We start from the raw sequence: 288358 nt of genomic DNA on the forward strand, positions 1-288358 counted from the left end.
CACACCACATACAAAAACCCATGTCACACCCTGGCCTGACCAAATACATGAAGAAAAACACAAAATACTTTGGCGTGATAAGCTGGAGATCTCTCTGTCATGCTGATTGAGTTCGAATAACAGACTGGAAGTTTCAAAAGGAGGGTGGTGCTTGGAATCATTGTTCTTCCTCTGTCAACCATGGTTACCTGCAAGGAAACACGTGCCGTCATCATTGCTTTGCACAAAAAGGGCTTCACAGGTGGTTTCACTTTATGTGGTTTGTCACCCAGTTCAAAATAACTTTGTTGTGTTCTAGCAAGTAAAGAGCTCACCCTTTTCGAAAGGATGGTATTGTATTCATATTTGAACTTTGTGATCTTCTCAAGGACTACATTCGAGGAAATCTCTTGTTCGCCTAACTCTTATAATTTCTTTCAGCCTAGTATTGGTGCGTTTCCTCCTCTCCGATGTATATTAAATAATGTGACCTCTAATCACAGCCTTGAGAGATTCCCAAAGGGTAGAGTCGTCGACATCCCCATGTCATTAGCTCCAAGGAAAAACGTTATCTGCTCCTTCAAATACTGACAAAAGGCATCATCTTTCAATAAGTGAGCGTCTAAGCTCCACGGTCGACGACCTGCATACATATTGTCCAGTTTCAGCATCATGGACAGAGGAGAGTGGTCTGTAAGTAGAATCGGGTGACAGGTAACCGACACAGCTGCTGAAATTAGTTGAGTCCAACAAAAAATAGTACATTCTGGAATATGACTTATGAACTGACAAGAAGAAAGAATAATCCCTATCTGTTAGCTTCCAAATATAGACAATGTTAAGGTTTGTCATCAATATATTTAGACAGACACTGGCATTTGATTGTTGGAGCGACATTGATAGCTGTTAATCTAAAAGAGGATCTAGTTGCCTCCAACAATAACACTTGTATCCAACATATTTGGTATGGTCTTAAATACGCTTTGAAAAAAGTTTGGATCATCGAAGTTGGGTCCATATAAATTGACCAAGGTTATTGGTATCGAATTCAGTGTACCAGCCACAATAATATACCGGCCATTAGGATCTGAAATCGAGGATGAGTAAATACAAGGAATGTTTTTGCTTATGAGGATTCTTCTCCCTCTCACATCAAAATTATACTGGTATATCTGATCGATCCAGCCAACTCGTAGTTTGGCCTAAGCCGAGCGTTTAATAAGAGTTTCTTGAAGAAGCACTATGTCAGTGGCCAGTGATTTAAGATGAGAAAAAACATTGGCTCTTTTCACAACATGACCTAAGCCATTGCAGTTCCAACTGACTATCTTTAATCCACCAGCTCTACTCTGTGCTCAGTCACTATGTGGCATTTCTTATTTTAGAGCAAATTGTTTCTGTCATATAAAACCCTTAAGAAAAACGTCCCGCCGTGCGGGAACTTGTCGTGCCACCTGTACTAACAGTGAACATAAAACAGACACCATCCCCCTTCTCGTCTCATTACTGAGTGACTTCTCCAAATGAAGCACTCCTTGACTAACACACAAACCTTAGGGTGCCTAGACATAACACTTAAACTCGGCACCTATAGATGCTCTGCATATAAACAAAGATTAAATAACACATAACTCTCACGTTAGGGGGTGAGTGGGACTAAAACATGATATTGCTTATGTAGCATTGTTTAGCCTAACATCTCACCCATCATTATAAGTCCCCATTTCTGATCGAAAAGACAACGGCAGAAAATTCAAAACACATTCCTGGCCTGTATTTGGCCACTTAGCCGGCTGACACAGCAGTTCAGTATCCTCAGCCAGGGAGCTTGCTTGACAAGAACAGTTTGGCCTCTTTTGGGTTGTCAAACATACAGTTGATCTGTCGACCGTCACCTTAAACTGAGCTGGAAAGAGGGATCCATATAGGATGTTGGCCGCCCTGCATTTTGCCCTGCAACTTGTATCTTTCCGTTGGTTCCTCCAAAGTAAGATCTGAGTAGAAAGACACCCAGGCTCTGTTGTAGTAAAGGGGAACCTTTGACTAGCCAGCTTGAGGATGAGATCCCTGGTCTGGGGATAGTGCAGCCGTGCGATGAATGGCCTTGGCTGGCTTCATTGCCTGTGATCTGTGTGCGCGGTTGATCAGGATGGGAGTTTTGAAGTGTTCACTCCCCAGCAGTACCGGTATCAGCTCCGAGACTAATTCAGTTGGTCTCCCTTTCTCAGTGTCCTCCTGGATCCCAAATATTCAGATGTTCGGACGTCTTGAATGCGATTCAAGCATTTCCTGTCGGACTTTCAGTGTTTTGTTGTGCACTGTTCCTCAATGTCCTGGAGCCTGGCCTCGTGATGAACTGTTGTCTGCTCAACCTCATGCACCCTGTCCTTGGTTGCCTTCACAGTTTCAGACAAAGTCCTAATACTCTTTGAGATATCAGCCAACCATGTGTCCACCTTTCTTCTTAGGGAGTTTATAGCGGTCAGTGGGTCACTTGGAGTAGGTTCTGTGGGGAGCTCGTGGGTTGGCAATGTTGACATTGGTTTGTTTTCTGTCTCATCCAAATGATCTTGTTTTAGCGCCCCCTTTTTTGATGCCTTTTACTTTTGTCATATTGTCAGACAATGTTTTAAGTAATCGGTTGTGAGAGATTAAGATAAATATGAAATCATTTAAAAATTGAGTGGCGCTCTAACAAAACATATATTCCACAGCACACTCTCAAGCGCCCCCCCAAGCTACCCATATTTGCTTCGTCAAACAAAATGAAAAAAAGAGAGAAATAGTAATGCTGTCTTTTTGTTTGCACTTCCAACGCCATGGTTCGCTGGACAAAGCCTATGGGGAAATTAATGGAGTTTTTGGAGGAAGCTGAAAATCTGTCTGTGGTAAGCACAGGCTTAGGAGATCTTATACATGTTGGTCTATGAGATAATCTTCAACAGCTAACATCACTTTTTGTGTTTTTTTGTATTTATGTCAATTAAAAACGCACAAAGCACATAAAAGCTTCATAATTCCTAAAGGTCATGTTAACTGACTGATATTATATCATAAAACAAAACATAAGATCTCCTAAGCCTGTGTTAACCTCTGACCTTATTTTCAGCGGTTATCCAAAAACCTTATTCTTTCCCCACAGGAATAGCTGAACGAACCAGAGATAACTCATTTCCGTTTTTTAGGAGCTGGAGAGCTCCATAACAGCGACCGTGGGGTGGACAGTGTTGCTGTTACTGGGGAAGGTTATCTATGTTCTCTACCAGAATACACCTGTCACTCCTGAAACTCAGGGCAGATGGGGAGGAATTTACAACTTCCACACTTGTCTTAAATTTAGATCTCGCATTGATGAAAATAGCAGATGTTCTGCACTCCAAGAGAGGGGTTGGGGGGGGCTTGTGACTGATGGCAAGGAGACAGGGAGAAAACCAACCCATACAAACCCAACCTACTGTGTAGAACTGTCGGCTAATGGCATCAGCCTCTAACAATGCCATTTCTACAATCCAACACCACATCAGTGACATAATCAAATTATAAACCGGGTAGTTTGGGTCCTGGATAACAGACTATATACCACAGGTATGACACAATATTACTTGTTTTCTCTTGTAATTAAGTTGGTAACCAGTTTATAATAGCAATAAGGTCCCTCAGGGAGTTGCGGTAGGGCTAAGGGCAGTATCCAGGCACACTATTGAAACACAACGGGGGCATGATGACGAGAGAGAGAGACGGACAGAGAGATGACATTTCAACATTTCATTTCATCACAACAGCTGCTGAAGACAGACGAGACAGAGAGACAGACAGCAAGAGACAGAGAAAGGGGTGTTGACCTTTAACAGTGTAGGATTTGAAAAACGACAAAGCTGTGAATGGAAAGATGGTTGTGTCCCAAACAGCACTCTATTCCCTATAGAGTGCACTACTTTAAAACCAGAGGCCAAAGTAGTGCACTATATAGGGAATAGTGCCATTTGGGACACAGCTCGAAGCCTCCCGTTGACACTGACCTGCTCCACCCACACCCCTAGCCCTCCTCTGGAGCCCACAAGATCATGGTCATGTCCATGGACACAGAGAGCAGGCTCAGAGACTGATGCTGGTCGCATCCTATATGGGGAGTTGCCAGAACTGCAGCAGGCAGAAAGACAGTGAGTGATGTGAAATAATAAAATAGTTTAGGGGTCACCCTTTCTGATTTCATGGGTGTATGGTAGGCCCATCAAACAAATCACTCCCTCCAACACCATGGAATCATTGAGTGGTATGGTACCACCACATCACAGTGAAATAAGAAAAGTATGATCTGGGGACTGAATGGTGTATAGGTTGACAGTACAGTACCTTTTATGACAAGGGTGTGCCAGTGGACTCCATAGACCTTGTTCTCATGTCAGGCCAGGACTGACTCTAGCATCACTGCAAACACTGAGGAGGCATCTGGGGCAAGGAGACAACATACAGTGGGGCAAAAAAAGTATTTAGTCAGCCACCAATTGTGCAAGTTCTCCCACTTAAAAAGATGAGAGAGGCCTGTAATTTTCATCATAGGTACACTTCAATTATGACAGACAAAATGAGAAAAAAAATCCAGAAAATCACATTGTAGCATTTTTTATGAATTTATTTGCAAATTATGGTGGAAAATAAGTATTTGGTCAAGAACAAAAGTTCATCTCAATACTTTGTTATATACCCTTTGTTGGCAATGACAGAGGTCAAACGTTTTCTATAAGTCTTCACAAGGTTTTCACACACTGCTGCTGGTATTTTGGCCCATTCCTCCATGCAGATCTCCTCTAGAGCAGTGATGTTTTGGGGCTGTTGCTGGGCAACACAGACTTTCAACTCCCTCCAAAGATGTTCTATGGGGTTGAGATCTGGAGACTGGCTAGGCCACTCCAGGACCTTGAAATGCTTCTTACGAAGCCACTCCTTCGTTGCCCGGGCGGTGTGTTGGGATCATTGTCATGCTGAAAGACCCAGCCACGTTTCATCTTCAATGCCCTTGCTGATGGAAGGAGGTGCGGGGACATGCTTCCATTCAGCCACAAGAGCATTAGTGAGGTCGGGCATTGATGTTGGCATTCCAATTAATCCCAAATGTGTTTGATTGGGTTGAGGTCAGGGTTCTGTGCAGGCCAGTCAAGTTCTTCCACACCAAACTCAACAAACCATTTCTGTATGGACCTCGCTTTGGGCACAGGGGGCATTGTCATGATTAAACAGGAAAGGGCCTTCCCCAGATTGTTGCCACAAGTTGGAAGCACAGAATCTTCTAGAATGTCATTGTATGCTGTAGCGTTAAGATTTCCCTTCACTGGAACTAAGGGGCCTAGTCTGAACCATGAAAAACAGCCCCAGACCATTATTCCTTCAACACCAAACTTCACAGTTGGAACTAGGCATTGGGACAGGTAGCGTTCTCCTGACATCTGCCAAATCCATATTAGTCCATGGGACTGGCAGATGGTAAAGTGTGATTAATTACTCCAGAGAATGCGTTTCCACTGCTCCAGAGTTCAATGGCGGCAGGCTTTACACCACTCCAGCCAACACTTGGCATTGCGCCTGGTGATCTTATGCTTGTTTGTGCGATTGAAACCCATTTCATGAAGCACCCGACGAACAGTTCTTGTGCTGACGTTGCTTCCAGAGGCAGTTTGAAACTCAGTAGGGAGTGTTGCAAAAATGTCTGTCATCGGTTGCGTGTTACTCGCTTCAGCACTTGGCAGTCCCGTTCTGTGAGCTTATGTGGCCTACCACTTCGCAGCTGAGCCGTTGTTGCTCCTAGATGTTTCCACTTCACAATAATAGCACTTACAGTTGACCGGGGCAGCTGACTTGTTGAAAAGGTGGCATTCTATGACGATCCCACGTTGACAGTCACTGAGCTCTTCAGTAAGGCCATTCTACTGCCAGTGTTTCTATGGAGATTGCATGGCTGTGTGTTCGGTTTTATACATCTGTCAGCAACGGTGTGGCTGAAATAGCCGAATCCACTAATTTGAATAGGTGTCCACATACTTTTGTATATATAGTGTACATTTATCTTTAGTAGAATGGTGTGATTGTACAATCACAAACTCCATCCACATATGTGTGATAACTTAGTCAGTCAACTACATTTTTAGAATTATACGGTTATTGCCAGGGATTGAACAATCCACATTCCCGATTAAAATAAAACATCAATCCAATGAACTTTGGCAATGATGACATGAACATTAATGATCACGTGACTGTTTATTAATACAGTAATGCAGATCTTGTTAACAGATAGACATCCACTGTCCTATGAAATCCACAAAAACCTGATGTTTTTATTTCATCATTCATTTTTTTATAAGGAAATTATTCTAATTAAACAGAAATGTTCTAATGAAGCCTGATAACAAATGTCTACTCACCGGTGTCTGTCAGAATAAAGACGTCCTCAGTCATCCTAATGGTGTGTTCATCCTGCGTGTTTCCCTCGGTCCCTGATTTGGCAACCAGCATCCACACATGGATCGGACAATCCTGAGCACAGCTGGCCAGTAACAGATCCCCCTCTGTACAGCATGGAGGTAGAAATTTGTTTGCTTTTATTTCTTATATATTTTTAATTTAAAGGGATCGTTCACTCAATTCAAACTGCATCATCATCACTACAGTTTTTGCTCTGTACTGAAAGTGCTCTATCTTGGAAACTTGATTGCTGACATGCACAATTTTGTGGGTGGACTAATGAACAAAATACAAACAAATATGAGTGAACTATCCCTTCCAAATCAAATGAAATGTATTTATATATCCCTTCTTACTTCAGCTGATATATCAAAGTGATGTATAGGAACCCAGCCTAAAACCCCAAACAGCAAGCAATGCAGGTGTAGAAGCACGGTGGATAGGAAAAACTCCCTAGAAAGGCCAAAACCTAGGAAGAAACCTAGAGAGGAACCAGGCTAAGAGGGATGGCCAGTCCTCTTCTGGCTGTGCCGGTTGGAGATTATAACAGAACATGACCAAGATGTTCAAATGTTCATAAATGACCAGCATGGTCAAATAATAATAATCACAGTAGTTCACAGCAGGTCTGGGACAGGTAGCACGTCCGGTGAACAGGTCAGGGTTCCATAGCCGCAGGCAGAAAAGTTGAAACTGGAGCAGCAGCACAGCCAGGTGGACTGGGGACAGCAAGGAGTCATCATGCCAGGTAGTCCTGAGGCATTGTCCTAGGGCTCAGGTCCTCTGAGAGAGAAAGAAAGAGAGAAAGAGAGAATTAGAGAGAGCATACATAAATTCACACAGGACACCGGATAAGACAGGAGAAATACTCCAGATATAACAGACTGACCCAAGCCGCCCGACACATAAACTACTGCAGCATAAATACTTGAGGCTGAGACAGGAGAGGTCGGGAGAAACTGTGGCCCCGTCCGACGATACCCCAGGACAGGGCAAAACAGGCAGGATATAACCCCACCCACTTTGCCAAAGCACAGCCCCCACATCACTAGAGGGATATCTTCCACCACCAACTTACCATCCTGAGACAAGGCCGAGTATAACCCACAAAGATCTCCGCCACGGCACACCCCTAGGGCGTGCGCCAAACCCAGACAGGTAGACCACGTCAGTGACGCACCCCTCCTAGGGATGGCATGAAAGAGCACCAGTAAGCCAGTGACTCAGCCTCTGTAAAAGGGTTAGAGGCAGAGAATCGCAGTGGGGAGAGCGGGGAACCGGCCAGGCAGAGACAGCAAGGGCGGTTCGTTGCTCCAGAGCCTTTCCGTTCACCTTCACACTCCTGGGCCAGACTACACTCAATCATATGACCCACTGAAGAGATGAGTCTTCAGTAAAGACTTAAAGGTGGAGACCGAGTCTGCGTCTCTCAAATGGGTAGGCAGAACATTCCATAAAAATGGAGCTCTATGGGAGAACGCCCTGCTTCCAGCTGTTTGCTTAGAAATTCTAGGGACAATTTAGAGGCCTGCGTCTTGTGACCATAGCGTACGTGTAGGTATGTACGTCAGGACCAAATCTGAAAGATAGGTAGGAGCAAGCCCATGTAATGCTTTGTAGGTTAGCAGTAAAACCTTGAAATCAGCCCTTGCCTTGACAGGAAGCCAGTGTAGGGAGGCTAGCACAGGAGTAATATGATCAATTTTTGGGGGTTCTAGTCAGGATTCTAGCAGCCGTATTTAGCACTAACTGAAGTTTATTTAGTGCTTTATCCGAGTAGCCGGAAAGTAGAGCATTGCAGTAGTCTAACCTAGAAGTACCAAAAGCATGGATTAATTTTTGTGCATCATTTTTGGACAGGAAGTTTCTGATTTTTGCAATGTTACATAGATGAAAAAAGCTGTCCTAGAAACAGTCTTGATATGTTCGTCAAATGAGAGAGATCAGGGTCCAGAGTAACGCCGAGGTCCTTCACAGTTTTATTTGAGGGACTGTACAACCATCAAGATTAATTGTCAGATTCAACAGAAGACCTCTTTGTTTCTTGGGACCAAGAACAAGCATCTCTGTTTTGTCCGAGTTTAAAAGTAGAAAGTTTGCAGCCATCCACTTCCTTATGTCTGAAACACAGGCTTCTAGCAAGGGCAATTTTGGGGCTTCACCATGTTTCATTGAAATGTACAGCTGTGTGTCATGCACATAGCAGTGAAAGTTAACCTTATGTTTTCGAATGACATCTCCAAGAGGTAAAATATATAGTGAAAACAATGGTGGTCCTAAAACGGAACCTTGAGGAACACCGAAATTTACAGTTGATTTGTCAGACGACAAACCATTCACAGAGACAAACTGATATATTTCCGACAGATAAGATCTAAACCAGGCCAGATCTTGTCCGTGTAGAACATTTGGGTTTCCAATCTCTCCAAAAGAATGTGGTGATCGATGGTATCAAAAGCAGCACTAAGGTCTAGGAGCACAAGGACAGATGCAGAGCCTCGGTCTGACGCCATTAAAAGGTCATTTACCACCTTCACAAGTGCAGTCTCAGTGCTATGATGGGGTCTAAAACCAGACTGAAGCATTTTGTAATACATGGTTTGTCTTCAGGAAGGCAGTGAGTTGCTGCGCAACAGCTTTTTCTACAATTGTTGAGAGGAATGGAAGATTCGATAAAGGCCGATAGTTAAAAAAAATATTTTCTGGATCAAGGTTGTTTTTTTTTCAAGAGAGGCTTTATTACCGCCACTTTTAGTGAGTTTGGTACACATCCGGTGGATAGAGAGCCATTTATTATGTTCAACATAAGAGGGCCAAGCACAGGAAGCAGCTCTTTCAGTAGTTTAGTTGGAATAGGGTCCAGTATGCAGCTTGAAGGTTTAGAGGCCATGATTATTTTCATCATTGTGTCAATAGATAGTACTAAAACACTTGAGTGTCTCCCTTGATCCTAGGTCCTGGCAGAGTTGTGCAGACTCAGGACAACTGAGCTTTGGAGGAATACGCAGATTTAAAGACAAGTCTGTAATTTGCTTTCTAATGATCATGATCTTTTCCTCAAAGAAGTTCATGAATTTATTACTGCTGAAGTGAAAGCCATCCTCTCTTGGGGAATGCTGCTTTTTAGATAGCTTTGAGACAGTATCAAAAATAAATTTCAGATTGTTCTTATTTTTCTCAATTAAGTTGGAAAAATAGGATGATCGAGCAGCAGTGAGGGCTCTTCGATACTGCACGGTACTGTCTTTCCAAGCTAGTCAGAAGACTTCCAGTTTGGTGTGGCGCCATTTCCGTTCCAATTTTCTGGAAGCTTGCTTCAGAGCTAGGGTATTTTCTGTATACCAGGGAGCTAGTTTCTTATGACAAATCTTTTTAGTTTTTAGGGGTGCAACTGTATCTAGGGTATTGCGCAAGGTTAAATTGAGTTGCTCAGTTAGGTGATTAACTGATATTTGTCCTCTGACATATTTGGGTAAGCAGGAAGGGCATCAACATATCAGCTGATGTAAAAATGGCTATATAAATGCATTTGATTTGATCCAAGAAATCTTTGGGTTGTTTGAGAATTTATAGCATGACGTTTGATGTTTCTTGGTTGGGGTCTGAGCAGATTATTTGTTGCGATTGCAAATGTAATAAAATGTAATAATCTGATAATAAATAAATAAATAAATAAATAAATAAATAAAATGTAATAAAATGTAATAATCTGCTATGACTACAAGGTCCAATAGGAATTCAGGTAACTCAGTGAGGAACGCTGTATATGGCCCAGGAGGCCTGTAAACAGTAGCTATAAAAAGTAATTGAGTCGGCTGCATAGATTTCATGACTAGAAGCTCAAAAGACAAAAACGTATGGGGTTTTTTTGTAAATTGAAATTTGCTATCGTAACTGTTAGCAACACCTCCGCCTTTGCTGGATGCACGGGGGATATGGTCACTGGTGTAACCAGGAGGTGACGCCTCATTTAACACAGTAAATTCATCAGGCTTAAGCCATGTTTCAGTCAAGCCAATCACATCAAGATTATGATCAGATTAGCTCATTGACTATAACTGCCTTTGAAGTGAGGGATCTAACATTAAGTAGCCCTATATTGAGATGTGAGGTATCACGATCTCTTTCAATAATGGCAGGAATGGAGGAGGTCTTTATTCTAGTGAGATTGCTAAGGCGAACACCGCCATGTTTAGTTTTGCCCTAACCTAGGTCGAGGCACAGACACGGTCTCAATGGGGATAGCTGAGCTGACTACACTGACTGTGCTAGTGGCAGACTCCACTAAGCTAACAGCCTGCTGCCTGGCCTGCACCTTATTTCATTGTGGAGCTAGGGGAGTTCAGAGCCCTGTCTATGTTCGTAGATAAGACGAGAGCACCCCTTCAGCTAGGATGGAGTCCGTCACTCCTCAACAGGCCAGGCTTGGTCCTGTTTGTGGGTGAGTCCCAGAAAGAGGGCCAATTATCTACAAATTCTATCTTTTGGGAGGGTCAGAAAACAGTTTTCAACCAGCGATTGAGTTGTGAGACTCTGCTGTAGAGCTCATCACTCCCCCTAACTGGGAGGGGGCTAGAGACAAGTATTCAATGCCGACACATCTTTCTAGCTGATTTACACGCTGAAGCTATGTTGCGCTTGGTGACCTCTGACTGTTTCATCCTAACATCGTTGGTGCCGATGTGGATAACAATATCTCTATACTCTCTACACTCGCCAGTTTTAGCTTTAGCCAGCACCATCTTCAGATTAGCCTTAACGTCGGTAGCCTTGCCCCCTGGTAAACAGTGTATGATCACTGTATGATCACTTTAATTGTATATATTCCCTATATAGGCCTAGTGCATCACATTTGGGCTCTGATCAAAAGGAGTTCACTACAGAGGGAATAAGGTGCCATTTCAGATTCAAAAGTAGTGCACTATGAAGGAAATAGGGTGCCATTTGGGACACACTTCTCTCTCCACCTCTAATGGCCGCCCAGCTTGGAGTAGTTCATTGACTGAGTGGGATGAGTCCGGTGGAGAGGGCTGGTGAAGGAGATGAAATAGCTTTTACAAACCCTGGGCTGGAACCCAAACTGCATACCATTCCTTATTATAGTGCACCACTTTGGACCAGGGCCCATGGGGTTCTAGTCAAAATTAGTGCACTATATTAAGCCCTTAGTGTGCCACTTGTGATGTAGGCCTGAACTCCTGCTGGAGTACATCTGGAGTGGGTTGTACAACTCAAGTAGGCAGCTGAATACACATATAAAATAAATACTTCCACATATTTTGTCATAACATCTCTGATTATTAGACAGATTTTTGACTAAAATGTAAATGTAAAATAAGGCAGTGAGGAAACAGATCGCTAAACACTGGTGTGGTCCTCAACTAAATACACCCGCTCCACACCACAGATCCAATCCTCATACCCTTGCAAGGAGAAGACTTTCATGAACTGTCAGAGACACTTGGGAGAAAAGGCCAGCATCAATGTAAATTAATATGTTTATGTATATGAATACAACATACTCGATTTATTGATTTTTACATTACTGTCCATTAATTTGTTGGCCAATGCCAGCTATTTGATTTCGCTCACCTGTCCATTGCACTGCACATACAAATGTGTTCTGCAATCTCGCCACAGAAGGCCAGTATGGGAACACTTGCTGCTGAAGCCAGGCTGCATTATAATACAGACAGATTGAGTGAAGGGGTGGAAGGGCAGGGGGACAAAGCATCACACAGAGAACAGGCATGTGAAAGGGAGGAGAGATGATGTGCGGGACACTTCATGCACAAATTGCATTTTTAATATGGGGTGGGGGGTATCTCCAACCGGCAACGGCCGCCGTAGAAACAGCTTACTTCTGCTGGCTGGCAAGAACGCTAGCGAGACATCCATCATAAAGCCTCTCCCAAACGATATGGTTTGTGTGCACTCCGCTTTAGGGAGAGAGAGGGAAGAAAGAACAAAAAAATGTGCCTTTAAAATAGGGTGTGAGTCATACTTGTACAAAACGGGCACGAAAATTACACAAAAACATTGGGTTCCATACATCACTGACAAGCATTCCTAAATCAACTGCTCCCAGATTATTTCACTAACTCATCCTAGAGAAGTGAGATGGCTAATCGCTAGACTAGTTCTTTTGAGGCAAGCTACAGAGACATTTGTCAAACGGTGACATGTTTTTCTTCTCTCCTTTCGCCAGAAACCCAGGGGTCTTCCAGGCACTAGCAGCACATTCTGGCAGCAGAGCTCCGTCTGGCCTACATAAGACAACACACCCTGAGGACAGACCCAGACTGCATCCCAAATGGCACCCTATTCCCTATATAGAGCACTACTTTTGACCAGGGCGCCAAATGGGACGCAGCCCCAGCCACACGCTCATCTCCATGACTGTCATGTAACATCAACATTCACCCCCCCCCCACACCAGCTAACATACAGAGAGGAAATACCAACCAATGCCACAAAAACACCTAATCTAAGAAACCCAGAACTAAAATAATGCGCAAATGCATCAGATGCTTGATTAAGTTCTGGGAAGAGATGCATGAGATAAGATACACTACATGACCAAAAGTAGGTGGACACCTGCTCGTGAAACATCTCATTCCAAAATCATGGACATTAATATGGAGTTGAACCCCCCTTTGCTGCTATAACAGCCTTCAACTCTTCTGGGAAGGTTTTACACTAGATGTGGGAACATTGCTGTGGGGACCTGCTGCTATTCATCCACAAGAGCATTAGTGATGTCTGGCACTGATGTTGGGCGATTAGGCCTGGCTCGGCGTTCCAATTCATCCCAAAGGTGTTGAATTGGGTTGAGATCAGGGGTCTGCGCAGGGCTGTCAAATCTTCCACACCGATAAACCATTTCTGTATGGACCCTGCTTTGTTTACAGGGGAATTGTCTTGCTGAAACAGGAAAGGGCCTTCCCCAAACTGTTGCAACAAAGTTGGAAGCACAGAATCGTCTAGAATGTCATTGTATGCTGTAGCTTTAAGATTTCCCTGCACTGGAACTAAGGGGCCTAGTCCAAACCATGAAAAACAGCCCCAGACCATTATTCCTCCTCCACCAAACTTTACAGTTGGCAGTATGCATTGGGGCAGTTAGTGTTCTTCTGGCATCCGCCAAATTTTGTTTGTTGAACTAGCAGATGGTGAAGCGTGATTCATCACTCCAGAGAACGTGTTTCCACTGCTCTAGAATCCAATATGTACGAGCTTTACACCACTCCAGCCGACGCTTGGCATTGCGCATGGTGATCTTAGGCTTATGTGCGGCTGCTCTGACATGGAAACCCATTTCATGAAGCTCCCGACAAACAGTTCTTGCGCTGACGTTGTTTCCAAAGGCTGTTTGGAACTCGGTAGGGAGTCTTGCAACAGAGGAAAGACAATTCTTACGTGCTACACGCTTCAGCACACAGCGGGCCGTTCTGTGAGCTTGTGTGGCCTACCAGTTTGCGGCTGATCCGTTGTTGATCTGACAACTTAGATGGAAAATTACTGATGATAATAGAGGATGATATTGCCACTCCTATTTGCCATATCTTCAATCTAAGCCTACTAGAAACGGTGTGCCCTCAGGCCTGGAAAGAAGCAAAAGTAATGCCTCCTTTACTGACTCAAATAACTGATCAAAGAGCCTGTTACCAACCCTTTGTAAACTTTGACAAGATACAATGCTATTTTACTGTAAACAAATTGAAAACAGATTTTCAGCATGCTTATAGGGAAGGACATTCAACAAGCACACATTCACAGCACTTACACAAATGCCTGATGATTGGCTGGAAGAAATTGATGACAAAAAGATTGTGAGGGCTGTTTTGTTAGACTTCAGTGTGGCTTTTGACATTATCGATCATAGTCTGCTGCTGGAAAAATGTATGTGTTATGGCTTTCCACCCCCTGCTATAGTGTGGATAAAGAGTTACCTGTCAAACACAACAGAGGATGTTCTTTAGTGGAAGCCTCTCGAACATTATCCAAGTAGAACCAGGAATTCCCCAGGACAACGGTTTAGGCACCTTACTTTTTTCATTCTTTAAATCTTTAAATCTTCAGTCTCTATGTATGCGGCTGACTCAACACTGTACACGTCAGCTACTACAGCGACTGCAACACTTAACAAAGAACTGCAGTTAGTTTCAGAATGGGTGGCAAAGAATAAGTTAGTCCAAAATATTTCAGTAACTAAAAGCATTATATTTGGACAAATCGTTCACGAAACCCAAACCCTCAACTAAATATTGTAATGAATAATGTGGAAATTGAGCAAGTTGAGGAGATTAAATGAGACTCAGAGTGGTAGAAGTATGTCCATAGTAAAGTGCTGCTCTGTCTTCTTGACAATACTGTCCACAAGGCAGGTCCTACAGGCCCTATTGTCGCACCTGGGCTACTTCAGTCGTGTGATCAGGTGCCACAAAGAGGGAGTTAGGAAAATTGCAATTGGCTCAGAACAGGGCAGCGTGCCTGGCCCTTAAATGTACACGGAGAGCTACCATGAATGATAAAAACTCAGCAAAAAAAGACACGTCCTCTCACTGTCAACTGCGTTTATTTTCAGCAAACTTAGCATGTGTCAATATTTGTAAGAACATAACAAGATTAAACAACTGAGACATAAACTGAACAAGTTCCACAGACATGTGACTAACAGAAATGGAATAATCTGTCCCTGAACTAAAGGATCAAAATCAAAAGTAACAGTCAGTATCTGGTATGGCCACCAGCTGCATTAAGAACTGCAGTGCATCTCCTCCTCATGGACTGCAGCAGATTTCACAGTTCTTGCTGTGAGATGTTACCCCAATCTTCCACCAAGGCACCTGCAAGAGACGGTGGGTTTGTGCCCATAGGCGAAGTTGTTGCCGGTGATGTCTGGTGAGGACCTGTCTTACAACAGGCCTTATAACAGTCCAGCCTCTCTCAGCCTATTGCGGACAGTCTGAGCACTGATGGAGGGATTGTGCATTTCTGGTGTAACTCAGGCAGTTGTTGTTGCCATCCTGTCCCGCAGGTGTGATGTTCGGATGTACCGATCCTGTGCAGGTGTTGTTACACGTGGTCTGCCACTGGGAGGACGATCAGCTGTCCGTCCTGTCTCCCTGTAGCGCTATCTTAGGCGTCTCACAGTACGCACATTGCAATATATTGCCCTGGCACGTTCACGCAGATGAGCAGGGACTCTGGGCATCTTTCTTATGTTTTTTCTTCAGTGTCAGTAGAAAGGTCTCTTTAGTGTCCTAAGTTTTCTTAACTGTGATTGCCTACCGTCTGTAAGCTGTTAGTGTCTTAACAACCATTCCACAGGTGCATGTTCATTCATTGTTAATGGTTCATTGAACAAGCATGGGAAACAGTGTTTAAACCCTTTACAATGAAGATCTGTGAAGTTATTTCAATTTTTACAAATTAGTTTTGAAGGACAGGGTCCTGAAAAAGGGACATTTCTTATTTTGCTGAGTTTACATGGCAGGCTCTCATGGCTCAAAGTGGAGGAGATATTGATACTACTTGATTTTGTAAGGTGTTGACAAGCTGAATGCACCAAGCTGTCTGTTTAAACTACTAGCACACAGCTCGGACGCATATGCATATCCTTCAAGACATGCCATCAGAGGTCTCTTCACAATCCCCAAGTCCAGAACAGACTATGGGAGGCGCACAGTATTACATTGAGCTATGACTACATGGAACTTTATTCCACCTGATAGAACAGCGAAGAGACACACACAGGTACAGACACACGCATACACACACGGGTGCTAGAACACGCACTCTACACACATGTACATGGGGATCCCTAGCAACAGATAATGGGGATCCCTAATAAAATACTAAATAGAAATACCTTGATACAATCCTGGTTTCACAATACAGTGGAAACCACAGCGGTAACAATAGGCCATTACAATGATTTGAGACAATCGTGAAGTGATGACTCATTAAATTCTGTGACTCAAATGATCAGACTGTTCCCTCTGTGTTTCTACTACCACAGCATGCCAGCAGATGTCAGGGTAGGTGGAGAATTCAGCACAGATTAACTCAAAAATGCCCCTTTTGCTACAGGGTGAAGTTTCCCCTGTAAACAAACACACTGCCTGCATCTCAGAGCAGGATTCAAGGAACACTTATAGTCCTTTTATAATGCAGGGTTTTATAGATCTGGGGTGAAGTTTCCCTTAGGTAAAGATCTAGGATCAGCGACCCCTCAACCATTAGTGGAGAAAATGCAAAACTGACCCAAGATCAGCATCTAGAGGCAACTTCACCCTACTTAGGTAGAAATAAGCCCACTTTAGGTGAACATTGTGGTTTGTGTATCCTTATCATATTGAGATAAGAGTACTTGAGAGTACTACTGAAGTTACAAAATACAAATCAACATAGCTGGCCAGCCTATGAGCAATGTTCCAGCTGAACTGCACACGTGCACGGCCTCGCACCTCCTCCAGGACTGCGACGCAGAAGAAATACCAGGCAGCACAGAGATGCAAGAGATTGAACTTCAACTAGTTCGCCCCATTAGTTTGCACTGTATAGATGAACATTTCTTCTGTGATCGAATCAACATTATATCAGCCCCTTTTCAATCGAACAAAACAAAACAAATCCAACTTTGCAAGATTGAGTCTGTGATTTTGTTGTAGGCAGAGCCAGAGCACAAAACGGAGTAGAATTCTATTGGCGGGTAGCCAACAATCCGTCTTTCAATCACCCGCGAGTATATGTGCACAGAGCTGCGAATGATATTATTTACTAGTTAGCGAGTATATGTGCACAGAGCTGCGAATGATATTATTTACTAGTTAGCGAGTATATGTGCACAGAGCTGCGAATGATATTATTTACTAGTTAGCGAGTATATGTGCACAGAGCTGCGAATGATATTATTTACTAGTTACTATATGTGCACAGAGCTGCGAATGATATTATTTACTAGTTAGCGAGTATATGTGCACAGAGCTGCGAATGATATTATTTACTAGTTAGCGAGTATATGTGCACAGAGCTGCGAATGATATTATTTACTAGTTAGCGAGTATATGTGCACAGAGCTGCGAATGATATTATTTACTAGTTAGCGAGTATATGTGCACAGAGCTGCGAATGATATTATTTACTAGTTAGCGAGTATATGTGCACAGAGCTGCGAATGATATTATTTACTAGTTAGCGAGTATATGTGCACAGAGCTGCGAATGATATTATTTACTAGTTAGCGAGTATATGTGCACAGAGCTGCGAATGATATTATTTACTAGTTAGCGAGTATATGTGCACAGAGCTGCGAATGATATTATTTACTAGTTAGCGAGTATGTGCACAGAGCTGCGAATGATATTATTTACTAGTTAGCGAGTATATGTGCACAGAGCTGCGAATGATATTATTTACTAGTTAGCGAGTATATGTGCACAGAGCTGCGAATGATATTATTTACTAGTTAGCGAGTATATGTGCACAGAGCTGCGAATGATATTATTTACTAGTTAGCGAGTATATGTGCACAGAGCTGCGAATGATATTATTTACTAGTTAGCGAGTATATGTGCACAGAGCTGCGAATGATATTATTTACTAGTTAGCGAGTAATTAGCCCAGTTATAGATAAGAATAGTTCAGCAATGCGGAGTTACTGCTTCCTACAAGAGCACAAAACATGTACGCTACATTTCAATCTGTCTTTGAAATGCTATTTAGGTTGTTGAATATGCAAATAAGCCAACAGGCAAAGGGGTAGTCTACATTGTATAATTCTCTGTATGGTAATAATTCATTTGATTTTGTAAAGTGGTTTCTTGCATCATACAACACAATGCAATTTACAGTTCATTGTTTTGCAGACCAAGGGAAAAAAATAATTAATTCATGTCAAGCCCTTAACTCTTAGAACTACCCATCCCAGATCCGGGACAATTGTCATCAACTACACTAATTAGCATAGCGCAACAGTCAAAAAATATTACTAGAAAATATTAATATTCATGAAATCACAAGTGAAATATAGTGAAACACAGCTTAGCATTTTGTTAATCACCCTGTCATCTCAGATTTTTAAATTATGCTTTACAGCCAAAGCAAGACAAGCGTTTGTGTAAGTTTATCGATAGCCTAGCATAGCATTATGTCCAGCTAGCAGCAGGAAGCTTGGTCACGAAAATCAGAAAAGCAATCAAATTAAATTGTTTACATTTGATGAGCTTCGGATGTTTTCACTCACGAGACTTCCAGTTAGACAGCAAATGTTCCTTTTGTTCCATAAAGATGATTTTTATAGCCGAAATACCTCCGTTTCTTGTCCACGTTTTGTTGAGAAATCCACCGGAAATTGCGGTCACGACAATGCCGAAAAAAACTCCAAATTAGATCCATAATATTGACAGAAACATGGCAAACGTTTTTTATAATCAATCCTCAAGGTGTTTTTCAAATATCTATTCGATAATATATCAACCGGGACAATTGGCTTTTCAGTAGGAGTGAGAGGAGCAATGGCCGCCTTTGTCTATTATGCACAAATCACTCTGAGAGCCACCACCTGACCACTGACACAATGTTGTCGTTCACACTAATTTTTCAAAATAAAAGCCTGAAACTATGTCTAGTGGCTGTAGACACATTAGGGAAGCCATAGAAAAATGAATATGGATGAAATCCCTTTCAATGGGCAATAGGGATGCATAGGAACAAAGGGGTTTCAAAATAAGAGTCACTTCCTGATTGGATTTTTCTCAGGCTTTCGCCTGCAGTATCAGTTCTGTTATACTCACAGACAATAGTTTTACAGTTTTGGAAACCGTAGAGTGTTTTCTATCCTAAGCTGTCAATTATATGCATATTCTAGCATCTGGTCCTGAGAAATAGCCAGTTTACTTTGGGAATGTTATTTTTCTAAAAATGAAAATAGTGCCCCCTAGTGTTAAAACGTTATTAAAAGTCTCATGCAATGTAGCCTGCATTGAACACCACATATAGGTAGGTTACTGTAGGCTGCTATTTCACAGAAATCAAAAGCTATTTCCATGTGAAAATGTTATGGGATTTGCTCCATTGGATTTGTTGGTGAGCCTACATTATGTTTGAAAAGCCACAATAGCCAATTGGCTACTGTCTAAAACAATTGGCTACTGTCTAAGGAAACAGCCTCAGTGTTCACTGTAAACACGCCGGAAGTTGTACAAAATTGTCAAAAACGTTCAAGTTTCCGCTCACAAGACCTAAAATTTACACACTGGTTAAACTGGGGCAGAGAGGACAAACAACAAATATGCATCTCGGAAAGTATTCAGACCCCTTGATTTTGTCACATTACGTTACAGTCTTATTCAAAAATGGATTACATTTTTTTAAAAACATGTCCTCATTAATCTACACACAATACCCCATAATGACATAGCAAAATTAGATTTTTATAAATGTTTGCTAATTTATTACAAATAAAAAACAGAAATACCTTATTTACATAAGTATTCAGACCTTTTGCTATGAGACTTGAAATTGTAGCTCAGGTACATCCTGTTTCCATTGATCATCCTTGAGATGTTTCTACAACTTAATTGGAGTCCACCTGTGGTAAATCAACTGATTGGACATTATTTGGAAAGGCACACACCTGTCTATATAAGGTCCCAAACTGACAGTGCATGTCAGAGCAAAAACTAAGCCATGAGGTGGATGGAATTGTCTGTAGAGCGTCGAGACAGGATTGTGTCGAGGCACATATCTGGGGAAGGGTACCAAAACATTTCTGCAGCATTGAAGGTCCAAGAACACAGTTGCCTCCATCATTCATAAATGGAAGAAGTTTGGAACCACCAAGGCACATGACAGCCCACTTGGAGTTTGCCAAAACGACTCTCTGGTCTGATGAAACCAAGACTGAACTCTTTGGCCTGAATGCCAAGTGTCACATCTGGAGGAAACCTGGCACCATGGCTACAGTTAAGCATGGTAGTGGCTAGAGGTCGACAGATTAATCGGAATGGCCGATTAATTAAGGCCGATTTCAAGTTTTTATAAAAATCGGAAATCGGTCATTTTGGACGCCGATTTTGCCAATATATATATTTTTTTACACTTTCATTTAATCTTTATTTAACTAGGCAAGTCAGTTAAGAACAAATTCTTATTTTCAATGACGGCCTAGGAACGGTGGGTTAACTGCCTTGTTCAGAGGCAGAACGACTGATTTTTACCTTGTCAGCTCAGGGATTCAGTCTTGCAACCTTACAGTTAACTAGTCCAACGCTCTAACCACCTGCCTCATGAGGAGCCCGCCTGTTACGCGAATGCAGTAAGAAGTCAAGGTAAGTTGCTAGCTAGCATTAAACTTAATCAATAATAATCACTAATTATAACTACACATGGTTGATGATATTACTAGTTTATCTAGCGTGTCCTGCGTTGTATATAATCAATGCGCATTCATGAAAAAGGACTGTCGTTGCTCCAACGTGTACCGAACCATAAACACCAATTTATTTTTTTAAATCAATACACAGAAGTATATATTTTTAAACCTGCATATTTAGCTAAAATAAATCCAGATTAGCAGGCAATATTAACCAGGTGAAATTGTGTCACTTTTCTTGCGTTCATTGCATGCAGAGTCAGGGTATATGCAACAGTTTGGGCCGCCTGGCTCATTGCGAACTAATTTGCCACAATTTTACATAATTATGGCATAACATTGAAGGTTGTGCAATGTAACAGCAATATTTAGACTTAGGGATGCCACTCGGTAGATAAAATACGGAATGGTTCCGTATTTCACTGAAAGAATAAACATCTCATTTTCGAGATGATAGTTTCCGGATTCGACCATATTAATAACCTAAGGCTTGCATTTCTGTGTGTTATTATGTTATAATTAAATCGGCCGATTAATCGGCAGCGACTTTTTTTGGTCCTCCAATAATCGGTATTGGTATCGGTGTTGAAAAATCATAATCAGTCAACCTCTAGTAGTGGCAGCATCATGCTGTGAGGATATTTTTCAGCGGTAGGGACTGGGGGATTAGTAAGGATTGAGGGAAAGATGAACGGAGCCAAGTACAGAGCGATCCTTGACGAAAACCTGCTCCAGAGCGCTCAGGACCTCAGACTGGGGAGAAGGCTCACCTTCCAACAGGACAACAACCCTAAGCACACAGCCAAGACAACGAATGAATGGCTTCAGGAGAAGTCTCTGAACGTCCTTGAGTGGCCCAGCAAGAGCCCAGACTTGAACCCGATCTAACAGAGATCTGTAGAGAAGAATTTGAGAAACTTCCCAAATGCATGTGTGCAAAGCTTGTAGCGTCATACCCAAGAAGACTCAAGGTTGTAATCACTGCCAAAGGTGCTTTAACAAAGTGCTGAGTAAAAGGTCTGAATACTTATGTAAATGTGATCAGTGTTTATTTTTATAAAGTTGCTAAAAAAATAAACCTGTTTTTGCTTTGTCATTATGGGGTATTGTGTGTAGATTGATGAAGTGCCAATCGGATGAGACCAATTCCTGCTTCTAGTAGTGTTAACACACCTTCCCATCTAGGGCCTCCCACACAATCATTAGATTATCAGACCCTCCTAACACCAGGTGAGTTTCTGTACCATCATCAGGGAGGAAGACAACCAACTGTCATAAACAGTCTATCAAAGCATTGGATGAAACATATCAATATATATTATCAGCATATCAAAGCATTGGATGAAGCATGCAGGTAGCTACTCACCACAGTCCTCTCTGTAGACTCACTGGATTGTGTTCACCCCCCGAGATGTCCATTCAGGACAGCAACAACACCTTTCTCCTGTAAAGCTGACTGTCACAGCAAATATGCCTTATACCCAAGGACTCCAAGAAGCTGTCAACATTGACAAGACTGATGATGTAGTGACACGAGTACATTTCAATTGTGAAATACATATATTACTTTTGGGTCATAGAGAGTGGCGTAATTACATTTTCTACATGCAATGACCCCATGAAAGAACATTTTGGGTTTGATTAGCACAACATGAGACATGGCATGTTTCTATTATGGGCGCTGCCATTCTGAATTCTACACCGCAGCAGAGTTGCCGTAAATACGGGTATACATGGCAAAAAATTCTACAAAGATTTCGCTCACAAAGCTTAATGGGTGAAATGAAGTTGAACACACTCTGGAAAACTGTACATTTTTGTTTCACAAGACTGCAATTTAAGGGGACAGTTGCTTTAATTTTATTGGTGGCATTGTTACCTTTACAATAAAACATTACACACGCTTCATCGTAGCCTACATGATCTCGAACAATCTCTAAACTCTTCTGGTTGCGTTATTGGGTAGAATCCACTAGGTGGTGCAATAGACCCATTGTGGGCCTTGCGCAGCAAAAGCCTCAGTTTCAATCTTCGACATACAGTTATTCTTATTCATGGGACTTGCGAAGCAAACGTCTTTTTAGTACTTAATGGGACTTGTAAAGCTAAGTCTTCAACATACTCAGAGGCAACCCATCATTCAGGGCCTGTTTTGGGCCTCCCTGTTCAGTAAAAAAAAAAAAATCCTGTTTTGCATGTTATTTTGGCAGTAATACTTGTCACATATCAGTTTGCAAACAATGTAAAAAAAAACAATAATAATAATTGAGATAATAAAGATGTATACAAACATGATCTTGAGTAAGGCAGCTCCAAAATGCGGAAAATACAGAGCGTAGGGGTTGGTAATGTTCTCTAGTTGTGCCGTGATTGGCTCAGTGTTCTGTCACTCATGGGGACACTAGTCACCTCAAAATCTTTAGGGAGAGCTCGAAAATGTAAGCCCCGTGGGTGCTGAAATAGCCTTTTTTATCAAAAGTGTTGAAAAACTTGTCGATAATCAACTGACTGCCTTTCTTGATGTTTATAGTATTCTCTCTGGTATGCAATCTGGTTTCTCTCAGGTTATGGATGTGTCACTGCAACCTTAAAGGTCCTCAATGATGTCACCATTGCCCTTGATTCTAAGAAATGGTGTGCTGCTATTGTTATTGATTTGACCAAAGCTTTTGATATGGTATTCCATTCTTGTGGGCCAGCTAAGGAGTATTGGTGTCTCTGAGGGGTCTTTGGCCTGGTTAGCTAACTACCTCTCTCAAAGAGTGCAGTGAATAAAGTCAGAAAATCTGCTGTCTCAGCCACTGCCTGTCACCAATGGAGTACCCCAAGGCTTGGGGAGGTATGGCCCCACACTCTTCTCAATTTACATCAACAACACAGCTCAGGCAGTAGGAAACTCTCTCATCCATTTATATGCAGATGATACAGTATTGTACTCAGCTGGCACCTCAGTGGATTTTGTGTTAAATGCTCTACAACAAAGTTTTTTTAATGTCCAACAAGCTTTCTCTACCCTTAACCTTGTTCTGAACACCTCCAAAGGTCATGTGGTTTGGTAAGAAGAATGCCCCTCTCCCCACAGGTGTGATTACTACCTCTGAGGGTTTAGAGCTGGAGGTAGTCACCTCATACAAGTACTTGGGAGTATGGCTGGAAGGTACACTGTCCTTCTCTCAGCATATATCTAAGCTACAGGCTAAAGTTAAATCTAGACTTGGTTTCCTCTATCGTAATCGCTCCTCTTTCACCCCAGCTGCCAAACTAACTCTGATTCAGATGATCATCCTAATGCTAGATTACGGAGACATCATTTATAGATAGGCAGGTAAGGGTGCTCTCGAGCGGCTAGATGTTCTTCACCATTCGGTCATCAGATTTGGACACATCACTGCACTCTATACTCCTCTGTAAACTGATCATCTCTGTATACCTGTCGCAAGACCCACTGGTTGATGCTTATTTATAAAACCCTCGTAGGCCTCACTCCCCCCTTATCTGAGATATCTATTGTAGCCCTCATCCTCCACATACAACACCCATTCTGCCAGTCACAGTCTGTTAAAGGTCCCCACACATCCTTGGTTCGCTCGTCTTTTCAGTTCGCTGCAGCTAGCAGATGGAACGAGCTGCAAAAAACACTGAAACTGGACAGTTTTATCTCAATCTCTTCATTGAAAGACTCAATCATGGATCTGACTGACACTTGTCCTGCTTTGTGTGACGTATTGATTTTTATTTCATTTTTTTAATACATTTTTACCGCTTTTTCTCCCCAATTTCATGGTGTCCAATTGTTTAGTAGCTACTATCTTGTCTCATCGCTACAACTCCCGTACGGGCTCGGGAGAGACAAAGGTTGAATGTCATGCGTACTCCGATACACAACCCAACCCAACCAAGCCGCACTGCTTCTTAACACAGCGCCATCCAACCCGGAAGCCAGCCGCACCAATGTGTCGGAGGAAACACCGTGCACCTGGCAACCTTGGTTAGCGTACATTGCTCCAGGCCCGCCACAGGAGTCGCTGGTGCGCGATGAGACAAGAATTTCCCTCCCGGCCAAACCCTCCCTAACCCGGACAACGCTAGGCCAATTGTGCATCGCCCCACGGACCTCCCGGTCGCGGCCGGTTATGACAGAGCCTGGGCGCGAATCCAGAGTCTCTGGTGGCGCAGCTGTGTTGCTACCATATTGTTGTCATGTTGTGTTGCTACCATGCTGTTTTGTCATGTGTTGCCTTATGTCTCTCTATAGTGTTGTCTCTCTTGTCGTGATGTGTGTTTTGTCCTATATTTATATTTTATTTATTTATTTTAATCCCAGCCCACGTTCCCGCAGGAGGCTTTTTGGTAGGCCGTCATTGTAAATGAGAATTTGTTCTTAACTGACTTGTTTAGTTAAATAAAGGTTAAATAAATAAATAAAATAAAAAAGAAGGCAAAAGGACATTGGCCACAGATAAAATGACGTCAAATCACGTTATATCTACCGTAACTGGACTGATGTCAACATCATACTTTCAAAAGTAAGCAGTCATCATCATGAATCAAGTCGACAATCTACTGGCAAATCCTTTTCAATCCTTGTCATATGAAGAGAAATTATAGATACAGTAAATGGTATCGGTGCTCATCGGCCATTGGACATAAACATACTACTTGTTCTTATTATTATTATTCTGTAGCACGCTACTCCTCCTACACCGTTTAAGCTAGAAATGGTGTTAACTTCAAAACGTGCAGAATTGTATACAACTTTTTGATATCGTCTATACTTTGTCATAGAGCCTACCAATCTGTAGATGTTAACCCATTAACTGCTCTCTTTCTCGCTGCAGTTAGTCATGTCAGAAGCTAGCAGATGCATTATTTAACAACAGCTGCAAATAAACATTAAAAACACATCACGTTTTGAGGTTCACTTTCCTTTATTTGTCTAACAACATTATCATGAATCTAGCAAATACGTTTTATGGGTCAGAGTGAAGTATTTCGGTCAGGCCAGGTAGGTGGGTCCGGATGGCCAGACAGATAGGTCCAGTCGGGCAGACAGGTGGGTCTGACCGGTCGGCCAGATAACTAGGTCCGGCCAACCAGCCAGATAGCTTAGTCCGGCTGGCCAGGTGGCAAGGTCCGGCCCCCAGCCTGATAGCTTGCAGATAGCTAGGTCCGTCGGGCCAACCGGCCAGAGAGGTAGGTCCAGCCAGCCAGATAGGTAGGTCCGTCCGGCTGGCCAGATAAGTAGGTCTGGCCTGCAACCCATACAGCTAGGTCCGGCCGGCCCGATAGGTATCCCCAAGACAGAACAGCAACCTCCGGTAAGACCAAGGGGGGTGGTTTGTGTCTTTTTGTCAACCACAGCTGGTGCGTAATCTCTAATATGAAGGAAGTCTTGAGGTTTTGTGTCGCCTGAGTACCTTATGATAAGTTGTAGACCACACTATTTACCAAGATAGTTGTTTATCTATATTCGTCGTAGCTGTCTATTTACCACCACAAACCGATGCAGGCATTAAGACCGCACTCAAAAAGCTGTATAAGGCCATAAGTAAACAAGAAAATGCTCTTCCAGATGCAGCGCCGGAAAACTGTAATCCATTTTACCTCATTTCTATCAGCAAGTCACATGTACAACAAGAGGAAATAAAATCGAGACCACCTTTACTCCACACATAGAGACGAATACAAAGCTCTCCCTCTCTCTCAATTTGGCAAATCTGACAATTACTCTATCCTCCTGATTCCTGCTTACAAGCAAACATTCAAAAAGGAAGTACCAGTGCTCAATACAGAAGTGGTTAGATGAAGCTACTGGACTGTTTCGCAAGCACAGACTGGAATATGTTCCGGGGTTCATCCGATGACATTGAGGAGTATACGACATCAGTCACCGGCTTCATTAATAAGTGGACTGACGAAGTTGTTCTCCCATTGACCATATGTATATATCCCAACCAGAAGCTATTGATTACAGGCAACATCCGTATTGAACGTTAGAGCTTTCAAGGAGCAGGAAGCTAATCCGGACGGTTATAAGAAAGCCCGCTATGCTCGCTTCAAGGCATGCAACACTGAGCCAAGCATGAGAGCACCAGCTGTTCCAGACGACTGTGTGATCACGCTCTCCGTAGCCAATGTGAGTAAGACTTTTAAACAGGCTAACATTCACAAGGCCACAGGGACAGACAGATTACCAGGATGTGTACTCAGAGCATGTGCCGACTCCCTGACCCAGTCTATAATACCTACATGTTTCAAGCCGACCAACAGGATTGCCAAGGTAACCAGCCTAAATGACTACCGCCTCGTAACACTCACATCTCTGACTACAGCCTCAAACCCTGGACACACTCCAATTCACATACCTCCCCAACAGATCCACAGCAATATATAGTATGAGTTAAACAGACATAGTGTTTCCTCTCCCTCACTCTTATGTGTGTTTTAGTCTGTCCATTTTGTGATGGTAAATCCCTATTCAAATATATTGGGGGTGGTGCTAAGCTGACATATGGAATTGTTTTAAGATGGTCATACTATGGATCATTTAGCTATTCGATGTGGAATTTTAGGTCTCTTTTAGGTATACCAAAAATATATAAACAAATTATTTGATAAAATATTTATTTTGGCCATTACTACTAAAGTTAATAGAAATGCATTGAATAACACATTTGTAAATGGCAAAAAGGAAAGTAATTATGTAACTGCATTATGTAACTTTTTTGGCGACGTAACAAAATTCACATAGAAAATGTGTTTACAGAGTTGTCATTCTCGTTAAAAGCAAGTGTAAGAAGCGGTAAATCTGTTCTATATGCAATATTGCTATGCTTCCCATTCTTAAATTTCGTTGTTGCATCTTTCAGTTTCGTACACCAGCATCAAACAGCTGAAAATAAAATATCTTTGGTTATAGGAAATATATTTCACAGCTGTTTATATGGTACAACGATTCTCTACACTATAGGTGCTTATTTTGTCGCATAAACTGAAACTATTAGAATTTTAGCAACCAGGGAAAGGCTGAGCGATTTCTGCATAATGCATCTTTAAAGCTAATGATTGGGTGGGACAAATCAACCTGTTCTGTGGCAATTTCGCCATGTGTGTATGGCCTATTCACAACTCTAGTCCAGTACTAGCAGTAAGTACTAACTCCCCCTGCTATTTCCCACAGCCACGAACTACTGCACCCACCATTCTGAAGGCTTTGTTGTGCTTGCTCTCTGATGTAAGTCACAAACACATTCTGCATCAGAAATGATCAACTCATTATCTCTCTCAGCACCGGACAGATTGGTGAGCAGGTCCAGCTAATCACTATGTCCAGCAGAGGTCAACCCCCTTGCATTCACAAGGAAGACACAACCCCTGAAGTGTGTGTATGTGTGTGTAATGTCATCCCTACCTGCATGCATCAGCTTACAGAGCAGACAGACGATCTGTAGTTTAAGGTGCAGGATAAAGAGAGAGAGAGGCTCGAAAAGTATTAATGAGCGTGTGTGGGATTTAAATATCCATGATTATGTCACGACAGGGGAAATACTATAACAAAACATGGCAGCAAGATTAATGGCAGCTGCCTCTGTGTCACTTTCTGCAGCCTGTTTTTGTTTACAGGCAATTAAATGATCCTAGCCCCCGAGGGCCTCTCTCTGGCAGGCTGGCCAGCAGTGGTATAGGCATATTGAGCATATGACACTGGCAGTCACAATCACTGATGTCCAAAAGGAAGATCAGTTTGCACCTGTGGTCTCAAATGCAAGGTCAAAGGGGTTTAATGGTAGAGGTAAGGGAATCTTTCCACCATGCCCTTTTTGAAGGTGAAAGTATCCACTCTCTGGAAGCAGAAAAACAACTATGTTTTATCATTTATAGTTATCGCAGGGCCCGTCCAGTGTCATTAGCTCAAAACCCGAATGCCTCTGGAATGCAAAAGACATTGGTGTTCCAGGAAATGCTATATGAAATCTGTTGTACATTTCTTGAACTTAAATTCTATAACTCTATTTCAGAAAAGATATGACACCATTACTTATTTTTAGGGGAAACTACCAATCAAACTTTGTTGGTGGATTATTGGAATCATCATATGCCGCCCGTGAACCCAATATGCCTGAGAAAATACTTCAAAATCCCACTGCAAGTCATCCTTTAATCTGCATATCCCAGGGAACTGACTGAGTATGCAGCTTATTCCACGTTTCACTGTGCACAAAATCACCCTCAATTCACGATCTTTACATTCAGCTCAGCAGTTCTGTTCCCAAGAGCCACACGGCCAAGAGGAAAGATACAGAGAGTGAAATAGCAGTCCGTATTTCTGCAGAGTATAAAAACTTCAGAGGCAGCTATAAGCAAGACAATCACACATTGCCTAGACATGCTAGGACAGTGTGGATACGCTTACACAAAACAAATAGAGTTGTCTGAGTCTGATTGTTTTCCTCAGAAAATATGTCTAACAAACAATAAAAACAGTGCCTCCAGAGTGGCACAGCGGTCTGAGGCACTGCATTGCAGTGCTTGATGCGTCACTACAGACCCAGGTTTGATTCCAGGCTGCGGTCTCCGGGAGACCCATGAGGCGGCACATAATTGGCCCAGCGTCGTCGGGGTTAGGGGAGGGTTAGACCCATGAGGCGGAACACAATTGGCCCAGCGTCGTCCGGGTTAGGGGAGGGTTTGGCCATCCACTGACTTCGGTCGCCAGCTAGACAGTTTTTCCTCTGACATATTGGTGCGGCTGGCTTCCGGGTTACGCAAGCAGTTTGTCAAGAAGCAGTGAGGCTTGGCAGGTTCGTGTTTCGGAGGATGCATGGTTCTCGATCTTTGCCTCTCCCGAGTCCGTAGGGGGGTTGCATAGAAGGGACAATACTGGAACTACTAATTGGATATCACAAAAAAGGGGTAAAAGTAAAAAAATATATACAGTACTTGTCAAAAGTTTGGACACACCTACTCATTCAAGAGTTTTTCTTTATTTTGACTATTTCATACATTGTAGAATAATAGTGAAGACATCAAACTATGAAATAACACATATGGAATCATGTAGTAACCAAAAAAAGTGTTCAACAAATATTATTCAAAGTAGGCTCCCTATGCCTTGATGACAGCTGGAAATGGAATGCATTTCAATCAACAGGTGTGCCTTGCTGAAAGTTCATTTGTGGAATTTCTTTCCTTCTTAATGTGTTTGAGCCAATCAGTTGTGTTGTGACAAGGTAAGGGTGGTATACAGAAGATAGCCCTATTTGGTAAAAGACAAAGTCCATATTATGGCAAAAACATCTCCTTCGAGCGCTGCTCCCGAGTGGCGCAGTGGTCTAAGGCACTGTATCTCAGTGACCGAGGCATCACTACAGACCCTGGTTTTATTCCAGGCTGTATCAAAGCCGTCCGTGATTGGAAGTCCCATAGGGTGGCGCACAATTGGCCCAGCGTCATCCGGGTTAGAGTTTGGCCAGGGTAGGCCTTTGTTGTAAATAAGAATTTGTTCTTAATGTTCTTAACTAACTTGCCGTGTTAAATAATTGTTAAAAATAATAATAATAATAAGCAAAGAGAAACTACAGTTCATCATTACTTTAAGAAATGAAGGTCAGTCAATCTGGCAAATTTCAAGAACCTTTAAAGTTTCTTCAAGTGCAGTTGCAAAAACCATTAAGCGCTATGATGAAACTGGCTCTCATGAGGACCGCCACAGAAAAGGAAGACCCAGAGTTACCTCTGCTGCAGAGGATAAGTTCATTACAGTTACCAGCCTCTAATAACAGACACATCTCAACATCAACTTTTAAGAGGAGACTGCATGATTCAGGCCTCCATTTTTTATTTTTTATTTTTTTATTTCACCTTTATTTAACCAGGTAGGCTAGTTGAGAACAAGTTCTCATTTGCAACTGCGACCTGGCCAAGATAAAGCATAGCAGTGTGAACAGACAACACAGAGTTACACATGGAGTAAACAATTAACAAGTCAATAACAGTCTATATACATTGTGTGCAAAAGGCATGAGGAGGTAGGCGAATAATTACAATTTTGCAGATTAACACTGGAGTGATAAATGATCAGATGGTCATGTACAGGTAGAGATATTGGTGTGCAAAAGAGCAAAAAAGTAAATAAATAAAAACAGTATGGGGATGAGGTAGGTAAAAATGGATGGGTTATTTACCGATAGACTATGTACAGCTGCAGCGATTTTTGCAATTCGTTCCAGTCACAGGCAGCAGAGAACTGGAACGAAAGGCGGCCAAATGAGGTGTTGGCTTTCGGGATGATCAGTGAGATACACCTGCTGGAGCGCGTGCTATGGATGGGTGTTGCCATCGTGACCAGTGAACTGAGATAAGGCGGAGCTTTACCTAGCATGGACTTGTAGATGACCTGGAGCCAGTGGGTCTGGCGACGAATATGTAGCGAGGGCCAGCCGACTAGAGCATACAAGTCGCAGTGGTGGGTGGTATAAGGTGCTTTAGTGACAAAACGGATAGCACTGTGATAAACTGCATCCAGTTTGCTGAGTAGAGTGTTGGAAGCAATTTTGTAGATGACATCGCCAAAGTCGAGGATCGGTAGGATAGTCAGTTTTACTAGGGTAAGTTTGGCGGCGTGAGTGAAGGAGGCTTTGTTGCGGAATAGAAAGCCGACACTTGATTTGATTTTCGATTGGAGATGTTTGAGTCTGGAAGGAGAGTTTACAGTCTAGCCAGACACCTAGGTACTTATAGATGTCCACATATTCAAGGTCGGAACCATCCAGGGTGGTGATGCTGGTCAGGCGTGCGGGTGCAGGCAGCGAATGGTTGAAAAGCATGCATTTGGTTTTACTAGCGTTTAAGAGCAGTTGGAGGCCACGGAAGGAGTGTTGTATGGCATTGAAGCTCGTTTGGAGGTTAGATAGCACAGTGTCCAAGGACGGGCCGGAAGTATATAGAATGGTGTCGTCTGCGTAGAGGTGGATCAGGGAATCGCCCGCAGCAAGAGCAACATCATTGATATATACAGAGAAAAGAGTCGGCCCGAGGATTGAACCCTGTGGCACCCCCATAGAGACTGCCAGAGGACCGGACAGCATGCCCTCCGATTTGACACACAATTCATGGTTGAATTGCTGCAAAGAAACCACTACTGAAGGACACCAATAATAAGAAGAGACTTGCTTGGGTCAAGAAACATGGGTAATGGACATTAGACCGGTGGAAATCTGACCTTTTGTCTGATGAGTCCAAATTTGAGATTTTTGGTTCCAACCACTTTGTCTTTGTGAGATGCAGAGTGGGTGAACGGATGATCTCCACATGTGTGGTTCCCACCGTGAAGCATGGAGGAGGAGGTGTGATGGTGTGGGGGTGCTTTGCTGGTGACACTGTCTGCGATTCATTTAGAATTCAAGGCACACTTAACCAGCATGCTGCAGCAATACTCCATCCCATTTGGTTTGTGCTTAGTGGGACTATCATTTGTTTTTCAACAGGACAATGACCCAAAACACACCTCCAGGCTGTGTAAGATGTATTTGACCAAGGAGAGTGATGGAATGCTGCCTCAGATGATCTGGCCTCCACAATCACCCGACCTCAACCCAATTGAGATGGTTTGGGATGAGTTGGGCCACAGAGTGAAGGAAAAGCAGCCAACATGTGCTCATCATATGTGGGAACTCCTTCAAGACTGTTTGAAAAGCATTCCTCATGACGCTGGTTGAGAGAATGTAAAAAGTGTACAAAGCTGTCATCGAGGTTAAGGGTGGCTACTTTGAAGAATCTCAAATATAAAACAGATTTTTATTTGTTTACCACCTTTTTGGTTACTACATGATTCCATATGCGTTATTTCATAGTTTTGATGACTCCACTATTATTCTACAATGTAGAAAATAGTAAAAATTAAGAAAAACCGTTGAATGAGTACTTTTTTGTTGTTGACTGCTACTGTATATATATATATTAATATAATGTATAGTCTATCAGGCTGCCAATCACCAAAGAGATGGCTTTAACACACATCAAAGACTCACATTCCTGCAAACACCTTGTTACATACATGTCTTCATTCTTCCAATAAGCTTGAGCAAACGCCTGCTATGAAGTTAACATGTGAATTGAGAAGGTAGAGAGAGCTGTCTTCGATGCTTGTCCTGTAAAACTGTTTCTTGTGAGAGAGTCATGGAATATTACATCAACTAGTCAAGGGTTACTACCATGTAAACAAAACACTGGGGTAGGCTAAAGGCTATGCGGACAATAAACCATGTTGTACGAGTTTAAGACAAACTGAAATGAGCTCTGTAAATAAGAGACTAAAACGTCCTTGTCCCCAGTGTGCTCTCTCTCGCGATCGATCGTTACAACCTTTGTGTGCGTGTATGTGCGTGCCTGTCAGTTCTTACTCGTAAGGCTAGAGTCCTGGAGAGCCAACCCACTCTCTAGCTAGTTGCTGCAGACTCCTCTGTCTGTCGTAGTTGAGTAAACTACATAGACATTAGCGGGCGCACAGAATGCAGCACAGCCGAACACGAGTGGATTAAAACGTTATGCTTCTTTAGAGTCAGTCAGTCGACCGTGTAACTAGAGGAATAAACCCCAAATACTTTCACACATTACTTTACGGTAATTTACTGAAACGTTAAGCAAGGTAGCGGTAACCCAGTAGTGCATTGTGTAATAAAGAGAGATCGGCTGGAATGGCTTCATCTCCTTGCAGCAGTGTTAACTTTGATTCCGGACTGGAAATCAAAACTCGGTCGGTGGAACAAACACTTATCCCATTGGTCTCGCAGGTGAGTTGTTGTGCGCCAGAACGAAACGAGTAAAACTTTGTCCATGAACATTCTTAAAGGACGAATTGTTATTTTGTTTCATTTACCAAGCTAACGCAGTGTGTTGTGGATTGAAGGAGATTGCATTGCACTTTCACTCTCAAGTCGTCGATTGTTTAAACTATTCCGACATTTCTGTCAATGTGAAAGTTTGATATAGGTGCATTGGAATAACTGCGTTGTTCCCGTTTGTTTACGTGGAGGCCGCCGCATGTTCATGTTGTTGAGAAGTTTTGCCCTGACGAAAAAAGATTGCAGTCAGAGTGCAGTGTAACGGCAGTACACTGCAGTATAACTGCATTTAGAGTGCAGTATAACTACAGTATGCTGCAAATACTGCGTCCAAAATAACCGTTTTTTTTGTTACTGTAGTAATTTTGCAGTGTAACTGCAGTTAGAGTGTAGTATTCTGTAATTACTGCGTCAATAAACCCACAGTTGACCGCAGTTATTGCACTTTTACAGCTGTTTCAAAACTGCAATATTTTTTTAAGGGTGGAATTTGTACCCAGTGAAATATCCAACTGCTGTAAATGCTCCACATCTTTTTTTTAAATATCAAATGATTTAATTGCATAGGGCTCAACTTGGGAAAGAATGTGGGGACATGATCACAAGGAAGTTTCAAAGGGTGGCCTACTAAAGCTACAATGTGTAATTTGCTCATTGATGAACTATTGTGGAAACTGTTTATTTTCAGTACATTTCATGTATCAAATTGTCTGTGAACATTTATCCTTGTTTCTTCCCCTTCTAATTAGTGCACAACGGGGCTGACCCCAAAATGTAGACGAAAAGTTACAAATAGCCTATATTCTCCGAATTTATGTTAACTTTTCTCCCCTCACTAGATGCAGAGAACATTATGGTGACTAGCCTATACCCATGCAAGACATGCAAGTTTCTCTGAATATCAATAGTTTTACACAGTTTGCCCCAGTAATCTGACTTCCAGAACAGAGTTGACCCCACCCCCTCTAATTACTTTGACATACTTGTTTTGTTTTTCAATCAATAACTCTAATTTGGCACACCAACCATTTAATTTTTTTAAATTTTACCTTTATTTAACTAGGCAAGTCAGTTAAGAACAAATTCTTATTTGTTAGTGGGTTAACTGCCTGTTCAGGGGCAGAACGACAGATTTGTACCTTGTCAGCTCGGGGATTTGAACTTGCAACCTTCCGGTTACTAGTCCAACGCTCTAACCACTAACCTGCCGCCCCATTCTTCACAGCCTTAGATTAATAGGGGTTCATCACATAACAAAAAGTACCTGCTCTTCTGCAGTTTAAAATCATAGCCTATTACAGTTCTATAGATTAAGCTATAAGCAATGTATGTCTATTATCCCCATTGAGAAATAGGATTTGTCCAGCTCAGATAAACAACATAATCAGATTTTCACAAATAGCTCCTGTGTCAGCATGTGTAAAACTAACCCATTATGCTCTTGTGTGGCCTCTAGGCTAATTTCCAATTCTAGCAAGTCACATGGCCAGCTTGCATTGTGTCACATCAATGGGGGGAATGAGACAGTGAGAATCACATAAATGCTAATGTTTTAGAGGTAGTGGCTATTGGAGAAGGGTCAGAGAGACATGTAATATCTACTGGTGTGTCTCTATTCATCTACAGTGGAAAGAGGCAGTGGGGCACCTCTCCAATGAGGGTTTACAGAGTCCCAGACAATACAGTGGTGAGGGGGGTCTCAGTCCAGGACCCTTCCCCCTCAGAGGGATGTCAAAGCCTGGGTCCTCCCTCTATTGGCACTGGCTCATTTGAAAGATAAGGCCACTAGTGTGGTCCTTGTGGATACCCCTCTCAAGAGGAGAGCTGCATGACGTAGGTCTAGGATACTCTTGTCATTCCAATGCATTCATTTAGCACTGGGCTGTGTGCTTTTTAATTCCATGTATCTGAGGTGAAGAAGCAGGTTGTACATGCTTTCATTTGTTGATGAAATGAGCTGTAAAATCAATGTTTCTGCCTTTCTCAAGGAAAGCTGAAAAGGCCTTCTCTAGCTTAACTTTTTCATAGCAACTAATTTGAAAAACTAGCAGAGTTGTTATTGTGTCATTCATGCACTTTGCACAGCCAACTTACTGAATGTAAGGCTACAGTGCTGCAAAATCAAGCTGTAAGGTCTGTTTCAAGTTTCCTATATTCTCTCCGATGGTGAGGAAGATCATTGTGTGGGCGTGCTATAATGACATTCACATTCTTGCTGTTTTAGATGTAACAAAAGCATCAAGGACAAAATGTTTGCTCAACAATGACATTTTCTCTCCCCTTGTAAGAATCCCCATAGCAACCGTTTGCGATGCAGATAATCTCTGCTAAATGTTTTCTCCATATTGGTTGTTGTTGTTAAAGTCATGATGTCATTGGAGATAATCATGCAACCAGACAGTGTTGAAGATACAATGTAAATGTAATACACAAGTTTCCCTGAAGTGAGGCTTCTGTTGTGTAGAGGGCAGAAGTAGATTGTGAGGGACTGGCTACATTGTGTGGGTTCTCCTTTGGGAGTGGGGTTGGGGGGTTGGAGAAGGAGGTTCTGGATGATTATCTGACTGCCTGCATTGTGTGGGCTCTCCTTTGGGACTGGGGTGGTTAGAGGGGGGGTGGATGAATAGTCTGTGTCGCTGAGAAAAATCCTGGGAAGATTATTCTGGTGCAGATTCCACCCCTGTCTGTACACTGTGACATTGATCTTCTCACAGCCTCTGTTCTGTTATCAGCTCTACTCCCATCAGCATGTAATCTCTAGTAGATGGGAGGGAGATGTACAGCTGGACTTGCTCACGACCGCACACCTCAACAACCACAGAATGAAATGGAACACTTTTATACATGCTCAGAACATTATAATATAGAAGATTGCCATATTGTGTCTCTATGGCTACAATATTCTATCTCTATGGTCCCGCACCATGTATGCACACACAAGGTTACAGCAACCTGCCAATCTTTTTGTCTGCCCGCCTGGCTATCTGTTTGTCTACCTGTTTGTCTGCCCATCTGGCTATCTGTTTGTCTGCCGTAGGGCTATCTGTTTGTCTGACCGCCTGGCTATCTGTTTGTCTACCTGCCTGCCTGTCTGATTGTCTGACCGCCTGGCTATCTGTTTGTCTGACCGCTTGGCTATCTGTTTGTCTGACCGCCTGGCTATCTGTTTGTCTGCCGTCTGGCTATCTGTTTGTCTGACCGCCTGGCTATCTGTTTGTCTGCCGTCTGGCTATCTGTTTGTCTGCCCATCTGGCTATCTGTTTGTCTGCCGTCTGGCTATCTGTTTGTCTGCAGTCTGGCTATCTGTTTGTCTGCCGTCTGGCTATCTGTTTGTCTGCCGTCTGGCTATCTGTTTGTCTGCAGTCTGGCTATCTGTTTGTCTGCCGTCTGGCTATCTGTTTGTCTGCCGTCTGGCTATCTGTTTGTCTGCAGTCTGGCTATCTGTTTGTCTGCCGTCTGGCTATCTGTTTGTCTGACCATCTGGCTATCTGCTTGTCTGCCGTCTGGCTATCTGTTTGTCTGCCCATCTGGCTATCTGCTTGTCTGCCGTCTGGCTATCTGTTTTGTCTGACCGCTTGGCTATCTGTTTGTCTACCTGCCTGCCTGTCTGATTGTCTGACCGCCTGGCTACCTGTTTGTCTGCCCATCTGGCTATCTGTTTGTCTGACCGCCTGGCTATCTGTTTGTCTGTCGTCTGGCTATCTGTTTGTCTGACCGCCTGGCTATGTTTGTCTGACCGCCTGGCTATCTGTTTGTCTGACCGCCTGGCTATCTGTTTGTCTGACCGCCTGGCTATCTGATTGTCTGACCGTCTGGCTATCTGTTTGTCTGACCGCCTGGCTATCTGTTTGTCTGAACGCTTGGCTATCTGTTTGTCTGAACGCTTGGCTATCTGTTTGTCTGCCGCCTGGCTGTCTGATTGTCTGAACGCTTGGCTATCTGTTTGTCTACCTGCCTGCCTGTCTGATTGTCTGACCGCCTGGCTACCTGTTTGTCTGCCCATCTGGCTATCTGTTTGTCTACCTGTTTGTCTGCCCATCTGGCTATCTGTTTGTCTGCCGCCTGGCTATCTGTTTGTCTGACCGCCTGGCTATCTGTTTGTCTGACCGCCTGGCTATCTGTTTGTCTGACCGCCTGGCTATCTGTTTGTCTGACCTCCTGGCTATCTGTTTGTCTGACCGTCTGGCTATCTGTTTGTCTGACCGCCTGGCTATCTGTTTGTCTGACTGTCTGGCTATCTGTTTGTCTGACCGCCTGGCTATCTGTTTGTCTGACTGCCTGGCTATCTGTTTGTCTGACCTCCGGGCTATCTGTTTGTCTACCTGCCTGTCCGTCCGTCCGTCCACCTGTCTTTTTGCACCCTCCGTCACTGTGGCCACTCTCAGGACCTGGTAAAAGATTTCTTTAGTCGATCAGTAACCACATTTGTTTTTACAAATCATGGTGTACAAGACAGTCTGATTGATGCCTGTCTGAGTGGACTGATCCATTGTGGAGGCCGTGGGGATGGCACAGTCTATCAGTCTAAAACATGTGCCACTGAAATTGTATATGGTTAAATTATGTAACAGCAATGGTGTAACACAAATAAAAAATAATATTATTTTACAGCAAATGCGCTTTCTCCAGCGTTGGATAGTGGTCGCTCTCCGCGGTTCTGAAACACATCACTGCGCTGTTGAATTGGCGCCTTTTCCTAGACCATGTTGCTATGTGCATAATAGCAAAGTTAACCAGCATACTGTTTTTGAGAACAATGTGGTGGAGGCAGCAGATCTCCTTTTTATTGTTATTATTACTATTATTATCATCTTTAGTAGGTTTATTATAGCAGCCTTGTATCACCACCATCGAGCTGTAAGCCTAAGAGAGCATCCTGTTTATTCTTAATACCGTAACTTACTTATGCCTTTATTTGAATGCTTACAGTATATATATATATATATACTATATATATATATATATATATATATGTATCAATCAATCATTTATTTGTTCATGTCATCACATTGGGGTGGCAGGGTAGCCTAGTGGTTAGAGCATTGGACTAGTACCCGGAAGGTTGCAAGTTCAAATCCCTGAGCTGACAAGGTACAAATCTGTCGTTCTGCCCCTGAACAGGCAGTTAACCCACTGTTCCTAGGCTGTCATTGAAAATAAGAATTTGTTATTAACTGACTTGCCTAGTTAAAAAAAGGTAAAATAAAAATTCACACATCATACAAGTCATTCATGATGTGAAATGCATTCAAGAATTTGAGTTTGAACATAAAATAAAGCGACCATTGAATAATTAGCGTAAACAATAAATAGGACTAAACCATTCCATATCAGAAATTGCATTCAGGAATGCGGCTTAACAAAAAAACTTTACAACAGACTCTCTGGTACACTTATAATTTATCTAGTGTTGTCTACATTGTTCCAAACGGTCAGAAAAAGTAGATTGTATTCTAACAGAACCTGTTCGTCACACATAGGCCTAATATGCATGCAACACTTGCTCCTTACCTTGTTTTTCTTGAGCTCCAGTATGTTCCACAACTAGTCAAATTTATTCCACATATCTGACTTCCCCTTTACAACCTGAGCAACCGGTAAACATTCCCTTTTAGAGTTTATTTGTCATATCCTCTTCATTGATTTTGCTATCATGTGTTACGATGTACCAATTTCTCGATGTGATTATGATATGCTATAGGTAAGGCCCTATTGGTCACGTGCATGTGATGCGTACATGTGTCACATAAGGAGAGAACGCATTGAGGGTAGGGCTGGGCGATAAATCAATCTCAATAATTATTGAGGTAATTGCTTCCCTCAATAACAATATAAAAACGTTTAGAATCATTTTAGATTATGTTGAAATAGAATAATTAGGTCCATTTCATCTCTGTGACGCAGCAGGAACGTGCGGAGAAGTGACAATATGCACGTGGAGAGATATACGCCCACTAAAAAACACTATTAACCACAAAAAAATAGTGATGTAGGTGAAAACAGTGGCAGTGATAGCCATGGAGAAGGAGCAGCTTCCAACAAAGAAATTATTTATAAAAAGGGTTCAACTGTTTCAGTCATTTGGAAGTGGTTTGGCTTTTTGAAGTCCGACAAAGAGCAAAGCAATGTTCGGTGAAAATTGTGTCGTAGACAGGTGGCTACCAAGTGGTAATACGACAAACCTTTTTCACCATCTGAAGCAAAATCACTCTTTGGAACATGCAGGAAGTTTGAGTTTGTGCCACGGTATTGATAAACGCCCCTCAAACACCAGCCAATATAGGGATGTTCGCCCGAAGCAGTCAACACTGATAGCGTTTATGCCCTATGAGCAAACATCGAAAAGACACAAAGACATCACAAATGCTATTATGCATTGCATTTCTAAGGACATGCTACCAATTAGCACAGTCAAAAAGGAAGGTTTCAAGAGGTTTATCAATTTAATCGACCCCAGGTATGTGCTCCCTGGCCCCAAACATTTCTCTCACACCGCACTGCCTAAACTCTACGCCGAGTGTAGGGAAAACGTTGAGGAACAGCTCAAGACAGATTTGACCTATTTTCCTACTACTAACGATCTGTGGTCAAGTCGCACGTCAGAGCCTTATATTAGCCTCACTATCCACTATATTGACAAAGAGTGGAATCTTAGAAATAAATGCCTTCAAACATCATACTTTCCCGACGACTACACGGGTGAAGCTATAGCAGAGGGGCTCATTGACACTCTGCCTCCTGGGGACTCAGTCAAGACAGACAGGTCTGCATTACAACAGATAGTGGTGTGAACGTGGTGAAGGCCGCTCAAATCAACAAATGGACCCGACTGCAATGTCTTGGACATCGTCTACACTTGGCCATTGGTAATTAGCCTTGTCAATTGTGTATATTGAAGTGATTGGTTAGATGAAACTAAATGTGCATTTGTTTTCATCAAGTTAAATATTAGATTTGTACATAACTAAGGGGATTATTGTGATTTTAAAATTTTATTAAAATCTCTTGATTTCCCTTAGAGAGAGTGAGTAGAGACAAATGGGTGGATCGAGCAACTGTAGTGTGTAAGAAAGTGGTAGGTGCCTTTTCCTATTTGTGGAAAAAGAAGAGAGACCTGGTTCTTCCTCAAGAAGAACACAACCTACCCCAGCGCAAGTTGGTGACAGAGTCGCCTACCAGGTGGGGACCACGTCAAAAGATGGTGCAAAGAGTACTGGAGCAGGAGAAAGCCATTTCACAGGTCTTGTCCAATGTCCAACACCTATGGGAGAATGCTATTCATTGACCATAGCTCAGTGTTTAACCCCATAGTACCCTCAAAGCTCATCAATAAGCTAAGGACCCTGGGACTAAACACCTCCCTCTGCAACTGGATCCTGGACTTCCTGACGGGTCACCCCCAGGTGGTAAGGGTAGGTAACAACGCATCCGCCACGCTGATCCTCAACACAGGGGCTCCTCAGGGGTGTGTGCTCAGTCCCTTCCTGTACTCCCTGTTCACTCATGACTGCACGGCCAGGCATGACTCCAACAACATCATTAAATTTGACACAACAGTGGTAGGCCTGATCACCGACAAATACGAGACAGCCTATAGGGAGGAGGTCAGAGACCTGGCCGTGTGGAGCCAGGACAACAACCTCTCCCTCAATGTGATCAAGACAAAGGAGATGATTGTGGACTACAGGAAAAAGAGGATGTAGCACGCCCCCATTCTCATCGATGGGGCTGCTTTGGAGCAGATTGAGAGCTTCAAGTTCCTTGGTGTCCACATCACCAACAAACTAACACGGTCCTCATTTGTCATGGGTCCTCAGATCTTCTAAAGGTTCTACAGCTGCAACGTCGAGAGGATCCTGACTGGTTGCATCACTGCCTGGTATGGCAACTGTTCGGCCTCTGACCGCAAGGCACTACAGAGGGTTGTGCGAACGGCCCAGTACATCATTGTGGCCAAGATTCCTGCCTTCCAGGACCTCTAAGCCAGGCGGTGTCAGAGGAAGGCCCTAAAAATTGTCTAAGACTCCAGCCACTCTAGTCATTGACTGTTCTCTCTGCTACCGCACGGCAAGCAATACAGGAGCGCCAAGTCTAGGTCCAAGAGACTTCTAAACATCTTCTACCCCAAACCATAAGACTCCTGAACATCTAGTCAAATGGCTACCCAGACTATTTGCAGTCCCCCCCCCACCTTCTTTACACCGCTGCTACTCTCTGTTGTCATCTATGAATAGTCTCTTTAATAACTCTACCTACATGTACGTACTACCTCAACTAACCGGTGCCCCAGCACATTGACTCTGTATTGACTCTGTATTGGTACAATAGTCTCACTATTGTTATTTTACTGCTGCTCTTTAATTACTTGTTACTTTTATCTCATATTCTTATCTGTATTTTTTTTAAACTGCATTGTTGGTTAGGGGCTCGTGTCACTGGGCAGCTCTCGGCTGTGCTTCCCCTTGTAGTCTGTAATGGTTTGCAAGCCCTGCCACATCCAACGAACTCAGCTGCTACCTTCAGTCTCCTGATGCTGACAGTGAAACCAATTCACTGTACTGGTGGAAGATCCACCAAAAACACTTTCCCAAAGTCAGCCACCTGGAAAGCGCTACCTGTGCATTCCTGCGACCAGCTACTCCCCATATTGTGTTTTTAGCACAGGTGGCAACATTGTGACCATCCATAGGGCAGCTTTAAATCCAGAGACAGTAGACAGACTTTTCTTTCTTGCTTGTAACTTGTAAGACAACAACTACCCCAACTTCAACTGTGATGTGCTATTAGGCTAACAGCTATAATGCATATTGACTTGCACTATTTGTTTTTTTTATTTTGTATTTCTTGTTCATAACTTGTAAGGGTTTATACCTTTATGAAAAGTGGAGTTAATGTTATTTGTGAGTTCTACATCCGACAATAAATAATAATCATTAAAGCCTTTGGTTTGTTTAGACAGTCTTGAGTCTGAAGCAGAAATGGCCCTTTGATTAATGTCATGCTAATTATCGGTATCGAATGAAAATGAATATATATATATATATTCATATCGCTAAGCGATATGGCAAATAAATTATCATGATATATATATATATATCATGATAATTTATTTGCCATATCGCCCAGCCCTAGTTGAGGGTATAGGGAAGGTTTTTCCTAAACAAATTAGAGATTTCGGTAACATAACTTTTCAGTCAGAAATGTCTGTAGTTATGTTGCCACTTCAGCAACACTGACAGCGTGATACACACTGTTGATGCAGGGATGAGAGAGCGGGTGCTAGTCACAGTCACTCGCTGTCTTTTTTTAAACACCGCGCAGCAAGTCTTGAGTCAGGCTCGGCACTCCCTCTTGTCATTTGTGTGTCTTAATTATTTCATCAAACAGTTCGCTTAAAGCATCAGACAAACTCAGTGCATATAGTTGATTTGATTAAAACACATAGGATGTGTCTATATATGGAAAAATACACGTTTTAAAATTCAGACCCATCAATTGGTCAAAAGAATAGACGACTCTTAGTCGACCAAGATTTTCTTTTGTTGGGAACAGCCCTAAATGTGTCTCAACCAGCCCTTTGTGCAGCCTTACCTATGATGTGGTCCACACAGTAGGCTGGTGGGCAATTAGGGATAATCTAGTTCTGCTTTTGTGCTTCCTTTTCACATCCGATTACTGTTTTGAAGCCATGATTAGTCAAATAATAGTTCTGGTCTTTGGCTATATAATTGAGGTGTTCATTTCGTTAAACGTTCCCGTGTAGAGTATAGGTCTGACACTGGGGTCTGTGTCTTAACTGGAAACGTGGGTGGAGGTGGTGGTGTTGTCTGGAGGTTTGGGTCTTAACTGGAAATGTGGGTGGAGGTGGTGGTGTTGTCTGGAGGTTTGGGTCTTAACTGGAAACGTGGGTGGAGGTGGTGGTGTTGTCTGGAGGTTTGGGTCTTAACTGGAAACGTGGGTGGAGGTGGTGGTGTTGTCTGGAGGTTTGGGTCTTAACTGGAAACGTGGGTGGAGGTGGTGGTGTTGTCTGGAGGTTTGGGTCTTAACTGGAAACGTGGGTGGAGGTGGTGGTGTTGTCTGGAGGTTTGGGTCTTAACTGGAAACGTGGGTGGAGGTGGTGGTGTTGTCTGGAGGTTTGGGTCTTGTGGGAAGAAAACAAGGCTAATAAATTACACCCGAGTCTTTGATCTCATCTGGGAACATTTAAACGCCTGTGACATCCAAAGCCTTGTTATAACATATTTGTACGGGCTCTGTTGTTTTTCTGCCAGACTAAGCACAGTTTCTTAAAATATTTTCTCTTATAATTGGGGCTGTGAAATCCTTTCTCTGTCCAAGTTGGTTAAGTTGAGTTGTCATGCTTGCGTAACTTCTGCGCCACTTGCAGTTTTTCTGAACGGTCAAAAGGTCTGAGAAAGGGAGGAGTTTTTTTGTTGTTGCTCACAGTCTGGAATAAGATCAAATATAATATATGTATTACCATAACAACACCTCAGTGATAGGCTTTCAGTCAATTATTGACTAGAATCCAATGGGATATACTCTGTTTCACCAGCGTATCAGTGTGGATTCCAGGCTAGTAATGTACCCATCCCAGCAGCGGAATGACATGATAAACACCCAAGTGGAAAAGTCGTTTTTTAAAATTCCCAGACAGACAGTAGAGGCATTAACCTAGTTTGAGAGCATAACAGATCTGCTTCTTCTAGCCATGACTGTAATGAAGATGAATGACTCCATGGCTTAAAGGCAAGCCACAGAGGATTACCACACCAAACACCTTCTGGGATAGGAGGGAAATGTGTGTGCGTGGTGGTGTGCAGTGTGTTTGCCTGTGGTAAGAGGTTGTATTCTCTCAGCATGATGTTTGTTTAGCTATAGCTCAACACGGGTGACCAGGACCAGGGCCATATCTGATCAATTATTTCACAGTCGACTTCAGGCTAACTATGTGAGTTGAGGCCTCTGTTTTTTGGTTTCCTCATCATAGGCTTCTGTGTGAGGCCAAAGCCAACTCTGCTCTGCTCAGCACTGTGGAGAATGATGCAGTCAGCCAGTGTGCATCACACACCATGAACCATGAGGCACAGAACAGGCAGAGCAAATGGTCTGGTGTAAGATAACATCAGATCAGCTATAAAAACACATGCGCTAGCCTGGGGCTGACTCGTTGTTGTGTGAATGAACTTGCCTTACTGCTCTTTAATTATTTGTTACTTAACTTTTTTATTTTTAGGTATTTCCCTTAAAACTGCACTGTTGGTTAAGGGCTTGTAAGTAATAATTTCACTGTTGTATGCGGCGCATGTGACAAATACAATTGGATTTGATTTGATTACTCATGAGATGGCTAGTGCAGGCCATCACCAAAGATTTCATTTGAAACCCAGATCTGTCAACAATGTATTTTGTTTTGATGCACCACATTTCTAGGCCATCGTTGTAAATAAGAATTTGTTTTTAATTTACTCACATGGATAAATAAAGGTTAAATAAAATACAAAATAAAATCACCGATCCCACTAATATTTGGGGTGGGAAGTCAACATGTAGTAGTTGGTCAGATGGTTTGGTCATATTAGGGAATCTTGGACCCCCTTCCTATGACCACAATTTCCCGCTCTCATCCCTCTATCGCTCTTCTGTCTCTTCCCCTCTTTTATCTCTTCCTCTCTTCTGTCTCTTCGTCTCTTCCCCTCTTCTGTCTCTTCCGTCTCTTCCCCTCTTCCGTCTCTTCCCCTCTTGCACTATTTGTCCCTTCCCCTCTTCTGTCTCTTCCCCTCTTCCATCTCTTCCCCTCTTCTGTTTCTTCCCCTCTTCTGTCTCTTCCCTTCTTCTGTCTCTTCCCTTCTTCCGTCTCTTCCCCTCTTCCGTTTATTCTGTCTCTTTCCCTCTTCAATCTCTTCCCTTCTTCTGTCTCTTCCCTTCTTCCGTTTATTCTGTCTCTTTCCCTCTTCATTCTCTTTCCCTCTTCTGTCTCTTCCCTTCTTCCGTCTCTTCCCCTCTTCCGTTTATTCTGTCTCTTTCCCTCTTCAATCTCTTTCCCTCTTCCGTCTCTTCCCTTCTTCTGTCTCTTCCCCTCTTCCATCTCTTCCCCTCTTCTGTCTCTTCCCCTCTTCTGTCTCTTCCCCTCTTCTGTCTCTTCCCTTCTTCTGTCTCTTCCCTTCTTCCGTCTCTTCCCCTCTTCCGTTTATTCTGTCTCTTTCCCTCTTCAATCTCTTTCCCTCTTCCGTCTCTTCCCTTCTTCCGTCTCTTCCCCTCTTCCGTCTCTTCCCCTCTTCCGTCTCTTCCCCTCTTCCGTCTCTTCCCCTCTTCCGTCTCTTCCCCTCTTCCGTCTCTTCCCCTCTTCCGTCTCTTCCGTCTCTTCCCCTCTTGCACTATTCCATCTCTTCCACTCTTCCCCTCTTCCGTCTCTTCCCCTCTTCCGTCTCTTCCCCTCTTCCGTCTCTTCCGTCTCTTTCCCTCTTGCCCTCTTCCGTCTCTTCCCCTCTTGTCCTATTCAGTCTCTTCCCCTATTGCACTGTTCCGTCTCTTCCCCTCTTCCGTCTCTTTCCCTCTTCCGTCTCTTCCCCTCTTGTCCTATTCAGTCTCTTCCCCTATTGCACTGTTCCGTCTCTTCCCCTCTTCCGTCTCTTTCCCTCTTCCCCTTTTCCGTCTCTTCCCCTCTTCCGTCTCTTCCCCTCTTGCGATTTCCGTCTCTTTCCCTCTTCCCCTTTTCCATCTCTTCCCCTCTTCCTTCTCTTCGTCTCTTCCCCTCTTCCGTCTCTTCCCCTCTTCCGTCTCTTCCCCTCTTGTCCTATTCAGTCTATTCCCCTCTTGTCCTATTCAGTCTCTTCCCCTCTTGCCCTATTCCGTCTCTTCCCCTCTTGCCCTCTTCCGTCTCTTCCCCTCTTCCGTCTCTTCCCCTCTTGCACTATTCCGTCTCTTCCCCTCTTGTCCTATTAGTCTCTTCCCCTCTTCCCCTATTCCGTCTCTTCCCCTCTTCCCCTCTTCCGTCTCTTCCCCTCTTCCCCTCTTCCGTCTCTTCCCCTCTTCCGTCTCTTCCCCTCTTGCCCTATTCCGTCTCTTCCCTTCCATCTCTTCTAGAGGTCAACCGATTAATCGGAATTATTCCGAACACCGATTTGGCCGATCTTTATTCTTTTTTTAAAAGAATTTGAGCCTTTATTTAACTGGGCAAGTCAGTTAAGAACACATTCTTATTTTCAATGACAGCCGAGGAACGGTGGGTTAACAGCCTTGTTCAGGGGCAGAACGACAGATTTTTACCTTGTCAGCTCGGGGATTCAATCTTGCAACCTTCCGGTTACTAGTCCAATGCTCTAACCACCTGCCTTACATTGCACTCAACGAGGAGCCTGCCTGTTACATGAATGCAGTAAGAAGCCAAGGTAAGTTGCTAGCTAGCATTAAACTTATCTTATAAAAAAACAATAAATCAATCAATCATAATCACTAGTTAACTACACATGGTTGATGATATTACTAGTTTATATAGAGTGTCCTGCGTTGCATATAATCGATGCGGTGCGCATTCGCGAAAAGGACTGTCGTTGCTCCAACGGGTACCTAACCATAAACATCAATGCCTTTCTTAAAATCAATACGCAAGTATATATTTTTAAACCTGCATATTTAGTTAATATTGCCTGCTAACATTTAATTTATTTTATCTAGGAAAATTGTGTCACTTCTCTTGCAACAGAGTCAGGCTATATGCAGCAGTTTGGGCCGCCTGGCTCGTTGCGATCTGTGTGAAGACTATTTCTTCCTAACAAAGACAGCCAACTTCGCCAAACGGGATGATTTAACAAAAGCGCATTTGTGAAAAAGCACAATCGTTGCACAACTGTACCTAACCATAAACATCAATGCCTTTCTTAAAATCAATACACAGAAGTATATACTTTTAAACCTGCATATTTAGCTAAAAGAAATCCAGGTTAGCAGGCAATATTTGCCAGGTGAAATTGTGTGTCACCTCTTGCACGCAGAGTCAGGGTATATGCAACAGTTTGGGCAGCCTGGCTCATTGCGAACTAATTTGCCAGAATTTTACGTAATTATGACATAGCATTGAAGGTTGTGCAATATAACAAGAATATTTAGACTTAGGGATGCCACCCGTTAGATAAAAGACAGAACGGTTCCGTATTTCACTGAAATAATACACTTTTTGTTTTCGAAATGATAGTTTCCGGATTCGGCCATATTAATTCATGTCAAAAGGCTCGTATTTCTGTGTGTTATGTTATAATTAAGTCTATGAGCGATGGTAGGCAGCAGCAGGCTCGTAAGCATTCATCGAAACAGCACTTTCGTGTGTTTTGTCAGCAGCTCTTCGCAAGCACAGCGCTGTTTATGACTTCAAGCCTATCAGCCTAATGGCTGGTCTAACCGATGTGAAATGTCTAGCTAGTTAGCGGGGTGCGCGCTAATAGCGTTTCAAACGTTACTCGCTCTGAGACTTGGAGTAGTTGTTCCCCTTTCTCTTTATGGGTAACGCTGCTTCGAGTGTGGCTGTTGTCGATGTGTTCCTGGTTCGAGCCCAGGTAGGGGCGAGGAGAGAGACAGAAGCTATACTGTTACACTGGCAATACTATAGTGCCTATAAGAACATCCAATAGTCAAAGGTGTATGAAAAACAAATGGTAAAGAGAGAAATAGTCCTATAAATACTATATTAACTACAACCTAAAACCTCTTATTTTGGAATAGTGAAGTCTCATGTTAAAAGGAACCACCAACTTTCATATGTTCTCATGTTCTGAGCAAGGAACTCAAACGTTAGCTTTTTTTACATGGCACATATTGCACTTTTTTCTCCAACACTTTGTTTTTGCATTATTTAAACCAAATTGAACATGTTTCATTATTTATTTGAGGCTAAATAGATTTTTATTGATTATATTAAGTTAAAATAAGTGTTCATTCAGTATTGTTGTAATTGTCATTATTACAAATAAATAAACAAAAATCATCCGATTAATCGGTATCGGCTTTTTTTTGGTCCTCCAATAATCGGTATCGGTATCTGCGTTGAAAAATCATAATCGGTCGACCTCTAGTCTCTTCGCCTCTTCCTCCTCTTCCCCTCTTCCCTCTCCGGCTATCAAGTGAGCCATTACCACTCCATGTCTTTTTAAGAGGCGATAAAGGGTGTCCATCAGTTGTTCTCAGTCCTGGATCAGGACTTCTCCTCTGCTAATATACTGCATGATAAGAGTCCAACACCAGAGATCTGGGGAGGAGAGGAATGGGGGATGGAGTGCAGCCCATCCATCCACAGCTTGTCTGTGTGTTTCTGTGTGTGTGTGTGAGTGTGTGTGGTGCCATTTCACCTTCCTCCTTCTCATTGGTTTTAGAGATAAGAGGAGAAAGAGTCATTACCCAGAAGGGATCTCTCACCTGAGAGAATGGGGAGGTAAGTGGAGTGTCTCTCACCCTCACTGGTGGTTATCTATTGGCCAGTGGTGGCTGATAGCCAGACTCATTATCTGGAGTGGAGCTAACTGAATGCCTGCTGCCTCAGACTGCGAGATGAGAGGAGACCCAAGCCAGGGAGAGGTGACCCAAGCCAGGGAGAGGAGACCCAAGCCAGGGAGAGGAGACCCAAGCCAGGGAGAGGAGACCCAAGCCAGGGAGAGGAGACCCAAGCCAGGGAGAGGAGACCCAAGCCAGGTAGAGGAGACCCAAGCCAGGGAGAGGAGACCCAAGCCAGGGAGAGGAGACCCAAGCCAGGTAGAGGAGACCCAAGCCAGGTAGAGGAGACCCAAGTCAGGGAGAGGAGACCCAAGCCAGAGAGAGGAGACCCAAGCCAGAGAGAGGAGACCCAAGCCAGGGAGAGGAGACCCAAGCCAGGGAGAGGAGACCCAAGCCAGGTAGAGGAGACCCAAGCCAGGTAGAGGAGACCCAAGTCAGGGAGAGGAGACCCAAGCCAGAGAGAGGAGACCCAAGCCAGAGAGAGGAGACCCAAGCTAGGGAGAGGAGACCCAAGCCAGGGAGAGGAGACCCAAGTCAGAGAGAGGAGACCCAAGCCAGGGAGAGGAGACCCAAGTCAGAGAGAGGAGACCCAAGCCAGGGAGAGGAGACCCAAGCCAGGGAGAGGAGACCCAAGTCAGAGAGAGGAGACCCAAGCCAGGGAGAGGAGACCCAAGTCAGGGAGAGGAGACCCAAGCCAGGGAGAGGAGACCCAAGTCAGGTAGAGGAGACCCAAGTCAGGGAGAGGAGACCCAAGTCAGGGAGAGGAGACCCAAGTCAGGGAGAGGAGACCCAAGCCAGGTAGAGGAGACCCAAGCCAGGTAGAGGAGACCCAAGTCAGGGAGAGGAGACCCAAGCCAGAGAGAGGAGACCCAAGCCAGAGAGAGGAGACCCAAGCTAGGGAGAGGAGACCCAAGTCAGAGAGAGGAGACCCTAGCCAGGGAGAGGAGACCCAAGTCAGAGAGAGAGACCCTAGCCAGGGAGAGGAGACCCAAGCCAGGGAGAGGAGACCCAAGTCAGGGAGAGGAGACCCAAGTCAGAGAGAAAAGACCCAAGCCAGGGAGAGGAGACCCAAGTCAGGGAGAGGAGACCCAAGCCAGGGAGAGGAGACCCAAGTCAGGTAGAGGAGACCCAAGTCAGGGAGAGGAGACCCAAGTCAGGGAGAGGAGACCCAAGTCAGGGAGAGGAGACCCAAGTCAGGGAGAGGAGACCCAAGCCAGGGAGAGGAGACCCAAGCCAGGGAGGGGAGACCCAAGCCAGGGAGGGAGACCCAAGCCAGGGAGGGGAGACCCAAGTCAGGGAGAGGAGACCCAAGTCAGGGAGAGGAGACCCAAGTCAGGGAGAGGAGACCCAAGTCAGGGAGAGGAGACCCAAGCCAGGGAGGGGAGACCCAAGCCAGGGAGGGAGACCCAAGCCAGGGAGGGGAGACCCAAGCCAGGGAGAGGAGACCCAAGTCAGGGAGAGGAGACCCAAGTCAGGGAGAGGAGACCCAAGTCAGGGAGAGGAGACCCAAGTCAGGGAGAGGAGACCCAAGCCAGGGAGGGGAGACCCAAGCCAGGGAGGGGAGACCCAAGCCAGGGAGGGGAGACCCAAGCCAGGGAGGGGAGACCCAAGCCAGGGAGAGGAGACCCAAGTCAGGGAGAGGAGACCCAAGTCAGGGAGAGGAGACCCAAGTCAGGGAGAGGAGACCCAAGTCAGGGAGAGGAGACCCAAGCCAGGGAGGGGAGACCCAAGCCAGGGAGGGGAGACCCAAGCCAGGGAGGGGAGACCCAAGCCTGGGGGCCTGGGCCAGTTTTCACAAAAAGTCTCAGAGTAGGAGTGCTGACCTAGGGTCAATTTTCCCTTTTAGGTGTTAATGAATACAATCATATGGACAGGGAGAACCTGGTCCTAGATCAGCACGGTTTGAGACGGTTTGTGAATACCAACCTTGGGGGTCTGACTGATGTGGTGGGAGGTGAGCACTGATGAGAGGTTCCTTGTCCCTCTCAGACCTGACCAGGGCTGCACCTGCTCTGGGTTCCAGGATCAGGTAGCATCTTGGTTCACTTCCAGTAAACCGTATTAATGTCATGGAGGCGTGATATCTCTATCTGTTAGCGTGCTGGGAGCAGGAAGCGATCTCTGTTGGTTTTGGTGGGGCTTGTCGTGTTCCCCCCCTGCCTCATTTTCAGTCCAGCATGGGAGAAAAGAGAAGCACTCTATGAATCGAGAAAACAAAACATCCACTGTCTTGTCACTGGTGCTGCCTATGATCTCTGGGCTTTGGTGAAGTGCAGTATTGAGTAGCAGTTGATGTTCTCTCTCGGTCTGTCTCTCGCTCTCTCTCGCACACTCACTCTTTCTCTCTCTTCCTGCTCTCTTCCTCCCTCTCTCTCTCAGTCAATCAATCAAATGTACGTATTTATAAAGCCCCTTTTACATGAGCAGATGTCACAAAGTGCTTGTACAGAAGCCAGCCTAAATCCCAAACAGCAAAATGTAGAAGCATAGTGGCTAGGAAAAACTCCCTAGAAAGGCAGGAACCTAGGAAGAAACCTAAAGAGGAACCAGGCTCTGAGGGGTAGCCAGTCCTCTTCTGGCTGTGCCAGGTGGAGATTATAAGATTACATGGCCATTAAGGCCAGATCGTTCTTGAAAATGTTCAAACATTCGTAGATGACCAGCAGGGAGAAATAATAATCACAGTGGCTCTATCTCTCCCTCCCCCCACCTCTTATGACATGCCATTTGTAGACCCCAAGCACGCCGACTGAGTCTTCATTTGTGTCAGCCTACCACCCACAGTTGGAGTAAGACAGACAGACAGACAGACAGACAGACAGACAGACAGGCAGGCAGGCAGGCAGGCAGGCAGGCAGGCAGGCAGGCAGGCAGGCAGGCAGACAGACAGACAGACAGACAGACAGACAGACAGACAGACAGACAGACAGACAGACAGACAGACAGACAGACAGACAGACAGACACTCTATTAGTTCTGCTGCCTGGACATCGGCAAACAAACAGCCAGCAATGGATGGCATGTATCAAACTGTCTCCTATTACTCTTCTATAACTAGCCCCACTCACCCCTCTCTTCTCAGCTGACTGGACCACAGAGAGAGAATCACATCAGAATATTAGTTATATGTATTAATTGCTTCCCTGTGAGCAGCTGTGGACCTCTCCCTCCCTTCGATAATGAATTGAAAGTTATCGTAACAGAACAAAGCCTTGACTTTTAAGAAAAAAGGACTGTCAGGACAGGAACTTTTAGAATATTTTTGGGCCAGGTCTCGGAGGGGGAAAGACGAAAGGTAAAAATGTTTGGCCAAACACTGAAAAGAAGCCTGATAGTGGAAATTCATCACAAACTTGTGGTAAAAGTTGATGCCTCACAAGTTTTATGCCCCCTTGTGTGTTGCTGGGTTCGCTGTTGAGTTGAGGTGTTGTTGAGTTTTTACCTCTGGCAGGTGTCCCAAGCGTCCTTTTGATAGTGTTCACAGCCCTCTGCCCTCACACCACAGGAGGACAGTGCCCCTGGCTGTACCAGGTCTGGGGCCTGCTGCTGCTTGTCAGGCCGGATGTAACTGTAGGTATGGATTGGTCCAGAGACCTCCATCCGGGCCAGTGGAGTTGGGAGCTGTTCCTGTGACTGCAGGGGGCTGATCACTGGTGTGTTAATATATTACTTGATACCTATGTGTCGGCAGAACTCTTTGTTAGGGTTTTTAGTTCTCGCTCTTTCTTTCTGTCTCTCTCCCCCCTTTTCTCTTCTCTCTCTCTCCTTGTATCTCTCTTCTGTGCCTCTCTCTCTCTCTCTCTCTCTCTCTCTCTCTCTCTCTCTCTCTCTCTCTCTCTCTCTCTCTCTCTCTCTCTCTCTCTCTCTCTCTGTAACGGTTCTCCTCGTCATCTGAGGAAGAGTAGACAAGATCGGTCCAAGGCGCAGCGTGGTAAGTGTCCATAATATAGTTTCATGAAATATCACTGGACACAGAAAACAAAAGGAACAAGAGAATAAATGAAAACCGACACAGTCCCGTATGGAACAAAACCTGAAACGGAAAATAATCACCCACAAAGCACAGGTGGGAAAAGGCTACCTAAGTATGATTCTCAAACAGAGACAACGATCGACAGCTGCCTCTGATTGAGAACCATACCAGGCCGAACACAGATATACAACAAAGAAAAAAGAACATAGACTACCCACCCCAACTCACGCCCTGACCAAACGAACACAAAGACATAATAAAGTAACTAAGGTCAGAACGTGACACTCTCTCTCTCTCTCTCTCTCTCTCTCTCTCACCTGAGAACACCGTGTCCCAGACTCACAGCTTCATTAATTATACAGGCTATTGAAAGCTTAGCCCCAGGCTTAAAGGTAGCTAGCACACTGAGGTAAAATGAACCTGTTGTGTCCACAATGACCCAGCTCCTACTTCTTCTACCCTTTCTCTGTGAGTCGAATGTGTAAACTGAGACTTGATAATACCCACCCATCCCTTCTAAAGAACATAGCTGGCCTGGAAGTCTGTAACGAAGTCGCTGGGTGGGTCCCAAATGGCACCCCATGCACTGTTGGGCAGAGTGTTAAAGTAAAGCATTTATCTGTACTTGTGCATGTGACAATGCAACTTGAACTAGGCTAAAAGTAGTCCACTGTAAAGGGAATAGGGGTGCCATTTGGGATGGAACCGTCCACATTCCAAACTCTTCTCACTCTGGATTGAGTAGCCTACATGGAACCAAGTAGGAGCTTGCAGTATTCTGATCATGTTTTGTGCGTAATGTTGCTGTTGTCACGTGGCGAGTCAGAGCAGTTTTTACTTCACAGAAACCTCATTTGAATAGGAAGGGGACAGATATGTCATTTTGATAGAGTTGAAGGTCCTCGCCAAGCAAAAGATCAACCAACGTTCAATACTGAGGAGTTTTCATTGTAAATGATTGTCTGTATGACAGTTATGAGAATGAGATTGATGAGCCTGGCGTATTTGTTTGAAATTTGGCTACATTCTGTCGCTTTCAAAACAACTTTCCACACCTACATTTCAGCTAACACTGCAAAAATGTTTGGGAAAAAACCCACAAGCGACATTTCAAAAAGAGACAGACCCCAAAGGGAGATGTAAAAAAACAGATAAAATGTCAGCTAGCAGCTCAGAGAAGAGAAGTCACACCAGTGTGAATCCTCCTTTAATTGTTCCAGTATGTACATTCTATGCTTCCTTCCTGCAGAGTTGGTTTCCTAAAGCAGCTTCCCAGAGTAATTAGTTCCATCAATCATGTCCCCGGTCTGGGCCCCATGGAATAGCCTAGCACTCAGTGCCACTCCGTCAGACAGATAAGAACAGATGAAGCTAATGCTAATGGAAGCTAGCCACTAAAACATTAGCTTCTGGAATGGATTGTGCTTACTCCGTCAAAATCCATAGCGTATCCAGGTATGTTGGCAGGTATAACAAAAGAAAGCATTGGTGTAGATGACAAGAATGCATTATTGGCCTCACTCCAACAGTAAACCTTTGTTTACACTTCAACACAGAAAAGATAACCACATATTTAACTTTAATTGTTGTTTACGAAAATTAATGACTGTTCTCACCACATAAACTTGTGTGAAAGTTTTCAACAGGGTATCTGTCCTTGGTCCACATACGTGGAGGAGGATCAGCTATCTATCTCTGTTCTGCTGCGGGTGGGTTATCTGATGGCAGCGTCTTGGGGGACAGGGAGAAAGGGAGTGTGTGTGTGTGTGCGTGCGTGTGCGCGCGTGTGTGTGGGAGCATTGACCGGCCAGAAGGGACAGTGTGTTGTGCCTTTTATGGCCTTAGTGCTTCTGGGTGGCTGTAGCCTGTGTGGTGACAGGTGGTGAGTGAGAGTGACAGTAAGGTGACTTTTACACAGTGATGAAACTTCCTATTAATAAGTTAGCATTAGCCCTACCGCTGACCACTATAAATAAACACTGCTTCCAAGAGGAAAGATCACGTCCGTTATTTAAATGTATTCGTATGTATTCATTGAATAGCAATGGGGGTGGGCATTCATTTCCTGATTCAGTTTTGTTCAAATTAATTTGCCTCTAGTTTGTGAATCTGTGAATGACAGTAGGCTGTTTGAGATCGTGGAGATTGAAAATGTGCCAGCCTGAATGTCATGATGCGCTGCTCCAAATTGTTAAATGAGGGTTTGTAAGGTCATGAAACGTCATGGAAATTAGGAAATCATTATCAGAATGACTTCAGTGCACGTCTGTGGTGCTGCGTGTGTCTGCCAGTGCGACTGGGCCATTGCCCGAGGAGAGAGAACACAGGCTATTGAAAGCAGCAGGTATAAAATAATAACAGACAGACAAACTACATCACCAATTCAAAACAAAACATGTAGCGGTTATCTCGCTACTTAACTAAAGCTAACTAAGCATTCATTTTGTTGTTGCCTTTCTACCGGCACTGTAGAGCCTAAATAAATCTGCACTGTTGGAAAGCAGGGATTCCCCTCGATTAAACAGGAGACATGTAATTGCAACAACGTACAAAATGTTCTAAGAATAGCCTAATTAACAAAGACTTTTCTGTGCATAGATCTCCCCTGAAACATGAATGTTTGAGCCTAATATATAAACATGCCTAGTTAAACACCTTGCTTTGAAGTAGCCTATCTTATCCGTTGATCTCTGATTTATTGAATGAAGGAATAAAGTATTTAGTTGTAATGTTGAAAAGGCCAAGCCTGCACAACCAGGAGCTCTACAGATGGAGGGTTGACCACATGTTGACAACATGGTGCTATCAGTGCAGTTCTATGTGGGGTGTTAAGTGCCTAGATCAAGGGCACAATGGCAGGAGGTGGTAGTTCTACATGGGATCAGACACAGCAGCCTTCCAGTGTCAATAATGCTTACTTTTCATGTAGGCTCTAACATTAGTCATGTGGTTAAAAGTCATGGAGAAGTCATTGAACATGTGTATTAACCGTTAACAGTGAATAATCAGAGGTCTCTATAGCATAATGTAATATGTGAATTTCGGTGCTTCCGACTAATGGACAGCTCCTACACCAAGTCAAGCACTGTGTACATATAGGGGCTTCAGTGTCAGGCTTGGGTTACAGATTGACTGCAGATAGCTATGGCCTTGAGGGAAATATGGGTGCTTAAAGTAACTGTCCAGTGTGTCCAGATTTCTATCAAATATGACTTTTATTTCACCTTTATTTAACCAGGTGGCCAGTTGAGAACAAGTTCTCATTTACAACTGCGACCTGGCCAAGATAAAGCAAAGCAGTGCGACACAAACAACAACACAGAGTTACACATGGAATAAACATACGTACAGTCAATAAGACAATAGAAAAAGCCTACATACAGCGTGCGCAAATGGCGTGAGCAGGTAAGGCAATACATAGGCCATAGTAGCGAAGTAAATACAATTTAGCAAATTAACACTGGAGTGATAGATGAGGAGATGATGATGTGCAAGTAGAAATACTGGTGTGCAAAAGAGCAAAAAAGTAAATAAAAACAATACGGGGATGAGGTAGGTAGATTGGGTGGGCTATTTACAGATGGGCTGTGTACAGCTGCAGCGTTCGTTATGCTGCTCAGATAGCTGATGCTTAAAGTTAGTGAAGGAGAGATAAGTCTCCAACTTCAGCTATTTTTGCAATTCGTTCCAGTCATTGGCAGCAGAGAAATTAATTACAATATGACTGAACATTTTTTCTTTACAATTTATTTTAATTAAGTATGTGAAAAAGCAGCTTTTCTGTGTTGGAATGGTGTGTGTGTATACTGGTCATTAAAAATATTATGGCAGTAGACTGCTGATTGGCCAGCTCATCCTCTTGAGGATGACAGCATCCTCTATGAGGAAATAGCAAGCGTTTTTTAAACGGTCTGTTTGAGATACAAGTTTGAGGTGGGGGTTTTGAAGTGGGTTTTTTTCTCCAATTTATGCTTTGGCCACCAATACGAGTATAGAATGAGTCAAGAACATTATTTGGGTATGAGTTAACAGAATATTAACTTTTAAAAGTGAGATTTTCACTGGACAGTACTGGAGAACATGATTGTGTGTCATGTAGTGAAAACGGGTTGCAGTGTGTGTGGTGTGACAAGACACATTCCTTTGTGCAGACTGGCAGGGGGGCCAGCATTCCTCCAGAGACAGGGCTTGTGTTTCCACCCTCCAGCGAAGTGTATGTGCATGTGTGTGTGTTTTGCTGTGTTGTGTGTGTGCTTATGCTTGCCTGTGCTTGTTTTTGCGAGAGTGTGTGTGTGCACATGTGTCTGTGTGTGCATGTGTGTATGCTTGAGTGAGTGTATGCTTGTGTGAGTGTATGAGTGTGTGTGTGTGCAGTGAGAGGAGGGGGCGTCTCCAGTGAGGTCAAAGGCCAGAGTCTCATAGGGCGAGACACACACAGGATTCACACAGGCCTTTCCAGTCTGCATGAAATCATTGCCTGAATTCATCAATGAATCATCCCACTTGCCCTCAACTTAAGCTTCTGCTTGATGGTTGATGTTTGACATGACACCACTTTTAAAGTGATTTATTGATGTAACCATTCAATTTTGTAAGTTTTTTCTTCTTCTCACTGACAACACAGCATGATGAAAAGCAATCTCAGTTCTTCTTTTCCTCAGGATAGAACACGTAGTCGTGTTGACTTGTTTTCACACCTGACATCTTCAATACAATCTCTTCGTTTGATCATTGAAGAATCATTTGAAAGCAGAGCGATTGTGACTCACGCGAAAACCACACCACAGCTCACATACTCATGAGCGTAATTCAGTTGGCTGTCAGGCCTACCCCCGGAGAAAGTCAAGACTAACTCTTTCATGTGACACTTGAGCTTTTGTATTTGATTTCAACTCAATGGTGTTTCTCTCATTGACTGAAAACTGTGTTTCCCCTTAACTGTGCCTTCCATTCAGAAGTTACACAGCCCCTTTTATTCGATTAGCATCCAAATGAATGTAGCTTTTGACTGCAGCCATGTGGCTGAGGGCCGTGGTCATTAACCCTGTTAGCACTGTGGGAAGCTACGTGACGCTATGTGACGCTATGTGAAGCTAAGTGACACTATGTGACGCTATGTGAAGCTAAGTGACACTATGTAATGCTATGTGACGCTATGTGAGGCTATGTGAAGCTATGTGACGCTATGTGATGCTATGTGAAGCTATGTGATGCTATGTGATGCTATGTGATGCTATGTGAAGCTATGTGAAGCTGTCACAAAGCGAGTTAAGCTACTTTTACACACTGTTCCCCAGCTCTGTATTATTTGTCCATTACTTGTAATTACTGGTCATGAAGACTGATGGAATTTCTGCCACTGACTTGGCTGTGATTTGGGATTATCCTTCCGTAAGGGTGTAATTACCAAATAATCAGACACAGCTGTGGGTGAAACAATATTAGAAAAATGGGTGATTTTGCCAGAGGACAGGTTCCCCTTAGGATCCCCAGTTTGGTTTAGCATAGCTACCAACCAACTTGCTTTTTGGAAATCAAAATCACCTATGGAAGTTATTTTCCTGAACAAGATGGCTCATACATGGGTTTCCTGTCTTGCTAATACTTCGGTGTGATGCTGAATGGCAAATACATGTAGGCTAAAGTAGACTAACTCACATCCACTCACATCCACTACACTTTATGTAGGATCGGGACCAGCCCCTGGCCATGTTACTGATCCTACATAATAGTATATGCCATTTAGCAGACACTTTTATTTTATGTATGGGTGGTCCCGGCAATCAGAAAAATTACTAGTGCCATGCTCTACTAACTGAGCTACAAAGGACCACCTACCAGCAGTCCTGCTATGAGAAGCTTGATCCATACGGTCCCTGGTTCCATTCTGTCAACCGTTACTGTGCACCTCAGCAGCAGCTTGAGCAATATTCCTTGTGGCCCACTTCTGGGGCCAAAACGCCACAGGAGTTTAAACAGACAGTTTATTCTCATCGGAGTCATTGTTGTGTGAGGCATCAGTCAGATGACTCTAAGATAATGATGATGAAAAGATGCAGAGCTGTTAATTACAGTGACTGATCTTCGCTTTGCTCCCGGCATGGTCCCTGTCCACCCTGTTGGATGATAATGGTACCTGAGGTAGTTACCACGGTAGACCGGATTGATTTACACTCTCAGCGATGCGCAGACCCACCCGAGAGGGTGTGTATGTGTGTACGATCTCGGGCCGAGAGGGGTGGTTTCCATCACCGCTCCGCTCACTCACTGCGAAAGGATCCTTCTCTCTGAGATAAGTGGAGTGGCACAATGAAGCCTCATCAGGCAGAGGAGGGAGTCTCATACCTTGTTTCCTCTTCAAAAGGTAATCAAGGAAGGGGATAATCAAAATTTGGGCTCATGCTAGTCATGTTGAACAACAAAGAGTTCGCCTTGGGCCCTGTGCTTTTTTTCTCCACTTCAAAGTTTTCAAAGAAAGAGATTTGTTACACCCTATGTAAATTCAGGATAGTCTTTTTTCTCTATATTGATTTGGGATGCTTGATCTCACCAGCTGCATATAACAGGTTATAACTGATTTACAATTTTAAACTCTGAGGGAAAATATTATTTTCAAGCGCAATTTGGAAGATCTCATTTCCCCTCATATCCAACAAAGACCTTTTGAATAATGCAGTAAGCTCAGTCATATGTAGGCCTTGGCCTGAACAAGTGCCCCAGCCACCGTGAACCGTGAATCTGAAAGTGTATCTGAAATGAATGCAGCAGAGTTTTTAAAAATCATTTTAGATGTAGGTTATTTCAGTAAACTGCTTCATTAATTTCACACACACTTTATATTTCCCAGAATGCAGTAGACTGCCCCACACTGCTGAATTCCACCTCCCCATAATGCCAGCAGTGTCTATATTTATACCTCACACTTAGATGTAATGTGTCCTGTCCTGCTGTTTGCATGCACTGTTCGTCTCTCCAGGTTGTGTTCTCTGGCCAGGTTAAACAACTGTCATCTCCCTGTAAAATAATAGTTCACCTGGGGAGAGGATGGGGGGGAGTATGAGCCAGAGCCATAACCATGCTGTTAGAGACATAACATAACAGTTATAACCAAAGAGGCAGTATGTTGTACAGTATACCCCACCACCACTGCGCTATGGAAATGAGCACAGTGTACATTTAAAAGCGGTGGGATGGAACTCTGTCTTGTCCTGAAATGTCCACCTTCAATATAATTTATTCTCTGTCAATGTGTGTTTATTGTGTTCTACTGACTTTTTACATTTGAAAAATATTAGTCATTTAGCAGACGCTCTTATCCAATGCCACTTAGTATATTCATCATAAGGTAGAGACGTAAAAATAAATAAATAGAGTCGCACACTCTATATACAAGCTCCCAGTAATTTATCGAGTAAACCACCAACGTTTCGGCATCACTGTGGCTTCTTCATGGTGAGACATCCACATATCTGCGTCATAGGAAGCACATTGTTCCTCAATAAAGCACCTATCTGTAAAGTCAGTGCTAGTTAAGAAAGTCAAATGTGTGAGTGTGACCTCAAGGCTCATTGTTGGTGACCCTGGTCAAAGTAGTGCACTAAATCATTGTTGGTGACCCTGGTCAAAAGCAGTGCACTAAACCATTGTTGGTGACCCTGGTCAAAAGTAGTGCACTAAATCAGGAATAGAGTACCAATTTGGGACAATCTACATGTCTCTGCAAAATGTTTCTGCTGTGTGCTCTACACTGGAAGCAAGATAACCAGTAGGGAGGTGTTCGGCCTGTTATAGAACACCACCATCATTACTTTGTACTGGGAACAACGATGTGAAGGAACTGATTACCTACCTCTATTTCAATGTATTCTGAGATTTGTTTTTCCTCTTGGGCCTTCGAAGGAAATACGCCTCTGAAATTGTCAAGGTACTTTATTGAGAGTGATTGTAACTCGTTGCCACATGCACACACACACACAAACACACATGCACGCGCCATGCACACACACGCACACACATGCACACGACTCATGTCAGTTGATGCATATAACAGTTGCGGTGCATCATCTGCATAAATCAAACTGTCCTCCATAATTTATACACCACATTAAATATGTAGGTAAAGCTATATGTATATAAGTACCTGCCAATCAATAAATGACCAGCTCTTCAGCAGGGTTTTCCCCTGTATTTACACCAGCTTTTAACCTTTTGACTCGTTTGACTTTGATCCCAAGAAAACGAGGAAGAACTCTGATGGAAAAAGAAGGATAACTCATGGAATCTTTTCCCCCCAATGATGATGACGTTTGCTTACACAAGACAAGCTTGGCCAAGATAATTCAGTTGGCCCATTTCCAAGTCAATGAAACCATGATCATCATCACATTTAGATAGTAGTAGATTATGTTGATGGGGGAGATTTTTCTGTTTACCTGGATATGATAACACGGTTATAAACATAATCGAATGTACTCTATGATATTAACATACTGTATTTACTTACATTTCAGTACAATGAATTCAATGAGGACCTCCCATTCTTCCCCAATAGCCACTGAAACAAGACAGGAATTTCTTCCCGAGGTCTTTCAGAATCTGATTCTGTATTTTCCCACAAACTCGGCAGGCCTGACAATCATGGCATTGTAGGCTAAGATTAACAGGGTGGGTTGGTGAACCACAACGGGGGGTTGAGTCATGGCTCGCCACTCTTGTAGCCATTTCCTGTAGTCAAATGACCTAGTGGCCACATAGGTGGAGTGTTATTAATATTTTTTCCTAATTTCCTAATTAAATGTTTGTTTTTTCTACGCTGAATGTCCAGGGTTTCTATGCCAAACGATTTAGTTATATTTCAGTCTGTAATGTATATAAAGGGAATGGAATGGGGATATCTAGTCAAATGTGTCTTTCTGCATTTAAATCCACGATTTTTGGTTACTGGCCCAACGCTCCTATCCGCCAGGCTACCTCACTATTGGGATGTAAACTCAAAACTATATTTGACATGGTACAGGGGTCTTCTTTTTTTAAGCTCATAACCATGTGTGTGAGGTGTATACTTTTGTTTTAAAGTAGATTTGTTTAAGACTACCAAGAAACACTCTGTGTGACCCTTATTTAGCCCTTTGCAGTAAAAGGTTAACCAATGACTGAATGTGCATCCCAAACGCTCACAAGAAGTGCACTATGTAGGGAATACGGTGCCATTTGGAACACGGACGGTAGGCCTTTAACAGAGGAAATCAGTGTATCAGTGTTTTGCTCTTTCTTCCGGCTTTGGTGGTGAACCGTAGAAGACTATCTGAAGTATAATGTCTTCTCATCTCTTCACAGTAAAGACAGGGAGCAGAGACCACGCTGAGATGATCTGAGTCACATGGCTTTTCTCTTTCTCTCGCTCTATCATTCTATCGCTCTCTGTCTCATACACACACACACACAAACTCTCTGCTATTTCCCTCTCCATTTTCTCTCCTCTCTCTTCACTCTCGCTCTCTCTCTCTCTCCAGCACTCCCCTCTATCTAGTTTGAAGTTTTAATGCACAAGTACAGTGAAATGCAAACTCCGACCCCAACAATGCAGTAACCAATTACAATACAAAAATAACAAGGTAGAACAAAAACACACAAGCTATAAAAATAAGAAATAAGAAGAACACGATAAAGTAAGTAAGCTGTATACAGGGTCAGTTCACAGTCAGTTCCCAATACAATATTTACAATGTGCAGTGATGCTGGATCGATAGAGGTAGATACATTACATCACCAAAAGTATGTGGGCACATGCTCGTCAAACATCTCATTCCAAAACCAAGGTTATTAATATTGAGTTAGTCCCCCATTTGCTGCTATTACAGCCTCCACTCTTCTGGGAAGGCTTTCCACTAGATGTTAAAACATTGCTGCAGGGACTTGCTTCCATTCAGCCTCAAGAGCATTCGTGAGGTCGGGTACTAATGTTGGGCAATTAGGCCTGGCTCACAGTCGGCGTTCCAATTCATCCCAACGGTGTTCAATGGGGTTGAGGTCAGGGCCCTATGCAGGCCAGTCAAGTTCTTCCACACCGATCTCGACAAACCATTTCTGTACGGGACCTCACTTCGTACACGAGGGGCATTGTCATGCGGAAACAGGAAAGGGCCTTCTCCATACTGTTGCTACAAATGTGGAAAAACAAAATAGCATATAATGTCACTGTATTGTGTAAAGATTTCCCTTCAGTGGAACTAAGCTGCCTAGCCAAAACCATGAAAAACAGCCCCAGACCATTATTCCTCCTCCACCAAACTTTACAGTTGGCACTGTGCATTGGGGCAGGTAGCGTTCTTCTTGCATCTGCCAAACACAGATTTCTCCGTCAGACTGGCAGATGGTGAAGCGTGATTCATCACTCCAGAGAACGCGTTTCCACTGCTCCACAGTCCAATGGCGGCAAGCTTTACACTACTCCAGCCATTGCTTGGTATTGTGCATGGTGATTTTAGGCTTATGTGTGGCTGCTCGGCCATGCAAACCCATTCCATGAAGCTCCCAATGACACAGTTATTGTGCTGACTTTTCTTCCAGAGGCAGTTTGGAACTCGGTATTGAGGGTTGCAACCGATGATAGGCGAGTTTTATGAGCTACGCGCTTCAGCACTCGGCGGTCCCGTTCTGTGAGCTTTTGTGGCCTACCACTTCACAGCTGAGCCGTTGTTGCTCCTAGACATTTCCACTTCACAATAAGAGCACTTACAGTTGACTGGGGAAGCGCTAGCAGGGCAGAAATGTAACAAACTGACCTGTTGGAAAGGTGGCATCCTATGACCGTGCCACGTTGAAAGTCACTGAGCTCTTCAGTAAACCCGTTTTACTGCCAATGCTTGTCTATAGAGATTGCATGGCTGTGTGTTCGGTTTTATACACCTGTCAGCTGTCTGAAATAGCGTATGATGTGTGATTTTTTATTTGACCTTTATTTAACTAGGCAAGTCAGTTAAGAGCAAATTCTTATTTTCAATGACGGCCTCGGAACAGTGGGTTAACTGCCTGTTCAGGGGCAGAACGACAGATTTGTACCTTGTCAGCTCGGGGATTTGAACTTGCAAACTTTCGATGACGAGTCCAACGCTTTAACCACTAGGCTACCCTGCCGCCCCACTAATTTGAATGGGTGTCCACATACTTTTGTATATATATATATAGTGTATGTATAGGGGCAAGGTACCTAAGCATCAGGATACAGTGGCTTGCGAAAGTATTCACCCCCTTGGCATTTTTTCTATTTTGTTGCGTTACAATCTGGAATTAAAATAGATTTTGAGGGGTTTGTATCATGTGATTTACACAACATGACTACCACTTTGAAGATGCAAAATATGTTTTATTGTGAAACAAACAATAAGACAAAAGGCGTGCATAACTATTCACCCCCTCAAAGTCAATACTTTGTAGATCCAACTTTTGCAGCAATTACAGCTGCAAGTCTCTTGGGGTATGTCTCTATAAGCTTGGCACATCTAGCCACTGGAATTTTTGCCCATTCTTCAAGGCAAAACTGCTCCAGCTCCTTCAAGTAGGATGGGTTCCGCTGGTGTACAGCAATCTTTAAGTCATACCACAGATTCTCAATTGAACTGAGGTCTGGGCTTTGACTAGGTCATTCCAAGACATTTAAATGTTACCCCTTAAACCACTCGGTGTTGCTTTAGGAAAATGCTTAGGGTCATTGTCCTGCTGGAAGGTGAACCTCCGTCCCAGTCTCAAATCTCTGGAAGACTGAAACAGGTCTCTCAAGAATTTCCCTGTATTTAGCGCCATCCATCATTCCTTCAATTCTGACCAGTTTCCCAGTCCCCGCCGATGCTGCCACCACCATGCTTCACTGTGATGCTATTCTCGGGGTGATGAGAGGCCAAAAAGCTACATTTGAGTCTCATCTGACCAGAGTACCTTCTTCCATATGTTTGGGGAGTCTCCCACATGCCTTTTGGCGAACACCAAACATGTTTGCTTATTTTTTTCTTTAAGAATTGGCTTTTTTTCTGGCCACTCTTCAGTAATGGTCACCTCTGTGGAGTGTACGGCTTAAAGTGGTCCTATGGACAGATACTCCAATCTCCGCTTTGGAGCTTTGCAGTTCCTTCAGGGTTATCTTTGGTCTATTTGTTGCCTCTCTGAGTAATGCCCTCCTTGCCTGGTCTGTGAGTTTTGGTGGGGGGGTGGGGGGGGCTCTCTTGGCAGGTTTGTTGTTGTGCCATATTCTTTCCATTTTTTAATAATGGATTTAATGGTGCTCCATGGGATGTTCAAAGTTTCAGATATTTTTTTATAACCCAACCCTGGTCTGTACTTCTCCACAACTTTGTCCCTGACCTGTTTAAAGAGCTCCTTGGTATTCATGGTGCCGCTTGCTTGGTGGTGCCCCTTGCTGAGGGTGTTGCAGACTCTGGGGCCTTTCAGAACAGGTGTATATATACTGAGATCATGTTACACTTAGATTGCACACAGGTGGACTTTACTAAACTAATTATGTGACTTCTGAAGGTAATTGGTGGCACCAGATCTTATTTAGGGGCTCCATAGCAAAGGGGGTTAATACATATGCACGCACCACTTTTCTGTTAGGTTTTTTTGTTAATTTTTTTTTAAACAAGTAATTTTTTTCATTTTACTTCACCAATTTGGACTATTTTGTGTATGTCCATTCTGTGAAATCCAAATAAAAATCAATATAAATTGCAGGTTGTAATGCAACAGAATATGAAAAAAAAACGTCAAGGGGGATGAATACTTTTGCAAGGCACTGTACTGGGCTGTATGCACTGCCCTCTGTAGCACCATGCGATCGAGGGCGGTGCTATTGCCATACCAAGCAGTGATGCAGCCAGTCAAGATGCTCTCAATGGTACAGCTGTAGAACTTTTTGCGGATTTGAGGGCCCATGCCAAACCTTTTAAACCTCCTGAGGGGAAAGAGGCACTGTCACGTCTTCTTCACGACTATGAGCGCATGTGTGGACCATTTAAGTTCTTAGTGATTTGGACACCAAGGAACTTGAAGTTCTAAACCTGCTCGACTGCAACCCCCCGTTCCTGTAGTCCACAATCTGCTTCATGGTGTTACTGACGTTGACGGAGGGGATGCTGTTCCGGACCCACACTGCCAGGTCACTGACCTCCTCCCTGTAGGCTGTCTCATCATCGCCGGTGATCAGGCCTACCACCGTTGTGTCATCAGCAAATTTGATGATGGTGTTGGAGTGCGTGACCATGGGTGAACAGGGAATACAAGAGGGGACTAAGCACACACCCCTGTGGGCCCCTCGTGTTGTGGGTCAACATGGTGGAGGTGATGTTGCCTATCCTCAACACCTGGGCTTGGCCCGATAGGAAATCTAGGATCTAGTTAAAGAGGAGGTGTTCGGTCCCTAAGCTTAATGATGAACTTGGAGGGGACAATTATGTTGAACTCTGAGCTGTAGTCGATACATTCTCACATAGGTATTTCTCTTATCTAGGTGGGTGAGTGCACTTCATGATTACAGATGTGAGTGCTACAAGGCGGTAGTCATTGTGGCATGAAGCCTTAGAGTTCTTGGGAACGGGAATGATGGTTGTCATCTTAAAACATGTAGGGATTACAGACTGGAACAAGGAGAGGTTGAAAATGACCATGAATATGCCTGCCAGCTGCTCTGTGCAAGCTCTGAGAACCCGACCTGGAGTACCATGACTGAGGTGTTTAGTCATGAAAGATATTCCAATCAGGGCTAGCATAGCAGTCCTGTAGCATGATCTCTGATTCTGGAGAGTCACAGGTACGTCCTGTTTGAGCTTCTGCTTGTAATGGAGTCATGATCTAATTTGTCGAATGGTTGACGAGGGAGGGCCTTGTGTGTTTGCTTGTGGGTAGAATAACAGTGGTCTAGTACTTTATTGCCCCTAGTAGAGAGGGAGACGTGGAGATGGAAGTTGAGCATTGTGTCTCTTAATGATGCAGCATTAAATATGCAGACAACCAGAAAAGCAGCCTCTGGATGTAAGTCTTCCTGGTTATAGCCTCGTTAAGGGACAGCTTGTTATTTTTCTTGTCCTCTAAACTCCCCTTTTTTCTGTTTACACTAATCTGTTCTGACAGTATATCTCTTCATCACACCTGGCTCACACTCTGCTCTTCCCTTGTTTATCAACCAGTCTCATCATCTGCTGTATGTTGTTGTGCAGTTATCACCCTGTAATGGTTCCTATGTGTAGCTGGTGTAGAGAGTCAGGCGCAGGACAGCAGATATGAGTAATCAATGTACTTTTACTCAAAATGTATAACATACAAAGTAACAAATACACACACACCATGACAGGCCGAAAATAGAATAAAACAATCACTCACAAAAAAACATGGGGGAACAGAGGGTTAAATAATGAAACCGTAATTGTGGGATTGAAATCAGGTGTGTAAAACAAAGACAAAACAAATGGAAAATGAAAAGTGGATCGGCGGTGGCTAAAAGGCCGGCCGAACAAGGAGACACACCCAGTCTCATCATCTGCTGTATGTTGTTGTGCAGTTATCACCCAGTCTCATCATCTGCTGTATGCTGTTGTGCAGTTAACACCCAGTCTCATCATCTGCTATATGCTGTTGTGCAGTTATCACCCAGTCTCATCATCTGCTGTATGCAGTTGTGCAGTTATCACCCAGTCTCATCATCTGCTGTATGCTGTTGTGCAGTTATCACCCAGTCTCATCATCTGCTGTATGCTGTTGTGCAGTTATCACCCAGTCTCATCATCTGCTGTATGCTGTTGTGCAGTTATCTCCCAGTCTCATCATCTGCTGTATGCTGTTGTGCAGTTATCACCCAGTCTCATCATCTAATGTATGCTGTTGTGCAGTTATCACCCAGTCTCATCATCTGCTGTATGCTGTTGTGCAGTTATCACCCAGTCTCATCATCTGCTGTATGCTGTTGTGCAGTTATCACCCAGTCTCATCATCTAATGTATGCTGTTTTGCAGTTATCTCCCAGTCTCATCATCTGCTGTATGCTGTTGTGCAGTTATCACCCAGTCTCATCATCTGCTGTATTCTGTTGTGCAGTTATCACCCAGTCTCATCATCTGCTGTATGCTGTTGTGCAGTTATCACCCAGTCTCATCATCTGCTGTATGCTGTTGTGCAGTGCTTACAGTAACATTACACAGTGATAGTGATGTTCTCCGTCTTCACTGTCTTGAGTGTGCTCTGCTTAGTAGTCTGTGAGGGTAGCATATAAGCCTTTCTGTATAGTCGTCTGTTAGGGTATATGCTGAAAAAAATGGATTGTTTGGACTTTAAAAAAAAAGGATTCCCTATGTAGTCCACTGGCTCCACTTAATAACTGATTGATTCCCTATTACGACCAGCTCCATATGGGCCTTGGTCAGAAGTAGTGCACTACTTATGGAATAGGGTGCCATTTTGGACGCAGCATATGTGCTGCTTCTGTCAGAGTGACTCATGAAGAGTGCCTGCTGCTTAGCCATGCTCCACAGCCTCCACTTAATACCTGATAGATTTCCCATTACGGCTCAGACAGCAGTGATGGAGCACCAGGTAAACCAGCCGTTTCCTGTCTCTCCTGCTCTTACCACTGCTCTTTTGATCAACTCCCCGCCACTCAAGAGAATGAATGACGAGACTTCTACTACCATCCATGAGACAAATTAGTAGTTTAGTGTGGAAAGCTATATGGAAAACGGAAGCAAGGTTTTTCCTTCTTTGCTCACATCTGCCATTTAGCCAAAGCGACTTACATCAGCCCTCAGACTTACATGGTCCTTTGCAGATCTGTTGGTAGATCATGGTGCTTGTAACGCCAGGGTAGTGGGTTTGATTACCGGGACCACCCATACGTAAAATGTATGCTTTGGATAAAAGCAGCTGATAATTGGCATATATTATTTTTATCAGTGAGTGAACACATTTTCATATCGGTGGCCCCAACTGGAATCGAACCCACCACCCTGGCATGGCTAGTGCCATGCTCTACCAACTGAGCAACATGGAACCGGAAGGGAGCTTTTTCCTTCTTTGCTCTCCCTCTGGGCTCCTTTGCGCTCCCTTTTTTATGAGTCCTCCATTAATGTCTATGGACATTTGAACTGTGGCATAGAGCACCATGCACAATGTCAGGCCATAATGCAAAGGAAGCATATCGTAATAGGGATGTATTTTACGTTGATTTGACACTGAATGGTGCTATGTAAAACCTAAGTGCTGTGTTTAGAGGTTGGTTTGCAGTGTGCTTGCCTGGCTGTCAGTCTGGTAGGGGTTGGCATGCGTCTGCTTGCTGTGTCCTGGCATGTTCAGACAGAGACGTGTATTGAGTGAGACCTCAAGTAATCGACACTTAGGCAGCAATTACAGATAAGAAGCCCATAAGAAGCCTAATTGTAGAGACTGAGGTGCTTGGGGATTTTCACTGGTTAAAGGGGAAATCTGGAATTCAGAAAACAACAAAGAGGTCACCCAGCCACTTGTTTTGGTAAACAGTTCAGGGATGGGGCCTTTAAGTGTACTGAACATCTGTGGACCAACAACAAAAGTCTTGCCTAACATAATATAGTCTACATATTTAATCAGATTTTGATTCCGAGGGAGGGAATCCTTTGGTGCAAAAAGGGTAGATTCAGCTGGATTAACGTTCGTCCCTGAGACTCAACTGGCCAGCTTCGAGTGGCCTGTCACGAATCATGTTGTCTCACGATGTGTGGAACAGAAGATGACAGTGACATTGTTTGATGAGACCACACTGTGTGGCACACACGGCAAGCCAGGAACAGATATTGCTTCTGACTCCCGCCAAGGGTTTTCTTGTTCCCTCGGCTTAAGGTTATAACTGTCATCTGTCCACGGCGATAGAAGCTGAAAACAGACATGGTGCTATAGAGGAGGAGCCTGTTCATCACTCAACCTCACACTCTGGGCTCAGCGACTGGAGCCTGAAGAGATGAGTTCTCAGCTCTGTCTGTCCTCCTGTGGGATGAAGACATGGATTAGAAGTGGAGGATTCAGTCTCGTCCAGAGAAACTCTACTATCATCTTCTTTCAGAGCAAAGGAGAGCGTAATTGGGGATATGGAAGGAGAGGACACAGAATCCCGCCAGTCTGTGTCAGTCCATAGATTCAAACCAACAACCCTCTGGTTAAAAGCCTGCCTCTCTACCCTCAAGGCTACCGCTGCCTCCAAAAGTGGGAGTGCTGGGTAAATTGGGGACATAGAATGAGTTCAGAGTGCTCCCTCACTCCCTGAGATTACAGCTCCTCAGTTTGAAATTGAGGCACTGCAGATGTAGCAACGTTACGTCTACGCACCAGGTTCAGAAAGCTTTCGAGGCAGGACTTATATAACTCAAATCTCCCAGGACAGGTGGACTGCATACCTGCCTCTGGTACTCTCTCACACGCTAATCTCTGATGGATCTACATTCATGGAAAGGTCAGGTGAACCAACGAACAGTGATCCTCCTGGAATCATTCATGCAGCAGGCAGAGAAAGAGTGAGTTTCACTGGATACAGTAAATAGTCAGTCACGTTGCATTCTAGGCTGTCTACCAACCCCAACCCCCCACCCCAATAATCACGCGCACAGGACAGAATGAAAGGAATGTATTGTGCTCTGCTGAATGTACTGAATGTGAGCGGGGTGTGTGTGTGTGTGTGTGTGTGTGTGTGTGTGTGTGTGTGTGTGTGTGTGTGTGTGTGTGTGTGTGTGTGTGTGTGTGTGTGTGTGTGTGTGTGTGTGTGTGTGTGTGTGTGTGTGTGTGTGTGTGTGTGTGTTTGTGCAGTGAGGACTCACTGGAATGCGATGATGAGCGTACAACCGTATGGCACGCCAGCCCTCAGGTGCTTTGGGGACACAGCCTTCAGATGCCTATCTGCCCTTTCAGCTCTCACCGGAGAGGAGCGACACGTTTAATGGACTTATGTTAACTAATGTTTCCATTAGGAAGATCATATGCATGGGAAGTAAACACACATGCGTGTATGCTTATGCATGTCATGTTCAGGGATTATGAAGGCTTAATGAATGGTTTATGAAGGCTTTAGGCCACCCCCCATTCATGTAAGAGTACCGTAGTAGAATGCTTCCTTCGGTCTCTGTCTCCTTGGCTCTGGAGGTCACCACGGTTTCACCGCTGCATTAATGTCAACTGATTGCTGCGCCAATTGAACAAAAAAAACATACGCCTTTTCTCTCAGTGCCGTGATGGGTCAGATCTGATAATACAGAGTGGAACAACTGCCTGCGACACACACACACACACACACACACACACACACACACACACACACACACACACACACACACACACACACACACACACACACACACACACACACACACACACACACACACACAGACACACTACAGGTTGACACTGGAGTGAAAATTCATTCCTGTCCCATCTTGTCCTGTAAATTATTTTCCTGTACTGTTCTATAACCCCGAGAACGTTTCTGTCCTGTGCAAATGTTTGAACACAGACATATGGAGGCTATTGTGTTTGTTTAGGAAGTATTTATAATAATGTCATTAATGCATTATGCGACTGTGTTGTCCTCTTACCTATTATAGTTAAATGCACTGACTGTAGGCCAAAGTTGCCGTGGATAAGAACATATTCTAAATGACCTGGATGTAGATGGGTTAAGGCTGGAGGATGACAGAGACCCAGCAGGATGGTCTGCTCAGCACAGCACCGACATAAATCTGTAGCTTACAGCTGAGCACTGTGCACATATGACCTTTTACAACACATTCACTTTTACATCATGAACAAAAACATGAACAAAAACCTGAGCGGCAGTACTGCTTAAGTCAATCTATTTGTATTTCACTCTTCACCTCAGATTGCACGGGTTTAGTTAAATACTCAAACAATTGTGCTTGACGGTAAAGTTGTTGCGAGAATGAGCAGCTCTGCCGCTTCAGGCCACTTTCTGTTTGGTAGCCTATTTGATTAAACCGCAGCATTTTTTTTACAAGCCGTGTACTCGGTTCCTTCTTTGTCAAAGACAACTCCATCAAATGTAGCAAAACATTTTTGCTCTTTCCTTGACTCTAATGTTCATGTTAGGGATGGGTCCTTGGCTGCAACAAGACGTTAAAATTCCTCTGTTGAAGGCTTCATCGTTTAGCCTACTGATGTAGGTTGGCATCTGAGATAGCCTATGGGCTGGCTACAATTGGAGTGAGGCGTGAGAGAGGGCTGGCTACAACTGGAGTGAGGCGTGAGAGAGGGCTGGCTACAACTGGAGTGAGGCGTGAGAGAGGGCTGGCTAGGCTACAACTGGAGTGAGGCGTGAGAGAGGGCTGGCTACAACTGGAGTGAGGCGTGAGAGAGGGATGGCTACAACTGGAGTGAGGCGTGAGAGGGCTGGCTACAACTGGGTGAGGCGTGAGAGGGCTGGCTACAACTGGAGTGAGGCGTGAGAGAGGGCTGGCTACAACTGGAGTGAGGCGTGAGAGAGGGCTGGCTACAACTGGAGTGATGCGTGAGAGAGGGCTGGCTAGAACTGGAGTGAGGCGTGAGAGAGGGCTGGCTACAACTGGAGTGAGGCGTGAGAGAGGGCTGGCTACAACTGGAGTGAGGCGTGAGAGAGGGCTGGCTACAACTGGGTGAGGCGTGAGAGAGGGCTGGCTACAACTGGAGTGAGGCGTGAGAGAGGGCTGGCTACAATTGGAGTGAGGCGTGAGAGAGGGCTGGCTACAACTGGAGTGAGGCGTGAGAGAGGGCTGGCTACAACTGGAGTGAGGCGTGAGAGAGGGCTGGCTACAACTGGAGTGATGCGTGAGAGAGGGCTGGCTACAACTGGAGTGAGGCGTGAGAGAGGGCTGGCTATAACTGGAGTGAGGCGTGAGAGAGGGCTGGCTACAACTGGAGTGATGCGTGAGAGCGCTGGCTACAACTGGAGTGAGGCGTGAGAGAGGGCTGGCTACAACTGGGTGAGGCGTAAGAGAGGGCTGGCTACAACTGGAGTGATGCGTTAGAGAGGGCTGGCTACAACTGGAGTGATGCGGAGAGGGCTGGCTACAACTGGAGTGAGGCGTGAGAGGGCTGGCTACAACTGGAGTGAGGCGTGAGAGAGGGCAGGCTACAACTGGAGTGATGCGTGAGAGAGGGCTGGCTACAACTGGAGTGATGCGTGAGAGAGGGCTGGCTACAACTGGAGTGAGGCGTGAGAGAGGGCTGGCTACAACTGGAGTGAGGCGTGAAAGGGCTGGCTACAACTGGAGTGAGGCGTGAGAGAGGGCTGGCTACAACTGGAGTGATGCGTTAGAGGGGCTGGCTACAACTGGAGTGAGGCGTGAGAGGACTGGCTACAACTGGAGTGAGGCGTGAGAGGGCTGGCTACAACTGGAGTGAGGCGTGAGAGAGGGCAGGCTACAACTGGAGTGATGCGTGAGAGAGGGCTGGCTACAACTGGAGTGAGGCGTGAGAGAGGGCTGGCTACAACTGGAGTGAGGCGTGAGAGGGGGCAGGCTACAACTGGAGTGAGGCGTGAGAGAGGGCTGGCTACAACTGGAGTGAGGCGTGAGAGGGCGGGCTACAACTGGAGTGAGGCGTGAGAGAGGGCTGGCTACAACTGGAGTGAGGCGTGAGAGGGCTGGCTACAACTGGAGTGAGGCGTGAGAGAGGGCTGGCTACAACTGGAGTGAGGCGTGAGAGGGCTGGCTACAACTGGAGTGAGGCGTGAGAGGGCTGGCTACAACTGGAGTGAGGCGTGAGAGGGCTGGCTACAACTGGAGTGAGGCGTGAGAGAGGGCTGGCTACAACTGGAGTGAGGCGTGAGAGGGCTGGCTACAACTGGAGTGAGGCGTGAGAGAGGGCTGGCTACAACTGGAGTGAGGCGTGAGAGAGGGCTGGCTACAACTGGAGTGAGGCGTGAGAGAGGGCTGGCTACAACTGGAGTGAGGCGTGAGAGGGCTGGCTACAACTGGAGTGAGGCGTGAGAGAGGGCTGGCTACAACTGGAGTGAGGCGTGAGAGAGGGCTGGCTACAACTGGAGTGAGGCGTGAGAGAGGGCTGGCTACAACTGGAGTGAGGCGTGAGAGAGGGCTGGCTACAACTGGAGTGAGGCGTGAGAGAGGGCTGGCTACAACTGGAGTGAGGCGTGAGAGAGGGCTGGCTACAACTGGAGTGAGGTGTGAGAGGGGCTGGCTACAACTGGAGTGAGGCGTGAGAGAGGGCTGGCTATAACTGGAGTGAGGCGTGAGAGAGGGCTGGCTACAACTGGAGTGATGCGTGAGAGAGCGCTGGCTACAACTGGAGTGAGGCGTGAGAGAGGGCTGGCTACAACTGGAGTGAGGCGTAAGAGAGGGCTGGCTACAACTGGAGTGATGCGTTAGAGAGGGCTGGCTACAACTGGAGTGATGCGTGAGAGGGCTGGCTACAACTGGAGTGAGGCGTGAGAGGGCTGGCTACAACTGGAGTGAGGCGTGAGAGAGGGCAGGCTACAACTGGAGTGATGCGTGAGAGAGGGCTGGCTACAACTGGAGTGATGCGTGAGAGAGGGCTGGCTACAACTGGAGTGAGGCGTGAGAGAGGGCTGGCTACAACTGGAGTGAGGCGTGAAAGGGCTGGCTACAACTGGAGTGAGGCGTGAGAGAGGGCTGGCTACAACTGGAGTGATGCGTTAGAGAGGGCTGGCTACAACTGGAGTGAGGCGTGAGAGGACTGGCTACAACTGGAGTGAGGCGTGAGAGGGCTGGCTACAACTGGAGTGAGGCGTGAGAGAGGGCAGGCTACAACTGGAGTGATGCGTGAGAGAGGGCTGGCTACAACTGGAGTGAGGCGTGAGAGAGGGCTGGCTACAACTGGAGTGAGGCGTGAGAGAGGGCAGGCTACAACTGGAGTGAGGCGTGAGAGAGGGCTGGCTACAACTGGAGTGAGGCGTGAGAGGGCAGGCTACAACTGGAGTGAGGCGTGAGAGAGGGCTGGCTACAACTGGAGTGAGGCGTGAGAGGGCTGGCTACAACTGGAGTGAGGCGTGAGAGGGCTGGCTACAACTGGAGTGAGGCGTGAGAGGGCTGGCTACAACTGGAGTGAGGCGTGAGAGGGCTGGCTACAACTGGAGTGAGGCGTGAGAGGGCTGGCTACAACTGGAGTGAGGCGTGAGAGAGGGCTGGCTACAACTGGAGTGAGGCGTGAGAGGGCTGGCTACAACTGGAGTGAGGCGTGAGAGAGGGCTGGCTACAACTGGAGTGAGGCGTGAGAGAGGGCAGGCTACAACTGGAGTGAGGCGTGAGAGAGGGCTGGCTACAACTGGAGTGAGGCGTGAGAGGGCTGGCTACAACTGGAGTGAGGCGTGAGAGAGGGCTGGCTACAACTGGAGTGAGGCGTGAGAGAGGGCTGGCTACAACTGGAGTGAGGCGTGAGAGAGGGCTGGCTACAACTGGAGTGAGGCGTGAGAGAGGGCTGGCTACAACTGGAGTGAGGCGTGAGAGAGGGCTGGCTACAACTGGAGTGAGGCGTGAGAGAGGGCTGGCTACAACTGGAGTGAGGTGTGAGAGAGGGCTGGCTACAACTGGAGTGAGGCGTGAGAGGGCTGGCTACAACTGGAGTGAGGCGTGAGAGGGCTGGCTACAACTGGAGTGAGGCATGAGAGAGGGCTGGCTACAACTGGAGTGAGGCGTGAGAGGGCTGGCTACAACTGGAGTGAGGCGTGAGAGATGGCTTGCTACAACTGGAGTGAGGCGTGAGAGAGGGCTGGCTACAACTGGAGTGAGGCGTGAGAGAGGGCTGGCTACAACTGGAGTGAGGCGTGAGAGAGGGCTGGCTACAACTGGAGTGAGGCGTGAGAGAGGGCTGGCTACAACTGGAGTGAGGCGTGAGAGAGGGCTGGCTACAACTGGAGTGAGGCGTGAGAGAGGGCTGGCTACAACTGGAGTGAGGCGTGAGAGAGGGCCGGCAGTAGGGGGAAATTACCTTTTTTTTTATAGATTTGTATAATGTAAACTATAATAAGCCTAGCCTACACAGTGGTTGTTATATGAAATGCTCCACACATGACTTACACTATATGGCCAAAATTAAATGAATGGAATCGGCTATATTTCAGCCACACCCGTTGTTGACAGGTGTAAAGAATTGAGCACACATTTACATACATTTACATTTAAGTCATTTAGCAGACGCTCTTATCCAGAGCGACTTACAAATTGGTGCATCACCTTATGACATCCAGTGGAACAGCCACTTTACAATAGTGCATCTAAATCTTTTAGGGGGGTGAGAAGGATTACTTATCCTATCCTAGGTATTCCTTAAAGAGGTGGGGTTTCAGGTGTCTCCGGAAGGTGGTGATTGACTCCGCTGTCCTGGCGTTGTGAGGGAGTTTGTTCCACCATTGGGGGCCAGAGCAGCGAGCAGTTTTGACTGGGCTGAGCGGGAACTGTACTTCCTCAGTGGTAGGGAGGCGAGCAGGCCAGAGGTGGATGAACGCAGTGCACTTGTTTGGGTGTAGGGCCTGATCAGAGCCTGGAGGTACTGAGGTGCCGTTCCCCTCACAGCTCCGTAGGCAAGCACCATGGTCTTGTAGCGGATGCGAGCTTCAACTGGAAGCCAGTGGAGAGAGCGGAGGAGCGGGGTGACGTGAGAGAACTTGGGAAGGTTGAACACCAGACGGGCTGCGGCGTTCTGGATGAGTTGTAGGGGTTTAATGGCACAGGCAGGGAGCCCAGCCAACAGCGAGTTGCAGTAATCCAGACGGGAGATGACAAGTGCCTGGATTAGGACCTGCGCCGCTTCCTGTGTGAGGCAGGGTCGTACTCTGCGGATGTTGTAGAGCATGAACCTACAGGAACGGGCCACCGCCTTGATGTTAGTTGAGAACGACAGGGTGTTGTCCAGGATCACGCCAAGGTTCTTAGCGCTCTGGGAGGAGGACACAATGGAGTTGTCAACCGTGATGGCGAGATCATGGAACGGGCAGTCCTTCCCCGGGAGGAAGAGCAGCTCCGTCTTGCCGAGGTTCAGCTTGAGGTGGTGATCCGTCATCCATACTGATATGTCTGCCAGACATGCAGAGATGCGATTCGCCACCTGGTCATCAGAAGGGGGAAAGGAGAAGATTAATTGTGTGTCGTCTGCATAGCAATGATAGGAGAGACCATGTGAGGTTATGACAGAGCCAAGTGACTTGGTGTATAGCGAGAATAGGAGAGGGCCTAGAACAGAGCCCTGGGGGACACCAGTGGTGAGAGCGTGTGGTGAGGAGACAGATTCTCGCCACGCCACCTGGTCACACAGCGATGCAATCTCCATAGACAAACATTAGCAGTAGAATGGCCTGTGCTGAAGAGTGCAGTGACTTTCAACATGGCACCGTCATTGGATACCACCTTTTCAACAAGTCAGTTTGTCAAATTTCTGAAAGTGCTGTAATTGTGAAGTGGAAACATCTAGGAGCAACAATGAAGCACGTAGCATGTAAAAATCATCTGTCCTCGGTTACAACACTCACTACCAAGTTCCAAACTGCCTCTGAAAGCAAGTCAGCACAATAACCTTTCGTCGGGAGCTTCATGAAATGGGTTTCCATGGGCGAGCAGCCACACACAAGCATAAGATCACCATGCACAATGCCAAGCGTTGGCTGAAGTGATGTAAAGCTCGCCGCCATTGGACTCTGGAGCAGTGGAAACGTGTTCTCTGGAGTGATGAATCACACTTCACCATCTGGCAGTCCGACGGACTAATCTGTGTTTGGTGGATGACAGGAGAACTCTACCTGCCCAAATGCGTAGTGCCAACTGTTAAGTTTGGTGGAGGAGGAATAATGGTCCAGGGCTATTTTTCATGGTTCGGGCTAGGCCGCTTAGTTCCATTGAAGGGAAATCTTAACATGACAGCATACAATGACATTCTAGACTATTCTGTGCTTCCAACTTTGTGACAGCAGTTTGGGGAAGGCCCTTTCCTGTTTAAGTATGACAATGCCTCCATTCACAAAGTGAAATCCATACAGAAAGGGTTTGTCGAGATCGGTGTGGAAGAACTTGACTGGCCTGCACAGAGCCCTGACCTTAATCCCATCGAACACCTTTGGGATGAGTTGGAATGTCAACTGCGAGCCAGTCCTAATTGCCCAACATCAGTAATGAGATACTGGGTATTTTATGGGCACCGCACAGCTTTGAGTCTGCCCTCTCTCTGGAGCCATCCGTTGTGCAGCTGTCTTGTAATGCAGCCCAGAACCATCTGGTCGCAGGTTCAAATCCCAAGCCAAGGCGGTGAGACATTTGCCGATGTGCCCTTAAGTAAGGCACTTAACCCTAATTGCTCCTGTAAGTCGCTCTGGATAAGAGTGTCTGCTAATTGACTAAAATGTAAATGTAAAAGTATGTGTGTACTGCGTAAGTAAATTTGTGTGTGTGTGTGTGTGTGTGTACTGTGTTAAGCAATAGTTCTACAGTCCTCCACCAGGCTCATCAGCCCAGTACCAGTCTGCCCATGCTGTTAAGAGGCAACCTCACTCTGCCCATCTTATCTTGTGCCCAGTGCCCAGCTCCTTCATACCGCTGATGTATTACTCTCAGTGTGCCACTTGATTAGGAGATTATGGACTGCCACTACAGCCGCAGTCTTTGGAAGATGCAAGATGTCTGTTTTTTTTTCAGTTTTGAAAGTGAAAAGATTTTATGTTTACTTGCAAGGGGTGTTCAAAGTTTACTGAATGCCAGGAGTTTCTTCTCAAATTCTTCCTCAATAAGTTGTTATAACTGAACTGAAAAAGCTCAATATGTTGGTAGTGGTGCGTTAACTGTGTGCTGCGCCTGTTGGTTTTAGGAGTAGTGTAAAGAGATTAAGCTCACAGTTCCTCCATAGGATGGGAAATAAAACCTAGCGAGGCCTCACTCTGAGAGCTGAATGAAAGGTAGGCCTGTATGTTCACAGTAATTGTTAAGAATGCATGGACAGAGAGCACCACATGTGGCACGACTCCGTTCAGCTCTGTTCAGTCTTTAAACACATGAAGAAGCTGCCATATATATGGAGCTTGTTGTTGGAATTTAGTAAGGTAGAAACCCCTTTCTTGTCCTATTAGCTGACTCCATGACCCCTTCTTTGTCTCTGTAGCCAGTTCAATCAGCATGAAACGATTCAAGTATGTTTCCTGGATAATGGTTGTGGTTCATGCGGTGGGTGTTGCCTGAGTAGAGGGTGGAGGGGAGTTTGTACGCCTGGCTGGCAGCCCGGTATGTTTCACTCACTTATGCTTTGTGTCGGTAAAGTCCGCCCTGGTGTACAAGAGCAATACTTTTGTCTCACAACCAGAAACCACCCCCATGGTTCTCATTAGTTCTGCTCTGAACAGGAACGCCCCACGGGTTTGGTTCAGCTGCGGTCCGATACTGTCCTCAGTTGCAACACTCACTACCAAGTTCCAAACAGCCTCTGGAAGCTACGTCAGCACAATAACTGTTTGTCGGGAGCTTCATGAAATGGGTTTGCATGGCCGAGCAACTGCACACAAGCCTAAGATCACCATGCGCAATGCCAAGCGTCGGCTCGAGTGGTGTAAAGCTTGTTGCGATTGGAGCAGTGGAAACATGTTCTCTGATGTGATAAATCACGTTTTACCATCTGGCAGCCTGATGGAAGAATCTGGGTTTGGCAGATGCCAGGAGAACGCTACCTGCCCCAATGCATAGTACTGTAACTATAAAGTTTGGTGGAGGAGGAATAATGGTCTGGGGCTGTTTTTCATGGTTTGGACTAGGCCCCATAGTTCCACTGAAGGGAAGTCTTAACACTATAGCATACAATGACATTCTAGACGATTCTGTGCTTCCAACTTTGTGGCATATTTGTGGCATACTAATGGCCATGATTTTGGAATGAGATGTTCGACGAGCACGTGTCCACATACTTTTGGTCATGTAGTGTATGTTTCCCATGCCAGAAAAGCCCCTTTGAATTGGACAATTGAGAGGAGAGATGTGTTCTCTTACCCATAGACAGTAGCAGGGCAGGGGCCCTTGTGTAAATGTGTCCTCTCCTAAGCCTGACATACTGTCCCTGTTCCACTCTCTGATCTTAATTATCTGCCCTCTCCCTCGCTCGCTCTTCTTTCTCTTTTCTCTCTCTCTCTCTCTCTCTCTCTCTCTCTCTCTCTCTCTCTCTCTCTCTCTCTCTCTCTCTCTCTCTCTCTCTCTCTTTCTCTCTTTCTCTCTGGCTAGCGACCAGTGCACTGTACTGAGCCTCATCTGCTCGCAGACTATTTGGAATGAATTTGTTCTTCCATTAAAGTGCATATTCAGCACAACTTTCATCTTTTCTCCCCCATCCCCCTGCGAACAGAGCAGCCTCACCTCAGCAGCATCACATAGCAGCAGAAAGACCTGTGTTTCAAGGGCACCTCGGTTCAGGTTCCAGAAAAATAAGTCAAACCCTGCAGAAAACATTATATTGGTTAAAGTGATGAAAATAAAAGCATCCAGCCAGTTGCCAGTTTTGGGGCAATGTTCTGTAACAATCTGTACCCAGGTCTTTTCTGCTACCTGCCATATAATATAACCTGCCAATATAACCTGCCATATAATTAGATGAGATGGAAGAGGGTGGAGTTTCTGTGACAAAATGATGTCTGTGATGGTATGGGACTCTGAGCTTTACAGCAGAGTGCAAAGCCGCAGCCCTTGGTTACAGTAGTGTCTGTGTCACTGGCTAATTCATTTTAATGGCCTTTGTTTCAGTGGAGAAAAAGTGCTGCTTGTTACCAAGGTTTCAAAGCATCTTTTAATTACTGTGTTGATTAGTGCACCTGTTTTTTAAATGCCTATCCCCCAATTAGAGACGCAATCAATCGATCAATCAAATGTATTTATAAATCCCTTCTTACATCAGCTGATGTCACAAAGTGCTGTACAGAAACCCAGCCTAAAAGCCCACACAGCAAGCAATGCAGGTCTAGAAGCACAGTGGCTAGGAAAAACTCCCTAGAAAGGCCAGAACCTAGGAAGAAACCTAGAGAGGAACCAGGTCTAAATCGGAGCCACCTATGAGGGGTGGCCAGTCCTCTTCCGGCTGTGACGGGTGGAGATTATAACAGAACATGGCCAAGATGTTCAAATGTTCATAGATGACCAGCAGGGCCAAATAATAATAATCACATTGGTTGTCGCGGGTGCAACAGGTCAGCACCTCAGGAGTAAATGTCAGTTGGCTTTTCATAGCCGATCATTCAGAGTATCTCTACCGCTCCTGCTGTCTCTATAGAGTTGAAAACAGCAGGTCTGGGAGGTAGTAGCAGGTAGCACGTCCGGTGAACAGGTCAGGGTTCCATAGCCGCAGGCAGAACAGTTGAGACTGGAGCAGCAGCACGGCCAGGTTGACTGGGGACAGCAAGGAGTCATCGTGAGTGAGTGAGTGAGTGAGTGAGTGAGTGAGTGAGAGAGAGAGAGAGAGAGAGAGAGAGAGAGAGAGAGAGAGAGAGAGAGAGAGAGAGAGAGAGAGAGAGAGAGAGAGAGAGAGAGAGAGAGAGAGAGAGAGAGAGAGAGAGAGAGAGAGAGAGAGAGAGAGAGAGAGAGAGAGAGAGAATTAGCGAACTTAAATTCACACAGGACACCGGATAAGACAGGATAAATGCTCCAGATATAACAGACTGACCCTAGCCCCTGACGCATAAACTACTGCAGCATAAATACTGGAGGCTGGGACAGGAGGGGTCAGGGGCACTGTGGCCCCATCCGATGATACCCCCGGACAGGGCCAAACAGGCAGGATATAACCACACCCACTTTGCCAAAGCCCCACAATCCTTTTTTCAGTTGATGGCCATCTGCTCAACTGAAAGAGAGGTTTGCTGTACAGTGTACAACCAGGGGTATTCAACTCTTACCCTACAAGGGCCGGAGCCTGCTGGTTTTCTGTTCTACTTGATATTTAATTGCACCTACCTGGTGTCCCAGGTCTAAATCAGTCCCTGGTTAGAGGGGAACAATGAAAACAATGCAGTCTGCAGTCTAAACAGTCTTGCAGTCTACACTGTCTTGCAGTCTAAACGGTCTTGCAGTCTACACTGTCTTGCAGTCTAAACGGTCTTTGTAGTCTACACTGTCTTGCAGTCTACACTGTCTTGCAGTCTACACTGTCTTGCAGTCTAAACAGTCTTGCAGTCTACACTGTCTTGCAGTCTAAACAGATTTGCAGTCTACACTGTCTTGCAGTCTACACTGTCTTGCAGTCTAAACAGTCTTGCAGTCTACACTGTCTTGCAGTCTACACTGTCTTGCAGTCTACACTGTCTTGCAGTCTACACTGTCTTGCAGTCTAAACAGTCTTGCAGTCTACACTGTCTTGCAGTCTAAACAGTCTTGCAGTCTACACTGTCTTGCAGTCTACACTGTCTTGCAGTCTAAACAGTCTTGCAGTCTACACTGTCTTGCAGTCTAAACAGTCCTGCAGTCTACACTGTCTTGCAGTCTAAACAGTCTTGCAGTCTAAACAGTCTTGCAGTCTACACTGTCTTGCAGTCTAAACAGTCTTGTAGTCTAAACAGTCTTGCAGTCTAAACAGTCTTGCAGTCTAAACAGTCTTACAGTCTTGCAGTCCAAACAGTCTTGCAGTCTAAACAGTCCAAACAGTCTACACAGCCTATAGTCATTAATCGTCTACAGTCTAAACAGTCTACAGACCATCCCTATTGTCATTATGTGACTGAATGGGGTGCAAACCTAAGTCTGCTGCAACCACCACAAGACTGTGTTAGCCCGTTGAGCTAAAGTAAATTTCCATCTGCTCAACTAATGTATGCGATTGACCAAGATGAGGAGACTAAACAGCTGGGTGAACCCTAGATACTGCAAGCTGTTATGGTCAAAACATCTAGACTCAATGGTTGCTAAAATAGGAAGAGGTCTGTCCATGGTAAGGCGTTGCTCTGCTTTCTTGACATCGACCAGACAGGTCCTACAGGCACTAGTTTTGTCGCACCTGGACTACTTCCCAGTTGTGTGGTCATGTGTGGGACAGAGGGACATACACTACCGTTCAAAAGTTTGGGGTCACTTGTCCTTGTTTTTGAAACTCGTCAGTCTATTCTTGTTCTGAAGAAATTAAGGTTATTCCATGCTGGAAATTGCCAAGAAACTGAAGATCTCGTACAACACTGTGTACTACTCCCTCTTGCTCAGCTGTGCACCGGGGCCTCCCACTCCTATTTCTATTCTGGTTAGAGACAGTTTGCGCTGTTCTGTGAAGGGAGTAGATAAACTTGGATTAGCTAACACAACGTGCCATTGGAACACAGGAGTGATGGTTGCTGATAATGGACCTCTGTACGCCTATGTAGATATTCCATTTAAAAAATCAGCAGTGTCCAGCTACTATAGTCATTTACAACATTAACAATGTCTACACTGTATTTCTGATAATTTTGATGTTATTTTTAATGGACAACAGATTTGCTTTACATTTCTAAGTGACTCCAAACCTTTGAACGGTAGTGTAGGTAAATTGCTGTTGGATGTACGTGGCTCGTATTGCACTCAGATGTACACGGAGGGCGAATGTCAGTAACATGCATTTCCATCTCTCCTGGCTCAAAGTGTTGAAAGTAACTGTTCAAGCAGTTGGCACACAGTTCGGACACTCATCGGAACAACACAAGACATGCAATCTGAGGCCTCTACACAGTACCCAGGTCCAGAGCAAAGTCTGGGAAACGCACAGTATTAAATAGAGCCACTCTGCCAGCCCTGGTAACTCAAAATAGCAATAAGATAAAAGATCACCTTACAGCACAACGGGGTAAATGTGCTTGTCATTTAGTTGGCCGGGTTTCTATTTACACTGTAATTAGCTGTAATAGCAAAGCAGGCCTAGATGTCATTATTATTATGCCAGGTTCCTGATTACAGACATCCCCAGGCAGCCCTAACCCTGCCAGGTTCCTGTTTACAGACAGCCCCAGGTAGCCCTAACCCTGCCAGGTTCCTGATTACAGACAGCCCCAGGTAGCCCTAACCCTGCCAGGTTCCTGATTACAGACAGCCCCAGGTAGCCCTAACCCTGCCAGGTTCCTGATTACAGACAGCCCCAGGTAGCCCTAACCCTGCCAGGTTCCTGTTTACAGACAGCCCCAGGTAGCCCTAACCCTGCCAGGTTCCTGATTACAGACAGCCCCAGGTAGCCCAAACCCTGCCAGGTTCCTGATTACAGACATCCCCAGGTAGCCCTAACCCTGCCAGGTTCCTGTTTACAGACAGCCCCAGGTAGCCCTAACCCTGCCAGGTTCCTGATTACAGACAGCCCCAGGTAGCCCTAACCCTGCCAGGTTCCTGATTACAGACAGCCCCAGGTAGCCCTAACCCTGCCAGGTTCCTGTTTACAGACAGCCCCAGGTAGCCCTAACCCTGCCAGGTTCCTGATTACAGACATCCCCAGGTAGCCCTAACCCTGCCAGGTTCCTGTTTACAGACAGCCCCAGGTAGCCCTAACCCTGCCAGGTTCCTGATTACAGACAGCCCCAGGTAGCCCTAACCCTGCCAGGTTCCTGATTACAGACAGCCCCAGGTAGCCCTAACCCTGCCAGGTTCCTGTTTACAGACAGCCCCAGGTAGCCCTAACCCTGCCAGGTTCCTGATTACAGACATCCCCAGGTAGCCCTAACCCTGCCAGGTTCCTGATTACAGACAGCCCCAGGTAGCCCTAACCCTGCCAGGTTCCTGATTACAGACATCCCCAGGTAGCCCTAACCCTGCCAGGTTCCTGATTACAGACAGCCCCAGGTAGCCCTAACCCTGCCAGGTTCCTGATTACAGACAGCCCCAGGTAGCCCTAACCCTGCCAGGTTCCTGTTTACAGACAGCCCCAGGTAGCCCTAACCCTGCCAGGTTCCTGATTACAGACAGTCCCAGGTAGCCCTAACCCTGCCAGGTTCCTGATTACAGACAGTCCCAGGTAGCCCTAACCCTGCCAGGTTCCTGATTACAGACAGCCCCAGGTAGCCCTAACCCTGCCAGGTTCCTGTTTACAGACAGCCCCAGGTAGCCCTAACCCTGCCAGGTTCCTGATTACAGACAGTCCCAGGTAGCCCTAACCCTGCCAGGTTCCTGATTACAGACAGTCCCAGGTAGCCCTAACCCTGCCAGGTTCCTGATTACAGACAGCCCCAGGTAGCCCTAACCCTGCCAGGTTCCTGTTTACAGACAGCCCCAGGTAGCCCTAACCCTGCCAGGTTCCTGTTTACAGGCAACCTAACCCTGCCTCGTTCCTGTTTACAGACAACCCCAGGTAGCCTGAACCCTGCCAGGTTCATGTTTATAGACAGCCCAATGTAGTCATGTGTTCTGTTGATCCCCACGGAGGAAGTTAATGGCAACATTGCCCTCCTCTATCTCTACCTAACGCAAGCACACACACACTGACCGTCAGTACACTCTCACATTTACAGGTTCTCTATCTTTCTCGAACAGAAATACACTCTCTCACACACACACACACACACACACACACACACACACACACACACACACACACACACACACACACACACACACACACACACACACACACACACACACACACACACACACACACACACACACACACACACACACACACACACCTTCTAAATCATACGTTGTAAGAGACTCCTGCCCTGAAAGATACTTTCTCCTTGTTTTCATTATCTGCATGCTATTTACGCACACCATGTACACGCACACACATACCCGCAAACACACATGCATGCACACACACACACACACACACACACACACACACACACACACACACACACACACACACACACACACACACACACACACACACACACACACACACACACACACACACACACACACACACACACAAACATGCAAGCACACACACATACACATGCAAGCACACACACACCATACACAGGGGCAGAGACTTTGAACCCATGACTTTTATGTAAATGTCACTGTCATGTTGTTGATTTAAATTCAGGCCAAACATTCTAACCTTTTCCAGAGGTTGAGTACAGTGTGACAAATGGTAACTCTATCACTGAGTCACCATGGTCCTATACTGTCATATACTGTAGTAGAACCTTTCCAGTATTCAGGCTTCAGGACAGAAAAAACATTTCCCTTTTCCTATAGAATGCCTATTTCTTTCTGTGGGTGAGTCAGCAAGAGCTCCTTGGTTTGAAGGCAGCGTAACTAGTGGCTCTAATCCTGACCAGGCAGCGCTGTTGTCACGCATGGAAAGAGAGAGAGAGGGAAGGAGAGAGAGAGAGAGAGAGGGAAGGAGAGAGAGAGAGAGAGAGAGAGAGAGAGAGAGGGGGATAGAAGGACAGTGAGTGAGAGGGAGAAAGGCAGAGATGTGGAGAGAGAAAGATAGAGGGAAATATATATATATACAGTTGAAGTCGGAAGTTTACATACACTTAGGTTGGAGTCATTAAAACTCGTTTTTCAAGCACTCCACAAATTTCTCATTAACAAACTATAGTTTTTGCAAGTCGGTTAGGACATCTACTTTGTGCATGACACAAGTAATTTTCCAACAGTTGTTTACAGACAGATTATTTCACTTATAATTCACTGTATCACATTTCCAGTGGGTCAGAAGTTTACATACACTAAGTTGACTGTGCCTTTAAACAGCTTGGAAAATTCCAGAAAATTATGTCATGGCTTTAGAAGCTTATGATAGGCTCATTGACATCATTTGAGTCAATTGGAGGTGTACCTGTGGATGTATTTCAAGGCCTACCTTCAAACTCAGTGCCTCTTTCCCTGACATAATTGGAAAATCAAAAGAAATCATCCAAGACCTCAGAAAAATAATTGTAGACCTCCAGAAGTCTGGTTCATCCTTGGGAGCAATTTCCAAACACCTGAAGGTACCACGTTCATCTGTACAAACAATAGTACGCAAGTATAAACACCATGGGACCACGCAGCCGTCATAACGCTCAGGAAGGAGACGCGTTCTGTCTCCTTGGTGCGAAAAGTGCAAATCAATCCCAGAACAACAGCAAAGGACTTTGTGAAGATGCTGGAGGAAACAGGTACAAAAGCATCTATATCTACAGTAAAACGAGTCCTATAACGATATAACCTGAAAGGCCGCCCAGCATGGAAGAAACCACTGCTTACAGACAGCCCCAGGTAGCCCTAACCATGCCAGGTTCATGTTTACAGGCAACCTAACCCTGCCTCGTTCCAAAAACCACCATAAAAAAGCCAGACTACGGTTTGCAACTGCACATGTGGACAAAGATTGTACTTTTTGGAGAATTGTCCTCTGATCTGAGAAAACAAAAATAGGACTGTTTGGCCATAAGGACCATCGTTATGTTTGGAGGAAAAAGGGGGATGCTTGCAAGACGAAGAACACCATCCCAACCGTGAAGCACAGGGATGGCAGCGGTGCTATACTGCAGGAGGGACTGGTGCACTTCACAAAATAGATGGCATCATTAGGAAGAAAAATTATGTGAATATATTGAAGCAACATCTCAAGACATCAGTCTGGAAGGTGAAGCTTGATCGCAAATGGGTCTTCCAAATTGACAATGACCCCAAGCATACTTCCAAAGTTGCTTCCCATAATAAGTTGGGGGAATTTTGGCCCATTCCTCCTGACAGAGCTGGTGTAATTTTATTTTTTTTAATTTTACCTTTATTTAACCAGGCAAGTCAGTTAAGAACACATTCTTATTTTCAATGACGGCCTGGGAACAGTGGGTTAACTGCCTGTTCAGGGGCAGAACGACAGATTTGTACCTTGTCAGCTCGGGGGTTTGAACTCGCAACCTTCCGGTTACTAGTCCAACGCTCTAACCACTAGGCTACCCTGCTGCAAACTGAGTCAGGTTGCTAGGCCTCCTTGCTCGCACATACTTTTTCAGTTTTGCCCACACATTTTCTATAGGATTGAGGTCAGGGCTTTGTGATGGCCACTCCAATACCTTGAATTGTTGTCAAACCGTAGTGGGGCTTTTTTATAGCGGTTTTGGAGCAGTGGCTTCTTGCTTGCTAAGCGGCCTTTCAGGTTATGCTGTTGTTCTAGGATTGATTTTCACATTCCTCCCAAAGTATGTCCATCTCTAGGGGACAGAACGCTTCTCCTTCCTGAGCGCTATGACGGCTGTGTGGTCCCATGGTGTTCATACTTGCTTACTATTGTTTGTACACATTTCTTGATAACAATACATTTTGGTTAGGACTTGTCAAAACTATAGTTTGTTATCAAGAAATTTGTGGAGTGGTTGAAAAACGAGTTTTATAATGACTCGATCCTAAGTGTATGTAAACTTCCGACTTCAACTGTATATATATATATATATATATATATAAAAGAGAGGCACTAAAGAGAGAGAGAGAGAGGGAAGGAGAGAGGGAGAAAGGCAGAAATGGGGAGAGAAAGAAAAAGAGAGAGAGTGAGAGAAACAGGGATTTGCTCTCTTACATTTTCTGTAGTTTTCCGATTATCCTCCTGTTCAGGGACACACATCACTAAACTGACCATCACGTTCCACTCGGTTACCTGTGGTGTCACATACTCACCCGCCGCCCCCCTTCCACTTAATGTGCCTGGTGCCTCTTCTGCCGTGCTTCTGTTCTGTTCTGACTGAAGAGTGGGCTGTGGTTCTGTTCTGACTGAAGAGTGGGCTGTCGTTCTGTTCTGGTTTAAGAGTGGGCTGTGGTTCTGTTCTGACTGAAGAGTGGGCTGTGGTTCTGTTCTGGTTTAAGAGTGGGCTGTGGATCTGTTCTGACTGAAGAGTGGGCTGTGGTTCTGTTCTGACTGAAGAGTGGGCTGTGGTTCTGTTCTGACTGAAGAGTGGGCTGTGGTTCTGTTCTGGTTTAAGAGTGGGCTGTGGATCTGTTCTGACTGACGAGTGGGCTGTGGTTCTGTTCTGACTGAAGAGTGGGCTGTGGTTCTGTTCTGACTGAAGAGTGGGCTGTGGTTCTGTTCTGACTGAAGAGTGGGCTGTGGTTCTGTTCTGACTGAAGAGTTGGCTATGGTTCTGTTCTGACTGAAGAGTGGGCTGTGGTTCTGTTCTGACTGAACAGTTGGCTGTGGTTCTGTTCTGACTGAAGAGTGGGCTGTGGTTCTGTTCTGACTGAAGAGTGGGCTGTGGTTCTGTTCTGACTGAAGAGTGGGCTGTGGTTCTGTTCTGACTGAAGAGTTGGCTATGGTTCTGTTCTGACTGAAGAGTGGGCTGTGGTTCTGTTCTGACTGAAGAGTGGGCTGTGGTTCTGTTCTGGTTTAAGAGTGGGCTGTGGATCTGTTCTGACTGACGAGTGGGCTGTGGTTCTGTTCTGACTGAAGAGTGGGCTGTGGTTCTGTTCTGACTGAAAAGTGGGCTGTGGTTCTGTTCTGACTGAAGAGTTGGCTATGGTTCTGTTCTGACTGAAGAGTGGGCTGTGGTTCTGTTCTGACTGAAGAGTTGGCTGTGGTTCTGTTCTGACTGAAGAGTGGGCTGTGGTTCTGTTCTGACTGAAGAGTTGGCTATGGTTCTGTTCTGACTGAAGAGTGGGCTGTGGTTCTGTTCTGACTGAAGAGTTGGCTATGGTTCTGTTCTGACTGAAGAGTGGGCTATGGTTCTGTTCTGACTGAAGAGTGGGCTGTGGTTCTGTTCTGGTTTAAGAGTGGGCTGTGGATCCGTTCTGACTGAAGAGTGGGCTGTGGTTCTGTTCTGGTTTAAGAGTGGGCTGTGGATCTGTTCTGACTGAAGAGTGGGCTGTGGTTCTGTTCTGGTTTAAGAGTGGGCTGTGGATCCGTTCTGGTTTAAGAGTGGGCTGTGGATCTGTTCTGACTGAAGAGTGGGCTGTGGTTCTGTTCTGGTTTAAGAGTGGGCTGTGGATATGTTCTGACTGAAGAGTGGGCTGTGGATCTGTTCTGACTGAAGAGTGGGCTGTGGTTCTGTTCTGGTTTAAGAGTGGGCTGTGGTTCTGTTCTGACTGAAGAGTGGGCTGTGGATCTGTTCTGACTGAAGAGTGGGCTGTGGATCTGTTCTGACTGAAGAGTGGGCTGTGGTTCTGTTCTGACTGAAGAGTGGGCTGTGGTTCTGTTCTGACTGAAGAGTGGGCTGTGGTTCTGTTCTGGTTTAAGAGTGGGCTGTGGTTCTGTTCTGACTGAAGAGTGGGCTGTGGATCTGTTCTGACTGAAGAGTGGGCTGTGGATCTGTTCTGACTGAAGAGTGGGCTGTGGTTCTGTTCTGACTGAAGAGTGGGCTGTGGTTCTGTTCTGGTTTAAGAGTGGGCTGTGGATCTGTTCTGACTGAAGAGTGGGCTGTGGATCTGTTCTGACTGAAGAGTGGGCTGTGGTTCTGTTCTGACTGAAGAGTGGGCTGTGGTTCTGTTCTGGTTTAAGAGTGGGCTGTGGATCTGTTCTGACTGAAGAGTGGGCTGTGGATCTGTTCTGACTGAAGAGTGGGCTGTGGATCTGTTCTGACTGAAGAGTGGGCTGTGGTTCTGTTCTGACTGAAGAGTGGGCTGTGGATCTGTTCTGACTGAAGAGTGGGCTGTGGATCTGTTCTGGTTTAAGAGTGGGCTGTGGATCTGTTCTGACTGAAGAGTGGGCTGTGGATCTGTTCTGACTGAAGAGTGGGCTGTGGATCTGTTCTGACTGAAGAGTGGGCTGTGGTTCTGTTCTGACTGAAGAGTGGGCTGTGGATCTGTTCTGACTGAAGAGTGGGCTGTGGATCTGTTCTGACTGAAGAGTGGGCTGTGGATCTGTTCTGACTGAAGAGTGGGCTGTGGTTCTGCTCTGGTTGAATAGTCATTATTATGCGCCTCATAACAAGCAAATAATTTCAGCTGGAGAAGTATTGGGGTTTATCTTCTGGCAATGTACTCGACTTTACTATGAGATTATATTATATTATTAAGAGATTCCAAATGAAATAGCAGGGCCGAAGTAATCTGTTCTAATAAAAAGCGATTCAATGTGATGAAATTATTGAGACGTGTGTTAAATAAAGAGCTTAAATAACGAGCTTCAAAGCTACTCTTGTTCACACTTGCTGGGTATTACACAGGCTCTGTCTATTACACAGGCTCTGTCTATTCCCGACGTAGGGAATAGGGTGCCATCTGGGACAGAGACTGAGTGTTAAGAAGAAGTGACTGGATTTTCCCAATGGGATTTACCAATAACTGGAATGTCTCAAGATTGCTTCTCAGAAACATGTTACGTTTGGAGAATACAATAGAAAAACACACACACACACACTCACATACACATGCGCACACCCACGCACTCGCACACACACACACTACACAAAGAAAGAAAGTCTTTTGTTGAGCTGTCTTTTAGCACAACCTGTCAGTAACCACAGGAGGTTGCCACAAGTGTTTCCAGCTTTTGTTAAAAGTCAGATTTATAGTCAGACAGTGTGTCCTTCAGGAATATGCTTCCTGTAAGCCCAAACATATACACAGCACTGCCTATTCTCTATCATCCTCTGTTTCCATTGTGGGTTGTTGTTGTTGCAGCAGTGTGACGTGTGTGTAATTGTAGATGCCATTATGGATAACAGCATGGATTTAGCTGAGTGGCTGCAACTGAGTTGATTGTCTGTGTCTGGTCAAAAGCAGGGAACGGTAAGCTGTCCACTTCTGTGCTGATTGCGACAAAGCTCCCTGTGTGTGTTTGTGTGTGTATGTGTGTACAGGTGAGGTGCTTTGATGTGTCGTAAACATTTGTTTTAGTTTGTTCTTTGAAGTCTTGTTTTTTTTCTAAAACCTTGAATCCTTGACAGGTTTTTATTTTCATCAGCAGGCAGCACAGCTCTGATCCTCTGAGGCTGTTCTGTTCTCATTGGGATGCATGGGGGATGTGTCAGAGCTTACTGTGTGTGTGTGTGTGTGTGTGTGTGTGTGTGTGTGTGTGTGTGTGTGTGTGTGTGTGTGTGTGTGTGTGTGTGTGTGTGTGTGTGTGTGTGTGTGTGTGTGTGTGTGTGTGTGTGTGTGTGTGTGTGTGTGTGTGTGTGTGTGTGTGTGTGTGTCTGTTTGTCTGTTTGTCTGTTTGTCTATATGTGCTGTTTGCAGCTTGTCACACTCAAATCTAAGTCTGTGTGCTCCCAGCTACGAATAACACTCTGCAGTGCTTCTTCCTGACCCCTGACAACCGCAAATTCTGCTGCGGTTGAACAAGAAAAAGCATCCACTGAATGGCTTGCTTAATTAGATTGGACATAGACTGCCTCCTAAATTGCACTACTTTTGACCAGGGCCCATCTATGGTCAATAGTCTAGACCTTGGGTTTAGACCCATATTGCAGCTCTCTCTCATACATGGCTCAACGTATCAATATTATGTTTCTCCACCCTGCCTCGTTCCTGTTTACAGACAGCCCCAGGTAGCCCTAACCCTGCCTCGTTCCTGTTTACAGACAGCCCCAGGTAGCCCTAAACCTGCCTCGTTCCTGTTTACAGACAGCCCCAAGTAGCCCTAACCCTGCCTTGTTCCTGTTTACAGACAGCCCCAGGTAGCCCTAACCCTGCCTCGTTCCTGTTTACAGACAGCCCCAGGTAGCCCTAAACCTGCCAGGTTCCTGTTTACAGACAGCCCCAGGCAGCCCTAACCCTGCCAGGTTCCTGTTTACAGACAGCCCCAGGTAGCCCTAACCCTGCCAAGTTCCTGTTTACAGACAGCCCCCCAGGCAGCCCTAACCCTGCCTCGTTCCTGTTTATAGACAGCCCCAGGCAGCCCTAACCCTGCCAGGTTCCTGTATACAGACAGCCCCAGGCAGCCCTAACCCTGCAAGGTTCCTGTATACAGACAGCCCCAGGCAGCCCTAACCCTGCCAGGTTCCTGTTTATAGACAGCCACAGGCAGCCCTAACCCTGCCAGGTTCCTGTATACAGACAGCCCCAGGCAGCCCTAACCCTGCCAGGTTCCTGTTTACAGACAGCCCCAGGCAGCCGAACCCTGCCAGGTTCCTGTATACAGACAGCCCCAGGCAGCCCTAACCCTGCCTCGTTCCTGTTTACAGACAGCCCCAGGCAGCCCTAACCCTGCCAGGTTCCTGTATACAGACAGCCCCAGGCAGCCCTAACCCTGCCTCGTTCCTGTTTACAGACAGCTCCAGGCAGCCCTAACCCTGCAAGATACACCATACACATGCATGCACATACACACCCACATACACATGCATGCACACGCACACACACACATGCATGCACATACACACACACATACACATGCATGCACATGCACACATACACATGCACACGCACACATACACATGCATGCACACACACACACACACACACACACACACACACACACACACACACACACACACACACACACACACACACACACACACACACACACACACACACACACACACACACACACACACACACACACACACACACACACCATACACAGGGGCAGAGACTTTGAACCCATGACTTTTATGTAAATGTCACTGTCATGTTGTTGATTTAAATTCAGGCCAAACATTCTAACCTTTTCCAGAGGTTGAGTACAGTGTGACAAATGGTAACTCTATCACTGAGTCACCATGGGCCTATACTGTCATATACTGTAGTAGAACCTATCCAGTATTCAGGCTTCAGGACAGAAAAAACATTTCCCTTTTCCTATAGAATGCCTATTTCTTTCTGTGGGTGAGTCAGCAAGAGCTCCTTGGTTTGAAGGCAGCGTAACTAGTGGCTCTAATCCTGACCAGGCAGCGCTGTTGTCACGCATGGAAAGAGAGAGGGAAGGAGCGAGAGAGAGAGAGAGAGAGAAAGGAAGGAGAGAGAGAGAGAGAGAGAGAGAGAGAGAGAGAGAGAGAGAGAGAGAGAGAGAGAGAGAGAGAGAGAGAGAGAGAGAGAGAAAGGGAAGGAGAGAGAGGGAGAAAGGCAGAGATGGGGAGAGAGAAAGAAAAAGAGAGAGAAACACAGAGATTTACATTTTCTGTAGTTTCTCGATTATCCTCCTGTTCATGGACACGTCACTAAACCGACCATCACGTTCCACTCGGTTACCTGTGGCGTCACATACTCACCCGCCGCCCCCCTTCCAATTAATGTACCCGGTGCTTTTGTTCTGTTCTGATTGAAGAGTGGGCTGTGGTTCTGTTCTGGTTAAATAGTGGGCTGTGGTTCTGTTCTGACTGAAGAATGGGTTGAAGAGTGGGCTTTATGCTCTCTCTCTCTCTCTCTCTCTCTCTCTCTCTCTCTCTCTCTCTCTCTCTCTCTCTCTCTCTCTCTCTCTCTCTCTCGCTCTCGCTCTCGCTCTCGCTCTCGCTCTCTCTCAATTCAATTCACTTCAATTCAAGGGGCTTTATTGGCATGGGAAACATATGTTAACATATGTTAACATTGCCAAATCAATGAAGGAGATAGCAAACAAAAAGTGAAATAAACAATAAAATTAACAGTAAACACTACACTCAGAAGTTCCAAAATAATAAAGCATTTCAAATGTCATATTATGTATATATACAGTGTTGTAACGATGTGCAAATAGTTCAAGTACAAAATGGAAAATAAATTAACATAAATACGGGTTATATTTACAATGGTGTTTGTTCTTCACTGGTTGCCCTTTTCTTGTGGCAACAGGTCACACATCTTGCTACTGTGATGAAATACTATGGTATTTCACCCAGTAGATATTGGAGTTTATCAAAATTGGGTTTGTTTCCAAATTCTTTGTGGATCTGTGTAATCTGAGGGAAATATGTGTCTCTAATATGATCATATATTTGGCAGGAGGTTAAAAAGTGCAGCTCAGTTTCCACCTCATTTTGGGGCATTGTGCACATAGCCTGTTTTCTCTTTAGAGCCAGAACCGCCTATGGCAGCTTTTCTTAATAGCAAGGCTATGAGTCTGTACATAGTCAAAGCTTGTCGGTCAAATAAAATAAAATCTAACTTTATTTGCCACATGGACTAAATACAACAAGTGTAGACTTTACAGTGAAATGCTTACTTACAAGCCCTTAACTAACAGTGCAGTTCAAGAAGAAGAAAATATTTACCAAGTAGGCTAAAGTAAAAAGTCATAATTAAAAGGAACACAAGAAGAATAACAAGTCTATATACAGGGGGCACCGGTACCAAGTCAGTGTGCGGGGGTACAGGCTTGTTGAGGTAATCTGTACATGTAGGTGGGGGTGAAGTGACTATGCATAGGTAACAAACATACAGCGAGTTGCAGAAGTGTACAAAAGTGTGGGGGGAGGGGTCAATGTAAATTGTCCGGTTGCGATTTTTATGAATTGTTTAGCAATCTTAATGGCTTGGGGAAAGAAGCTGTTGAGGAGCCTTTTGGTCCTAGACTTGGCACTCCGGTACCGCTTTCTGTGCGGTAGCAGAGAAAACAGTCTATAACTTGGGTGACTGGAGTCTCTGATAATTTTACGGGCTTTCCTCTGACACAGCCTATTATAGAGGTCCTGGATGGCAGGAAGCTTGGCCACAGTGATGTACAGGGCTATTCGCACTACCCTCTAGTGCCTTACGGTCAGCTGCCGAGCAGTTGCCATACCAGGCGGTGATGCAACCGGTCAGGATGCTCTTGACTGTGCAGCTGTAGAACCTTTTGAGGATCTGGGGACCCATGCCAAATCTCTTCAGTCTCCTGAGGGGAAAAATACTTTGTCGTGCCCTCTTCATGACTGTCTTGGTATGTTTGGATAGTTCGTTGGTGATGTGGACACCAAGGAACTTGAAACTCTCGACCCGCTCCACTACAGCCCCGTCGATGTTAATGGGTGCCTGTTTGGCCCACCTTTTCCTGTAGTCCACGATCGTCTCCTTTGTTTTGCTCACATTGAGGGAGAGGTTGTTGTCCTTGCACCACACTGCCAGTTCTCTGACCATCTCCCTATAGGCCTTCTCATCAATGTCGGTGATCAGGCCTACCACTTTTGTGTCTTGAGCAAACTTAATGTTGGTGTTGGAATCATGATTGGCCACGCAGTCGTGGGTGAACAGGGAATACAGAAGGGAACTAAGTACACACCCCTGAGGGGCCCCTGTGTTGAGGATCAGCCCTGCAGACGTGTTGTTGCCTATTCTTACCACCTGGGGTCGGCCCATCAGGAAGTCCAGGATCCAGTTGCAGAGGGAGGTGTTTAGTCCCAGTGTCCTTAGCTTAGTGATGAGCTTTGTGGGCACTATGGTGTTGAATGCTGAGTTCTAGTCAATGAACAGCATTCTCCCATAGGTGTTCCTTTTGTCCAGGTGAGAAAGGGCATTGTGGAGTGCGATTGAGATTGTGTCATCTGTGGATCTGTTGGGGCGGTATGCGAATTGGAGTGGGTCTAGTGTATCCTGGAGGATGCTGCTAATGTGAGCCATGACCAGCCTTTCAAAGCACTTCATGGCTACTGACGTGAGTGACACGGGGCAGTAATCATTTAGCCAGGTTACCTTCACTTCCTTGGGCACAGGTACTATGGTGGTCTGCTTGAAACGTGTAGGTATTACAGACTCGGTCAGGGAGAGGTTGAAAATATCAGTGAAGACACTTGACAGTTGGTCCGCGCATGCTTTGAGTACACGTCCTGGTAATCCGTCTGGGCCTGTGGCTTTGTGAATGTTGACTTGTTTAAAGGTCTTGCTCACATCGGCTACCGAGAGCGTTATCACACAGTCATCCAGAACAGCTCTCATGCATGCTTCAGTGTTGCTAGCCTCAAATCGAGCATGAAAGGCTTTTAGCTCGTCTGGTAGGCTTGCATCACTGGGCAGCTCACATCCGAGTTTCCCTTTGTTGTCCGTAATAGTTTTCAAGCCCTGCCACATCCGACGAGTGTCAGAATCGGTGTAGTGGGACTCAATCTTAATCCTGTTTTGGCACTTTGCTTGTTTGATGGTTTGTCTGATAGCATAGCGGGATTTCTTATAAGCGTCTGGATTTGTGTCCCGCTCCTTGAAAGTGGGTGCTGAGGAGTATTTTTGTCTGTAATAAAGCCTTTTTTTAAACTCATTCTGATTGACTGGGCCTATGCCCTCCCAGGCCCACCCATGTCTGCTCTCCTGCCCAGTCGTGAAATCCATAGATTAGGGCCTAATGAATTTATTTTTCAATTGACTGGCTTTGTGAAATGTTGACCTGTTTAAAGGTTTTGTTCTCATCGGCTACCGAGAGCATTATCACACAGTCATCCAGAACAGCTGGTGCTCTCATGCATGCTTCAGTGTTGCTTGCCTCGTAGCGAGCATAAAGTCTCTATGGGAGTGCCACAGGGTTAAATTCTCTGGCCGACTCTTTTCTCTGTATATATCAATGATGTTGCTCGTGCTGCGGGCGATTCCCTGATCCACCTCTATGCAGACGACACCATTCTGTATACTTCTGGCCCTTCCTTGGACACTGTGCTATCTAACCTCCAAACGAGCTTCAATGTCATACAACACTCCTTCCGTGGCCTCCAACTGCTCTTCAACACTAGTAAAACCAAATGCATGCTTTTCAACCGTTCGCTGCCTGCACCCGCACGCCCGACTAGCATCACCACCCTGGATGGTTCCGACCTAGAATATGTGGACATTTATAAGTACCTAGGTGTCTGGCTAGACTGTAAACTCTCCTTCCAGACTCATATCAAACACTTCCACTCTAAAATCAAATCTTGAGTCGGCTTTCTATTCTGCAACAAAGCCTCCTTCCCTCACGCTGCCAAACTTACCCTAGTAAAACTGACTATCCTACCGATCCTCGACTTCGGCGATGTCATCTACAAAATAGCTTCCAATACTCTACTCAGCAAACTGGATGCAGTTTATCACAGTGCCATCCGTTCTGTTACTAAAGCACCTTATACCACCCACCACTGCGACCTGTATACTCTAGTCGGCTGGCCCTCGCTACATATTTGTCGCCAGACCCACTGGCTCTAGGTCATCTACAAGTCCATGCTAGGTAAAGCTCCGCCTTATCTCAGTTCACTGGTCAAGATGGCAACACCCACCCGTAGCACGCGCTCCATCAGGTGTATCTCACTGATCATCCCTAAAGCCAACACCTCATTTGGCCACCTTTCCTTCCAGTTCTCTGCTGCCTGTGACTGGAACGAATTGCAAAAATCGCTTGAAGTTGGAGACTTTTATCTCCCTCACCAACTTTAAACATCTGCTATCTGAGCAGCTAACCGATTGCTGCAGCTGTACATAGTCCATCGGTAAATAGCCCACCCAATTTACCTACCTCATCCCCATACTGTTTTTATTTATTTACTTTTCTGCTCTTTTGCACACCACTATCTCTACCTGCACATGACCATCTGATCATTTATCACTCCTGTGTTAATCTGCTAAATTGTAATTATTCGCCTACCTCATCATGCCTTTTGCACACAATGTATATAGACTACTAATAACTCTGTGTTGTTGTCTGTTCACACTGCTATGCTTTATCTTGGCCAGGTCGCAGTTGTAAATGAGAACTTGCTCTCAACTAGCCTACCTGGTTAAATAAAGGTTAAATAAATTCAAATACATTTTAAAAAGGCATTTAGCTCGTCTGGTAGACTTGCGTCACTGGTCAGCTCGCGTCTGGGTTTCCCTTTGTAGTCTGTAATAGCCCTGCCATATCCAAAGAGTCAGTCACAGTGGTCTGGTATTCTGCCACTGTGTACTCTCTGTTTAGGGCCAAATAGCATTTTAGTTTGCTCTGTTTTTTTGTGTGAATTCTTTCCAATGTGTAAATTAATTATCTTTTTGTTTTCTCATGATTTGGTTGGGTCTAATTGTGTTGCTGTCCTAGGGCTCTGTGGGGTGTGTTTGTGTTTGTGAACAGAGCCCCAGGTCCAGCTTGCTCTTCTCCAGGTTCATCTCTCGGTAGGTGCTGGCTTTGTTATGGAAGGTTTGGGAATCGCTTCCTTTTAGGTGGTTGTAGAATTTAACGTCTCTTTTCTGAGTTTTGATCATTAGCGGGTATCGGCCTAATTCTGCTCTGCATTATTTGGTGTTTTACGCTGTACACATATGATATTTTTGCAGAATTCTGCATGCAGAGTCTCAGTTTGGTGTTTGTCCCATTTTGTGAATTCTTGGTTGGTGAGCAGACCCCAGAACTCACAACCATGAATGGCAATGAGTTTTGTAACTGATTCAAGTATTTTTATCCATATCCTAATTGGTTTGTCGAATCTTATGTTCCTTTTGATGGCATAGAGGCCCTTCTTGCCTTGTCTCTCAGATCGTTCACAGCTTTGTGGAAGTTACCTGTGGCTCTGATGTTTAGGCCAAGGTAAGTATAGTTTTTTGTGTGCTCTACTAGGGAAACAGTGTCGAGATGTAATTTGTATTTGACGCACACATTCTGAACACGTAAGATCAAGAAGGTCAAACTCTGGGAGAATAAACGTGAAGATGGGGATAGAAGTTGTTTCCAGCAGCTTGACACCTACCTTTCTACATACGATGTTGACAGAGCTCCTATGGTGCAAATAGTTAGCTCACATTTACCCAATCTCAACAGTGAGTTCTACTCCTACTTCCCTGACATTGAAAACAAGTCTGCCAAACTTGACTGGGTGTGTACCAACAACAACATTCCTACCAGACTGCAGGATAATCTTCTGGATGTGTCCTCAGGCCATGGCCTGAAGATGAGGTACTCAGAGACAAGACTGTCACAGTTCTTGCATAATGTGGAGAAGGAATATCCTGATTTGGGGAAGCATGCACTGAATGAACTGCTACCCTTTGGATCTACATATGTATGTGAAATGTCATTTTCATCCATGACTCTAATCAAGACCAAGAACAGGTACAGACTCGACATAGAGAAAAGCATGATCACTGCTGTTGCCACACTGACCCCAAGACTGGCAAAGTTTATGAGTGAGAGACAGGGTCAAGTTTCTCATTGATTGGTGAGTCCTCCGTCCCCACAGAAGGCCTTTTGCCTTTTGGTAAGCCGTCATTGTACGTAAGAATTTGTTCTTAATTAACTGACTTTAAAAAATATATACAGTACCATTCAAAAGTTTGGGGTCACTTATAAATGTCCTTGTTTTTGAAAGAAAAGCTATTTTTTTGTCCATTATAATAACATCAAAGTGATCAGAAATACAGTGTAGACATTGTTAATGTTGTAAATTAATATTGTAGCTGGAAACGGGTGATTTGTTAAATAGGATATCTACATACAGTTGAAGTCGGAAGTTTACATACACTTAGGTTGGAGTCATTAAAACTCATTTTTCAACGACTCCACAAATGTATTGTTCACAAACTATAGTTTTGGCAAGTCGGTTAGGACATCTACTTTTTCCAACAATTGTTTACAGACAGATTATTTCACTGCATCACATTTCCAGTGGGTCAGAAGTTTACATACACTAAGTTGACTGTGCCTTTAAACAGCTTGGAAAATTCACGAAAATGATGTCATGGCTTTAGAAGCTTCTGAAAGTCTAATTGACATCATTTGAGTCAGTTGGAGGTGTGCCTGTGGATGTATCATTGGAAAATCAAAAGAAATCAGCCAAGACCTCAGAAAAAATAATTGTAGACCTCCACAAGTCTGGTTCATCCTTGGGAGCAATTTCCACACCTGAAGGTACCACGCTCATCTGTGCAAACAATAGTACGCAAGTATAAACACCATGGGACCACGCAGCTGTCATACCGCTCAGGAAGGAGACACATTCTGTCCCATAGAGATTAACATACATTGGTGCAAAAAGTGCAAGTCAATCACAGAACAACAGCAAAGGACTTTGTGAAGATGCTGGAGGAAACAGGTACAAAATCATCTATATCCACAGTAAAACTAGTCCTATATCGACATAACCTGAATGGCCGCTCAGCAAAGAAGAAACCACTGCTCCAAAACCGCCATAAAAAAGCCAGACTACGGTTTGGAACTGCACATGGGGACGAAGATCGTACTTTTTGGAGAAATGTCCTCTGGTCTGATGAAACAAAAATAGAACTGTTTGGCTATAATGACCATTGTTATGTTTGGAGGAAGAAGGGGGATGCTTGCAAGCCGAAGAATACCATCCCAACCGTGACCCTGCTGTAGGTAATGTAACTGCTTGTTACATGCCATATGTTTTGTGGACTTCACCGGACAGATGTTGCTCTCCGGTTTTGTGATGAAACAAAGGTGTGGCTGAATTTATTCTGGGCCTATAGGCCCAGAATAATGGCGTCAAGGCATATGAACTAACAGATTATAGAGCAAACAACGCAATTATCGCAACACATAATAATGGCTTTGTAATATGACTTTTTCCCCCACTGATTTTACCCACTCACCGTTACTGTGTAGATTTAACTGTTCGAAGAGGAGACTGCAGAATCTTCAAACAACAACTTTATTATAAGATTTGAACAAATGGAGCAGTCAACTATGCTCTTCAACAGTACTAAGTTAAGGCCCAACGAACAGAGTTGTCTCTCAGCTTTTATAAAAAAGTTCAATCTTTTTGTCTATGTGGCAGTTAGCAGATGTGTGTAAACAGGGGTGGGGAACATAGTGTATAAAAAAGGCATTTAGCTTGTCTGTGTAGATTAAGATAGCTGATGTTGCCACCATTGTCTGATCTTTCCTGCAAGTTTCCACACAGAGGAGTTCCTGCAGATAGTTCAAACAGGATGTCACAAACTGTCACACCCTGATCTGTTTCACCTGTCCTTGTGATTGTCTCCATCCCCTCCAGGTGTCACTTATTTCCCCCAGTGTATTTATCTCTGTGTTTCCTATCTCTCTGTGCCAGATCGTCTTGTATGTTTATCAAGTCAACCAGCGTATTTTTTCCCGTACTCATTTTTCAATTCTCCTTTTGCTAGTCCTCCCGGTTCGGACCCTTGTCTGTTTTCTGGACTCTATGCCCGACCTGCCTGACCATTCTGACTGCCCTGACCTCGAGCCTGCCTGCCCTTCGGTACCTCCTGGACTCTGATCTGATATTGACATTTTGCCTGTCCATGACCATTCTCTTGCCTACTCCCCTTTGGATTTATTAAACATCTTAAACTCCAACCATCTGCCTCCTGTGTCTGCATTTGGGTCTCGCCTTGAGTCATGATACATAGTGCGGTCGCACCCAGCTCTTATCTGTATACCCAGGCTAACTAAGTCACACAAGACAACAAGCTTGCATCAGCAAAAAAAATCACAAGCATATGCAATGGACAATTCTCTAAGTAAAAACAGCATAGTATGTCTAATTTAGAAATTTTCCATGACAAGACAGTGATTTGTTTTAGGGAAACTGGTTGGTATGCCGAGTCAGGTTGAGGACAGCAGCAATCTTCAAATGACCATTTCCTCACCAGCTATGACAGCATTCTCGGGTACTTCAAAATATGATTCCTTTACACGGTTCCTATCCACCAGTGGTCAATAACCTTTTCTGAGTCAAAATCACTTTCTGAGTCAAAATGCAAGCCGAGATCTACCGCTCAGATTTTTTAAAAACATGACTTAAAAAACATGAGCCTATGCAACATTAACAAATTAAAAACAGTTATGTAGCAATGAGGTTTGTGCAGTAAGCTATAGGCCCAAAACATTATCACTGCATATTGGCTACGCTTGAATTGCCCAGCCGATGTTGTTCTTCTCAGACCATCTTTTTAAATTATATTTCAAAATTGTAGGTATATGATCACACTGGTAATATATCATTTCTTATGTTACTAGTGAGGCACAGCTGAGTGAGCATAATAATTAGCTTGTTTTGTTTACTGTGCTGATGGCCTGCATCTGATGGTCAGTCTGAGGGGAGGCTGCCTCTCACCTGACTCACTGTCCCTCCTCTCTCCCTCCCTCAACTGAGAAAAGGGGACACAGTCTTCCAGCTGATGGTGAGGCTTAAGTTGCACTGCATTACTTCTGCCTCATGAAGCAATTAATGTTGTTACTCCTATGACCAGAGAAATAACAACAACGCAAGCTTATCGAAACACTCGCATTTTATAGCTTATAAAACTGATGAACTAAGTGCTGACAGTGCTGAATAACAACTTAAACATGAACTCACTCATAAAAACAGCACCTCTCTGCTGTATTTGTTGAGTCTCTCTCTACTCATGGTTTGAACTGTTCTGAAATCTCACAGGATCAACTTTGCTGTGAGTTCAATGCTTCTTTTTACATTCTATGGAGCGAGGAAACTGTGTAGACACGGTGATCTGAAATATCTGATTGACTAGCATTAGGCCTATAGGTGCACTTGATTTGCTATCTGGGCCTGCTGGTTAGGCAGAGTTCTACCTTCAGACACATGAAATGGTTTAAAATGGGAACACGTTGCCTTCCCAGCGCTATGGCTGCTGAATCAAGTGCCCCTACCGTCAACAGCGGGAAACGGAAAGAAAAGGAACACACGGCTTTATTGTTGGGTTTATAACAGAAATTCATCGCGATCGACCGGTTGGCGACCACTGCTGTACACCTATATTACAAACACACAAGGCACACCTCACTGACTAGTCTCTGTCTCTGTATCCTTCTAGATCACCACCCTGATCAATCACAAAGACAAACCAAAGAAGTCTGAGCGGACGCAGCAGGCCATACAGAAGGTGGGTCAGGCTGTTAGTGTTGCTGTGGGTCGCTTCGTTGCCGTGGGCGAGGCCATTGCCGTGGAGAACGAGGAGCTGAAGGAGGAGATGGGCATGGCCTGCTTCGAGGCCCGCAGAGCAGGTAACTGGATCTGCGTCTGAAATGACTTCCTAAATGGCATCCTAGTGCACTCTATAGGGAAGAAGGTGCCATTTTAAATGCAGTCCAACGAAGGGAGTGTTTTTGCTGTTTTCATCATAAATACATTTTTAAAATGGGTCGGAAACTTTCCATGGGAAGGTAAGCCCTTGAATTTGGTGAATTGTGCTTAAATTCACACAAAAAAATTAGCTTATAACAGTGAACCTTTTTTTGTGGGATACAGAGAAGGCCATTCTAGGTCTTGTGGCATATTTTGGTTAAACTATCCCCAAATCAATGGAATTGCAACCCTCTGCATGCACAGGTCATTCTTCCATCACATGTACAGCTGATTCTCAGGATCTTGCACACTAATGAGATGCTATTGAGCCTGCGCTACATATTATATGAACCAAGGACTACATGCTTTCTGGTAAGTTTTGATTACAATACTGGGTGGGGTGAATATATTTTATATGACATACGTTATTTTTTGTTAACTAGTAAATAGTACCCTATAACAAAGTGTGTTTAAATAATTTCTAATTTATAAACCATTTCTGCTAGTTCATTTTTGCTACAATGTGGGTTTTAGCTTGCTTGAGCCTGCTAACCGAGGAGTGGTAGTTCATTTATTTCCACACATTTGTCTTACAAAGGAGTTGTTTAATCTAACTGCTTAACTATTTATCTGCACAGGGAATTGTATTCAGAGTTTTCAACATTTTTTTTCCTAATCTTTACAGGAAAATGCCATGAGCACTATCTCATGTGTGGAGACATTTCACTGCAGCTAATGTAGAATGAAATGTTGTGTACATTTGCAAATACTGTGCCAAATCATATGTGAAGAATGCAACAAAGATGCAGAATCATCTGACCAAGTGCATAACGTTCCCTCAGCACTCACAACAAGCAACCTCTGACAAAAGTCCCTCTACTTCTATTCGAGGTGAAAATTATGAATCAGACACCTTATTGTTGTGTCTTTGGCTATGCCGGATTAAGTGATATTACATGCTATTCTATAAAATCCTTTCTCTGTAATTAATATTACCTGATTGAGCTAATCATGTAAATGTAATTAACTAGAAAGTCGGAGCACCACAAAATAATATTTATAGAGCAGTTATCTTCCAAATAAACTCTTAAAGACCAAATAATATTTTACATCAATATCAATCGTCACCTTATTTCAGTCTCATCTGAAAGTTCTAAATTAGGGGCGGCAGGGTAGCCTAGTAGTTAGAGCGTTGGACTAGTAACTGGAAGGTTGCAAGTTCAAATCCCTGAACTGACAAGGTACAAATCTGTCGTTCTGTCCCTGAACAGGCAGTTAACCCACTGTTCCTAGGTGTCATTGAAAATAAGAATTTGTTTTTAACTGACTTGCCTAGTTAAATAAAGGTGATTTTTTAAAATAAATTCTTGGTTAACTTCCCGAACCCTTGCTAACAAGTTGAATCAGCAAAACAAGACAGCTACTCTATCGCAGGCAGCTACTCTATCGCAAATACAGAATCTTATGCATTCTAAATTACCGCCCATTTGGAAAAGGAAAATGCAATAAATATTTACTCTGAGCTGCTCTTCGGTAGGTTGGTCGTAGATGCTGGTCGTGTTGGCCAACAGAGATCTTCCTGTCCTCCGAAGAATGTCTCTGGTGGTACATTTTCATATCACAGTCTGCTGATATGGATAGCCCCATCAAGAGGATCCTCCTGGATGATGTATTTTGGGAGAGAGTAGTAAGCAGCCTGAAACTCCTGAAACCTATAGCAGTAGCCATTGCACGGATTTAGGGAGACAATGCCATCCTGCCTGATGTTCAGACTCTGCTTTCAGATGTAAGAGAATAAATCCGTACTGCCCTGCACACTTCACTGTTGATTCAAGCAGAGGAAACTGCAGTTCTGAAATACATCAAAAAGCGTGAAGACTTCTGCCCATACACACCGCAGCGTACATGTTGGACCCCAAGTATGCTGGCAAGAGCATCCTGTCTGGTGCAGAGATCAACAAGGCCTATGGTTTCATCACTACTGTGTCTTGCAACCTTGGCCTGGCTGAGGGAAAGGTTCTTGGCAGTCTGGTGAAGTACACTTCCAAGCAAGGGCTTTGGGATGGAGATGCAATATGGCAATCGTGCCAACATATCTCATCAGCCACCTGGTGGAAGGGACGTTGTGGATCCGAGGCTCTTTCCCCTGTTGCCTCCATCAGCCTCCAAATCCCAAGAACATAAGCCGCCTCAGAGCGCAACTGGTCTTTGTTTGGGAACACACACACCAAAGCATGCAACAGGCTGACCAATACAAGGGTTGAAAAATTGGTGGCTATCTGGGAAAATTTGAGGCTTTTTGAGCCTAACAACGAGCCATCCTCAACAAGGTTGGAAAGTGACAGTGAAAATGAGGCCTCAGAGTCTGAGGTTCAAGAGGTGGACATTGAGGAGGTCCAGGGAGAAGACATGGAAGCCTGAGAGGAAGACAACCAAAGCTTTAGTTTCGAGACTATCATTTTACAGATGTACTGTATGTTGAAAACATTTTTGGGAGATGTGATGGATCATTGGGGATCATTCAATATTCCCTTTCTTTTGTTGTTCAGTGAAATCATCCCATGTGAACGTCATTTCATTTCAGTCAACGCATTTAATTAAAGTTCAATTCGTAACTAAATGTTTTTTGTTTTTTTCTATTGGAAGGATTTAATCATTTGCAATTATGTCTACTTACGATACGGTAAAAGGTTTATGTTTCTGTCTCCATATGATATGGTAAATATATCCAATGCAAAAAAACATCTACGTTTAAATAGTATTAATATTAATTTGCATATATTTCCGTTAATTCCCATATATTCCCGTTAATTCCCATATATTCCCACGGAAAGTTTCCACCTCTGAATATTCCCCAAATGTGCAACCCTAACTCTGCCTATTCAACATATTTGCACTGGAGGTGTTCAGAAGTCAAATACTGTTGTTTTTGTTAGTTTTGAGTGAAGTTTAGTTTAAGTTTGCAAGACTAGAGGCTAGAGGGAAGTGACGTTGGTTATGTTCTTTCCTGAGGGGGGAAATGCAGAGACAGAGAACAGAACAGTATGAGTAAGGTTTGGAAAAGGAGAGAGCTGTGTAATTTGAGGCTGAAGTGTTTGTGTACCAGGCAGGCAGGGCTGCAGGCGTAATGAAGGTTATTCTGAGGTTTGCTTGCTCTGTCTTCTGGACAGAGTTCACTCATCTTCAGTATCTTCTCTCGCTCAGAGGGATATATAGAGAGAGAATCTCGCCTGTTCTCAGCTGTCGGCAGTTGAATCCTTTGCTTAGAGAGACAAATAGAGAAACTGGGACGTGTGACCTTGTGCCCCCCTCTTTCAACACTTTTCCATGAGCCCATGCAACTAAATATACCTACAAACGCCGACCCTTTATCTCTTCATCATAACTGTCCAGTCATTCTCGGAATAACTACCACATGCCGTGGGAGGAGGATATCTACACCGCAGCTATCAACACTCTTTTAAAAGAAACAGAGTAATATATTTTTGAGCCGGCTTTGCAACTCTTATCAAGTGAAAAATAGCAGGATGAATAGGGTGTCAAAGGCCCAATCAAAGTCTTATCCTGTTGATATATGAAGTCCAAAACAAAATCTCACAGGGTAAGAATTTAGAAGCCAACACGGGATAATAGGTTCATGTGGGGAGACACGGCATGTGTAACAGTGTGTTTAATCTCCCAGTGTGCTGATTTGAAAAGCGCTGAACCCAAACAAAAGCGAGCTGGTGGGAAGCGTCAGCCAGAGTAGCCCACTGTAGCCAATTTTATTCCTTCCACTCCTCCTTTCTTACGTTTTCTTACCTTACTCTATTGAGGGAATATTTGACCTTTACCGTTAAAAAGACAGAAAGTGAACTTTTCCCTCCGTCGTTCTGGGACGGAATGAAGTTGTCTTCTCTGTGATGGAAAGAAAGAAAGAAAGAAAGAAAGAAAGAAAGAAAGAAAGAAAGAAAGAAAGAAAGAAAGAAGGGGAAAGGAAAGGAAGGCAAAGCTTTAAATCTGCGGGAAGAGGAGAATGATTGACAGCCTCTTAAAGTGTAGCCAGAGGGAGGAAGAGACAAGGCGAACCTCCTCCAGCGCAGGGAGGCAGGAAGGCAGGCAAAGACACAGGGAGACAGGCAGGGAGTGAGGGAAGCAAACAAGGAGGATGGAGGTAGGAAGGCATGCAGGCAGGAAGCGTAATGAAATAAATAAAAAAGGTGATTACGTTACATTCATTTGGTGATCTCCATCATGGGGCGATGTCGTAGAGAGGGGGCAATGAGGCATAGTTGTTGGCTTCAATCTGTTCTGCTTGACCAGACCAAACATATTATGCCGCTAACTAAGGTTTTAGGAGGCAGATACTGTATTGAGAGTTTAGTGAGTGTGTAAAAGGGCACCACAGTCCTGTATCTCTCAAACGGTGTATGTCAGTGCAACATGCAGGCTGTAGACTACATAATATCACAATCACTCTGTTACAAGGCTCTTTTTATGGTCAGGACTCGGCCAGTTACAAGACTCCACAGGTTTTAATCATTTCAAGTGTTCATCCCATTCGAATAGCAAGCAGCAGAAAACAAACAATTCCCATAAAAAGAGATCTTAGCGATAAAGAGAACAAGAAGACGAATGAGCAACACTGTTACAACATTCTTGGGAAGCATGAAGGGGGACATTTGGCACAGCTTAATCGAACTCCATGCAGCTTCTGGACCGTATTCTGATGTTCAGCAATATTATTTGTGAGCTATGCTGAATGTTTCAGCTGGTTTGGGGGATTCTGGCATCCACAAGGGGCTGTCGAATGTAATCAGTGCGTCGGTGCACTTTATTTTGGATTGCAAACCAACCCAAACAAGGAGCCAAACCATGCAGCCAACGTGATACAAGTCTTCCCCACCTCCCTTCTCTCTCGCTCTCTCTCGCTCTCTTTCTACTGCCCGAGACTATTTTAGTTATGATTCTTCAGCCCAATATTTACATGTTGGTTTTCCTTTTCCGTTGTGCACCCAGGGTTGTTTTGGAGTTCCGTGAAGGAATTAGCGACCCTCCAGTGTACCAGCCTCTCAGTTTGAAATGGCCTGGTCATGCCGCTCAGAGGGCGTGCCAGCTGGCCTTAGCATTGGCTGGCATCACATTGCTGCAGTGCCACCGAGCTGAATATAAGCCTGTCCAGGATGAGATGTTCCCACTGGGGTTTATGGTGCTACCGTTGACTGACAGGAGAGCAGAGGAGAAGAGAAGAGAAAGGAGGGGAGGAGCCTCTCAACTGTCACATAGGGCACCATGGGAAGGGAACCTAAAGGGTTTTATCTCTAACAAAGTGGAGCTGAATTCTGGATGTCACTTTTTAGTTTATGCAACTTTTAACTTTTAAGTTTTTGGATAATGGGGTTTGCATGAAACCACTGTGAAGAAATATGACCAAGTATTAGAACATTTAGATAAAGTGATAATGTACGATACATTGTACCTCTGAAAATGTTGTATGGTGTTTCTATGCTGAATGATATAGAACAATTCCAAAAGATTTGATCATCATCACCCTCCCCCTTCTCCTCCCCTTACTCCTTCTGATCATCATCATCATCACCCTTCTCCTGACCTTACTCCTCCTGATCATCATCATCATCACCCTCCCCCTTCTCCTCCTCTTACTCCTTCTGATCATCATCATCATCACCCTTCTCCTGACCTTACTCCTCCTGATCATCATCATCATCACCCTCCCCCTTCTCCTCTTATTCCTTCTAATCATCATCATCATCACCCTTCTCCTGACCTTACTCCTCCTGATCATCATCATCATCACCCTCCCCCTTCTCCTCTTATTCCTTCTAATCATCATCATCATCACCCTCCCCCTTCTCCTCTTATTCCTTCTGATCATCATCATCACCCTCCCCCTTCTCCTCCTCTTATTCCTGCTGATCATCATCATCATCACCCTCCCCCTTCTCCTCCTCTTTCTCCTCCTGATCATCATCACCCTTCTCCTCCTCTTTCTCCTCCTGATCATCATCATCATCACCCTCCCCCTTCTCCTCCTCTTACTTCTCCTGATCATCATCACCCTCCCCCTACTCCTCCTCTTTCTTCTCCTGATCATCATCATCACCCTCCCCCTTCTCCTCCTCTTACTTCTCCTGATCATCATCACCCTCCCCCTTCTCCTCCTCTTTCTCCTCCTGATCATCATCATCATCACCCTCCCCCTTCTCCTCCTCTTACTTCTCCTGATCATCATCACCCTCCCCCTACTCCTCCTCTTTCTTCTCCTGATAATCATCATCACCCTCCCCATTCTCCTCCTCTTTCTCCTCCTGATCATCATCATCATCACCCTCCCCCTACTCCTCCTCTTACTCCTCCTGATCATCATCATCACCCTCACCCTACTCCTCTTACTCCTCCTGACCTTCATCATCACCCTCTACCTTCTCCTCTTACTCCTCCTGATCATCATCACCCTCCCCCTTCTCTTCCTCTTACTTCTCTTGATCATCATCACCCTCCCCTTCTCCTCCTCTTACTTCTCCTGATCATCATCACCCTCCCCTTCTCCTCCTCTTTCTCCTCCTGATCATCATCATCATCACCCTCCCCCTTCTCCTCCTCTTTCTCCTCCTGATCATCATCATCATCACCCTCCCCCTTCTCCTCCTCTTACTTCTCCTGATCATCATCACCCTCCCCCTACTCCTCCTCTTTCTTCTCCTGATCATCATCATCACCCTCCCCATTCTCCTCCTCTTTCTCCTCCTGACCATCATCATCACCCTTCCCCTTCTCCTCTTACTCCTCCTGATCATCATCATCACCCTCTCCCTTCTCCTCCTCTTACTCCTCCTGACCTTCATCATCACCCTCCACCTTCTCCTCTTACTCCTCCTGATCATCATCACCCTCCCCCTTCTCTTCCTCTTACTTCTCCTGATCATCATCATCATCCTCACCCTACTCCTCTTACTTCTCCTGATCATCATAATCTTTACCCTCCCCCTTCTCCTCTTTCTCCACCTGATCATCATCATCATCACCCTCCCTCTTCTCCTCTTTCTCCACCTGATCATCATCATCATCACCCTCCCCCTTATCCTCCTCTTACTCCTCCTGACCATCATCATCATCACCCTCCCCCTTCTCCTCTTACTCCTCCTGACCATCATCATCACCCTCCCCCTTCTCCTCTTACTCCTCCTGACCATCATCATCACCCTCCCCGTTCTCCTCTTACTCCTTCTGATCATCATCACCCTCCCCCTTCTCCTCCTCTTACTCCTCCTGACCATCATCATCATCACCCTCCCCCTTCTCCTCTTACTTCTCCTGACCATCATCATCACCCTCCCCCTCCCCCCCTACTCCTCCTGACCATCATCATCACCCTCCCCCTCCCCCCCTACTCCTCCTGACCATCATCATCACCCTCCCCGTTCTCCTCTTACTCCTTCTGATCATCATCACCCTCCCCCTTCTCCTCTTACTCCTCCTGATCATCATCATCATCACCCTCCCCATTCTCCTCCTCTTACTCTTCCTGATCATCATCACCCTCCCCTTCTCCTCCTCTTACTCCTCCTGACCATCATCATCATCACCCTCCCCCTTCTCCTCTTACTTCTCCTGACCATCATCATCACCCTCCCCTCCCCCTACTCCTCCTGACCATCATCATCACCCTCCCCCTCCCCCCTACTCCTCCTGACCATCATCATCACCCTCCCCGTTCTCCTCTTACTCCTTCTGATCATCATCACCCTCCCCCTTCTCCTCTTACTCCTCCTGATCATCATCATCATCATCACCCTCCCCATTCTCCTCCTCTTACTCTTCCTGATCATCATCACCCTCCCCTTCTCCTCTTACTCCTCCTGACCATCATCATCATCACCCTCCCCCTTCTCCTCTTACTCCTCCTGACCATCATCATCATCACCCTCCCCTTCTCCTCTTACTCCTCCTGACCATCATCATCATCACCCTCACCCTACTCCTCTTACTCCTCCTGGCCATCATCATCACCCTCACCCTACTCCTCTTACTCCTCCTGATCATCATCATCACCCTCCCCCTTCTCCTCTTACTCCTCCTGATCATCATCATCACCCTCCCCCTTCTCCTCTTACTCCTCCTGATCATCATCATCACCCTCCCCCTTCTCCTCTTACTCCTCCTGATCATCATCATCACCCTCCCCCTTCTCCTCCTCTTACTCCTCCTGACCATCATCATCATCACCCTCCCCCTTCTCCTCTTACTTCTCCTGACCATCATCATCACCCTCCCACTCCCCCCCTACTCCTCCTGACCATCATCATCACCCTCCCCTCCTCCTCTTACTCCTCCTGACCATCATCATCACCCTCCCCTTCTCCTCTTACTCCTTCTGATCATCATCACCCTCCCCCTTCTCCTCTTACTCCTCCTGATCATCATCATCATCACCCTCCCCATTCTCCTCCTCTTACTCTTCCTGATCATCATCACCCTCCCCCTTCTCCTCCTCTTACTCCTCCTGACCATCATCATCATCACCCTCCCCCTTCTCCTCTTACTTCTCCTGACCATCATCATCACCCTCCCCCTCCCCCCTACTCCTCCTGACCATCATCATCATCACCCTCACCCTACTCCTCTTACTCCTCCTGGCCATCATCATCACCCTCACCCTACTCCTCTTACTCCTCCTGATCATAATCATCACCCTCCCCCTTCTCCTCTTACTCCTCCTGATCATCATCATCATCACCCTCCCCATTCTCCTCCTCTTACTCTTCCTGATCATCATCACCCTCCCCCTTCTCCTCTTACTCCTCCTGACCATAATCATCATCACCCTCCCCCTTCTCCTCTTACTCCTCCTGATCATCATCATCACCCTCCCCCTTCTCCTCTTACTCCTCCTGATCATCATCATCACCCTCCCCCTTCTCCTCTTACTCCTCCTGATCATCATCATCATCACCCTCCCCATTCTCCTCCTCTTACTCTTCCTGATCATCATCACCTTCTCCTCTTACTCCTCCTGACCATCATCATCATCACCCTCCCCCTTCTCCTCTTACTCCTCCTGATCATCATCATCACCCTCCCCCTTCTCCTCCTCTTTCACCTCCTCCACAGATAACCAATATTCTATAAATAGGATGAAAAAAGGGAATTTCATGCTTATCTGAACACTTGCAGCCATTCTCATGATGTGTCATTCATTTCACAATTTAAGAAATCAACATTTGAAGCATATTTCTTAGGACAGTTGCTCTTCTGAATGGCAATTTAGGAGAATTCATTGCGGGAAAATGACACTTTATCATTTCCGCTGTAAAACAGTATATCAGCAGATATATTGGTATCGGTAAGTTTTGTCTCCCCAAAAATCGGAATTGGTATCAGACCCCAAAAACCTATCGGTCGGGCTCTAAAAACCATTATCATCCTCCGTCCTTTTTGTCCTCTAGGAGATGCCATAGCCCAGCTGACAGACGTTGGGACTGCGGTGACTCGCCCTGTGGACGGACGCACAACAGTGTTCAGTGACCGGACAGGCATGGTGAAGGCCGCCCGCATGCTCCTCTCCTCCGTCACCAAAGTCCTGGTCCTCGCAGACCGCATCGTTATCAAACAGATCATCACCTCACGCAACAAAGTAGGTCCCATCGTCATCAAACAGATCATCACCTCACGCAACAAAGTAGGTCCCATCGTCATCAAACAGATCATTAAGTAGTTACCGCTTCCGACCACACAGTATAGATATAGGGCTTTAGATGCACACAGACTCACAGAACAAAGTAGATACAGACAGTCTCACACACACACACACACACACAGAACAAAGTAGGTACAGACAGTCTCACACACACACACACATACACACACACACACCCAGCACACCCAGCACACCCAGCACTGGCAACTCCATCCTCCTTCCAGTCTATCCGATCCTATCTGAGCTCCATGACACAGTACAGGAGAACTCCTCTGCTGCTGTGGAGATAATGGTGGGGGAGTAGCAGCACATTCACATAAAAGGACCAGGCCCTGTTTCTATTCCTGCTGCTTTCAGGAACGGGATGTGCTGTGTGTGAGCGTGTGTGGCTCTTAGAGGCGAGGGGGCACACACACACACACACACACACACACACACACACACACACACACACACACACACACACACACACACACACACACACACACACACACACACAGAGTGTAAGGGCCTAATCACGTCCAGTAAGGCCTGTTTGGACAGACGGGCGACAGGTCTGCTCTCATTACTGGCAAACACAATTCAATTTTGAACCCTGTGTCTGTCTGATAACAGCATAGAGCTCCTGCCTGGCTTGCAGGATGTCACTACTGTTTACCCTCCTAGAGCCAAGCCACTCTCTCACACACACATGAACACACACACACACACACACACACACACACACACACACACACACACACACACACACACACACACACACACACACACACACACACACACACACACACACACACACACACACTGCTCCAGATGGATGGATCACGCTGTTTTATAATAGATCCATATTTCATGATGTTTTGGGGGGGTCTGAGAAGTGTTGAAGGTTTGATGCATTATGCATCGGCTGATTTTGTTCAGTGTTGCATGTCAGACAAAGTTGTATCTAAATGCAATACATTTCACTAGTAGCATGTTATCAAGGTACATGTCTTATACAGTAGCTGAAGACATAGTAAGCTAATGATTTCTACATTTTCATGACAGTAGTCATTCCTGTAACTATTGTATACATTAATACACCTTCATACATCATGGGTTCTGTTCCGTCTGTATTGCAGACAGATCCCAGGTTACGCTTTTAACACACCTTCATGCAACACAGAGTTCCGTCTGTATTGCAGACAGATCCCAGGTTACACTTTTAACACACCCTCATGCAACACAGAGTTCCGTCTGTATTGCAGACAGATCCCAGGTTACCCTTTTAACACACCCTCATGCAACACAGAGTTCCGTCTGTATTGCAGACAGATCCCAGGTTACCCTTTTAACACACCCTCATGCAACACGGAGTTCCGTCTGTATTGCAGACAGATCCCAGGTTACCCTTTTAACACACCCTCATGCAACACGGAGTTCCGTCTGTATTGCAGACAGATCCCAGGTTACCCTTTTAACACACCCTCATGCAACACAGAGTTCCGTCTGTATTGCAGACAGATCCCAGGTTACACTTTTAACACACCCTCATGCAACACAGAGTTCCGTCTGTATTGCAGACAGATCCCAGGTTACCCTTTTAACACACCCTCATGCAACACAGAGTTCCGTCTGTATTGCAGACAGATCCCAGGTTACCCTTTTAACACACCCTCATGCAACACGGAGTTCCGTCTGTATTGCAGACAGATCCCAGGTTACCCTTTTAACACACCCTCATGCAACACAGAGTTCCGTCTGTATTGCAGACAGATCCCAGGTTACCCTTTTAACACACCCTCATGCAACACGGAGTTCCGTCTGTATTGCAGACAGATCCCAGGTTACCCTTTTAACACACCCTCATGCAACACGGAGTTCCGTCTGTATTGCAGACAGATCCCAGGTTACCCTTTTAACACACCCTCATGCAACACAGAGTTCCGTCTGTATTGCAGACAGATCCCAGGTTACCCTTTTAACACACCCTCATGCAACACAGAGTTCCGTCTGTATTGCAGACAGATCCCAGGTTACCCTTTTAACACACCCTCATGCAACACAGAGTTCCGTCTGTATTGCAGACAGATCCCAGGTTACCCTTTTAACACACCCTCATGCAACACGGAGTTCCGTCTGTATTGCAGACAGATCCCAGGTTACCCTTTTAACACACCCTCATGCAACACGGAGTTCCGTCTGTATTGCAGACAGATCCCAGGTTACCCTTTTAACACACCTTCATGCAACACGGAGTGTGTTCCATTGTGTACAGTAGAGGTGATTGGGGTAAATCATTGTGATCTGATTGGTTTTTCAGATGCCCCACTCAGCCCCAAGGCCATTGTGATAACTCCTGAGACATGGTGACACCAACATTAATCCTCCTTCCTGTCTCCCTGTTCACCAGACGATTGGAAGACAATACCACTTCTTGTCACTATGACCTTTTCCTGTTTCGACAGACAGGTCCTCCGTGTCGTCTCAGTCAATCAGTCATGACAAACTGCTCTACTAAACACTGCAGCTGGAAAGCGTGGAAAGTGAAATGAATGGCCATCATTTGTATGACGTGGCCAACATTACGAATTTGCTTTGCTACCTCGTTCACATATCTTAAAGCAGCATTTTGCCAGCAGCAAAGGCAGTCTGAGGTGTCAAAGTATTAATATCTCTCACAGCAACTTTGCTCCCTCAAGACATGGTTCTGGCAGAAAGAAATGTGCCATCTTTGAGTTCAGCATGTGGTGTTTAATTCAAGAGTTGTTGTGTGTAATGTGTAGGTGTGGGAGCCAATGGTAGTTACTGTAATAGTGTTCCTGATCTTCCCAGGTGCTAGTAACCTTGGAGCAGCTGGAGAGAGTAAGCACCTTCCAAGAGTTTGTCCAGATCTTCAGCCAGTTCGGGAATCAGATGGTGGAGTTCGCCCACCTGACCGGGGACAGACAGAATGTGAGTATCATCCCTCTCTGATCATGTATTGGGCAAAGTCTTCCTTCTTTCCCCCTTCCTACCAAACACACTGTCATCCAACCAAACACTATGTGCCTCTCCACTCCCCTTCAGCTCTTGATAAACACAGTCTGTCCAGAGAGAGAGCGGGGGGGGGGGTGAGACCCTCCAGATTGTGTACAGTGCCGTGTGCTGTTGGCTCCACATCCACTCAGACAGCAAGATGACACAGATAGCAGGGTGTGTGTGACGAGCCCCTGCTACCCAGACACACGTGCCGTTTGTCTAAACACACACACACACAGAGAGATACACTCCAGGGCTTCTGCACAGGCTTGGTGTGTGTGTGTGTGTGTGTATGTGTTTAGACAAACGGCATGAAAAATGGGTCAGATCTGACTCGCATATCTAAGGAGCGTTTACATCATGAAAGCAGAATGTTGATATGCCTTGATACATTTTGACCGTCAAATCAAACAAACTCTCTATTTGAAATATATCAAGTGCAAAATGTCATATATATAAAACAAAGTTTTACAGAAATAATGAGGCCAGAAAAACTCTGGTGTTCCCCTGTAGTGTCAGCGTCTGCTAATCATGCTTTGATTCATACACAGTCTCTCTGTATGCATCCCTAATGGCTCCCAATTCCCTGTTCCCAAAGCCCAATGGCTAATGCACTAGACAGGGAATAGGTTGCCATTTGGGATAATGGATAAGGTTTATCCAACTGCATTAACTAGCTAATGAAAAGTGTTATCGCTGTGCTGTAGGGAGAGAACGGATCATATTCAGCTTTCCTTCCCTTCTTTTTGTTTAAAGGGGTGTTTCACAAACATGCCACGTCCCCATCTCTCTCTCCGTCTGGAAATCTCCTGGCTCTTCTATTGAGAGACTAACCTAGCGAAGAGCAGGGGAATATAATAACACATCATCACATCTCCTTAGTAATCCATGGCTCTGCGCCTCGAGAAGTCGATTCAGCCTCTCCTGAAAAACACACACACACACACACACACACACACACACACACACACACACACACACACACACACACACACACACACACACACACACACACACACACACACACACACACACACACACACACACACACACACACACACACTAAATCCCTACTGAAGTCTTTGAAACACAGAGAGAGGAGAGAGAGTCCATGGATGTAACTGAGATATCTAGTCTCCTGCCGACTGCGTAATGCTATCTACTGCATTGAGTCGTGCTTCACCAGGTTGGTCTATGAGTAAGAACTCTGATGGCCTGAGAACTAGGCTTTAACTTAACATAGCCTAATAACTCTGTCATATCTTTCCAATCATAGGAATGTGGTCCATATGTATTCAGCATACTCTTTAGGAAGTGCACTATATGGTGAATATTGTGCCATTTGGGATGTGGCCTTGGTCCACTAGTCCAGACCACTATGTTCACACTGTGTGCCTTAGTATTGAAAATCAGTTTTGGACTACTGACTGTCCAAACAGCCAGTTACGTGACCAAATTAGATTTGTGTTTGTACAGACAGCAGTTATTTGCTGACATGGCTACGCTAGTTGTTATAGTAACAATGGGTGTATACGCAGTGGTAAAGACTGATTGGTGGTGGTGCACGTGCTTGATATCACTCAGAAGTTATGTAGCATGCTAAGGTGACAACAGTGTCTGCCATGGACGTTTCCCAGGTGCTTTGAATGTTCAAAATATGCGTGTTTTAAACACTTATAACTTCTTATGGGTAGGTGGGATGGTAGAGGCCCACCTGGCCAACATCCGGTGAAATTGTAGAGCGCGAAATTCAAAAATACCAAGTTAAAATATTTAACATTCTTGTATACATGTGTTATACATCAAAATATAGCTTAACTTCTTGTTAATCCAGCGGCTTTGTCAGATTTTAAAAAGGCTTTAGGTTTGCGAAAGCTAACCATGCAATTATCTGAGGACAGCGCACTGCATACAAACACATGAAAATCATATTTCAACCTGGCAGGTGCGCCACAAAAGTCAGAAATAGCGATATACTGAATGCCTTACCTTTGAAGATCTTATTCTGTTGGCACTCCAAAATGTCCCAGAAACATCACAAATGGTATTTTTGTTCGATAATGTCCTTCTTTATGTCCCAAAAATGTCAATTTATTTGGCGCATTTGATTCAGAAATACACCGGTTTCAACTCGCCCAACATGACTACAAAGTATCTAATAAATTACCTGTAAACTTGGTCCAAACATTTAAAACAACGTTCCTAATCCAACCTAATCCAACATTCACTAACACGTAAATGATCGATCAAATTTAAGACGGAATAAACTGTTTCTAATACCAGATAAAAACAATGTGAAGCGCGCTCCAGTTCACTCGCACCAAAACAGTAGAGTCCATATGGAGTGACACTTACAATGAATAGCGCTACTTCTTCATTTCTCAAAAGAAAAACATCGAACCATTTCTAAAGACTGTTGACATCTAGTGGAAGCCATAGGAACTGCAACCAGGTTCCTATTAATAAGGGTATCCCATAGAAAACCATTGAAAAATCCTATGACCTTAATTTTCCGTTTACCTGGATGGTTTGTCCTCGGGGTTTTGCCTGCCATATCAGTTCTGTTATACTCACAGACATTATTTTAACAGAAAATTTAGAGTGTTGTCTATCCACATCTATCACTTATATGCATATCCTATCTTCTGGGCCTGAGTAACAGGCAGTTTACTTTGGGCATGCTTTTCATCCGGAGGTGAAAATACTTCCCCCTACCCAAGAGAGGTTAAAGCCTCAACGGATAAGATGATCAAACTTTCAAAATGAATCCTTTTTGGCTATCAACAGCAGTCAACTAGCTAGCTAGGTAGCTGTTTAGCTTTCTGTCACATTCACTCATTTGTTTGTAAACAATTAACAAGCTAGTTAGCTGCCACATGTTCTTGTCAAACTGTTAACAGAGTAGCTAGCAAGCAACAAGATATTCCAAAGAACCACTTGAGGACAAAAACATCACATTTGACCTTTCAGACACAAGTCACATGGGCAGGAATCAGGAATCACCTATGAAGGTGGTTTGAAATGTGTCTTGAAATATTAGATTCCATCTGCTTTTTGTCTGTTCAGGCTGCAGGAAATAGAACAGATTCAAATCAGATATGCAAATAAATTGGATTTGAGTGACTTCAAACTGTCAATATGAACACAGCTTAACTGTCCAGTGTTGGTCTCTGTCATTTAGGACCTGAAGGATGAGAATAAGAAGGCCAGGATGGCAGCAGCCAGAGCAGTGCTGGAGAAATGCACCATGATGCTGCTCACTGCGTCCAAGGTGTGTACATCCTACCAATACTGCTAATGTAGTAGGTCAAAGCTGTGAGCTGGAAAACCTTAGTACTGCATGGGTGAAATTAGGCCTTATGGTGGTCATGTCAATTTTCATTCTTTTTTGGAATCAAACCAGTCTAACTTCTCACCTAAAACATAGTTTTTGTGTTAAATATACATTTGAAGTCGGACGTTTACATACACTTTAGCCAATACATTTCAACTCTGTTTTTCACAATTCCTGACATTTAATCCTAGTAAAAATTCCCTTAGTTCAGTTAGGATGACCACTTTATTTTAAGAATGTGAAATGTCAGAATAATAGTAGAGAGAATTATTTATTTCAGCTTTTATTTCTTTCATCACATTCCCAGTGGGTCAGAAGTTTATGTACACTCAATTAGTATTTAGTAGCATGGCCTTTAAATTGTTTAACTTGGGTCAAACATTTCAGGTAGCCTTCCACAAGCTTCCTACAATAATTTGGGTGACCTTTGGCCCATTCCTCCTGACAGAGCTGGTGTAACTGAGTCAGGTTTGTAGGCCTCCTTGCTCGCACACACTTTTTCAGTTCTGCCCACAAATGTTCTATAGGATTGAGGTCAGGACTTTGTGATGGCCAGTCCAATACCTTGACTTTGTTGTCCTTAAGCCATTTTGCCACAACTTTGGAAGTATGCTTGGGGTCATCGTCCATTTGGAAGACCCATTTGCGACCAAGCTTTAATTTCCTGACTGATGTCTTGAGATGTTGCTTCAATATATCCACATAATTTTCCTCCCTCATGATGCCATCTATTTTGTGAAGTGCACCAGTCCCTCCTGCAGCAAAGCACCCCCATAATATGATGCTGCCACCCCCTTGCTTCACGGTTGGGATGGTGTCTTCGGCTTGCAAGCCTCCCCCTTTTTCCTCCAAACATAATGATGGTCATTATGGCCAAACAGTCCTATTTTTGTTTTATCAGACCAGAGGACATTTCTCCAAAAAGTATGATCTTTGTCCCCATGTGCAGTTGCAAACCGTAGTCTGGCTTTTTTATGGCGGTTTTGGAGCAGTGGCTTCTTCCTTGCTGAGCGGCCTTTCAGGTTATGTCGATGTAGGACTCGTTTTACTGTGGATATAGATACTTTTGTACCTGTTTCCTCCAGCATCTTCGCAAGGTCCTTTGCTGTTGTTCTGAGATTGATTTGCACTTTTCACACCAAAGTGCGTTCCATCTCTAGGAGACACCTTTCTGAGCGGTATGACAGCTGTGTGGTCCCATGGTGTTTGTACTTGCGTGCTATTGTTTGTACAGATGAACGTGGTACCTTCAGGCATTTGGAAATTGCTCCCAAGGATGAACCATTCTTGTGAAGGTCTACAATTATTTTTCTGAGGTCTTGACGGATTTCTTTTGATTTTCCCATGATGTCAAGCAAAGAGGCACTGTGTTTGAAGGTAGGCCTTGAAATACATCCACAGGTGCACCTCCAATTGACTCAAATGATGTCAATTAACCTATCAGAAGCTTCTAAAGGCAGGACACCATTTTCTGGAATTTACCAAGCTGTCTGTAAACAATTGTTGGAAAAATTACTTGCGTCATGCACAAAGTAGATGTCCTAACCAACTTGCCAAAACTATAGTCTGTTAACAAGAAATATGTGGAGTGGTTGAAAAATGAGTTTAAATGACTCCAACCTAAGTGTATGTAAACTTCCGACTTCAACTGTATATACGAGGTAGAGGGACTGTATTACTACAATTGATTTCAAACATGGACTGTTTCTTCATCTGCTGCTTGGTTTTCAAATCATGTGCCAGATACTTATAAAACCACGAGTCTCTCTCCTCCCTGCAGACGTGTCTCAGACACCCTGACTGCGAGTCGGCACGTATCAACAAAGATGCCGTGTTTCACCGCATGCGTTTCGCCCTGGAGCAGGTCATGGAGATTGTGACGGACGCTCGGCCCTGCGGGGAGACCAAGGTCCTTCCCCTCAGCATTTACACCGGCATCAAGGACTTCAAGGTGGGACGACAGGGGAGGAGCGAGCCTGGGGCCTCCTTCCATATGTTGTTGTTTGTTGTGCCAGTTTGTGGGGGAAAAACACGTTTCTAAGTACCACGCAACAATGTGTTATAACACTGTACCTGCCGGTGTTAATACAGTATGCCGCTTTAGGCCTCTACATACAAAGATGAAGTATGCTAGGAGTTCTGTGCGAGTTCTTTAGAATAAGTCAATTATCCTAGCTTTGAATTGGATAATAGACTGCAACAGAGATCATAGAGCTTTCTAATGATCTTCTCTGTCTCTGCCTGTGTCTCTGTCTCTGCCTGTGTCAATTCAATTTTTGGCATGACAAATAGTTTTTGTATTCACTATTGTCTCTGTCTATGTGTTTCTATGTCTGTGTCTCTGTCTGTGTCCCTCTCTGTGTCTCTGTCTGTGTCTCTCTCTGTCTCTGTCTATGTCTCTGTGTCTCTCTCCATCTCTCTGTCTGTGTCTCTGTCTGTGTCCCTCTCTGTGTCTCTGTCTGTGTCCCTCTCTGTGTCTCTGTCTGTGTCTCTCTCTGTCTCTGTCTATGTCTCTGTGTCTCTCTCCATCTCTCTGTCTGTGTCTCTGTCTGTGTCCCTCTCTGTGTCTCTGTCTGTGTCTCTCTCTATCTCTCTGTCTCTGTCTATGTCTCTGTGTCTCTCTCCATCTCTCTGTCTGTGTCTCTGTCTCTATGTCTCTGTCTGTGTCTCTGTCGCTGTGTCTCTCTCTGTCTGTGCCTCCCTGTCTGTGTCTCTGTCTCTGTGATTTTCTCTGTGTGTATGTCTGTCTCTGTCTGTGATCCCAGTCAAACGTGGAAGGTCTGCGTGAGGGTCTGTACTTGCTGCCCCACCAGGCCCTGTCTGGCCAGCTAGAGGCGGTGGTGGAGAGGACGGAGGACTTCACTGACTCGGCCTACACCAGCCACGAGCACCGAGAGGGCATCCTGCAGCTCTGCCAGCTCGCCCGCCAGGACACTGACCAGCTCATCACAGCCTGGATGGAGGCAGTATGTGGCCGTTCACAGGGCATACACGCACATATAAACACTCACATGCATACACACAAGCACAGAGACACACAGGGACACACAAACACGTATACAAGTACTCACACAGATATGTGATAGATATGTACTCATACTTCTACATGGTTAAGAGCACACATACAGTATGTTATGATTTAACACATGCATATGCACATTTACACCTGCAAATACCCACACACCTCTTTTCCTTTTCACGCACATTTTATTCAACCTTTATTTAACCAGGTTAGTCTCGTTGTGATAAAAAATCTGTTTTTCAAGAGAGACCTGGAACACACACATTCACCTTCTCTCTGTATCTCCTTTCTATATTGTCAGTGAATGTCCTTGAGCTGTCAAGTGATTCTCTGGGTGACAAATGGATCACACTGCAGGAGTGTAGTTGCATGACCTTGTGTACTGTTGATAGGTTTACAGATAATGTGGAGGAGAAGTATAGAATATCCAGCCTTTTCACACTACCCTCCTGCATGCTACTATGCAGTACTATTTTCCTTCTTTCAGTATGGTTGTGTTTCCATACATGATTTACCCTAGTGTTTTACCCAAAAGGCTCAGACTTGTCTGTTTCCATCTACGCGGGCCGGTACCCGTGTCTCTGGCAGACCTGCTCTCACTTGGGGCCAAAGCCAGGCCCCTGGTACTTTTCAGCTGTCATTTACATAACAGTGGATAACTGTGAACTGTTACACCTCACAAAGCAACTGTTTTGATGATGCAGAGGTTGTTGATTCTGCTCTTCACAAGTCTTCACTGTCAACCCCAGCTATGGAAACACAATGTCCCTAATATAACATAAGGGTGTATACACTAGTGTAACATAAGGGTGTATACACTAGTGTAACATAAGGGTGAATACACTAGTGTAACATAAGGGTGTATACACTAGTGTAACATAAGGGTGTATACACTAGTGTAACATAAGGGTGTATACACTAGTGTAACATAAGGGTGTATACACTAGTGTAACATAAGGGTGAATACACTAGTGTAACATAAGGGTGTATACACTAGTGTAACATAAGGGTGTATACACTAGTGTAACATAAGGGTGTATACACTAGTGTAACATAAGGGTGTATACACTAGTGTAACATAAGGGTGTATACACTAGTGTAACATAAGGGTGAATACACTAGTGTAACATAAGGGTGTATACACTCGTGTAACATAAGGGTGTATGCACAAGTGTAACATACGGGTGTATACACTAGTGTAACATAAGGGTGTATACACTAGTGTAACATACGGGTGTATACACTAGTGTAACATAAGGGTGTATACACTAGTGTAACATAAGGGTGTATGCACAAGTGTAACATAAGGGTGTATACACTAGTGTAACATAAGGGTGAATACACTAGTGTAACATAAGGGTGTATACACTCGTGTAACATAAGGGTGTATGCACTAGTGTAACATACGGGTGTATACACTAGTGTAACATAAGGGTGTATACACTAGTGTAACATAAGGGTGTATACACTAGTGTAACATAAGGGTGTATACACTAGTGTAACATAAGGGTGAATACACTAGTGTAACATAAGGGTGTATACACTCGTGTAACATAAGGGTGTATGCACTAGTGTAACATACGGGTGTATACACTAGTGTAACATAAGGGTGTATACACTAGTGTAACATACGGGTGTATACACTAGTGTAACATAAGGGTGTATGCACAAGTGTAACATAAGGGTGTATACACTAGTGTAACATAAGGGTGTATACACTAGTGTAACATAAGGGTGTATACACTAGTGTAACATAAGGGTGTATACACTAGTGTAACATAAGGGTGAATACACTAGTGTAACATAAGGGTGTATACACTCGTGTAACATAAGGGTGTATGCACTAGTGTAACATACGGGTGTATACACTAGTGTAACATAAGGGTGTATACACTAGTGTAACATACGGGTGTATACACTAGTGTAACATACGGGTGTATACACTAGTGTAACATAAGGGTGTATACACTAGTGTAACATAAGGGTGTATGCACAAGTGTAACATAAGGGTGTATACACTAGTGTAACATAAGGGTGTATACACTAGTGTAACATAAGGGTGTATACACTACTGTAACATAAGGGTGTATACACTAGTGTAACATAAGGGTGTATGCACAAGTGTAACATAAGGGTGTATACACTAGTGTAACATAAGGGTGTATACACTAGTGTAACATAAGGGTGTATACACTACTGTAACATAAGGGTGTATACACTAGTGTAACATAAGGGTGTATGCACACGTGTAACATAAGGGTGTATACACTAGTGTAACACTGGTGTTGCAGTATATAGGAGTAAGATCTAACTTGAAGTCAGCCTCGTTGTATGAATAGATATCCACTTCACTCCACTGATAACACGGAACACATTGTGTTATCTGTCTCTCTCTTGACACCTCGCTCAAAAGATTCTCCTTGGATACCGAAACTTGGAGGTTTGGTTTAAGCTGGTATAACGATGTGAAAGTAGAGGCCACAGTTCCACTGACAGATTGATGAGACACATGTCTACAACGTGCATCACTAGCTGGATCCCAGGGTCTGTTTGTGTTTCTACACTCAATTCAGTAGAAACAGAGAGGGTGTGAGAAGGTGTTACTCCACTCATTTAAGTGGAAACCGAGAGAGTGATATGAGGGGGTGTGGTGGTTGGTCAAAGACTAATCATCTGATGCCTCCTGCTTGTTTGACAGTGTTTTGACACCCTGCTTTAATCCTGTCTGTGCAAGGTTGGTACTGCCCACCTGCCTCCTTGGCCTGAGAACCTGTGTCTGAAACGATTATGTTTTACATGCTATTGGTGAAGCAGAAGGGATCTCAATTCAAGGGGCTTTATTGGCATAGGAAACATATGTTAATATTGCCAAAACAATCAAACGATCTCTCTCTCTCTCTCCCCTCTCTGTCTCTCTGATAGGGAATGAACAGGTTTGTGTGATCTAGTGTGGGTCAGAAACTGACTTCTCCTTCCTCTGCAGAGACAGGACACGTCCAAGGCAGCAGTCCATGATTTATGTGACAACTCTTTATCTTTTCCCACTCCCTCCCTTCTTTCTTTTTGTTTTGATCTTTCTTTCAAGAAGCAGTCTCTAAATGCTAAAGAGGCCACGGAGGAGATGGAGCTGTCGATACTGAAGACCTGCCAAAGTGTCTACGAACTCCGCAGAGAGGTGAGTCCTGTAACTCTATGCTCCTACCCAGAATGCTTCACTGTTTGGCATGCCAAGGGGTTCAGTCCTAGAGCAGAAATGTCTGTAGTTTTCTGTACTCCATCACAGTTTGTCTGTATCTCTTGCTCTTTTTTATCTTTGATATGCCCACATCACTCTCTCTCTGTTTCTCTCTCTGTTCTCTCTTTATCCTCTAGTGTACACTGCCACTCTCCCTATTCCTTTCACTCTTTCTCTCTATGACTTGTTCTTTCTCTCTCTGACTTGTCCATTCTCTCTCTGACTTGCTCTTTCTCTCTCTGACATGCTCTTTCTCTCTCTGCCATGCTCTTTCTCTCTCTGACATGCTCTTTCTCTCCTTGACTTGCTCTTTCTCTCCTTGACTTGCTCTTTCTCTCCTTGACTTGCTCTTTCTCTCTCTGCCTTGCTCTTTCTCTCTCTGACATGCTCTTTCTCTCTCTGACATGCTCTTTCTCTCTCTGACATGCTCTTTCTCTCCTTGACTTGCTCTTTCTCTCTCTGACATGCTCTTTCTCTCTCTGACATGCTCTTTCTCTCTCTGACATGCTCTTTCTCTCCTTGACTTGCTCTTTCTCTCCTTGACTTGCTATTTCTCTCTCTGACATGCTCTTTCTCTCTCTGACATGCTCTTTCTCTCTCTGACATGCTCTTTCTCTCTCTGACATGCTCTTTCTCTCCTTGACTTGCTCTTTCTCTCCTTGACTTGCTCTTTCTCTCTCTGCCTTGCTCTTTCTCTCTCTGACATGCTCTTTCTCTCTCTGACATGCTCTTTCTCTCTCTGACATGCTCTTTCTCTCCTTGACTTGCTCTTTCTCTCCTTGACTTGCTCTTTCTCTCTCTGACATGCTCTTTCTCTCTCTGCCTTGCTCTTTCTCTCTCTGCCTTGCTCTTTCTCTCTCTGACATGCTCTTTCTCTCTCTGACATGCTCTTTCTCTCCTTGACTTGCTCTTTCTCTCCTTGACTTGCTCTTTCTCTCTTTGACATGCTCTTTCTCTCCTTGACTTGCTCTTTCTCTCTCTGACATGCTCTTTCTCTCTCTGACATGCTCTTTCTCTCTCTGACATGCTCTTTCTCTCTCTGACTTGCTCTTTCTCTCTCTGACATGCTCTTTCTCTCTCGGACTTGCTCTTTCTCTCCTTGACTTGCTCTTTCTCTCTCTGACATGCTCTTTCTCTCTCTGCCTTGCTCTTTCTCTCTCTGACATGCTCTTTCTCTCTCTGACTTGCTCTGTCTCTCTCTGACTTGCTCTTTCTCTCTCTGACATGCTCTTTCTCTCTCTGCCTTGCTCTTTCTCTCCTTGACTTGCTCTTTCTCTCTCTGACATGCTCTTTCTCTCTCTGCCTTGCTCTTTCTCTCTCTGACATGCTCTTTCTCTCTCTGACTTGCTCTTTCTCTCTCTGACATGCTCTTTCTCTCTCTGCCTTGCTCTTTCTCTCCTTAACTTGCTCTTTCTCTCTCTGACATGCTCTTTCTCTCCTTGACTTGCTCTTTCTCTCTCTGACATGCTCTTTCTCTCTCTGACATGCTCTTTCTCTCTCTGACATGCTCTTTCTCTCCTTGACTTGCTCTTTCTCTCTCTGACATGCTCTTTCTCTCTCTGACATGCTCTTTCTCTCTCTGACATGCTCTTTCTCTCTCTTACTTGCTCTTTCTCTCTCTGACTTGCTCTTTCTCTCTCTGACATGCTCTTTCTCTCTCTGCCTTGCTCTTTCTCACCTTGACTTGCTCTTTCTCTCTCTGACATGCTCTTTCTCTCTCTGCCTTGCTCTTTCTCTCTCTGACATGCTCTTTCTCTCTCTGACATGCTCTTTCTCTCCTTGACTTGCTCTTTCTCTCCTTGACTTGCTCTTTCTCTCTCTGCCTTGCTCTTTCTCTCTCTGACATGCTCTTTCTCTCTCTGACATGCTCTTTCTCTCTCTGACATGCTCTTTCTCTCCTTGACTTGCTCTTTCTCTCTCTGCCTTGCTCTTTCTCTCTCTGACATGCTCTTTCTCTCTCTGACATGCTCTTTCTCTCTGACATGCTCTTTCTCTCCTTGACTTGCTCTTTCTCTCCTTGACTTGCTCTTTCTCTCTCTGACATGCTCTTTCTCTCTCTGCCTTGCTCTTTCTCTCTCTGACATGCTCTTTCTCTCTCTGACATGCTATTTCTCTCTCTGACTTGCTCTTTCTCTCTCTGACATGTTCTTTCTCTCCTTGACTTGCTCTTTCTCTCCTTGACTTGCTCTTTCTCTCTCTGCCTTGCTATTTCTCTCTCTGACATGCTCTTTCTCTCTCTGACATGCTCTTTCTCTCTCTGACATGCTCTTTCTCTCCTTGACTTGCTCTTTCTCTCCTTGACTTGCTCTTTCTCTCTCTGACATGCTCTTTCTCTCTCTGCCTTGCTCTTTCTCTCTCTGACATGCTCTTTCTCTCCTTGACTTGCTCTTTCTCTCCTTGACTTGCTCTTTCTCTCTCTGACATGCTCTTTCTCTCCTTGACTTGCTCTTTCTCTCTCTGACATGCTCTTTCTCTCTCTGACATGCTCTTTCTCTCTCTGACATGCTCTTTCTCTCTCTGACATGCTCTTTCTCTCTCTGACTTGCTCTTTCTCTCTCTGACATGCTCTTTCTCTCTCTGACTTGCTCTTTCTCTCCTTGACTTGCTCTTTCTCTCTCTGCCTTGCTCTTTCTCTCTCTGACATGCTCTTTCTCTCTCTGACTTGCTCTGTCTCTCTCTGACTTGCTCTTTCTCTCTCTGACATGCTCTTTCTCTCTCTGCCTTGCTCTTTCTCTCCTTGACTTGCTCTTTCTCTCTCTGACATGCTCTTTCTCTCCTTGACTTGCTCTTTCTCTCTCTGACATGCTCTTTCTCTCTCTGCCTTGCTCTTTCTCTCTCTGACATGCTCTTTCTCTCTCTGCCTTGCTCTTTCTCTCTCTGACATGCTCTTTCTCTCTCTGACATGCTCTTTCTCTCTCTGACATGCTCTTTCTCTCCTTGACTTGCTCTTTCTCTCCTTGACTTGCTCTTTCTCTCTCTGACATGCTCTTTCTCGCTCTGACATGCTCTTTCTCTCCTTGACTTGCTCTTTCTCTCTCTGACATGCTCTTTCTCTCTCTGACATGCTCTTTCTCTCTCTGACATGCTCTTTCTCTCTCTGACATGCTCTTTCTCTCTCTGACATGCTCTTTCTCTCTCTGACATGCTCTTTCTCTCTCTGACATGCTCTTTCTCTCCTTGACTTGCTCTTTCTCTCCTTGACTTGCTCTTTCTCTCTCTGCCTTGCTCTTTCTCTCTCTGACATGCTCTTTCTCTCTCTGACATGCTCTTTCTCTCTCTGACATGCTCTTTCTCTCCTTGACTTGCTCTTTCTCTCCTTGACTTGCACTTTCTCTCTCTGACATGCTCTTTCTCTCTCTGCCTTGCTCTTTCTCTCTCTGACATGCTCTTTCTCTCCTTGACTTGCTCTTTCTCTCCTTGACTTGCTCTTTCTCTCTCTGACATGCTCTTTCTCTCCTTGACTTGCTCTTTCTCTCTCTGACATGCTCTTTCTCTCTCTGACATGCTCTTTCTCTCTCTGACATGCTCTTTCTCTCTCTGACATGCTCTTTCTCTCTCTGACTTGCTCTTTCTCTCTCTGACATGCTCTTTCTCTCTCTGACTTGCTCTTTCTCTCCTTGACTTGCTCTTTCTCTCTCTGACATGCTCTTTCTCTCTCTGCCTTGCTCTTTCTCTCTCTGACATGCTCTTTGTCTCTCTGACTTGCTCTGTCTCTCTCTGACTTGCTCTTTCTCTCTCTGACATGCTCTTTCTCTCTCTGCCTTGCTCTTTCTCTCCTTGACTTGCTCTTTCTCTCTCTGACATGCTCTTTCTCTCCTTGACTTGCTCTTTCTCTCTCTGATGCTCTCTTTGCTCTTTCTCTCTCTGACCTTTCTCTCTCTGCCTTGCTTTTCTCTCTCTGACATGCTCTTTCTCTCTCTGACATGCTCTTTCTCTCTCTGACATGCTCTTTCTCTCCTTGACTTGCTCTTTCTCTCCTGGACTTGCTCTTTCTCTCTCTGACATGCTCTTTCTCGCTCTGACATGCTCTTTCTCTCCTTGACTTGCTCTTTCTCTCTCTGACATGCTCTTTCTCTCTCTGACATGCTCTTTCTCTCTCTGACATGCTCTTTCTCTCTCTGACATGCTCTCTCTCTCTCTGACTTGCTCTTTCTCTCTCTGACATGCTCTTTCTCTCTCTGACTTGCTCTTTCTCTCCTTGACTTGCTCTTTCTCTCTCTGACATGCTCTTTCTCTCTCTGCCTTGCTCTTTCTCTCTCTGCCTTGCTCTTTCTCTCTCTGACATGCTCTTTCTCTCTCTGACATGCTCTTTCTCTCTCTGACATGCTCTTTCTCTCCTTGACTTGCTCTTTCTCTCCTTGACTTGCTCTTTCTCTCTCTGCCTTGCTCTTTCTCTCTCTGACATGCTCTTTCTCTCTCTGACATGCTCTTTCTCTCTCTGACATGCTCTTTCTCTCCTTGACTTGCTCTTTCTCTCCTTGACTTGCACTTTCTCTCTCTGACATGCTCTTTCTCTCTCTGCCTTGCTCTTTCTCTCTCTGACATGCTCTTTCTCTCCTTGACTTGCTCTTTCTCTCCTTGACTTGCTCTTTCTCTCTCTGACATGCTCTTTCTCTCTCTGACATGCTCTTTCTCTCTCTGACATGCTCTTTCTCTCTCTGACATGCTCTTTCTCTCTCTGACATGCTTTTTCTCTCTCTGACTTGCTCTTTCTCTCTCTGACATGCTCTTTCTCTCTCTGACTTGCTCTTTCTCTCCTTGACTTGCTCTTTCTCTCTCTGACATGCTCTTTCTCTCTCTGCCTTGCTCTTTCTCTCTCTGACATGCTCTTTCTCTCTCTGACTTGCTCTGTCTCTCTCTGACTTGCTCTTTCTCTCTCTGACATGCTCTTTCTCTCTCTGCCTTGCTCTTTCTCTCCTTGACTTGCTCTTTCTCTATCTGACATGCTCTTTCTCTCCTTGACTTGCTCTTTCTCTCTCTGACATGCTCTTTCTCTCTCTGCCTTGCTCTTTCTCTCTCTGACATGCTCTTTCTCTCTCTGCCTTGCTCTTTCTCTCTCTGACATGCTCTTTCTCTCTCTGACATGCTCTTTCTCTCTCTGACATGCTCTTTCTCTCCTTGACTTGCTCTTTCTCTCTCTGACATGCTCTTTCTCTCTCTGCCTTGCTCTTTCTCTCTCTGACATGCTCTTTCTCTCTCTGACTTGCTCTTTCTCTCTCTGACTTGCTCTTTCTCTCTCTGACATGCTCTTTCTCTCTCTGCCTTGCTCTTTCACTCCTTGACTTGCTCTTTCTCTCTCTGACATGCTCTTTCTCTCTCTGCCTTGCTCTTTCTCTCTCTGCCTTGCTCTTTCTCTCTCTGACATGCTCTTTCTCTCTCTGACATGCTCTTTCTCTCTCTGCCTTGCTCTTTCTCTCCTTAACTTGCTCTTTCTCTCTCTGACATGCTCTTTCTCTCCTTGACTTGCTCTTTCTCTCTCTGACATGCTCTTTCTCTCTCTGACATGCTCTTTCTCTCTCTGACATGCTCTTTCTCTCCTTGACTTGCTCTTTCTCTCTCTGACATGCTCTTTCTCTCTCTGCCTTGCTCTTTCTCTCTCTGACTTGCTCTTTCTCTCTCTGACTTGCTCTTTCTCTCTCTGACATGCTCTTTCTCTCTCTGCCTTGCTCTTTCTCTCCTTGACTTGCTCTTTCTCTCTCTGACATGCTCTTTCTCTCTCTGCCTTGCTCTTTCTCTCTCTGACATGCTCTTTCTCTCCTTGACTTGCTCTTTCTCTCCTTGACTTGCTCTTTCTCTCTCTGCCTTGCTCTTTCTCTCTCTGCCTTGCTCTTTCTCTCTCTGACATGCTCTTTCTCTCTCTGACATGCTCTTTCTCTCTCTGACATGCTCTTTCTCTCCTTGACTTGCTCTTTCTCTCCTTGACTTGCTCTTTCTCTCTCTGACATGCTCTTTCTCTCTCTGCCTTGCTCTTTCTCTCTCTGACATGCTCTTTCTCTCTCTGCCTTGCTCTTTCTCTCTCTGACATTCTCTTTCTCTCTCTGATATGCTCTTTCTCTCTCTGACATGCTCTTTCTCTCCCTGACTTGCTCTTTCTCTCCTTGACTTGCTCTTTCTCTCTCTGACATGCTCTTTCTCTCTCTGACATGCTCTTTCTCTCCTTGTATTGCTCTTTCTCTCTCTGACATGCTCTTTCTCTCTCTGACATGCTCTTTCTCTCTCTGACATGCTCTTTCTCTCTCTGACTTGCTCTTTCTCTCTCTGACATGCTCTTTCTCTCTCTGACTTGCTCTTTCTCTCCTTGACTTGCTCTTTCTCTCTCTGACATGCTCTTTCTCTCTCTGCCTTGCTCTTTCTCTCTCTGACTTGCTCTTTCTCTCCTTGACTTGCTCTTTCTCTCTCTGACATGCTCTTTCTCTCTGCCTTGCTCTTTCTCTCTCTGACATGCTCTTTCTCTCTCTGACTTGCTCTTTCTCTCTCTGACATGCTCTTTCTCTCTCTGCCTTGCTCTTTCTCTCCTTGACTTGCTCTTTCTCTCTCTGACATGCTCTTTCTCTCCTTGACTTGCTCTTTCTCTCTCTGACATGCTCTTTCTCTCTCTGACTTGCTCTTTCTCTCTCTGACATGCTCCTTCTCTCTCTGACTTGCTCTTTCTCTCCTTGACTTGCTCTTTCTCTCTCTGACATGCTCTTTCTCTCTCTGCCTTGCTCTTTCTCTCTCTGACATGCTCTTTCTCTCTCTGACTTGCTCTTTCTCTCTCTGACTTTCTCTTTCTCTCTCTGACATGCTCTTTCTCTCTCTGTCTTGCTCTTTCTCTCCTTGACTTGCTCTTTCTCTCTCTGACATGCTCTTTCTCTCTCTGCCTTGCTCTTTCTCTCTCTGACATGCTCTTTCTCTCTCTGACTTGCTCTTTCTCTCTCTGACATGCTCTTTCTCTCTCTGACATGCTCTTTCTCTCTCTGCCTTGCTCTTTCTCTCTCTGACATGCTCTTTCTCTCTCTGACTTGCTCTTTCTCTCTCTGACTTGCTCTTTCTCTCTCTGCCTTGCTCTTTCTCTCTCTCTCTGACTTGCTCTTTCTCTGTCTCTCTGACTTGCTCTTTCTCTCTCTGCCTTGCTCTTTCTCTCTCTGACATGCTCTTTCTCTCTCTGACATGCTCTTTCTCTCTCTGACTTGCTCTTTCTCTCCTTGACTTGCTCTTTCTCTCTCTGACATGCTCTTTCTCTCTCTGCCTTGCTCTTTCTCTCTCTGACATGCTCTTTCTCTCTCTGACTTGCTCTTTCTCTCTCTGACATGCTCTTTCTCTCTCTCACTGCCTTGCTCTTTCTCTCTCTGACATGCTCTTTCTCTCTCTGACATGCTCTTTCTCTCTGCCTTGCTCTTTCTCTCTCTGACTTGCTCTTTCTCTCTCTGACCCTCTCTTTCTCTCTCTGACATGCTCTTTCTCTCTCTGCCTTGCTCTTTCTCTCCTTGACTTGCTCTTTCTCTCTCTGACATGCTCTTTCTCTCTCTGCCTTGCTCTTTCTCTCTCTGACATGCTCTTTCTCTCTCTTACATGCTCTTTCTCTCTCTGCCTTGCTCTTTCTCTCTCTGACATGCTCTTTCTCTCTCTGCCTTGCTCTTTCTCTCTCTGACATTCTCTTTCTCTCTCTGACATGCTCTTTCTCTCTCTGACATGCTCTTTCTCTCCCTGACTTGCTCTTTCTCTCCTTGACTTGCTCTTTCTCTCTCTGACATGCTCTTTCTCTCTCTGACATGCTCTTTCTCTCCTTGTATTGCTCTTTCTCTCTCTGACATGCTCTGTCTCTCTCTGCCTTGCTCTTTCTCTCTCTGACATGCTCTTTCTCTCTCTGACTTGCTCTTTCTCTCTCTGACATGCTCTTTCTCTCTCTGCCTTGCTCTTTCTCTCCTTGACTTGCTCTTTCTCTCTCTGACATGCTCTTTCTCTCCTTGACTTGCTCTTTCTCTCTCTGACATGCTCTTTCTCTCTCTGACTTGCTCTTTCTCTCTCTGACATGCTCTTTCTCTCTCTGACCCTCTCTTTCTCTCTCTGACATGCTCTTTCTCTCTCTGCCTTGCTCTTTCTCTCCTTGACTTGCTCTTTCTCTCTCTGACATGCTCTTTCTCTCTCTGCCTTGCTCTTTCTCTCTCTGACATGCTCTTTCTCTCTCTTACATGCTCTTTCTCTCTCTGCCTTGCTCTTTCTCTCTCTGACATGCTCTTTCTCTCTCTTACATGCTCTTTCTCTCTCTGACATGCTCTTTCTCTCTCTGCCTTGCTCTTTCTCTCCCTGACTTGCTCTTTCTCTCCTTGACTTGCTCTTTCTCTCTCTGACATGCTCTTTCTCTCCCTGACTTGCTCTTTCTCTCTCTGACATTGCTCTTTCTCTCTCTGACATGCTCTTTCTCTCTCTGACATGCTCTTTCTCTCTGACTTGCTCTTTCTCTCTCTTGACTTGCTCTTTCTCTCTCTGACATGCTCTTTCTCTCTGCCTTGCTCTTTCTCTCTTGACTTGCTCTTTCTCTCTCTGACTTGCTCTTTCTCTCTCTTGACTTGCTCTTTCTCTCTCTGACATGCTCTTTCTCTCCTGACTTGCTCTTTCTCTCTCTGACATGCTCTGTCTCTCTCTGCCTTGCTCTTTCTCTCTGACATGACATCTCTCTGACTTTCTTTCTCTCTCTGACATGCTCTTTCTCTTCTCTCCTGACTTGCTCTTTCTCTCTCTGACATGCTCTTTCTCTCCTTGACTTGCTCTTTCTCTCTCTGACATGCTCTTTCTCTCTCTGACTTGCTCTTTCTCTCTCTGACATGCTCTTTCTCTCTCTGACTTGCTCTTTCTCTCCTTGACTTGCTCTTTCTCTCTCTGACATGCTCTTTCTCTCTCTGCCTTGCTCTTTCTCTCTCTGACATGCTCTTTCTCTCTCTGACTTGCTCTTTCTCTCTCTGACTTTCTCTTTCTCTCTCTGACATGCTCTTTCTCTCTCTGCCTTGCTCTTTCTCTCCTTGACTTGCTCTTTCTCTCTCTGACATGCTCTTTCTCTCTCTGCCTTGCTCTTTCTCTCTCTGACATGCTCTTTCTCTCTCTGACTTGCTCTTTCTCTCTCTGACATGCTCTTTCTCTCTCTGACATGCTCTTTCTCTCTCTGCCTTGCTCTTTCTCTCTCTGACATGCTCTTTCTCTCTCTGACTTGCTCTTTCTCTCTCTGACTTGCTCTTTCTCTCTCTGCCTTGCTCTTTCTCTCTCTCTCTGACTTGCTCTTTCTCTGTCTCTCTGACTTGCTCTTTCTCTCTCTGCCTTGCTCTTTCTCTCTCTGACATGCTCTTTCTCTCTCTGACATGCTCTTTCTCTCTCTGACTTGCTCTTTCTCTCCTTGACTTGCTCTTTCTCTCTCTGACATGCTCTTTCTCTCTCTGCCTTGCTCTTTCTCTCTCTGACATGCTCTTTCTCTCTCTCTCACTGCCTTGCTCTTTCTCTCTCTGACATGCTCTTTCTCTCTCTGACATGCTCTTTCTCTCTCTGCCTTGCTCTTTCTCTCTCTGACTTGCTCTTTCTCTCTCTGACCCTCTCTTTCTCTCTCTGACATGCTCTTTCTCTCTCTGCCTTGCTCTTTCTCTCCTTGACTTGCTCTTTCTCTCTCTGACATGCTCTTTCTCTCTCTGCCTTGCTCTTTCTCTCTCTGACATGCTCTTTCTCTCTCTTACATGCTCTTTCTCTCTCTGCCTTGCTCTTTCTCTCTCTGACATGCTCTTTCTCTCTCTGCCTTGCTCTTTCTCTCTCTGCCTTGCTCTTTCTCTCTCTGCCTTGCTCTTTCTCTCTCTGACATGCTCTTTCTCTCTCTGCCTTGCTCTTTCTCTCTCTGACATGCTCTTTCTCTCCCTGACTTGCTCTGTCTCTCTCTGACATGCTTTTTTTCTCTATGCCTTGCTCTTTCTCTCCCTGACTTGCTCTTTCTCTCTCTGCCTTGCTCTTTCTCTCTCTCTCACTGCCTTGCTCTTTCTCTCTCTGCCTTGCTCTTTGTCTCTCTCTCTGCCTTGCTTTTTCTCTCCCTGCCTTGCTCTTTCTCTCTCTAACTTTCTCTCTCTCTCTCTGACTTGCTCTTTCTCTCTCTCTCTCTCTCTCTCTCTCTCTCTCTCTCTCTCTCTCTCCAACTTGCTCTTTTTCTCTCTGCCTTGCTCTTCCTCTCTCTGCCTTGCTCTTTCTCTCTCTCTCTCTCTCTCTCTAACTTGCTCTTTCTCTCTCCGCCTTGCTCTTTCTCTCTCTGCCTTGCTCTTTCTCTCTCTGACTTGCTCTTCTCTCTCTGACTTGCTCTTCTCTCTCTGCCTTGCTCTTTCTCTCTCTATATAACTTGCTCTTTCTCTCTCTGCCTTGCTCTTTCTTTCTCTCTCTCTTTAACTTGCTCTTTCTCTCTCTGCCTTGCTCTTTCTCTCTCTAACTTACTCTTTCTCTCTCTGCCTTGCTCTTTCTCTCTCTCTCTGACTTGCTCTTCTCTCTCTGCCTTGCTCTTTCTCTCTCTCTCTGACTTGCTCTTTCTCTCTCTCTCTCTGACTTGCTCTTTCTCTCTCTGCCTTGCTCTTTCTCTCTCTGCCTTGCTCTTTCTCTCTCTGACTTGCTCTTTCTCTCTCTCTGACTTGCGCTTTCTCTCTCTGCCTTGCTCTTTCTCTCTCTGCCTTGCTCTTTCTCTCTCTAACTTGCTCTTTCTCTCTCTCTGACTTGCTCTTTCTCTCTCTGACATGCTTTTTCTCTCTCTGCCTTGCTCTTTCTCTCTCTGCCTTGCTCTTTCTCTCTCTCTCTCACTGCCTTGCTCTTTCTCTCTCTGCCTTGCTCTTTGTCTCTCTCTCTCACTGCCTTGCTCTTTCTCTCTCTGCCTTGCTCTTTGTCTCTCTCTCCCTGCCTCGCTCTTTCTCTCCCTGCCTTGCTATTTCTCTCTCTAACTTTCCCTCTCTCTCTCTGCCTTGCTCTTTCTCTCTCTCTCTCTCTCTCTGCCTTGCTCTTTCTCTCTATCTCTCTGACTTGCTCTTTTTCTCTCTGCCTTGCTCTTTCTCTCTATCTCTGCCTTGCTCTTTCTCTCTCTCTGTGACTTGTTCTTTCTCTCTCTGACTTGCTCTTTCTCTCTCTGCCGCGTTCTCCTTCTGTCTTACTCTTGTTTTCTCTTTCTGCTACCATTGTGCAGCCAGGCATAGAAAAGATACAAAACATACACTCATATACTCTCTCTCTCTCTCTCTCTCTCTCTCTCTCTCTCTCTCTCTCTCTCTCTCTGCCTTGCTCTTTCTCTCTCTGACTTGCTCTTTCTCTCTCTGCCTTGCTCTTTCTCTCTCTCTATAACTTGCTCTTTCTCTCTCTGCCTTGGTCTTTCTCTCTCTAACTTACTCTTTCTCTCTGCCTTGCTCTTTCTCTCTCTCTCTGACTTGCTCTTTCTCTGTCTCTCTGACTTGCTCTTTCTCTCTCTGCCTTGCTCTTTCTCTCTCTGACTTGCTCTTTCTCTCTCTCTCTCTCTGACTTGCGCTTTCTCTCTCTGCCTTGCTCTTTCTCTCTCTGCCTTGCTCTTTCTCTCTCTGACTTGCTCTCTCTCTCTACCTTGCTCTTTCTCTTTCTCTCTGACTTGCTCTTTCTCTCTCTCTCTCTGACTTGCTCTTTCTCTCTCTGACTTGCTGTTTCTCTCTCTGCCTTGCTCTTTCTCTCTCTGACTTGCTCTTTCTCTCTCTGACTTGCTCTTTCTCTTTCTCTCTGACTTGCTCTTTCTCTCTCTCTCTCTGACTTGCTCTTTCTCTCTCTGACTTGCTGTTTCTCTCTCTGCCTTGCTCTTTCTCTCTCTGACTTGCTCTTTCTCTCTCTGACTTGCTCTTTCTCTCTCTGCCTTGCTCTTTCTCTCTCTGACTTGCTCTTTCTCTCTCTGCCGCGTTCTCCTTCTGTCTTACTCTTGTTTTCTCTTTCTGCTACCATTGTGCAGCCAGGCATAGAAAAGATACAAAACATACACACATATTCACCCCCTCTCTTCCCTTCTCCCTTCCGTCCAGCTTCATAAGGTGGCGGTGGGTCGGGCGGCGGACCTGCTGAAGCTGCATGCGGAACACTTGCCTCTGCGGGCCCTGAAGGCCTCGGGGGGCGAGGGCAACCTGGAGGCTGTGGCAGAGTACGCCCGGACGCTCGGCGAGCAGAAAGAACAGCTGGTGGAGGTGAGAGAAGCTCACTGGGCTGGGGAGGTTGACTTAAGTCTGTTGAGTCTCCTTGATCAAGTCACCATTGAAGCACAATAAAGTATTCAATTCAATCCACAGCAATCCAACCTCATATCCATCTCTTTATCTGAGGTATATGGACATGTGTGATGTGGGATACTGGCTTTGGAAGCCTGTATGTATTTTTTCAATTGAAACATTTGGATAAGTATCTTGATCTGTTGTTGGCATCAACATGTAACACATACACTGCTCATATCCAGTCATATTGATGTTAGACGTCCATGTTCTTTGTCCTGTTCCAGACTTGTCGTCTGCTGTGTCACGTTTCGGGGACAGAGCCTCTGGAGATCACCTGTATACACGCTGAGGAGACCTTCCACGTCATCGGCCCCCAGGTAACACACACTGACAGATAAAACACACACTGACAGGTAAAACACACACACACTGACAGGTAACACACACACACACTGACACGTAACACACACACACACACACACACACACATACACACTGACAGGTAAAACACACACACTGAAAGGTAAAACACACGCACACTGAAAGGTAAAACACACACACTGACAGGTAAAACACACACACTGACAGGTAAAACACACCCATACTGACAGGTAAAACACATACACACTGACAGGTAAAACACACACACTGACAGGTAAAACACACACACTGACAGGTAAAACACACACACTGACAAGGAAAACACCCACTGACAGGTAATGCACACACACTGACAGGTAAAACACACACATTGGCAGTTAAAACACACACACTGACTGGTAACACACACACTGACAGGTAAAACACACACTGAAAGGTAAAACACACACTGACAGGAAACACACACACTGACAGGTAAAACACACACTGACAGGTAACACACACACTGACAGGTAACACACACACTGACAGGTAACACACACACACTGACAGGTAACACACACACTGACAGGTAAAACACCCACTGACAGGTAATGCACACACACTGACAGGTAAAACACACACTGACAGGTAACACACACACTGACAGGTAAAACACACACTGACAGGTAACACACACACACTGACAGGTAACACACACACTGACAGGTAACACACACACTGACAGGTACACACACACACTGACAGGTAACACACACACTGACAGGTAAAACACACACACTGGCAGGTTAAACAGACACACACACTGACAGGTAAAACACACACACTGACAGGTAAAACACACCCACACTGACAGGTAAAACACACACTGACAGGTAATGCACACTCACTGACAGGTAATGCACACACACTGACAGGTAACACACACACACACACACTGACAGGTAACACACACTGACAGGTAACACACACACACTGACAGGTAACACACACACTGACAGGTAACACACACACACTGACAGGTAACACACACACTGACAGGTAAAACACACACTGACAGGTAACACACACACACTGACAGGTAACACACACACTGACAGGTAACACACACACTGACAGGTAAAACACACACACTGACAGGTAAAACACACACAGTGACAGGTAACACACACACCCCTTGACAGGTAACACACACACACTGACAGGTAACACACACACACTGACAGGTAAGACACACACTGACAGGTAACGCACACCCACACATATGCATCACACTCACACTGGGAATGGGCCCCTGAAGGGCCAAAACAAGACACATGAGATGGCATAGTCCTGATCATGTCTGATACAGTCCATGTTGCGACAGAAACTTGATCATCTGTATAACCTCTCCATTATCAAGGTTCAGTTTTTCAGCACATCCCCTGTCATCTAGATCCCTTATAGCATCAACACCATACATTAAACACAGCCAACCATTGCAGAAAAAGACATTAAGAAGACTTCATCTGATACATGGAGAAATAACTCAGACAACCACATGCACACAAGTCAGAGTGCATCACCCCCAGTGTGCTGCATTTAATTGGCAATTACCCGCAGGAGTCCCTTTATTATCATTGAAAGACACGCACAGACACACACACACACACACACACACACACACACACACACACCAGTATCATCCCTCCCTGCTGGGCGGTGGCTCCCTCTCTGTGACCTTATTGATTGGTTGACCTTTGAGCTTATGAGCTCAGTCATTACTGCGGGGTCATGCAGCGTCTGATGTTACCGTGGGAGGATCATCACATTTCACACTATACCCCCAGCAGCAGAGAAAGACCTTCCTGACGGCCTGGAAGACCAAACATAATTAGAAAAGTGGGGAACAAAACGGATGCCCTGCCCACTGAAGATTGTGTGAAATGGAACAAATCCACCCCCACACTGAAAGGTAATGATCCGGTGTAACTCCGGTGTCTCTGCTGTCTCATAGTAGTTCAACATTGTACGAGACTGAGGCTTGTTTCCATTCAAATCACCCTCTCCTTTTCTTGGGCCCCTTGTTGGTCTTCCCTCAAAGAGTCAACTGGTCTGGATAGGTACTGCTGTGAGTAACATAGTAATAATGTTTCCCATGTGGGGTTGCCTGATTTTGAAAATGGGGTCGCGAGAGAAATGGTGAAATAAAATTTTGAAGCAAAAATATAAAATAATTAAACTGTTTTCCTCCTACAGATGTGGCTCAGTCGTTTGAAAGGTTTAAGCTATAAAATATTATGACCCCATCACTGAAAGACTCTCAGGAACATGCATGTGTCTGTTTCCTTCTACAATGCCAACAAGCCTCATTAGAACAGAGTGGACAATACCAGGCACTAAGTCAGACTGGGAGGAAAAGATCATACATAATTATTAGCTGAGAACATTCTGAACTTCCCAATAGCTTTCTGATGCATTTCAATCACTTCAACCCAGTACTTTTGAAATACTGTAAAAAGTACTGTCAGACTCATTTGTAATAGGCTGATTACATCATTTTTGTTACATGGTGTGGTCATGAAACAAATGTGATATCAAAATGGGGTCAGGGGTCAAAAAGTTTGGGATCCCCTGACTTAAGGTAGAACTTAGTGCACCTTATCAAAACACTTTCACAGTCCAATACAGTGTAAAACATATATCCATCTGCTCACTCCCTCCCTCTCTCTCTCTCTCCCCCCTTCCTCTCTCCCGTCAGATCATCTCTGCAGCCCAGACGCTGGCCCTGCACCCATCCAGTAAGATTGCCAAGGAGAACTTGGATGTGTTCTGTGAGGCCTGGGAGTCCCAGCTCTGCGACATGGCAGTGCTGCTAAGGGAAATCAACGACGTGTTCGAGGGCCGCCGAGGTGGGGCTGCCAGTGGTAGGAGAGGGAGAGAGGGATGGGTGTGTGTTATGGGCAGTCGCAGGAGAGGGTTGTCGTAGGACAGCTCACCACAAGCCGTGGTTGTTTTTATTCTCTGTCTCTCGCTGAGCTTTGGTAGTCGAAAATGTATTGATCCTATTCATAGACAGTTAAATCTCTATAACCGTAGTTGTTTGTATTATCTGACACAAGCTCTATCAGGAGGGGATGTCAGATTAAAGCACCATCAGCAGGATACCTCTCATTGAGTTGGAGATGCAAACCGTTCTGTTACAGGCCTGATAGCCAGTGTGTGTCCCAGCGTGGTGATGCCAGACGTTTCTCAGAGCTCTCTCCCAGCATGCAGCGTGAGTCCTGTCATCCGTAACCTCTGTGGCGTGTCACGGTGCCAGTATTTATGGGCTACGATCCCAATGACAAGCAGCGAGAGAGACGACGTCTCCCTACTAAACCAATTGAATAGAGGAGGAATAGGGATAAATCTCCCTCCCTGGTGGAAGTTTAACGATGAAGTTCACACTGTGCCCTCGAGTCGTGGCTCTCACATAGTAAAAGTGCTATTTTTCCTCTGGTAAAGCTGGTATGGGTGTGTGTTTACCTGTGTATGTGTGTGTGTCTACCTTTCTGTTTGTGTGTGTGCTCGCGCTTGTGGAGGGGGTGTGTTACTCAAGCGACACAGACAGGCCCTCCAAAAAGCTGCCTGTACTTTTATGTGAAGTAATGCTCCTTGAACATGTTAGTAATGTTTATCACACCCTCACCACCACTGGAAATTATATGTCCCTTTATTCCAAACTTGATTGGTGAATTAATTGGTTGCACTCCATTTGAAGTCTGATAGATGATGTGTTGGGGACAATCAACTGTACTATAATAGAGGGTGTGTTAGGGATAATCAACTGTAGTATAATAGAGGATGTGTTAGGGATAATCAACTGTAGTATAATAGAGGATGTGTTAGGGATAATCAACTGTACTATAATAGAGGGTGTGTTAGGGATAATCAACTGTAGTATGATAGAGGATGTGTTAGGGATAATCAACTGTAGTATAATAGAGGATGTGTTAGGGATAATCAACTGTAGTATAATAGAGGATGTGTTAGGGATAATCAACTGTAGTATAATAGAGGATGTGTTAGGGATAATCAACTGTAGTATAATAGAGGATGTGTTAGGGATAATCAACTGTAGTATGATAGAGGATGTGTTAGGGATAATCAACTGTAGTATAATAGAGGATGTGTTAGGGATAATCAACTGTAGTATAATAGAGGATGTGTTAGGGATAATCAACTGAATCCCTCCCTTTTAGTATCATTTCATGGGTTGGCGTGGGTCATTTCAAAAGGTACACAATACTTTCACTGGAAAATGATTCTTACCAAACTTACCTTGTGACCAATGCCCAAAATATGACTTAAAAAAATATATTTCCTCAAAATACTTTCTTTCTTTCTGATTAATTACAGGTGATAAGAGAGCCTACGTGTCACTTCCCAGACCAGGGGTGAGTATCAGAATATACAATGTTATGACTGGTGGATATTTCTTATTTAATTTTATTCAAATTACTTTCCATCATTTCCTCCTTTAATATCACTCATCCTGTCAAAACGTTTCTCCCGCCAGAAACATTCAGCCAACCTGAAGACGGTGAAGGCAGTCAAGCTAGATGCAGAGGTATAACTTGATCATCAATTACACAATACACCTCATATTGCCTGTGTCCCAATACACCTCACATAGTCTGTGTCCCAATATACCTAACATAGGATGTGTCCCAATATACCTAACATAGGATGTGTCCCAATATACCTAACATAGGATGTGTCCCAATACACCTGACATAGGATGTGTCCCAATACACCTCACATAGGTTGTGTCCCAATACACCTCACATAGGCTGTGTCCCAATACACCTCACATAGTCTGTGTCCCAATACACCTCATATAGTATGTGTCCCAATACACCTCACATAGGATGTGTCCCAATACACCTCACATAGTCTGTGTCCCAATACACCTAACATAGGTTGTGTCCCAATACACCTAACATAGGTTGTGTCCTAATACACCTCATATAGTCTGTGTCCTAATACACCTCATACAGTCTGTGTCCCAATACACCTCACATAGTCTGTGTCCTAATACACCTCACATAGTCTGTGTCCTAATACACCTCGCATAGTGTGTGTCCTAATACACCTTGCATAGGCTGTGTTCCAATACACCTCATATAGGTTGTGTCCTAATACACCTCGCATAGGCTGTGTTCCAATACACCTCACATAGTCTGTGTCCTAATACACCTCATATTCTGCCCTTGAGTTGCGTTCCCATGCAAAACTAGACAGATAGCTAACAACTAAGTCTTCAATAAAACTCACAAGGCGTGACTTTTCTTGAATGAATATATTGAAAACGTTTATGTTGTGAAACTGCAAAATACAGAAAAGAATATACTTTAGTGTTCAATTCACACCGACATACTGTAGCTGTACATTAAACATTTGAAGTTGCATAAATACAAAGCACGTGCTAAGGTACCATGCATCTGGCATGATGCCAAACCATATAGCTAATTGTTAACCATATGGTAATTGCTCCTTTCATTACTCTAATAATGTATAACCATCTATGTAGAATAACAAAGCATATTACACTAGAAACAGTAACAAAACTACAGTATTGTATATTTTACAATTCGTTTGCATGACGCATGAGCAAAGTAATACAGCTAACGACATACATTAAAGGCATTACAATTTGTGAGTATAAATGCAACCAACATTGATATGTAAGCAACTATCAATAACAAGATTATCATCATTAGCTAAATGCTTGAATCGAACTTACAAATATTTTTCCAAGGCTGAAGCGTGACAAGAAATAACTACATTGAAAGACCTGCAACGTAGCGTTGTTTGTAGCTGCTCTATGCGTGCAAAACAAATTCTGTACTTCCTATTTGCGTCGTCTCTCTAAGTACCAGAAAGCGCCACTAGGGGGCAAATAACACCATTGAACACAATGAAAATCCAATTTAACCATTGTAATAAAATAATCTGTTACCTTCTAACAGGATGGCAGCACACTCCCCGCCTGGTATAATGAAATTGAACCACTATGAAATAAAACATATCAAGAAAAAAATAATGTCCTTTCTATTTTTATCTTTTGTCTCTAGGATGCTTCAGAAAGAAGAACAACAATCTCTGAGATTGGTCTCAGAAACACCTTAGCAGCTCCTTGCTTGACAATTTTTAGTTCTACTTTCCTAACCTTTTTGTCAGTACTGGGAAAGGTTTTTACCACAAGCCCGACTGGCCAGTCATTTCTGCATGCCTGACTGTCTTTCAATAAGACAACATCTCCCATTTTTACATTTGGCTTTTCTGCTGTCCATTTTCTGCGTCTCTGCAGCGTTGTCAGGTACTCCTGTCTCCACCTTTTCCAAAAGGTGTCAGCGAGACACTGGACTTGCTTCCACTGTTTTCCTTTTTCAATGCATTTGAATTCCTCTCTGAAGGCTTCATGTTGCACACAGTGAATGATTGCTGTTTTGGCTTGTGACAACTCACTTGTACCGCATGGTTTATTACAGTCATGCCAGCCTCTGCAGCTGGTGTTGTCTGCACCTTCATGGAAGGATCTTGCAACATGAATGAGTCGTGCTGTGGCTCGATTGAGAGTTTTCCAGCTTGAGAACCTCTCAAAGCGATGAGAGCCGAGTTGAGCTCCAGAAACTTTAGAGGCAAAGACAGTGACGTCTGGTCGAATCTCTGCATCTGTGTGAGGCTCTACAAGGTCAAAATTGATGTTCTCAGGCTTACTCAAGTTTGTTTGGGTCAGGAACGGTGGACCTGAGAACCAACTAGTGTGTTTTAAGAGCGCAGCAAGTATGGGCCTGGTTGCATGGTCTGCTGGATTGCTGTCAGTGTTTATATAGCACCACTGATCTGGATGGGTAGACTTCCTGATGCAAGTTATCCTATTGGCCACATAAACATAGAATCTTTTGGTGACATTGTGGATGTAACCGAGAACTATCTTACTGTCTGTGTAGAACTTGGCTGCATGTATATCAATGTCAATTTCATCTTTGATCAGTTCATACAACTCAACAGCTAGCAAAGCCGCACACAGTTCTAGGCGTGGGATAGTGTGGGCCGGACGAGGGGCCAATTTTGATTTCCCCATGACAAATCCAAAATGGCATTGACCTTCCGAGTCAATAACTCTCAGGTAGGCTACCGCTCCTATGGCTACTGTAGAGGCATCTGAGAAGATGTGTAGCTCTCTTCTTTGATTGGTAGACAAGGAGACTGGGATGGAGGTCCGCTGTATATTCATATGTTCCAACTCCATCAAAGATTCCTTCCACATTTTCCATTCCTCTTCTTTTCCTGTGGGAAGAGGGGCATCCCACTCACTCTGATCAGAAGAGAGTTCTCTGATTAAGGCTTTACCTTGCATTGTTATTGGAGCCACGAACCAAAGGGGGTCATAAAGACTATTCACTGTGGACAGGATGCCTCTCCGCGTAAAAGGCTTCTCATTGTGGGACACCTGGAATGAGAAGCTGTCTGTTTCCAGGTTCCAGGAAAGTCCCAGACTCCGTTGAAAGGGGAGAGGATCCACTCCTAGGTCCAGATCTTTTAAGTCTTTCGCACGGTCCTCCATAGGGAAGGCTTCCATAACTGTTTTGCTATTGGATGCAATCTTGTGTAGTTTCATGTTGGACTCCGCCAACATTGCTTATGTTTTTCTTAGAATGTTGACAGCTTCTTCTGTAGTAGTTACTGATGTCAGATCATCATCGATGTAGAAGTTCCTCACTACATATTGCTTGGGTTCTGACCCGTGTTCCTTCTCACCCTGTAGCGCTGCTCTTCTCATGCAGTAGATGGCTACAGCTGGTGAAGGGCTGTTCCCAAATACATGGACTTTCATCCTGTACTCAGTTATGTTTCTATCTGGGTTGTTGTCTTCATACCAGAGAAACCTTAAGTAATCTCTGTGATCCTCACGTACAGCAAAACAGTAAAACATTTGTTGCACATCTGCTGTTAGTGCAATGCAATCCTTGCGGAAACGCATTAGGACACCCAAGAGTGTGTTGTTTAAGTCTGGACCACTGAGCAGAACATCGTTAAGTGACACGCCTTGACACTTAGCACTGGAGTCAAATACTACTCGTATTTGTTCAGGCTTTTGTGGATGGTAAACACCAAATATGGGCAGATACCAACGTTCTTTGTCTCCCTCTAGTGGCTGTGAAGGTTCGGCTTGGTCGTTATCCAGCATCTTTTGCATGAAGTCAATAAAATGACGCTTCATGTCAGGCTTTTTGTCTAAAGTCCTGCGAAGTGATGTGAGACGGTTCATGGCCTGCTCCCTGTTATTAGGAAGGCGACGTCTAGTGGGGCGAAAGGGTAATGGAGCCACCCAGTTGTTTCCATCATCCTGGAAAACCTGTTTGTCCATAATGTCCAAGAAGGCTTTATCCTCCACTGATGGTGCTGGTTTATCGTCGTCTTGTGTTTTGTCGAACACGGAACATCCCAGGCTGTCTGTGTTCACAGTTGTGCTTGGATCTCTCGAGTGCACTGTAGAGGGAGAGATGTGTTTCTGAGCTACGCTGTTGTAGTTCTCTTTTACCTGGATGATGTCAGGGCAAGGGCTCAGATAGGATGTGCGACCATTTTGAAGTATGTTTGTCCTGAACACGTTAACATTGGCTGGTCGGTGAGCCGTTCCCAGACAGACCTCACCCACAATGACCCACCCGAGGTCGAGTCGCTGTGCATAAGAGTGTCGTGGGGCCCATTGATTTGCTCTCGTACCTTGTGTACCCTTAAGATGTCTCGTCCTAAGAGCAGGAGGATGGGAGCGTCTGGGTCCACAGCTGGAATTCTGTCCATAACTGGTTGCAGATGGGGATGATGATACGCAATGTCGGGGAGGGAATCTCCATCCTATCGTCTGGCATCATATCACACTCTATCAGAGTAGGGAGAGTGAGCTGCATGTGTCCATCTATAGACTCCACCATGAAGTTGACGGCTCTCCTGCCTGAAGTCTCTGTTACCCCAGAACACGTCTTCATGGTGTATGGAGCAGAGTTGTCATTGATGTTGAAGAGACTGAAAAACTCTGTCTTGGCCAGAGATTTGTTACTCTGTTCATCAAGCACTACATACATTTTGACAGCTTTCTCTCTTTTCCCAGCCGGATAAGCTTTGACTAGGCATATTTTTGAACATGATCTTGGGATTGACTGCCTCACCACAGATCTCTGTACACTTTGAGGTGACAGATAGAAGAGCATCGTCACCTTGCTCCCCGCCATGCTCTGTCTCTGCTGTAGCGGTGTCTGTATTTGTAGGGGCTGGGCCTGGATGCAGAGCAGCAAGATGCCTGTCGCTGTCGCACTCAGAGCACTTGATTGAAACCTTACAGTCTTTAGAAGCTTCCTTCTCAGCATAAGAGACTTGTGCGCGTGCTGCGTCCGCCTTGGCGCGTGCTTTGACGGCTGCAGAACTCGCCCGTTGAGGATCTGCTTGACTGTTTTGATGACCTTGATCTTGTAGATTGAGACTTGGTCCCAATGTGCTGAAGAGGCTCTTCCATCTCTCTCTGTTGAACACCTGGCTCTGGTTGTTGCATCGTAGACTGCTGGTCTTCCCTAGGATAAGAGGCTTTGTTGCCTGATGAACGTAGAAACATAACCACCGTGTGCAGTTATTCTTGTGCTTGAGCCCGCTGTGATTATGTTTTTTCACTATTCTGCCCTTGAGTTGCGTTCCCATGCAAAACTAGACAGATAGCTAACAACTAAGTCTTCAATAAAACTCACAAGGCGTGACTTTTCTTGAATGAATATATTGAAAACGTTTATGTTGTGAAACTGCAAAATACAGAAAATAATATACTTTAGTGTTCAATTCACACCGACATACTGTAGCTGTACATTAAACATTTGAAGTTGCATAAATACAAAGCACGTGCTAAGGTACCATGCATCTGGCATGATGCCAAACCATAGCTAATTGTTAACCATATGGTAATTGCTCCTTTCATTACTCTAATAATGTATAACCATCTATGTAGAATAACAAAGCATATTACACTAGAAACAGTAACAAAACTACAGTATTGTATATTTTACAATTCGTTTGCATGACGCATGAGCAAAGTAATACAGCTAACGACATACATTAAAGGCATTACAATTTGTGAGTAAATGCAACCAACATTGATATGTAAGCAACTATCAATAACAAGATTATCATCATTAGCTAAATGCTTGAATCGAACTTACAAACAAATATTTTTCCAAGGCTGAAGCGTGACAAGAAATAACTACATTGAAAGACCTGCAACGTAGCGTTGTTTGTAGAATTCTGTACTTCCCATTTGCGTCGTCTCTCTAAGTACCAGAAAGCGCCACTAGGGGGCAAATAACACCATTGAACACAATGAAAATCCAATTTAACCATTGTAATAAAATAATCTGTTACCTTCTAACAGGATGGCAGCACACCTCACATAGTCTGTGTCCCAATACACCTCACATAGTGTGTGTCCCAATACACCTCACATAGTCTGTGTCCCAATACACCTCACATAGGTTGTGTGTCCTAATACACCTCACATAGGTTGTGTCCTAATACACCTCACATAGTGTGTGTCCCAATACACCTCACATAGTCTGTGTCCTAATACACCTCACATAGTGTGTGTCCCAATACACCTCACATAGGTTGTGTGTCCTAATACACCTCACATAGGTTGTGTGTCCTAATACACCTAACATAGGTTGTGTCCCAATACACCTCACATAGTCTGTGTCCTAATACACCTCACATAGTCTGTGTCCCAATACACCTCACATAGGGTGTGTCCTAATACACCTCACAATAGGTTGTGTCCTAATACACCTCATATAGGCTGTGTCCCAGTGGTACTCTATTCCCCCAGGTGCCCTGGTCAAAATAAGTGCACTATATGGGGGATAGGTTGCCATTTGGGACACATCCATTACCTCTACTTTCTCACCTTGACAGGTGAATTAATTCTGCAGGAAATGAATAACTGTTCAAACACACTATTGGGGAATTATCCCGATATTGCAGGAACCATGGTCTGCTAGATTTTAGCAGGACTCTGTCAGTCATGACTGGGCATGCAGGGTCGAGAGTATTTTATGAGTAACTTAGTACACAAAGTGATAATCAATAATTGGAAATAATTAGGAAATATTATGGCTGATTGATAATGCATGACATTTAGAGGTGAAGAGCAGAACTGAGTTTATATTCAAACTGATAATGCCCTGACCTTAGAGAGCCTGTTAATTTCTCTATTTGGTTAGGTCAGGGTGTGATTTGGGTGGGCATTCTAGTTTTCTATTTCTTTGTTGGCAGGGTATGGTTCCCAATCAGAGGCATTTGTCTATCGTTGTCTCTGATTGGGAATCATACTTAGGCAGCTTGTTTTCCACCTAAGTTTGTGGGATCTTGTCTATGTTCAGTTACTGTGTAGCCTGCAGAACATTACATTCATTTATCTTTGGTTGTTTTTTGTTGTTCATCTAAAAAAAAATATATATATATTTCACCTTTATTTAACCAGGTAGGCAAGTTGAGAACAAGTTCTCATTTACAATTGCGACCTGGCCAAGATAAAGCAAAGCAGTTCGACAGATACAACAACACAGAGGACATGGAGTAAAACAAACATACAGTCAATAATACAGTATAAACAAGTCTATAAGGCAAAAAAGGCCATGGTGGCAAAGTAAATACAATATAGCAAGTAAAACACTGGAATGGTAGTTTTGCAATGGAAGAATGTGCAAAGTAGAAATAAAAATAATGGGGTGCAAAGGAGCAAAATAAATAAATAAATTAAATACAGTTGGGAAAGAGGTAGTTGTTTATAAATTATTAAATTAAATTATAGGTGGGCTATGTACAGGTGCAGTAATCTGTAAGATGCTCTGACAGTTGGTGCTTAAAGCTAGTGAGGGAGATAAGTGTTTCCAGTTTCAGAGATTTTTGTAGTTCGTTCCAGTCATTGGCAGCAGAGAACTGGAAGGAGGCGGCCAAAGAAAGAATTGGTTTTGGCGGTGACTAGAGAGATATACCTGCTGGAGCGTGTGCTACAGGTGGGAGATGCTATGGTGACCAGCGAGCTGAGATAAGGGGGGACTTTACCTAGCAGGGTCTTGTAGATGACATGGAGCCAGTGGGTTTGGCGACGAGTATGAAGCGAGGGCCAGCCAACGAGCATACAGGTCGCAATGGTGGGTAGTATATGGGGCTTTGGTGACAAAACGGATTGCACTGTGATAGACTGCATCCAATTTGTTGAGTAGGTTATTGGAGGCTATTTTGTAAATGACATCGCCAAAGTCGAGGATTGGTAGGATGGTCAGTTTTACAAGGGTATGTTTGGCAGCATGAGTGAAGGATGCTTTGTTGCGAAATAGGAAGCCAATTCTAGATTTAACTTTGGATTGGAGATGTTTGATATGGGTCTGGAAGGAGAGTTTACAGTCTAACAAGACACCTAAGTATTTGTAGTTGTCCACGTATTCTAAGTCAGAGCCGTCCAGAGTAGTGATGTTGGACAGGCGGGTAGGTGCAGGTAGCGATCGGTTGAAGAGCTTGCATTTAGTTTTACTTGTATTTAAGAGCAATTGGAGGCCACGGAAGGAGAGTTGTATGGCATTGAAGCTTGCCTGGAGGGTTGTTAACACAGTGTCCAAAGAAGGGCCGGAAGTATACAGAATGGTGTCGTCTGCGTAGAGGTGGATCAGGGACTCACCAGCAGCAAGAGCGACCTCATTGATGTATACAGAGAAGAGAGTCGGTCCAAGAATTGAACCCTGTGGCACCCCCATAGAGACTGCCAGAGGTCCGGACAGCAGACCCTGTGATTTGACACACTGAACTCTATCAGAGAAGTAGTTGGTGAACCAGGCGAGGCAATCATTTGAGAAACCAAGGCTGTCGAGTCTGCCGATGAGGATGTGGTGGTTGACAGAGTTGAAAGCCTTGGCCAGATCAATGAATACGGCTGTACAGTAATGTTTCTTATCGATGGCGGTTAAGATATCGTTTAGGACCTTGAGCGTGGCTGAGGTGCACCCATGACCAGCTCTGAAACCAGATTGCATAGCAGAGAAGGTATGGTGAGATTCGAAATGGTCGGTAATCTGTTTGTTGACTTGGCTTTCGAAGACCTTAGAAAGGTATGGTAGGATAGATATAGGTCTGTAGCAGTTTGGGTCAAGAGTGTCACCCCCTTTGAAGAGGGGGATGACCGCAGCTGCTTTCCAATCTTTGGGAATCTCAGACGACACGAAAGAGAGGTTGAACAGGCTAGTAATAGGGGTGGCAACAATTTCGGCAGATAATTTTAGAAAGAAAGGGTCCAGATTGTCTAGCCCGGTTGATTTGTAGGGGTCCAGATTTTTCAGCTCTTTCAGAACATCAGCTGAATGGATTTGGGAGAAGGAGAAATGGGGAAGGCTTGGGCGAGTTGCTGTTGGGGGTGCAGTGCTGTTGACCGGGGTAGGAGTAGTCAGGTGGAAAGCATGGCCAGCTGTAGAAAAATGCTTATTGAAATTATCAATTATGGTGGATTTATCAGTGGTGACAGTGTTTCCTATCTTCAGTGCAGTGGGCAGCTGGGAGGAGGTGTTCTTATTCTCCATGGACTTTACAGTGTCCCAGAACTTTTTTGAGTTAGTGTTGCAGGAAGCAAATTTCTGCTTGAAAAAGCTAGCCTTGGCTTTTCTAACTGTCTGTGTATAACGGTTTCTAGCTTCCCTGAACAGCTGCATAGCACGGGGGCTGTTCGATGCTAATGCAGAACGCCATAGGATGTTTTTGTGTTGGTTAAGGGCAGTCAGGTCTGGGGAGAACCAAGGGCTATATCTGTTCCTGGTTCTAAATTTCTTGAATGGGGCATGTTTATTTAAGATGGTTAGGAAGGCATTTTAAAAAAATATCCAGGCATCCTCTACTGACGGGATGAGATCAATATCCTTCCAGGATACCCCGGCCAGGTCGATTAGAAAGGCCTGCTCGCTGAAGTGTTTCAGGGAGCGTTTTACAATGATGAGTGGAGGTCGTTTGACCGCTGACCCATTACGGATGCAGGCAATGAGGCAGTGATCGCTGAGATCTTGGTTGAAGACAGCAGAGGTGTATTTAGAGGGGAAGTTGGTTAGGATGATATCTATGAGGGTGCCCGTGTTTAAGGCTTTGGGGGGGTACCTGGTAGGTTCATTGATAATTTGAGTGAGATTGAGGGCATCAAGTTTAGATTGTAGGATGGCTGGGGTGTTAAGCATGTTCCAGTTTAGGTCGCCTAGCAGCACGAGCTCTGAAGATAGATGGGGAGCAATCAGTTCACATATGGTGTCCAGAGCACAGCTGGGGGCAGAGGGTGGTCTATAGCAGGCGGCAACGGTGAGAGACTTGTTTTTAGAGAGGTGGATTTTTAAAAGTAGAAGTTCAAATTGTTTGGGTACAGACCTGGATAGTAGGACAGAAATCTGCAGGCTATCTTTGCAGTAGATTGCAACACCGCCCCCTTTGGCAGTTCTATCTTGTCTGAAAATGTTGTAATTTGGAATTCAAATTTCAGAATTTTTGGTGGTCTTCCTAAGCCAGGATTCAGACACAGCTAGAACATCCGGGTTGGCAGAGTGTGCTAAAGCAGTGAATAGAACAAACTTAGGGAGGAGGCTTCTAATGTTAACATGCATGAAACCAAGGCTATTACGGTTACAGAAGTCATCAAAAGAGAGTGCCTGGGGAATAGGAGTGGAGCTAGGCACTGCAGGGCCTGGATTCACCTCTACATCGCCAGAGGAACATAGGAGGAGAAGAATAAGGGTACGGCTAAAAGCAATAAGAATTGGTTGTCTAGAACGTCTGGAACAGAGAGTAAAAGGAGGTTTCTGGGGGCGATAAAATAGCATGAAGGTATAATGTACAGACAAAGGTATGGTAGGATGTGAATACAGTGGAGGTAAACCTAGGTATTGAGTGATGAAGAGAGAGATATTGTCTCTAGAAACATCATTGAAACCAGGAGATGTCATTGCATGTGTGGGTGGTGGAACTAATAAATTGGATAAGGTATAGTTAGCAGGACTAGAGGCTCTACAGTGAAATAAGCCAATAAACACTAACCAGAACAGCAATGGACACCCAGCCAGGACGGGTTGTGCCAGCTCTACGCTCCAGACCACCAGTGCGCCTCTACAGTCCAGTACGTCCTATGCCTCCTCCCCGCACTCGCCCTGAGGTGCCTGTCATCAGCCCGGTGCCACCTGTACAGGTCCCAAGCATCAGGCCTCCAGTGCGCCTCCACAGTCCAGAGCTTCCGGCGACAGTTCCCAGTCCAGAGCTTCCTGCGACAGTTCCCAGTCCAGAGCTTCAGGCGACGGTCCACAGTCCACAGTCCGAGAATGCCAAAAATGTGCAAAGCTGTCATCAAGGCACAGGGTGGCTACTTTGAAGAATCTGCAATATAAAATATATACTTTTTTGGTTACTACATAATTCCATGTGTTATTTCATAGATTTGAAGTCTTCACTATTATTCTACAATGTAGAAAATAGTCCAAATAAAGAAAAACTCTGGAATGAGACTTTCCAATCTTTTGCCTGGTACTGTATGTTCCATCACTATTGGGAAACTGAGTCCTATTTTGTTCAGTACTTTCGAATGGGATTATTAACTATTAACAAATACGGGATCTGTTATCTTTCTTTCTTTCTTCAGGAGCAGAGCACCATAGCCAAGCTGGGTCTAGAGCTGCGTCTTCTGACTTCAGACATGGACACGGAGGTGGAGAAGTGGGAGGACCAGGAGCATGACATCGTCCGCCAGGGCCAGAGCTTGTCCAGCATGGCCTACTCCATGTACCTCTTCACCAGGTAGACCGTCCGTCCGTCCGTCCGTCCGTCCGTCCGTCCGTCCGTCCGTCTGTCTGTCTGTCTGTCTGTCTGTCTGTCTGTCTGGTTGCTTTTGTGTGACAGAAGATTGCAACTTTTACCGCAAGGTACTTTGCACCAGCCAGGTATTGACCGCCAGCCAAGTATTGACCACCAGCCAGGTATTGACCACCAGCCAGGTATTGACCCCCAGCCAGGTATTGACCACCAGCCAGGTATTGACCACCAGCCAGGTATTGACCACTAGCCAAGTATTGACCACCAGCCAGGTATTGACCACCATCCAGGTATTGACCACCAGCCAAGTATTGACCACCAGCCAGGTATTGACCACCATCCAGGTATTGACCACCAGCCAGGTATTGACCACCAGCCAAGTATTGACCACCAGCCAGGTATTGACCACCATCCAGGTATTGACCACCAGCCAAGTATTGACCACCAGCCAGGTATTGACCACCAGCCAGGTATTGACCACCATCCAGGTATTGACCACCAGCCAGGTATTGACCACCAGCCAGGTATTGACCACCAGCCAGGTATTGACCACCAAGTATTGACCACCATCCAGGTATTGACCACTAGCCAGGTATTGACCACCAGCCAGGTATTGAACACCATCCAGGTATTGACCACCAGCCAGGTATTGACCACCTCTGTATGGATATAGAAGTAGAGGACACAGATGCCATCACAAATCTTGTTGATATGATGTGCATAGTCAATATACACTACATGGCCAAAAGTATGTGAATTTGGCTATTTCAGCCAGACTGTTCAGACAGGTGTATAAAATCAAGCACATAGCCATGCAATCTCCGTAGACAAACATTGGCCATAGAATGGTCCGTACTGAAGAGCTCAGTGGCTTTCAACTTGGCACTGTCATAGGATGCCACCATTCCAAAAAGTTAGTTAATCAAATACTGTATGAACCCTGCTAGAGCTGCCCCGGTCAACTGTAAGTGCTGTTATTGTGATGTGGAAACATCTAGGAGCAACAACGGCTCACAGAACGGGACTGCCGAGTGCTGAAGTGCGTAGCGCGTAAAAATCATCTGTCCTCAGTTGCAACACTCACTACTGAGTTCTGAACTGCCTCTGGAAGCAACTTCAGCACAATAACTGTTCGTCGGGAGCTTCATGAAATGGGTTTCCATGGCTGAACAGCCGCATACAAGCCTAAGATCACCATGCACAATGCCAAGCGTCGAATGGAGTGATGTAAAACTCACCGCCATTAGACTCTGGAGCTGTGGAAACGCATTCTCTGGAGTGATGAATCACACTCCACCATCTGGAAGTCCGACGGACAAATCTGGGTTTGGCGGATGCCAGGAAAACGCTACCTGCCCCAATGCATAGTGGCAACTGTTAATTGTTGTTGGGGGAGGAATAATGGTCTGGGGCAGTCATGGTTTTGGCTATGGATGACAATGCCCCCGTGCACAAAGTGAGGTCCATACAGAAATGGTTTGTTGAGATCGGTGTGGAAGAACTTTACTGGTCTGCACACAACTACATTGAACACCTTGGGATGGGATGAATTGGAACGCCGACCTGAGCCAGGCCTAATCACCCAAAATCAGTGCCCGACCTCACTAATGCTCTTGTTGCTGAATGGAAGCAATGTTCAACGAGCAGGTATCCACATACTTTTGGCCATGTAGTGTGCTTCATCAGTTGTTATCATCAGGTAATATATAATTCACTCTGTTTCATTTTTCGTTCATTTCCTGTATCGATTGTGTAGGGGGGAGGGCCTACTGAAGACAACCACGGATCTTTTCCATCAGGCTGAGGTAAAGTACTGTACATGCCCCCTGTCCTCCACTCCACTCATCCCTCTCCTCTTCCTTCATCCTCGTCTACTTCGTACAGGGCTTTAATTGAATCTGTCCCAGGTTCAATTAAGGACAACCACGTCCCTGGGAGAAGACAGAATCAATACTGTATTAAAAGGCCCAAGACAATAATTTGTCTGTGGTAAAGAGAGGATGACTAGAGGAGCAGAATGGCCTGCGCTTAATATAGAGAGGGAGCGGGAGAGGCAGAGAGAGAGAGAGAGGCAGAGAGAGAGAGACAGAGAGAGAGAGAGGCAGAGAGAGAGAGAGATCATAGAGACGCAACTATACTTTATATAACTCTACCCTTTCACACAGCATAATGTAACCTGCAATTATCGTAATTGGCTGCTCACTGATTGGCTGATTGAAATGCATCTTTTGAATTTGAAAACCTACAGTGTGTGCTGGTCTTGTTCACATCCTCCTGGCTACTTACCATACAGCCATTGAGTGTAATTGACAATACTTGGCTGATAGATTTGCCAGACCAGTGTTCAGAATGTTCTGCCAGTGAAGTGAGTCATGCTTTTTGACTTCTCGTTCTCTTTTTCTCTCTTTCTCTTTCTGCAGGTGCTTTCTGAGGAGGGACTCCAGCTGTGTTCTTCACTACACACTTTCTCCACCCAGGTACACAATGCACGCACGCAACCACACAAAAAACACACAGGCTCCGAGACCGCTTCTACCCCTAAGCCATAAGACTGCTAAATAGCCAGACAGCTAAATAGTCAATTAATGGTACCCAGACTGCACTGACTCTATCTTGCATTGACCCTACGCACTCTCACTAGACTTTATATACACACCGTATACACACTCAGTCACACATACTACATTGACACGGCCCACACAAAACCCACACACATTCACGTACATACGGACACACACACACACACACACGAACACACATTATCAAATCAAATGTATTTATATAGCCCTTCTTACATCAGCTGATATTCAAATTGCTGTACAGAAAAACAGCCTAAAACCCCAAACAGCAAGCAATGCAGGAAGCACGGTGGCTAGGAAAAACTCTCTAGAAAGGCCAAAACCTAGGAAGAAACCTAGAGAGGAACCAGGCTATGAGGGGTGGCTAGTCCTCTTCTGGCTGTGCCGGGTGGAGATTATAACAGAACATTGCCACGATGTTCAAATGTTCATAAATGACCAGCATGGTCAAATAATAATAATCACAGTAGTTGTCGAGGGTGCAGCAAGTCAGCACCTTAGGAGTAAATGTCAGTTGGCTTTTCATAGCCGATCATTAAGAGTATCTCTACCGCTCCTGCTGTCTCTAGAGAGTTGAAAACAGCAGGTCTGGGACAGGTAGCACGTCCGGTGAACAGGACAGGGTTCCATAGCCGCAGGGAGAACAGTTGAAACTGGAGCAGCAGCACGGCCAGGTGGACTGGGGACAGCAAGGAGTCATCATGCCAGGTAGTTCTGAGGCATGGTTCTAGGGCTCAGGTCCTCCGAGAGAGAAAGAAAGAGAGAATTAGAGAGAGCATACTTAAATTCACAAAGGACACCGGATAAGACAGGAGTAGTACTCCAGATATAACAAACTGACCCTAGCCCCCCGACACAAACGACTGCAGAATAAATATTGGAGGCTGAGACAGGAGGGGTCAGGAGACACTGTGGCCCCATCAAATCAAATCAAATTTATTTATATAGCCCTTCGTACATCAGCTGATATCTCAAAGTGCTGTACAGAAACCCAGCCTAAAACCCCAAACAGCAAGCAATGCAGGTGTAGAAGCACGGTGGCTAGGAAAAACTCCCTAGAAAGTCCAAAAACCTAGGAAGAAACCTAGAGAGGAACCAGGCTATGTGGGGTGGCCAGTCCTCTTCTGGCTGTGCTGGGTGGAGATTATAACAGAACATGGCCAAGATGTTCAAATGTTCATAAATGACCAGCATGGTCGAATAATAACAAGGCAGAACAGTTGAAACTGGAGCAGCAGCACAGTCAAGTGGACCGGGGACAGCAAGGAGTCATCATGTCAGGTAGTCCTGGGGCACGGTCAGAGGTCCTCCGACAGTTGGCCCGTCCTCTACTGGCTGTGCCGGGTGGAACAGATCATGGCCAAGATGTTCAAATGTTCATAAATGACCAGCATGGTCAAATAAAAGTAAGGCAGAACAGTTGAAACTGGAGCAGCAGCATGGCCAGGTGGACTGGGGACAGCAAGGAGTCATCATGTCAGGTAGTCCTGGGGCATGGTCCTAGGGCTCAGGTCAGTTGAAACTGGAGCAGCAGCATGGCCAGGTGGACTGGGGACAGCAAGGAGTCATCATGTCAGGTACTCCTGGGGCATGGTCCTAGGGCTCAGGTCCTCTGAGAGAGAGAAAGAAAGAAAGAAGGAGAGAATTAGAGAACGCACACTTAGATTCACACAGGACACCGAATAGGACAGGAGAAGTACTCCAGATATAAAAAACTGACCCTAGCCCCCGACACAAACTACTGCAGCATAAATACTGGAGGCCGAGACAGGAGGGGTCAGGAGACACTGTGGCCCCATCCGAGGACACCCCCGGACAGGGCCAAACAGGAAGGATATAACCCCACCCACTTTGCCAAAGCACAGCCCCCACACCACTAGAGGGATATCTTCAACCACCAACTTACCATCCTGAGACAAGGCTGAGTATAGCCCACAAAGATCTCCGCCACGGCACAGCCCAAGTGGGGGGCGCCAACCCAGGCAGGATGACCACAACACTGAATCAACCCACTCAGGTGACGCGCCCCCTGCAGACAAACTGATCATCTGTTGACACCACCTGACAGGGCCAAACAGGAAGGATATAACCCCACCCACTTTTCCAGAGCACAGCCCTACACCACTAGAGGGATATCTTCAAACACCAACTTACCATCCTGAGACAAGGCCGAGTATATCCCAATAAGATCTCCACCACGGCACAACCCAAGGGCGGTCGCCAACCCAGACAGGAAGATCACGTCAGTGACTCAATCCACTCAAGTGACACACCCCTCCTAGGGACAGCATGAAAGAGCACCAGTATGCCAGTGACTCAGCCCCTGTAATAGGGTTAGAGGCAGAGAATCCCAGTGGAGAGAGGGGAACCGGCCAGGCAGAGACAGCAAGGGTGGTTCATTGCTCCAGAGCCTTTCCGTTCACCTTCACACTCCTGGGCCAGACTACACTCAATCATATGACCCACTGAAGAGTTGAGACCGAGTCTGCGTCTCTCACATGGGTAGGCAGACCATTCCATAAAAATGGAGCTCTATAGGAGAAGGCCCTGCCTCCAGCTGTTAGCTTAGAAATTCTAGGGACAATTAGGAGGCCTGCGTCTTGTAAGTAGCGTACGTGTAGGTATGTACGGCAGGACCAAATCGGAAAGATAGGTAGGAGCAAGCCCATGTAATGCTTTGTAGGTTAGCAGTAAAACCTTGAAATCATCCCTTGCCTTAACAGGAAGCCAGTGTAGGGAGGCTAGCACTGGAGTAATATGAAACAAAATGTTGGTTCTAGTCAGGATTCTTGCAGTCGTATTTAGCACTAACTGAAGTTTATTTAGTGCTTTATCCGGGTAGCCGGAAAGTAGAGCATTGCAGTAGTCTAACCTAGAAGTAACAAAAGCATGGATTCATTTTTCTGCATCATTTTTGGACAGAAACTTAGAGATTTTTTGCAATGTTACGTGGATGGAAAAAGCTGTCCTTGAAACATATGTTCGTCAAAAGAGAGAGATCAGGGTCCAGAATAACGCTGAGGTCCTTCACAGTTTTATTTGAGACGACTGTATAACCATCAAGATTAATTGTCAGATTCAACAGAAGATCTCTTTGTTTCTTGGGACCTAGAACAAGCATCTTTTTTTGTCAGGGTTTAAAAGTAGAAAGTTTGCAGCCATCCACTTCCTTATGTCTGAAACACAGGCTTCCAGCGAGGGCAATTTTGGGGCTTCACCATGTTTCATTGAAATGTACAGCTGTGTGTCATCCGCATAGCAGTGAAAGTTAACATTATGTTTTCGAATTACATCCCCAAGAGGTAAAATATATAGTGAAAACAATAGTGGTCCTAAAACGGAACCTTGAGGAACACCAACATGTACAGTTGATTTGTCAGAGGACAAACCATTCACAGAGACAAACTGATATCTTTCCGACAGATAAGATCTAAACGAGGCCAGAACTTGTCCGAAACCAGGCCAGACAAATTTGGGTTTCCAATTTCTCCAAAAGAATGTGGTGATCGATGTTATCAAAAGCAGCATTAAGGTCTAGGAGCACGAGGACAGATGCAGAGCCTCGGTCTGACTCCATTACAAGGTCATTTGCCACCTTTACAAGTGCAGCCTCAGCGCTATGATGAGGGCCAAAACCAGACACTAGCATTTTGTATACATTGTTTGTCTTCAGGAAGGCAGTGAGTTGCTGCGCAACAGCTTTTTCAACAAAAAAAATGAGAGGAATGGAAGATTCGATATAGGCCGATAGTTTTTTATATTTTCTGGGTCAAGGTTTGGCTTTTTCAAGTGTATTATGTTCAACATAAGAGGGCCAAGCACAGGAAGCAGCTCTTTCAGTAGTTTAGTTGGAATAGGGTCCAGTATGCAGCTTGAGGGTTTAGAGCCCATTATTATTTTCATCATTGTGTCAAGAGATATAGTACTAAAACACTTGAGTGTCTCCCTTGATCCTAGGTCCTGGCAGAGTTGTGCAGACTCAGGACAACTAAGCTTTGGAGGAATACGCAGATTTAAAGGGGAGTCCGTAATTTGCTCTCTCATGATCATGATCTTTTTCTCAAAGAATTTATTACTGCTGAAGTGAAAGCCATCCTCACTTGGGGAATGCTGCTTTTTAGGTAGCTTTGCGACAGTATCAAAAATACATTTCGGATTGTTCTTATTTTCCTCAATTAAGTTGGAAAAATAGGATGATCGAGCAGCAGTAAGGGCTCTTCGATATTGCACGGTACTGTCTTTCCAAGCAAGTTGGAGGACTTCCAGTTTGGTGTGGCGCCATTTCCGTTCTAATTTTCTGGAAGCTTGCTTCAGAGCTCAGATATTTTCTGTATACCAGGGAGCTAGTTTCTTATGACAAATGTTTTTAGTTTTTAGGGGTGCAACTGCATCTAGGGTATTGTGCAAGGTTAAATTGAGTTCCTCAGTTAGGTGGTTAACTGATTTTTGTCCTCTGACGTCCTTGGGTAGGCAGAGGGAGTCTGAAGCGGCATCAAGTAATCTTTGTGTTGTCTGAGAATTTATAGCACGACTTTTGATGCTCCTTGGTTGGGGTCTGAGCAGATTATTTGTTGTGATTGCAAACGTAATAAAATGGTGGTCCGATAGTCCAGGACTATGAGGAAAAACATTAAGATCATAACACACACACATGCACACACTCACTTTTAGACTTGTAATTTGCTGCTGCTACTCTGTTCTTTTTTTTACTCCTATTATTATCTATCCTGATCCTGTCCCTTTACCCTGCCTTTATGTACATATCTACCTTAAATACCTTATTATTATCTATCCTGATCCTGTCCCTTTACCCTGCCTTTATGTACATATCTACCTTAAATACCTTATTATTATCTATCCTGATCCTGTCCCTTTACCCTGCCTTTATGTACATATCTACCTTAAATACCTTATTATTATCTATCCTGATCCTGTCCCTTTACCCTGCCTTTATGTACATATCTACCTCAAATACCTTATTATTATCTATCCTGATCCTGTCCCTTTACCCTGCCTTTATGTACATATCTACCTTAAATACCTTATTATTATCTATCCTGATCCTGTCCCTTTACCCTGCCTTTATGTACATATCTACCTCAAATACCTTATTATTATCTATCCTGATCCTGTCCCTTTACCCTGCCTTTATGTACATATCTACCTTAAATACCTTATTATTATCTATCCTGATCCTGTCCCTTTACCCTGCCTTTATGTACATATCTACCTCAAATACCTTATTATTATCTATCCTGATCCTGTCCCTTTACCCTGCCTTTATGTACATATCTACCTTAAATACCTTATTATTATCTATCCTGATCCTGTCCCTTTACCCTGCCTTTATGTACATATCTACCTTAAATACCTTATTATTATCTATCCTGATCCTGTCCCTTTACCCTGCCTTTATGTACATATCTACCTTAAATACCTTATTATTATCTATCCTGATCCTGTCCCTTTACCCTGCCTTTATGTACATATCTACCTTAAATACCTTATTATTATCTATCCTGATCCTGTCCCTTTACCCTGCCTTTATGTACATATCTACCTTAAATACCTTATTATTATCTATCCTGATCCTGTCCCTTTACCCTGCCTTTATGTACATATCTACCTTAAATACCTTATTATTATCTATCCTGATCCTGTCCCTTTACCCTGCCTTTATGTACATATCTACCTTAAATACCTTATTATTATCTATCCTGATCCTGTCCCTTTACCCTGCCTTTATGTACATATCTACCTTAAATACCTTATTATTATCTATCCTGATCCTGTCCCTTTACCCTGCCTTTATGTACATATCTACCTTAAATACCTTATTATTATCTATCCTGATCCTGTCCCTTTACCCTGCCTTTATGTACATATCTACCTTAAATACCTTATTATTATCTATCCTGATCCTGTCCCTTTACCCTGCCTTTATGTACATATCTACCTCAAATACCTTATTATTATCTATCCTGATCCTGTCCCTTTACCCTGCCTTTATGTACATATCTACCTTAAATACCTTATTATTATCTATCCTGATCCTGTCCCTTTACCCTGCCTTTATGTACATATCTACCTTAAATACCTTATTATTATCTATCCTGATCCTGTCCCTTTACCCTGCCTTTATGTACATATCTACCTTAAATACCTTATTATTATCTATCCTGATCCTGTCCCTTTACCCTGCCTTTATGTACATATCTACCTCAAATACCTTATTATTATCTATCCTGATCCTGTCCCTTTACCCTGCCTTTATGTACATATCTACCTCAAATACCTTATTATTATCTATCCTGATCCTGTCCCTTTACCCTGCCTTTATGTACATATCTACCTTAAATACCTTATTATTATCTATCCTGATCCTGTCCCTTTACCCTGCCTTTATGTACATATCTACCTTAAATACCTTATTATTATCTATCCTGATCCTGTCCCTTTACCCTGCCTTTATGTACATATCTACCTTAAATACCTTATTATTATCTATCCTGATCCTGTCCCTTTACCCTGCCTTTATGTACATATCTACCTTAAATACCTTATTATTATCTATCCTGATCCTGTCCCTTTACCCTGCCTTTATGTACATATCTACCTTAAATACCTTATTATTATCTATCCTGATCCTGTCCCTTTACCCTGCCTTTATGTACATATCTACCTTAAATACCTTATTATTATCTATCCTGATCCTGTCCCTTTACCCTGCCTTTATGTACATATCTACCTTAAATACCTTATTATTATCTATCCTGATCCTGTCCCTTTACCCTGCCTTTATGTACATATCTACCTTAAATACCTTATTATTATCTATCCTGATCCTGTCCCTTTACCCTGCCTTTATGTACATATCTACCTTAAATACCTTATTATTATCTATCCTGATCCTGTCCCTTTACCCTGCCTTTATGTACATATCTACCTTAAATACCTTATTATTATCTATCCTGATCCTGTCCCTTTACCCTGCCTTTATGTACATATCTACCTTAAATACCTTATTATTATCTATCCTGATCCTGTCCCTTTACCCTGCCTTTATGTACATATCTACCTTAAATACCTTATTATTATCTATCCTGATCCTGTCCCTTTACCCTGCCTTTATGTACATATCTACCTTAAATACCTTATTATTATCATATATCCTGATCCTGTCCCTTTACCCTGCCTTTATGTACATATCTACCTTAAATACCTTATTATTATCTATCCTGATCCTGTCCCTTTACCCTGCCTTTATGTACATATCTACCTCAAATACCTTATTATTATCTATCCTGATCCTGTCCCTTTACCCTGCCTTTATGTACATATCTACCTTAAATACCTTATTATTATTATATATCCTGATCCTGTCCCTTTACCCTGCCTTTATGTACATATCTACCTTAAATACCTTATTATTATCTATCCTGATCCTGTCCCTTTACCCTGCCTTTATGTACATATCTACCTCAAATACCTTATTATTATCTATCCTGATCCTGTCCCTTTACCCTGCCTTTGTGTACATATCTACCTTAAATACCTTATTATTATCTATTCTGATGTCTTGTCCCTTTACCCTGCCTTCATGTACATATCTACCTCAAATACCTTATTATTATCTATCCTGATCCTGTCCCTTTACCCTGCCTTTATGTACATATCTACCTTAAATACCTTATTATTATCTATCCTGATCCTGTCCCTTTACCCTGCCTTTATGTACATATCTACCTCAAATACCTTATTATTATCTATCCTGATCCTGTCCCTTTACCCTGCCTTTATGTACATATCTACCTTAAATACCTTATTATTATCTATCCTGATCCTGTCCCTTTACCCTGCCTTTATGTACATATCTACCTTAAATACCTTATTATTATCTATCCTGATCCTGTCCCTTTACCCTGCCTTTATGTACATATCTACCTTAAATACCTTATTATTATCTATCCTGATCCTGTCCCTTTACCCTGCCTTTATGTACATATCTACCTTAAATACCTTATTATTATCTATCCTGATCCTGTCCCTTTACCCTGCCTTTATGTACATATCTACCTTAAATACCTTATTATTATCTATCCTGATCCTGTCCCTTTACCCTGCCTTTATGTACATATCTACCTTAAATACCTTATTATTATCTATCCTGATCCTGTCCCTTTACCCTGCCTTTATGTACATATCTACCTTAAATACCTTATTATTATCTATCCTGATCCTGTCCCTTTACCCTGCCTTTATGTACATATCTACCTTAAATACCTTATTATTATCTATCCTGATCCTGTCCCTTTACCCTGCCTTTATGTACATATCTACCTTAAATACCTTATTATTATCTATCCTGATCCTGTCCCTTTACCCTGCCTTTATGTACATATCTACCTTAAATACCTTATTATTATCTATCCTGATCCTGTCCCTTTACCCTGCCTTTATGTACATATCTACCTTAAATACCTTATTATTATCTATCCTGATCCTGTCCCTTTACCCTGCCTTTATGTACATATCTACCTTAAATACCTTATTATTATCTATCCTGATCCTGTCCCTTTACCCTGCCTTTATGTACATATCTACCTTAAATACCTTATTATTATCTATCCTGATCCTGTCCCTTTACATATCTACCTCAAATACCCCTGCCTTTATGTACATATCTACCTTAAATACCTTATTATTATCTATCCTGATCCTGTCCCTTTACCCTGCCTTTATGTACATATCTACCTTAAATACCTTATTATTATCTATCCTGATCCTGTCCCTTTACCCTGCCTTTATGTACATATCTACCTTAAATACCTTATTATTATCTATCCTGATCCTGTCCCTTTACCCTGCCTTTATGTACATATCTACCTTAAATACCTTATTATTATCTATCCTGATCCTGTCCCTTTACCCTGCCTTTATGTACATATCTACCTCAAATACCTTATTATTATCTATCCTGATCCTGTCCCTTTACCCTGCCTTTATGTACATATCTACCTTAAATACCTTATTATTATCTATCCTGATCCTGTCCCTTTACCCTGCCTTTATGTACATATCTACCTTAAATACCTTATTATTATCTATCCTGATCCTGTCCCTTTACCCTGCCTTTATGTACATATCTACCTTAAATACCTTATTATTATCTATCCTGATCCTGTCCCTTTACCCTGCCTTTATGTACATATCTACCTTAAATACCTTATTATTATCTATCCTGATCCTGTCCCTTTACCCTGCCTTTATGTACATATCTACCTTAAATACCTTATTATTATCTATCCTGATCCTGTCCCTTTACCCTGCCTTTATGTACATATCTACCTTAAATACCTTATTATTATCTATCCTGATCCTGTCCCTTTACCCTGCCTTTATGTACATATCTACCTTAAATACCTTATTATTATCTATCCTGATCCTGTCCCTTTACCCTGCCTTTATGTACATATCTACCTTAAATACCTTATTATTATCTATCCTGATCCTGTCCCTTTACCCTGCCTTTATGTACATATCTACCTTAAATACCTTATTATTATCTATCCTGATCCTGTCCCTTTACCCTGCCTTTATGTACATATCTACCTTAAATACCTTATTATTATCTATCCTGATCCTGTCCCTTTACCCTGCCTTTATGTACATATCTACCTTAAATACCTTATTATTATCTATCCTGATCCTGTCCCTTTACCCTGCCTTTATGTACATATCTACCTTAAATACCTTATTATTATCTATCCTGATCCTGTCCCTTTACCCTGCCTTTATGTACATATCTACCTTAAATACCTTATTATTATCTATCCTGATCCTGTCCCTTTACCCTGCCTTTATGTACATATCTACCTTAAATACCTTATTATTATCTATCCTGATCCTGTCCCTTTACCCTGCCTTTATGTACATATCTACCTTAAATACCTTATTATTATCTATCCTGATCCTGTCCCTTTACCCTGCCTTTATGTACATATCTACCTTAAATACCTTATTATTATCTATCCTGATCCTGTCCCTTTACCCTGCCTTTATGTACATATCTACCTTAAATACCTTATTATTATCTATCCTGATCCTGTCCCTTTACCCTGCCTTTATGTACATATCTACCTTAAATACCTTATTATTATCTATCCTGATCCTGTCCCTTTACCCTGCCTTTATGTACATATCTACCTCAAATACCTTATTATTATCTATCCTGATCCTGTCCCTTTACCCTGCCTTTATGTACATATCTACCTCAAATACCTTATTATTATCTATCCTGATCCTGTCCCTTTACCCTGCCTTTATGTACATATCTACCTTAAATACCTTATTATTATCTATCCTGATCCTGTCCCTTTACCCTGCCTTTATGTACATATCTACCTTAAATACCTTATTATTATCTATCCTGATCCTGTCCCTTTACCCTGCCTTTATGTACATATCTACCTTAAATACCTTATTATTATCTATCCTGATCCTGTCCCTTTACCCTGCCTTTATGTACATATCTACCTTAAATACCTTATTATTATCTATCCTGATCCTGTCCCTTTACCCTGCCTTTATGTACATATCTACCTTAAATACCTTATTATTATCTATCCTGATCCTGTCCCTTTACCCTGCCTTTATGTACATATCTACCTTAAATACCTTATTATTATCTATCCTGATCCTGTCCCTTTACCCTGCCTTTATGTACATATCTACCTTAAATACCTTATTATTATCTATCCTGATCCTGTCCCTTTACCCTGCCTTTATGTACATATCTACCTTAAATACCTTATTATTATCTATCCTGATCCTGTCCCTTTACCCTGCCTTTATGTACATATCTACCTTAAATACCTTATTATTATCTATCCTGATCCTGTCCCTTTACCCTGCCTTTATGTACATATCTACCTTAAATACCTTATTATTATCTATCCTGATCCTGTCCCTTTACCCTGCCTTTATGTACATATCTACCTTAAATACCTTATTATTATCTATCCTGATCCTGTCCCTTTACCCTGCCTTTATGTACATATCTACCTCAAATACCTTATTATTATCTACCCTGATCCTGTCCCTTTACCCTGCCTTTATGTACATATCTACCTTAAATACCTTATTATTATCTATCCTGATCCTGTCCCTTTACCCTGCCTTTATGTACATATCTACCTTAAATACCTTATTATTATCTATCCTGATCCTGTCCCTTTACCCTGCCTTTATGTACATATCTACCTTAAATACCTTATTATTATCTATCCTGATCCTGTCCCTTTACCCTGCCTTTATGTACATATCTACCTTAAATACCTTATTATTATTATATATCCTGATCCTGTCCCTTTACCCTGCCTTTATGTACATATCTACCTTAAATACCTTATTATTATCTATCCTGATCCTGTCCCTTTACCCTGCCTTTATGTACATATCTACCTCAAATACCTTATTATTATCTATCCTGATCCTGTCCCTTTACCCTGCCTTTATGTACATATCTACCTTAAATACCTTATTATTATCTATCCTGATCCTGTCCCTTTACCCTGCCTTTATGTACATATCTACCTCAAATACCGTATTATTATCTATCCTGATCCTGTCCCTTTACCCTGCCTTTATGTACATATCTACCTTAAATACCTTATTATTATCTATCCTGATCCTGTCCCTTTACCCTGCCTTTATGTACATATCTACCTCAAATACCTTATTATTATCTATCCTGATCCTGTCCCTTTACCCTGCCTTTATGTACATATCTACCTTAAATACCTTATTATTATCTATCCTGATCCTGTCCCTTTACCCTGCCTTTATGTACATATCTACCTTAAATACCTTATTATTATCTATCCTGATCCTGTCCCTTTACCCTGCCTTTATGTACATATCTACCTTAAATACCTTATTATTATCTATCCTGATCCTGTCCCTTTACCCTGCCTTTATGTACATATCTACCTCAAATACCTTATTATTATCTATCCTGATCCTGTCCCTTTACCCTGCCTTTATGTACATATCTACCTTAAATACCTTATTATTATCTATCCTGATCCTGTCCCTTTACCCTGCCTTTATGTACATATCTACCTTAAATACCTTATTATTATCTATCCTGATCCTGTCCCTTTACCCTGCCTTTATGTACATATCTACCTTAAATACCTTATTATTATCTATCCTGATCCTGTCCCTTTACCCTGCCTTTATGTACATATCTACCTTAAATACCTTATTATTATCTATCCTGATCCTGTCCCTTTACCCTGCCTTTATGTACATATCTACCTTAAATACCTTATTATTATCTATCCTGATCCTGTCCCTTTACCCTGCCTTTATGTACATATCTACCTTAAATACCTTATTATTATCTATCCTGATCCTGTCCCTTTACCCTGCCTTTATGTACATATCTACCTTAAATACCTTATTATTATCTATCCTGATCCTGTCCCTTTACCCTGCCTTTATGTACATATCTACCTTAAATACCTTATTATTATCTATCCTGATCCTGTCCCTTTACCCTGCCTTTATGTACATATCTACCTTAAATACCTTATTATTATCTATCCTGATCCTGTCCCTTTACCCTGCCTTTATGTACATATCTACCTTAAATACCTTATTATTATCTATCCTGATCCTGTCCCTTTACCCTGCCTTTATGTACATATCTACCTTAAATACCTTATTATTATCTATCCTGATCCTGTCCCTTTACCCTGCCTTTATGTACATATCTACCTCAAATACCTTATTATTATCTATCCTGATCCTGTCCCTTTACCCTGCCTTTATGTACATATCTACCTCAAATACCTTATTATTATCTATCCTGATCCTGTCCCTTTACCCTGCCTTTATGTACATATCTACCTTAAATACCTTATTATTATCTATCCTGATCCTGTCCCTTTACCCTGCCTTTATGTACATATCTACCTCAAATACCTTATTATTATCTATCCTGATCCTGTCCCTTTACCCTGCCTTTATGTACATATCTACCTTAAATACCTTATTATTATCTATCCTGATCCTGTCCCTTTACCCTGCCTTTATGTACATATCTACCTTAAATACCTTATTATTATATATCCTGATGCCTCGTCACTTTACCCTGCCTTTATGTACATATCTACCTTAAATACCTTATTATTATCTATCCTGATGCCTAGTCACTTTACCCTGGCTTTATGTATATATCTACCTCAAATACCTTATTATTATCTATCCTGATGCCTAGTCCCTTTACCCTGCCTTTATGTACATATCTACCTCAAATACCTTATTATTATCTATCCTGATCCTGTCCCTTTACCCGGCCTTTATGTACATATCTACCTTAAATACCTTATTATTATCTATCCTGATCCTGTCCCTTTACCCTGCCTTTATGTACATATCTACCTCAAATACCTTATTATTATCTATCCTGATGCAGTCACTTTACCCTGCCTTTATGTACATATCTACCTCAAATACCTTATTATTATCTATCCTGATGCAGTCCCTTTACCCTGCCTTTATGTACATATCTACCTTAAATACCTTATTATTATCTATTCTGATGTCTTGTCCCTTTACCCTGCCTTCATGTACATATCTACCTCAAATACCTTATTATTATATATCCTGATGCCTCGTCACTTTACCCTGCCTTTATGTACATATCTACCTTAAATACCTTATTATTATCTATCCTGATGCCTAGTCACTTTACCCTGGCTTTATGTACATATCTACCTCAAATACCTTATTATTATCTATCCTGGTGCCTCGTCCCTTTACCCTGCCTTTATGTACATATCTACCTCAAATACCCTATTATTATCTATCCTGATGCCTAGTCCCTTTACCCTGCCTTTATGTACATATCTAAAGTACCTTATTATTATCTATCCTGATGTCTTGTCCCATTACCCTTCCTTTATGTACATATCTATCTCAAGTACCTCGTACCTCTGCACATTGATCTGGTACTGGCACTCCCTGTATATATTGAACCAAAATATAAACGCAACATCCAACAATTTCAGAGATTTTACTGAGTTACAGTTCATATAAGAAAATCAGTCAATTGAAATCTATGGATTTCACATGACTGGGAATATAGATATGCATATGTTGGTCACAGATACTTTACAAAAAAGGTAGGGGCGTGGATCAGAAAAGCAGTCTGTGTCTGTTGTGACCACCATTTTCCCCATGCAGTGTGACACATCTCTTTCACATAGATTTAATCAGGCTGTTGATTGTGGCCTGTGGAATGTTGTCCCCTCCTCTTCAATGGCTATGCAAAGTTGATGGATATTTGCAGAAACTGGGACACGCTGTCGTGCACATCGATCCAGAGCATCACAAACATGCTGAATGTGTGACACGTCTGAGTATGTAGGCCATGGAAGAACTGGGATATTTTCAGTTTCCAGGAATTGTGTACAGATCCTTGTGACATGAAGCTGCGCATTATCATGCCATCATGAGGCACACTGTTCACAACATTGACATCAGCAAACCAGTTGCCCACACAACGCCATACACGCTGTCTGCCATCTGCCCGGTACAGTTGAAACCGGGATTCATCCATGAAGAGCACACTTCTCCAGCGGCCCGTTGGCCATCGAAGGTAAGCCGAACTGTAGTCAGGTCAAGACCCCGGTGAGGATAACGAGCATGCAGATGAGCTTCCCTGAGACAGTTTCTGACAGTTTGTGCAGAAATTATTTGGTTGTGCAAACCCACAGTTGAATCAGTTCAGGTGGCTGTTCTCAGACGATCCCGTAGGTGAAGAAGCCAGATGTGGATGCCCAGGACGGCTGGCGTGGTTACACGGTTGGTCTGCGGTTGCATGTACTGCCAAATTCTCTAAAACAACGTTTGAGGTGGCTTATGGTAGAGAAATTAACATTAAATTATCTGGAAACAGCTCTGGTGGATATTCCTGCAGTCAGCATGCCAATTGCATCTGACTGCAGCAATCTGTGGCATTGTGTGACAAAGCTGCACATTTTAGAGTGGCCTTTCATTATCCCCAGCACAAGGTGGTCCTTCTGTGGCTCAGTTGGTAGAGCATGGCGCTTGTAACGCCAGGGTAGTGGGTTCGATTCCCGGGACCACCCATACGTAAAATGTATGCACACATGACTGTAAGTCGCTTTGGATAAAAGCGTCAGCTAAATGGCATATATTATTATTATATATTAAGGTGAATCTGTGTAATGATCATGAGGTTTAATCATCTTATAATATGCCACACCTGTCAGTTGGATGGATTATCTTGGCAAAGGATAAATGCTCACTAACAGAGATGTAAACACATTTTTACACAATTTGAGAGAAATAAGCTTTGTGTGCATTTTTGGGATCTTTTATTTCAGCTCATGAAACATGGTATCAACACATGTTGTGTTTATATTTTTGTTCAGTGTACCTCCATTCTTGCAAGTTATTTTATTGCTTGTGTTACTATTTCCTCTTATGTTACTCTGCATCGTTGGGAAGGGCTCGTAAACAAGCATTTCACGGTCAAGTCTACACCAGTTGAATTCAGCACGTGACAAATAACATTTGATTTGATTCTCCACCCAGGTAGCCTACTGCACGACCGTAAATCACATACACAGGGCAGGAAATGAATCCTGTTAACCAGTTTCAGTTTCCTCTGTACTCAAATCAAAGAAACAAGTTAGCATGCCTCCCTCTCTCCAAAGTGCCCAGGTCCTGGAGTTTAATTAAATGCCCCCCTCTGACAGACATTAATGACTGCCATCCGTCTCTGGGGAAAGTGGCAATGTGGTTATCAGCATTGGCTAACCCTGTTCTCTGGAGAGGGCACCCAAACACTAATACACACACACGTGTGCAGGCAAATGTGCATATGCACACACACACAGGCACACACACACAAACTACTAATACATAATCAACACATCCAGCACTTCAGCTCAGCAGCGTTTGATTAATTACTTCAAACAAACATTGGCTAATCGATTCCCCACCACTCTGGAATGAAGCAGGCTTGTGCAGCTGCACAAGTTATTTATGCTAATTAGCCTTAATGTTTTCAATTCAAACACTTTTATTAGTATTATTACCACAGGTTGTGAATGGTACTACAGAGGTCTATTCTAATGTACAATAATATCATTCACTTTTTTTGGCCCAAATAAGAGACTTTAGGCACTGTTAGATTTGAATGCATCTACTCCATCCTAACCTCCTATGCCTTTGCTGTGCTTTTTTATTTTTGTGATCACATTTTTACCTGCATTTTTATATAACTAGATGTGTCTTTATGTGATCACATTTTCACTTTGTTCTAAAACTACATTTCATTTTTGGTGATCACATTTGTACTTTTATTTTCATATAACTTAACATCTTTATTTTGTCATCAAATTTTGACTTGTGTTTTGATATACTAAATATTTCTCTCCTGATCCCTCTTCAACAGCTGATGGATGAAGAGAAGGTGGTAGTGCTGTCGGAGATGGAGAAGCTTATGGGCTTATGCCAGCAGCTGCAGATGGGGGTGAGGACGCCGGTACAGGGCAAGACTGCCACCTTCCAGAAGGTACTATAAATACAGGCTTTATAAATACATTTGATTGATTGATTACTATTATTGATATACTAGCTGTACATAATATGTTGAACTATGGTGTTGTTGTCAATGACTGGATTTTCTTTTGTAATGAAATCCACTTTTATTTCAGTTCTATGTTACAATAGTCCGCCAAGGATTAGTTTATTAATTAGATTTGTCATACAGAATACAATACAAATATTGCCAGGAGAGCACATGACTATAAATAGGGTTCTACCATGTTGAAATAAACCTTTGTCCAAAATCTAGCTTGCCTACTACTCACTTAAACTGCATACTGTGTATACTAATTGTACTACATACTGTTTAGAACGTACTGTTTAGTAAAAAACAAATGTGGTAAGCAACAAATATCAGCATACAAGGCCCATCCTACAGAGAATGCGTCATCTAATACGCAATCTAAGCTTGATGCCCTCAATCTCACACAAATGATCAATGAACCCACCAGGTACAACCCCAAATCCGTAAACATGGGCACCCTCATAGATATTATCCTAACCAACTTGCCCTCCAAATACACCTCTGCTGTATTCAACCAAGATCTCAGAGATCACTGCCTCATTGCCTGCATCCGTAATGGGTCTGCGGTCAAACGACCACCACTCATCACTGTCAAATGCTCCCTAAAACACTTCAGGGAGCAGGCCTTTCTAGTCGACCTGGCACGGGTATCCTGGAAGGATATTGACCTCATCCCGTCAGTGGAGGATGCTTGGTTATTCTTTAAAAGTGCCTTCCTCGCCATCTTAAATAAGCATGCCCCATTCAAAAAAATGTAGAATCAGGAACAGATATAGCCCTTGGTTCACGAGAGACCTGTCTGCCCTTGACCAGCACAAAAACATCCTGTGGCGTTCTGCATTAGCATCGAACATCCCCCGTGAAATGCATCTTTTCAGGGAAGTTTGGAACAAATATACACAGGCAGTTAGGAAAGCTAAGGCTAGCTTTTTCAAGCAGAAATGTGCATCCTGTAGCACAAACTCAAAAATGTTCTGGGACACTGTAAAGTCCATGAAGAATAAGAGCACCTCCTCCCAGCTGCCCACTGCACTAAGGCTAGGAAACACTGTCAGCACAGATAAATCCACAGTAATTGAGAATTGCAATAAGTGTTTTTCTACGGCTGGCCATGCTTTCCACCTGGCTACCCCTACCCCGATCAACAGCCCTCCACCCCCCACAGCGACTCACCCAAACCTCCCCCACTTCTCCTTCACCCAAATCCTGATAGCTGATGTTCTGAAAGAGCTGCAAAATCTAGACCCGTACAAATCAGCCGGGCTAGACAATCTAGACCCTGTCTTTCTAAAATGATCTGCCGAAATTGTTGCAACCCCTATTACTAGCCTGTTCAACCTCTCTTTCGTATCGTCTGAGATTCCCATAGATTGAAAAGCTGCCGCGGTCATCCCCCTCTTCAAAGAGGGAGACACTCTAGACCCAAACTGCTACAGACCTATATCTATTCTACCCTGCCTTTCTAAGGTCTTCGAAAGCCAAGTTAACAAACAGATTACCAACCATTTTGAATCCCACCATACCTTCTCCGCTATGCAATCTGGTTTCAGAGCTGGTCATAGGTGCACCTCAGCCACGCTCAAGGTCCTAAACGATATCATAACCGCCATCGATAAGAGACATTACTGTACAGCCGTATTCATCGACCTGGCTAAGGCTTTCGACTTTGTCAATCACAACATTCTTATTGGTAGACTCAGCAGCCTTGGTTTCTCAAATGACTGCCTCGCCTGGTTCATCAACTACTTCTCTGATAGACTTCAGTGTGTCAAATCGGAGTGCCTGTTGTCTGGACCTCTGGCAGTCTTTATGGGGGTGCCACAGGGTTCAATTCTCGGGCTGACTCTCTTCTCTGTATACATCAATGATGTCGCTCTTGCTGCTGGTGATTCTTTGATCCACCTCTACGCAGACGACACCATTCTGTACACCTCTGGCCTTTCTTTAGACACTGTGTTAACAAACCTCCAGACGAACTTCAATGCCATACAACTCTCCTTCCGTGGCCTCCAACTGCTCTTAAATGCAAGTAAAACTAAATACATGCTCTTCAACCAATTGCTGCCCACACCTGCCCACCCGTCCAGCATCACTACTCTGGACGGTTCTGACTTAGAATATGTGGACAACTACAAATACCTAGGTGTCTGGTTAGACTGTAAACTCTCCTTCCAGACTCACATTAAACATTAAATCTCCAATCCAAAATTAAATATAGAATCGGCTTCCTATTTCGCAACAAAGCATACTTCACTCGTGCTGCCAAACATACCCTCGTAAAACTGACCATCCTACCGATCCTTGACTTTGGCGATGTAATTTACAAAATACCCTCCAACACTCTACTCAGCTAATTGGATGCAGTCTATCACAGTGCCATCCGTTTTGTCACCAAAAACCCATTTACTACCCACCACTGTGACCTGTACGCTCTCGTTGTCTGGTCCTCGCTTCATACTCATTGCCAAATCCACTGGCTCCAGGTCATCTACAAGTCTCTGCTAGGTAAAGCCCTGCCTTATCTCAGCTCACTGGTCACCATAGCAGCACCCACCCGTAACATGCGCTCCAGCAGGTATACTTCACTGGTCAACCCCAAAGCCAATTCTTCCTTTGGCTGTTTCTCCTTCCAGTTCTCTGCTGCCAATGACTGGAACGAACTGCAAAAATCACTAAAGCTGGAGACTCTTACCTCCCTCACTAGCTTTAAGCACCAGCTGTCAGAGCAGCTCACAGATCACTGCACCTGTACATAGCTCATCTGTAAATAGCCCATCCAATCTACCTCATCCCCATACTGTATTTATTTATTTATCTTGCTCCTTTGCACCCCAGTATCTCTACTTGCACATTCATCTTCTGCACATTCTACCTTTCTAGTGTTTAATTGCTATATTGTAATTACTTCGCCACTATTGCCTATTTATTGCCTTACCTGTCTTATCCTACTTCATTTGCACATGCTGTATATAGATTTTTCTACTGTATTTTTGATTGTATGTTTGTTTATTCCATGTGTAACTCTGTGTTGTTGTATGTGTTGAACTGCTTTGCTTTATCTTGGCCAGGTCGCAGTTGCAAATGAGAATTTGTTCTCAACTAGCCTACCTGGTTAAATACAGGAGAAATAAAAAAATAAAAAATTGTGTTGATTCCCGCCATTCGTTGGTTTTGGTACAGCGCGTCCCTTCAGCTGATTATCAGCTGTTGTCAGACACACGTGTCTCAAAATACAGTACGACATCCTGGCATTTAAAGTGTACAAAATGTTCTAAATTGCACATACTATAAAACTAACTTTTTCGCATAACTAAAATGCCTACTATTTAGAACGCAAGTATGGGTATTCAGACATGGCCATGGTTATAGGGAGTGTGAGAGAATGCACTGAAAGGAAACCTGGCAAAGGAGTATTGATGAACTGCAATGATGAGAGACAGTCAACCCATTCTTAATACAGCATTGGGCAAACATTTGTTACTGCTTTACAGACAGAGGTCAATCATAAAAACATTATTGTAAAATGAAACCCTATAATGACACTGAGCTTAATGAACCTCTTAAAATCTGTTGGACAGTGATGAACTGACACTGGTCACCTTGTACTAATGGGAAAGGTTACAATCAGGATGAGAGAAGAGAGAATAACATGGGGCACATCCCAAATGGCATCCTATTCCCTATATAGTGTGCACTGCTTTGAATAGGGCCCATAGGATTCTGGTCAAAAGTAGTGCATTATGTTGGGAATAGGGTGCCATTTGGGACACAACCATTGGGCTTCTCTGATTAATGTGGATCTGTTAGATGGGCATTGGCTTTCCCCTCAAGTTGTCATTAGCCAGACAGATCGGTCCACTCTGTCTGTCACAAGGGAATTAAGGGTGTTTTAAACAGGCAAAGGTCATTGCTGAAAATTATTTTTAAATGGAGCAGGAGATGGAGGTTGTGGGTGTTTGGTGTGTCTAGTGTTGGTTTAGAAACACTCTGTAGTGAGAGGTTTAGAAACACTCTGTAGTGAGAGGTTTAGAAACACTGTAGTGAGAGGTTTAGAAACACTCTGTAGTGAGAGGTTTAGAAACACTCTGTAGTGAGAGGTTTAGAAACACACTGTAGTGAGAGGTTTAGAAAAACTGTAGTGAGAGGTTTAGAAACACTCTAGTGAGAGGTTTAGAAACACTGTAGTGAGAGGTTTAGAAACACTCTGTAGTGAGAGGTTTAGAAACACTCTGTAGTGAGAGGTTTATAAACACTCTGTAGTGAGAGGTTTAGAAACACTCTGTAGTGAGAGGTTTAGAAACACTCTGTAGTGAGAGGTTTAGAAACACTCTGTAGTGAGAGGTTTAGAAACACTCTGTAGTGAGAGGTTTAGAAACACTCTGTTGAGAGGTTTAGAAACACTCTGTAGTGAGAGGTTTAGAAACACACTGTAGTGAGAGGTTTAGAAACACTCTGTAGTGAGAGGTTTAGAAACACTCTGTAGTGAGAGGTTTAGAAACACTCTGTAGTGAGAGGTTTAGAAACACTCTGTAGTGAGAGGTTTAGAAACACTCTGTAGTGAGAGGTTTAGAAACACACTGTAGTGAGAGGTTTAGAAACACTCTGTAGTGAGAGGTTTAGAAACACTCTGTAGTGAGAGGTTTAGAAACACTCTAGTGAGAGGTTTAGAAACACTGTAGTGAGAGGTTTAGAAACACTCTGTAGTGAGAGGTTTAGAAACACTCTGTAGTGAGAGGTTTAGAAACACTCTGTAGTGAGAGGTTTAGAAACACTGTAGTGAGAGGTTTAGAAACACTCTGTAGTGAGAGGTTTAGAAACACTCTGTAGTGAGAGGTTTAGAAACACTCTGTAGTGAGAGGTTTAGAAACACTCTGTAGTGAGAGGTTTAGAAACACTCTGTAGTGAGAGGTTTAGAAACACTCTGTAGTGAGAGGTTTAGAAACACACTGTAGTGAGAGGTTTAGAAACACTCTGTAGTGAGAGGTTTAGAAACACTCTGTAGTGAGAGGTTTAGAAACACTCTGTAGTGAGAGGTTTAGAAACACACTGTAGTGAGAGGTAGTGAGAGGTTTAGAAACACTCTGTAGTGAGAGGTTTAGAAACACTCTGTAGTGAGAGGTTTAGAAACACTCTGTAGTGAGAGGTTTAGAAACACTCTGTAGTGAGAGGTTTAGAAACACTCTGTAGTGAGAGGTTTAGAAACACTCTGTAGTGAGAGGTTTAGAAACACTCTGTAGTGAGAGGTTTAGAAACACTGTAGTGAGAGGTTTAGAAACACTCTGTAGTGAGAGGTTTAGAAACACTCTGTAGTGAGAGGTTTAGAAACACTCTGTAGTGAGGTTTAGAAACAATGTAGTGAGAGGTTTAGAAACACTGTAGTGAGAGGTTTAGAAACACTGTAGTGAGAGGTTTAGAAACACTGTTTAGAAACACTGTAGTGAGGTTTAGAAACACTCTGTAGTGAGAGGTTTAGAAACACACTGTAGTGAGAGGTTTAGAAACACTGTAGTGAGAGGTTTAGAAACACTGTTTAGAAACACTGTAGTGAGAGGTTTAGAAACACTGTTTAGAAACACTGTAGTGAGGTTTAGAAACACTCTGTAGTGAGAGGTTTAGAAACACTCTGTAGTGAGAGGTTTAGAAACACTGTAGTGAGAGGTTTAGAAACACTCTGTAGTGAGGTTTAGAAACACTGTAGTGAGAGGTTTAGAAACACTGTAGTGAGAGGTTTAGAAACACTGTTTAGAAACACTGTAGTGAGAGGTTTAGAAACACTGTTTAGAAACACTGTAGTGAGGTTTAGAAACACTCTGTAGTGAGAGGTTTAGAAACACACTGTAGTGAGAGGTTTAGAAACACTGTAGTGAGAGGTTTAGAAACACTCTGTAGTGAGAGGTTTAGAAACACTCTGTAGTGAGAGGTTTAGAAACACTCTGTAGTGAGAGGTTTAGAAACACTCTGTAGTGAGAGGTTTAGAAACACTGTAGTGAGAGGTTTAGAAGCACTCTGTAGTGAGAGGTTTAGAAACAATGTAGTGAGAGGTTTAGAAACACTGTAGTGAGAGGTTTAGAAACACTGTAGTGAGAGGTTTAGAAACACTGTAGTGAGAGGTTTAGAAACACTCTGTAGTGAGAGGTTTAGAAACACTCTGTAGTGAGAGGTTTAGAAACACTGTAGTGAGAGGTTTAGAAACACTCTGTAGTGAGAGGTTTAGAAACACTCTGTAGTGAGAGGTTTAGAAGCACTCTGTAGTGAGAGGTTTAGAAACAATGTAGTGAGAGGTTTAGAAACACTGTAGTGAGAGGTTTAGAAACACTGTAGTGAGAGGTTTAGAAACACTCTGTAGTGAGAGGTTTAGAAACACTGTAGTGAGAGGTTTAGAAACACTCTGTAGTGAGAGGTTTAGAAGCACTCTGTAGTGAGAGGTTTAGAAACACTGTAGTGAGGTTTAGAAACACTTTAGTGAGGTTTAGAAACACTGTAGTGAGAGGTTTAGAAACACTCTGTAGTGAGAGGTTTAGAAACACTGTAGTGAGAGGTTTAGAAACACTGTAGTGAGGTTTAGAAACACTCTGTAGTGAGAGGTTTAGAAACACTGTAGTGAGAGGTTTAGAAACACTCTGTAGTGAGAGGTTTAGAAACACTGTAGTGAGGTTTAGAAACACTCTGTAGTGAGAGGTTTAGAAACACTGTAGTGAGAGGTTTAGAAACACTCTGTAGTAGTTTAGAGTAGTGAGTTTAGAAACACTGTAGTGAGAGGTTTAGAAACACTCTGTAGTGAGAGATTTAGAAACACTCTGTAGTGAGAGGTTTAGAAACACTGTAGTGAGAGGTTTAGAAACACTCTGTAGTGAGAGGTTTAGAAACACTCTGTAGTGAGAGGTTTAGAAACACTCTGTAGTGAGAGGTTTAGAAACACTCTGTAGTGAGAGGTTTAGAAACACTCTGTAGTGAGAGGTTTAGAAACACTGTAGTGAGAGGTTTAGAAACACTGTTTAGAAACACTGTAGTGAGAGGTTTAGAAACACTCTGTAGTGAGAGGTTTAGAAACACACTGTAGTGAGAGGTTTAGAAACACTCTGTAGTGAGAGGTTTAGAAACACTGTAGTGAGAGGTTTAGAAACACTCTGTAGTGAGAGGTTTAGAAACACTGTAGTGAGGTTTAGAAACACTCTGTAGTGAGAGGTTTAGAAACACTGTAGTGAGAGGTTTAGAAACACTGTTTAGAAACACTGTAGTGAGGTTTAGAAACACTCTGTAGTGAGAGGTTTAGAAACACTGTAGTGAGAGGTTTAGAAACACTCTGTAGTGAGAGGTTTAGAAACACTGTAGTGAGGTTTAGAAACACTTTGAAACACTGTGAGAGGTTTAGAAACACTCTGTAGTGAGAGGTTTAGAAACACTCTAGTGAGAGGTTTAGAAACACTGTAGTGAGAGGTTTAGAAACACTCTGTAGTGAGAGGTTTAGAAACACTCTGTAGTGAGAGGTTTATAAACACTCTGTAGTGAGAGGTTTAGAAACACACTGTAGTGAGAGGTTTAGAAACACTGTAGTGAGAGGTTTAGAAACACTCTAGTGAGAGGTTTAGAAACACTGTAGTGAGAGGTTTAGAAACACTCTGTAGTGAGAGGTTTAGAAACACTGTAGTGAGAGGTTTAGAAACACACTGTAGTGAGAGGTTTAGAAACACTCTGTAGTGAGAGGTTTAGAAACACTCTGTAGTGAGGTTTAGAAACACTCTGTAGTGAGAGGTTTAGAAACACTGTAGTGAGAGGTTTAGAAACACTCTGTAGTGAGAGGTTTAGAAACACTCTGTAGTGAGAGGTTTAGAAACACTCTGTAGTGAGAGGTTTAGAAACACTCTGTAGTGAGAGGTTTAGAAACACTGTAGTGAGAGGTTTAGAAACACACTGTAGTGAGAGGTTTAGAAACACTCTGTAGTGAGAGGTTTAGAAACACTGTAGTGAGAGGTTTAGAAACACTCTGTAGTGAGAGGTTTAGAAACACTGTAGTGAGAGGTTTAGAAACACTCTGTAGTGAGAGGTTTAGAAACACTCTGTAGTGAGAGGTTTAGAAACACTCTGTAGTGAGAGGTTTAGAAACACTCTGTAGTGAGAGGTTTAGAAACACTCTGTAGTGAGAGGTTTAGAAACACTCTGTAGTGAGAGGTTTAGAAACACTCTGTAGTGAGAGGTTTAGAAACACTCTGTAGTGAGAGGTTTAGAAACACTCTGTAGTGAGAGGTTTAGAAACACTCTGTAGTGAGAGGTTTAGAAACACTCTGTAGTGAGAGGTTTAGAAACACTCTGTAGTGAGAGGTTTAGAAACACTCTGTAGTGAGAGGTTTAGAAACACTCTGTAGTGAGAGGTTTAGAAACACTCTGTAGTGAGAGGTTTAGAAACACTGTAGTGAGAGGTTTAGAAACACTCTGTAGTGAGAGGTTTAGAAACACTCTGTAGTGAGAGGTTTAGAAACACTCTGTAGTGAGACAACTTAGACGGTAATTCTTAGATTCTTACTAGTGTCCCATGTATACATACCATTATTTGTTTTACCATTATCTATATATTTATGTTGTAATCATAATTATTACATTCTATCAGACCACCATCCTTGACATGTTTTTGAAATCTTTCTCTGTCTGTCTCCAGGTGGATTCCTCCATTCAGAACACCAGAGCCATCATTACTGTGGTGATCTACCTCCTGCCAGTCTGTAACAAGATTGTCAGAAAGGTGAGAGGTCACAGTTGACATCAGCTCATCTACCAAGTGGTTCAAGTGCACCCTCTTAGCAATGTTTACTGGGGTTTGAGTACACTTTTTTTAAGTACAGATGAATATATCAATGGTGGACATTTTACAATGTGTTGTTATTCTACCTTATCCTGTGTCTGTGTCTCCAGTATAAGTCAGAGAGAAGCAGTCTGGGTTCTCCACAAAGCTGGAGGGACAGGCAGTCGTCCACGGCCGTCAAAGACGACGTGCTCAACGGCAAGAACAGCAACGGCTTCGGGGTCAAATCCCTGGAGCAGCATATGGCCAACCTCACCTTCCTGGAGAGCAAGTAGTCCAGTCCAGCGACCTTTGATCCCTAACCTGTATCACCTATCAGAGTTGGAGCGTACCATTGTCGACCACCAGGGGGCGACATACATGAAACGTCACTCACGCAGACATAATGGCAGTGCACCCACCACTCACACGTGCCTCTGTCAGTGTAATCAGCCCATTTGCTTTGTGGTGTAACTGTTACCTGTAGCACATCTCAGCCAAATACAGCAGATGTATGAACAAATATTTAAAAACATATGCTGTAATGAAATCCATCGCCAGTGCATGATGCCATCACCTGACAGGTCTTTTAATCTCCTTTTATCAATCCCTGTGATTTGGGCTGTTAAACCAGCTGTCTGATTGCCTGGTCCCAGATCAGTTTTGGTTGTCTTATCAACTCCTATGGCCATTCTCATGAGGAGTTGGCAGGACAGCCCAAACAGATCTGGTAGAAGACCAGCTTCCTGCTGTTTCTCTCACTGTTGTACGCCAACCAAATCCCATCATGGTTTAGTAATTACTGAGTGAAATCAATGCTCTCACTTTGATGCCAAATAAGAGAGTAAATGGATGGTTTAATCAGGGTATTATGACACTTGGCTTGCTAATAGACTGAAACATAAGGCTCTTATTATTGCTCCATTTCAGCAGAGGCGGAGACCATTTTATCCAATTGACTTTCTACTGTCTTTAGAGTATTGAATCACATTCAGTGTTTGTGGTATACTGTTTTATGCATTTTTCAGAAGACATGTAAAAGATTGCTGGCCTAGCGCATGAGTCAAATCAACTGTGGTTTTGTAGCTGTTCCTTATGAAGTGTACTTGTAATTAAGGTTATGTCCCAAATGGCATCTTATTCAGTGCACTACTTTTGACCAGCGCCCATAGGTCTCTGGTCAAAAGTTGTGCACCTAGTTTTCACAAAATATTTTGGCCCGCGACCCCATTTTGGTCAGAATTTTGAAAAAATGTATGTAATCAATGTCTGTTTACTTTTTTAATTGGGGCAACGACAGTATTACAAATCAGTCTGACACTACTTTTGACAGTATTTCAATCTAAAGTATGGTTTGAAGTGACTGAAATGCATCTTCTGTGTAGAGAAGAACATCATGTTATTTTCCCCCCTGATTTAGTGCCTGTTCTAATTAGTCCTGTGTGGCTTGTGGGCATTGTAGGTGTTCCTGAGAGTCTTATCTTTCAGTGATGGGGTCATAATATTTTATAGCTTAAACCATTCAAAAGACTGAGCCACATTTGTAGGAAGAAAACAGAAACATTATTACAACAGCATCTAGTGGCTACCGGAAGTTACTGATGTGACCCCTGTTCTATGAACCAAGCGCAATTTATTTCCTTTTTTTCCAGTTTCTCTCGTGACCCATAGTTTGGAAAACACTGGAAAAGGGTGTCATTTGGGATGCAGGCTAAGACTGCCTTGTGGGCTATTGTGTATTATTATGGTACTTGAAGCACAGATATATACAGGTAACTGCCAAAATAAAGAAAACACTTGAGTGAAAGCAGGTGCCTCCACACAGGTGTGGTTCCTGAGTTAATAAAGTAATTAACTTCCCATCAAGCTTAGGGTCATGTATAAAAACGCCCAGTTGCCCAGTATTTTGGCTACCATGGCTAGAGATCTGTGACTTTGAAAAAGGGGTCTCAAAGGAGCACAGGGGGTTTAAAGGGTGTGTGTGTCTCACACCCTTTAAAGCTGACAAGGTACAAATCTGTTTTTCTGCCCCTGAACAGGCAGTTAACCCACTGTTCCTAGGTCGTCATTGAAAATAAGAATTTGTTCTTAACTGACTTGCCTAGATAAAGGTTAAAAAAATATATATATATTTTAAATTCACCAGATCTCCACCCAATTGAACACTTATGGGAGATTTTGGAGCGACACTACCATTAACAAAACACAAAATTATGGAATTTCTAGTGGAGGAATGGTGTCACATCCCTCCAATAGAGCTCCAGACACTTGTAGAATCTATGCCAAGGTGAATTGAAGCTGTTTTGGCGGCTCCTGGTGGCCCATTAAGACACTATATTAGCGTTTCCTTTATTTTGGCAGTTACCTGTAGCTATAGCCACTGAGGTGACGATTCTGGTACTACTAAACCTGAATGGTTAGTGTGAAGACTGCATAACCATATAAAGCTTTAGAGTTGATTGTGTATGGCTGTAGCTAATGTCATCTTCTGTTGAGTAAAGAAACCACAGATGTGCAGAAACAGATGTACTTTTAGACCATCTATCCTTTTGACAGTTGAATGATTGATAAACAGAACACAAAATCTAAATAAACATTATTTTTCTTAAAACAGATTTGATTGTGTCATTTATTAAGGTATGTACAGTAAACAAAAAATACATATTTTTCTAACAGAACAAAAACATGGGCTTGTTTGGTACAGTCACTTAATAACTGACATAATGGAAATATCTTAGACTTCCTCCTTTCAAAATAAATGTCACGTTCCATCAACGATCATAATAAAGAGCAAAACATTTTTAAAAAAGGTATCTCATAAAACTTAACTGTCTTTGAATTTCTTCATGTTACATCAAAGCAAAGAAAACAGTATTTGCCCTGGACTGCCTACAGGTAAGGTAGAGGCTAGAGAACTTAAAGGCACAGTGCATTACCTCCAGCACCCCAGATATCTGCACTGTCATCCACCACGGGCATAAGTCCATATCTGGACAGGGGCATGCACTATGCTGTGATGTAAGTACCTAGGTCTGGCTGGGCCTGAGACGAGGGACCCCCTCCAACAGAGCTGCCCCAGGAAAGGTCACTCCAGCTGGGCTGAGGAGAGTGTGAGGAGTCCCTGTGACCTCATTCCTCAGCATGGCTCTGGCTGTGGCTCTGGCTGTGGCTCCGGCTGTGGCTCCGGCTGGGTGCTTTTGGTCCGTTTAGAGACAACGGTCTCGTACTCCTCTCTGCTAAGGAGACCATTAGTGACCGTCTTGCTCTCCTCTATTTTAGGGAGGATGACCGCAATGTATCCCTCAGTGGAAGGCTGGTCAAATACACATGAAAGACAGGTAGGACAGTTAGCCATGTTAATGGTAATGTGATTTACCATCTCAATGGGGTATATGTAAATGAAGGACATTAGATTGACCAAAAATGTATTTTAACTGGTATGAAGCTTATGGAAATGTTTCTCACCTTTCCCAGTAAAAGTTCTGGTCTTTCAAGAATATCCTCATTGACCTCCAATAGCCGACCCCTTATGCAGCTGAAAAGATTTACCAGGATTATAATTCAGGCTAATTTAAAAAGATCTTAGAGTAGTGAATGGCACTAACCATAAAGGGTAGATTATCTGCAGAGGTGAAAATCATAATACAAGAGCAGCAAAGGTTGTAATCACCTGTAAATGGTGTACTCCACACCATCTGTACACGTTATTCTACACAAAGGAGCGAACTCTGTGAGGAACTGTCCTCCCTGGAAATGAAGAAGACACGTGTTAGTTTGACCGTTAAGTCAGAAAATCAAAGGATGTCAATAGTAGTGTAAAATATAATAATAGTCCTAATATGCCAGAGTATCCTTACGGCAGGTAGCCTCGCCGTTAAGAGTTTTGGGCCAGTAACCGAAAGGTCGCTAGTTCAAATCCTGATGCAGACTAGGTGAAAAGTCTGTACCCTTGCTCAAGGCACTTCACCCTAATTTCCTCTGTAAGTTGCAGAGTGTCTGCTAAATGACTAAAGTATAATAATATACCAGACTATATTAACAACAACAAAAAATCACTTCAGTTTTAGCAGTACATACCAATGATTTGTTTTGACGCCACCACACCTCCAACTTGGCACTCCCACACCATTGTAAAAAAAGATTTAACTATAGAAGACATTTACTAATGTCTACATTTGTTTTTAGTAGTGCTGATCGATTAATTGAAAAGTAGGCTCATTCATTTGAATTCCATTTTTTTATGTGAGCTCGATGCTCACATTTCAGTTTCTCAAGAGATAAATCAGATCCAGCCTGAACTGTGAGATGTCCTAGGGAGTTGTAGTTTCCAACAGGCCAATATTAACGCACATAACTTGGTAATTAACTACAATACCCATAATCCATTGTGCATCTACTTGTCCAGCCTGCTACATGAGGTTAGTGTGCTGCAGCCTGGAGAGCAGAATGGCAATTGTGAGGGGATATAGTGAGCAGCTGTTGCTTCGCAAGGCACCTCTACCTGAAAATACATGATCTAAGTGAATGACAGTTGGTATTCATCAGCAGTCATAAAAGTATGCCTTATTACCTTTGAAGAACTACAAAAATTGTGATTTTGTCAGGCAGCAGCTCTATAGAGATGAGATGACTTGGAATGAAATAATAAAGTTATAAAATAAAAAATCTAATATACACAACTATTATTCACATTACTTTACTTTAAAATATTTATGGTTAATAAGTGATAAGCAGTTAATTGTTGGTTAATTGTTTTATTCTGTATTGATACAGCATTCAACCTAAATAATCGAAACCGAACAGACCTCAAGAAGCACTAATCGCTCAGCACTTTTTGGGGCCATGTTTATTCTGTTGCATACTTTTAAATTATAGGTGAGCTAAACATTTTTAAAAAATGCTAAATGAAAGTGTATATTAAAACACTTTCCTTAAAGTATTTTTGTTTTGGTACTAATGTTACCCTCCCCACTATAAACATAAATAAATACATTAAATAGCCTACATTTTAATGAAATATAGAGGACTACTTTTCTGAAGAGTGCCAATATGGCCAACCCATTGATTCAAAGCCTCTCCATGGCCAAAACACAGCATCTTCAAAACCAGGATTTATAAACATTGGTACATACTCTCTTTGACTTCCCAGACACTCTGTTATGCAGGCGACTGCAGCCAGCGCTGATCTGATAGTTGATGCTCTTGATTGACCTCCCGTTCTGAAGGATAGGGTGACTCTCTGCCAGGGTGATGACACAGATTCTGTCAAAAGAGATCCACAGGAACACATTAGCGCCATGTTTAAATTTACAGAAAATAAATAATGTTGTCTGTGGAGGTAGCAAAGCAAATTGTTGATTAGCTTTGGGACAACATCGGGAGTGTTGTGTCCCAAAGTAACGCGTTGATGAGCTGCAGTTTTGTTTATGAGCTGCACATTGGCAATTTTAAGTAGGAAATGAACACATTATCTTAGCCAGCTACCTGTTTGAATGCTGAAGAACACACTGGTCTTCACAATCCTTGCCCTTGATATCTAAGCACAAAGAAGAATACATCGTTCGTTACAACTTTATTCATTCATTAAAAAAATACGCCAGTGGTCCGCAACCATGGACAAGGAGGGATACGGATTTGAGGTTTTTGGGACCAGCCCAGTTCTTAAAGAAATTAGTCAACTGCAAATTCTATGAAAATACATCGCAAAAGCTGTCAGGCTAGCTACCATACCCAAAGCCAAAACACACGTGTTGGTCTCATGTCGTGGTGAACACTGGTTACGTTAGCAAAAATATGTCTAGTTAGCTAATAAATTACCTGTTTTATACCATCGAGTGTAATACCGATCGATGACAGAGGGTGCCTTATTATGCTCCATGTCTTCCATTGATATAAGTACTAAAGAGCATTAGCTAGCTAGCTAAATAAAATACAAATGTTTGACAGATAAATGTACAAATGTTTCGATTTCGTGACGGAGTGTAAACACTGTTACACACTTCGGGTCCGTCCCTTTCAAAAATCCGGAAGACTTTCAAAATTAAATTTCAAACGTTCCGAGAACCTTTTTAATCAGTTATGAAATTACTTGATGACAACCAAAGATGTATATATACCCAGGGTTGGGTAGGTTGCTTTCTAAATGTAATCCGTTACAATTACTAGTTACCTGTCCAAAACTGTAATCAGTAAAGTAACTTTGGGATTACCCAAACTCGGTAACGTAATCGGATTACTTTCAGTTAGTTTTAGATTACTTTCCCCGTAAAATGCATTAGAAGACAAACATTTATATTACCAATTGAACGACATCTATTGTAGAATAAGTCAATGTTAGAGTGCACATAGCTTGTCATAAACGTATGTTGCATTTTACTTCATGTTTATGTAGGCTTCTTCTAAGTCATCTTTTTTTACTGCAGATATTAATATGATTTGGCTATATCTTTACATTAAAAACCAAACTCTGTCAGATTTCCATTAATTACAATTAATTTATTACCCCTTTATATTCAAGAATAGCACTTGGCAATATGGAAATATAGATTAGCCAAATTGTAATTAGCCTACTCTGTTGTTTATGATTTTGATTTTGTTGATTGGGGTCATTGTTTCGAGAAATACTGCTCTTATAGAATGGCATGCTTTGTGCACTACCGAAAAGTGCTATTTGCATGTGAAACATGTATGCCATAGTCTGCATCTGCTATAGGCCTATTGTTTATATTGTTTGTTGGTGACACTTTGAATACTCAATCATTTGCAGAAATGTGTCTATAAAAAGGGCACGAGTTTGAGGATGTGTCCGTTAAGGCCTATGGACTTACGTTTTTGAATCAGCACGAATTAGAATGAGCAATAAAAGCCCCACAGTATGGAGGACAATACCACGGACGAGTTGGGAGAACCTCTGTCAAAATGTTATTCCAAAGGATGAGATCTGCACTATGCAGCTGTTGCGAGAGCGCATTTTTCACTGGCTGTCTACTGGTTGCAAAAACAATGCTAGATAGGCAGTTTAAACTTGTTCAATTCAACCATTATTGGGTTAAAATACTCATATAGCCTACATTTGTGAACAGCCATCCACAACAACCACAATCCGTAAGGCATAAATAGCTAAATGAGAGAGCAGCAGTGTGATTCACCTCAATGCGCTATGTAGACATCAAATCAAATCAAATTGTATTAGTCACATGCCAAATACTACGGGTTACACCTTACAGTGAAATACTTACTTACTAGTCCCTAACCAACAATGCAGTTAAAAAAAATACTGATAACAATAAGAAATAAAAGTAACAACTACGTAATTGAAGAGCAGCAGTAAAACACCAATAGTGAGATTATATACAGGGGGGTACTGGTACAAGTCAATGTCCGGGGGCACCGGTTAATTGGGGTAATATGTACATGTAGGTAGAGTTCTTAAAGTGACTATGCATATATGATAACAACAGAGAGTAGCAGCAGTGTAAAGGGGGGGTCAATGAAAATAGTCTGGGTAGCCATTTGATTAGGTGTTCAGGAGTCTTATGGCTTGGGGGTAGAAGCTGTTTAGAAGCCTCTTGGACATAGACTTGGCGCTCCGGTACCGCTTGCCATGCTGTGGCAGAGAGAACAGTCTTAAACTAGGGTGGCTGGAGTCTTTGACAATTTTTAGGGCCTTCCTCTGACACCGCCTGGTATAGAGGTCTTGGATGGCAGGAAGCTTGGCCCCAGTGTTGTACTGGGCCATTTGCACTACCCTCTGTAGTGCTCCTGAGGGGCCCCTGTGTTCAGAATCAGCATGGCGGATGTGTTTACCTACCCTTACCACATGGGGTCGGCCCATCAGGAAGTCCAGGATCCAGTTGCACAGAGAGGTGTTTAGTCCCAGGGTCCTTAGCTTATTGATAAGCTTTGAGGGCACTATGGTGTCGAACGCTGAGCTGTAGTCAATGAATAGCATTCTCACATAGGTGTTCCTTTTGTCCAGGTGGGAAAGGGCAGTGTGGAGTGCAATAGATATCAGTAAGTGATATCCGTATCGCCCGTAGTCTACACCACTGCTGTCTTCCTTACCGCCAAGTGTTTATTGAAGTTGGATAATCTTTGGATACTGACAGCAGTCGCACCATTGGAAGACATGGCTTGGACTGTAGCCTACAAAAGCCTATTCCTAACTATTTTGGTATGTTATCATAGTGGTCTCTGACTTGTGGCCAGACTTACTAAGGCTGAACAAATTTAAACTTTTTTTAATGCTGATTTGGATTTTATTGAGAAAACAGAAAAGTGTAAAATAATTTGTTTGCAAACATTGTTTTTTAATTTAAAAGTAATCCTAAAGGTAATCATCTATTTTTTCAAAAGTATATGTAATTTGATTACAATATTTTTGCTGGTAAGTAATGGATTAGAGTTACAGTTTTTTTGTAATCTGTTACATGTAACTGATTACATGTAATCTGTTACTCCCCATATATACCCTAGCTCAGTGGTTCCCAAACTTTTATAGTTCCATACCCCTTCAAACATTCAACCTCTAGCTGCGTATCCCCTCTAGCATCAGGGTCAGCGCACTCTCAAATGTTGTTTTTTTGCCATCATTGTAAGCCTGCCACACACACACTATACGATACATTTATGAAACATAAGAATGAGTGTGAGTTTGTGTCACAACCCAGCCCGTGGAAAGTGACAAACCAGGGCACAAATAATACTATAATAATAATCAATAAGTTTGCTCTTTATCTAACCATCTTACATATAAAACCTTATTTGTTAATCGAAAATTGTGAATTAATGATAAGGGTGTTCTTGAAAGGATGCACATAACTCTGCAATGTTGGGTTGTATTGGAGAGAGTATCAGTCTTAAATAATTTTCCACACTGGCTGTGCCTGTATTTAGTTGTCATGCTAGTGAGGGCCGAGAAACCACTCTCACATAGGTACTTGGTTGCAAAGGGCATCAGTGTCTTAACAGCGCGATTTGCCAAGGCAGGATACTCTGAGCGCAGCCCAATTCAGAAATCTGTCAGTGGCTTCTGATTCAATTACATTTTCACAGAACTACTTGTTGCAATTTCGATGAGGTTCTCTTGTTTTCTCTCGCCTGAGTAGCCTCGCTTCACTGCCAAAAATAAAATAAAATCATCTGTGGCGTCGGGAGCAACTGCTTGCAACCACGCGTTACCACTCCACTATGTCCCCCTCTCATGGCTTTTGCGCCATCAGTACAGATACCAACATGAGCAGCAGCTACGTTTGGCTACATACAGAACATTAGTGAAATTCCCGTGACCAAGTAACGGTTAATGTGATTGGATGTTAATTATTTGACAAGGCTACCTGTATTTGTACTTGGCGCTCCGGTACCGCTTGCCATGCTGTGGCAGAGAGAACAGTCTTAAACTAGGGTGGCTGGAGTCTTTGACAATTTTTAGGGCCTTCCTCTGACACCGCCTGGTATAGAGGTCTTGGATGGCAGGAAGCTTGGCCCCAGTGTTGTACTGGGCCATTTGCACTACCCTCTGTAGTGCTCCTGAGGGGCCCCTGTGTTCAGAATCAGCATGGCGGATGTGTTTACCTACCCTTACCACATGGGGTCGGCCCATCAGGAAGTCCAGGATCCAGTTGCACAGAGAGGTGTTTAGTCCCAGGGTCCTTAGCTTATTGATAAGCTTTGAGGGCACTATGGTGTCGAACGCTGAGCTGTAGTCAATGAATAGCATTCTCACATAGGTGTTCCTTTTGTCCAGGTGGGAAAGGGCAGTGTGGAGTGCAATAGATATCAGTAAGTGATATCCGTATCGCCCGTAGTCTACACCACTGCTGTCTTCCTTACCGCCAAGTGTTTATTGAAGTTGGATAATCTTTGGATACTGACAGCAGTCGCACCATTGGAAGACATGGCTTGGACTGTAGCCTACAAAAGCCTATTCCTAACTATTTTGGTATGTTATCATAGTGGTCTCTGACTTGTGGCCAGACTTACTAAGGCTGAACAAATTTAAACTTTTTTTAATGCTGATTTGGATTTTATTGAGAAAACAGAAAAGTGTAAAATAATTTGTTTGCAAACATTGTTTTTTAATTTAAAAGTAATCCTAAAGATAATCATCTATTTTTTCAAAAGTATCTGTAATTTGATTACAATATTTTTGCTGGTAAGTAATGGATTAGAGTTACAGTTTTTTTGTAATCTGTTACATGTAACTGATTACATGTAATCTGTTACTCCCCATATATACCCTAGCTCAGTGGTTCCCAAACTTTTTATAGTTCCATACCCCTTCAAACATTCAACCTCTAGCTGCGTATCCCCTCTAGCATCAGGGTCAGCGCACTCTCAAATGTTGTTTTTTTGCCATCATTGTAAGCCTGCCACACACACACTATACGATACATTTATGAAACATAAGAATGAGTGTGAGTTTGTGTCACAACCCAGCCCGTGGAAAGTGACAAACCAGGGCACAAATAATACTATAATAATAATCAATAAGTTTGCTCTTTATCTAACCATCTTACATATAAAACCTTATTTGTTAATCAAAAATTGTGAATTAATGATAAGGGTGTGCTTGAAAGGATGCACATAACTCTGCAATGTTGGGTTGTATTGGAGAGAGTATCAGTCTTAAATAATTTTCCACACACTGTCTGTGCCTGTATTTAGTTGTCATGCTAGTGAGGGCCGAGAAACCACTCTCACATAGGTACTTGGTTGCAAAGGGCATCAGTGTCTTAACAGCGCGATTTGCCAAGGCAGGATACTCTGAGCGCAGCCCAATTCAGAAATCTGTCAGTGGCTTCTGATTCAATTACATTTTCACAGAACTACTTGTTGCAATTTCGATGAGGTTCTCTTGTTTTCTCTCGCCTGAGTAGCCTCGCTTCACTGCCAAAAATAAAATAAAATCATCTGTGGCGTCGGGAGCAACTGCTTGCAACCACGCGTTACCACTCCACTATGTCCCCCTCTCATGGCTTTTGCGCCATCAGTACAGATACCAACATGAGCAGCAGCTACGTTTGGCTACATACAGAACATTAGTGAAATTCCCGTGACCAAGTAACGGTTAATGTGATTGGATGTTAATTATTTGACAAGGCTACCTGTATTTGACATTGTGTTGTTATTTCGCTGAACACTAGATTTTGTTTATGGCAGTGAAACAAGGATACTCAGGCGAGAAAAAAACCTCACCCAAATGTGTAGCCCCGTTGGAAAATATAAATGGACTGTTTGAAAATGTGAAGGAAAAAAAAGTTTAAAAAAAAATAAAAAAAAGACATATATAAAAATGTTTTTGAATCACATTTTTATTTGGCATATCCCCGACGGCATTGCCAGTTTGGGAATACCTGCCCTAGATGACTAACAGGGGAGCTGTTTTGAAGCCACTGCGCTCCCATCTTGGCACTCCCCCACCGTTGTAAAAAATATTTAGGAAGTTATGGAAATGCATTAATTAATGTCTACATTTGTTTCTGCCACTTTTATTCTATTACAGACACTTAAATGCATACTTTTAAATTATATTATGTGAGCTAAACATAAAAATATCTGAAATCATTTTCTAATTTTACAGTCCCCACTACAACAAAAACATACTTAAATAAATGTAATTTTGTCCTTGAAACATTTAATTGAAATATTGTACAATTCCATTAATTCCTATGGATAACTGCTTTTTCTGGGGAGTGCCAATATGGCCGACCGGTGGCTTCAAAGCCTCTCATTGGACAATACATAGCATCAGCAATCCAGGGTTTATTTATATACATCATTGATGTCAACAGGTGTTATCTTGATGTTACCTGCTATAATATTAAAGATCGACTGCCCCTGAAAAGCAACTTCTCGTTTTGAAATCAGCCTATGTGGCATTGAAATGAGTCAGAAACATTTATTCTACTGTCAAAATTGACTACAACGTGTAAATGGGATAATTTTGGTCATAAAGTCAGTCTCATCAAAAACTGAGATTTGCGAGATGACAGGAAAAAATAGTATGTCACGGAATGAAGGGTAGGCTACTGTAACAGTTCATTTGGTTGGGTTTACTTCCAATCCTGCCTATAAGCCCACCGATGTACATGGGACAATATTATAAATGCCAATAGCTCCAAATTTCAATTACTTAAAAAACCTCAAACCAACTATAAATGGCAGAAATTCATGTACAAATATTGAAAGCATTAAATAAGACAACTAAAAGATTTGCAACATGAAAATATTGTCCCATTTACATCTCCACTGGGATTCTTTACCTCTAACCCTATTACAGAGGCTGAGTCACTGGCTTACTGGTGCTCTTCCAAGTCGTCCCTAGGAGGGGTGCGTCACCTGAGTGGGTTGAGTCACTGACTTGGTCTTCCTGTCTGGGTTGGCGCCCCCGCTTGGGTTGTGCCGTGGCTTTATGGGCTATACTCGGCCTTGTCTCAGGATGGTAAGTTGGTGGTTGAAGATATGCCTATAGTGGTATGGGGGCTGTGCTTTGGCAAAGTGGGTGGGGTTATATCCTGCCTGTTTGGCCCTGACCGGTGGTATCATCGGATGGGGCCACAGTGTCTCATTACCCCTCCTGTCTCAGCCTCCAGTATTTATGCTGCAGTAGTTTATGTGTCGGGGGGCTAGGGTCAGTCTGTTATATCTGGAGTTTTTCTTCTGTCTTATCCGGTGTCCTGTGTGAATTTAAGTATGCTCTCTCTAATTCTCTCTTTCTCTCTTTCTTTCTCTCTCGCAGAGAACCTGAGCCCAAAGACCATGCCTCATACCTGGCATGATGGCTGTCCACCTGGCAGTGCTGCTGCTCCAGTTTCAACTGTTCTGCCTGCGGCTATGGAACCCTGAGCGGTAGAGATACTCTGAATGTTTGGCTATGAAAAGCTAGCTGACATTTAATCCTGAGGTGCTGACTTGTTGCACCCTCGACAACTACTGTGATTATTATTATTTGACCATGCTGGTCATTTAAGAACATTTGAACATCTTGGCCATGTTCTGTTATAATCTCCACCCGGCACAGCCAGAAGAGGGCTGGCCACCCCTCATAGCCTGGTTTCTCTCTAGGTTTCTTCCTAGGTTTTGGCCTTTCTAGGGAGTTTTTCCTAGCCACCGTGCTTCTACACCTGCATTGCTTGCTGTTTGGGGTTTTAGGCTGAGTTTCTGTACAGCACTTTGAGATTAAGCTGATGTAAGAAGGGCTTTATAAATACATTTGATTTGCATTGTGTAATTTATTGATGGTCCCTAACTAGCCCCAGAGACAGGCTATCAAATGTCAAACCAATTTTGCCACAGTCGCACACCAGCCAGCTGAAGCTAATTGGTGAAAGAAGTTGGCTAGCAACAGCTAGCCTGGGCGACTTCAAGACACAAGACCTGGTTGGACTGTTTCAAGTTTTCTAGAAGGGTGAGTGACTGTAGCTGTGTGCTGTTTTGGCAGAGTGAATGTATAAACGCTTGCCACGTGTGAACACACACAAGAGACACCCACAGCGACCCTGGGAGCTTTGTGTTCGAATTGACCTAAAAAAGGGAAACAGACCGTGGAATTCAAGCGAACCGCACTAAATTCATAAAAATTACCTGAAAGGGACCGTGTGAAAACACCCTTAGGTTCGATGTTGCTGCAGTGCAGTTTCCTACATGATCCCTCAAACAAGCTGTCAGTTTCTCATGCCCTTCAAGCTCAACTTGATGTGATTGCTAATGAATCCAACCCCTAAAACTGGGTTAAATCCAAAATGCACCTATACAGGTGTTTCATAAATTAATACATTCCTCCACAATCAACACTTCCCAATAGTTATCACATCAGTGGCTATTACATAATATATTTCAACATATATCTACAACTTTTTCTTCACTTCTTCCCTAGGGAAGGCTGATGCAGAGAATCTTAGCAGAGGGTAAAACTGCTGACTCTATTTCAAATCTCCATCAGTATTCTCCTGAGAAGATACAGTATAGAACAACCTTTTAAAACTTCCAAGGTCCATCCATTTTACATCATGATAAATGAGGATGCCAGATCCCACATGGACAGTTAAGTAATTAAGGTTTTGCAATTTCACCTCTTTTCTTAAATCAATGTCAAGCTCTTTAGAATGTTCTATCTGAACGAACACTCACACTTTTCTAATTTTCTGGTCAGGTTTTCTGTACATTCAGCTGGTTTTGTTGTAGAGTAGGTCTACTGTGTAATAGCCTACATAGGCACCCAGCCGTTTGATTGACCTTAACCTGACCTCTCTCCTCCAGCAAAGTGTGCTTGGATAAATATTGTGACTTTTACTCTCTGTTATAATGCCACTAGATGTCACTGTAGTACAACCTTGGAGAGGTTAGTTCATGGCAAATCCATCACGGTAACACAAGCCATACACATGCTAGTTAATCGCAGTCTCTACAGTTGTAATTGATGATTCATCCCGGCTGATCTTCCTGATCAGGCTCCTACTGAATGATGTGTTTTGTTCTGATTCTGTCAACGTTAATAAAAATGTTGGATCTCAATCGGTTTTATTTCCTGGAAGTTCTTATCAATACCAAAAAAACTTTTTATACTCAGCTTTAATGTTTCTCGCAGGCCTCATATAAATATTCCTCCATGCAAATGATTGTCATACCGTAATGATTTCTAAAGGGGGTGGGACAGAGGGACCATGGGAATGTTTCCCCTTCCTGACTTTGAGAAATGGCGATTCCAGGCATATCGGACGTGGCTGTTTGGCTATGTGGACCATTTGGAGGGAACAGTTGTTTTTTTCTTGCACAAGGCAGCTTAAGTGAAATGTACTCACTTTGGCCACAAGAGAGAGAGAGGGGGGAGAATAGAGAGAGAGGAAGAGAGGTACAGTACATATAGTTTTTCCATATATCGGCTAACAGGAAACTGTGGCTGAAAAGTGCCTACTAATACACTTTTCCATTACTCTTCCCTGTGGTAGTGTGTAGTCTGTAATTTATTCAGAAAAAATACAAAACTGCAGCTGAGACAGTGGACATAAATATAAATAATGCATTGGATCTGGTTTAAAAACAAAAAACGGTTACATCCAAAGACTGAAATATTACAATACTTCCCTCCAAGTCTCCTAGTCTGGGTTGGTGTTACAGAAATAGGACTGTATTTAGTCTCTGTGAGAGGATGATGATGCTCATCTCTCGACTGGCTGTAAGTCAATTGCTCAACAAGGTGTGTTACAAAGACATCAAAGACAAGATGTGTCGGCATCGAGTAATTGTCTCTGGCCCCCTCCCAGTTAGGGGAGTGATGAGCTCTACAGCAGAGTCTCACAACTCAATCGCTGGTTGAAAACTGTTTTCTGCCCCTCCTAAAAGATAGAATTTGTAGATAATTGGCCCTCTTTCTGGGACTCACCCACAAACAGGACCAAGCCTGACCTGCTGAGGAGTGACGGACTCCATCCTAGCTGGAGGGGTGCTCTCATCTTATCTGCCAACATAGACAGGGCTCTAACTCCTCTAGCTCCACAATGAAATAGGGTGCAGGCCAGGCAGCAGGCTATTAGCCAGCCTGCCAGCATAGTGGAGTCTGCCACTAGCATAGTCAGTGTAGTCAGCTCAGCTATCACCATTGAGACCGTGTCTGTGCCTCGACCTAGGTTGGGCAAAACTAAACATGGCGGTGTTCGCCTTAGCAATCTCACTAGGATAAAGACCACCTCCATTCCTGTCATTACTGAAAGAGATCATGATACCTCACATCTCAAAATAGGGCTACTTAATGTTAGATCCCTTACTTCAAAGGCAATTATAGTCAATGAACTAATCACTGATCATAATCTTGATGTGATTGGCCTGACTGAAACATGGCTTAAGCCTGATGAATTTACTGTGTTAAATGAGGCCTCACCTCCTGGCTACACTAGTGACCATATCCCCGTGCATCCCGCAAAGGCGGAGGTGTTGCTAACATTTACGATAGCAAATTTCAATTTACAAAAAAACAATGACGTTTTCGTCTTTTGAGCTTCTAGTCATGAAATCTATGCAGCCTACTCAATCACTTTTTATAGCTACTGTTTACAGGCCTCCTGGGCCATATACAGCGTTTCTCACTGAGTTCCCTGAATTCCTATCAGACCTTGTAGTCATTGCAGATAATATTCTAATCTTTGGTGACTTTAATATTCACATGGAAAAGTCCACAGACCCACTCCAAAAGGCTTTTGGAGCCATCATCGACTCAGTGGGTTTTGTCCAACATGTCTCTGGACCCACTCACTGTCACAGTCATACGCTGGACCTAGTTTTGTCCCATGGAATAAATGTTGTGGATCTTAATGTTTTTCCTCATAATCCTGGACTATCGGACCACCATTTTATTATGTTTGCAATTGCAACAAATAATCTGCTCAGACCCCAACCAAGGAACATCAAAAGTCGTGCTATAAATTCACAGACAACACAAAGATTCCTTGATGCCCTTCCAGACTCCCTCTGCCTACCCAAGGACGCCAGAGGACAAAAATCCGTTAACCACCTAACTGAGGATCTCAATTTAACCTTGCGCAATACCCTAGATGCAGTTGCACCCCTAAAAACAAAAAAAATGTCTCATAAGAAACTAGCTCCCTGGTACACAGAAAATACCCGAGCTCTGAAGCAAGCTTCCAGAAAATTGGAACGGAAATGGCGCCACACCAAACTGGAAGTCTTCCGACTAGCTTGGAAGTACCGAAGAGTACCGAAGAGCCCTTACTGCTGCTCGATTGTCCTATTTTTCTAACTTAATTGAGGAAAATAAGAACAATCCGAAATTCCTTTTGATACTGTGGCAAAGCTAACTAAAAAGCAGCATTCCCCAAGAGAGGATGACTTTCACTTTAGCAGTGATAAATTCATGAACTTTTTGAGGAAAAGATTATGATTATTAGAAAGCAAATTACGGACTCCTCTTTAAACCTGCGTATTCCTCCAAACCTCAGTTGTCCTGAGTCTGCACAACTCTGCCAGGACCTAGGATCAAGAGAGACGCTCAAGTGTTTTAGTACTATATCTCTTGACACAATGATGAAAATAATCATGGCCTCTAAACCTTCAAGCTGTATACTGGACCCTATTCCAACTAAACTACTGAAAGAGCTGCTTCCTGTGCTTGGCCCTCCTATGTTGAACATAATAAACGGCTCTCTATCCACTGGATGTGTACCAAACTCACTAAAAGTGGCAGTAATAAAGCCTCTCTTGAAAAAGCCAAACCTTGACCCAGAAAATATAAAAACTATCGGCCTATATCGAATCTTCCATTCCTCTCAAAGATTTTAGAGAAGGCTGTTGCGCAGCAACTCACTGCCTTCCTGAAGACAAACAATGTATACGAAATGCTTCAGTCTGGTTTTAGACCCCATCATAGCACTGAGACGGCACTTGTGAAGGTGGTAAATGACATTTTAATGGCATCGGACCGAGGCTCTGCATCTGTCCTCGTGCTCCTAGACCTTAGTGCTGCTTTTGATACCATCGATCACCACATTCTTTGGAGAGATTGGAAACCCAAATTGGTCTACACGGACATGTTCTGGCCTGGTTTAGGTCTTATCTGTCGGAAAGATATCAGTTTGTCTCTGTGAATGGTTTGTCCTCTGACAAATCAACTGTACATTTCGGTGTTCCTCAAGGTTCTGTTTTAGGACCACTATTGTTTTCACTATATATTTTACCTCTTGGGGATGTTATTCGAAAACATAATGTAAACTTTCACTGCTATGCGGATGACACACAGCTGTACATTTCAATGAAACATGGTGAAGCCCCAAAATTGCCCTCGCTAGAAGCATGTGTTTCAGACATAAGGAAGTGGATGGCTGCAAACTTTCTACTATTAAACTCGGACAAAACAGAGATGCTTGTTCTAGGTCCCAAGAAACAAAGAGATCTTCTGTTGAATCTGACAATTAATCTTAATGGTTGTACAGTCGTCTCAAATAAAACTGTGAAGGACCTCGGCGTTACTCTGGACCCTGATCTCTCTTTTGAAGAACATATCAAGACCATTTCGAGGACAGCTTTTTCCATCTACGTAACATTGCAAAAATCAGAAACTTTCTGTCCAAAAATTATGCAGAAAAATTAATCCATGCTTTTGTCACTTCTAGGTTAGACTACTGCAATGCTCTATTTTCCGGCTACCCGGATAAAGCACTAAATAAACTTCAGTTAGTGCTAAATACGGCTGCTAGAATCCTGACTAGAACCAAAAAATTTGATCATATTACTCCAGTGCTAGCCTCTCTACACTGGCTTCCTGTCAAAGCAAGGGCTGATTTCAAGGTTTTACTGCTAACCTACAAAGCATTACATGGGCTTGCTCCTACCTACCTCTCTGATTTGGTCCTGCCGTACATACCTACACGTACGCTACGGTCACAAGACGCAGGCCTCCTAATTGTCCCTAGAATTTCTAAGCAAACAGCTGGAGGCAGGGCTTTCTCCTATAGAGCTCCATTTTTATGGAACGGTCTGCCTACCCATGTCAGAGACGCAAACTCGGTCTCAACCTTTAAGTCTTTACTGAAGACTCATCTCTTCAGTGGGTCATATGATTGAGTGTAGTCTGGCCCAGGAGTGGGAAGGTGAACGGAAAGGCTCTGGAGCAACGAACCGCCCTTGCTGTCTCTGCCTGGCCGGTTCCCCTCTTTCCACTGGGATTCTCTGCCTCTAACCCTGTTACGGGGCTGAGTCACTGGCTTGCTGGGGCTCTCTCGTGCCGTCCCTGGGGGTGCGTCACCTGGGTGGGTTGATTCACTGTTGTGGTCGGCCTGTCTGGGTTGCCCCCCTTGGGCTGTACCGTGGCGGAGATCTTTGTGGGCTATACTCGGCCTTGTCTCAGGATGGTAAGTTGGTGGTTGAAGATATCCCTCTAGTGGTGTGGGGGCTGTGCTTTGGCAAAGTGGGTGGGGTTATATCCTTCCTGTTTGGCCCTGTCCGGGGTGTCCTCGGATGGGGCCACAGTGTCTCCTGACCCCTCCTGTCTCAGCCTCCAGTATTTATGCTGCAGTAGTTTATGTGTCGGGGCTAGGGTCAGTTTGTTATATCTGGAGTACTTCTCCTGTCCTATTCGGTGTCCTGTGTGAATCTAAGTGTGCGTTCTCTAATTCTCTCCTTCTCTCTTTCTTTCTCTCTCTCGGAGGACCTGAGCCCTAGGACCATGCCCCAGGACTACCTGACATGATGACTCCTTGCTGTCCCCAGTCCACCTGGCCATGCTGCTGCTCCAGTTTCAACTGGCCTGGGCCCTAGGACCATGTCCCAGGACTACCTGACATGAGGACTCCTTGCTGTCCCCAGTCCACCTGGTCATGCTCCTGCTCCAGTTTCAACTGTTCTGCCTTACTATTATTCAACCATGCTGGTCATTTATGAACATTTGAACATCTTGGCCACGTTCTGTTATAATCTCCACCCGCACAGCCAGAAGAGGACTGGCCACCCCACATATGCTCTCTCTCTAATTCTCTCTTTCTTTCTCTCTCTCGGAGGACCTGAGCCCTAGGACAGTGCCCCAGGACTACCTGACATGATGGCTCCTTGCTGTCCCCAGTCCACCTAACTGTGCTGCTGCTCCAGTTTCAACTGTTCTGCCTTATTATTATTCGACCATGCTGGTCATTTATGAACATTTGAACATCTTGGTCATGTTCTGTTATAATCTCTACCCGGCACAGCCAGAAGAGGACTGGCCACCCCACATAGCCCGGTTCCTCTCTAGGTTTCTTCCTAGGTTTTGGCCTTTCTAGGAGTTTTTCCTAGCCACCGTGTTTTTACACCTGCATTGTTTGCTGTTTGGGGTTTTAGGCTGGGTTTCTGTACAGCACTTTGAGATATCAGCTGATGTACGAAGGGCTATATAAATAAATTTGATTTGATCTGTCACTACAGGAGCAACGATTATTGTCTTCGAGTGCTCTGTGGAAGTGCTTAGGTCATAGAGAATCCTGTATTGAGAAGGCATAGTTTAGTCACCTCTTACACTCGCACTGTCTAGGGGGACGATTGTGATGAAGCTACAGCCTGACAAAAGTTCCTGAACGGATTGAGTTGCTTAGTTTCACACACTGAAAAATAAGTTGCAGTGCATGTGTTTGTTATCCTAACTGACAGGTGCCGACATGGTGCTTGGAGCGTTGGAGAATTCCTGAGACATCTCAGCGCATGCACACACACACACACACACACACACACACACACACACACACACACACACACACACACACACACACACACACACACACACACACACACACACACACACACACACACACACACACACACACACACACACACACACATTTATATACACCGACAGTACAAGACATTAGGAACACCTGCTCTTTCCATGAAAGACTGACCATGTAAATCCAGGTGAAAGCTATGATCCTTTATTGATGTTACTTGTTAAATCCACTTCCATAACTGTAGGGGAGGGGAGGAGACAGGTTAAATAAGAATGTTTAAGCCTTGAGACAATTGAGACATGCATTGTGTATGTGTGCCATTCAGAGGGTGAAAGGGCAAGATAACATTTTTAAGTGCCTTTGAACGGGGTATGGTATTAGGTGCCAGGTGCACCGGTTTGTGTCAAGAACTGCAACATTGATGCGTTTTTGACATTCAAAAGTTTCCCATTTGTATCAAGAATGGTCCACCACCCAAAGGACATCCAGCCAACTTGACAAAACTGTGGGAAGCATTGGAGTCAACATGGGCCGGCAACCCCGTAGAACGCTTTCAACACCTTGTAGAGACCATGTCCCGACAAATTGAGGTGAAACGGGGGTGTAACTCAATATTTGAAAGGGGTTCCTAATGTTTTGTACACTCAGTGTATATAGTTCCTTCGGAAAGTATTCTGACCCCTTGAATCTTTTCACATTTTGTCACGTTACAGCCTTATTCTAAAGTTGATCAAATAAAATAAATCCTCACCAGTCTACACACATTACCCCATAATGAAAAAGAGATAACAGGTTTTTCGATATTTTAGCTAATTTATAAAAAATATAATACAGAAATACCTTATTTACATACATATTCAGATACTTCGCTTTGAGACTCGAAATTGAGCTCAGGTGCATCCTGTTTCCATTGGTCATCCTTGAGATGTTTCTACAACTTGATTGGAGTCTACCTGTGGTAAATTCAATTGATTAGACATGATTTGGAAAGACACACACCTGTCTATATAAGGTCTCACAGTTGACAGTGCATGTCAGAGCAAAAACCAAGCCATGAGGTCGAAGGAATTGTCCATAGATCTACAAGACAGGATTGTGCCGAGGCACAGATTGGGGGAAGGGTACCAAAACATTTCTGCAGCATTGAAGGTCCCCAAGAACACGTGGCCTCCATCATTCTAAAATAGAAGAAGTTTGGAACCACCAAGACTCTTCCTAGAGATGGCCACCCGGACAAACTGATCAATCAAGGGAAAGGACCTTGGTCAGGGAGGTGACCAAGAACACGAGGGTCACTCTGACAGAGCTCTAGAGTTCCTCTGTGGACATGGTTGTCCTTCTGTAAGGTTCTCCCATATCTGCAGCACTCCACCAATCAGGCCTTCATGGTAGAGGGGCCAGACGGAAGCCACTCCTCAGTAAAAGGCACATGAAAGCCCGCGTGGAGTTTGTCAAAAGTTACCTGAAGACTCGCAGACCTGAGGAAACCAACATTCAACTCTTTGGCCTGAATGGTAAGAGTCACATCTGGAGGAAACCTGGCACCATCCCTATGGTGAAACATGGTGGCGTTTCTCAGCGGCAGGGACTGGGAGACTAGTCAGGATCGAAGGATAGATGAACGGAGCAAAGTACATATATCCCTGATGAGATATCCCTGATGAAAACCTGCTCCAGAGCGCTCAGGACCTCAGACTGGGGTGAAGGTTCACCTTCCAACAAGACAACAATCCAGCCAAGCCAACGCAGGAATGGCTTCGGGACAAGTCTCTAAATGTCCTGGAGTGGACCAGCCAGAGCCCGGACATGAACCTGACCTAACATCTAAGGAGAGACCTGAAAATGGCTATGCAGCAATGCTCCCCATCCAACCTGACCGAGCTTGAGAGGATCTGCAGAGAAGAATGGGGTAAACTCCCCAAATACAGGTGTGCCAAGCATGTACCCAAGAAGCCTCGAGGCTGTATTTGCTGCCAAAGGTGCTTCAACAAAGAACTGAGTAATGTGTCTGAATACTTATGTAAATGGGATATTTTAGTTTTTTTATTTGTAATAAATTAGCAAAAATGTATAATAACCTGTTTTTGCTTTGTCATTATGGGGTATTGTCTGTAGATTAATGAGGTAAAAAAAATTGCTCCCAAGTGGCGCAGCAGTCTAAGGCACTGCATCTCAGTGCTAGAGGCGTCACTACCCTGACCTGTTCACTGGACGTGCTGCCTTGTCCCGGACCTGCTGTTTTCGAATCTCCCTCTCTACCGCACCTGCTGTCTCTAACTCTGAATGCTCGGCTACGTAAAGCCAACTGACATTTACTCATGAGGTGCTGACCTGTTGCACCCTCTACAACCACTGTGATTGTTATTATTTGACCCTGCTGGTCATCTATGAACATTTGAACATCTTGGCCATGTTCTGTAAAAATCTCAACCCAGCACAGCCAGAAGAGGACTGGTGACATTGGCTGATGTAAAAAGGACTTTATGAATACATTTGATTGATTGACTACAGAGCCTAGTTAGATTCTAGGCTGTATCACAACAGGCCGTGATTGGGAGTCCCATAGTGCGGTGCACCATTGGCCCAGCGTCGTCCTGGGTTAGGGTTTGGCTGTGGTAGGCCGTCATTGTAAATAAGAATCTATCTTGCCTAGTTAAAAAAACATCAACATTTCAAAAATAAATAAAGAATAAGGCTGTAACCTAACAAAATGTGGAAAAGGTCAAGTCAAAAGTTTGGACACACCTACTCATTCCAGGGTTTTTCTTTATTGTTACTATTTTCTACATTGTAGAATAATATTTAAGACATCAAAACTATGAAATAACACATGGAATCATTTACTAACAAAAAAGTGTTAAACAAATCCAAATATATTTTATATTCTTCAAAGTAGCCACCCTTTGCCTGGATGGAAGCTTTGCACACTCTTACCATTCTCTCAACCAGCTTCATGAGGTAGTCACCTGGAATGCATTTCAATTAACAGATGTGCCTTGTTTAAAGTTAATTTGTGGAATTTCTTTCCCTATTAATGTGTTTGAGCCAATCAGTTGAGTTGTGACAAAGTGGAGGTGGTATACAGAAGATATGCCTATTTGGTAAAAGACTAAGTCCATATTATGGCAAGAACAGCTCAAATAGGCATTGAGAAACGTCCATCATTACTTTAAGACATAAATGTCAGTCAGTTCATAACATTTCACCAACTTTAACATTTTCTTCAAGTGCAGTCGCAAAACCATCAAGCGCTTATGATGAAACTTACTCTCATGAAGACCGCCACAGGAAAGGAAGACCCAGAGTTACCTCTGTTGCAGAGGATAAGTTCATTAGAGTTACCAGCCTCAGAAATTGAAGCCCACGGAGTTCAAGTAACAAACACATCTCAACATCAACTGTTCAAAGAAGACTGTGTGAATCAGGCCTTCATGGTCGATTTGCTGCAAAGAAACCACTACTAAAGGACACCAATAATAAGAAGAGACTTGTTTGGGCCAAGAAACATGAGCAATGAACATTTGACCAGTGGAAATCTGTTTTGATTGATGAGTCCATTTTTTTTAAAAATTGGTTCCAACCGCCACGTCTTTGTGAGACGCAGAGTTGGTGAACAGATGATCTCCGCATGTGTAGTTCCCACGAGAAGCATGGAGGAAGAGGGGATGCTTTGCTGGTGACACTGTCAGTGATTTATTTAGAATTCAAAGCACACTTAATAAGCATGGCTACCACAGCATTCTGCAGCCATACGCCATTCCATCTGGTTTACGCTTTGTGTGATTATCATTTGTTTTCAACAGGACAATGACCCAACACACCTCCAGGCTGTGTAAGGGCTATTTGACCAAGAAGAAGAGTGATGGAGTGCTGCATCAGATGACCTGGACTCCAGAATCACCCGACCTCAACCCATTTGACATGGCTTGGAATGAGTTGGACCGCAGAGTGAAGAAAAAGCAGCCAACAAGTGCTCAGCATTTGTGTGAACTCCTTCAAGACTGTTGGAAAAGCATTCCAGGTGAAGCTGGTTGAGAGAATGCCAAGAGTGTGCAAAGCTGTCATTAAGGCAAAGGGTGGCTACTTTGAAGAATCTCAAATATAAATATATTTTGATTTGTTTAACACTTTCTTGGTTACTACATGATTCCGTGTGTTATTTCATGTGTTATTTCATATTAAAAATAAAGAAAAACCTTTGAATGAGTAGGTGTGTCCAAACTTTTGACTGGTACTGTAACGATTGTTTAGTAGGAAGGATCGGAGGACCAATGCACAGCGTGGTACGTGTTCATATTGCTTACTTTTAATAGCACAGTGAAAAGTACAAAATAACAACGTGAATAAACTACACAAACGAAACAGTCCCGTGTGGAACAAACATTGACACGGAAAATAATCACCCACAACTCAAAAGTGAAACCAGGCTACCTAACTATGGTTCTCAATCAGGGACAATGATTGACAGCTGCCTCTGATTGAGAACCATACAAGGCCAAACACAGAAATCCCAAATTATAGAAAAAGGAACATAGACTGCCCACCCCAACTCACGCCCTGACCATACTAAAACAAAGACAAAACAAAGGAACTAAGGTCAAAACGTGACCGGTAGTATATATATATTTACACACACACCAATCACTCAAATGTGTAATCGACTGATGATAATGATGATGATGATGATGAGTTGACTCAAACCTCAAGTGGCTGCAGCTGCAGACTTGCAGCAGCCAGCAAGGCTTCTTCCTCTAGCTCCACGTCAGCTACTGTTGCAACATGGTTGTCTCCTTGTTTGCCTCGCTCCCTAGATGGAGTGACATTCTCTGGCTCTTTATAAGCCAGTCAGTACTCTAGTGTACATACCTCATACACCCAGCTAAACATTTGCCTGATAATGAATCAGCAGAGCTTTATCATCAAGGGAACAGAGTACAGTTTCTGTGGTTGTCAAGTTTTAATGTAACGTGCACAAGTACAGTGAAATGCCTTTCTCGCAAGCTCTAAGTCCAACAATGTAGTAATCAATATGATGATCATAACCGGCTGGTCGCAGAGTCTTATCACGGTCTGGTTAATTCAATAAAGCTGCTCAGTGGAAAACAATCATTTCCTAATCTTAGTCAGTAATCAGCTGAAATATGGTTTAGATCAGAAGTCTCTGAGGAGTTATTTGCAAGTAGAAGACCTGTCGCCCGGTCATCAGGCACTGATTTGATCAATTTATTATTGTTATTTTATTTATTTTTCTATTCTTTAAGGCAAGGCAATTGAGAACTGCTGGAACATAAAGTCAATTGTTGGACTTCTAAGTGTTTGATATGGCTGGTCTGTCCCTGCTTGTTGTACTATACATAAATAACAATCATTATCTTGAAAGGTCAACATTCCGAAGTTCTAGACCCCCACACATTCTTTGAAACCTGAGAAAATAGATTTTTCGTCCTTCCAGAAGAACAACTCCGTTTTTTATTGGCTTTTCTTGTTGGAAAAGAAAAGAGAGACGCCTGCATATAGACTCTCAAAAGGACAATATAGTTACTATGCTGAAGTGCACGTTCAAAGTTAAGACCCACTTTATTCACTTGAATATTTCAGTTAAAGCTTTTGGATTATTTCATGTTGGCAGCTGCACATCTCTGTGGATGTAGGAGCTTATTCCATTATGTAGAGTTATTCCATTACGTAGAGTTATTCCATTACGTAGAGTTATTCCATTACGTAGAGTTATTCCATTACGTAAAGTTATTCCATTACGTAAAGTTATTCCATTACGTAGAGTTATTCCATTACGTAGAGTTATTCCATTACGTAGAGTTATTCCATTACGTAGAGTTATTCCATTACGTAGAGTTATTCCATTACGTAGAGTTATTCCATTACGTAGAGTTATTCCATTACGTAGAGTTATTCCATTACGTAGAGTTATTCCATGACGTAGAGTTATTCCATGACGTAGAGTTATTCCATTACGTAGAGTTATTCCATTACGTAGAGTTATTCCATTACGTAGAGTTATTCCATTACGTAGAGTTATTCCATTACGTAAAGTTATTCCATTACGTAAAGTTATTCCATTACGTAGAGTTATTCCATGACGTAGAGTTATTCCATGACGTAGAGTTATTCATTTACATTTACATTTACATTTAAGTCATTACGTAGAGTTAGTTACGGGAAGACAGCATTTGATCACCAAAAGATTGTTATTCCCAGATGGGAAAATCCACTATTGAGAGAATCCAGGATATTTCTTTCCTCTTTCAACAATATTTATACTATTAAATGCTCAAATTGATGTGGTGCCGGTATTATAAAATGATGCATTAATACCGGTATAGGCCGTTCAAGCACCACTCTCTCTTTCATGGGCCTTATTTCTGGATCCTCTCCAAATGAACACTCGAAACAAGTTGCTACCAACCATGGTTGCCTGGGGCACCAAGAACAACCATGGGGAATTGTCATATTGTATTTGGGTTGATAGAAAGGAACACATTAAACATTCTCACTGCCAGCTAGAGGTTCCACTTTACATTCCACAAGTCAAGATGTTATACTAAGTAGATTGATAGACCACTCATATCTCAGGAATGGATTCAACCTCAGTTCTCACAACCATAAGCACTTATGTGAATGATTGGGCACGTCTGTTTAGTCCAGTTCCCATGAAAACATACGGTATAAAATGAGAATGACTACAGTTGTGTGACGTCTGCTCACACAATGAAGTTGGAGATTGTCTCATATGATTGAGGTTGGTGGTTGGTTGTAGAGATGTGTCCGTGTCAATGTTGTATTGGTTCAGTGTGTGCTCAGACCATGTGGAAACATTATGAGGCCAATAGGGTTCTGATATCTGGATTGATTAAGCTCCAAACAAACCAGATCAAGAATGTCTCTCTCTGATGACATCACAGGAGGAAAGCACTACTAAAGTGTGAACAAACAAGCCACACTTCGCTCTTGTTCTGTTGTCAGTGTCACATAAATACACTATATATACAACAGTATGTGGACACCCCTTCAAATGAGTGGATTCTTCAATTCCAGCCACAACTGTTGCTGACAGGTGTACAAAATTGAGCAAACAGCCATGCAATCTCCATAGACAAACATTGGCAATAGAATGGCCTCACTGAAGAGCTCAGTGACTTTTAACATAGCACCTTCATGGGATGCCACCTTTCCAACAGATTTCTGCCCAGCTAGAGCTGCCCTGGTCAACTGGAAGTGCTGTTATTGTGAAGTGGAAAAGTCAACAACGGCTCAGCCGCGAAGTGGTAGGCCACACAAGTTCCAAACTTCCTCTCGAAGCAAAGACAGCACAATAACTGTTCGTCGGGAGCTTCTTGAAATGGGTTTCCATGGCCCGAGCAGCCGCACACAAGCCTAAGATCACCAGTGTTGGCTGGAGTGATATAAATCTCGCCGCCATTGGACTCTGGAGCAGTGGAAACGCATTCTCTGGAGTGACGAATTCCGCTTCACCATCAGGCAGTCCGACGGACAAATCTGGGTTTGGAGGATGCCAGGGAAATACTACCTGCCCCAATGCATAGTGGCAACTGTAAAGTTTGGTGGAGGAGGAATAATGGTCTGGGGCTGTTTTTCATGGTTTTGGCTAGGCCCCTTAGTTCCACTGAAGGGAAATCTTAATGCTCAAATCATATCAAAGTTTATTTGCCGCTACAGCATACAATGACATTCTAGATGATTCTGTGCTTCCAACTTTGTGGCAACAGTTTGGGGAAGGCCCTTTCCTGTTTCAGCATGGAAAAGCAAGGTCCATACAGAAATGGTTTGTTGAGATCGGTGTGGAAGAACTTGACTGGCCTGCACAGAGCCCTGACCTCAACCCCATCGAACAACTTTGAGATGAATTGGAATTCCGACTGCGAGCCAGGCCTAATCTCCAAACATCAGTGCCCGATCTCACTAATGCTCTTATGGTTGATGTTCCAACATCTAGTGGAAAACCTTACCAGAAGAGTAGAGGCTGTCATAGCTGCAATGGGGGTGTCAGGACTTCGAGGAGTAGTGGGCGCAGAGAGCAGAGGGTTTAGGACAATCGTATTTATTCCGGTACAGAAACGGTCACGCCAAAAACACCAGGCGCAACAACTGACCGGCCCAAAAACAGGACCCAAACTGTCCGGAGAAAATACGATAAAAATGCACATCCACAAAATGAACAGAGAAACAAGCCCGCACAAAAGCAGGCGGGCATAACCGGCTTAAATAGCCCTAACCAAAACCCAAACAAGAAACAGGTGTAGCCAATAAGACAAAACCAACAGATAAAGGAAAAGGGGATCGGTGGCAGCTAGTAGACCGGTGACGATGACCCCCGAGTGCCGCCCGAACAAGAAGAGGAGCCACCTTCGGTGGGAGTCGTGACAGGGGGGACCAACTCCATATTATTGACATGATTTTGTTTTTATAGAATGGGAACCCCAGTCTGATAGTTCAAGATAAACCATAAATTGTGGATTTTTCCTCTGTCCTGGTCTGTGTCCCCTATAGCCTCCTCTGGTCTGTAGCTCCTCTATCCTCCTCTGGTCTGTGTCCTCTCTGTCCTCCTCTGTCCTGGTCTGTATCTCCTATATCCTCCTCTGTTCTGTATCACCTCTATCCTCCTCTGTCCTGGTCTGTGTCCCCTATAGCCTCCTCTGGTCTGTAGCTCCTCTATCCTCCTCTGGTCTGTGTCCTCTCTGTCCTCCTCTGTCCTGGTCTGTATCCCCTCTATCCTCCTCTGGTCTGTATCTCCTCTATCCTCCTCTGTCCTGGTCTGTGTCCTCTCTATCCTCCTCTGTCCTGGTCTGTATCTCATATATCCTCCTCTGTTCTGTATCTCCTCTATCCTCCTCTGTCCTGGTCTGTGTCTCCTATAGCCTCCTCTGGTCTGTAGCTCCTCTATCATCCTCTGGTCTGTGTCCTCTCTATCCTCCTCTGTCCTGGTCTGTATCCCCTCTATCCTCCTCTGGTCTGGTGTGTATCCCCTCTATCCTCCTCTGTCCTAGTCTGTATCCCCTCTATCCTCCTCTGTCCTGGTCGGTAACCCCTCTATCCTCCTCTGTCCTGGTCTGTAACCCCTCTATCCTCCTCTGTCCTGGTCTGTATCCCCTATATCCTCCTCTGTCCTGGTCTGTGTCCCCTCTATCCTCCTCTGTCCTGGTCTGTATCCCCTCTATCCTCCTCTGTCCTGGTCTGTATCCCCTCTATCCTCCTCTGGTCTGGTGTGTATCCCCTCTATCCTCCTCTGTCCTGGTCTGTAACCCCTCTATCCTCCTCTGTCCTGGTCTGTGTCCCCTCTATCCTCATCTGTCCTGGTCTGTAACCCCTCTATCCTCCTCTGTCCTGGTCTGTGTCCCCTCTATCCTCCTCTGTCCTGGTCTGTACCCCTCTATCCTCCTCTGTCCTGGTCTGTAACCCCTCTATCCTCCTCTGGTCTCTATCCTCTCTATCCTCCTCTGTCCTGGTCTGTAACCCCTCTATCCTCCTCTGTCCTGGTCTGTAACCCCTCTATCCTCCTCTGTCCTGGTCTGTATCCCCTATATCCTCCTCTGTCCTGGTCTGTGTCCCCTATATCCTCCTCTGTCCTGGTCTGTATCCCCTCTATCCTCCTCTGTCCTGGTCTGTATCCCCTCTATCCTCCTCTGGTCTGGTGTGTATCCCCTCTATCCTCCTCTGTCCTGGTCTGTAACCCCTCTATCCTCCTCTGTCCTGGTCTGTGTCCCCTCTATCCTCCTCTGTCCTGGTCTGTACCCCTCTATCCTCCTCTGTCCTGGTCTGTAACCCCTCTATCCTCCTCTGGTCTGTATCCTCTCTATCCTCCTCTGTCCTGGTCTGTATCCTATCTATCCTCCTCTGGTCTGTATCCTCTCTGTCCTCCTCTGGTCTGTATCCTCTCTGTCCTCCTCTGGTCTGTATCCTCTCTGTCCTCTTCTGGTCTGTATCCTCTCTGTCCTCCTCTGGTCTGTATCCTCTCTATCCTCCTCTGGTCTGTATCCTCTCTGTCCTCCTCTGGTCTGTATCCTCTCTGTCCTCCTCTGGTCTGTATCCCCTCTATCCTCCTCTGGTCTGGTGTGTATCCCCTCTATCCTCCTCTGTCCTGGTCTGTATCCCCTCTATCCTCCTCTGTCCTGGTCTGTGTCCCCTCTATCCTCCTCTGGTCTGTATCCTCTCTAACCTCCTCTGTCCTGGTCTGTATCCTCTCTATCCTCCTCTGTCCTGTTCTGTATCACCTCTATCCTCCTCTGTCCTGGTCTGTAACCCCTCTATCCTCCTCTGTCCTGGTCTGTAACCCCTCTATCCTCCTCTGTCCTGGTCTGTGTCCCCTCTATCCTCCTCTGTCCTGGTCTGTAACCCCTCTATCCTCCTCTGTCCTGGTCTGTATCCCCTCTATCCTCCTCTGTCCTGGTCTGTATCCCCTCTATCCTCCTCTGTCCTGGTCTGTAACCCCTCTATCCTCCTCTGTCCTGGTCTGTGTCCCCTCTATCCTCCTCTGTCCTGGTCTGTATCCCCTCTATCCTCCTCTGTCCTGGTCTGTGTCCGCTCTATCCAACTCTGTCCTGGTCTGTATCCCCTCTATCCTCCTCTGTCCTGGTCTGTAACCCCTCTATCCTCCTCTGGTCTGTATCCTCTCTATCCTCCTCTGTCCTGGTCTGTATCCCCTCTATCCTCCTCTGGTCTGTATCCTCTCTGTCCTCCTCTGGTCTGTATCGTCTCTGTCCTCCGCTGGTCTGTATCCTCTCTGTCCTCCTCTGGTCTGTATCCTCTCTATCCTCCTCTGGTCTGTATCCTCTCTGTCCTCCTCTGGTCTGTATCCTCTCTGTCCTCCTCTGGTCTGTATCCTCTCTGTCCTCCTCTGGTCTGTATCCTCTCTGTCCTCCTCTGTCCTAGTCTGTATCCCCTCTATCCTCCTCTGTCCTAGTCTGTATCCCCTCTATCCTCCTCTGTCCTGGTCTGTAACCCCTCTATCCTCCTCTGTCCTGGTCTGTAACCCCTCTATCCTCCTCTGTCCTGGTCTGTGTCCCCTCTATCCTCATCTGTCCTGGTCTGTAACCCCTCTATCCTCCTCTGTCCTGGTCTGTGTCCCCTCTATCCTCCTCTGTCCTGGTCTGTATCCCATCTATCCTCCTCTGTCCTGTTCTGTAACCCCTCTATCCTCCTCTGTCCTGTTCTGTATCCCTCTATCCTCCTCTGTCCTGGTCTGTATCCCCTCTATCCTCCTCTGTCCTAGTCTGTATCCCCTCTATCCTCCTCTGTCCCCTCTATCCTCCTCTGTCCTGGTCTGTATCCCCTCTATCCTCCTCTGTCCTGGTCTGTAACCCCTCTATCCTCCTCTGTCCTGGTCTGTATCCCCTCTATCCTCCTCTGTCCTGGTCTGTATCCCCTCTATACTCCTCTGTCCTGGTCTGTATCCCCTCTATCCTCCTCTGTCCTGGTCTGTAACCCCTCTATCCTCCTCTGTCCTGGTCTGTGTCCCCTCTATCCTCCTCTGTCCTGGTCTGTATCCCCTCTATCCTCCTCTGTCCTGGTCTGTATCCTCTCTATCCTCCTCTGTCCTGGTCTGTATCCTCTCTATCCTCCTCTGTCCTGTTCTGTATCACCTCTGTCCTCCTCTGTCCTGGTCTGTGTCCTCTCTATCCTCCTCTGTCCTGGTCTGTATCTCATATATCCTCCTCTGTTCTGTATCTCCTCTATCCTCCTCTGTCCTGGTCTGTGTCCTCTCTATCCTCCTCTGTCCTGGTCTGTATCTCATATATCCTCCTCTGTTCTGTATCTCCTCTATCCTCCTCTGTCCTGGTCTGTGTCTCCTATAGCCTCCTCTGGTCTGTAGCTCCTCTATCATCCTCTGGTCTGTGTCCTCTCTATCCTCCTCTGTCCTGGTCTGTATCCCCTCTATCCTCCTCTGGTCTGGTGTGTATCCCCTCTATCCTCCTCTGTCCTAGTCTGTATCCCCTCTATCCTCCTCTGTCCTGGTCGGTAACCCCTCTATCATCCTCTGTCCTGGTCTGTAACCCCTCTATCCTCCTCTGTCCTGGTCTGTATCCCCTATATCCTCCTCTGTCCTGGTCTGTGTCCCCTCTATCCTCCTCTGTCCTGGTCTGTATCCCCTCTATCCTCCTCTGTCCTGTTCTGTATCACCTCTATCCTCCTCTGTCCTGGTCTGTAACCCCTCTATCCTCCTCTGTCCTGGTCTGTAACCCCTCTATCCTCCTCTGTCCTGGTCTGTGTCCCCTCTATCCTCCTCTGTCCTGGTCTGTAACCCCTCCATCCTCGTCTGTCCTGGTCTGTGTCCCCTCTATCCTCCTCTGTCCTGGTCTGTATCCCCTCTATCCTCCTCTGTCCTGGTCTGTAACCCCTCTATCCTCCTCTGTCCTGGTCTGTGTCCCCTCTATCCTCCTCTGTCCTGGTCTGTATCCCCTCTATCCTCCTCTGTCCTGGTCTGTGTCCGCTCTATCCAACTCTGTCCTGGTCTGTATCCTCTCTATCCTCCTCTGTCCTGGTCTGTATCCTCTCTATCCTCCTCTGGTCTGTATCCTCTCTGTCCTCCTCTGGTCTGTATCGTCTCTGTCCTCCTCTGGTCTGTATCCTCTCTGTCCTCCTCTGGTCTGTATCCTCTCTATCCTCCTCTGGTCTGTATCCTCTCTGTCCTCCTCTGGTCTGTATCCTCTCTGTCCTCCTCTGGTCTGTATCCTCTCTGTCCTCCTCTGGTCTGTATCCTCTCTGTCCTCCTCTGGTCTGTATCCCCTCTATCCTCCTCTGTCCTAGTCTGTATCCCCTCTATCCTCCTCTGTCCTGGTCTGTAACCCCTCTATCCTCCTCTGTCCTGGTCTGTAACCCCTCTATCCTCCTCTGTCCTGGTCTGTGTCCCCTCTATCCTCATCTGTCCTGGTCTGTAACCCCTCTATCCTCCTCTGTCCTGGTCTGTGTCCCCTCTATCCTCCTCTGTCCTGGTCTGTATCCCATCTATCCTCCTCTGTCCTGTTCTGTAACCCCTCTATCCTCCTCTGTCCTGTTCTGTATCACCTCTATCCTCCTCTGTCCTGGTCTGTAACCCCTCTATCCTCCTCTGTCCTGGTCTGTATCCCCTCTATCCTCCTCTGTCCCCTCTATCCTCCTCTGTCCTGGTCTGTATCCCCTCTATCCTCCTCTGTCCTGGTCTGTAACCCCTCTATCCTCCTCTGTCCTGGTCTGTATCCCCTCTATCCTCCTCTGTCCTGGTCTGTATCCCCTCTATCCTCCTCTGTCCTGGTCTGTATCCCCTCTATCCTCCTCTGTCCTGGTCTGTATCCTCTCTATCCTCCTCTGTCCTGGTCTGTATCCTCTCTATCCTCCTCTGTCCTGTTCTGTATCACCTCTGTCCTCCTCTGTCCTGGTCTGTATCCCCTCTATCCTCCTCTGTCCTAGTCTGTATCCCCTCTATCCTCCTCTGTCCTGGTCTGTGTCCCCTCTATCCTCCTCTGTCCTGGTCTGTAACCCCTCTATCCTCCTCTAGTCTGTATCCTCTCTATCCTCCTCTGGTCTGTATCCTCTCTATCCTCCTCTGTCCTGGTCTGTATCCTCTCTATCCTCCTCTGTCCTGTTCTGTATCCTCTCTGTCCTCCTCGGGTCCTGGACTGTGTCCCCTATATCCTCCTTTGTCCTGGTCTGTGTCCCCTATATCCTCCTCTGTCCTGGTCTGTATCTCCTATATCCTCCTCTGTCCTTGTCTGTGTCCCCTAGATCCTCCTCTGTCCTGGTCTGTATCTCCTATATCCTCCTCTGTTCTGGTCTGTGTCCCCTAGATCCTCCTCTGTCCTGGTCTGTATCCCCTATATCCTCCTCTGTCCTGGTCTGTATCCACAGTATCCTTCTCTGTCCTGGTCTGTATCCCCTATATCCTCCTCAGTCCTGGTCTGTATCCTCTCTATCCTCCTCTAGTCTGTATCTCCTCTATCCTCCTCTGGTCTGTGTCCCCTATATCCTCCTCTGTCCTGGTCTGTATCTCCTCTATCCTGCTCTGGTCTGTATCCTCTATCCTCATCTGGTCTGTATCCCCTCTCTCCTCCTCTGGTTTGTATCTCCTCTATCCTCCTCTGGTCTGTATTCTCTCTATCATCTTCTAGTCTGTATCCTCTATCCTCATCTGGTCTGTATCCCCTCTATCCTCCTCTGGTTTGTATCCCCTCTATCCTCCTCTGTCCTAGACTGTATCCCCTATATCCTCCTATATCCTGGTCTGTATTCTCTATATCCTCCTCTGTCCTTGCCTGTATCCTCTCTATCCTCCTCTGGTCTGGTCTGTATCCCATATATCCTCCTCTGTCCTGGTCTGTATCCCCTCTATCCTCCTCTAATCTGTATCTCCTCTATCCTCCTCTGTCCTGTTCTGTGTCCCCTATATCCTCATCTGTCCTATTCTGTATCCTCTCTATGTTCCTCTGGTCTGTATCTCCTTCCTCTGACACCGCCTAGTATAGAGGTCCTGGATGTCAGGAAACTTGGCCCCGGTGATGTACTGGGCCATTCACACTACCCTCTGTAGCGCCTTGCGGTCGGTCAGGACCAGTCAGGATCTCCTGAGGAGGAATAGTTTTTGTTGTGCCCTTTTCATGACTGTTTTGGTGTGCTTGGACCATGTTAGTTTGTTGGTGATGTGGACACCAAGGAATTTGAATCACTCAACCTGCTCCACTGCAGCCCTGTCGATGAGAATGGGGGAGTGCTCTGTCCTCTTTTTCCTGTAGTCCACAATCATCTCCTTTGTCTTGATAATGTTGAGGGAAAGGTTGTTGTTCTGGCTCCACACGGCCAGGTCTCTGACCTCCTCCCTATAGGCTGTCTCGTCGTTGTTGGTGATCAGGCCGACCACTATTGTGTCATCGGCAAACTTGTGTTGGAGTCGTGCAGTCATGAGAGAACAGGGACTACAGGAGGGGACTGAGCACTCACCCCTGAAGGGCCCCTGTGTTGAGAATCAGTGTGGCGGGTGTGATTTTACCTACCCTTACCACCTGGTGGCGGCCCGTCAGATAGTCCAGGATCCAGTTGCAGAGGGAGGTGTTTAGTCCCAGGGTCCTTAGCATAATGATGAACAGTGTTGAACACTGAGCTGTAGTCAGTGAACAGCATTATCACATAAGTGTTCCTTTTGTCCAGGTGGGAAAGGGCAGTGTGGAGTGCAATAGAGATTGCATCATCTGTTGATCTGTTGGGGCGGTATGCAAATTGGAGTGTGTCTAGGGTTTCTGGGATAATGGTGTTGATGTGAGCCAGTCTGTAGCGAGTAATCGCAGTCGTGATGTCCAGAAGTTATTTTCGGTCATAAGAGACGGTAGGAGCAACATTATATACAAAATAAGTTTAAAAAATAAGTTACAAACAACGCAAATAAGCAAACAAAAAAACAATTGGTTGGGGGCACGTAAAACGTCTGCCTTCTTCTCCGGTGCCATTTTATTCCTCTTCACATCTGGATTTCATCAAGAAGAAAGATCTGTTTGTCAGTCAATGTGCTTATCTGTTGCTGGTGGGACACACACACACAGACACCACACACTAACCCCAACGCCTAAGATTTAGATGTGGATGCATGAATTCTCAGATTCGATAACAGATCCTATGAGGATATCTTCACTGATTTCCACCCAACCTGATCCGAGGTTGGCTCACTGCTTTGACGCTCCATCCGTTCTTTGCCTTATCTGAAAAGCTTCAAGTCAATCCTATCTTTCTGACATATTTTGTGAAGACAAATGGGATGTGGGCTATGAAAAATAACAGTATGTACCCGGTACCATATGTCACAAACTACCTGCTGGGATCATCATGTACACACTTAGAAAAAAGTTGCTATCTAGAACTGTAAAATGTTATTCGGCTGTCCCCATAGGAGAATCCTTTGAAAAAACCTTTTTGGTTGTAGGTAGAACCCTTTTGGTAAAGCGACCTGGAACCTAAAAAGGTTATTCTATGGGGACAGCAAAATAACTATTTTGCAACCATTTTCTCTAAGAGTGTATCTACAAACACAAACCTAACATCTGATCCTTGAGTAATGCTTTAGAGCCAGTGCCTTGGTTGTGAGCTGCAAACTATAAAACATTATGCTTAGTACAGAATGTTCAGTATGTGTGCATTCATATACAGTAGGTACAAGCTAAACAATGAATTAGCTGGCCACGTGTTCTGCTCATGTTCATTTATCTCTTTCTTCATTTGCAACCCATCTGGAGCACAGCTGTTTATGTACTCTTTATGGAAAGAGTGAGTGTCTCCAGGAGACTCCATCTTCTTGATAACCTGTAGTCTGCGTGCTGTCTGGGATGTCGTTTGAATGACTGTACCAAGTACTAGCCGACCCAGACAGGTCATTCTGGTTCGTTGGAACCTACAACATCCTCCCTTAATCAGCCCATCTCAGATATTCTTAGAAAACTGCATATATCTTGACTTTCCCTGTGGAAACGGATTCCATGTTTAAATGGTCTCTTTTTGACATGGTCTCTCTTTTGTCTTTTACTTGAATTATTTTCTTCCATATTGAATGCACTTAGCTAGCAACAAATAGTGGAATAGGCCTTCTATATTTTGAACTGTTGTGACCAAACATATGGTGAGTGATGTCATGGTCATACAATATAAAGCACATTTAAATAGTTTATTTCTCTCAGTAAGGAACAATTAAAACAATTAAAGGAATGCCTCATTGTTTGTCCCCTTTGAGGTTATTTTTAAGTGGTGTTTGTAGTTCTTGGTAGTTATCTTGGTATATTTTCTTACATAAGTGGAACTTGAAAGCAGAACCTGCAAGCAATCATTGCCGAGAGAATGCTGCAACATTTAAACACCGCAGAGCAGACAGGATCATTTGCATATAATTTCCTTCTCTATCTGAGTGTGAACTGAGCCGGTTACAGGAAACCTTATTGACATTCTCCCCAGTGACGAGCGTTGGCGTATTCCTTTAGGTACAGATCTGTATTCTTAATAGTGCTTCTACATCTGTATTGCTAGTTTGTTGGGGTTTTAGGCTGGGTTTCTGTATAAGCACTTTGTGACATCTGCTGATGTAAAAAGGGCTTTATAATTCATTTGATTGATTTGATTATTTTTTGGATGATTTTCTTTTGGAGAGTGTGATATCACTGTTTTGTAGATGGCTGGGGTGTAAATGCATTCACTGTCTTGTCAATTGTGTGTGTGTGTATTCAGCACTACAGAACGGGCCTGTTTTTAGACATCTCAGGCTACACTACAATTTACATTTACATTTAAGTCATTTAGCAGACGCTCTTATCCAGAGCGACTTACAAATTGCCATAGAAACCCAATAAGACACAGCAGGCTGACTTCCACTGACCACACTGAGCTGATGGCTATTAGTTCTCTGTGTCGAGCTAAAGGTGTTCTCACTACATAAGTAACAGTCACATGAATAGAAACTGAACTTTTACATATGTATCCCACGCTTCAGGGTGATCCTTACATGTTTAATGGAATGAGAAAAGACACCCAGGGGTTTCGTTTAGAACTCCCCAAACTCTGTTGAGGTTCTGGAATTACAACGGCTCTTCTGGTGTCTGGAATTACAACGGCTCTTCTGGTGTCTGGAATTACAACGGCTCTTCTGGTGTCTGGAATTACAACGGCTCTTCTGGTGTCTGGAATTACAACGGCTCTTCTGGTGTCTGGAATGTTTTTGTTAGTTTTCCTCTGACTCTCTTGACAGAGATGGACATGAATGTATGTGTTGGCTAAAGCTTTTTGTTTGATTTGAAAATACAGCTTGTCATGTGCTGCTGAAAGAGTTTAAAATGTTGTACATTGCAGGAAAGTCATCCTGCAACAGGTTGATCGAATTAAGATCCTACATCTGTATTGGGCAATGATTGAACAATGAACTATATTTGAACTCACTAGCAGCTGCAAGTTCCAAATACATACTGTTGATGACTGTTGTAGATTATTCTAAGGTTGCTATGTACAGTATATCTTAGGTCAGCTAACAGTCAATCGCCTTCCACACTGAGAGTTTATTCTGTTTGTTTGTCAATATTATTCATTTCAATGTCAAGAGTAGAGGACAGGGGAATGTATGTTGGCTTCCAATTATCCCTACTTACTGGACATAGACGCCATTTCAACTTCTAGTTTTGATTGACATTTGTTTGAGTTATCAACAAATGTCAATTCAACGTGAAATCATGTCATTGCATGACAACAATAGGAAATTCCCTTTACGTTGATGACTTTGACTCAACATCATCACATATCATTTTTGTTGTTGAAATTATTCGAAAACAATGTTGATTCAACGAGTTCAGCAGAGAGGAAGTGGTGAGGTTTAAATTAAGATTGGAAAATAACACTTAATGCTTATTTAGCCAGTGAGGCTATAGCTATAGGGTTCTTGTATATATATATGGTACTGTATATATGGTACTGTATATATGCTAATTAATTACTTAAAGATCATACAATGTGATTTTCTGGATTTTTGTTTTAGATTCCGTCTCTCACAGTTGAAGTGTACCTATGATAAAAATGACAGGCCTCTCTCTACATGCTTTGTAAGTAGGGAAACCTGCAAAATTGGCAGTGTATCAAATACTTGTTCTCCCCACTGTATATATATAACCAGTACCAGTCAAAACTTTGGACACACCTACTCATTCCAGGCTTTTTCTTTATTTGTACTATTTTCTACATTGTAGAATAATAGTGAAGACATCAAAACTATGAAATAACACATGGAATCATATAGTAACCAAAAAAGGTATATTTTATATTCTTCAAAGTAGCCACCAACTCCAAATAGGCCTTGATGACAGCTTTGCACACTCTTGGCATTGTCTCAACCAGCTTCACCTGGAATGCTTTTCCAATGGTCTTGAAGGAGTTCCCACAAATGCTGAGCACTTGGCTGCTTTTCCTTCACTCTGCAGTCCAATTAATCTCAAACCATCTCAGTTGGGTTGGGGTCGGGTGATTGTAAAGACCAGTTCATCTGATACAGCACTCCATCTCTCTCCTTCTTGGTCAAATAGCCCTTACACAGCCTGGAGGTGTGTTGGGTCGTTGTCCTGTTGAAAAACAAATGATAGTCCCACTAAGCGCAAACCAGATGGGATGGCGATTGTTGCAGAATGCTGTGGTAGCCATGCTGGTTAAGTGTGCCTTGAATTCTATATAAATCACCAACGGTGTCACCAGCAAAGCACCACCACACCATCACACCTCCTCCTCCATGCTTCACGTTGGGACCACACATGCAGAGATCATCCATTCACCAACTCTGCGTCTCACAAAGATACGGCAGTTGGAACCAAAAATCTCAAATTTGGACTTCCAATGGTCTAATGTCCATTTTTCATGTTTCCTGGCCCAAGCAAGTCTCTTCTTGTTATTGGTGTCCTTTAGTAGTGGTTTCTTTGCAGCAATTCAACCACGAAGGCCTGATTCATGCAGTCTCCTCTGAACAGTTGATGTTGAGATGTGTCTGTACTTGAACTATGTGAAGCATTTATTTGGGCTTCAATTTCTGAGGCGGGTAATTCTAATGAACTTTTCCTCTGCATCAGAGGTAACTATGGGTCTTCCTTTTCTGTGGCAGTCCTCATGAGAGACAGTTTCATCATAGCGCTTGATTGTTTTTGTGACTGCACATGAAGAAACTTTTAAAGTTGGTGAAATGTTCCAGATTGACTGACCTTTAAGTCTTAAAGTAATGATGTACTGTTGTTTCTCTTTGCTTATTTGAGATGTTCTTGCCATAATATGGACTTGGTCTTTGTCAAACCAAGCTGCTTACCTATTGCAGATTAAGTCTTCCCAGCCTGGTGCAGGTCTACAATTTTGTTTCTGGTGTCCTTTGACTCTTTGGCTCTCTGGTCTTGGCCATAGTGAAGTTTGGAGTGTGACTGTTTGAGGTTGTGGACAGGTGTCTTTTATACTGATAACAAGTTCAAACAGGTGCCATTAATACAGGTAACGAGTGGAGGACAGAGGAGCCTCTTAAAAGAAGAAGTTACAGGTGTCACGCCTTGGTCATAGTGTTTTGTGTTTTCGTTATATATTTGGTCAGGCCAGGGTGTGACATGGGTTTATGTTGTGTTTCGTATTGGGGGTTTTGTAGGTATTGGGATTGCGGCTGAGTAGGGGTGTAGCATAGCTTGGCTGCCTGAGGCGGTTCTCAATCAGAGTCAGGTGATTTTCGTTGTCTCTGATTGGGAACCGTATTTAGGTAGCCTGGGTTTCGCTTTGCATTTTGTGGGTGATTGTTCCTGTCTCTGTGTAGTTTCACCAGATAGGCTGTAATTAGGTTTCACGTTCCGTTTTATTGTTTTGCATTTGTAATAGTTATTTCATGTATCGCTCTTCATTTATTAGAGACATGAGTAACCACCACGCTGCATTTCGGTCCGACTTTCTTTCGACAAACAAAGAACGCCGTTACAACAGGTCTGTGAGAGCCAGAAATCTTGCTTGTTTGTAGGTGACCAAATACTTATTTTCCACCATAATTTGCAAATAAATTCATAAAAAATCCTACAATGTGATTTTCTGGATTTTTTTTCTCATTTTGTCTGTCATATTTGAAGTGTACCTATGATGAAAATTACAGGCCTCTCTCATCTTTTTAAGTGGGAGAACTTGCACAATTGGTGGCTGACTAAATATTGTTTTGCCCCACTGTGTATGTATATATATATATATATTTAATTGTTTTGCACATGCAGGACTTCAGCTGAGATTGTTCTTTACAGAGTCAAGTATATTTGTCCAGGCCTCAATTGTTCCTTGACTAGCACCATTAATTCTCTGTCGCTACATCTAATGGTATAACTTCTAATAGTAACTGCGTCTACTGGTTAAATGGGAGAGAGTTAATAGCAGTGCTGTCTGCCAGCAGTAATCTTCTCTGATTGATTGAGAGATTCAATTGGCTGTTATTGTTATGTAACATAATAGATGAAAAGCATTGAATATTTCGATGAATTTTGTAACTTTGCCCCAGAAGCATTTAACTGCAGTGCACTCCCACATCATATGAAGGAATGTGTCTGACTGATTTAGGGGACACAGTGAACCGTTTGGAGTTGGGGCCAATTTAATCGTAAAATGTTTCCTTTGTGTTAAATACAATCTGTGAACAAACTTAAAATGTATAAATTGTTGGTTCGGGATGCCAAGGTCATTTTTTTCCATATTCTGTTCCAGTTAAAGCAAGGTTCAGATTCAATTATATCTGTGGACCACACTTTTTCAATGGCTAGTTCAAAATATGAGTTTTCCAAAAGAGGTTTATATATTATAGTGATCAGTCTTTTAGGAGCCCAGATAGTTTATTTATAAATCCCATCATTGAATGTTTCAGTAATTGGGTGTCCCAGGGGACTCCATAGACCAGCATGATGTCATAAGGTGAATGCACCAATTTGTAAGTCGCTCTGGATAAGAGCGTCTGCTAAATTACTTAAATGTTAAATGTAGCTGTTCTAAATTGTAAATACAGAAAAAAGGAGTTGCCTGGTAATGTGTTTGCATCTATAGATTTTGGAATGTTCTCAAACCATTGCTGTCCATGATATCGGTAAGGGTACGGATTCCACATCTGGAGCATTGGGGTGATGCAAAAGGCCGCCCTCCAGATCGCAAGGCATTATTGTGAAATATTGGAGTATGGGCGTGCCATTTTTATTCCCAGTTACATTGTTTTTCAATTTTGCGGCAAATAGAAATTGTGTGAGAAATAATAGGACCAATGCATAGTTTACATTGTTTAAGGGACATATCAGTGAAGACCACCTCTTCCAGGGCAATAGCAGCCACCACCGTTCTGTATATACTCAGCCAGTGTATGTCTAAACCAATTTGGCTTCGGTCAAAGTAGTGCATGTAGGGTACAGGGTGCCTTTTGGGTCACAGTATAGGACCTGATGTAATTAAGAAAAGAGGAAACACAGCGCCCCTCTTCATGATTGAGGAAAGCAAACATTTTTCCGGATTTTGTCAAGGGACGTCAGGGTTGAGCATCCAGAGCCTGATGTTGTCAGACGTTTGGACAGCTGGCTCTGCTCTGGCTCTGCTCTGGCTCTGCTCTAGCTCTGCTCTGGCTCTGCTCTGGCTCTGCTCTGGCTCTAGCTCTGCTCTGGCTCTGCTCTGGCTCTGCTCTGGCTCTGCTCCTGCTCTGCTCTGGCTCTGCTCTAGCTCTGCTCTAGCTCTGCTCTGGCTCTGCTCTAGCTCTGCTCTGGCTCTGCTCTAGCTCTGGCTCTGCTCTAGCTCTGCTCTGGCTCTGCACTGGCTCTGCTCTGGCTCTGCTCTAGCTCTGCTCTGGCTCTGCTCTGGCTCTGCTCTAGCTCTGCTCTGGCTCTGCTCTAGCTCTGCTCTAGCTCTGCTCTGGCTCTGCTCTAGCTCTGCTCTAGCTCTGCTCTGGCTCTGCTCTAGCTCTGTTCTGGCTCTGCTCTGGCTCTGCTCTGGCTCTGCTCTGGCTCTGGGGCTTCTGAGCTGATGATGTGGCTAGATTAGAAAAGTCTGGTTATATAACGATAACTGTTGCTAGCTCAACACAGCTCTCACTGCCTCTGGACGAGAGAGGGTCTAAAGAGAAGAGAAAGAGGGGGCAGGGGGGGTAAAGATGGAGACTTATGGTGTGACATTGGCTCCATCAGCACTATTTTGTTTTCCTTCTCATTCAGGGAAAATCAGTCATGTATTGTTCCACCATGTTTTCCTTGGTGTCTTAGATCCAGTGTAACATCAAACAGACCTTGGGAATGGAACGGTGGAATCAGAACTGTAAGACAGGAGAGAGTGTAGTTTGTTATGTCTCCACAGCCTTTCTAGTCACATCTGAAACAGGGTCGACCTTGAGGTTTTTCCGGGATAGAAGAGAACGTGTTCTCCTGTGAGGGTGTCCAGTTCTTCAGTTTCTTAATGTTGAACTGATTCTCTTCCGCTCTCTTCCCCGTTGTGTGCCTTTGTTTTGGTTGACACATTCTCAAGGCCGTGTGATCGTTGGCAGAGTAGCGAAGTATTCCTTTACAAATCTGCATTTGTTAAACACTTCCATGATTTCTGGGAACTGCAGTCATTTCTTGTTAGATGTTTGCTTGTGAAAATGTGAAATCCATGGGCTTGGCCTATTTGCACATTACAAGGACATTTGTTTCTAAATAACTAAAAGTATAAATGTAATAAATATAAGTCTATTTACTCTGGGTGCTACCACACCTATAAACTCATATTGGAAGTTTATATGAAATTAAGCCTGTATTTCAAGGTTCAGAGATCAGCTTGAGTCTGCATCACGAGGCAGGCGATGCTTTAGCAATGACGCTAGCTAATGCATTGTGTTTTATGCCCCGCTCATAATGCAAAGTACAGCCGTCGATGGACACACACACACACACAAAATAAGCTGAATTTGTTTGCCTTGCAGATGTTTAATGGGGATATTAAAAGCAGAGAAAACAAATATTTGATCCTGTTATGAATTCAATAATGAAAATGTGCTAAGTTTGTCTCAAGGAGTCAGAGTTCCTACAGGTGACTAAAACATCTCATGAAATGTAATTAATCATATGGGCCATGTTGCTGACTTTGTAACACCAATGTGCTCCAGAAACAACATTTGCAGCCTGCCAAGCTTTTGGTCTTTTCTGGCTTTCACTGGTGATTGTCTTGAGGAAAGTGGAAAAACAGACAGTCATAAGGTTGCTGGTAAACTTTTTAACAATGTCTGAAATATCAACTATTTTGGGTTATACTGGAAAAGTTCACTGTACAAACTTTATTGAGTCATTTTTAGCAATCTGATCAGCATGGATAAGGTTCCTCCTTCGAGAATTACATGACTACACAGTTTGCATTGTCAGACATGGTTATCATTGCTGTCTTCTATATGACCAGAGTTACACGCAGAGATAGAGCCATACAGGAAGTACTTAAAGGAATATTGCGAGATTTTGAGATGTCCGTTTTCTTTCAGATACCATTTTGATGTCTCTGCGTGCAGTTTGGAGATGATTGAAGTTAACATATCGTAAATCTATTGTAATTGCTGGTTGTCTCCCAGTACAATAGCCAGCTTCCCCTTCAAAAGCATGGAAATAGACCTAACTACTTGAAAGCTGAGTGGATGGTCATTTATAGTTTTACACAGCTATACATAGTAATATATCCTTATACATTTGTTAATTTGACTGATAATCATAAGAATCAAGATTCAATCCACTTCCTCGTTCTGTCCAGTTGTCAAGATCGCACCGTTGTATCTGTGAGTGAGTGCACGGGCAGTGCCATTGAGACAGATACAATGTTGTGATCTCTATACATTTCTATGTAAGATGATTGCATCAGAGAATTGATTAGATAACATCTTCAGATATCAGACAGCACCCACTGGGCACCCACTGGGCACAACATTGTTTCAATGTAATTTGTCAACATATTGTGACATGGAATCTATTTGGAAAATATTGCTTCTTTTTTAATCAATGTAAACTGTTGTTTTGAGCTTGAAATTTCAACCAGAGGATTATGTCATCATGGTAACCAAATGTCAACATAGACAAGCCAACATCCGGCTTTTTTATATCCACTATCAGATAAAAAAAACTGTTGTTTGTGCAGGACCTTCAGCTAGAGAATTGATCTATGTACAGCTACCCTTTGGTCCCCCAATCCAAGGTTTTAACCAAACCCAGCCCTGATTAACTATGATATTTTTCAATGACTATTGCCAATGTGCTACCGTGAGAATGATTGTTGAGAAATTTCCACTTAAAAACAAAATACATTCACTGTTGGTATTGAAGTCATTCCAGAGGGTAGGTTTAACAGAGCAAATTAAATGTGACCATACTAAATCAGCAACTAGGATATCTATATAACATTTGCAACATCATCAACAGCAATTGTTAGAATTCAAACCAGAATTCAACTAAATAATAGACAATACAATAGACCTAGGATTTGAAGCTATGGTTGATTTGAAATGTAATGATATTAAGTGATATTGAACTGTGTTTGGTTGTCAACACAACCAAATATCAACATTTGAAGGAGATGTATCTTCTGCTTGGATAGTTCTATATCTGTGCCACTGACTTAGTCTGGCTTTAATTCCAGTTTGTCTACATACTAAAAATGTGTATGTTGGATTCACGTTTCCATCTCCACCAAAAATATAAGTTAAAGAATTGGGCAAATTCAAGTCAAACTTTATTTATAGTGCATCAACGTCTCCAACTCAACCAAAAATAAAAGTTAAATAATGGGATTAAGCCAGTGGCTCAAATGTAACTATCCAAGCAGTAGATACATCTCCTTTAAATGTTGATGTTTGGTTGAGTAACACATCCATGGCCACATTTGGAGGTTACTATAACTATACATTTCTTCTTACGTAACCATAAAAAGTGTGCATCTTCATCATAGCATGCAGAGGTCTGTGGAGATCTTCACAATTGCTGTAAAAATCTGCGCAGAATCTCGAACGGCATTGATCACTTGCAGCATGCACTTTTAATGTCATCTCTACTGCAATCCAGGACATGGTTCTGCTATTACTGTAGATGAAGTACAGTGATATCACAGTAATCTGTTGTATAAATAAACAAAATATCTGACATTGTATTCCCATTTGAATTTTGCTGTGATTTTAAATGGTTGGATGTGCTTTGATAGACATTTGGGTGAAACTAAACCAAAAATCAGATGTTGTTTTTCCATTGGAATTTGGTTGTGCTTTTAGATGGTTGAAATCAGAGTGATAACACATTGGAAATTCCACTAACCTTTGGTGGTCTTTTTAAGTGGGTGAAAATAGGTTGTAATCTCATTGATCAACGTCTCTACCAAATTATTATACAATTATCCACGTTGAAAATATGTAGTTTACCCAGTGGGCAGCTTTCACAGTCACAATGAACCTATCAGCCTCGCATATGGCCGCCATGAGGCATTGGCGAGACAACAACAGCACATGACACAATGCACTGAGACTCATGAGGTAGACCAGAGTATTTTCACTGTGCTGTTTTCCCCAATGTTTGCTAGGATTCAGGAATGCTATGTTGATTCCTATTCAATTTGGTGCATACTTGAAGCCCTGGGATACATTCAAGAGGACAAGTTATTCTCAGCAGTCATCTTCTAACGTGATGTTTTATCAACTTATTATGGCTTCTCTGGACATAACTCCCCATATCCCTTCCAGAATGAACCTTATGTTATGGCTAGTCTCTCGTGACAGATGAGATGGCCCGACCAGCACACACACAATATTTGGTTCAGGGTGCCGAGATTATATGATAGTTCACTTTTATTTATATGAGCAACTTGTACACTCAACTGAAATCAGTTTGCAAGGGTTAGGCTTACGGCTTCTGAAACTTTAACAATTGACATTGACATGCTGCCAGACACACACATCCATAAATTACACATTAACACACAGTAAACATCCATAACATAGCATTCAAGTCTTACATCGATCAACTGTCATGGCGCTAACATGTTTTGTACTCTGGCAGGACACTCGGTCAGGGCTCTGGATTCCAGACGGACTTCAAATTCACTGTTGATTTACCCCACGGGAAATTCCTTCTCAGATCAATTCCAAAGGCTCGGATAAGGACAAATGTGTGCTTTGGAGGAGAAATAGTATCTCGTAACAGATGTTAATATCCTAAATAGAGTAGCTGGCCACTAAGTCTCTTAGTCCTTCTTTTAAACATATTTGTTGTGTGCTTTATGTTATTTAGATAGGACAGTGAAGAGGAGACAGGAAAGATAGCAATAGTTCAGAAGGGCAGTGGTTCAGATTCAAACTCATGCCAGCACTTCTCAAATCTCTCCTCTGGGACCCCCAGATGTTTCACAATTTAGTTGTAGCCCTGAACTAACTCACGTGATTCACCTAGTCAAGGGCATGTTGATAAGTTGAAAAGTTTAATCAGGTGTGCTAGCTCTATGTCGTGACGTTGTATTAGTTCATGTGACGACTGTTGCTCATCGAATGATTACAAGTTTCTAATTGCGTGATTAACTGAATCAAGCAATTATTAACTCATTAACCTGGGGCACCATGGGAAAAATAGTTTTTATTGAGTTTCTATTTCCCAAATTAACTCAAAGAATATCAGAATATCGATTTTACAACAGCTGCTAATTAACCAGTTACCTCTTACAATCTTATTCTGAACGTCGTATAGCCCGTGAATCTGCACGGACCCGGGTCTCACCAATGAGTTCATACCACACCAATCTTAGTTTAATATTTATTTACTAAAAAGCTAAAATGATGATATAAGATACACATAGACAAAACACATTATATGCTATTGATTAGAACTTAGTATAACGGGCCAACACACTATGACGCGTGTTACCCAAAATGGGGATTTCAAAGAGAGAGAAAAAGAGAAAGTACACGAGAGAAATATACATTTGGGTGAATTTGTCAACTATGCTTATTTTAACCCTAGCCTTGCCCCAAACTGCCGCTCTTATGGGTCAGAATATAATGATGTAATTACGTGGGGTAGATCTCCGAGGATTCTCTGCGTGGACCATTCAGGGGACCGTTCAGCTGCTCGATGAAGCACTTCTCCTGCGCACCTCTCTGATCATCCTCCCGATGTCAGTGTCCTTTTGGCTTAGGAGTCTGTTCCCTCACCCTGGAAGGGGTCTTCTGAGGACAGACAGCTCTGCAGCTCAGAGCTCACAGCATAGGAATGAAACCCTTTAGGTACCATGATTAGCTGGGACTGGATGCTAAGGTGGTCCGGCTTGGATTCACCCGCTTAGACACAGCTACTCATCCGTAGCTTGGGTAGAAAATGATTTCTTTGTCTTCAAACTTGTGTTGCGTTCTGGGTTTGTTGACGTTTTAGACCTTGGCTGCAGCTTGGGTCACGTAGTCTCCCGTAAATTCTAAACTCACAGGTTTTATACCCTTGGGTCAGAAGTGGGCGTAACCGACTTTAGGGCAGTTCTCTGGGCGTACAAAGTTAATGAGGGCAGGGTCTAGCTTTTACTCAAACCCAATTTTAGACAACTAACTTCACATTTCATCTTCCCCAAAACATTCTCTTTGATTTGGATATTTTCCATACAACATACAATGTATAAACATCAAACATACACTAGGAAAACTCTTCACGTTACAATGTTTTCATAATAATGTAATCTATTAACCTTTAACAACAAAACAAAAATGACATACATTTTCATATTCCATCTATTGTCATGACCACCATTGTGCCTGACGGAAACCATTGTTCCAAAGTCCCTTTATTTAATGTTTAAAGAGGCTGGTTCTCCATAGTAACAGGACAAAGAAATTTGTCTGTGACCTGAGATTTACCAGGGGTGTGAGGGGTCATAAAACCCCCACATTTTCAGACCCCTAGATCTCTCCTCCTCTGTTGGGGTTGAGAGATAATCTGTAGGGTTGTGGTCTCCTGTAACCTGACCTGATCAGGACAGTCATGACATCTATAATAGATCAAATACATGGAAAGTCTGGGGGTCCCCGAGGAGAAGTTTGAGAGTGTAACGTTATGACTATAACTACTATTCTCTGAAGGAGGGAAACAAGGTACAACATAAAAGGGGGAGTCTCACTCTCTCGACATTTGTTGACGTATAGACAATTGCACCTGACAAAGCCAATGAAATCCACACCTCGCTGGAAGACCCACTTAGTGACTTTCCCCTGTCCCAGCTGTAAGCACCCTGTGAGCTACACTGGGAGAAGTGACATCCAAGTGATAAAACCTTACAAAAGTGTGTGGTGATGCCCAACTCGCCGCAGCACAAATATCTCCTATCGTCAACCCTTTACACAACGGCCAAAATGCTGCCAACCCCCTGGTGGAGTGGGTGCATACTCCACTAGGTAACCCTTGTCCCTTGCTGTTTTATGGCAGGAGATAGCCTCCACAATCCAGTGGGAGAGACACTGCTCAAAGTGCCCTGAAACTGAGCTGGATTAGCAAAACAGACAAAAATCTGGTCACACAACCGGAAAACCCAGGTTGTTCAATGTATGTGCGTAGAGCTTGAACCAGACACAGGGCATGTAACCTCTGTTGCTCTTCAGAAGCAAATGGAGGAGGCAAAAAGGGAAACACCTCAAAAGCTAAGGACTTGTAGGGCATGGCCATTACTTTTAGGGCAAAGGCCACATTTGGACACAAGGTCATCTTAGAGTCGCCCGGGGCGAACTGAGTACAGGAAGGGTGTACACCTTTCAGTAACTGAAACACCAGTGGGTGAGCCCCTGGTGAGGCTCAGTCAATTCCCACGTGCTGAGATAGCGGCCATATATATTTTTAAAGTGGAGAATGCTTTTAAAAGCTCCTGTAGAAACAAGTATTTCCCAGAGCACTGAAAATGAACCAGCCCTTTATCTTGGCACCAGAGCTCAAACACTTGACACTTATACTCATACAGCATCTCATGGATGTGATAATATTTCCCCATAGTATGTTGACTGACTGAAGGAAAATGTAACATTATGACCATAACTACTGTTCCCTGAAGGAGGGAAATGAGGTACAACACCTGTTTGACCCAGCACCGCCTGTTCCTGGGCTCGGTGAAGAGTGGTATTAAATTGAAGGAATGAATCTGAGCCTCACGTTTATCACCTGTGGAAGGTGGGACTTCCAGTGAGGTGTGGATTTCATTGGCCTTGTCAGGCGTGATTGTACATCCTTCAGCCGAAGAAGCGAGAGTGCAACTCCCCTGTAATACCGAAGTTGACTGACTGAAAGGGAACCACTAGCCTAGGCTATATATGTGTACCATCCAGGCCACTACTTATCATAGTCCTCATCCAAGTCCATATGGCTGATGCTGTGGTCTGTCACACAGACAGATTTGCTCTTCTTCTTGCGGTTCTTCTTCTGCTGTCCTGGGTCATGATCCCCGACCAGAGAGAGGTAAGAGGCCATGCTGTTTCTGACACCGTAGCTCACCATGGCATTCCTGTTCTCGTGGCCCTGCGCAGCCCCTGCACTGATCAGATCTTTCCTGTTGATTGGTTCATATATAGAGAGAGAGGGGTGATTAGAACATGTTTGAGCCAATCATGCAGAGTCACATCTTCCCAGTTTTCCCACAAGCCATGTTTTCCATTGGCCAAAAAGCAGGACCACAATTTGATTGCAGAGATATGAGAGCTGCAACGAATGATACTAAACTATGGGTCTGTACCTGTCTATTTTCTTCCAGTCAAAGTTGTTGTGTCGCATCCTTACAGGGGGTGGCTGAGAGGTGATGTCTATGGGGCTGATAGTCCCAGACAGACACGGGCCAGTGAGAACACAACACAGACCATCTGCAGAGTCTTGGAGACCAGAGATGGACTGGGTTAGAAACAAGACACATGGACATACACTGTATGTAATCAAAAACAAACACATACTGTATGCTCACAAGCGCTCATGACATGAATTTGACCTTACAAGCACAAACACACACATACACACAAACCTCTGCCTTCTAAAACATTCATATGTTGTAGTTAGGCGGTGCATGCGCATACCAATAAGAAGCATAATCCATAAGAACAAAGCTATTTAAAAATGCTTGAGGTTATTTTCAGTGTGTGTGTGTCTGTCTTGGACTCACCAGAGTAGTGGTTTACCATCTCTTCCAAGCACTGGAAAGTCAGACGAGGAGAGATATAGTACCAGCTGTTCTCCAGGCGAAAGATTTTATAGTGCTGGATGGATCTGTGCTTTACAGACATGGAGTAGACACCTGCAAATATAATATAACATAAAAGGCATTAGGTATAGGCCTAGATAGATCTTAATAGATACCCATCTCCTATCATCCTACTGACGTCCAGTTTAATAACCCCCTTGAGTTGATGTCTGCACCCAGAAAATCTGATTATAAATCTGATAATACATTTAAAAAACCTGTCTGTTCAATCCTCCACCAATGGCGGCCTTCTACATCTGAGGTGGAAGGTGGCTGAGCTACAGTGATGTTTGTCAGGACATGGGACATCCTGAAAATGGGTCTTCTCACTAAAACGTTTGTAGCGTCCGAATGGTTTGCCTACAAACTTATAATAATTGGCACTCTATGATGGGACCAAAGATGAGATGTGTACTCCGTTTTGACCCTCACAAGACTTACGTGTCTGCAGGTAGCTATGTACCAGTTAAAAAATGAATGTAAGAACAGTGCCTTAATAAATTATTCACACCCCTTGACATTTTATTGTGTTACAGTGTGAATTTTAAATGTATTACATTTATATTAGTGTCACTGGCCTACACACAATACCCCATAATGTCAAAGTGGAATTATGTTTTTATCATTTTAAAAGGCTAATTGATCATTAGAAAACTCTTTTGCAATTATGTTAGCACAGTTGAAAACTGTTGTCCTATTTAAAGAAGCAATAAAACTGACCTTCTCTAGACTCGTTGTGTATCTGGAGCATCAGCATTTGGGGGTTTGATTACAGGCTCAAAATGGCCAGAAATAAAGAAATGTCTTCTGAAACTCATCAGTCTATTCTTGTTCTGAGAAATGAAGGCTATTCCATGCGAGAAATTGCCAAGAAACCGAAGATCTCGCACAACGCTGTGTACTACTCCCTTCACAGAACAGTGCAAACTGGCTCTAACCAGAATAGAAAGAAGAGTGGAAGGCCCCGGTGCACAACTGAGCAAGAGGACAAGTACATTATAGTGTCTAGTTTGAGAAATAGACACCTCACAAGTCCACAACTGGCAGCTTCATTAAATAGTACGCGCAAAAAAACCGTCTCAACGTCAACAGTGAAGAGGCGACTCAGGGATGTTGGCCTACTAAGCAGAGTTCCTCTGTCCAGTGTCTGTCTTCTTTTGCCCAACTTAATATTTTGTTTTTATTGTTCAGTCTGAGATATGGCTTTTTCTTTGCAACTCTGCCCAGAAGGAGTGATGGTTGCTGATAATGGGCCTTTGTACGCCTATGTAGATATTCCATTAAAAAAATCAGCCATTTCCAGCTACAATACTCATTTACAACATTAACAATGTCTACACTGTATTTGATGTTATTTTAATGGACCAAAATATTTTATTTTCTTTCAAAAACAACGAAATTCCTAAGTGACCCCATACTTTTGAACGGTAGCGGATATATAGATATATACAGTTGAAAACTGAAGTTTACATACACTTAGGTTGGAGTCATTAAAACTCATTTTTCAACGACTCCACAAATTTCTTGTTAAAAAACTATAGTTTTGGCAAGTCGGTTAGGACATCTACTTTGTGCATGACAATACATTTTTCCAACGATTGTTTACAGACAGATTTCTTCACATATAATTCACTGTAATTCCAGTGTGTCAGAAGTTTACATATACTACATTGACTGTGCCTTTAACCAGCTTTGAAAATTCCAGAAAATTATGTCATGGCTTTTGAAGCTTCTGATTATCTAATTGATATCATTTGAGTCAATTGGAGGTGTACCTGTGGATGTATTTCTAGGCCTACCTTCAATCTCAGTGCCTCTTTGCTTGACATCATGGGAAAATCAAAAGAAATCAGCCAAGACCTCAGAAAACAATTGTAGACCTTCCCAAGTCTGGTTCATCCTTGGGAGCAATTTCAAAATGCCTGAAGGTGCCATGTTCATCTGTACAAACAATAGTACGCAAGTTTAAACACCATGGGACCATGCAGCCGTCATACCGCTCAGCCGTCATACCGCTCAGCCGTCATACCGCTCAGCCGGCATACCGCTCCGCCGGCATACCGCTCAGCCGTCATACCGCTCAGCCGGCATACCGCTCAGCCGTCATACCGCTCCGCCGGCATACCGCTCAGCCGTCATACCGCTCAGCCGTCATACCGCTCAGCCGGCATACCGCTCCGCCCGCATACCGCTCAGCCGTCATACCGCTCCGCCGTCATACCACCGCTCTGCCGTCATACCGCTCCGCCGGCATACCGCTCCGCCGGCATACCGCTCAGCAGTCATACCGCTCCGCCGTCATACCACCGCTCTGCCGTCATACCGCTCCGCCGTCATACCGCTCAGCCGTCATACCGCTAACCGCACTATTGGTTAGAGCCTGTACGTAAGCATTTCACTGTTGTATTCGGCGCACGTGACAAATAAACTTTGATTTGAAGGAGACGCATTCCCTAGAGATGAACGTACTTTGGTGCGAAAAGTGCAAATCATTCCCAGAACAACATCAAAGGACCCTGTGAAGATGCTGGAGGAAACAGGTACAAAAGTATATACAAAGAAGAAGCCACTGCTCCAAAACCGCCATAAAAAAAAGACTATGGTTTGCAACTGCACATGAGGACAAATATCATACTTTTTGGAGAAATATCCTCTGGTCTGATGAAGCAGAAATAGAACTGTTTGGCCATAACGACCATTGTTGTGTTTGGAGGAGAAAGGGGGAGGCTTGCAAGCCGAAGAACACCATCCCAACCGTGAAGCACGGAGGTGGCAGAATCATGTTCTGGGGGTGCTTAGCTGCAGTAGGGATTGGTACACTTCACAAAATAGATGGCAAAGTTGTGGCAAATTGGCTTAAGGACAACAAAGTCAAGGTATTGGAGTCGCCATCACAAAGCCCTGACCTCAATCCTATAGAAGATTTGTGGACAGAACTGAAACAGCGTGAGCGAGCAAGGAGGCCTACAAACCTGACTCAGTAACACCAGCTCTGTCAGGAGGAATGGGCAACAATTCACACAACAATTTAAAGGCAATGCTACCAAATACTAATTGAGTGTATGTAAACTTCTGACCAACTGGGAATGTGATGAAAGAAATCAAATCTGAAATAAATGATTCTCTCTACTATTATTCTGACATTTCACAGTCTTAAAATAAAGTGATGATTCTAACTGACCTAAGACAGAGAATTTTTACTGGTATTAAATGTCAGCAATTGTGAAAAACTGAGTTTAAACGTATTTGGCTAAGGTGTATGTAAACTTCCGACTTCAACTGTGTATATATATATATATATATATCAGATATAGGACAGAGATTTTAAAACAATCTTCCTTTTGATAAAATATTTTTCTATCTGCTTTTCCGTGTATGAATCTGGTATTTAACACATTTCTATGGGCTAATAGTAGTAAGGCCAAATTCAATGTTTCATCCAATAATTTGTATATATATATATATTTGTTTTACTTAAAGAGGCATAAAAAAAATACCCACCTGGCTTAGACTCTTATGGAATAACTTGGTAGGGCATTAAATGTTCATGGACTCACCTCTCTGCTGGGTGCTCTCTCTAATCATGAAGGAACCCACTCTGTTTTCAGGGAGACTAAGTAGTTCCTCTGCCTTCTGCCTCACTACTCCCTCAAACAGCCATCTTAAAACAACACACACACACACACACACGGTATACATTATATCACTGTACAGAATCAAGTCAACACAGCCTTTATTTATGACAATACAGAACATCATTTTAACATTGCTTACCCATGGTAGACTTTGGCAATATAGTTGTTAGGGATGTAGTTTTCACTTCCTGATTGGACAGACCGAACTCTCCACCAGTTGCCTTCCCTGAAGAACACAGATTAAAGGAGAACTTCAATAGGCTACACTGTAACAGAAACAACATCTGAAATTGTAGTTCTCCCCTATTTGTATAAGTGTTATACATCAGATTTCCCCCAATCGGTTCATTCTTTGTTGTGTGCAAAATGTTATTGATTGTGTACTGTTGTTTTGTATTATTGCATGCTTAGTAGTTATACTTGTATGCAGGATGTTCCATTTTGTTTTGGAAAGGACTGTATCTGTCCTCTTTTGTTGTCTTGGTATCTATATCTGTAACTCTGCATCTATCAATTTCTGCCCTAGGAAGCTTTTAGTACAGAGTAGGGTTGCAAAACTACCGGTAATTTACCAAAGTTACTGTAATCTATGGTAATTTATTCTCAAATAACTTTACAAAAAATGTATGCATACTGTATTGGTTTTTTATATATGTGTCCATGAATTTCTAGTGGATAGATAGGCCATATGGTTCAAATATCATAATTAATGATGAAAGCATCTAATCAACAATTGTAACGCTTGTCTTCGTCCTCCTCTGACGAGGAGTATGAAATAGGTGTCCATAGGTGTCCATATTGTATTTAATACGAATACTGAACACTTGAACAAAAACAATTAAACAACAAAAACGAACCGTCCTGAACAGTGAAACAAAACACAGAACAGAAAATAATTACCCACAACTCAAGGGTGAAAACAGGCTACCTAAGTAAAAAAGGACAGACTGCCCACCCCAACTCACGCCCTGACCATACTAAAACAAAGACAAAACAAAGGAACTAAGGTCAGAACGTGACAACAATGGCATTTTTAAAATAAACTCTGCAGCTTTTTTCACAATTGCCCTCAGTTTGGTGCCAAAACATTTACCAGAAAGACATATTTCACGCTGAAACGCTGAAACCTTCATATTAAAACACCAATGGTATTCACTAAGTTGTATGGGTAATGTTTCGGGTAATGTTTTCCAGGTTTGTCATTCTATTTTGTGTTTCAAAATCATCTTATTTGATCATTTTATACAAGTTACATGTGATAAGGGCACACAGAGGGCCAGATATAATTACAGACACCTGGGATAATCTGAATTACCCAAAAAGGCTACTAGAGGTCATGTGATAAAATTCTTCAAAGACCTTGAAAGTTTCAGAAATTCTGGTATAACTTTGAAAGTTATAATATATATATATATATATATATATATATATATTATTCCCTCTAATATACCCTCCCTTTGCAATCCTAGTGCAGAGACTGGGTTTATAATTGTTCTGACAGACAAAGTACTGACTCTACTTACTGAGACAAGACCCTCAGCTTCTCTCCCATCCTAAAGATTGGCTCACTGATGTCTGGAGAAGGATAGTCATGGAGAACGACAAGCGTCTCGTCTTCTCCTGCTGAGGAACCGCCAATGTTACACAATTAGATAGACGTTAACACAGAGACTCAATTTGCCAGAAATATAGGAAATAATTGTCTCATTGTAACTTCTAATTACAATGAATTATATGAAACACTTGGACAAATGGGTAAACAGTATGTCATCTAAAAAGTCCTGAGTCATCTTTCAAAGCTGTGTGAACATCATATATTTTGTAAAGCCTAAACACAATACAGTGTCAAAAACTGCAGTATCACAAAGAAATGGCAAATAACTGCTCAATATCTCAAAAAAGATTGAAGTCTTACCCTTTAATGCACTGTCATGGCAGTTTGAATTTGTTTTGTTCCCAGCTCCCTGTCCCCACATCACATTCCCCATAGCTGCACTCTAATGGGTCTGAGGACAGATGAACATACGGTATAGCTGGTCCTCAAACTAGTCATCAACACAAACTTCCGATAGTAGACAGAGAGAAATCTGGCTGGTCAGTGAAGGCCCCATCCAGCACCTGCGTCCCTGTCATGCATGTGCATGTGTGTACAGCAGTTGGCTATATTGTGTAGCCTATATGTGTTTTACCTCAACCATAACACACAGTGAAAACTCCTGGTTTTCCAAATGTTTTGTCGAATCTTGATTAAATTCAGCATTTCCAGGTGTCTATCTAGTTTTCACTATATTCACATTATAGAGTAGTAAACTGGAGTAGATGCTATCTTAAAACTGTAGTGTCCAATTGTCACTCTGCTGAACTAATAAGAGAACACAGGAAACAGTGACACAGTGGAAACAATCAGAAGATAATATCTTGGTTAATTTGCATGATATGTCGGCAAATATTTATCATGCTATGTGTCAATGCTATTTATAGTCAGAGTAAAAATGTTGATTTGACCAAATGTGACCAGCAAATCAAATCAAACGTTATATGTCACATGCGCCGAATACATGTGTAGACCTTACTGTGAAATGCTTACTTAACCAACAGCACAGTTCAAGAAAATATTTACTAAATAAACTAAAGTAAAAAAAATATCAAAAGTAACACAATAAAATAACAATAATGAGGATATATACAGGGGATACCTGTACCGAGTCAATGTGCAGAGTTACAGGTTAGTCTAAGTCATTTGTGCATGTAGGTCGGGGTGAAGTGACAATGCATAGATAATATACAGTGTAGCAACAGTGTACAAAAACAAATGGAGGGTGGGGGGGTTCAATGTAAATAGTCAGGTGGCCATTTGATTAATTGTTCAGCATTCTTATGGCTTGGGGGTAGAAGCTGTTAAGGAGACTTTTGGTCCTAGGCTTGGCACTCCAGTACCACATTCTGTGCGGTCGCAGAGAAACAGTCTATGACTTAGGTGACTGGGGTCTTTGACTATTTTTTGGGCTTTCCTCTGACACCACCTGTTAAATAGGTCCTGGATAGCAGGAAGCTTGGCCCCAGTGATGTACTGGGCCGTACACACTACCCTCTGCAGCACCTTACGGTCAGATGCCGAGTAGTTGCCATACCAGACGGTGATGCAATCGGTCAAGATGCTCTCTATGGTGCAGCTGTAGAACTTTCTGAGGATCTGTGGACCCATGCCAAATCTTTTCAGTCTTCTGGGGCGGAAAAGGTGTTGTCGTGCCCTCTTCACGACTGTCTTGCTGTGTTCGGACCATGATAGTTCGCTGGTGATGTGGACACCAAGGAACTTGAAATTCTCGACTAGCCCAACTACAGCCCCGTTGATGTTAATAGGGGCCTGTTCGGGCTGCCTTTCCCTATAGTCCACGATCAGCTCCTTTGTCTTGTACACATTGAGGAAGAAGTTGTTGTCCTGGCACCACACTGCCAGGTCTCACACTTCCTCAGGCTGTCTCATCGTGGTCGGTGATCAGGCCTACCACTGTTGTGTCGTCAGCAAACTTAATGATGGTGTTAGAGTCGTGTTTGGCAACGCAGTTGTGGGTGAACAGGGAGTACAGGAGGGGACTGAGCACACACCCCTGAGGGGCACCTGTGTTGCGGATCAGCGTGGCAGACGTGTTATTGCCTTCCCGTACCACCTGGGGGTGGCCCATCAGAAAGTCTAGGATCAAATTGCAGAGGGAGGTGTTTATTCCCAGGGTCCTTAGCTTAGTGATGAGCTTTGTGGGTACTATGGTGTTGAACACTGAGCTGTAGTCAATGAACAGCATTATCACATAGGTGTTCCTTTTGTCCAGGTGGGAAAGGGCAATGTGGAGTATGATTGAGATTGCGTCATCTGTGGATCTGTTGGGGCGGTATGCGAATTGGAGTGAGTCTAGGGTTTCCGGGTGGATGCTGTTAATGTCATGACCAGCCTTTCAAAGCACTTCATGGGTACTGATGTAGTCGTTTGGGCAGGTTACCTTTGCTTCCTTGGGCACAGGGACTATGGTAGTCTGCTTGAAACATGTAGATATTACAGACTCGGTCAGGGAGAGGTTGAAAATGTCAGTGAAGACACTTACCAATTGGTCAGCGCATGCTTTGAGTACACGTCCTGGTAGTTCGTCTGGGCCCGTGGCTTTGTGAATGTTGACTTGTTTAAAGGTCTTGCTCACATCGGCTACCGAGAGCGTTATCACACAGTCATCCAGAACAGCTGGTGCTCTCATGCATGCTTCAGTGTTGCTAGCCTCAAATCGAGCATGAAAGACTTTTAGCTCGTCTGGTAGGCTTGCATCACTGGGCAGCTCACATCTGAGTTTCCCTTTGTTATCCGTAATAGTTTTCAAGCCCTGCCACATCCGACGAATGTCAGAATCGGTGTCGTGGGACTCAATCTTAATCCTGTATTGGCACTTTGCTTGTTTGATGGTTTGTCTGATAGCATAGCGGGATTTCTTATAAGCGTCCGGATTAGTGTCCCGCTCCATGAAAGTGGGTGCTGAGGAGTATTTATGTCTGTAATAAAGCCCTTTTTAAAACTCATTCTGATTGACTTGGACTATGCCCTCCCAGGCCCACCCATGTCTGCTCTCCTGCCCAGTCATGTAATCCATAGATTAGGGCCAAATGAATTTATTTCAATTGACTGATTTCATTCTAAGAACTGTAACTCGGTAAAATCTTTGAAATTGTTGCATTTTGCATTTATATATAGGCTTATTGCACTTTTACCAGACACATACTGCAATAAATGTATGACAGCCTCGAAAACTCACCTAGCTGCTGAGTCGTGTGGAGTCGTCAGGCCAGTAGCAGGGGATTCTAGTTGAGTGTGGTGTTTGGCTCTGTGTGTTGAAGATCAGCCAGAGGAAGCATGTCAGCTACACTATTACTAATGACCGTAAGAGTTCCACAGTTCACACCCTCAACTGATGCATGCATAGTGAGGCGAGAGCACTTCCTCTGGCCAAACATTTGCACACACACACACACACACACACACACACACACACACACACACACACACACACACACACACACACACACACACACACACACACACACACACACACACACACTTCCTATGAAGAAATGAGGAAGGGGAAGAGAACCAGAACAAGAGACCAATGAGAATGCTAAAAGTACATACTGGTTTTAGATTTCAGAAATGACACAAAAGAGCAAGGTTATTTCCATGCAAATATGTATGCTGTACGCATCACATACATATATTACATTTGAACTACATAGATAGTAATTTCCTTACTAAAATTGATCAGTTACAGTTTTTTATGTGGTGAATGTTCGAAACAATTGTAACACAGCCAGTCATTTTGTTTGTATTTTTTTACCACACAAACATTGTTCCAAAATATATGTTTACAGTACAATACAATGAATACATTGGTTTAATCACCAAAACACATTACAATTATATCTTCTCAATTTAGTTATTTTAACTACCAGTTAATCGAATAGTAGAAAATGTAAGATACAATACATGTTTCAACATTGAAATGTATTATGGTATAGTACTGTAAATACACTGTTTTCACATTAGGCAACACACTTGCACTACCCATAAAAATGTACTTTTGACTGTGTGGCCTCTCACAACTCCAACAGCATCATTACATTTGCTGACGTCACGACGGTGGTAGGGCTGATCACCAACCACGATGAGACAGCTTATAGGGAGGAGGTCAGAGACCTGTCAGTGTGGTGCCAAAACAACAACCTCTTCCTCAATGTCAGTAAGTCAATGGAGCTGATCGTGGACTACAGGAAACAGAGGGCCGAGCACGGCCCATTCACATTTACGGGGTTGTGGTGGAGTGGGTTGAGATCTTCACATTCCTCGGTGTAGACATCACTAAGGACCTATCATGGTCCATTCACACCAACACAGGTGTGAAGAAGGCACGACAACACCTGTTCCCCCTCAGGAGGCTGAAAATATTTCGCATGGGCACACAGATCATCTAAAAGTTCTACAGCTGCACCATCAAGAGCATCTTGACTGGCTGCATAACCGATTGGTATGGCAACCGCTTGGCAGCCGACCACAAGCCGCTACAAAGGGTAGTGAGTATGGCCCAGTACATCACTGTGGCCGAGCTCCCTGCCATCCAGGACCTCTATACCAGGCGGTGTCAGAGGAAGGCCCAAAATATTGTCAAAGACTCCGGCCACCCAAGCCACAGACTGTTCTCTCTGTTACCGCACGGCATGCGGTACCAATGCATCAACCAGCTTCTACCCCCAAGCCAACAGACTCCTACAAGATTGATAAATAGTGAATAAAATGGCTACCCGGTCTTCCTGCATTGGCCCTTTTTTGCACTACCTCTCTTGCACTGACTATGCACACACACTGAACTCTACCCTCACACCAGTGGCGGTCGGAGACGTTTAAGATGAGGGAGGACGATTATTTTTGCGCATGGCCTTATTTCTATTACAGCATATTGGATGACAGTCATTCATATTCCATTCACCCAGCTCAATGTAACATCGCCAGGTTTAGGCTACTATATGATACTAGAATTTTCCCTATACCTACAACCTAGCCTATGAAAGAAAGTTTACAATGCAGGTGCACAGGTCGAGAGAAATATTAGACTAATCAAGAGGTGCATTTGTAAATTCACTCCGGCTATCTACTTCGATTTCAGAGCACTCTCGTCTGTGTGCCTTGAGTGCAGAATAACTGATGAATTTATGAATGCGCAACACCCGTTGAATTTAACTGGTGTCAGTAAACGTTGGCAAAAAATATATAATTAGATTGTTGCTAGCTGCACAGTTAGAGTCACTAACACTCTAGATAACATGATAACAGCATAACCAGCTCTGTTAGGGCGAGTAAAAAGGTCAGAGTGAGGTTTGTGTCTGGAAGTAGCTAGCCAACTTTAGCCAGTTAGCTTTTGTGCTTGACTGTAGTTTATAAGGTCCAAATGCTCGGATCAACCCTACTGAACGCTCCCGAAAGCGACACGCTCTGAATTTCTGAACAGACAATCTGACAACGCTCAGATTTACGAAACCTTCATATCATGACCACTAAGAGCTACACATCATTGTCACATAACAGTCATTCACCATAGCTCTACTATAACTAACGGGTTAGTAAACCCGCTACAATCATGCAGTACAGTGTACAGTCAGCAGCAAGCAGTTTAGCAGATACATTGGCGTGCCCCGGTGGCAGTATGTTTATAAATCCAAAAGCTTACCTTGACTTGGAAGAGTTCAAGTGTTTGATAGCCATAGTCAGCTAGCTTCTTGGAGCACCCATCCCGTTAGCGGGATCCTTTTCGTCAACATCCGCTGAATTGCAGAGCGCCAAATTCAAATTAAATGACTAAAAATATTTAATTTTCATGAAATCACAAGTGCAATATAGCAAAACACAGCTTAGCTTGTTGTTAATCCACCTGGCATCAGATTTAAAAAAAGGTTGACAGCAAAAGCTATCCAAGTGTTTATGTTAGGACATCTCTCTCAGCAGACAAAACAGCTAGCAGCAAAGTAGATTGGTTACGAAAGTCAAAAAAGCAATAAAATGAATCGCTTACCTTTGATGATCTTCGGATGTTTGCTCTCACGAGACTCCCAGTTACACAATAAATGTTCCTTTTTTTCGATAAAGATTATTTTTATATTCAAAAACCTCAATTTGGTTGGCGCATTTTGTTCAAAAATCCACAGGCTCGTGCAGGTCATGACGGGCAGACCACAATTCCAAATAGTATCCGTAAAGTTCGTAGAAACATGTCAAAAGTTTTTTATTATCAATCGTCAGGTTGTTTCTACAATAAATAATCCTAGTAAAAATGCTCTGTCTTAGGTCAGTTAGGATCACCACTTTATTTCAGGAATGTGAAATGTCAGAATAATAGTAGAGAGAATGATTTATTTCAGATTTTTATTTCTTTCATCACATTCCCAGTGGTCAGAAGTTTACATACACTCAATTAGTATTTGGTAGCATTGCCTTTAAATTTACATACAAAAATTGTCCGTTTTGTAGGCCTCCTTGCTCGCATACGCTTTTTCAGTTCTGCCCACAAATATTCTATAGGATTGAGGTCAGGGCTTTGTGAAGGCCACTCTAATACATTGACTTTGTTGTCCTTAAGCCATTTTGCCACAACTTTGGAAGTATGCTTGGGGTCATTGTCCATTTGGAAGACCCATTTGCGGTCAAGCTTCAACTTCCTGACTGATGTCTTGAGATGTTGCTTCAATATATCCACATAATTTTCCTTCTCATGGTGGCATCTATTTTGTGAAGTGCACCAGTCCCTCCTGCAGCAAAAGCACCCCCACAACATGATGATGCCACCTCCGTGCTTCACGGTTGGGATGGTGTTCTTCAGCTTGCAAGCCTCCCCCTTTTTCCTCCAAACATAACAATGGTCATTATGGCCAAACAGTCCTATTTTTCTATCTTCAGACCAGAGGACATTCCTCCAAAAAGTACGATCTTTGATCCCCATGTGCAGTTGCAAACCGTAGTCTGGCTTTTTTATGGTGGTTTTAGAGCAGTGGCTTCTTCCTTGCTGAGCGACCTTTCAGGTTATGTCGATATAGGACTCGTTTTACTGTGGATAAAGATACTTTTGTACCTGTTTCCTCCAGCATCTTCACAAGGTCCTTTGCTGTTATTCTGGGATTTACTTGCACTTTTCGCACCAAAGTACGTACATCTCTAGGAGACAGAACGAGTCTCCTTCCTGAGAGGTATGATGGCTGCCTGGTCCCATGGTGTTTATACTTGCATACTATTGTTTGTACAGATGAACGTGGTACCTTCAGGCATTTGGAAATTGCTCCCAAGGATGAACCAGACTTGTGGAGGTCTACAATTATTTTTCTTTCAGGTCTTGGCTGATTTCTTTTAATTTTCCCATGATGTCAAGCAAAGAGGCACTGAGTTTGAAGGTAGGCCTTGAAATAAATCCACAGGTACACCTCCAATTGACTCAAATGATGTCAATTAGCTTATCAGAAGCTTCTAAAGCCATGACATAATTTTCTGGAATTTTCCAAGCAGTTTGAAGGCACAGTCAACTTAGTGTTAGTAAACTTCTGACCCACTGGAATTGTGATACAGTGAATTATAAGTGAAATAATCTGTCTGTAAACAACTGTTGGAAAGATGGCTTGCGTCATGCAGAAAGTAGGTGTTCTTACCTACACCTGTTGTTTTCACAGCATGTGACAAATAACATTTGATTTGATATATAGATCATTTTAAATATGATGATTACTTTTTGGATCAGTTTGTCTTTCTTGGTTTGACATCCTCTCAGTAGATTGAGGTGTAATTTCACACAAACTGAAACTGTGTCCACAAAATGACATAGGATGACGCAGTAATAACAGATGCAACACTGCTTGCCTAAAAATGAGTTGAGTCATTATCTTTGAGAAACAAATGGCATAAACAACAGAGACTTTTGGTTTGGAGCGAACCCATAGTCCCCTCCTTTTTACTAGGAATGTGTCTAAATTAAACACACTACAACCGTCCTTTCTCCATGATTTCTTTGTGTCAGAAGTTGAAATGAGTTGAACTTTTATGAATGTCGGATGATTAATTGATGTATAGACAGGAAGACGAGGACCATGCAGTTGTATAGATAAATGTGGGATAATAAATTAAGTCTATAAAAATAACATACACTACATCAGGAGACAAAATAAGGAGATGCTAATTAACTACAGTAAAGTCTTGTAAAGCAGTTGGTCTAGCAGATCTTAAAGTAATAGGAAACCTGACATGTTCATCGTAAATTTCCTTCTGTAAATTAATTAAGGATTCCAGGGTGTATGTCCTACATTGAAATTATTCATTGATGTTACAAAATAGGTGGATAATGTCTGGTGAACTTTAAAGAAGGTAGATGATTTGTAGGAATACAGATGACATCAGCCTTGTGGTCAGTGTTGGCTAGAAAGCTATGTTACCTTTACTGTGTTATTGGACTGTGTGTTAACATACAGATGTCCGTCTTCATAGTCAAACCAACACCAGCACAGGAATAAACACAAACAGGGAACGTGTCGGTTGGAATGCCATTTCAATTTCCCCTTAAACACCTTCAAAAATGTCCAAGTCCACCACAATTCCATATGATTGTTAAACATAATCTATGTGGTTACTTGTGTTTAGGTCACTCTGCGGCACCAAGGCTATACGCCATGATGCCATAACGTCTGCTTTTTACAAACAGGAGCCCTCAAGCATCTCCTCAAATGTCTTATCCACTGCATTCCCATACAATGTTGGCACACCCGCTGGCAGAGCGCAATCCAAAGACTCCCCAGCAGCCTCCCAAATGGCACCCTATCCCCGACATTGGGCACTACTTTTAACCAGGACCTATACGGTAAGTAGTGCACTATATAGGGAATAGGCTGCCATGAGGGACTCCATCTGTAGAAGTCATCAAATCATTATCTCTTGCTGATCCTTCCTCACATTCATATTCCTCAACGCTTTTCAAATATGTCAGCTGGATAAACCCTAAATAATGATTTTTGGCACACGCATAATGTCTATTGCTTTCTTAGTGATTTCAACATTCATAAAACATTTAGATCCTTGACCAAATTCAATGGCGTAATTGTGGTGAGAGAGTTAAGAGAGCACAGCTATTTACTGTGTAATTAACTTCTGTAACGGGACCATGGGATTCTCATACTACAATAACCTTTCGTCACTGGTCTGGTCTACCTGGTGTAGGATGAAATACACTGTAGATGCTGTTCTTCGGTCAGTTTAGCATTTACCCCACTAAACGCTTAAGGTTAGTATATGGGGTGGGGAAGCTGATCCTAGATCTGTACCTAGGGAAAGCTTCACCCCAGGGCCCTGGTAGAGCAGGGAGGTGGTGCTGTTCAGGTAATCAAATACTTTATAACAGTATTATACCTGGCCCAAGATCTATCCTGACTTGGTTGCTTTACTCTCTGATCCAGGAAGTGTCCTGTATGTTATATGGTCCTGATCCAGGAAGTGTCCTGTATGTTATATGGTCCTGATCCAGGAAGTGTCCTGTATGTTATATGGTCCTGATCCAGGAAGTGTCCTGTATGTTATATGGTCCTGATCCAGGAATTCTATCTTGCATGGTTCTTATCCAATTCAACATTTTTTTAAATCGACTCAATTATCAAGTTGACATATTCTACTTTGATTTGATCCTTCACAGCTCAAGTCTATATTTTGGGTGGTTCTGATCTGTGCTTTTATACTATGGCACTGATCCAGTCATAGGCCTATGTATATTCTCTAATCTCTATGGCCCCGATCCTTTGTGCTTTATAAATCAAATCTAGTCACACGTTCTCCATGGTTTTGATCTTGTGTTGATGCTCTTCCAGAGTGATGGGACGCTACAGTGAGTATTGAGTCAAATTAGACCTGAGTGCAAATAGTATTCAAAATATTTTCTGAGGTCTTGGCTGATTTATTTGGATTTTCCCATGATGTCAAGCAAAGAGGCACTAAGTTTGAAGGTAGGCCTTGAAATAAATCCACAGGTACACCTCCAATTGACTCAAATGATGTAAATTAGCCTATCCGAAGCTTCTAAAGTCATGACATAATTTTCTGGAATTTTCCAAGCTGTTTAAAGGCACAGTCAATTTAGTGTATGTAAACTAAGGACCAGCGGGAATTGTGATACAGTGAATTATAAGTGAAATAATCTGTCTGTAAACAATTGTTGGAAAAATGTATTGTGTCATACACAAAGTAGATGTCCTAACCGACATGCCAAAACTATAGTTTGTTAACAACACATTTGTGGAGTGGTTGAAAATGAGTTGTAAACTTCCGACTTCAACTGTATATTCTAAGGTCAAATGTCGTTCTGTCATGGCCTGGTGTGGTCTAGTGATTAGGGTTTCTGCCTTCAGTGCTCACACATAGGCCTACCATATTGGTGTGGGTTTGATTCTGGCCTGTGCCCTTCTGATAAAATGACTCAATCCCTGGTGGACTAGATTTACACGTTTCAAATATGGAAATAATAAATAATATAATACTTTTTTTCTGCTCGTCAAATAGAGAAAGTTTGCAAGTTCAATAATGATTGCAATTTAGCACGTATTGATGGTTTAATGAGACATCAGATAATCTAGTGCCATCGATGATTGCAATAGGCCCCTTTTTATTTGATTATATTCCAATAGGCTGTCAGCTACACATTAGCCTAAACACATAATGAATTGTGTGAAAAACGATAATAGGCTACTGTTTGTTTCTCTGGCTGAGATGATGAGCTGACTTGGGCCATCAGTTGATTGACAGATGTAGGCCTACTATAGAACAATAAACTTTCCTCCAGTGTGGATGCTCGTACACATTTTAGCCTATATATAATTTGTCGATATAGTCTTTGGTGTGGATTGAAAGCTTGTATTGTGTGGCTTTAATATTTCATTTCGTAAAGCTGACAAGACGTTTATGCAAATGAGCCTATCCAAAGACGATTTTGTTGAGCTGAGACACTTTTCCTTGATGTTTAAATTATCAGACTATTCTTTTTACTACTTGAAAACATGGAAGTAAATTACATTTCCTTGTGGGCCTAATGTAGGCTCAAGTACTACTAGACGCAAACTGATGAGGCTCGGAGACTGAAGTACAATGCTTAGACCACTGCACTACGGCAGTTCACAATGCTTGAGAAGGAACTAAGAATACTATGAATACTGATGATACATAGATACATGTTGTTTTAAATCATTTTATTTGAAGCATTCCCCAAACCATAGTCCTAGTCCTGACTTTAACCACTCAGAATTCATGCCTAAACCGTTAACCTTTGAGTTTTTTTTTTACCTTGTAACCACACAGAACTAACCCTGTTACTATACTATTAATGCATCAAAATTAGACGTTCATCCATGAGTCAAATGGCCGGATTCAAACTCGACCCTTGGTTATGTGTGGCTGTAAACGCTGGACCCCACAGGCATTGAGGAAACCTTAACATTTAATAAAGCAGTTGATCTAAAACAACAGATTTTCCCTAACGAAAAATGCATCTACCCCCTACAAATATGTACATTTATTATAATCCACATAAAAATTCACAGGGGACTCTCTGTAGCCTACATTAGGTACAATGTAGGTACAGTGAACATTGTATATACAGCTGACCCCTGGCGGCGATTCAAAATATTTCTTCAGATATTCAAATCCTCCTGCTGCAGGATTATTTTCTTCCTGCAACGAAAGGGGTCAAATTAAGATCCGACATATGTATCTATGAGCCTGAGAGGTGCAGCCAGTCAGGCAGTCCAGCTGGTGACAGACACCCATTAAGTGGTCTTAATGGGTGTCTGTCTGTAATTAGAACTAGTGATTACAGCATATGGCAGGACACCTGCGTAAGCGGGCACACACAAACACACATGCAGCGGCTCCTAATGGCACACTGGATATAATGCCAGCCTTTATATCCAGGAGAGTACTGTAACTACGGGTTGCCAGTCCCAGACCATTATAAGAAGCGTTGCCAGCCTGAGCCAGCTCATTCTCCTAAATGGCACAGATGCAATCTCTTATCGCCACGGCAACACCCATTACCTGGTCATTATAGGGCTGTTTCTACGGTCCATTTTTATGCTGTTTGTTTTTACTGAGCCCCTGTGAAAGTAGATCCGCCTCCCTGGTTTAGTGCATGTAAAAACACAGCCCTCAGGCAGCTGTATCTGATACAGACTCAGTGTAATGGTGTACAGCCCTGTAATCATGATGTTTTTACACTGTAAATTGTGTGTAATAGCACTGTAAATTAGATATCAAGTGGAAAGATTGTAGATTTATATTTTAGTATCCATAAAAAGTACATATTCATTGTGCATACAATATAGACCACATAGTGTCTTTTTACAAATGTGATTAGTTATGTACTAACAGATTGGGCAAAACTTGGGATTTAGCCAAATTGCAAAAGGTTTGAAATCTCATTTGCATTTCTTTAACCAGTGTAGCTCTTAAGGCATTCAGAGGACAGGAAAGTGTCTTAGTTTCCACTGGCTACCTTCAAGAATTATTCAACTGCAAACATTCCAGGAAGATCATTACTTTATTGCTTTTTTGAGAAATGGACCACCGCAGCAATAACTTTTCTTCCCTATTCAACTTTGAATTTAGAATGCATATATTCTGGTAGCCATGGATACATGTCTGTACTCGCCAGGTTCAGAGATAGATGGGTACTTATCTGAACTGCCGTATTAGCTAAAATACTACACTCTGGTTCACTGCAAGTGCATTTCAATGCAGACTGTGTACTTGGTCCATACAATTTGTGACATGCCAATGAGTGACACAGAGTTGGCATGATAGAATAAAGAAAAGTGTCAACTGTATTTCTCATTTTCTCTGAAATGTACTTTCCACCCATGTGTGGACCTAAACCGAGCGTGACCTGACAGCAAAGTGGAGGTGTATCTGAGGATTTAATGCCCCTGTCTGAGAGGGACCAAAGAGGCGAGACCAATCAGTTTTAGGTCAGTGTCATGGCTCCAATAGGCAGGAGAAAGCAGGGCATTGTGGGGGAGATTAATGTAGAGGTTCTCTCCTCCTCTGTGGATTATTCCTTCTTCTGACATTTGACCCTCTGTACTGCCATCGTGCATATTAAAACATTAGTTTAACATCCAACAGAGACATAGGGGAATGGATGGAAAATATATTAGGCTAAATGTACAGTCAAATACTGGCAAATGGTTGGTAGTCTAAGCTTTTGTGTGGAAAATATTACATCCACATCTCTCTCTCTCCTCCAAGAGCAAGAAAAAAATGCTATTCCACTGACGCAATCTACGCGGAGTGATTCTCTCACATTCCTCAAATTCCAGACCGATGTCTTAAACTTTGAATTTCACCCTTTCAGCTAGGTCCATTGAGGTCAGAGTCAGTGGCTCACCGGCCACCCCCATTTTCACCTCAGAACTATCAGCCTAGATCCCTGTGTCCCAATTCTCTGTTCTTTCTTCCCAATTAAGTGCACACTTATTCTGTTCCTTTCATGATTTAACAGGAACCGACTGGTTTAAGAAATCTGCTGGAAACTCTTTTCCTTTTTCTTCACAAATCCATTGCTTTAAAAAAACAGTTATAAACGGGGCTCTCCTGTTTCACTCACACTACCGCTCTCCCTCGCTCTCCCACTCTGGAGAGACGTGCACCAGCGCACACTCTTCGTATGGGGAAAAGAAAGGCCAGATCATTTGGACGCAGAAGCTTTGGCCGTGACCAGGACCATTTGTATTTGGCACACTAAGCTATAAGTCAGCCTGTCAGCAGCCAGATGTGTTTTGGCGCTGGAATATAAATAGATCTGACCCGAGGTCAGTTGAAGCTCCTTTAGCTCTGACCAAGGGTTGTCATTATCCACAGTCTTGGACCGCTTGCTCATCTCCGCTGACATCCCCTGTACTTCATAGTCTGTAGTAGTTGTTCCCAGATGCAGAGAGAGAGTGGGGGAGAGTGGGAGAGAGGTAGTGTGAGTGAGACAGGAGCTCCGTTTATAACTGGTTCTAACATGCGTCCTATGTCCTGATCTTGTCCACATTCTGATTGTGCCAAACATTTTAGATGGGTATAGACGATTAAAAGACGCATTGTGATGTGATTGTGATCAGGTCTTCCTGACCACCTCCTGAGGTAGTCAGGCACGCAATTGTGTCTGTATATCTTACAAGTGTTGATGGATCTAGACTGTGAAAACATTTAAAATCATCATTATGTCAGCCACTAAAATCATTGACAGTTATCACCATTGACTTATGGCATCAAAATGTGTCTTAAATACATATTATTTTGAAAGAATATATCTGTCAAATAATTTGCATACAGGGAGGGATCAGGAAATCTGGTCACAATGAGGACACAGTAGACGGATACGAGACACAGTTAATACCATGTGTACACATATTTCTGAAAATGTGGACACAACAGAATGTGGACAAGATCTTGACAAAGGATGCATGTTAGCGCCAGGTATAAACGAGGCTAGAAGGGGAAGAGAGCGAGATGGAGAGAGCGAGATGGAGAGAGAGAGCGAGATGGAGAGAGAGAGCGAGATGGAGAGAGAGAGCAAGATAGAGAGAGCGAGAGAGAGATGGTCGGCCATGGTGGACTGCCTGCATGTTATTGCGTCAGACAAACTGTTTTGTTTGAAATGTGGTTTTGGCTCCCACATGTTCACGAGGGAACGAGCTCGACTCTTAAATTCTGTTTAGGAGCTCACTTTGAGAAAATGCCAGTCAGTCACGATGGCTTAGAGATTCCCTCCTCTGATTTTAGCATTAAAAGACTCCAAAAACCTGCCAATAATTTCAGATCCAGTACCATCGTTGGGCCGCGGGTGTGAAAGATTCAGCAGACTGCTGGCATTACACATTTGGCTAAAAGACTTCTGCTGGAGTCACTTTTATTGATAACTTTGACACCTTCTGGAAACAGAAGATACTTTACAGGAATGACAGATGTCCATCCAAAGCATCTTGGCTCCTGGACTCTGTCCGCACATTTCAAGGCTGCGTTGAAACAACGACTGGTAAATGATCCAAGACCAGCTCAGTTAATCCCTACCATTGTGACAATGACTCGTCATAATGCTGCATCAAATGTACATGATCTTAGGGGCATTGGAAAACACAATGGAAGTAATTTAATTTATGTACCCCTAATTGCACCGAATGCATCTGTTTATCCTACAGCTATTGTGAGCAATATTCATGACCCTATAAACCAGAGTCACACTGTTAGCACTGAGGCGGTGTGAAAGAGCAAGACCACATTATGCAGCTCACCCTGCACTATCAGCTCCAATGTAAATAACATGAGTAAGTCCACCTCTGACAAGCGTCCCAGTAAAGCATTAAAAACAATCAAGCAACCCAGAAAAGTGCTAAAAAATAGCCCATACTAAAATATGTAGCCTGAGAAACAAGATCCGTGAAGTCCATAACTTGCTTGTAACAGATGACATTCATATTCTGACTATCTCTGAAACTCTTAGATAATACCTTTGATGATACAGTGTTAGCAATACATGGTTATAACATCTACCGAAAAGACAGAAATGCCAACGGATGCGGTGTTGCTGTCTATGTTCAGAACCACATTCATGTAAAGCTTAGAGACGATCTAATGTTAAATACTGTTGAAGTAATATGGCTACAGGTTCATCTGCCTCACATAAAGCCCATTCTAGTGGGAAGCAGCTATAGACCACCAAGTGCTAACCTCAAATCAAATCAAATTTTATTGGTCACATACACATGGTTAGCAGATGTTAATGCGAGTGTAGCGAAATGTGCTTGTGCTTCTAGTTCCAACCGTGCAGCAATATTTAACAAGTAATTTAACAATTTCACAACAACTACCTTATACACACTAGTGTAAAGGAATGATTAAGAATATGTACATATAAATAAATGGATGAGCGATGGACGAACGGCATAGGCAAGAGGCAGTAGAAGGTATAGAGTGCAGTATATACATATGAGATGAGTAATGTAGGGTATGTAAACATTACATAAAGTGGTACTGTTTAAGTGACTAGTGATACATTTATTACATCCAATTATGAATTATTAAAGTAGCTAGAGATTGAGTCTGTATGTTGGCAGCAGCCACTCTGTGTTAGTGATGGCTGTTTAACAGTCTGATGGCCTGTAAAAACTGTTAAACTGATTGATGAGGAATTGAAAACTTGTATGGTTGAGAGGGATGAGGCAAAAGGTAATTAAGTCTGGCAGCCCAACTGATTGGCAAACACACTGCAAATGAAGAAATCATGTGACTAAACTAAATAAAAATAAACTACACTATGAAACAAAGAGAAATTATATAAAGAATGATAGTAAAAAGCTTTGAGGCACAAATTGACAAATAAATTCCAGGATGCTTAAAGGGAAGGACACTCAACAAAGCACAGCATTTACACAAATGACTGATTATTGGCTGAGAGAAATTGATGACAAAATGATTGTGGGGGCTGTCTTGTTTGTCACGCCTTGGTCTTAGTATTTTGTGTTTTCGTTATTTATTTGGTCAGGCCAGGGTGTGACATGGGTTTATTTTGTTGTGTTTCGTATTGGGGTTTTAGTAGGCATTGGGATTGTGGCTGAGTAGGGGTGTCTAGCATAGGTTTGGCTGCCTGAGGCGGTTCTCAATCAGAGTCAGGTGATTCTCGTTGTCTCTGATTGGGAACCATATTTTGGTAGCCTAGGTTTCACTCTGTGTTTTGTGGGTGATTGTTCCTGTCTCTGTGTTTGTTGTCACAAGATAGGCTGTATAGGTTTTCACGTTCCGTTTGTTGTTTTGCTTATTTAGTTATTTCATGTATCGTTCTATTTTCATTAAAGAACATGAGTAACCACCACGCCACATTTTCGTCCGACTCTCTTTCAACAGACGAACGCCGTTACAATGTTAGACTTCAGACATTATCTATCATAATCTGCTGCTGGAAAAACATGTGTATTGGCTTTACACCCCCTGCTATAATGTGAATAAATAGTTACTTGTCTAACAGAACACAGAGGGTGTTCTTGAATGGAAGCCTCAACTATAATCCAGTTAGAATCAGGAATTCCCCAGGGTAGCTGTTTAGGCCACTTGCTATTTTCAATTTTTACTAACGACATGCCACTGACTTTGAGTAAAACCAGAGTGACTATGTATTGCGGATAACTCAACACTAAACACGTCAGCTACTACAGCGACTGAAATGACTGCAACACTCAACAAAGAGCTGCAGTTAGTTTCAGAGTGGGTGGCAAGGAATAAGTTAGCCCTAAATATTTCTAAAACTAAAAGCATTGTATTTGGAACAAAACACTCACTAAACCCTTAACCTCAACCAAATATTGTATTAAATAATGTGGAAATTGAGCAAGTTGAGATGACTAAACTGCTTGGAGTAACCCTAAATTGTAAACTGTCATGGTCAAAACATATTGATGCAGTAGTAGCTAAGATGGGGAGAAGTCTGTCTATAATAAAGCAATGCTCTGCCTTAACAACACTATCAACAAGGCAGGTCCTACAGACCCTAGTTTTGTCGCACCTTGACTACTGTTCAGTCGTGTGGTCAGGTGCCACAAAGGGGAGACTTAGGAAAATTGCAATTGACTCAGAAAAGGGCAGCACATCTGGCCCTTGGATGTAGAAAGAGAGCTAATATTAATAATATCCATGTCAATCTCTCCTGGCTGAAAGTGGAGGAGAGATTGACTTCATCAGTACTTTTATTTATGAGAGGTATTGACATGTTGAATGCACCGAGCTGTCTGTCTAAGCTACTGGCACACAGCTCGGACACCCATGCATACCCCACAAGACATGCCACAAGGGGTCTCTTCACAGTCCCCAAGTCCAGACAGACTATGGCAGGCACATAGTACTAAATAGAGTGACGACTACATGGAACTCTATTCCACATCAAGTAACTGACACAAGCAGTAAAATTAGATTTAAAAAAACAGATTAAAAAACACCTTATGGAACAGCGGGGAATGTGAAGCAATACAAACATTGGCACACACACACACACACACATGGATTTAGTACTGTAGGTATGTGGTAGTGGTCGAGTAGGGGCCTGAGGGCACACTGTGAATCTATTGTAATATTTAAAAAATTCTATAAACTGACTTAATTTTGCTGGCTCCCAGAAAGAGTAGCTGCTGCTTTGGCAGCAGCTAATGGGGATCCATAATAAATACAAATACTTCAACTGCTGGCATTTGTTAAAACAGAGCCAGGAGATAGGAAAAGATCTGACCGCGTCACACACACACCTCGATTGAATCTACTCTGCCTTCATCCCATATGGAAGGTATGCATATGGCACAAAAATTCTAAAGAACAACCCAGAAAAAAACACTGTGGCTGTTACTTAATAGATGCATTGTTAAAATTAAGCACCCAACTTTCCACAGACCATTAATACTCGGAAATGTATAATTTCCGAATTACAACAGTTTTCCAGATAACATCCTCCTTTCACAATGCGGGAAGAAAAGTAGCCAGTGTAAAATAACCATTGTGTTGGTGTAAAAAGGCCAAATCTCCACCATCAACACCATAACTTAATCCTCCATGCATCCGAGGAATGAAAGGAAGGCGATTGAATTGAACTGTTGCCTGACAGCCATTTAAATACCTGCAGGCTCTCTGAGTGATTGTGATAAATAGCTGCTGAAAGCGTTGACAATTCCTCAACCTCTGTATAATCAGTCTTATGTGTCCATCAGTTACTGCTGCCAAACATTGACTAATTGGGTTTTTAATGGGAACTCCTTAAACACACGCACACACGCGCACACACACACACACACACACACAGTAAAGAGGCTGCTGTGAATTTGACTAACTTATAGGCCGCTCAGTGGCAAGTACAATTATGTATTTCATATTACAGTACATCTACTGTAATATAAATATGGTTTCTAAGCAAGTACTGTGTAATGACACACAGTACATCACTGTAAAATGTACTTTATTATACTGAACAAAAGTCAACACTACCGTAATCAGAATTAATTCAATTAATTGAGGGGAGCAGATTCTATTTACTGTAATTACAAGTGATTGATGCAAGCAAGTTGGCTGCTTGGTAAAGTGTTTACACATTACAACATATTAATGAACATTTTGTGTTTTATATCTTTTGCACATCTAAAGGCCTTAACACAGGCTTCCATACTGTCAGTGACTACAGGGCAAAACAGACCAAAAGCACATGGCAAAATGCTCAACTTGCTGCACTCTAATCTGTCCCCTACACATGTTAAATTAATGGAGCACTATAACCACATGGGAGTTACATTGGTACAGAATTATTACTCACAGGTGCAATAAATATAGCCTCTAACGCAGCTCCCCTCAAAATATGTTAATGGGCCAGAAACAACAATGCCATGTACCCACTTGTGGTCAAAAGGTTTTCGGCGCTCCAGAGATACGGTATGGTACTGTATTCTGTAGGGTGAAATTATAATACCATTTGAAATACAGCAATTATTCCCACAAAACTTTCCTGGTTCGATTCCAGGCTGTACAACCGGCCGTGACTGGGAGTCCCATAGGGCGGCGCACAATTGGCCCAGCGTCGTCCCGGGTTGGGGTTTGGCCGGGGTAGGCCGTCATTGTAAATAAGAATTTTTTCTTAACAGACTTGCCTAGTTAAATAAAAATACAACTAAAAAATATGTTGAGTTTACAGTATGTTAGGCTATTATACAACCAAGGTAAAGCTGAACCAACTATATCTCACAGGGATGCTTGTGGTTGTTCCTCTCTACACACAGAGTGCCTGAAAGGCTGCTTTTGTTCAGTTGTAGAGACGATGATGATGAATGTCCTTCGTCGGCCCGTAGAAGGAGAGCTCTGCTTTTGTAGGCCTGGCAGCATCCTAAATCCCTGCCTTTGTGTCGGTGTCACCTCTCTCCTGCCAAAAACACCCCACTGGGCACAGACGTCAGTTCAACGTCTAGTTTTGATTTACATTTGGTTGAGTTGTCAACTAACGTGAATTCAACATGAAATCAACAAAATATTTGATTGAGGTTAAAAGTTGGATGAAAATTCCCTTGGCAAGTCCAATCAATTTTCCATGTTGATTCAACATTATTACAGAGATTTTTTTTTATGACGTGGAAACAATGTTGATTTAACCAGTTTTTGCCCAGTGGGACAGAGATGAACAAATCAAAGTAGGCCTCATAAAGACAGTGTGTCAGGTTTGACAGCAGAGTTCATTACTTGTGCCCTTTAAATTCTTAGAAGAATAAAAACCTGTCCAGGCATCAGAGGCTTATGAGCAGGCAAGGCCTCTCTCCCACATGCCAAACACTTTGGCTCAGCGCCAGGCCTATCTTCCACGTGGCAAACACTTTGGCTCAGCGCCAGCATTTGTGATACATGTCTGAGCCTGGCATTCAACCCCACAGAGAAAGGACAAGGCTGGTTTTAGCCTGGCATTCAACCCCACAGAGAAAGGACAAGGCTGGTATGAGCCTGGCATTCAACCCCACAGAGAAAGGACAAGGCTGGTATGAGCCTGGCATTCAACCCCACAGAGAAAGGACAAGGCTGGTTTGAGCCTGGCATTCAACCCCACAGAGAAAGGACAAGGCTGGTTTGAGCCTGGCATTCAACCCCACAGAGAAAGGACAAGGCTGGTTTGAGCCTGGCATTCAACCCCACAGAGAAAGGACAAGGCTGGTTTGAGCCTGGCATTCAACCCCACAGAGAAAGGACAAGGCTGGTTTGAGCCTGGCATTCAACCCCACAGAGAAAGGACAAGGCTGGTTTGAGCCTGGCATTCAACCCCACAGAGAAAGGACAAGGCTGGTTTGAGCCTGGCATTCAACCCCACAGAGAAAGGACAAGGCTGGTTTGAGCCTGGCATTCAACCCCACAGAGAAAGGACAAGGCTGGTTTGAGCCTGGCATTCAACCCCACAGAGAAAGGACAAGGCTGGTTTGAGCCTGGCATTCAACCCCACAGAGAAAGGACAAGGCTGGTTTGAGCCTGGCATTCAACCCCACAGAGAAAGGACAAGGCTGGTTTGAGCCTGGCATTCAAACCCACAGAGAAAGGACAAGGCTGGTTTGAGCCTGGCATTCAACCCCACAGAGAAAGGACAAGGCTGGTTTGAGCCTGGCATTCAACCCCACAGAGAAAGGACAAGGCTGGTATGAGCTTGGCATTCAACCCCACAGAGAAAGGACAAGGCTGGTATGAGCCTGGCATTCAACCCCACAGAGAAAGGACAAGGCTGGTTTGAGCCTGGCATTCAACCCCACAGAGAAAGGACAAGGCTGGTTTGAGCCTGGCATTCAACCCCACAGAGAAAGGACAAGGCTGGTTTGAGCCTGGCATTCAACCCCACAGAGAAAGGACAAGGCTGGTTTGAGCCTGGCATTCAACCCCACAGAGAAAGGACAAGGCTGGTTTGAGCCTGGCATTCAACCCCACAGAGAAAGGACAAGGCTGGTTTGAGCCTGGCATTCAACCCCACAGAGAAAGGACAAGGCTGGTTTGAGCCTGGCATTCAACCCCACAGAGAAAGGACAAGGCTGGTTTGAGCCTGGCATTCAACCCCACAGAGAAAGGACAAGGCTGGTTTGAGCCTGGCATTCAACCCCACAGAGAAAGGACAAGACTGGTTGTTTATTTTGCAGGGAGGAACTGGACAGGACTCAAACACAACTTGGTGCCCAGTTTTTGAACCAAAAGGCAATCAGTCAAATCCCAAAATTAAATTCAAACAAAGTGTTATAAAGACAAGGAGCATTATTTATCCACCTGTCGGTGCCATAATTTGCCATATCTGACAAAGAGTCTAAATCTGAGCTTTGGCTAAAAAATGATCTCAGTTTTGCAAAGGACAGAGATGGCAGCCATACTTTTTATGTCAACAGTGATGTTTTAAATAACAGCTCGCCTTGCTCCAAATCCAGATCCTCTCAAATCAAGTGTCAAAACACATTAAGAATCCCATGATCCAGCCAGGGACCTTTGGAAGCCTCCCAAATGGCACCCTATTCTCTATGTAGTGCACTACTTTTGACCAGGGCGCATAGAGCGTTGGTCAAAGGTAGTGTACTATATAAGGAATGGGGTGCTTTTTTGCCTATTGGGTTTTATATATTTATTGATTTATAATCTTCCAGCGTGTGTTGTGACAGGAGAGGCTCACAGCACATATCGGGATATAGGCCCTAAGGAGGCAGCTTGGTCTCAGAACAAGAATGTCTCATTAATCATATTGGATTATCTGCTTAGGGAGTGACCTACTGGAAGGAAATAATATACTTTGGAAAAGTGATATGTTGAATGGAAATTATAAACTACTGATTTAGAGAGAAAATTATGATAACTCTTCAAAGTGTTTGGAATGAAAAAGTAAGGAATAATTGTCTAGTTTTGAAGCATGACAACTGCTCTTATTATCCTATCAAGTGCTGTAGCTGCTGTATCTTTATGGTGTGTGTGTGTACTTAGTATTTATATTTATTGGGGATCTCCATTAGCTGTTGCCAAGGTAGAAGCTACCTTTCCTGGGGTCCAAACACATTAAAGCACTTACATTACAAATAAAACAAAATAGTGCATCATATAATATTATTACATAACTACATATCTAAAATAGAAAATGTATAATACCACCATAAAACAATATTACGATGTACTTGTGTGTGCGTGTCTGTACTTGTGTGTGTGTCATTTCACAGTTTCCGCTGTTCCATAAGGTGTAATTGAAATATGTTTTTTAAATCTGCATTGAAATGGCCTGAAGAGGTATGGTGCATATTACTTCAGTGTAAATTAACTGGTAAAGCCCAAGAGGTTTTGTCAGTGTTACCTCTTGAAGACAGTTTGAATTATGAAGGGGTCAAAGCTACTGTTCTTCGTGCCTATGAACTTGTGCCTGAGGCATACCGACAGAGATTTAGGTCTCATAGAAAGTCTTCTAGTAAGACATGTGGAATTTGCTAGAGACAAGGGAAATCTGTTTGATAAATGACATACTGCTAACAAGGTAACTGATTTCAACTCTCCCCGGGAGTTAATCTTGTTGGAAGAATTAAAAAATTGCTTACTCAAACGTATTGTAGTTCACCTAAACAAACAGAAAGTATCCTCCCTGTCAGAAGCTTCTGTGTACAAAAGCGTGTTTTCGGCTCATACTGAGAGTAGAGCCACTGAATTGTCTACTTTTAGCCCTGGTCGGCCAGTAGTATATCAAGCACGCCAGAAAAATGAGCGTCCCTGTTTCTATTGTCATAAGGTGGGACATATGATTAATGATTGCTTCCTGCTAAACCACAAGCAAGGGATACCTATTCGTGCCAAGCCGCCAACAGGAGTTGGTCTTATATTGATTATATTGTCTGATGTGTTGCCCTTATCCGACAATACATACTGTGGTTCCAGTGTGTTAGTTCAGGCTATTGAAATGGGTTTTGTCCCAGTGCCATTGCACTTTGTGAATGTACACACTGAGTTAACTTCTTGGATATAGGTGGCACTCTTTTAATTTATGGATTAAAAAACATTCCCCTTTTAAACAAGATATTTTGTCACGAAAAGATGCTCGACTATGCATATAATTGACAGCTTTGGAAAGAAAACACTGACTGTAAAGATATTGTCTGCGAGTGCCACAGAACTAATGCTACAGGCGAAACCAAGATGAAATTTCATACAGGAAGTGATTTTGAATGCGCTGTGTTCCAATGTCTTCTTATATGGCTGTGTATGGGTCACGAATGAGCTTAGACTTTCTGTCGTTTCCCCAAGGTGTCGACAGCATTGTGACGTATTTGTAGGCAAATCATTGGAAGATTGACCTTAAGAGACTACATCTACCGGGTGGCCGCTTGATGTCCTCCGTTGCAATTATTGCGTAATCTCCAGCTGCATGTATTTTTCTTTTGCTTCAAGGAGAAACACAGCTGCCACGAATGATTTATCATTGAATAGATATATGAAAAACACCTTGAGGATTGATTCTAAACAACGTTTGCCATGTTTCTGTCGATATTATGGAGTTAATTTGGTAAAAAGTTCGACGTTGTAGAGATTGCATTTTCAGATTTTTTTCTTAGCCAAACGTGATGAACAAAACGGAGCGATTTCTCCTACACAAGTAATCTGAAACTGAACATTTGCTATCTAACTGAGAGTCTCCTCATTGAAAACATCCGAAGTTCTTCAAAGGTAAATGATTTTATTTGAATCCTTTTCTGTTTTTTGTGAAATTGTTGCCTGCTGAATGCTAACGCTAAATGCTACGCTAAATGCTACGCTAGCAATCAATACTGTTACACAAATGCTTGTTTTGCAATGGTTGAGAAGGATATTTTGAAAATCTGAGATGACAGTGTTGTTAACAAAAGGCTAAGCTTGAGAGCAAATAGATTAATTTCATTTCATTTGCGATTTTCATGAATAGTTAACGTTGCGTTATGGTAATGAGCTTGAGGCTGTAGTCACGATACCGGATCCGGGATGGCTCGACGCAAGAAGTTAAAGAACAGTTTTTGTCCCAAGAGTTATGTACGAGAGATGAGAATGTGTTGGACTACGTTAGCCACTTTCGTGAGCGCCTACACCAAGCCTATGCTCTCGCAAAGGAAGCTCTGTCTTCCTCACAGAGGAGTATGTAAGATTCGTAACTCCTGATGTGGAATAGAGTTACTTGTAGTCATGGCTCTGTGTAGTACTGTGTGCCTTCCATAGTCTGTTCTGGACTTGGGGACTGTTCAGAGACCTCTGGTGACATGTCTTGTGGGGTATGCATGGGTGTCTGTACTAGTAGTTTAAACAAACAGCTCGGTGCATTCAGCTTGTCAACACTTCTTACAAAAACAAGTAGTGACGAAGTCAATCTCTCCTCCACTGTGAGCCATGAGAGATTTACAGGCATATGATTAATGTTAGCTCTCCGTGTACATTTAAGGGCCAGCCGTACTGCCCTGTTCTGAGCCAATTGTAATTTTCTTAAGGCTCCTCTTTGTGGCACCTGACCACATGACTGAACTGTAGCCCAAATGTGACAAAACTAGGGCCTGTGTGGATGTGCGTGTGCCTGTTTTTCTCTTTGTGTGTCTGTCTATCCACATATTCAGATAGAGGTTCTGAGTTAGTTGCTTTGGTCCCAGTCCCAGGGCACAGAGCCAATATTCTGAGAGTTTTAAATGAAATAACTGTTGTTTTTGGCAAGGCTGTGGCTCGCAAATGTCTGTGTAACATGTCATGACTTTCCAACAACAACAAATGAAGGCATTAATAGACAAATGTACATGTTTTTTTATGTAAATGGACATTAACAGGATTTTGCAATCTATAAATACCAAATACTAATGACCAATGATTAACACAGTGTTAATGTTCCCATTACTTAGTACTGTAGCAACACATCCCTCAAAAAAATCCTCATAATTCACATGTATTACAATAAAAACACAGATTTTCCCTATACCCATCATGAGATTGCTACAGCCTAGCCTATGAATTACAGTTTACAACGTAGGTACACAAGTCGAGAGAAAATGGTGACACAGTGACACATTCAATACAGTCTTGCACACTCTTCTATTTTTTTATATAAGGGTTGGATCAGCTTAATATTGTGGAAAGATTGTTGCTTCCATCAATGTAATTGTCTGCATCATTTCCAATCCTCCATACATTATTTTTTGTAAATATTTTTTTTCCCATATACATACACATATATTTTTAACCTTAATTTAACTAGGCAAGTCAGTTAAGAACAAATTCTTACTTTCAATGATGGTTCTGCCCCAAATGTTCAGGGGCAGAACGACAGATTTGTAGCTCGGGGGATTTGAACTTGCAACCTTCCGGTTACTTGTCCAACGCTCTAACCACTAGGCTACCCTGCACCCCATATATACATATACATACACATACCTATATAGACATACCTTTTTTGTTTTAATATACCTTTATTATTCCCCGAAAACCCTACCACCCTTCCCCAATTGGAGTAAACTAATAAACAACACTTAGGCTTCTACCTTCAGTTTATACATATTATACACATTTTACAGACAATCTATTTTACAATAGTAATATTTTGTTTGTTTTTAGTCCTTCCTCTATTTCTGATGTCCATCCAGTTTGATTTCTATTTGTAACTGTGCTATTTCACAACATTTTTCAACCTATATACATTTTTCAGGCCCTGTATGTTAAACATTGGTTATCTTGTTATTAGTCCCATCCTTCAGCTCCATTCAATCCCTCCCATCTATCGCTCCACACCATCCATTTTGGATTTCTATTTGCCATATTTTTTTCAACTGTTGTGATGCTTGACAAAGGTACTGAACCTTTCTATTCTCATATCTTCTACGGATTGTAAATGAAAAATAAACATTTTTGCTATAAATAATTATTATATTATTGATTGACTATGGTATTTCAAATCACCCAGTATTGCTGTCTGCAGCGTTAGTTCTAGGCAAATGTTGCAATTCTTCAGCCATTCCTGGACCTGTGACCAAAAACAAGCTACACATGGACAATACCAAAATGAATGAGCTAATGACTCTGACTCCTCACAGCAAAATCTGCAGAGCTGGGAAGATTGTATCGCCCATATATACAATATCCCAGTGTTTTGCGTATCAATTCATAAACCACGTGCCATGGAATCTCTTCCCAACTATTTATCAATTTACATGGCACAGCTGTCAGTTTTTTGGTCCTTAAATGAAATCGGTATATGTTTTTATTTATCACACTTTTTTAGCCATTTATATTCTTTAATACAGGGCTGACATACAAGTTCCTTTTTTCCCCTTCTACTTGCCCCCATTTTTGTGGTAATGCTGCAATTCGTTGGTTGTAATTTTGGGTAGAGCAGACATTTCCATATGTCTGTGTTAGCTACTTCTGTGACATAACTCCACCAGTACTATTTATGATATCATTCACAAAAATTATACCTTTTTTAAACTTTAAAAATGTTTTTTTATCAAATAATATATTTGAGTTTAACCACAATATTTGTTGTATTATTTCTTCTGTCTTTTCAGGTGGATTAAACTGAAATTGCAACCAACTTTCTAAGGCTTGTTAAAAAAATAATTATATTTTGGACATTATTTCCTTTTCAAACAACCAGAAGTGATTTTTCACACTCTTGCTTGCATCTAGCTGATCTAGGGTGTGAATCAGAATCATAAACCACGGGACGAGATGTTAAAAATTGTCCATTGTGCCAATAGATGGTATATACTCACATGAGATTTGTCGTGATGTTGACAGCTTGAGAAACTGCTCTGACGGTCTGCTGCAGAGCCTGTCCATGGATTCCAAGTTCTTTCAGCAACCGGATGGTGGAAAAAGCCACGAATCCTCTGCATCCCACTTCAACTGGCCAGAATTTTGCATTCCAGCCACGCCAAGTTGCGTCTGCTGCCAACTCTGTGTAACGCAGTTTCTTACACTCGTAGGCTTCTTCAACAGAGTTTTCCCACGGGACTGTGAGCTCTATGATGTACACAGCCTTTCGTGAAGGGAACCAGAGTACAATGTCTGGCCTAAGGTTGGTAGAAGCAATCTCAGGTGGAAAAATGAGTTGCTGGCCAATATCGACAAGCATCTTCCAGTCCCGGGCCATGGCTAGGTGTCCAGTTTCTGGCTTTGTAGGAGGATGCTTGGGCCTTTTCTGTCCCTCCCAGATGAATGTTGAGGTTTTGATGGGATTGCTTGTTTTTGGAGGTAATGAATTGGTTGCACTCCTCTTGGTCTCAAGTGCTGCCTCCAGGTGTAGTGGCCTTGTGAGAGGCTGGTCTTGCAACCTGTCATTATATACCTGAGAGTTGCTGGAGCTGGGAAGAGGGGGCAGGTCGGGTCCTTGCCATACCATTGATGTAGGTTTTTTGGTGATGGAAGCACATCATAAACAACTCTTATGATGAAGCTGATGTTGCTGGCCTCCATTTGCCAAAGCTCACTCCAGTTGATCTTTCTCCTCTCCAGGCCTTCCCACCGCATCCATTGCCCTTGTTTAGCAAGAGAGACAGCCTTTGCACCTCTTGCAGTCTCCTTCTGTCTGTGCACCTTCTCGACCACCGGCTGGCTTCCTGCGTTCAGATGTTGTTGCCTTATGGAACGTTGGTTTGCTTGCTGCCAGGCCAAAGCCTCCTCTTCCATGCTGGAAATTCCCCACAATGTCTTGGTGTCTCAGGGTTGATGTTGCTTGCTGCACAGCCTTGGATGATGTCCATTTCCGTCCAGTTTGTAGGGGAGGTGCAGCCTTGCTAATGGTCTGGTCTTTGGAGTCCTTCAATGTCATCTGAAGTCTTACTTTAGAGCACTTGTTAGACTTGTAAGAGGTAGTTCAAGGACCCCTTCGCCATAGAGGCCGATGTTACTCAGGCATCGTAGGACACCCGGCCATTTCTTCACGTATGAGGTAATGGTTCGCTCCATCTTCTCCACAGTTTTTTTTTAACCCCTTTTTCTACCCAATTTTGTGGTATGCAATTATTTAAGGAGCTACTATTTTGTCTCATCGCTACAACTCCCGTACGGGCTCGGGAGAGACGAAGGTTGAAAGTCATGTGTCCTCCGATACACAACCCAACCAAGCCGCACTGCTTCTTAACACAGCGCCATCCAACCCGGAAGCCAGTCGCACCAATGTGTCGGAGGAAACACTGTGCACCTGGCAACCTTGGTTAGCGAGCACTGCGCCCAGCCCGCCACAGGAGTCTCTGGTGCGCAATGAGACAAGGATTTCCCTACCGGCCAAACCCTCCCTAACCCGGGCGACGCTAGGCCAATTCTGCGTCGCCCCACGGACTTCCTGGTCACGGCCACACAATTAGCCTAGCACGTTGTATAATTCCTTCTTGTTAATGTCATAGTCAACATAGCTACTAGAACTAACATGTTAGTAAACCCGCTACATTCATGCAGTCTAGTGTAGTCATCAAGCAGTTTAGCAGGTACCCGGTGGCAATAAATTAATCAAACCAAAAGCTTACCTTGACTTGGAAAAGCTCCAGGTTTGGATAACCATAGCCAGCTAGTTAACATGACATCCCTCTCTGTTTGGTGTTTCTGTAGGCTAAACTAGCTAGCTGCTTACACTAGCTAAGTAATTGAAAAAAAAGAATCCCTCTTTTGCTTCTCCTTAATTTTTGAAGAAATGTATTTTAAAACTGCTCAACTATTGTCTCTTTGAGTCAACTACTCACCAAATTGTATGCAGTGCTAGTTAGCTGTAGCATTTTGATTGATCTTATACTTTGATTGGGGGGATAGGAAGGAGGACGTCTTCTGGAAGTTGAACTTTCAAAATACAGAAATCATCATTGTATGATGCTTTTTGCATCATATGATGCAAAACACAGCATCATACAGGGATTATTTCTGTCACACCCTGATCTGTTACACCTGTCTTTTTGCTTGTCTCCACCCCCTCTAGGTGTCGCCCACCTTCCCCATTTTCCCCAGTGTATGTATACCTGTGTTCTCCGTTTGTCTGTTGCAAGTTTGTTTTGTTTGTCAAGCCTACCAGCGTTTTCCCCTTGCTCCTGTCTTTTTCTAATTCCTGTTTTCTAGTTTTCCCGATTTTGACCATTCTGCCTGCCCTGAGCCTGCCTGCTGTTCTGTACCTTGTCACTCCACCCTAGATTATTGACCTTTGCCTGCCCTGACCCTGAGACTGCCTGCCGTTCTGCACCTTATGAACTCTGATCTGGATTACTGACCTCTGCCTACCCTTGCTTGACCTGTCGTTTGCCTGCCCCCTGTTCTAATAATAAACTTTTGTTACTTTGACACTGTCTGCATCTGGGTCTTCTCCTGAAATGTTATAATTTCTTTATTTTGAAAGTTATATATCTTAAAATTGATTGCTGACAAGCAAAACATTTTGGTACTGTCAACAATGGATTAATGAAACAAATTCCAAAATGACGTTTTTGGGTGGGATTTTCCTTTAACATATTTGTTCTATAGCAATCTTTCATGTCATAATGGTTGTTAAGGAACATGTATAACCTGACTTCAATCAACTTTCACTTTGCCTAATTTGCTCAATTATAATCATTGACATGTATATTTATTAAAATGGCTGTTACTAGATATGGATGCTTTTGGTAGATGACATTTGGATATCTGATATGATACTGATACTGTTATGAGAGGAGAAGGTATGAATGCCAGTTGGAGAGTCTAACATCTGGAGTCATTTCAATTCCTCCACTTCTAGGCCTGTATATGCTAAATGCATGTTGTCGTGGATCCAACTGTACAGTATGATTTGATGTTTTATTCAAACTGATATAAGGAAACTTTCCCAGGCGGAAGTACTGTTTTACCGATGAACAATTTTCATATGACCTCTTCCTTTCTTTTGAGGTTTCTATTGCTGCTGCAAACCCACTGGATTAAGAATCCTGCTTAACTTTGAGGCTAAAGGATTTCCAAAACAGGGTTTCACTTCAAGGCGTTCTCAGCTCAGGACCGTAGAGCACTGAGCCTTTTTAGGAGGGATTTTCATTTCGCAAATGCTTCATGCCAAATGGCACCCTATTCTCTTTATAGTGCACCACTTCTGACAAGGTCCCTGGTCAGAAGGAGTGCATTATATAGGGTGCCATTTGGGATGCACACTAAAAGTACAGGAGACTTTCAGACATGGACAGCCAGGCTGATTTTCCAGTCAGGCAATTTATGAAATTGGTTTCTGCATCACTCAACCCATCAGATCAAACCCTTCTTTAATGGTCAATGGGAGAGATAGTCCCTTAGAACAGTCCCTTGTGTATCAAATGTCTCAGAGTTGGAGTGCTGATTTAGGGTCAGTTCAGCCTTTTATATCACACTTAATAAGAATACATGGACAGGAAGGACTGATCCTAGATCACCACTCCATGGGCCTCTTTGTGAATAAGGGCCCAGATCTTAAACCAGTTAAAACCTACCCCAATCCTAACTTTAACAATTACTGTATTTGACAAAAATAATAGCTTAGGTCAGCCAACTCTCATTGGGCTGAAACATAGCAGACTCATTCATCATCCTAGACTGTCATACTAGGGCTCTGTGTTTTGCACAAATATGTGACATGCCTGGAATGGAACCTTTATTGAAAGCTTTTTCATGAAACTGTCCCCTTTCTATGCCAGATGGTCCAGCACCATCCTCAGACAATTGCTTACATAGTCATCCGAATCTCTTCAAGCAGTTTGACAATGCAGCTACTGTCACGCCTTGGTCATTGTATTTTGTGTTCCTGTCTCTGTGTAGTTTCACCAGATAGGCTTTAAATAGGTTTCACGTTCCGTTTGTTGTTTTGTATTTTGTAATAGTTATTTCATGTATCACGATCTTTGTTCATTAAAGTCATGATTAACCACTACGCTGCATTTCGGTCCGACTCTCTTTCTACAAACGAAGAATGCCGTTACAGCTACAAACACATGGAAAACGCAAATGCTGTTTTTGATGGACATGTTTATGATGCACAGCTTCACACTGGCTCCCACTATTGTGTTAAAACTCAAATTAGTAGCAGATGCATGATGAATGGTTTATGATCAGTACACCAGGTGCCTGAAATGGGTTTAGTCCTAATGTTGTCCTCTGGAAGTGGATAATTATGTTTTTTACTGGGCCAGAGAAGATGACAACGTTGTTGCGTGTGTGTGTACGATTACTACCAAAAAATGTGCACCGGATTTATTCATGTAGTAAGGAACTGACCAAATTGAGGGGTCGGTGTGGTAAGTGTAGAAAGAGCACCTCACAGATCACCTCAGAGCGTGACAAACCTGTTCTGGGGATTAGGATGCCCAGGGTAAATAATTGGGGTTCAGGCATGGGGCGCGTTGCTCAATTACATTGTGGTCATATTCTCTCTCTGTCTCTCTCCCTCTCCATCAGTTTACCTAGCTTTACACATGTCCATAATACACCAATCAAACCATTGACTGGGTTCAGTTCTAAGAGGCTTTTCCATAGTGCTTTTTTTATATGGCGAGTACTCCCTTTGTTGAAGAGTGTGACTGTGAGCTGTCCTTAAGTCACTCATGGATCTCAGAATTAACCACCTTTCAGAGTCTCACATTATTATCAATTTCCCTGCCTAGGGCACTGTAGGACTATTTTCCAGCATGTGGGGTGTTTGTTTGTCGGGCTGGCTAGGAATGCCTAGCTCTCAGTGTTTACATCAACACTGCTCCTTATTATTGCTAGCAATGAATGCATTAATGCATTACTATGCAATACCTGGTTATCATATACAGTCCTTACTAATTGTGCTATTGTAGTTCTATGCTATTACACGGTTTTAGCTCATATCCATCCACTACTGCTCTATTTACAGTATATTTATTGTTCCTTTCATTTCTGAATTACAGTTTCATCCCCATGTACATCTCCAGCAGTGTATGTGTGTGTGAATAAAGTTCCTGCGTGTGTCATCTCTTGGACTGCCTTATTCAACTTTAACTCCGCTCTCTCCACTGGCTTCCAGTTGAAGCTCGCATCCGCTACAAGACCATGGTGCTTGCCTACGGAGCTGTGAGGGGAACGGCACCTCAGTACCTCCAGGCTCTGATCAGGCCCTACACCCAAACAAGGGCACTGCGTTCATCCACCTCTGGCCTGCTCGCCTCCCTACCACTGAGGAAGTACAGTTCCCGCTCAGCCCAGTCAAAACTGTTCGCTGCTCTGGCCCCCCAATGGTGGAACAAACTCCCTCACGATGCCAGGACAGCGGAGTGAATCACCACCTTCCGGAGACACCTGAAACCCCACCTCTTTAAGGAACCTAAGGAACCTTTACCTAGGATAGGATAAAGTAATCCTTCTCACCCCCCTTAAAAGATTTAGATGCACTATTGTAAAGTGGCTGTTCCACTGGATGTCATAAGGTGAATGCACCAATTTGTAAGTCGCTTTGGATAAGAGCGTCTGCTAAATGACTTAAATGTAAATGTAAACTGGGGGCGCTACCAGCAAACACGAAGAGCTGGGTCGCTCTCTTTCACACACAAATTACATTTCCTTAACACATTTTCCACAGCAGATAATCTTGGTTAACCCAGAAGTAAAATCTTCCATAATTTGGTCAGCTACGTGATTAACTTCTGGGTCTATACGTGTTAGAAATTGAGAGTTCTGGTGGTTTGCGAAGTCTCGATTCTCACAAAAGGAAACTCTCAACCAAAGCTCCCCACCCCGATCCACTCTAAGCTAAGCACTTTAAGCACCGCCTTCGCCCAATCCTGATATGTCCATTTAACCAGTGATGAAAAAAACTAAGATTGGCTCAAAGACTGCAGCACATTATCTCACACATCCAATTCAGTCCAGGCAGATTCTTTGGTCTACACGCAGAATCTGCCCACGGGAGATGACAAAGGCAATGTGGAAAAGATTTGTCCCTTTAACAGCAAAACCCGTTCATTCCAGACATTTAAAAATAGGAGTTTTAAAGGACATGATGAACATGGAGGATGACATCATTGTGATTTGAACTGAACATCTGTGAACCAGACAGTTAATTAACCAGACAGTTTCATTTAATTAATATGTAGGCTAGATGAGGGGAAATTAAACTTACCATAGTCATATAAAAACATAATAAATTGCATCTGCCTCCTAAAGAGAACGTATCCCTCGGTCATTACAGCTACACAGAAGAATTTCTGTTTGTTAGTGTGGCTTGCGACAGCACCCACATTTTAGATATTGTACAAATGATTTCGGACACATAGTTATTATTATTATTTTCAATGCTACTCCTCTTACCCTATTTAAGCTAGAAATACCGTTCAAACTTTAAAACGTGTAGACTAGTCTGGAATAGTGTGTTTGCATACAATTTGTGATATATCTTTAATACTTTTTAAATTATTTAACTTTTTGTCCTTTTTTGTCCACTTTCCTGGGATTTCCTTTGCATTCTAAATGTCCCATTGTGACATCATCACTCCCAACATTCTATTTTATTCACTGTAAACAATTTAACTTTTGACTCATCAGCTACTTTGACCACTTTCCCAACAGATTAAATAAAAAGTTAGAATGAAATCTTCCAGTACTTCTCTGCTATTGAAATCATAACTAATTATCTGGAACCGATTAAACATTACAGCTGTTTAAATAACCGTATCAACAACATTTTCTCTAACTTTTTATAAACAACTGACATTCTTACCACTTTCCCAACAAGTTAGACAAAAAGCTAGCGAGTATGACATCTTTCTCTGCTTCTCTGCTATTCCAATCTGAAGTCAGAAAAAAATATCTACTACCGATCTAAACGATACAGCTGTTTTAGTAACCACATTAACACTTTTCCCCCAACTTTTTCCAAACAACTGAATTTTTTACCACTTACGCAGGACTTTAGACAAAAACGTATACAGTCTGACATCTTGGTCTACTTCTCTGCTATTCAAATCAGGAATCAGAACATAATTATCTTCTACCAATCCAAAGTTACAGCTTTTTGTCTGAGTTTAGAGTGATGAAAAGTAGCTAGCTAACGTCAGCTAACAGCTCTCATGTCTCATCATTGAGCAGCCCAAATGGATATGTTGCTATGTATACACATGCATTTCAATGGCTAAAATGGGCCATCGGCTAGAATGGTAAAAATATCTTCCATCTCCTCTTTCTCCGTTTAAGCTATCAACTCCAACCAACGTTGAGATTTTCAGACTGCTTGTTAAAAGATTTGTTATACTATAAAGACTTTTTGAAATTTGACCATTTAGAATTTGCATAAATTAACATGACTTTGAATGCGAACCACAGGAATACAGAGGTAGTTAGTCAAAATGGTCCTGCTCCTTGGCCAATTAAGCTACAATACCTTTAAAACATTCAGGCTATCCTAACTTCAGATTACTTCAAACTTGTATCAACTATAACTATATAAAGTTTTCAGAGACTACGGTGAACGTTTCATAGGAGCTGCACCTATTTTGTACAGTTCTGGGATAATACTGACTTGCCAAATTTCCAATGTGGAAACTGTCAACTTATTGAGAAATACATGTCTGGGCTGAACATCCAGAGTAAGCAAATTGAGACATTACAGCGTATCCAGACATTCTGGTATTGACTGGAACTTGGATCTCTGGGAACATTCTGAACTCTGATATTAATGTTGAGGGTTATAATGTGTTCAGAGCTGACAGACAGGGTAGAGGTGGTGGAGTGGCCATTTTTATAAAATAAAATAAAGTATTTGTTTCTTTATTGAAATCCATTTCCCTTGCCAAAAAATGTTGAGCCACTATCTTTAAGCCTTTGTCTGGGGAAAAAATGTATCCATAACTGTTATACGGATCTACCGTCCTCCCCCAGCTAACCTTTGTGCACTCGAGGAGTTAACTAGTTTGTTGTCTTCTTTTACTAAATCAGAAGTTATTATCCTGGTTGACCTACATTGTGATTGGGAAATGCAGGCTTCAGACAATCTAAAACACGTGTAATGATCTAAACCTAACATAGCTGGTGACTAAGCCCACACGGCCCAACCATAAATATCCTTCAAAGTTAACTCTGATTGATCTTATTTTAACGAATACACAAGAGAAGTATGTTTCTACTGGTGTCTTCGCCCAAGACATTAGTGACAATTGCCCAGTTGTGTGTGTTAGAGATGTGAGAATACAAAAATCTGAGCCTCATGTCATCACAGAGAGGAGCTTTAAAAACTTCTTCAGAACAGGCTTTTTTACATTATCTTTATTTTAGTGACCTTCATTGTATTTCAGCTATTTTTAAAATATTTTTTTAACCTTTATTTAACTAGGCAAGTCAGATAAATCCTGTTAGGGATGACGCAGAATGTAATCCCAGTGCAGAGGAACATCAATCAGCGGAAATTTCAGAGCGCCACCTATAGTTTTTGATAAAACTCAAACTTTCATTAAAACACACATGCAAGGTACTGAATTAAAGCTACACTCGTTGTGAATCTAGCCACCAAGTCAGATTTGTAAAATGCTTTTCGGCGAAAGCATGAGAAGCTATTATCTGATAGCATGCACCCCCCAAAATACCAGAAGTCACCTAAACAACAGAAAACATTCATTACCTTTGACGAGCTTCTCTGTTGGCACTCCTATATGTCCCATAAACATCACAATTGGGTATTTTTCCCGATTAAATCCGTCATTGTATACCCAAAATGTCATTTCATGAAGACTGGTCTGATCCAGGAAAATTCCGCTTTACAATACGCAAAGTCACTTTTTAAAATTACAAAAGTTGCCTATAAACTTTTACAAATCACTTCAAACTACTTTTCTAAACCAACTTTAGGTATTAATAAACATTAATAATCTATCAAATTGACCACGGGGCGATCTGTATTCGATAGCAGCAAGTCTTGAAATCAACCTCCATGTTTTCACTTTCATAACATCCTGCGGTGAGCCCCAAGAAAGGAAGTGCCTATACGTCATCTAACCAAGGATAAAGCAGCCAAAAAATGCCAGTACTGGCGACATCGTGTGGAAGCTGTAGGCATTGTAATGGAATCCTCGTTTTTTGTCTGTCGCCTTAGACAATACATTGACTGGCGGATTAATATTTTTTTGGTGTTTTTGGAGAACAGTTTTCCCTGGGATTTTTACTCCTAAACACGATTTAACCAGTTTTAGAGACTTCAGAGTGTTTTCTATACACACATACTTATCATATGCATATACTATATTCCTGGCATGAGTAGCAGGACGTTGAAATGTTGCGCGATTTTTTACAAAAAGCTGCGAAAATTCGCATCATCCCTAACAGGTTTTCAGAACAAATTCTTATTTTCAATGACGGCCTAGGAACAGTGGGTTAACTGACTGTTCAGGGGAAGAACGACAGATTTGTACCTTGTCAGCTCGAGGGTTTGAACTTGCAACCTTCCGGTTACTAGTCCAACACTCTAACCTTTAGGGATAATCATGCTACCTTCAAAAAAACAAGGGTTAAAGGTAGATTGAATGCCTGGTACACTCCGGAATTATCAGAAGTCAATCTCTAAAAGAGATGATGCTTGGGTCAAGGCCAGGAACACAGGCTTGGGCCTGGACTGGCAAGCTTTTAAGCAACTGAGGAATCATTGTGTAAGACAAATCAGAAAGGCTAAATCGTATTATTATGTAACCGCTCATTCGGATTGTAATGGGAACCCGGCTAAATTCTGGAAAACTGTCAAATCCTTTTCTTTGAAGGCTTTTAACAAATATGTCAAATCAAATCAAACTTTATTAGTCACATGCGCCAAGTGTAGACCTTACCGTGAAAGGCTTACTTACAAGCCCTTAACCATCAGTGCAGTTCAAGAAGAGGAAAGAAAATATTTACCAAATAAACTAAAGTAAAAAATAATAAAAGGTAACACAATAAAAATAACGAGGCTATATACAGTCCTGGATGCTTTGCTAGCAATAGACAACAAGAAATCCACAGGGGCCGACCAATTGGATCCTGGTCTGTTTAAGTGTGCAGCGCCCATCACTGTTGGCTCAATAACCCACATGTATTATTTTACTTTGTTTTCAGGAAATACTCCAAAAGTATGGAAATCAGCTCTTGTGCTGCCACGCCATAAGGACGGAGATAGTAGTGATCTTCATCATTATCGCCCCATTTCAAAGATTCCTTGTGTAGCTTAGATTCTTGATCATTGGTAAATGTACAACTTTGCTCTTTTTTATCTGAGAAATGCATTTTGAATGTAAACCAATCAGGGTTTAGACCTGGGTATAGCACAATGACAGCAACCACATTACTTGGTAATGATCTCCTCATTCCTTTAGACACTAAAATTAAATGTGCTGCTTTGTTTGTGGACTTGTCAAAAGCTTTTGATACTGTTGATCATGCTATTTTATTAAATAAGTTGTCCTTGATAGGCCTGAGCTCAGACACCTGTTCATGGGTTCATGATTATCTGACAGAACTCAGGCTGTTGTGATTGATGGGGTTAAGTCTGAATTTCTTGAAGTACATAAAGGTGTACCACAGGGGTCGATTTTGGGGCCTGTTCTCTTCACTATTTATATAAACACCATTGGTCAATCTGTTAAAAATGGTACATTTCATCTGTTTTTGGATGATACCATTATGTATGCTTTGCCCTGACTGTTGATCTGGCTGTGTCAAAACTACAGTCAGATTGTATAGCTATGAAGGAATCTCTTGCTAATTTAAAACTTGTGCTTAATACGGGAAAAACAAAATACCTGTTGTTTTTAAACTCTCATAAGAGTGTTTCAGAGTAACGATATGTTCATCATTAGATGGTTCTTCAGTCGAATGTGTTCCCGCATATAAATACTTAGGCATTTGGATTGATATGGATTTGATGTTTAAAAAACATATAGATGAGATGGTTAAGAAGCTAAGATTTAAAGTTGGCTTTTTCTCCAGAAACAGATGATGCTTTTCTCTAAGCAGTAAAAATCTGATTATTCAGTCTGTAAGGACAGACGCTGGGAGACGAGAAGCAAGTACAGGGAGTGAATATTTAATGAAAAAACAGACAGGAAACAAAACATGAACAGCGTCTGGACAAGGGACACATAACGTCATTAATGCTGACACGGGGATCAAACTGAAGAATAGACAAATAAAGAGGAGACAATCCATAAAGTGATGGAGCCCAGGTGAGTCCAATGAAGCGTTGATGCACGTAACGATGGTGACAGTTGTGCGTAATGATGGACAGACTGGCACCCTCGAGCACCAGAGAGGGTGAGCGGGAGCAGGCGTGATAGTACCCCCCTTCTAGGGGAGCCACTGGCGTCCCACCTAGGCGAGCCTGACGGAGGCGTGAGAGCTGGACGAGCCGGCTGAGGCGTGAGACCCGGACGAGCCGGCTGAGGCGTGGGAGCCCGACAAGCCAGCTGTGGCATCCCCGGTTCCATCGACAGCGGCATCCGGACCTGACGTCACCAACCAAAACAAAAAACTATTAAAAACTCCCTGATGCTTTCAATATTGGTGTCAGCATTCTGTAAAAACAGACGCTGCGAGACGAGAAGCAAGTACAGGGAGTGAATATTGAATGAATAAACAGACAGAAAACAAAACACGAACAGCGTCTGGACAAGGGACACATGACAACATTAATGCTGACATGGGGATCAAACTGAGGATTGGAAAGATAAAGAGGAGACAATCAATAAAGTGATGGAGTCCAGTGGAGTCCAAAGAAGAGGCTGATGCGCGTAACAATGGTGACAGGTGTGCATAATGATGGGCAGCCTGGCTCCCTTGAGCGCCAGAGAACATAGTCTATCTACCTTTCTATCTGTTCTTGATTATGGTAATATTATTTATCAAAGTGCAGCTCCTAAATTGGAATGGAAATGGTGCTCCACCAATCTGGAAGTCTTCAGACTAGCTTGGAAAGACAGTACTGTACAATATCGAAGAGCAGTCACTGCTGCTCGATTCCTATTTTACTAACCTAATTGAGGAGAATAAGAACAATCCAAAATGTATTTTTGATAATGTTGCAAATCTAACTAAAAAGCAGCGTTCGACAAGAGAGGATAGGTTTCACTTGTTCAATGAAAAGATCATGATCATTAGAAAGCAAAGGATGGACTCCTCTTTGAGGAGGTCAGAGACCTGGCCATGTGGTGCCAGGATAACAACCTCTTCCTCAATGTGATCAAGACAAAGGAGATTATTGTGGACTACAGGAAAAGGAGGACGAGCACGCCCCCATTCTCATCAACGGGGCTTTAGTGGAGGAGGTTGAGAGCTTCAAGTTCCTCGGTGTCCACATCACCAACAAACTATCATGTTCCAAACACACCAAGGCAGTCGTGAAGAGGGCACAATAAAGCATATTCCCCTCAGGAGACTGAAAAGATTTGGCATGGGTCCTCAGATCCTCCATTTTTTTTTTACAGCTGCACCACCGAGAGCATCCCCGGCAACTGCAACCGCAAGGCACTACAGAGGGCAGAGCGTACGGCCCAGTACATCACTGGGGCCAAGCTTCCTGCCATCCAGGACCTCTATCCTAGGTGATGTCAGAGGAAGGCCCTAGAGTTTGTCAAAGACTCCAGCCACCCTCGTCATAGACTGTTCTCTCTGCTACCGCACAGCAAGCTGTACCGCAACACCAAGTCTGGGTCCAAAAGGCTTCTTAAAAGCTTCTACCCCCAAGCCAAGACTCCGGAACAGCTAATAAAATGGCTACCCAGACTATTTGCATTGCCCCCCTCCCTCTTTTACGCTGCTGCTACTCTCTGTTTATTATCTATGCATAGTCACTTTAAGTCTACCTACATGTACATATTACCTCGACTAACCGGTGCCCACGCACATTGACTCTGTACCGGTACCCCTCTGTATATAGCCTCACTACTGTTATTTTAATGCTGCTATTTAATTATTTGTTACTTTAATTTTTTACTAAACACTTATTTTTCTTACAACTGCAGTGTTGTTTAAGGGTTTGTATGTAAGCATTTCACTCATGTGACGAATAAAATTTGATTTGATTTGCATATTTCTCCAAAGCTCAGTTGTCCTGAGTCTGCACAGAATTACCAGGACCTAGGATCAATGGAGACACTCAAGTTTTTTAATTCTGTATCTCTTGACACATTCATGAAAATAGTCATGGCCTCTAATCCATCAAGCTGCATACTGGATCCTATTCCAACTAAACAACTGAAAGAGCTACTTCCTGTGCTTGGCCCTCCTATGTTGAACATAATATATGGCTCCCTACTCACCGGATGTGTACCAAACTCACTAAAAGTGGAAGTAATAAAGCCTCTTGAAAAAGCCAAACATTGACCTGGGAAATGTAAAAAACTATTGTCCTATATCGATTCTGCCCTTCCTCTCAAAAATTGTAGAAAAAAGCTGTTGCGCTGCAACTCACTGCCTTCCTGAAGACAAATAATGTATATGAAATGATTCGGTCTGATTCTAGACTGAGATTGCACTCATGAAGGTGATAAATTACCTTTTAATGGTGCCAGACCAAGACTCTGCATTTGTCCTCGTGCTCCTAGACCTTAGCGCTGCTTTTGACACCATCGATCACCACATTCTTTTGGAAAGATTTGGTCTACGTGGACAAGTCCTGTCCTGGTTTAGATCTTATCTGTTGGAAAGATATCAATTTGTCTCTGTGGATGGTTTGTCCTCTGATAAATCAATTGTATGTTTCGGCATTCCTCAAGGTTCTGTTTTAGGACCTCTATTGTTTTCACTATATATTCTACCTCTTGTTGATGTCATTCGGAAATACAATGTCAACTTTCACTGCTATGCGGATGACACACATGTTTCAATGAAACATAGTGAAGCCCAAAATTCCATATCCTAGAAGCCTGTGTTTCAGACATAAGGAAGTGGATGGCAGCAAATGTTTTACTTTTAAAATCAGACAACACAGAGATGCTAGTTCTAGGCCCCAAGAACCAGAGAGATCTGCTGTCAGATCTAACAATTAATCTTGATGGTTGTAATGTCGTTTGAAATAAAACTGTCAAGGACCTCTGTGTTACTTTGGACCCTGATCTGTCTTTTGACAAACATATCAAGAATATTTCAAGGACAGCTTTTTTCCATCTTTGTAACATTGCAAAAATCAGAAACTTTCTGTCCAAAAAGTTATGCAGAAAAGCTAATCCATGCATTTGTCACCTCTAGATTAGACTACTGAAATGTTATACTCTCCGGCTACTACCTACTACCTGCTCCTACCTATCTCTCTGATTTGGTCCTGCCGTACATGCCTACAAATGTGCTACGGTCACAAGGCCTCCTTATTGTCCTTAGAATTTCTAAGCAAACAGCTGGAGGGAGGGCTTTCTCCTATAGAGCAACATTTTTATGGAATGGTCTACCTATCCGTATGAGAGACGCACACTCGGTCTCGACCTTTAAGTCATTACTAAAGACTCATCTCTTCAGTAGGTCCTATGATTGAGTGTAGTCTGGTCCAGGTGTGCAGAAAGACACTGGAGCGACGAACCGCCATTGCTGCCTCTGCCTGGCCTGCTCCGCTCTCTCCACTGGGATTCTCTGCCTCTGATACTATTACGTGGGCTGAGTCACTGGCTTACTGGTGCTCTTCCATGCTGTTCTTAGGAGGGGTGCGTCACAGACGTGATCTTCCTGTCTGGGTTTGCGCCCCTCGGGCTCATGCAGTGGAGGAGATCTTCGTGGGCCTTGTGTCAGCATAGTAAGTTGGTCTGTTGATATCGCTTTAGTGGTGTGGGGCTGTGCTTTGTCAAAGTGGGTGGGGTGATATCCTGCCTGGTTGGCCGTGTGCGGGGGGTATCGTCGGACAGAGCCACAGTGTCCCCCGAAACACCCCTGTCTCCATTATCTATGCTGCAATTGTCGATGTGCCGGGGGGCTAGGGTCAGTCTATTATACACGGTGTAATTCTCCCATCTTATCTGGTGTCCTGTGTGAATTTAAGTATGATCCCTCTAATTCTCTTTCTCTCCCTCTCTCCCTCTCCTCCCGGAGGACCTGAGCCCTAGGATCATGCCTCAGGACTATCTGGCATGATGCCTCCTGGCTGCCCCCAGTCCTCCTGGTCGTTCTGTTGCTCCCATTCAAGTGTTCTGCCTGCGGCTAGGGAAACCTGACCTGTTCACCGGACATACTACCTTGTCCCAGACCTGCGGTTTTCAACTCTCTTTCACTACTGCACCTGTTGTCTCAACCTCTGAAAGCTCAGCTATGAAAAGCCAAATGACATTTACTCCCGAGGTACTGACCTGTTGCACCCTCTACAACCACTGCTTATTATTTGACCCTACTGGTCCTCTATGAACGTTTAAACATCTTGAATAACAATCTGGCCTTAAATGGCCATATATTCTTGTAATCTCCGCCTGGCACAGCCAGAAGAGGACTGGCCCCATATCAGAGCCTGGTTCCTCTCTAGGTTTCTTCCTAGATTCTGGCCTTTCTAGTGAGTTTTTCCTAGCCACCTTGATTCTACATCTGCATTGCTTGCTATTTGGGGTTTTAGTCTGGGTTTCTGTATAGCACTTTGTGACATCTGCTGATGTAAAAAGGGATTTATAAATACATTTCATTGCTACTACTCTTAAACCTTTGGATGCCATCTACCATAATGCTCTTTGTTTTGATACAGGCTACAGTTTTGATACTCATCACTGCATCCTATATCAAAAGATGGCTGGGCTTTGCTAAAGACCTGTCGATCTCTACATTACTCCCTTTTTGTTTACCCTACTTCACAAACCTCAGTCTTATTTAACATTGATGTTGAAGTATACACCCCTGAGTTGCCTAACCCATTCACAGGATTGGTTATCTCTTGAGGTTCATAGGGTCTCCACCGAGCTAGGTTAATCTGATTTTATTTTTAGCGCACCGTATTTCTGGAACTGTCACGCCCTGATCTGTTTCACCTGTCCTTGTGCTTGTCTCCACCCCCCTCCAGGTGTCGCCCATTTTCCCCATTTTCCCCGGGTAATTTGTACTTGTGTTTTCTGTCTGTCTGTGCCAGTTCGTCTTGTTTGTTCAAATCCTACCAGCGTTTTCTCAGCTCCTGTTTGTTCCTAGTCTCTCTTTTTCTCATCCTCCTGGTTTTTGACCTTTGCCTGACCTGACCCTGAGCCTGCCTGCCGTCCTGTACCTTGGACTCTGCTCTGGATTATCGACCCCTACCTGCCTTGACCTGTCATTTGCCTGCCCCTGTGATTCCAATAAACATTGTTACACAGTCTGCACTTGGGTCTTACCTTGATTCCTGATAGGAACAAAATTCAAAACACAGTATATTCATCTTGATGTTCTGGTGCAGTTCAGGCAATTTAAAGTATTGATTGATTGACTTATTTACAGAGGATGGCATAATCTAACTCACCAACGGTAACTCTTAATCTGTTCAAGCTAGATACACCAAACCAACTTTCACATGTTAAGGTTATCCTAACTTCAAATTCTTTAAAACTTTTATCAACTTAAACTATATGAATTAGCATAAAATAACCCACCAACAGCACCTCTTGAACCGTTGAAATTTGCGACCAAGCTTTAACTTCCTGACTGATGTCTTGAGATGTTGCTTCAATATATCCACATCATTTTCCTACCTCATGATTCCATCTATTTTGTGAAGTGCACCAGTTCCTCCTGCAGCAAAGGACCCCCACAACATGATGCTGCCACCCCCGTGCTTCACGGTTGGAGTGGTGTTCTTCGGCTTGCAAGCATCCCCCTTTTTCCTCAAAACATAACAATGGTCATTATGGCCAAACAGTTCTATTTTTGTTGCATCAGACCAGACAACATTTCTCCAAAAAGTATGATCTTTGTCCGCATGTGCAGTTGTAAACCGTAGTCTGGCTTTTTTATTGCAGTTTTGTAGCAGTGGCTTCTTCCTTGCTGAGCGGCATTTCAGGTTATGTTGATATAGGACTCGTTTTACTGTGGATATAGATACTTTGTACCCGTTTCCTCCAGCATCTTCACAAGCTCCTTTGGTGTTGTTCTAGTATTGATTTGCACTTTTTGCTCCAAAGTACGTTCCTCTCTAGGAGACAGAACACGTCTCCTTCCTGAGTGGTATGACGGCTTCGTGGTCTCATGGTGTTTATACTTGTGTACTATTGTTTGTACAGATGAACGTGGTACCTTCAGGCGTTTGGAAATTGCTTCCAAGGATGAACCAGACATGTGGAGGTCTACAATTTATTTTCTGAGGTCTTGGCTGATTTCTTTTGATTTTCCAGTGATGTCAAGCAAAGAGGCTCTGAGTTTGAAGGTATACCTTGAAATGCATCGACAGGTTCACCTCCAATTCACTCAAATGATGTCAATTAGCCCAACAGAAGCTTCTAAAGCCAGGACATAATTTTATAGAATTTCCCAAGCTGTTTAAAGGCAGTCAACTTAGTGTATGTAAACTTCTGACCCACTGGAATTGTGATTATGTGAATTATAAGTGAAATAATCTGTCTGTAAACAATCGTTGGAAAAATGTATTATGTCATGCACAAAGTAGATGTCCTAACCGACTTGCCAGAACTAGTTTGTTAAAAAGACAATTGTTGAGTATATATATGCGTGTGTGTTATTTCAGAGTATTTAGGCAAGTCAACTGGCTAACTGTTCAATTGCATACCTAGGATACACATTGCTCAGTTTATAGACTTGCCAGCTCAACTTCAGGGCGGGCTTTCGCGCGTGAGGAGCAGCGGGTGAGAGTGGAGGAGAGGGAAAAAGCAGAGCGCGCTGCCAGAAAAGTGACGTCGGCAGGCACGAGCTTTAATAACATCACCAGTCCCAGTCCCAGACAGTGGTCCTCGCGGAGGAGATGACAACTAGAAGATTGCCTGGGACTTGTGGAGTGCGAAATATTTTGTTTTTAGTAAAGGAATAATTCTGGGTTCAATGAATTTACAATTCCTAACCAGTGATGAGCTGGCTGCTAAAGTGGATTCTTATAGCAGCAGGGATTCAACAGGTGAGAGAGTGCCATTATAATACTTTATCAACACTTGGTTTACGCCTTATGTACCAAATCTATTTATTTCTGATGTGCCATATCTGATTCATGATTTCTTTAGAATAGAATAGTATTATTGATGCTTCCGATAAATTCACCGTGTATTCACAAGTTATCCCTCCATTTGTTAGTTGTACTTTACTGCCACCATGTGGTTATGTAGAGTCATGTTTTGCATTTTACTCCAGATTCAAGGACTTCTTGGACAGTACTGTAATAGCATGGCATCAACAAATATCAAATACTATGTTTCTAGTTTAATGTGGCCCTATCTGCCAAGTTAGGAAAGGTTTTTCATTAATTCAATACTTCACACGTTAAAACTGCTCAAACAGTCTCAAAATATCTGGCCTCAAACTGAAGTTTTTTCACTCACACTGCATCAAATTGGGAGAGAAAAAACAACTGCTTACACAAAGAGATGAAGATGAGTCTATGATTCTCTATGTTGATTTGACCAGAGTTGTGCTCATGGTCTACCCTCAACATTCAGCTTGCACTTTCTCAACCTGACAACAGACTGCATGTGTGACACAACATTGGTCATTTCACCCAGGTTTGGCAGGGGTTAGAGGTCACATCAGTTAAACACTCCACATCTGAGGAAAGAAAGTTCCAAGTTTCTTATCTGACCTATATGGCAGTATTATCAAGGTCACATTAGAAGTCAATCAAGATATTTGATAAACCATTTATCACTTTTTTCAATCCCAGATGCCCAAACAGCATTTGATGTTGATGTTATGTCTGCTTGAGGTCACATTGGTCACATGGTCACACAAAGGTCACACAAAAGGTCAAGGGGTTATAAGTCTGAACAGGTGATGGTATTGACATTAATCTCAATACCAATTTTGTCTGTCTAGATATGATGGGGGTAAGGAACAATAAAGCTTTGTATACACACATAAACCGCCAAGCACAAAGCTTCTCATCTCAACAGAAAACACAGTTCAAATTCATGTTATGCAATATGTATATATATGGATTTTAAGAAAAAAAATTGTACTCTCTTCATCCAATTTCCCTTCATTTTTAGATTAAAAAGCTACATGGAGACGATAAACTGTTATTTTCATGATCAGTTATTGTCTGTGTCTTTTTCATTACCTTGTGAAACACCCCCATAAAGCCCTTTAATGCTGAAAGTGACACGTTGGCTGAATCCCAAATGACACCCTATTCCAAAAGAGTGTACTATATAGGGAATAGGGTGCCATCTGGGATGTAACCGTGTTCTCTGATGTTGTTGTGTAATGACTGAGCCTGATGACTGCTGACTACGCTTCAGCGGCAGATCCCCTGGGTACTGGCTCTGTGGTACACCCATGATTAAATCTCATTTATCTGCATTAAACATCCTATGTGCTCAATGGATTTACTATTTGTTACTATAATTATATTAGAAAAATCTGAAGGCAACTGATGGGCTGCCAAGAACAAGCTTAGGAAAACAAAAATAACATGATTAAGGGGTCTTTTTCACATTTAATTAATTGCAGATTAATTGTGTCTGTATAACCTACCTGGATCAGAAGCGCTTTGGCTTTTATGATATTAATATAAATATGTTGAGGCTGAAATGTAATTAGAGAGGTTTAATACAGAATAAGACCCTGCAGTAATATAGGAATCTCCAAGAAAAGTTCATTTAGCACTGTTGGTCGGCCCATACTGGAGGCAGCGCTTGCTGTTATGACAGCATCAACATGATTTACAATTGTTTTCATTGAGACGGTTTCCTGTACACATATTAAGCCTAGTCCTGGACTAAAAAGGCCTCATCTGTGTCTGGGAAACCAGCCCCAAAAAGTTCCCTACAAAAAATCTGTTTGTTGAATGTTCAGACATCAGAAATGAAAGTTTGGCCCTCAGACGTTAGGCATAAAAAGTAGAGTGTCACGTTCACAAAATATGACATTTTAAAGTAGCCCATTAGGCGATCTGGCTACTCCATGTGTAATAATGGGTTATGGAACACTCTGTGTCCTGACTCATACGAGGAAGTCCTGCTCTTATAATGTGAGGCCAAGACTGAGAATCATTTTTGGAGTTATAAATACTGAGCCAGTCTGAGCCAGCGGACGAGCCAGTTTCCTCTGTAGGGACTTAAACAGTCTGGATCCAAGACCAACCGCCATTTGTTTGGTTGTAAAACTCTTCCTAGTGGCTTGTTCAGACAGCACATCTGTTTTGAGTGCTTTAAAAAAAGGGGTGCTTTTGATTTGATCACACACACACACACAAATTGGGTTTCTGATCTCGGCATAAATATATACAGTTTGTACAGGCAATATTCATGGGCTGAAATGTTGGACACGTTTTATTGTATTGTCACGTCAGCTGTGAAAATACTTTTATATTTTCAAAGAAACTATGAAAAATGGCCTACAGGCAGAATATTGTGTAGACAGGGGAACAAAAAGTACTTTGACTGATCAGCGTCATCTTTCTTTTACCTCCCTTACCCTGTTAATCATCCTTGATGTTGTTGTACAATCCGAACAAGGCCAGCCAGACCTTTAGGCACATTCAGGGCTTGCAACACTTATCTAGCCAAATAGGGGATTTGGGTCTATTAGTTCTTAGGCCGATATAGGACATGTTGGAAATAAAAAAAGATTAAGGACATGATGCTAATTACGACTTTGATCCTTGGGGCAACAGCCTATTATTCCCCCGTAACTGATGTGATTGTGATACAGGTGATCCACGTGCTAACAAGTACATGTGCTTCACAGGAGGTTGGTGCCACCTTCATTGGGGAGGACGGGCTTGTGGTAATGGCTGGAGTGGAATGGGAGGAACGGTATCAAATACATGGTTTCCATGTGTTTGATGCCATTCCATCTACTCCGTTCCAGACATTATTATGAGCCATCATCCCCTCAGCAGCCTTCACTGATTGCGCTTTTAAATTGTCCCAGACATGGAAACCTACACAGATAACATACTGTACATCTTTGATGCTTTAGGAATGTCTGTTTTCTACTAACATGGTTTATTGTGTTATCAAAAGTCATAGCGTTTGACCATAGAAAACTAAAATATGTATTATGTATAGCAAAGTGCGTAACACTAACTCCTCCCTGTCCCTCTCATCTAGGCCTACTCCCAGACCCAGATTTCCACTGCCATGCTGCCCCTAGCAGAATCCACAGACCTAGAGCCATACAACCGGACCCAGTACTGCCACTGGCCCTGTGAGTGCCCCCTGGTCCCCCATTCCTGCCCTTCAGGGGTGAGCTTGCTCATGGATGGCTGTGACTGCTGCAAGGCCTGCGCCAGGCAGGTGGGGGAGGAGTGCAACGAGGCAGACACTTGTGACTACCATAAGGGATTGTACTGCGATTACAGCTCAGACAAGCCTAGGTACGAAAAAGGAGTGTGTGCATGTAAGTGTCATTTACCACACATACTCTAACCTACTAAAGACACGACATGATTAAAGGAATAATCCACTCAAACTATATTTTGGTATTTGTTTCATTAGTTCAGTGCTGATACAGTCCCAAAATATTTTGCATGTCAGCAATCTGGTTTTCAAGATATATGAAATTGTAACTTGCCACATTATCATGATGATGTGGCAAGTTACAATTTGCAAGTCCTATATCTTGAAAACCTGATTGCTGATATACAAATCATTTTGGGACTGTATCAGCAGTGGACTAATGAAAAAAAATACCAAAATATAGGTTTCACAATCATATTACCCAATGTCACGACATGTTTGTTTTTGTTCAGATAACACTAAAAACATTGTCTGCTACATTACATTGTTATCATTACCTTATTCACTGTGTATCTCTCTGTGATGTAAGACTGCTGTCCTGACCTTCTTTGCCAGATATGGTTGGCGTGGGCTGCGAGCATGATGGTGTGATCTACCGGAATGGGCAGAGCTTCAAACCCAGCTGTAAATACCAGTGTCTGTGTGTGAACGGGGCCATCGGGTGCGTGTCACTGTGTACGGACTCCCAGCCCCCCCGGGTGTGGTGCCAGAACTCAAGGAGGGTCAAGATCCCAGGACGCTGCTGTGAACAGTGGATCTGTGACGAGCCCAAGAAGGGGAGGAAGACTGCTCCAAGACATGCAGTGGAAGGTAGGA

The 288358-nt window shown here is 43.4% G+C and overlaps 4 protein-coding genes and 1 long non-coding RNA gene across 14 annotated transcripts in view; 3 read left to right on the forward strand and 2 right to left on the reverse strand.

The window, feature by feature from the left end:
- The first annotated feature begins 33246 nt into the window (after window positions 1-33246).
- Window positions 33247-185190, forward strand: LOC118397968 (alpha-catulin-like). Of its 8 annotated transcripts, none has more exons than XM_052470015.1 (19): window positions 33248-33609; window positions 103540-103729; window positions 113237-113469; window positions 116302-116421; window positions 119669-119758; window positions 121602-121772; window positions 122587-122787; window positions 125929-126018; window positions 138096-138254; window positions 138563-138655; window positions 141400-141565; window positions 143040-143077; window positions 143200-143250; window positions 154381-154535; window positions 156307-156355; window positions 156971-157027; window positions 173625-173744; window positions 182455-182538; window positions 182709-185190. In XM_052470015.1, the coding sequence occupies exons 1-19, from the start codon at window positions 33514-33516 to the stop codon at window positions 182871-182873; spliced, it is 2328 nt and encodes a 775-aa protein (XP_052325975.1). In that variant the 5' UTR covers window positions 33248-33513; the 3' UTR covers window positions 182874-185190. The 8 variants fall into 8 exon arrangements, with proteins under 8 accessions (XP_052325980.1, XP_052325975.1, XP_052325977.1 ...); XM_052470017.1 differs by having other exon boundaries at window positions 141400-141550; XM_052470016.1 differs by having other exon boundaries at window positions 125932-126018.
- Window positions 114712-116269, forward strand: LOC127909305 (uncharacterized). Its single transcript, XR_008070712.1, has 3 exons — window positions 114712-114808; window positions 115187-115249; window positions 115376-116269. It is a non-coding gene; the product is annotated as an uncharacterized LOC127909305 (long non-coding RNA).
- LOC118397967 (protein Abitram) lies at window positions 185174-188605 on the reverse strand. The gene is made up of 6 exons (XM_035792842.2): window positions 188395-188605; window positions 188062-188113; window positions 187710-187839; window positions 186248-186324; window positions 186043-186112; window positions 185174-185890 (listed from the first exon to the last, which is right to left on the reverse strand). The coding sequence occupies exons 1-6, from the start codon at window positions 188462-188464 to the stop codon at window positions 185714-185716; spliced, it is 576 nt and encodes a 191-aa protein (XP_035648735.1). The 5' UTR covers window positions 188465-188605; the 3' UTR covers window positions 185174-185713.
- A 41437-nt stretch (window positions 188606-230042) lies between these two features.
- LOC118397969 (src-like-adapter) lies at window positions 230043-266087 on the reverse strand. Of its 3 annotated transcripts, XM_035792843.2 has the most exons (9): window positions 265982-266087; window positions 241927-241995; window positions 239046-239136; window positions 238654-238753; window positions 237270-237356; window positions 237053-237156; window positions 233418-233549; window positions 233001-233133; window positions 230043-232817 (listed from the first exon to the last, which is right to left on the reverse strand). In XM_035792843.2, exons 3-9 carry the CDS (start codon window positions 239116-239118, stop codon window positions 232601-232603), a joined length of 846 nt encoding a protein of 281 aa, XP_035648736.1. In that variant the 5' UTR covers window positions 239119-239136; window positions 241927-241995; window positions 265982-266087; the 3' UTR covers window positions 230043-232600. The 3 variants fall into 3 exon arrangements, with proteins under 3 accessions (XP_035648736.1, XP_035648737.1, XP_052325983.1); XM_035792844.2 differs by lacking the exon at window positions 265982-266087 and having other exon boundaries at window positions 238654-238750; window positions 241927-242096; XM_052470023.1 differs by lacking the exon at window positions 265982-266087 and having other exon boundaries at window positions 241927-242095.
- Window positions 266088-284022: 17935 nt separating this feature from the next.
- LOC118397971 (CCN family member 4-like) overlaps window positions 284023-288358 on the forward strand; it is an 8559-nt gene continuing 4223 nt past the window's right edge. Inside the window, exons 1-3 of the mRNA XM_035792847.2 lie at window positions 284023-284205; window positions 287354-287642; window positions 288098-288352. Of these exons, the coding sequence (XP_035648740.1) occupies window positions 284158-284205; window positions 287354-287642; window positions 288098-288352 (592 nt within the window). The 5' untranslated portion in view covers window positions 284023-284157. The remainder of the gene's footprint in view (window positions 284206-287353; window positions 287643-288097; window positions 288353-288358) is intronic.

Source organism: Oncorhynchus keta, chromosome 19 (assembly GCF_023373465.1).
Source record: "Oncorhynchus keta strain PuntledgeMale-10-30-2019 chromosome 19, Oket_V2, whole genome shotgun sequence".
NCBI classification, from domain to species: domain Eukaryota; kingdom Metazoa; phylum Chordata; class Actinopteri; order Salmoniformes; family Salmonidae; genus Oncorhynchus; species Oncorhynchus keta.

Coding starts and splice junctions, on each gene's coding strand:
- LOC118397968 (XM_052470015.1), top strand. CDS start 33,514: ATGGCTTCATCTCCTTGCAGCAGTGTTAACTTTGATTCCGGACTGGAA. Junction 157,028..173,624: donor TACACACTTTCTCCACCCAG/GTACACAATGCA, acceptor CCTCTTCAACAG/CTGATGGATGAAGAGAAGGT. Junction 182,539..182,708: donor GTAACAAGATTGTCAGAAAG/GTGAGAGGTCAC, acceptor CTGTGTCTCCAG/TATAAGTCAGAGAGAAGCAG.
- LOC118397967 (XM_035792842.2), bottom strand. CDS start 188,464: ATGGAAGACATGGAGCATAATAAGGCACCCTCTGTCATCGATCGGTAT. Junction 186,325..187,709: donor TGTCTGGGAAGTCAAAGAGA/GTATGTACCAAT, acceptor CTTCATTTCCAG/GGAGGACAGTTCCTCACAGA. Junction 186,113..186,247: donor GTGGAGTACACCATTTACAG/GTGATTACAACC, acceptor AAATCTTTTCAG/CTGCATAAGGGGTCGGCTAT.
- LOC118397969 (XM_035792843.2), bottom strand. CDS start 239,118: ATGGGGAATGTGATGTGGGGACAGGGAGCTGGGAACAAAACAAATTCA. Junction 238,754..239,045: donor CCATGACAGTGCATTAAAGG/GTAAGACTTCAA, acceptor GCGGTTCCTCAG/CAGGAGAAGACGAGACGCTT. Junction 233,134..233,417: donor GATGGTAAACCACTACTCTG/GTGAGTCCAAGA, acceptor CTGGTCTCCAAG/ACTCTGCAGATGGTCTGTGT.